This window comes from Scyliorhinus torazame, chromosome 2 (assembly GCF_047496885.1).
Source record: "Scyliorhinus torazame isolate Kashiwa2021f chromosome 2, sScyTor2.1, whole genome shotgun sequence".
Lineage (NCBI taxonomy): Eukaryota > Metazoa > Chordata > Chondrichthyes > Carcharhiniformes > Scyliorhinidae > Scyliorhinus > Scyliorhinus torazame.
In genome coordinates, this window is record NC_092708.1 from 273799786 (window position 1) to 274088143 (window position 288358).

The window sequence follows — 288358 nt, forward strand, 5'->3', positions numbered from 1 at the left end:
TACCGGCAGGACAAGGCGGCGCGGGCGGGCTCCGGGGTCCTGGGGGGGGGGTGCGGGGCGATCTGGCCCTGGGGGGATGCCCCCACGGTGGCCTGGCCCATGATCGGGGCCCACCGATCCGCGGGCGGGCCTGTGCCGTGGGGGCACTCTTTCCCTTCCGCCTCCGCCACGGTCTCCATCATGGCAGAGGCGGAAGAGACTCCCTCCACTGCGCATGCGCAGGAATGCCGTCAGTGGCCGCTAACGCTCCTGCGCATGCGCCGCCCGGAGATGTCATTTCCGCGCCAGCTGGCAGGGCACCAAAGGCCTTTTCCGCCAGCTGGCGGGGCGGAAATTCGTCCGGCACGAGCCTAGCCCCTCAAGGTTGGGGCTCGGCCCCCAAAGATGCGGAGCATTCCGCACCTTTGGGGCGGCGCGATGCCCGACTGATTTGCGCCGTTTTGGGCGCCAGTCGGCGGACATCGCGCCGTTTCCAGAGAATTCCGCCCCTATTCTGGGCCGTTTTAAATGGGAGCCAATCCAGAATGCCCCTCCCCCATTTGGGTTCACTGGGAATACCTCACTTTTGACCAGGTTAGGTTTGTAGCCCGAGAAGGTTACAAACTCTTTCAGGGTCTGCAGTATTGTCTTCAGTTCCTCCTGTGGCTTTGAGACATACAGGAGCAGGTCATCTGCATAGAGTGAAACTGCTCTCTGTCTCCTCTTCGGTTTCCCTTCCCGCTGAGCTATCGACAGGGATACGGTCACTAACGCGAACAAGAGTGGGGACAGGGGGCAGCCCTGTCTTGTTCCTCTCTGTAGCTGGAAGTATTCAGAGCTTGTGGTGTTAGTTCGGACACTCGCTTTGGGATCTTTGTACAGGAGCCTCACCCAGGCGGTGACCCCGCTCCTAGCCCAAACCGTTCCAGTACCTTGAGGAGGTAATTCCATTCGACTCTGTCAAAGGCCTTTTCTGCATCCAGGGAGATGATCACCTCTGGGTGTTCTGTTCTCTTCCGGGAAGGCGGGTGGAACAAAGCCTGTTTGGTCCTCTGCGACCACCTCCGATACGCAGCCCTCCAGCCCTTTGGCAGGACCTTTGCGAGTATTTTTGCGTCCCCATTCAGCAGTGGAATGAGTCTGTATGATCCACATTCCGTCAGGTTTATATCAGTGAAATTGTGGCCTGCGCTAGCGTGGGCCCTTTGCCAGTGAGTCCGCGAACATGTCCCTTAGGTGTTGGGCCAGGACCGGTGCAAATGTTCTGTAGAAGTCTGCTGGGAACCCTTCGGGTCCCAGTGGCTCCCCTGTCGTGCGGGATCACCCATACTTACCTGGTGGACGTGCCCCTGCACTCCGGGGTTTCCCTTTGTTAGGGGGTCATCCAAAATGGCTGCGGTCGCCGTTCTCACCATGAGGTCGGGCCCCAGCGCTCCGGGGTTTCCCTTTGTCCAGGGAGCACCCAACATGGCCGCCAACTATGTGAACGTCACATGGATGCGCCCCTGCACTCCGGGATCTCCCTTCGCCCTGCCCTTCCGAGTGGCTTTTTGCGGTGCCATCTTGGTTCCTCGCCCTGCTCCATGCCTGCTGAGGTATTTCTCTACCTCAACCTTCTCTTTGCTTTTTTTTTCTGCGCTCCCCCCGACCGTGTTCTTCCCTCTCTCGAGAGGTGCGCCGCGGCCCTCCTTTCTTTCTGCCCTCCCATGTTGGCCCTCCTCACTAGTACGGTGGCTCCCCTCACAGTACTTACCCGGCTCTGACCCTGCTTTACCTTCCTCCTTCCACATCTTATCTCGCCCTCCTGTCTGAACAAAGAAATGTACAGCACAGGAACAGGCCGTTCGGCCCTCCAAGCCCGTGCCGACCATGCTGCCCGACTAAACTACAATCTTCTACACTTCCTGGGTCCGTATCCCTCTATTCCCATCCTATTCATGTATTTATCAAGATGCCCCTTAAATGTCACTATCGTACCTGCTTCCACCACCTCCTCCGGTAGCGAGTTCCAGGCACCCACTACCCTCTGCGTAAAAAACTTGCCTCGTACATCTACTCTAAACCTTGCCCCTCTCACCTTAAACCTATGCCCCTAGTAATTGATCCCTCTACCCTGGGGAAAAGCCTCTGACTATCCACTCTGTCTATGCCCCTCATAATTTTGTAGACCTCTTTCAGGTCTCCCCTCAACCTCCTTCGTTCCAGTGAGAACAAACCGAGTTTATTCAACCGCTCCTCATAGCTAATGCCCTCCATACCAGGCAACATTCTGGTAAATCTCTTCTGCACCCTCTCTAAAGCCTCCACATCCTTCTGGTAGTGTGGCGACCAGAATTGAACACTATACTCCAAGTGTGGCCTAACTAAGGTTCTATACAGCTGCAACATGACTTGCCAATTCTTATACTCAATGCCCCGGCCAATGAAGGCAAGCATGCCGTATGCCTTCTTGACTACCTTCTCCACCTGTGTTGCCCCTTTCAATGACCTGTGGACCTGTACTCCTAGATCTCTTTGACTTTCAATACTTTTGAGGGTTCTACCATTCACTGTATATTCCCTACCTGCATTAGACCTTCCAAAATGCATTACCTCACATTTGTCCAGATTAAACTCCATCTGCCATCTCTCTGCCCAAGTCTCCAAACAATCTAAATCCTGCTGTATCCTCTGACAGTCCTCATCGCTATCCGCAATTCCACCAACCTTTGTGTCGTCTGCAAACTTACTAATCAGACCAGTTACATTTTCCTCCAAATCATTTATATATACTACAAAGAGCAAAGGTCCCAGCACTGATCCCTGTGGAACACCGCTGGTCACAGCCCTCCAATTAGAAAAGTGTTATAACCTGCCTACTTACGATTGGCTGGGGACTAATGACTATCCCACAATGGGGGCAGAGAAACTCCTAGTATAAATAAGCTGGCCAGTTCAGGAACCAGCAGGAAGAAGGTAGCAAGGGAAGTTACTGCTACTGTTATGTATATATTGTTATAGTAAATAGTTATTATTTTGTATCCTTAAAACTCGTGCTGGATTCTTCGTGGCCCTTACAAAAAAAAGCATCCTTCCATTGCTACTCTCTGCCTTCTATGACCTAGCCAGTTCAGTATCCACCTTGCCACCACTGCTTTTCTCACTCTTGCTCCCCCCTGCTCCGCTCCTCCCATCGCATTGAGAAGAGGCAAGCCCGAAAACGAGGCAGTACAGTCCCGCGTAAAACAGAAAACGAATGCATACAGTTCGTGATATTATTGTCTCTGTTTGCGGTCTGTCCGCCGCTCTTTGTTCCAATTCTTTTTCCCGCCCCGGCAGCTTCGATTGTTGTTGCAGTTGTTCCTCCCCCAATTTGTTTGATTTAGGAACTCATCAGCCTCCGCTGGGGTGTTGAAATGCAGTTCCTTTCCCTTGAATGTTACCCAGAGTCTGGCCGGGAATAATATCCCAAATCGCATCCCACTTTTGTAGAGTGCTGAATTTGCTCTGTTGAACTCAGCCCTCCTTTTTGCCAGGTCCACCCAATGTCCTTATCTTCTCCCCTTCCCATGTGCATGTTTTTGTCTGATGGGCCCACCATACGATTTTCTCCCGGTCCTGGAACAGGTGCAGCTTCGCGATAATCGCTCTGGGCTGCTCCCCGGCCTTGGGCCCGGGTCGAAGCGACCTGTGCGCCCTGTCCATTTCTGGGGTGTTTGGAAAGCCCTCCCTCCCCACTAGCTTGCCCAGCAATTGGACGATGTAGCCCGTTGGGTCTCTGCCCTTTATCCCCTCTGGCAGACCCATTATTCTGACGTTGTGCCTTCTGGACCTGTTTTCCTGGTCCTCCACTTTCCCTCTTAGGCTCCCCTGGGTCGTCACCAACCTTCTCACCTCGGTTTCCAGAGCTACAATCCTGTCACTCCGGTCCGAGGCAGCCTTCTCCAACTCCAGGATTGTTTTCTCCTGTGCCTCCACCTTCCTTCCCAGGCCTTCAATGGGTCACCGCGTTTTGTCTGTCGCCTCTGACATCACCTCCTTCATCATCATGTGGAGCTCCGTCCTGATTGCTTCCTTTATGGCGTTTAGCTCCCTTTTCAGCACGCTTGTCCATTCTTCCCCCAGTGCCGGGGAGGGGGGGGGGGCGGAGAGAGAGATAATGGTCGCCACTTCCTGTCCCTGCTCCGCTGTTCAGTTTGCCAGCTTTTCCCCTTCCTGGTTCGCCTGAACCTCCGTCTCGCCTCGTGGGGCCTCCTGCCTGCGCATCCACAGCCCCTGCCCTTTTCCTTCGCTGCTGCATCGTCCCCTCAATTTATTATTATTTCCAAGCATATTCCTTTTCTGTGCCTTTTGCCTTTGGCTGGGTTTTGGTGGGCTTTTTAAGCTGAAATTCTCTGTAAATTGCCTCTGTTGGGTTTGTTTGGGAGGAGAGCCATTTGATGTGCGTCCGCTCAGTACATCACCGCCATTGGAAGTCCAGTTAGACAGATTTTTGATAGACAAGGGGGAAGGTCCTAAAATAGAGTTGAGACAACCAGATCAGCTATGGGGCACCATTCTCCGACCCCCCGCCGGGTCGGAGAATGGTCGTTGGCCGCCGTAAATCCCGCCCCCGCCGAAGTCTCCGGTACCGGAGATTGGGCGGGGCGGGAATCGGGCCGCGCAGGTTGGCGGGACCCCCCACTCAATTCTCCGGCCCAGATGGGCCGAAGTCCCGCCCAGAAATTGCCTGTCCCGCCGGCGTAAATCAAAGCTGGTATTTACCGGCGGGACCAGGCGGCGTGGGCGGGCTCCGGGGTCCTGGGGGGGGTGCGGGGCGATCTGACCCCGGGGGGTGCCCTGGCCCGCGATCGGGGCCCACCGATCCGCGGGCGGGCCTGTGCCATGGGGGCACTCTTTCCCTTCCGCCTCCGCCACGGCCTCCACCATGGCGGAGGCGGAAGAAACTCTCCCCACTGTGCGTGCGCGGGAAACTGTCGGCGGCCGCTGACGCTCCCGCGCATGCGCCACATTTCCGCGCCAGCTGGCGGGGCAACAAATGTCATTTCCGCCAGCTGGCGGGGCGGAAATCCCTCCGGCTCCGGCCTAGCCCCTCAATGTTGGGGCTCGGCCCCCAAAGATGCGGAGCATTCCGCACCTTTGGGCCGGCGCGATGCCCGTCTGATTGGCGCCGTTTTTGGCGCCAGTCGGCGGACATCGCGCCGTTGGGAAGTCCGATGATCCTGTGAAAAGTTTTCAGAAGTTAAACGGCAAAAGAAATTTCAACAAGAAAAGAATCAACTCGTACAATTTTTTTCACATTTTCTTCATTTATTAGAAAATGGTACTTTAATAAATAGCTTAATAAAAATGTGTACAAAATGTTCATTTGTTTAGGGAAGAGATTTAATACTATACAGCCAACCAAACAATGAATTATTCTGTTCACCCACTATTGACAATATCGACAATCCCATGTATTTCGAGTAAGGCCTCTGAACTGGCTGAGAAGACTTGCCTTGCTATACAAAGTAATAAAATGTATTCATTAATTATATATACACAACTGGCATGGCTTTATGGCTCAATATGCACTGGAGGTATTAGCCGCCCAACACACAAACTCATTACCTGAAGATTAACCGATTTGCATGTTTGTGACAAAAGACTCAAGCAATGACAGAATATTGAGACACTGGAATGCAATGAAATAATTAAAAATACCAACACAAAGTGCACTCAAGAAACAAGCACATATTTAACCCTAAAGTGGTGAATCACAGTGAAACACTGTTGAGCCCAGCTTGTGAGAGACATTAAACGTAAGATAGAACTTATGTGACATAGTTTCACTTGTGTGTAAACCAAGTTAGATTCTTGTTTACGTGCTACAGACAGTAACTGCTACCAAACCACGTACACACACAAAAAATCATTCACGTTACAAAGTGTTTTAAGCCAGTGTTGAAAACATGCTCAAAGTGTGCATTAAAAACAACCGGGGAAGATGCTCAAAATAAACTTACAGCACAATGAGATAGGGCAAGGGAGTGGGACTGACTGGATTCCTCTGCAGAGATCTAGCATGAAACCTAATAAACCGATAAAGAAATAAAATGCAATGAAAATCACTTCTGAGCTGTAATGAGCACATTACTCTTATGGGCAGCACGGTAGCATTGTGGATAGCCAATTGCTTCACAGCTCCAGGGTCCCAGGTTCAATTCTGGCTTGGGTCACTGTCTGTGCGGAGTCTGCACATCCTCCCCGTGTGTGCGTGGGTTTCCTCCGGGTGCTCCGGTTTCCTCCCACAGTCCAAAGATGTGCAGGTTAGGTGGATTGGCCATGATAAATTGCCCTTAGTGTCCAAAATTGCCCTTAGTGTTGGGTGGGGTTACTGGGATAGGGTGGAGGTGTTGACCTTGGGTAGGGCGCTCGTTCCAGGAGCCGGTGCAGACTCGATGGGCCGAATGGCCTTCTTCTGCACTGTAAATTCTATGAAACTGGAAATTCTATGAAAGGAGCATTTTTTGTTTAGGTTGTGAGTTCTGATCTGGAATCAGATTCAATAAGAAATTGGATCTGTGGATGAAAATGAAAAAAATGTTGGGTTATGGGAACGAACAAGGAAGTACGACTAATTATGTAGCCTTTGCAAAGAGCTGGCATAAGACATGGTGGGCTGAAAATCCTCCTTCTGTGCATGTTTGATTCTGTGATGTTCAAGAAAGAGATAGATAATTATTTTAGATTTTAATGGCATCAAAGGATTTGGAGAGAAAGTGGGAATATGGCATTGAGATCTAGGATCAGCATAATGGCAGAGCGGACTCAAAGGGCCGAATGGCCTCATCTTGCTCATAGTTTCTCTGTTTTGTCGAATTGCAAAATTTAATGAAGGGATCTCCAGTAGAGGATGAAAACTATCAGGTTGATGTAAACTATCAAATTTACAATGTAAAGAAGAATATGCTCTGAAATGTGATGAGACAGCTGAGATTATACCAACATGAAATCTCTCGATGCATTGTTACCTCGCTGTAGATTGTGACTATTCTTGAATTTGGACATTTCTAAATAGCTGCCGCTAAAAGTGCTATTTCCGGCACTAGAACACTAACCGTGCAATGCTTTTACTGAGCATGCACGCTGACATTGGGTCAAGACCGTCATGATTTCACTAGTCTCTGTCGAAAAACACAAGTATTGTCACATGAACACAACTGAAGTTATAATCGGAGCTTGTCTTTCAAACTATCCTGCACCGCGGTATCTTGTTTTGTTCTTAACAGACTTGAGTATTTTTGTAAACCAACACTGATTATTTAGAAATATAAAATTGAATTAAAAAAAATATTAACTTTGTGCTTGCTGTCTTCCCCTCCATCTGGAAAAAAACAATATATAAGCTTTATGGCAGAGCAGATAGCTAACTTGGCAGCTTTTTTTCATTTGATTCATTCATGTTTGTGAAGAATGTCAGCCATGGCTCAGCAGTTGCAATCTTGCCTTTGAGTCAGAAATTCATGATTCAAGCTCTGTTCCTGTGACTTGAGCAGATAAACTAAAATGAGGGGGTGCTACACTGTCAGAGGTGCAGTCTTTCAAATCAGACATTAAACCTAATGCCCTCTCCCAGGTGGATGCAAAACATCCCAGAGCATTATTTGGAGAATCCAGGGGTGGTTTCCTGGCCAGTAATTTTCTCTCAACCAACATCACTGAAACAGATTACCTGGTCATTATAACATTGCTGTTTCTGGGAGCTTGCTGTGCTGTCACATTTCGTACAATGCAACAGTGACTGTACTTCAACAAGTACTTCATTAGCTGTAAAGCGCTTTTGGACATCCTGAGGTTCTGAAGGACACAAGTTCTTTTTTTGATGCTTGACCGTGGGGAAGATTTTCTGTGCGCCCGGTGTATGAAAATGACAAACTGGTTCTTTACCAACAGGTTTATGATGTTGTTACAGTGGGACAGAGAAAACCATTCCTCATTCCAGAATGTACTAATGTGACAATCTGGGAAGTAGAAATCTCAAATACAGGATACCTGACCTTTCCAACTTAAAAAAAAAAATCAATCCAATATGAGAAATTCTGTAACAGATTATTTTTGCACAAGGAACCATAAAAAACGCTTCAAGTACATGGGAGATTAGTGCCACAGAAAAAGAAAACAAAGCTTCTTCTCTAACAACTGAGGAAATGAAGGAAGCAGAAAATAAATAACTAAACAGTCACTCCTCCCCCATCCACCCCCGGTGATTCTGATGCTCCAGCTCATTAAATTTCTCCAGGTGAGCTGAAGGGGTCCCAACCCAGCTTGTCGGACTCAGCAAAGGAAACTGGGTCACAGGAATTGAAGCAAGTGCAGGTCAGGATGGGCGATTGTGCCACAGGGGGTGGGGTCCCCAGAAGGGAAGAGGCCCGGATTACTTGGGTAGGGTGCTCTTTCAAAGAGCTGATGCAGACCCGATGGGCCGAATGGCCTCCTTCTGCACTGTAAATTCTATGATTTCTGTGGATCACTCCTGCCAAGGGCCACAAACATATTTCAACATTCACCTTTGACGGGACTGCTCGGAATAGCTCCATCCAACCAATTTTGATCTAAAACAACGATCGGGTCCTATTTATATTCGCGAACCTTGAATTCCATATTAAGAGTAGCCCATCTCCTAAACCAGGCAGGCACCTCAGACACCCGACAGGCGGCACAGGCGCACTGCTGATATTAATGGGCTGGGAATTAAAGACAACAAAAATCAGGCAACACTTCTTAATTCACAGTTGTTTCTTATCTTTGATCTATGGTAGAAATGCATGTGGGGTCCTGAAAATGTTAACAGAACTCTTTTTTAATAAAGTTTACACACATTTTGAAATTGTTCGCATTTTATGTTTAGTTACATTAAACTGTCAAAATAAACCCTGATAATGCGAATAAGATTAGGCACCAAGTGATTTGGGTCTACACTGTCAGTGATTGTTTGATTAAAATTATAATACATTTTTTTTTTTGCACATACTTTCACCAAGGAACCCATTTGTTCCTGCACATTTTTGCAGTTCGGAGTTTCATCAGCTTAAAATATTTAGTGGCAATTGTAAAAATAGATGAACATTGGATTTTAACTCCAATTCAAGTAAGGTAAAAGTGCCAATTTATTAGAGTTCATGAATTTGCAAGATCCTGTGTTGAATCAAATATGAGAAGTTTAACATGAGAGATTCTTTCAAGTTGAAAGCGGAGAAGTTTTATCTTAGAGTTTCTGTGATAAACTAGATCATGGATAGACAAACTTCAAATCTGAAGTGAAGTTTGTAAAGCTGTACAGAAGCAAACACGGTTTTATTCTAAGGTGACATTATCAGGTAGATAAAATAGATCACCTATCCCTGAATAAGTGCAAGACAATTAAAAAAAATAATAACTCTGAAATTAAATATAATCAGTGGAACAAACTCATCAAATATATATCTTAAAATTAAAATTAAATTGTGTTTTTGCAACAATCCGTATAAAGAAGGATTTTTAGCCTTTGTCAATGACCAACTCCTAATAATTGTACACTCTGTCTTCACAGCACAGGTTTTCTCTGTTTACAAAAGCTCTGTGAACACATTTCAAAATGATTCAAGCACAACTTCATAATAACTGCATATGTATCCAACTCAACCTTCAACACAGAGACAAGTCCCACCAATTTGTGAAAGCTCTTCATTTGTTTGAAAGGAAAGAACCCTGCAAAAAATCAAGGCCAACAAGAAAATAATCAAAACAGTTGTAAAAGATGGTGGACAATAGTGTCAACCAATACATAATTGCAGACTTAGGAATATGCTGAAGGCAGTGAAAAACACTCGGGCTACAATGATCAGGGCTCAATATTGAGTCAGCCAGCGATTGAAAGAAAAAGTTCCCCGCATAATCCGGTCATCTCTTTGCATAACACTTGATGAAGGATTATTGAGGGAGTAAAGCCATCTGATATGTCTGCAAGACTTCAGTGTTAATAAATAATGCTACTGTACAACACCAGTTGTGTAGACATCAGTCGCTTTATATAAATTACTAGATGTTATGACCTCTTTCTAAATAACTGGTATTGTACAATAATATGTGTAGGCACTGTCCAAGTAGCTGTATAGCACTTGCATCTGTAATTTTCTGCACTCAAGGCACACAACCTGTGCCAAGGTTGCTTTTAAATTCAGCCCCATTTCCAGCTTATTCCTCTCATCTTTCAATGTTTCCCTAGTCACCTAAAATACTGTTTACTGCTTCTTCCAAAGTGGAGGTTGCTACTTCAACAAGGCCACTGTCATGATCAGGTTCCATGAAATCCCCGGAGGAAGCCATAGGGGAGAACTGCGGGATGTCGAGTTCTGCTGAATTGGGAGGCTCAGTTACACACTGCTCCTCCTCCGAGGTCTGGAGTCGCTGGAGGTCCAGAATGCTGTTGATTGCACTCTGTAGGTGTTCATTGAGCGTGCTGTCCTGGGGACTGTCGCTGGAGAAACTGGCATTGTCCACCGAGTCAGACTTGCGGCGTTTGGGCTGCGGGAGTGGCAACTCCCAGTGCAGATCCTCTGCTGAGCCGACCTTCATCAGACCCTGCCTGAGTGCGTCTTCCACCTCTGCAAGCTCCTTCATCAGGTTGCTTGTGCTATCATCTGTCTTCCCTCCTGCCAGTCCCTCAGTTTTGACCTGCATCATGCTCTGGAAGCCACTGTCTGCAGTCATGTCATGAGAATTCAAGGACTGAGTTACATCATCAATTCTGCCCGAGCCAAGAGCAGCTTTTCGGTTGACCTCATACTCGATTGACCTATTAAGCTCAGGACTGATCTGCAGGAGGGATGTTTTACTTTGGTCAGGCACCAAACTTTGAGTGCAACTAACAGGACAATTCCTTTCACATTTCCCAAGATTGATAAGAGAGTCCCTTTGTTCCAATGCATTCCTGGTACCTACATGTTCCAGCTGCCGTTTCTCAGCTGGAGGAGGGACTTTGCGATTCAGATCTCCATTACTTTGTCTAAGAGGGGTCGCTGTGACAATGTTGGATTCTCTAGTTCCTGAGCTCTGCAGGACGAGTGGAGCAGAGAGCTGATCTAACGCTGTGTTGTGGACAACCTTGCTATAACCTGCCTCCTGCTTTATCTTCAGCTTGAGTCCGCCTCTGCTACTGGCAATATAAGTTTTCAGAGGCTTGGGTCGACTTGGGAGTGTTTCCATCTCCACATCTCCCATAGGTGATGCTGTCCAGGCGACAGAGGTTGAGCTCCTGGTCTGTTTGATAACCAGCTTGGAGTCAGTGACCGGTGTTGAACTTTGAACTTGTTCTTTGGAAGCCACAAGAGGACAAGAAGTGGTTGGTGGAGTGCTGGTAATTCTAGGTTTGAAAACGGATGAGATATATGCATCTAAAAACAAACCAAACAAAATCCAGAATTCTATGGTTAATGGATATTCAAAGTAAATATATTTAAAACAATACAATATCTTGCATTTACATAGCACCTTTAACAGAGTAAAATACCCTAAATTTCACAGGAGTGTAATTAGACAAAATTTGATGTTAACATTGTACAATATATTAAAAATTAGTTTTTGGGGGGAGTCTTAAAGGCCTTTAAGGGAGGAATTCAGAGCACAAAACCTTGACAACTGAAGATATGGCCACCAATGGTGTCATTTTTGTGCCGATTCTCCGAAGCAGGGAGTTAGTCCGTGTCATTTTCCCGCCTTCTCCCTGTTGCTCTGCATATTCGCCCTTTTAAAATAATGCAATCCCCTCTCGAACACCCGATTTGGACCTGCCTCCACCACACTCTCAGACACAGCATTCTAGAACTTAACCACTTGCTGCATGAAAAAGATTTCCTCATCTCTCCACTGTTTCTTTGGACAATTATCTAGAACCTGTGCCCTTTGTTCTCAATTCTTCCAACAATGGGAATGTTTTATTAACTGTTCCCTCAACCTGTCCTGCCACCTTCAATGATTTATGCACATATGCAAACAAGTCCCTCTGCACCTGCACCCCCTTATGCCATTTATATTGGCACTTCTTGTTGTTCCTATCAAAATGAACCATGTCACACTTCTCTGCATTGATTATATCTGCCAGATGTCTGTTAATTCCAGCAACCAGTCTATGTTCCTTTGGAATTCTACATTATTCACCTCACAGTTCACAATACTTTCAAGTTTTATATCATCGACAAATTTTGAAGTTGTGCTCAGTATATCAAATTCTAGGTCATTAATATATATCAGGAAGAGCAAGGGTCCTAACACCAACTCCTGGGGAATTCCACTATAAATCTTCCTCCAGTCTGAAAAACATCCATTAACCATTACTCTGTCTTTAGTGTACTCAATCAATTTCATATCCATATTGCTACTGTCCCTTTTATTCCATGAGCTATAACTCTGTTCACAAGTCTGCTGCGTAGTCCTTAATCAAATGTCTTTTGACGTACACCTAATCAACAGCTTTATTCTCATTAACCCTCTGTCACCTCATCGATAAACTCCAGTCTTGATCAAATCCGTGCTGGCTTTCCTTAATTAACTCACATTTTACCAAGTGCCTATTAATTTTGTGCCGAATTATTGTTGCGCCAAATTTAAACTGACTGGCCTGTCATTGCTGGTTTTATCTTTACACCCTTGTTTGAATTTTGACGTAATGTCTCCAATTCTTCAGTCCTCTGGCATCACTCCTTAGTCTAAGGAAGACTGGAAAATTATGGCCAGTGCCTCTGCAATTTACACACTCACTTCCCTTAGTATCGTTGGATGCATCGCATCCGGTCCTGCAGCCTTATCAACTTAACAGACAGCCTATCAAATACCGCATCCGCATCAGAAGTGTCTGAACTATATCCTTTTTCACCATGATCTGGGCAGTTTCTTCTTCCTTGGTCAGGTCATGATGCGAAGTATTCATTTAATATCAGAGCCATGCCCCCGATTCCATGCTTAAATCTCTTCATTGGTCCCTATTTGACCCCACTCCTTCATTTACCACTCTTTTACTATTTGTATGCCTATAGACTTTGGCATTCCTTTTTATGTTAGCGGCCAATCTCTTCATACTGGCTGGAAAATATAGGTCACTTTAAGTGATTTATATCGGTAATGTTAAACATTACAAATAAGGTATATATTTAAATGGATTTAATTTAGTGGTTTTGTGTAGGAAAGGGTAAAATTCTAGTTAGATTCATGAATGCTTTTGCATGTATGGAGGTTCTTGTTTCAGTTCGAACTGTTTTTACTGTGCTGTGAAAGTTTATGACAGGAAAAGTAAAAATGAGCTTGGAGGAGGATTGAGATGTTGCTTAGCAACCAGGAGAACTTTTAGGGAGAAGACATTTTGGGGTTTAGTTTTAAATGGAAGTCAGAGTGGAAGGAGCTTTGTAGGGAGCGGGAGAACATCTCTCATATCTTTGCTAGACGAAAAGCCAGACAATGAGTAAGGGGCAAAGAAAGCAAGTGCCAGAAATCTAAAGAACAGCTAGCTAAGGAAAGTAGAGGAACAAAGAGAAGTTTCCAGGACGTCTGATGTTAAAGGAGCAGAGGAACGAGAATAGGGGACTGTTCATTGAAGCCACAGAGAGAGCTAAGAATGAGTTGGCTATTGAGAAGCCAGAAAGATGTCTGAAGGAGTTCTAAGGTTTGTGATATCTTACCACAGCATGTGTTAGTTAAATAATTGTGGAGCAGTTGGTGGCTGAACCTCTGAGTTTGTGTGAAGGCATTCAAGACAAAGGAATCCTGAGAATTGGAAAACTTGCAGGAGGCGGATCCTTGTGAAAGCAGTGAAGGGGCATCCTTGTTTGAAAGGATAGTTGCAAAACCTGGAGGCAGATCCTGGATAAAAACAGCTGAGGAAGGGCATTGTTTTCATAGAATCATAGAATTTACAGTGTAGAAGGATGCTATTCAGCCCATCGAGTCTGCACTGGCCCTTGGAAAGAGCACCCCAGTTAAGCCCATGCCATCCACGTAACCCCACCCAACCTTTTTGGACACTAAGGGCAATTTAGCATGGCCAATCCACATCTTTGGACTGTGGGAGGAAACCGGAGCACCCGGAGGAAACCCACGCAGACACGGGTAGAACGTGCAGACTCCGCACAGTCACCCAAGACGGGAATCGAACCTGGGACCCTGGAGCTGTGAATCAACTGTGCCAACCACTGTGTTACCGTGTTGTCCTTAAAGGAGATTTAAAAGCATGTCTTTTGAGAGTGGAATTTGGAAACAATTATATGACAATCATCAGGGGGGAATTTGAGGAGAAATCCACAGGAGGTCGATTGAGTGACATTAGGCTTTAGAGTCGGTGCTGACTCAATGGGCCGAATGGCCTCCTTCGGCACAGTAGGGATTCTATGATTACGGTGTTCTGAACCAGGGTTCCATTATGGGACCTTCCTGTCCAGTAGTAACACTAACTGGGATCGTAACAATACTCTCTCTTTGCCTCTCTTATCTGCCTTTACATTTCCTCTCTGTACCTTGAACAATTATCCTGGTTCTCATTTGTATTTTTCACCTGACATTTGTCATAGTGATGAGAATTTTTTAAACTGAGGGCTGATCCAACCGGTCCGGGGTGATGGGTGTAAATTAGGGGACAGGATGTAAATTTTTGGATGAGTTCAAGTTTATAGAGGACGTAAGACTAGTCATTTGGAGCATTGGATTTGTCAATTTTAAATGTAACAAAAGTATGGATGAGTAGACCGAACACTTATCCATTACGTAACAATTTCTGAGCTGATGATTTTATTATTAAAATTATTTTCTTGCACAAAATAGTCCCCTCCTATCCTTCCATATAACAGTGTCTCTTTGTTGCCGAACAGTTCCACAGACTGCAAGAACTGTCCAGTATTTCACTCAGGTGGTCCTTGTACGACCCACGCATGAATCCTGACAGTGAGTGCTGAAGGACCATTCGACTGTATGGCATTTTGGCTCATCTTGATACTGTCTTCATTTGAGGTATGTACCCATGAGAAGGAGTCACACCATAGCTATCAGCTGATCAAAGTGGCGATTTACTGGAATGATACTCAGGAAACAAACTTCACAACACACAGCTATGTAGTTTGTACAAATTTCCCCCTTTTTCGCCCCCCCCTCCACGATGAACTACTCTTCAATCACGGCCACGAACATCCACAACCTTGACTCAAAACCCTTCGCTGAACCCCTTAACTTGTATTTGATCTTTTCCAACCGAAGAAAGTCATATAAGTCACCCAGCCAGGCCGCTACCCCCAGTAGCATTGCTGACTGCCACTCCAACAGAATTCTTCGTCGGGCAATCAGCGAGGTGAAGGCCACAGCATCGGCCTTCCTCCCCTTCATCAGCTCCAGCTTTTCCGATATCCCAAATATCGACACCAAAGGGCCCGCCTCCAGTCCTCCCCCAATATCCTTGCTAGCGTTGCAAACACTCCCGCCCAGAATCTCTCCAACTTTTCACAGCCTCAGAACATATGTGTGTGGGCGGCACGGAGGTGCAGTGGTTAGCACTGCTGCCTCACGGTGCCCACAGTCCCAGGTTCAATCCCGGCTCTGGGTCACTGTCCGTGTGGAGTTTCCACTTTCTCCCCGTGTTTGTGTGGGTTTCGCCCCCACAACCCAAAGGTGTGCTGGGTAGAATGATTGGCCACGCTAAATTGCCCCTTAATTGGAAAAAATGATTTGGATATTTTAAATTAAAAAAAAAAGAACATGTGTGCGTGATTCGGTGGTCCCCACCCACACTTCTCACACTCATCTGCCACCCCCTGAAAGAACCCCCTCTTTCCCACGTCATATGTACCCTTGAACTGTATCAAGCTCATCCTTGCGCACGAGGTCGCATTTACCCTTTGTCTGCATACTCCCCAATTTATCTTCCCTCCCAGCTCCCCTTCCCACTTCTCCTTAATCTTCACCCCCCGAGCTTCCTCCCTGTTCTCCCATTCACACCCCACCCCTTCTTTTTGGTTTCATTTTTTTTTGGAAGTAAAAAAAAGTCACAGAAACAGGCATCCTTCATGAACAATATCCAAAAGTTTCTGTGAACTAGCCCCTCGTTTTGTAAAACAGTCTGACAATTGATAGCTACTGTCGACCCATTTAATTTTTGCTATTTTCCTTCTGTCCAACATCTGCTTCAAACCTTTTTTCATTGACACTTTTTGTAGAGTGCACATTTTCCCACAAGGATTTATTGTCAATGTGACATTCAACAGACATATTACCCAAATCCCCTAATCCCAAAATTTCTGTCACTATCTGAGATATATAAAAGGCCATATCCACCGCTCTACAAGACTTAACATCTCAGTAGCCAAAGTGCTTTTGACCACTCTCCTTATTTTCTTTATTTCCCACACAGGAGAGCAACATTTACCATTGTTCCCCAAATGGAAAATTATAAAATCTCCTGCGCTTGAAACCCAATCACGTAAATTTGCATAGGATGCATCACTATAAACTATGAGGTTCAAGTGCCTACGATCTCCTAAAACCGGGAACCTCAAAACACACTCCTGCATTTTTAGTTTGACTAACGCTTTATTTGCTCTTATTATGTCTTCCACTTTGGGATCATTCATTTTTGTACTCAACTCTAAGACATCAAAACTCACGTCTGGTCTAGTCTGTCGATCTAACCAATTCAGTTGCCCAATTAAATTTTGCAGTTGCTTTTTTTCCAACTTTGAAACCATTGCATCTTTTAGTGAACCCCAGCCACGACTAATTGCTATTGGGCTGATGCTTTCCAAATCAGATTGCTGGCGTAATGTTGCCCCTAACCTAGTTTGTCCGATTTCTAGTCCAATATATTTAAATGCAGCGGAAGCCTGACTTCCAACCCTGAATTCTTTCCTCAAACCAGAGATTACAATAGCTTCGAAATCACTAGACCCACCCCACAAAAAATCATCGACATGCATCATAAAGATGCCAGAAAGATTTCCTTTGCAGTGCCAGTAAAACATTGCAGGATCTGCTTTCAACTGGCAACCACCTAACTTTAACAAAACTGACCTTACCGAAAAGTACCAGACTCTGAGACGCATCATTCAATCCATATACACATTGGTTCAACTTCCAGAGTACCCCTTCTGTGTTAGCTGCCTCTTTGGGAGGACAGAGAAAAATATCTCTCTGGAGCTGATGCCCCTGCAAAAAGGCAGCTTTTATATCTGTAGATTTGCATTCTCACACCTTTGTGGCTAATAGAGCCAAGAAGATCTTTAAAATAACCTTTCCTGCCATAGGTGAATCTACCCTCAAATCCTGATCTTCTAAGTTTTCTTCAAATCCCCTGGCCTTTGCCTTATAAGTTCCATCCAGAAGAACCTTTTCCGTGCAAATCCATCTGTGGGATAGAGCTCTTTGTCTCCTATCCGGTACCTACGTGTATACCCCAAATTCATTCCAACTTGCTGTTTGGCAACTTTGATAACTTTCTCATCTAATTTATTGGAAGCCACCAAAATCTCACGTGCATGTGGGCTTCTACTCCTATTAGTATTTGTAGTCTTACTCATGTTCCGAGATCTTGATAAACTACGTCCCCTCTCCCACCTGGTATCTCGTTCTGTACTGCTGCTGCTTGGTCTTTCCCTTCTGCTGTGGGATGTCCTTTCAATAGTTCTTGACCTTTTCCTGCGGACCTGTCCACTATCCGATGTACTATCTGAACTGGCACTGCGTTTCTGTGCCCTCCATTTTTGAACTTTGTGTTCCCAATCCATTGTCTTGACTCCTTCCCCTGATGCTGTACATTCAACCAATGTTTATACTTTCCAGTGGCCTTCCCTGCTCTACTAATAACAGTTGCATCCTTCCATTGACTAGACCCTTCAGGCAAGTATGTCACTTTTGTACCAACTTTTGGCAGTTGTCCTTTTGGAGAAATGGCCTGTTCTAATTCACCAGAAGTGTTGTGTTCCTCGACAGAAACCCTGTCTAAATCAGTTAACTGGTCCTCATAGTTCTGTAACACGGGCATACCAGATGACTCTGGTTCCTCGTCATGTCTGTCTGCTCTGTCTAAATTTGAAAATTTGTAATCTGTAACCATTATCCTTGATGAATGTACCCTAACAGTTTGATTGCCATGTTGCAAAATAATTATTTTGCCATTTATGCCTATGATCTTCCCTGGGCCTTTCCGTTCATTAAAATTGTGTCTCTTATAGTATACTATGTTTCCTTGCTGAAAAACGGCATTTGATGGCTGTATATTATGTCTAAAAGCTCTGCGAATTCTTTCAGAGACTTCTGCTTCCAAAAAAGCTTTTCTACTACTATGTAATGCATTTAAATGCTCAGAAAAGGCAGAGCTAATTGTAGTCCCTTCCCAAGCTGGAGGCTGGTCATCTAAACTGGACGGAATTTTAGGATTGCTACAAAACACTAATTGATAGGGACTGTAGCCCCCAACCATCTGCAATGAATTCTTTGCATGTACCGCCCATGCTAAAGCTGAATTTAGCTTGCAATTTGGTCTATCTGCCAAAATTTTCCAGAGCATGTCATCTATTACCGCATGGTTTCTTTCACACACACCATTACTAAATGGGCTTTCCGCAACCGTATTCATAACTGTGATATTCACGTTTTCACATATATCCCTAAACGCATCATTAGCAAATTCTCCCCCGTTGTCCGTAAGGAATTTTGCCGGTGGGCCCATTCCTGTCCCGATCCATTTTTCCACGATTTGATCCAGAATTACTCTCTTTTCTTTACTTCGTACAATCGTTAATTGACTAAATCTGGTTGCTAAATCTACAAAATAAATATGTCATTGGCTTTATCCCAGATCTTAAGGTCCATGGCCACAATGTCGTTAAAATCTCTGGCCAAAGGTAGGGGGCGGGATTCTACCCTACCCGGCGGGGGGTCCTGGCGGGATAGAGTGCCGTGAACCACTCTGGCGTTGGCCCCCCGACCCAAAGGTGCAGATTCCTCCGCACCTTTAGGGGCCAAGCCCTCACCTTTAGGGGCTAGGCCCGCGCTAGAGTGGTTAGCGTGCCTCCGGCCGGTGGGAAAGGCCTTTGGCGCCACGCCAGCCGGGGCCGAAGGGACTCAACCGGCTGGGGGAAGTCCGCGCATGCGTGCGAGTGTCAGCGGCTGCTGACGTCATCCCCGTGCACGCGCAGGGGGGGGTCACCTCTGGTGGAGGTGGAGGGGAAGGAGTGCCCCAATGGCACAGGCCCACCCGCGGATCGGTGGGCCCCGATCGCGGGCCAGGCCACCGTGGGGCACCCCCCGGGGCCAGATCGCACCGCGCTCCCCCCCAGGACCCCGGAGCCCGCTTGTGCCGCCTGGTCCTGCCGGTAAGGGAGGTAGTTTAATTCACGCCGGTGGGACTGGCATTACAGCAGCGGGACTTCGGCCCATCGCAGGCCGGCGAATCGCCGGGGGGGGGGCACGCCGACCGGCGCGATTCCCGTCCCCGCCGAATCTCCGGTGTCGGAGAATTCGGCGGCCGGCGGGGGCGGGATTCATGCCGCCCCCAGCGATTCTCCGACCCGGGTAACTATCGGTCGTGCTGGTGTCCTTCTGTACTTCCTACAAACTTCACCGCGATCACTAACCTGTTCTATCAGTTTAGTATAGTCTTCATCCCTTATCCCTGCATCCTTTAATAAATTTTTCAGCCTCCGAGGAGACGGATGTGCAAATTGCCGATGCAGTTTTAATACAACAAGCTTTTTATCAGCTAAAGTCCCATTTTCAACTGCCTTTGACACATCCTTAACAACTCTACTTGAAATATTATTTGTCAGTAATGGAATACAATAGTGTCCCGACTGTGTAAATTGTAAGTCCACTGTCTTTCCAAAAACTGTTGCCTTATCCAGTTCCATATCCAGTTTCATGTGTGCTTTCTTCATCGATGGTCTGCTCAGAAGCAAAGGTATCTCACTTGATACAACATCCGTGCTAATGAAATGATTCATTGCGGCAATATTGCAAGGGATCACCACTCATTTCAGCGACTTTAGAGTATTATCATCCCCAAACCTGAAACTTGTGGAACTTCTCAAATTCCTTAACCTTGTTACGATTTTCAGCATTCAAGGAGTCCAGGTAACATTTTAACCAGTCAATTCCACACACAGTAGATGTGCAGCCACTGTCGAATACAGCACAATTGAAGGATTCTGCAACCAACACCCTCATTACAGGCGAAAACTGCTTGTTAATAGGACAATGCTTTCTTTCTGGTCATTATCTTTTTCCTCTTCTGACTCTTCCGTGTCATATGTCGCTTCAAACACTCAATTATAATGTGTTGGACAGTTGAAAGCATAATGGTATTGATAGTCACATTGAAAACATCGATTTATCATACCCCGGGCATTTCTGGGGTTCATCTTCCTATTGTAGGTTCTAACTGGGTTTCTGTCTTCATAATTTCCAGGTCACGATCTCCTTCTGTAGTCTTGGAACCTGTTTGTAGCTGTGCGATTTCGCCATCCTGTTAGTGTATCTTCCATATTCTGCTTTATTGCAGACTGACCTATTTGGATCATCAGAGCCATCGGAATAGAATGTTTCCCCAGAAACTTTCAGCTGATCGAATAAGGTATCCTTATCCGCAAACTGAACTCCTGTCAAAACCAGGGGCCTATCCACGTTGCTCACTCTAGCACAGTCAAGTAATTTAAAGGCCAACACAGACTGTGGAAATTCCAGGTTGTGTTTCTGCAGCCTTTTATATAGTCTGCCAAATTCCATTATATCGTCTTCAATGGAGAAATCCTCTATTTTCCAGAATCTATCAAAATCCGACCATGCTTCATATGCACTTAACAAGTCATCCTTTTTATAAATCTTATCCATGTAATGTAATAGAGTCTCCAGACCTTCTTCTTGGAAGTCTAACTCTTCCAATTCCAGCTCAAAAAACACTTTGCTTCGGATTTTACTGTCATAAGGTAGAGAAAGAGCCAATGCCATACCTTGTTTTCTCTTTCCCAAGGCAGTTACTTTAGTCCACATAACTACTGCACTTCTCCATTGGTCATATGATCCCCTTTCAGAAAATAAGGGGGGGGGGGGTAGTCATAGCCGGCCATCTTTATCCTAGGTTCAGCCATATATCTTCTTTTTTTCTTCTTCTCACTCACTCCTTGGATTGGTCTGGAAAAGTTGTACCTTTTAACCCTTCACATTTGCACAGCAACCATCCTCTGCTACCACTTGTTGGACGTTTAGCTGATGTTGTATAAAGAGTCAAAGGTACTGCTCCTTTTACAAACACCTTTATTTCACTTTAACAGACTCTACACAAAACTATATCTTCGCATCACCTCCCACAAAGGCCACCTGAATCCTCTTTACATATCAATGTCAACTATTGGATACTTAACATAAATGAGACAACTAATTGGAATGTCTCTTAACCCATTACTTAACAGTCCAAAGATGTGCAAGTTAGGTGGATTGGCCATGCTAAATTGCCCTTAGTGTCCAAAAAGGTTAGGAAGGATTATTGGGTTAGAGGTATAGGGTGGAAATGAGGGCTTAAGTGGGTCGGTGCAGACTCGATGGGCCGAATGACCTCCTTTTGCACTGTATGTTCTATGTTTTCTTACTCATCAAAATTGCCAGTCCCCGTGACTTTGAATCAAACCCCGAGTGGAAAACCTGACCCACCCCTTAGCCTAACGTGGTATTTCAGGCAGAGGTGCGTCTCCTGCAGAAAGACCACCTCGGCTTACAAGCATAGACCCAAGATCTTTTGATCAGTCCATTGAGCCCTCGCACTTTCCACGTTATCAGCCTTACCGGGAGCTTACGCCTCCATTCCCCTCTACCATCTGCCATCCTCCCCTTTTGGCTCTACCCCCGTTAATTGCACCCTATACCTGGACCATCCAAGATGGCCCCTTTCTTCGCCCCTGACCATGTTTCTTCTCCAACCTCGCCTCGTCGTGTCACCCTCCGTTCCCTCCCCATAGTAGCACTCGTACCTTCCACTCCTTCAGGCAGGCCCACTATCCGCAGATTCTGCCTTCTCGATCTATTTTCCTGCTCCTCCATCTTTGCTCGCAATGTCTTGCAAAGGTCTCCTAAGAGCCCCACTTCCACTTCCAATGCCACCACCCTCCAAATCTCTCGGATCTGCGCCTCCAAACATTTCTCCACTCTCTCCATCGAGCCCTTCAGGGGTGCCACAGCCCCTTCAATGGCCTTCGAGCGATCCTCCTGCATCTCTTTCTTCTGCTGGCGGAACTCTTCCTTGATGAAGGCCATCAACTGTTCCATCTGGGGCTTTCCAACTTGTCCTAACCCTTCCCCCTCCGCCACCCTTCCACTGGCTGATGCGCCACAGAGGTCTCTTCCAACTCTTTGGCCAGGTCTTTCACCTTCTTCTGCTGGGTTTGGTAACCAACAGACATATCACTCCCGGAGGGAACCTCTCCTCTGACCTTCAGCTATACTTTTCTGTTGAAGTTGCACCCAATTTCATGTAAAAAGAGCTCTTCAAGCAGGAGCTGCCCTGTGTGCAGCCACTCACACCATGGCTGCCACCGGAAGTCCCATAACAGTCCCTTCTTTTGATCATATGAGTATAATCAAACCGGAATAAACCAGTTCAGTTGGGTACTTGAACGTCATATGCATGCGCCAATCTTTTTTTCCTGTGAAGATATCACACTTCAGTTATGATGAGGCAAGAGAAACTTGGATTATTCTCCGTAGAGGACAGGTTAAGGAGAGATTTCATGAAGCTTTAATAGAGGGGTTTTGATGGAGTGGATAGAGAGAAGCTGTTGTCACTGGCATGAAGGTCAGTAACCAAAGGACATAGATTTAAGACAATTTGCAAAATAACTAGAGGGGGATGAAACATTTTTAAGTAGTGAGCTGTTCTGATCTGGAATGTGTTGCCTGAATGAATGATGGAAGCAGATTCAACAGTAACCATCAAAAGGAAATTGGATAAATATTTGTTAAAAAAAGACTGCAGGACGGTGGGGAAAGAGCAGTAGGAACGGGACAAATTAATAACTCTTTCAGAGAGCTGGTACAAATGATGGGGCCAAATGGCCATTTTGTGCTGTATAATTCAGTGACTAACTATTAACAAGGGCATTTGGCCCATCTTAACTTGTCTATCCAGAAAGGCCATGTGGTTCCCCATTGCAATATCTGACCACTCAAGTAACTCATGATGTGCAGGAAGTCCACAATGAAATGATTAAATTCCTCTGTGAAGACCTTCTTGATATCAGTCCTAAATTTGCCTAGTAGTTTAAAAAGTAACTCCTAATTTAGTTTGAAGTAATTTTACCTGATCTCAGTTTGCCACCTTAAATGCCTAAATGGAATCAGTTCTCATCACGCTTTGACAATTTCTCCAGTGATTCTCATCACTCTAACCTCTAAGTCCAGGGACATCTCCCACTCTTTGAATGTATCTGCATAAGGGCCAAGATTGATTTTGACTGGCTGTAATAAAATGGGTGACAGCGAATCAGTGCCCATTTTCCAACCCACGTAATTTTCTTTCCCATTTGACCTCAACTGAAATGAAAATTGAATGGGGTGATTGTGTCAGCTGTGACGCAGTCTGCAGCAATCTCACCTCGAAGTCAAGAGATTGTAGGCTCAAGTCCCACCCCAGAGACTTGAGCAGAAGATCTAGGCTGACACCACAATCCAGTAGTGATGGAGTGCTGCATTGTTGGAGCTGCTGTCTTGTGGATAAGACTTCAGTAGGATGTTAAATACCAGAAACAACTCCTGCCAAATCTGCATTCTCTCAGCACAACTGGCCCTCAGGTGCTGCAGAAAGTTAAAAGTCTAGTCGCCCTGTCTCAATTCCAGTCTCTTGCCAGTTTTAAATTGTACATGGATGTCAACTCCCCTTTCTTCCAAGTTTTCAACTGTTTGTATATTTGAAAAGCCATCTTACCAGGACTGTCTCTGGCCAGTTGCTTTGCTTCCTGGAAAGCCACCTTTTCTTCTTGAATGAACATTCGATCAATCATCACCATCTCAGCTGAGGGTTTTGTCCTCTGACAACATACACAAAACAAAGTAGTGAACACCAGGACTTGGAAACATGGGAGCAGGTAGTAGCTATTCAGCCCCTTTAGCCTGTTTTCTCATTGAATTACACACAGCAATTAGCAACAGTAGTGGGCCATATTACCCGTCAACCCTGCTACACTATTTAATACGATCATGACTGATCCTGGATTTCAACTCCATTTTCCTGCCCGCTCCCCATATTCCTTAATTCCCTGAGAAACCAAAAATGTTTCTATCCCACCTTTAAATATATTTACTGATGGAGCATCCACAACTCTCTGGGGTAAAGATTCACAACTTCTTTAGTGAAGGTTATTCTGAGCTGTACTTCAACTTAGTCCCCTTGGCCAGGATTCTCGGATTAGGGATGCTGATTGGGCGGAGAATCCTGCATCGGCCCAAAAATGGGATTGGAGCTGGGCGGCAGACCAGTCCCCAGTCTCCGGTCCCATCCCGCCGCCATAGCTGGCTTCCCGCCCGCAGCAGGAACATGCAAATTGTTGATATGCACTCATTTGTATGCCATTAACAGGATGGAAGCCCCTCCCCCCCATTATGCTCCGACCCCACAGCGGGAACCTCACTGGGCAGGCTTTGGTGCAAGTATTGACAAGTGCTGTCCTGGCTAAATGGACCCTAAGGTGGGTCAAGGAGTTTAGCCCATTGCTCATCTGCCCCTCTGCCACTGCCAGACTGCAGAGGGAGGGTCCCCCAAGAAACCTGGGGGTTGGGTGGGCTCAGGCTGTGGGTAAGGATGAGTGTCCCGTACCTGGACTGCCCCTTCCAGCCCTGGGCACCCTGCAGATCACTCTTGGCATGGTGATCTCAGGCAGCCCTCTGTTCAAAATCATCATCCTTGTCTGACCTGCTTAAACTCTGAAGTGGCCTTCTCATTCTGAACTGCTCTGCCTGACAGCTGATGAGAAGTTTGGACAATTCAATGAAGAATCAAGCCAGGAACACTTTCCCTTTCAAAGAAAACATAGAAAATAGCTTTCCTCACGTAGAATCCCTACAGGGTCAAAGGAGGCTATTTGACCCATCAAAACTATGCCGACCCTCTGAAAAAGCACCCTACCTAGGCCCACTTCCCCACCCTATACCCATAACCTCATCTAACCTGCACATCTCTGGACACTAAAGGGGCAATTTTATCATGGCCAATCAATCTAACCTGCACATCTTTGAACAGTGGAGGAAATTGGAGCACCCGGAGGAAACCCACGCAGACATGGGGAGAAGATGCAAACCCCAGACAGTCACCTAAGGTTGGAATTGAACCCCGGTCCCTGGCGCAGTGAGGCAGCAGTGCTAACCATTGTGCCATTGCGCTGCCCTCAGCCCTATGCTTTTGAAACTGATGCTTTTTGAAGTGTCAGAGCCTTCCTCGAAAGCCCCAACATTGAACAGCTTTGCTATCCCCTGCGATCCATTGAAATGGTTAGCACTGCTGCCTCACAACGCCAGGGACCTGGCTTCAATTCCGGACTTAGGTGACTGTCTGTGTGGAGTTTGCACTTTCTCCCTGTGTATGCATGGGTTTCCTCCAGTTGCTCCGATTTCCTCCCACAGTCCAAAGTTGTACAAGTTAGGTGGATTGGCCATGATAAAATTGCCCCTTAGTGTCCAAAGATTATGAGAGTTTGTCTGGGAAGGGTGCTCTTTCAGAGGGTTGGTGCAGACCCGAGGGCCTAATGGCCTCCTTCTGCACTGTAGGGATTTGATGAAATGCTGAGCATTCATTCAATTTCACAGTGCAGTACCTTTAACTAGCCTTTCATTGATAGTTGAATGGTTAAATACAGCTGCCAGGACTTGTGTTTATCTTTCCCTTCATGCCTTAATGCATCTGAAGTATCCTCCATTGATCCTGACCATAATGTTTATGAACATTCTTGTTCTGATTGATAGCTGCTGGCCATTTCAACAATGCTAAGTACTTTCTGCAGTCAGAAGAGAGGGAGCGAAAGCACTTGGTACCTTGGTGGCTGAAGGAGGTGCTATGAGAGGGCTGGTGGGGTCACCCTAATGCGTGCCTGGTGTGGGGGGGATGACCCATTATTCCCGTGGTGGGGAGGGGGAGGATACACCTCCTTGATGAAGAGTTGGGGGTGCTCCCCTCGTCAGCGGGAAGGGTCAATGCTTTTTCTTTGGGGGGTGGGGCTTATCTTTGGACACTGGGGTTGGGGCACCCATTCCAAATAGCGGTCAAACACCAGTAAGTGCAGGGAAACCGGCATGTTTAGCGCTATGCATATTCTTGCATAGCAATGGTCTGTGAATTCCACCTGGGCGATGTACCAGCGAGACACGGTCACGATTCTCCACTGACGGGAGCACTTAGTTTCTAGATTGGAGAATCCGCCCCTTACCGCTGCTCCATATCACTTGATACCTTTCCCCAACAAAAAATAGATTAATCTCAGTTTTGAAACTTTTAGCTGGCTCTCTTCCTTTTTGAGTGAGAGTTCAAAATGTTTTCACTGGCCATTGTATGAAGAGGTGCTTCCTGACATCACCACTGATGGCCTAGTTTGAATTTTAAGATTATGCCTTAATCTCTGAGATTTCCTTACCACAGGAAACAGTTTATCTCTAGCTATCAAATCTTTTTACATTTCTAAATGGTGTGGGGGTGGTGTGGTAAATAGTGAGGGTCAAGGCCTTAGATTATAGGATGATATAAATGGGCTGGTTAGATGGGCAGGACTGAGGCAAATGGAATTTAACCATGAAAAGTGGGACGTAATGCATTTTGGGAGAACTATCAAGGCAAGGGAATATACAATGAATGGTCAGGCCCTAGGAGGTACAGATGATCAAAAGGACCTTGGTGTATAGGTTCACAGATCTCTGAAGACAGCTGGGCAGGTAGTTAAGGTGGTTAAGAAGGTCTATGGGATTCTTGCCTTTATTAACCGAGGCATTGAATATAAGAGGAGGGAGGTAATGCTGGAGCTGTATAAAATGCTGGTTAGACTCCAGCTGGAGTACTGTGTGCAGTTCTGGTCACTGCATTATAGAAAGGAAATGATTGCACCGGAGAGGGTGCAGAGGAGATTCATCAGAATGTTGCCTGGGCCGGAGCGTTCCAGCTCTCAACAGAGACTGAATGGGCTGTGGTTGTTTTCCCTGGAGCAAAGAGGCTGAGGGGGGAATCCGATTCAGGTGCAAAGAATTATGAGGAACATAGATAGGGAGGATAGGAAGTTACCTTTCCCCTTAGAAGGGGGCAAAATAACCAGGGGGCATTGATTTAAGGTAATGGGAAGGAGGTTTAGAGGAAAGATAAGGAAAAACATTTTCACGCAGAGGGTGGTTGGAATCTGGAACTCACTGCCTGAAAGGGTGGTAGAGGCAGGAATCCTCACAACTTTCAAGAAGTATTTGGATCAGCACTTGAAATGCCATTGTGTACAAGGCTACGTGCCAAGAGCTGGAAAATGGGATTAGAATAGTTAGGTGCTTAGGTGCTAAGGGCAATTATGATGCCATTAGACGTGACTTGGGGGGGATAAGGTAGGCTGCAAGTGTTGGGCACACTGGATAAGTGGAGCTTGTTCAAGGATCAGCTACTGCGTGTTCTTGATAAGTATGTACCGGTCAGGCAGGGAGGAAGACGTCGAGCGAGGGAACCGTGGTTTACCAAAGAAGTGGAATCTCTTGTTAAGAGGAAGAAGGAGGCCTATGTGAAGATGAGGTGTGAAGTTTCAGTTGGGGCGATGGATAGTTACAAGGTAGCGAGGAAGGATCTAAAGAGAGAGCTAAGACGAGCAAGGAGGGGACATGAGAAGTATTTGGCAGGTAGGATCAAGGAAAACCCAAAAGCTTTCTATAGGTATGTCAGGAATAAGCGAATGACTAGGGAAAGAGTAGGACCAGTCAAGGACAGGGATGGGAAGTTGTGTGTGGAGTCTGACGAGATAGGCGAGATACTAAATGAATATTTTTCGTCAGTATTCACTCAGGAAAAAGATAATGTTGTGGAGGAGAATGCTGAGCCCCAGGCTAATAGAATAGATGGCATTGAGGTACGTAGGGAAGAGGTGTTGGCAATTCTGGACAGGCTGAAAATAGATAAGTCCCCGGGACCTGATGGGATTTATCCTAGGATTCTCTGGGAGGCCAGGGAAGAGATTGCTGGACCTTTGGCTTTGATTTTTATGTCATCATTGGCTACAGGAATAGTGCCAGAGGACTGGAGGATAGCAAATGTGGTCCCTTTGTTCAAAAAGGGGAGTAGAGACAACCCCGGCAACTATAGACCGGTGAGCCTCACGTCTGTAGTGGGTAAAGTCTTGGAGGGGATTATAAGAGACAAGATTTATAATCATCTAGATAGGAATAATATGATCAGGGATAGTCAGCATGGCTTTGTGAAGGGTAGGTCATGCCTCACAAACCTTATCGAGTTCTTTGAGAAGGTGACTGAACAGGTAGACGAGGGTAGAGCAGTTGATGTGGTGTATATGGATTTCAGCAAAGCGTTTGATAAGGTTCCCCACGGTAGGCTATTGCAGAAAATACGGAGGCTGGGGATTGAGGGTGATTTAGAGATGTGGATCAGAAATTGGCTAGCTGAAAGAAGACAGAGGGTGGTGATTGATGGGAAATGTTCAGAATGGAGTTCAGTTACAAGTGGAGTACCACAAGGATCTGTTCTGGGGCCGTTGCTGTTTGTCATTTTTATCAATGACCTAGAGGAAGGCGCAGAAGGGTGGGTGAGTAAATTTGCAGACGATACTAAAGTCGGTGGTGTTGTCGATAGTGTGGAAGGATGTAGCAGGTTACAGAGGGATATAGATAAGCTGCAGAGCTGGGCTGAGAGGTGGCAAATGGAGTTTAATGTAGAGAAGTGTGAGGTGATTCACTTTGGAAGGAATAACAGGAATGCAGAATATTTGGCTAATGGAAAAGTTCTTGAAAGTGTGGATGAGCAGAGGGGTCTAGGTGTCCATGTACATAGATCCCTGAAAGTTGCCACCCAGGTTGATAGGGTTGTGAAGAAGGCCTATGGAGTGTTGGCCTTTATTGGTAGAGGGATTGAGTTCCGGAGTCAGGAGGTCATGTTGCAGCTGTACAGAACTCTGGTACGGCCGCATTTGGAGTATTGCGTACAGTTCTGGTCACCGCATTATAGGAAGGACGTGGAGGCTTTGGAGCGGGTGCAGAGGAGATTTACCAGGATGTTGCCTGGTATGGAGGGAAAATCTTATGAGGAAAGGCTGATGGACTTGAGGTTGTTTTCGTTGGAGAGAAGAAGGTTAAGAGGAGACTTAATAGAGGCATACAAAATGATCAGGGGGTTGGATAGGGTGGACAGTGAGAGCCTTCTCCCGCGGATGGAAATGGCTGGCACGAGGGGACATAGCTTTAAACTGAGGGGTAATAGATATAGGACAGAGGTCAGAGGTAGGTTCTTTACGCAAAGAGTAGTGAGGCCGTGGAATGCCCTACCTGCTACAGTAGTGAACTCGCCAACATTGAATGCATTTAAAAGTTTATTGGATAAACATATGGATGATAATGGCATAGTGTAGGTTAGATGGCTTTTGTTTCGGTGCAACCTGGAGGGCTGAAGGGCCTGTACTGCGCTGTATTGTTCTATGTTTTAATAGTTAGGTCGGTACAGACGTGATGGGTCGAAGGGCCTCTTTCTTTGCTGTGACTCTGATTCTAAAAGCCTCAGTCAGATAACCTCTCGATCTTCCAAACTCAAGAGCAGATTAGTGGAAGCTCTCCTTATAATTTAGCCCTTTAAGCCTTGGTATCATTCTGGTAAATTTCAGACGATAAGGTGCTGTGCCTGGACTCACTGTTTCACGGCTAGCAAAGGGGAGAAAAATAGTTAGTGTAGGCCTGAGGCCTGCAGCCACTAAGATTTGCAATCTTTTTTCTGCTTTGCTCTTTCTTTTAGGCCTAAATAGAATATTTAAAGTTATTTTGTATTAAATCTTTGTAGACATTGATTTAAAACTAGATATGATTGTGCTTTGATTATTAATCAATTGTATAATCAGTAATATTGTTAATGGTAGATTTGGATTTTTTTTCAAGTATTTTTCTTTCTTGCACACCATATTTACGACTGCTGTTTTACTGAAAATTGTAGAATGTGCTGCCACCAATAGAAAGTTATATATTTTTATCCCAATGTTTTGAAAAGAGGAACTGTTCAAAATATAAGAATATGAATTCTGCTGTAGAGTATTAATATTGAATGCGGACAGGATTTAGTTAATCTGTCTGCCCTCACTCTCTCTCCCTACTCCGTCCCTCCGTGCTCAAGTTATTTAGCAACACCCACTGTCTTTGTGTGAAGAAGCATCACTGGGTCAAGATCCTGAGAGATCATTACCCTGACAAAATTCTACTCCCTGGTGGTGGTCTGGATTCCTTTTGGAAAGAGCATGCACTTAATGTAACATGAACACCGTACCCTGGATTCTTCAAAGAGCAACAGCCGGTATTTGTTCAGCATGACCTGCGTTCGTTTAAGGAGTTGTGCTGATACGACCTCAAACTCTTCATCCACTGGGAGGGGGAAAAAGAATCAGGCGTACAGTGAGAAAACTACTAAAATAATGACAACACCACACCATACATCTTGTGAAACTGCAATTAGCTTTCTGTTTCAGGCCAACGGAAGACAGTTCAATCTGGCACCTGTTTGTATAACATTATAAAAATCCTACAGTGCAGAAGGCCATTTAGCCCATTAAGTCTGCACCGATCCTCTGTAAGGGCATCTTACCTAGGCCCACTCCCTCACCCTATTCCTGTAACCCATAATTCCACCGAACATGCACATCCCTGGACACTAAGGGACAATTTAGTAGTGAACTCGGCAACATTGAGGGCATTTAAAAGTTTATTGGATAAACATATGGATGATAATGGCATAGTGTAGGTTAGATGGCTTTTGTTTCGGTGCAACATCGTGGGCCGACGGGCCTGTACTGTGCTGTATCGTTCTATGTTCTATAATTTAGCATGGCCAATCCACCTAACCTGCACTTCTTTGGACTGTGGGAGGAAACTGGAGTGCCTGGAAGAAACCCACACAGACACGGGGAGAACGGGCAAACTCCACACAGACAGTTACCTCAGGTTTGAATTGAAACTGGACTGCACTTCATCCATACCAAACCTTACAGATTTCTGGCATCTGTAGATTTTGATTTCAAGTGAGCTCAAGGCGAAAAGAATTGTGCTATTCTTGCAGGGGTGACCAAAATTAGGGACTGTAAATACTAGACTAATAAATCCAATAGCGAATTTGGAAGGCACTCCCTTCCCCAGAGAATTGTGAGAATGTGGAACTCACTACCGCAAGCAATAATTATAGCATATACCACAGTCAGATTTACGGATAAGCTGGATAAACGCAATTAAAGAAAGCACAAAAGGATATTCAAATAGAGTGAGATGAAGTAGGGTGGTATGAGGTTCATGTGGAGCATAAGCACCAGTATAGACCAGTTGGGCAGAATGACTAGTTTCAAAATACTATTCAATTCTTTTCAGTCTTCACTTGTACATTTTAGGAACTGAAAAGGTTACTAAAGGTTTATATTGCCACTTGTCTTTTACAATGTCATGCACATTCCCTTGCTAACAGAATGGATGCAAATCCAGCTACACGCTCATCTTTCATCCCAATTTACAACAGGTGGCCGGGAAAATGCAAATTCCTGGCTTGGTACATTGCATCTTCTGGCATTTCCTGCCTTGTACCGAAAGATCTGGAGCTGGATTCTCGGCCTTGTGATGCCAGAAAGGTGATCGGGTGGAGAATTGGTCATCCAGCAAATATCGAGGTTTGCACCTGCCGCCGTTTCGGGCACCATGCTTCGGTCCCCCCCTGTCGGCGAAACTGAGGTTTACACGTGTCGGATGGAGCCTGCAAAACTTGCATTTGCATGCATTTAATGTGATTAGCGGTAGGACACTTCATCCTCCGCCCTTCTGCAATGCCCTGTCCCTCTTAGGCGGAAGTAGTCTCGCAGTCGCAAATTACTACAAGTATTTCCAAACAGGGATTGGGCATCATGGCTGCGGATGGGGAGCGGAAGGCAAAACAAAAAATGAAAAACTGTTGAAAACTGTCGGGCTTGCTGGGGGATGGCTACCAGGGTCGGCAACAATGGGTAGTGACTTGGTGCCGTGTCCGTGGACTTCGGGGTGGCCTGGCACAGTCCACGATTGCTGCAATCTGTCTTCTAAATGCACCGCTTTGGTGCTACTTCCAGGGTCCAGGTTGCTGGCTGCTCACACTGCTGAGTGCTGCCTGTGTCCTTTGAATGCTCAGAAGGCCTCTGGTCATCTGGCAGCCGACCCAGGCCGCCCCTCTGGACACCTTCATACCCCGTATGTATCATCAAGGGGATGAGCATGTCCAGGCTCAATCAGGAGCCCACCAGGTGTTGGAACCTCTCTGAAGCTCTGCCCCACTGCAGAGGAAGCAGGGAATCAGCAGAGCTCACCCCTACCAGAGGACAACTGCACCATGATCATTGGTATCCTCCCTGGTTCTCTGCCCCTCTCTAAGAGAGAGGCCTCACCAGTGACCCCCCCCCCCCCCACTCCGCCGGATAATCAGCTGTCTCCTCCGGGTGAGACTGGCAGCGCTGACTGCCTCTGCCATCATCTCCCAAGCAGTGTTCAGGGGGGCAGGTTTGAGTTTGTGGCCCACCCTGGGGAAGAGGGTTTCTCTCCACCTCTCACTGGCATGGAGCTGTGGGTCCACCTTGGACTCCCGACCTCGGGGGTGGCGGGATGGCGGCAGGTCTTCTGTGAGAGCCACCTTGGTGGCTGCAAAGTGTGTGGTATGTGGGGCGCTTAAAACAGCTCCAACAGCTCTTTGGTGCTAACTCCGGCCCCAGTGGTTAGAACGCCCGCTAGGCCGGGAATAACACTGAATTTGTGCCAGCAGAGTGCTGACCCATTTGCATGTCCTGACTCTCTTATCGAATACACCCCAACGGGAACACGAACCGCACATAATTCAGTCCCAAATGGAGAATCTTGCCCTTGGTCTTTTGATACTTGTTCAACAGTGTAGCTCAGATATACAACATTCCAAGTGGAGAACTGACAACAAAATCTGGCATTCTATTCGTGCACTGTAGTGTCAGTCAGTATCAGCCAAATGAATAAGAATGATTTGAAAATCAGATGATACTCAGCATGAACTCTACTGTTCTCTTTACATATTAAAGTTGCATTGGACTAGAAAATGAGATACTTAGACAAAGAAGACTTCTCATGTCTAGAGACACCTGAGGCTGACAATAGCCATATGTACAACTGTTTTTCATAACCAGTTTTTCCTGGAACAGGTTTCTAGTCTGAAGCCAGAGGCTACAGCTTGAGAGGCGCCACTCCACATAAAGCATAGCTGATCAGGAATCTCTCACGCTCTTATCACCTGCCAGAAGAGGGGTGGAAGGATTTGCAGATTGAGAATTAAACTGTTTGGCTGTGTTGCTAACACACTTTCCGTGGCCATCAATTCCTGGGCTGCAATCCTGTGTTCCGGAATCTAGATTTGGTGCTGAGTGTGAGCATGGAAGTCCTCCACTAGGGGGATGTGATCTTGCATTGTTCAGCATATTATATATGCATCCGCGAGGAACTCGCTGAATCTTGTGGCAGGAGTAGGCAGGAAGTCACTGTCCATGCCATTACCTCATGGGGTCAAAGCTCAGAGAGTCATATTTAAATGGTGCCTGGATAGCCATTCACTCATTGCAAGCTAGGAGCAATTCCAAATTCTGCATCGACCAGCACGTCACAGAGCAGACAATGCGTGGCCCCATGGTTTAGCAAAGCCTCACTGCAGCTGTCTAGGAAAGGTGGAAGGTGCTGTTTCCCAGGGATGCCAGCAGGAGGTCTTCCTGTCTGACAATAGTGGCCTGGGTGGATGACTTCCGGTTGCGGCTATGCTGAGCTAAGTCGCACGTTCGGCAGCTCCCGCCAGAAATGGACTTTTGGGCTCTTTTTAGGGGCCCCAGCTGCATTTGTTCAACGGTTCCCAGTGTGGGAAGGTGACAGTACAATTTTCCCGGCACTGTATGGATTGGACCAGGAGTGGAGCGGTGAAAAAAGTAATTCTGGTGCAGCGAAAAGGGCGAGGGAGGAAAGCCAAGATGGCGGCGGGTGGAGACCAGGCAGCGTGGGCGCAGTAGTTGCAAGAGCAGCAGGAGTTTCTCAAGTGTTGCTTCACGGAATTGAAAGCAGAGCTGCTGGAGCTGATGAAGACTTCGATCGACAAGCTGGTCGAGACCCAGAAGGCCCAAGGGGCGGCGATCCGGGAAGTGCGGCAGAAGGCCTTGGAGAATGAGGACGAGATATTGGGCCTGGCGGTGAAGATAGAGGCGCTGCATAAGAAATGGCAGGAGAAGTTCGAGGACATGGAGAATCGGTCGAGGAGGAAGAACCTGCGGATTCTGGGTCTCCCGGAGGGGTTGGATGCTGGAGCATATGTGATTACGATGCTGAACACGTTGATGGGCGCGGGTGTCTTCCCGTGGCCCCTGGAGCTGGATGGGGCCCACCGAGTCCTGGAGAGGAGGCCCAAGTCTAGCGAGCCGCCGCGGGCGGTATTGGTGCGGTTCCACCGCTTGGTGGACAGGGAGTGTGTCCTAAGATGGGCAAAAAAGGAGCGGAGCAGCAGGTGGGAGAATGCAGAGGTCCGTATATACCAGGACTGGAGCGCGGAGGTGGCCAAGAAGAGGGCCGGGTACAATCGGGCTAAGGCGGTTCTGCATCGGAAGGGGGTGAAATTCGGGATGCTGCAGCCGGCGCGACTGTGGGTCACGTTTAAGGACCGGCACCATTACTTTGAGACGCCGGAGGAGGCGTGGACCTTTATTCAGGCCGGAAAGTTGGAAACGGGCAGAGGGTCGGTTGTGAGGGGAGGTCACGGGGGGTTACTGTGGGTTACTGTGCTTCGGGGGATGTTCTGTTCTGTATTGTTTCCTTGGGTGCTGGGTGGGGTAGGGTGAAATGGTTCGAAGTGGGGGTTTTGTGAGTGTGGGCGTCGGTGGTTGGAAGGACGGGGCCCCGTTGGGGGGAGGGGAGATGGGAGGCCCGGGGTGGGAGAGCTGGGATTAGGCTCCAAAGGGAGCTGCGCCAGAGAGGGCGGGGCTGGTTTGATGGAAAGCACTGGCTTTTTCCCGCGCTAGGGAACGAAGGGGGCGGGGCCAGGGCGATGTTGGAGAGGAGCGCCCGCTGGTGGACAGGAGGGCGGTGGAGACTGCCACACTGGGGGGTCGATGGAGTGGAGGGAGTGGCCGGGGTCAGCAGGAGTCAGCTGACTTACGGGTGTGCTATGGGGGGGAGCAACGCAGCTAGGGGGGGACCTATCTGGGAGGGGGGAACAGGGAATTTTCTTTTTTTTCCCACGTCCATGAAGCCTACTCCCGGATAGACTTCTTCGTTATGAGCACGGCACTAATCCCGAGGGTGGAGGACACGGAGTATTCGGCCATAGCTATCTCAGACCATGCCCCGCATTGGGTGGAGCTGGAGCTAGGGGAGGAGAGGGTCCAGTGCCTGCTGTGGAGCCTGGATGTGGGCTTGCTGGCGGATGAGGAGATGAGCGGGCGGATCTGGGGGTGCATTGAAAGCGATATAGAGGCTAACGATAATGGGGAGGTGCAGGTGGGGGTGGTCTGGGAGGCACTGAAGGAGGTTATTAGGGGAGAGCTAATCTCCACTAGGGCCCACAAGGAGAAGGAGAGGAGAGAGAGGGAGAGATTGGTGGGGGAGATTATAAGGGTGGATAGGAGGTATGCAGAGGTCCCCGAGGAGGGACTACTCAAGGAGCGACGAAGCCTCCAGGCCGAGTTCGACCTGTTGACCACCACAAAGGCAGAGGTGCAGTGGAGGAAAGCGCAAGGGGCGGTGTATGAGTACGGGGAGAAGGCTAGCCGGATGTTGGCACACCAGCTTCGGAAGCGGGAGGCAGGGAGGGCGATTGGGGGAGTTAGGGATAAAGGGGGGAACACGGTGCGGTGGGAATAAATGGGGTATTTAGAGACTTTTATGAAGGGCTGTATCGGTCTGAGCCCCCACGGAGGAGGGGGGGATGTGTCGATTTTTGGATCGGCTGAGGTTCCCGAGGGTGGAGGAGGAGCAGGTGGCTGGGCTTGGGGCACCGGTAGGGCTGGAGGAGCTGACTAAGGGGCTGGGGAGTATGCAGGCGGGGAAGGCACCGGGGCCAGATGGGTTCCCGGTGGAATCTTACCGGAAGTACATGGACCTGCTGGGCCCTCTATTAGTGAGGACTTTCAATGAGGCGAGGGAGAGAGGGGGGGGGGGGGCCCTACCCCTGACTATGTCCAGGGCGCTGATCTCGCAGCGGGACAAGGACCCATTACAGTGTGGGTCGTCTAGGCCAATCTCTCTCCTCAACGTGGAAAAAAGCTGTTAGCGAAGATGTTGGCTACCGGAATTGAGGACTGTGTCCCGGGGGTGATTCACGAGGACCAGACGGGTTTTGTTAAGGGAAGGCAGCTGAATACCAATGTGCGGAAGCTCCTTAACGTAATCATGATGCCTGCAGTGGAGGGGGAAGCGGAGATAGTGGCGGCCATGGACGCGGAGAAGGCCTTCGATAGGGTGGAGTGGGGGTACCTCTGGGAAGTGTTGAGGAGTTCATTAGTTGGGTTAAGCTACTTTACGAAGCCCCGGTGGCGAGTGTGGCCACGAATCGGAGGAGGTCGGAATACTTTCGGCTATACCGGGGGACGAGGCAGGGATGTCCCCTATCCCCCTTGCTATTTGCATTGGCAATTGAGCCTTTGGCTATGGCTCTAAGGGAGTCCAGGAACTGGAGGGGGCTGGTCCGGGGGGGGGAGGAACACCGGGTTTCGTTGTATGCGGATGACCTGTTACTGTATGTGGCGGACCCAGTGGTATGCGCAGGGAGTTTGGGGACTTTTCCGGGTCTAAGCTCAACGTGGGGAAGAGTGAGCTCTTCGTTGTACACCCAGGGGACCAGGGAAGGGGGATAGACGAGCTTCCACTGAAGAGGGCGGAAAGGAGTTTTCAGTACCTGTGGATCCAGGTGGCCAGGAGCTGGGGGGCCCTGCACAAGCTCAACTTGACGAGGCTGGTGGAGCAGATGGAGGAGGAGTTTAAAAGGTGGGATATGCTGCCACTCTCCCTGGCGGGTAGGGAACAGTCAGTGAAGATGACGGTGCTCCCGAGGTTCCTTTTTATATTCCAGTGCATCCCCATCCTGATCCCTAAGGCCTTTTTTAAGCGGGTCAGTAGGAGCATCATGGGATTTGTGTGGGCGAAAAAGACCCCGAGGGTGAAAAGGGTGTATCTGGAGTGGAGTAGGGACAGAGGAGGGTTAGCGTTACCTAATCTGTGTGGGTATTACTGGACTGCCAATGTGGCGATGATATGCAAGTGAGTAATGGAGGGGGAGGGGGCGGCATGGAAGAGGTTGGAGATGGCGTCCTGTGTGGGCACAAGTCTGGGAGCGCTGGTGACAGCACCGCTGCCGCTCCCGCCGACTAGGTACACCACGAGTCCGGTGGTGGCGGCGACTTTGAAAATTTGGGGGCAGTGGAGATGCTTTGGTTTGGTCTCCGATCCGGGAGTACCATCGGTTCATCCCGGGGAGAATGGATGGAGAGTTCCTGAGCTGGCACAGGGCAGGAATTAGAAGGGGGACCTGTTTTTAGATGGGACGTTTGCGAGCCTTGGGGCGCTGGAGGAAAAATTTGGGCTTCCCCCCAGAAATGCCTTCAGGTACATGCAGGTAAGGGCGTTTGTAAGACGGCAGGTGAGGGAGTTGCTTCCAGCACTCAGGATCCAGGATACGGTGCTCTCGGGGGTGTGGGTTGGAGAGGGCAGGTCTTGCCGATCTACCAGGAGGTGCAGGAGGAGGAGGAGACCTCGGTGGAGGAGCTAAAGGGTAAATGGGAGGAGGAGCTTGGGGAGGAGATAGACGAGGGTACGTGGGCGGACGCCCTGGGTAGGGTTAATTCTTCCTCCTCTTGCGCCAGGCTTAGCCTGTTGCAATTTAAGGTTCTTCACAGAGCGCATATGACAGGGGTGAGGCTGAGCAGGTTCTTTGGGGTGGAAGACAGGTGTGGGAGGTGCTTGGGGAGCCCAGCAAATCACACCCACGTGCCCGGCGCTGGATGGGTTCTGGAGGGGTATTGCGAGGACGGTGTCTAAGGTGGTGAACACCCGGGTTAAGCTGAGCTGGGGGTTAGCACTATTTGGGGTATCGGACGAGCTGGGAGTGCAGGAGGCGAAAGAGGCCAGTATTCTGGCCTTTGCGTCCCTGGTAGCACGGCGGAGGATTCTGCTACAGTGGAAAGATGCGAGGCCCCCGAGCGTGGAAGCCTGGATCAGCGACATGGCAGGATTCATTAAATTGGAGAGGGTAAAATTTGCCTTGAGAGAGTCTGTGCAAGGGTTCTTCAGGCGGTGGCAACCGTTCCTAGACTTTCTAGCGGAGCGATAGGAGGTGGTCAGCAGCAGCAGCAACCCAGAGGGGGGGACTTTGTGTTTTCTACTGTGTTTATTATTGCTTAATGGGGGATTTGTATATTGGGGGAATTCGTGATATAGTTGTAAGATGTTTATTTATGTGTTCTTTGTTTTTCTTTTTTCTGTAAGGGTTTGTTGAAAATATGTAAAAATTTGAATAAAAATATTTCTAAAAAAAAATAGTGGCCTGGGCGGAGGTCGCAGCAGAAGTTAGCACACTTGTGGCCCACAAAAGAACAGGTCAGAAGTGCAAAAAAAGAATGAATGATCGGCTTTGCAATGTCAGGGTAAGTGGCACTGTCTACTCACTCTCTGCACATGGAGGGCATGGAAAAACCTAATTTCTACTTCCAGGTGTCCAAGGTCACGGGAGAATGGAGTGCTTTGCCGGTTCAAATATGCTAATTTAGCACCAGGGCTCTGTATATCAGCATATGCAAAGGACCAAACCACCAGCACGGTAGATGTTAAGTGGTGCAAGTTAGTTCAGTTATCATAAATCAAGGTAGACGAGATCCAAAGGTAGCTGGGGCCTGTCAGCCAGCAGAGGATAGAACACCAAATAGTCAAGGAAATGTGTTAACAATTTACACTGCCTGGAATCTGATAGCTATCAGATTGTCACAGGCCTTGCAACATGCTCTGCATGTCCCTCTGTGACATCCTGGCCATCATCATCACCATACCCTTCTCTGTCCTCACCGTTGGAGGACATGGTTCTCCATGTCTCCCTCAGCCAAGACAACCATTCCTTTGTAACACAAAGTTATGCAGGGTGCAGCAGACACCAATGATCTGGGACACGCTCTGCGGTCAGTACTGAAGAACCCATCCTGAGTTGTTAAAACACCTGAACCTCACCTTTAGGAGGGCTAACGAATGATCCATGATGACCTTGGTGAAGCATGTGCTTCATTGTACCTCTCAGCAGCATTCTGTAGATGGCAAACTGGCATTGTCAGCCAGGTCTTCTGGGGATATCCCTTGTCCCCAAGGAGCCAACCCTGCAATTGCTGAGGCCTTTCAAAAACCTGTGGCATTGGGAGTGGTTCAGAATGCAGGCATTGTGGGGCAGCATGTGGTGCAGTGGTTAGCACTGGGACTGTGGCACTGAGGACCCGGGTTCGAATCCCAGCCCTGGGTCACAGTCCGTGTGGAGTTTGCACATTCTCCCCATGTCTGCGTGGGTTTCACCCCCACAACCAAAAGATGTGCTGGTTAGGTGAAATGGCCCCTTAATTGGAAAAGAAAAATATTTGGCTACTCTAAATTTAAAAAAAAGAATGTAGGCATTGTGAGAGCTCCAAGTAATAACATGCAGGATTTGTCTTCTGTGATCACATATCAGCTGCACAATCAAAGAATGGTACCATTTCCTGTTGGTAAATGTGATTGGCTGATGCCAAGGAGCTTTTGAGGCCAGATGTATGCAGTCAATAGCCCGATCCAGGTAAAATTGGACAAATTGGCACGCGATCCTGAATAGGGCATCTGCCACCTCCCAGATGCACTTGTGTGTCGCTGACTGGGAGATTCTGCACAGGGCCTGAGTGGAGCCAAGACGTTTAACGCGGCGATGACCTTTAATGCCACCAGCATGGGATTCTCTCCAAGTCTTTGCAGACACAGATCCTCATGGAGAAGCTGACAGATGTGAGCAACCACATTCCAGGGTATCCAATGGTGCCTCCGGTAATGCCTATCCCTCATCTGTAGATAGGTGCACCGCCTGCAATATACCCATGGTCGGGCTAATCGTAGAATCATAGAGTTTACAAAGCAGAAGGAGGCCATTCGGCCCATCGAGTCTGCACCGGCTCAAAGAGCACCCTGCTGAAGCCCACGTATCTACCCTATCCCAGTAACCCCCACTTAACATTTTTTGGACACTAAGGGCAATTTAGCATGGCCAATCCACCTAACCCACACATCTTTGGACTGTGGGAGGAAACCTGAGCACCTGGAGGAAACCCACGCAGACACGGGGAGAACGTGCAGACTCCGCACAGACAGTGACCCAGCCGGGAATCGAACCTGGGACCCTGGTGCTGTGAAGCAACTGTGCTAACCACTATGCTACCGTGCTGCCCACCATCACATTGGCTTCTGGTTACCAGCATCCTGACCTTCTTGAAGATCTGTTACCTCTTGCTGTTCAGGCTGTTGCTCCTCCTGGCTCTGCGCCAGCCTGCCCTGGACCCTCCTCCCCCTCATCTAGATGAGAGCCAGCCTGGAGCCTGCATCATCTAGGCCTCACTGGATTTGTGAACTTGTTCCTGTAATCAATCTAGTGTGCGTATTCTTTTCAATTTTGCCTTCACCAGGCTGGTGCCCATCCTTGTGCTTGGTTTGAAAATCACTTATTATCACAAGTCGACTTCAATGAAGTTACAGTGAAAAGACCCTAGTCGCCACCCCATCACTTCCAGATGAAGAATATCCCAGAGGACCAGAGAGGGGTGTTCCTCTGTTCAAACATGTCTGCACATGAAGATATTGCTCTTTGGCCAGGGTGATGAGAGTCCTGTATAACCCTCCCCCCTCAGAAAGTATTCAGCTTACCTTCATCACCCTCAAGGCTCATTGGCAGCATAGAAAGTCTTATCACATGAGCCCTTGTCAGCCATGACCATTCACCTGGGAAGGATGGAGGTTGGGGGTTGAAAGTTTGCTACCATCCATCAGCTGTGTCCCTTGGAGGCATCCATCTCCCTCCCTTCCTACCTCTGACTGCAGGCGATGACAAATGGCACAGAATGAATGGCAGATCCAGACCTGGCTGGAATTCCAATATTCTAAGACCCATAAGCCATGGAGTAAACCTGCTGCTGTTGAGCTTCACCATAGAAGGGGGAACACAGCTGAGCATGGTCCTCATTCAGTTGCCTCATGATCATTAGGGAGTCCCTTTATTTGGCTGATTGTGCTCACCTTGAAGTCCACCACCAAACAAAGGTCCTCCTCCCACTTTGAGGGATTGCAGTTTCAGAAGCACAGCGTTGTATATCAGAGAATACGTCACATTCCAACCGATCTCCTCCACCCTCCCAGTCACCCACTAACTTCCTCCTTCACACAACCCACCCAATACAACCATTCCTCTCCTCTCCGTCACCCTTGAACCTCCCCGGTGACCTTGCACCTTCCATATTCCTTATTTCCCCTCTGAGCCGTATTCCCATTCAGCTACCTGACTACTATCCTGGGCGTGTCACCCTAACGAATACCAAATCTTCCTCAATGACTGTCCCTCTACTGCTCATCATCCTCAGTTCAACCACCCCCCCCCCCCCCCCAAAGACTCCCCAGTCAACAGACCCACCCTCTAGGGCCAGCTCTCTATTATCATCCTGCCCAGTAACCCACTCCCGGACTCAACCACAAGATGCCCAGACCCCAGAGGATAGGCCCATTCCTCCCACTGCACATCTCTGCACTTTCATATTCCCTCAATGCCTCCCTCCCTACTCCCAGCCTTATCATGCCCTCACTCTACCCTTGGCATGCCCTCTCTGTCCAGCCTCCTGTGTTCAACCCTTACACAGCTTTGCCGACCAGCACCTGACCTTTGCGAGCGTTGGCCAAGAAGGCCAAAGCAACGTCTATTCACTTCAAAGTCCAGGTAGAAATCAAGCTCGGCAAGTACGCGCCACTTATATAGGTAGTAAATGTGGACTATCTCATTTCTCACAGACAAGGAATTTTTTTGGGGGGATAGATTTAGAGTACCCAATTAATTTTTTCCAATTAAGGGGCAATTTAGCATGGCCAATCCACCTACCCTTTGGGTTGTGGGGGCGAAACCCAGGCAAAGACGGGGAGAATGTGCAAACTCCACACGAACAGTGAGCCAGAGCCGGGATCGAACTTGGGACCTCGGCGCTGTGAGCAGAGTGCTAACCATTGCACCACCGCGCTGCCCAACTGCCGAGGAATTTAATTCTGGTTAATCAGCATGCAGACTTGCTGATGCAAAAGGGTCTCTTGACATGGTTTTTAAAGCCCCACAAATTTAATTCAGGAAACTGATACTTAGCCTCCCGCTAAAATATATTCTTCCACCCGCCAAGCTTCCCTCTGCCAGCCGGCCTGGTAGATTACATCTCTGGAGTGGCACTCAAATCCGGAGCTGCTGGTTCAGTAGGAGAAATACTACTGACTGCACTATAGGACCTCCCTTACATGAGATACAGTGTCGGAAAATAATCTTTTGGGATTTAATTTCTGAGTAATGTGAACCATGATAGAACATAGAACAATACAGCGCAGTACAGGCCCTTCGGCCCACGATGTTGCACCGAAACAAAAGCCATCTAACCTACACTATGCCATTATCATCCATATGTTTATCCAATAAACTTTTAAATGCCCTCAATGTTGGCGAGTTCACTACTGTAGCAGGTAGGGCATTCCACGGCCTCACTACTCTTTGCGTAAAGAACCTACCTCTGACCTCTGTCCTATATCTATTACCCCTCAGTTTAAAGTTATGTCCCCTCGTGCCAGCCATATCCATCCGCGGGAGAAGGCTCTCACTGTCCACCCCATCCAACCCCCTGATGATGTGTGATGAGTGTAGCATTTTTGGGAGGGGCAGGTGCTTTGGACCTATTGCCCCAAGGCTCTCGAACATTCGGGTTTCCTTCACCTCCAGCCTGCGTCTGTTGTAGATTCATTGATAGAGTTTGACTGCAACGATTAACCAACAACTCCATTATCATTACATCATGTGGCTACCAGGATGATGGGAAGTGAATTAAAGAGACCTTGGTCTTTCTTTGTCAAGTAATTCCTCTGCTCTGGTCATTAGTTTCAGATAATGGACAACAGAGTATAGTGACTTTCATCTGGAAGATGAGGACAAATTCATTAACTACCTAGTTGCAGGATAATGAAAAAAATTACTATTATTACTGTTGTAGACAGAGGCAAAGTCACCACGAGTGTCCAGACTAACAGGGTACAACTCACTTTATTCCACACTAGTCACAATAATCACTCCTCTCCACACTCAACTTCTCGCAGGGTCTCCTTCTCCGAATTCTTTCCAGGTTGGGATTTATATTCTGTGGCGAGCTTCTCCAATTAGGAGGAAACTCCACCCCCATGTCACCTGAGTAGCTCATTCTCAGGTGTGTAGGAGGGGAATCGGATGTTCTACAGCTTTGTCCCTGTAGGGGTTGTAACACCCCATCTCCCCCCAACAAGTCCGTAGAAATTTCTTGTCCTCAGGTGGAGGGTTCTGTGGCCGCTTGGGTTGGAATCGGAGTTCCAGGGGCGTAACAGTTGGTCCTGGAGGCATGTAGAATACTGGGGACCGCCGCTTCCACGGAGAACATCGCAGCTGGCATGGCCCAGCCGGTAATGCAGCTGGTACAAGTGGTGCCAGCGTGTTATTGCCGGGCAGTCCAACGTCCATATCGGAATCCGACTCGCTGTCTATACCGTCACTGGTCGGGTCTACAGGCATCACAGGTTCCCCGGCATCTCGACGGTCAACAGGAGCGGCTGGGGTCCAGGTTCCCTACTGGTCTCAGGGCTCCTCCTTGGCCATACGGGGGATGGTGCCAGGGTCCTGCCTGCGGCTTCTGGGTTACATGCCAGTGGTTCCTGGTCACGTCGTCGTAAGTGGTCCAGGCGGTGGTGTGTCTCTGCCCCTTGCAACTGGACTGTGGAGGAGATGGGCCCCATTGTGTGGAGGACTACCCCAGGGATCCCTGTGGCTTCGGACCCAAAGCTCCGCACATTAACCGCGTCATCCGTCATGAAGGTGTCCCCCTGTAGGTGGCGGTAAGAGTCCGCCTCTGAGCGGTCCTGCCGCTGACGGACTCATGCCCTGATGTCGGGGAGGAGGAGGCTGAGACATGTCCGGAATCGGCAGCCATGAGTAACTCTGGCAGTGCAAGGCGGGTTGTGGCGTGAGGCGTCGTTTCATAACTGAAAAGAAACCTTGCCCTCCGTGTTTCCTACGACCCCGAGATCATCTTTTTCTTCGGCTAGGCCATTGGAGGATGGATGGTACGGGGCTGTCCGTATGTGCCTGATGCCATTCGCGGTCCTGAATGAAGCAAACACCTGGCTTGTAAATGCCGCCCCATTGTCGGACCAGGACCTTGGGCAGTCCGTGCGTGCTAAAAATAGCCCTCAGTCTGTCCGTAGTTGCTTGTGTGGTCGCCGTGGGGACCCGGTGTACTTCCAGCCACTTTGAGTAGCCGTCCACTACTATAAGGAATTTGGCCCCCTGAAATGGGCCAGCAAAGTCGATGTGTACACGGGACTAAGGCTTCCCGGGCCACTCCCAGAGGTGCTTTGGGGCTGCCAGAGAGGCCTTCTGGTGCTCCAGGCATGGGGTGCAATTTTGAGCCACCCGCTCAATCTCGGCATCCAGCCCGGGTCACCAAACGTATCTGCGCGCCAATATTTTCATCTTGGAGGCCCGGGGTGCCCGTTATGGAGGTCTTTCAGCAGGGGCAATGCGCATCCTCGTTTGGGTATGACCACCCGCGTGCCCCACAGGAGGACACCGCCTTTGATGCTTACCGGCGTAGGCACTCAGCCCGTCTGGTATTGCCCTATGTTGGGCCCTGTATTGGCTCAACAACTCGGGATCAATCTGGGTCCATTCTCTGATATGAGTTGTCGTTACTGGCAAAGTGTCCATTAAACGGAGAGCGGCTATCACTTCCCCGGTTGGGGCGGGAGCCGGCGGCTTTGTGGGTAGAGGCTGGCGGCTCAATGTGTCCGCATGCGAGATTCTTGTACCCGGGCGATGCTCCAAAGTGTACTCGTAGGCCGTCAGCAGCAGGGCCCACCGCTGAACTCAGACAGATGCCATAAGTGGAATCACCCGATCCTCTTTAAATAACCCCAACAGGGGCTTGTGGTCGGTATAAACCGTGAATGACCGCCCATAAACTTACTGGTGGATTTTCCTCACCACGAACACCACTATCAAGCCTTCTTTCTCTATCTGGGCATAATTTTGCTCGGCGTACGCTCGTGCAGGAAGCAAAAGCGAGAGGTCGCTCCGATATATCGGGCATGCGGTGTGCCAGGACCACTCTGATGCCATACGGTGAGGCATCGCACATGAGGAGCAAGGGCTTGTCCGGGTCAAAGTGGGGAGCAATTCCTATGACGAGAGACACTGCTTCGTGAAACGCCTTCTGGTGCGGGGGGGCCCCAGTCCCACTTCTGTCCCTTCTTCAGTAGTTGGTGGAGCGGACTGAGCAGCGTGGCCATCCTGGGTATGAACTTCCTGTAATAGGTCACCAGGCCCAGGAAAGAGCGGAGTTTTGTTTGGTTGCGAGGGATGGGGGCCTGGCGAATCGCCTGCACTTTTTCTTCCACTAGATGGAGGTCTCTGCTACCACCCGGTAGCCAAGATACGTGACCTCCGGTGCATGGAAAACGCACTTCTCCCCCGGAGGCGGACCCCAGCCTGAGCGAGCAGCTCTTTTGTTTTCGCCGAGGGCCGATTAAAGGAGCTATGTCCCTTGGTTAGAACAAAAGGACAAAACAGCACAGGAACAGGCCCTTCGGCCCCCAATCTGTGCCGACCATGGTACTTGCCTAAACCAAAACCGTCTGCACTTTCCGAGTCTGTATCCTTCCATTCCCACCCTATTCACATATTTGTCTAGATGTCCCTTAAATGCCACTATCGTACCTGCGTCCACCACTTCCCCAGGCAGCGCGTTCCATAAATTTACCACCCTCTGTGTAAAAACCTTGCGTCGCACATCTGTTCTAAACTTTTCCCCACACATGTTAAACTTGTGTCCCCTAGTACTTGACTCTCTTATCCTAGGAAGGAGCATCTGACTATCCACTCTGTCCATGCCACTCCTAATCTTGTAGACCTCAAGGTGGTTTCATTTTTCACCTTTTCACTATCCTTTAAGAAATGCACACAGTTTGCACATTTTTGTTTCAAAAAACACAACACGTGAACAGGTATAATAATATAGTCCATTTTTGTTCTTGTTCCTCCAACTGAACCTGCTTCCATTAATCACATTCGTGACCAAACATCGGCTATTACGTTTTCTCGTCCTGCCACATGTACTATTGTTAAATGAAATGGCGGCAACAATAAACTCCAGCGAAACAGCCGTGCATTGTTATTCCGGAATCGCTCCAAAAACGTCAATGGATTATGATCAGTTAATATAATGGTGTCATACGGATTGCTGGTCACATAAATGTGAAAATGTTGCAAAGCTAGCACCAAACACACAATCTCCTTCTCAATCGTTGAATACTTTTTCTGGTGAGAATTCAATTTCTTTGAAAAATAACCAATAGGCCGCTCTAGCCCTTCGTCATGGTCTTGTAGAAGCACCGCACCTACACCCACATCACTCGCATCAACCGCCACTTTGAATGGTTTTGTATAATTTGGGATGGCTAATTCAGGAGCAGTGGTTAACACAGCCTTCAGGCCGTCAAATGCCTGTTGACACTCCGCTGTCCACTGGAATTTGTTAAGCTTCTTGAGCAAGTCCATCAGTGGAGCGACCACTCTGCTAAAATTCGGTACAAATTTCCAGTAAAATCCACTCACACCAAGAAATCGCATTATTTCCCGTCGTGTCGAGGGTATCGGAAACTCCCCAATAACTTTTGTTATCACATCCCGTGGGACCATTCGGCCCTGTCCGATTGTATGGCCAAGGAAAGTGACTCGGGCTTTTCCAAATTCACTTTTGGCTAGGTTTATCGGCAAACCCGCCTCCTGAAGTCGATTGAATAACTCCATCAGATGTTTTAAATATTGTTTCCATGTCTGGCTGAAAATTACCAGATCGTCGATGTATGCCGCACAATTGGGTAATCCTGAACCAACTTTGTTAGTTAACCGTTGAAATGTAGCTGGGGCGTTTTTCATGCCAAATGGCATAACTTTGAATTGGTATATACCATCTGGAGTCACAAAAGCTGAAATCTCCTTTGCCCTTTCAGATAAAGGTACCTGCCAGTAACCAAGTAAATCCAGTTTGGAAATAAAAGCTGATTGTCCCACTTCCTCAATGCAATCCACCAAACGTGGGATAGGATAAGAGTCCGTTCTTGTAACTGCATTAACCTTTCTATAGTCCATACACAACCGTTGGGTACCGTCTGGTTTAGGTACCATCACTATGGGTGAGCTCCATTGGCTGCAACCCACTTCAATTATGCCATTTTTAAGCATACTCTCAATCTCTTTGTTAACCTGTGCCAATTACAAAGAACAAAGAACAAAGAAATGTACAGCACAGGAACAGGCCCTTCGGCCCTCCAAGCCCGTGCCGACCATACTGCCCGACTAAACTACAATCTTCTACACTTCCTGGGTCCGTATCCTTCTATTCCCATCCTATTCATATATTTGTCAAGATGCCCCTTAAATGTCCCTATCGTCCCTGCCTCCACTACCTCCTCCGGTAGTGAGTTCCAGGCACCCACTACCCTCTGCGTAAAAAACTTGCCTCGTACATCTACTCTAAACTTTGCCCCTCTCACCTTAAACCTATGCCCCCTAGTAATTGACCCCTCTACCCTGGGGAAAAGCCTCTGACTATCCACTCTGTCTATGCCCCTCATAATTTTGTATACCTCTATCAGGTCGCCCCTCAACCTCCTTCGTTCCAGTTATAAAGGATTAAGTGTGTACGGATGTTGTTTGATTGGAACAGCATTTCCCACATCTACATCATGTATAGCCATTTTAGTACTTCCCAATTTATCTCTACAAACTTGCCCATGTGATATCAATAACTCTTTCAGGTCAGTCCAATTTTGCTCTGGAAGGTAACTCAACAATTTATCCCAATTTTTAAGAACATCTTGGTTTTCCACTTTAATTTGAGGGTGTGTGAAATTCACAGTCATCTGGATTTGGTTCGACACTTTGAGTTAGAATCATTAAAACCTCCTCCTTTTTCTCTCCTTCCCTTTCAAAGTACCTTTTAAGCATATTCACATGACACACTCGGTGAGTCTTCCTTCTATCTGGTGTTTTTACCACATAATTCACCTCACTTAATTTCCTTTCAATCTGATAAGGTCCACAAAACCTAGCTTATAAAGGTTCACCTACCACTGGGAACAATACTAAAACTTAATTTCCACTGGCAAAACTACAAACTTTGAATTGCTTGTCCGCTACCCGTTTCATCACATTTTGTGCAACTTTTAAATGTTGTCTAGCCAATTCACCTGCTCTATTTAATCGTTCCGTAAAATTTGACAGGTAATCCAATAATGTAATTTCCGATTTCACACTCACCAATTTTTCCTTAATCAATTTAAGTGGTCCTCTTACCTCATGACCAAAAATTAGTTCAAAAGGACTGAATTTGATTGACTCATTAGGTGCATCCCTAATTGCAAACAGTACGAATGGAATTCCTTTATCCTAATCCTCTGGATAATCGTGACAATAAGCCCTCAACATTGTCTTTAATGTCTTATGCCACCTTTCTAACGCTCCCTGCGATTCTGGATGGTACGCAGTTGATTTAAATTGATTTATTCCTAAGCTATCCATAACTTCTTTGAATAACCTTGAGGTAAAATTTAATCCTTAATCCGATTGTATTTCTGTGGGTAGTCCATATCTAGTGAAGAATTTAAGCAACTCCTCCACAATTGTTTTAGCTGTAATATTACATACTGGAATAGCCTCTGGAAACCTAATAAACACATCCATTATAGCCAAAAGATATTGATTCCCACTTTTTGTTTCAGGAAGCGGTCCTTGTAAAAGGTTCCTCAAATGCTAGAATGGGTATTAAGGGTGCTGGTTTTATCACTGCTTGAGGTTTCCCTATCAGTTGACATGTGTGACATGATTGACAAAATTTAACTACATCGTTATGTAGTCCAGGCCAATAAAAATGTTTCTGGATTTTAGCTTGAGTTTTCCTTATTCCCAAATGACAACCCACTGGTACCTCATGTGCAACGAGCAACACCTCCTTTCTATACCCTACCGGCAATACGACTTGATGAACTTCTGCCCGCTTTTCATCCGCCTGCATATGTAAGGGTCTCCATTTTCTCATCAAAACATCACTTTTACGGTAATAACACTCTGGTATACACTCAGATTCCTCTTCTGTATGTAGGGGCTGTTTAGCACAGGGCTAAATCGCTGGCTTTGAAAGCAGAGCAAGGCAGGCCAGCAGCACGGTTCAATTCCCGTACCAGCCTCCCCGAACAGGCGCCGGAATGTGGTGACTAGGGGCTTTTCACAGTAACTTCATTTGAAGCCTACTTGTGACAATAAGCGATTTTCATTTCATTTCATTTTCTGATACATCCGTTTTATTTCTAGATCTTTTTGTTGTAACTCTGTCAATTTCCCTGAACTAAAAACATCCGCCTCATCCTCCACCTGTTCTTGTTTTTTTTCAACCATCTGATCAAAAATCGATTCTGATAATTGCACTTCAACTTCATCTTCACTCTTTGATTTCTCCTCTTGTTTTAACCTGTGACTTTGCGACCTTGTTACTACACAATCCAGAAACATTCCAGGATATTCGTCCTTCAACACTTCAGTTGTCTGATTTTCCAACCACAGTAGGCATCACTCCCACCTGCGATCCAGCTATATCATTACCCAAGATAAACTGTATACCTGGACAAGACAGTTTCTCTATTACTCCTACTACCACTTCACCACTCTTCACTGGACTTTCCAACCTTACCTTATATAATGGAACACTACTCCTCTCACCCTGAATTCCACATATTACCACCTTTTCTGGCAATATTCTTCCCAAACTACATAACTCCTCATCTCTTACCATTAAAGATTGACTAGCTCCCGTATCTCTTAAAATTGTGACTTCTTTACCTGCTCCTCCTGATACACATGAGTAAACTTTACCCACACAAGTAAATTCTTTAAAGCGATCTGGCACCTTCTTATCAATCACCTCTTGATCAGGCTGTACAATCTTTTGCACCTCCTTCGCTTCACTTGGGCTTTCCTTTACCACTTTAACAAACCCCACTTGTCTTATCCTGTTGTACCACATCAGCCTTCCCAGTGCTTTTCTTCAACCACCAACACTGTGACTTTACATGGCCTAGTTTATCACAGTGAAAACATTTGAAACTTTTCATGTCTCTTCCACACTCCTGGATATCTTTTTTAATCTGAGGTACACTCTCCTTATTATCTCCCATCAGATCACCTTTATCTTTACCACTTGAGTATTTCTCATGTCCCCAGTTTCTATCCCTCACAGGCTGAAACTGATGTCGGAAACCAAGCTTTGATTTATGAACTAACTCATAATCACCTGCCATTTCTGTTGCTAACCTCGCAGTTTTAACCCTCTGTTCTTCCACATGAGTTCTCACTACATCAGGAATTGAATTTTTAAACTCCTCCAAAAGTATAATTTCTCTGAGAGCTTCATACGTTTGGTCTATTTTCAAATCCCTTATCCACCTATCAAAATTACTCTGTTTGAGCCTTTCAAACTCCATGTATGTTTGACCAAATTCTTTACTTAAATTTCTAAACCTTTGTCTGTAGGCTTCAGGCACTAGTTCATGTGCACCTAAGATGGATGTTTTCACCTCCCCATACGTCCCAGATACTTCCTCCGGTAGTGATGCAAACACTTCACTAGCCCTACCTACCAGCTTTGTTTGAATCAGTAATACCCACATGTCCTGTGGCCATTTCATTTGTTTAACTACCTTCTCAAATGAAATGAAAAAGGCATCCACCTCCTTGCCAATGCTTGGACATATTTAAATAGATCCCCACCAAGCCTTCGACTATGACGCTCTTTCTCACTATTTTCATCACTATCGTCCAACTGTACGTTTCCCTTTACGCCTGCCAATTTTACCTGACCGTTATGTTTCATAGACATTTTCTGAACTTCAGACTCTCTCTCTTTTTCCCTTTCCTCTCTATCTCTTTCTTTTTGTTCTGCTCGGGCTATTCTTTCTTTGTTTCTTTCTTCTCTCTCATTTTCTTTTTCCCCGATCTGTATCTCCCTTTCGCTTTCTTTTTCTCTCATTGCATATTCAAACTGCTTTAATTATTTTTGATGTTCAAGTTGCTTAATCTGCAACTGGATCTTTGCCATTTCTAGTGAGTCAGGCAATTTTAAATGCTCAGCGACCGCTGTAAGTACCTCATCTTTTCGCATTTTGTCAGGTAATGTTAACTGCAATGTTTTTGCCAAATCTAACAGTCTGCTTTTCGTCTCTGTCCGTAAGGTACTGCGTGTGACCGTCTCCACCCCCAAAAACTTCAGAGCCTCTGAAAGAGCCATTGTCCACAACACACTCCCTACTTAAACTAAAATACCACACCTCAAAAGCAACCACAATATGCTTACCCCTCAGTGTCTTTAAGTTCACTAAGCCAATCCAATAGACTTTTTTCCCCACTCGAGCCCCCAATTTGTTATGGGCCAGGGTTTAGAGAACCCCAAAGTGTATCATGGAGTTCACCTGACCACAACTTTTAATAGATTGTGGTATGGGGAGCACATGGCCCACTCTACAGGTGTGGTACAGCAGAAATGGAAAAGTATTTTTTAAAGCAAAACAATGTTTATTCTATGAACTCAAGTTAACCTTTTTCAAACATACAGTGAACATCTTAGCAACCATCAATTCAAATATAACCCCCAAAGAATACAACACTAACTAATCCTAACTAATTCACGTGTCCTTTTAACATCCATAAGACTTAAAACAAAACTTTTAACAGAAGCACATTAGGTTAAAGTCACTACTGAGAGCAGTTATTAGTTTTAAATCACCAAAGGATCGATTTACAGTCTTTAGATTACAGACAGAGAGACTCATACACCTTCTGGCTGTGACTGCAGCTCTGAAAACGAAACTAAAAAACACATCCTGCAGCCAACAGCCTAAAATGAAAGTAAAAAGCTGACGGCAGTCCAGCTCCACCTACACTCTGACATCACTGATAAACACCCATTTCTTAAAGGTACATTTCTTAAACACCAATTTCTTAAAGGTACTCTCACATGACACATCTCCAAAGCATCCACATCCTTCTGGTAGTGTGGCGACCAGAATTGTATACAATATTCCAAATGAGGCCTAACTAAGGTCCTGTACATCTGCAACATGACTTGCCAATTTTTATATTCAATGCCCCTACCGATGAAGACCAGCATGCCGTTTGCCTTCTTGACCACCTTATCCACATGCGTTGCCACTTTCAGTGATCTGTGGATATGCACGCCCTTATCTTCACGTGTTCCTGTTGCAAAGTCCCAGTGATGAGAACATTGTCCAGGTAGACGGCCACCCTTGGCATCCATAACTTTGATTTGATTTGATTTGATTTATTATTGTCACGTGTATTAGTATACAGTGAAAAGCATTGTTTCTTGCATGCTGTACAAACAATGCACACCATACATAGGGAAGGAAGGAGAGACTGCAGAATATAATGTTACAGTTATAGCAAGGTGTAGAGAAAATATCAACTTAATACGAGGTAGGTCCATTCAAAGGTCTGATGGCAGTAGGGAAGAAGCTGTTCTTGAGTCAGTTGGTACGTGACTTTGATATCTTTTTCCTGACGGAAGAAGGTGGAAGAGAGTACGTCCGGGGTGCATGGGGTCCTTAATTATGCTGGCTGCCTTTCTGAGGCAGCGGGAATTAAAGATAGAGTCAATGGATGGGAGGCTGGTTTGTGTGATGGACTGGACTACATTCACAACCTTTTGTAGTTTCCTGCGGTCCTGGGCAGAGCAGGCTCCATACCAAGCTGTGATACAACCAGAAAGAATGCTTTCTATGGTGCATCTGTAGAAGTTGGTGAGGGGTGTAGCTGACATGCCAAATTTCCTTAGTCTTCTGAGAAAGTAGAGTCGTTGGTGGGTTTTCTTAACTATAGTGTCGGCATGGGGGGGACCAGAACAGGCTGTACACCTAAAAACTTGAAGCTCTCAACCCTTTCTACTTCGTTCCCATTGATGTAGACAGGGACATGTTCTACACTATGCTTCCTGAAGTCGATGAAAATCTCCTTAGTTTTGTTGACATTGAGGGAGAGATTGTTGTCGTCGCACCAGTTCACCAGATTCTCTATCTCATTCCTGTACTCTGTCTCGTCATTGTTTGAAATCTGACCCACTGCGGTGGTGTCATCTGCAAATTTGAAAATCGTGTTGGAGGGGAATTTGGCCACACAGTCATAGGTGTATAAGGAGTATGGTAGGGGGCTCAGAACATAGCCTTGTGGGGCACCGGTGTTGAGGATGATCGTGGAGGAGGTATTGTTGCCTATCCTTACTGATTGTGGTCTGTGGGTTAGAAAGTTCAGGATCCAATCACACAGGGAAGAGCCGAGGCCAAGGCCATGGAGTTTGGAGATGAGTTTCGTAGGAATGATGGTGTTGAAGGCTGAGCTGTATTCGATAAATAGGAGTCTGACATAGGTGTCTTTGTTATCTAGGTGTTCCAGGGTAGAGTGCAGGGCCATGTAGATGGCGTCTGCTGTGGACCTGTTGCAGCGGTAGGCGAACTGTAGTGGATCAAGGCAATCTGGGAGGCTGGAGTTGATTCGTGCCATGACTAACCTTTCAAAGCACTTCACGATGATGGATGTCAGAGCCACTGGACGATAGTCATTAAGGCACGCTGCTTGCCTTTTTTTGGTACAGGGATGATGGTCGTCTTCTTGAAGCAGATAGATTGTTGTAAAGAGAGGTTGACGATGTCTGCGAATACCTCTGCCAGCTGATCCGCGCAAGACCTGAGTGCTCGTCCGGGTACCCCATCCTGGCCAGTGGCTTTCCGTGAGTTGACCTTCGAGAAAGCTGCTCTGATGTCTGCAGTGGTGATCTCAGATACAAGTTCATCCGCGGCTTCTGGGGTGGAGGGCTCGCTGTCGCTGACCTCTTGCTCAAAGCGGGTATAGAATGTGTTGAGTTCATCAGGGAGGGGTGCGTTGGAGCCGACGATTTTACATGCCTTCATCTTGTAGCCCGTTATGTCTTGCAGACCTTGCCATAGACAGCGGGGATCCGTGTGGCTAGCCTGGGACTCGAGCTTGGTCCGGTACTGTCTTTTGGCATCTTTGATAGATTTCTTTCGATCATACCTGGCTTTCTTGTAGAGGTCAGGGTCGCCTGACTTGAACGCCTCAGACCTAGACTTCAGCAAGCAGTGGATATCTCTGTTCATCCAGGGTTTCCGGTTGTGAAACACGCGGATTTGCTTCTGGAATATCGCACAAGCCGAGGAGACTCTGAACAGCAACTGCGTATACTCGTACAATCCCGATGGATATTGATTGGGGTCATCTGTGTCCATTCTCTGATATGAGCTGTCACATATTTCCGGGAACTTGGCTCGAACACCAGCTGCAAGTACACACGGCTGATGTCCAATTTAGTGAACATTTTTCCGTCGCTGAGCCGGGCGTAGAGATTCTCGATCCAAGGGACCGGATAACGGTCAAGACGGGATACCTGGTTCACGGTCATTTTATAATCCCCACAGAGCCGCACCGACCCGCCCGGCTTCAGCGCGGGGACAACACCACCGCCCAATCAGCATAGTGGACAGGGCAAAAAATCCCCAGCTGCTCCAAACAGTCCAATTCCTGGTCTACGTTGGCGCGAAGAGCGTACGGCACAGGGCAGGCACGGAAATACCGGTGCTGGGCGTTTTCCTCCACATGTATCATCGCCATAGCTTCTTTAATGGTCCCGAGGCCCTCGGCGAAAACCAAAGGGAACTTGGACAGCACTCTATCCGGTCCATGGGGGTACATCTGGCACGCTTGTTGCCAATCCAAATGTAGGTGACGCAGCCAATCCCCAATGGGCTGGTCCCATTGACTTGGACTACCACTAATGGTAGGCACGTGGACTGGTCTCCGTATGCCACAGACACATGGGCAGTGCCCTCGATTTCCAAGAGCTCCCTGGTATACGTAGCCAGTTGGGCCCCGGTGTCACGAAGCTCTAGAGGCTGATGGCCTGTCCGGATGGCAGTAATGGTACTAGGACTGACGACCAAAACTGCTGCTCCCGTGTCCAGTTCCATCTTGATGGGGTGTCCATTTAGCAGCGTCACCCGGATTGGTGCCGTTCTGGGGCCAGTCACACAGAGCAGCCAGAGGATTGGCTCCTCAGCTTCCAAGTCCTCCAGGAAATGTGTGCGGCCTCTTGGGGGAAATGGCGCCTTGTTCGTGGCCATTTGTCTTTCTTTTTTGTAAAGGGAGTTCTCCCACTCTTCTGCCATGCCCCATATCAATGTGTCCTTTTCCAGTGGTCTGTATCGCCATTATCGAGCGGGAAACCAAGGCTAGGAATGAGGTTGCGGACAATCCCGTGAGGGTGACTGTTTTTTTTGCAAGTTGCTGATTCTTTTGTATTCTTGAGTTGTCAATAAATTTAAAATATCCTCAGGCTTGTCACATGCAAGCTGTTTTTCTCTGAGCTCCAGCTGCTTCTCGTTGTAACCCTGCTTTTGGACCTGGTGTGTTATTCTGTGGACTGAGCTTCTTGCAGGCGCCTCTTCACCGACGTGGGGCTGTTGCTGGAGCCGGGGAGGGATCCGTGCGCTCGCTTGAGTGTAAGCCTTGTACTTAGAATCATAGAATAGAATCATAGAATCCCGAGAGTGCATAAGGAGGCTATTCGGCCCATCGAGTCTGCGCCGACCCTTTTAAATAAGCTATCCATTCACACTACCCCACCCTATCCCCGTAACCCCATAGCCTAACCTGCACATTAAGGAGCAATTTATCATGGCCAATTCACCTAACCCGCTCATCTTTGAACTGTGGGAGGAAACCGGAGCACCCCGAGGAAACACGCAGGCATGGGGAGAACGTGCCAACTCCACACAGACAGTGACCCAAGGCGGGAATTGAACCCATTCCCTGGGGCTGTGAGGCAGCAATGCTAACCCCTTAATTGTTTGTTGGGTGGCTTGTGGTTGCTCTGTATTTGTCTTTCTTTTTTGTAAAGGGGGTTCTCTCTCTCTCTCTCTCTTCTGCCATGCCCCATATCGATGTGTCTTTTTCCGGTGATCCGTGCTGCTCATTTGGGTGCCTTTCCGCCAATGTGGGGCTACCGTTGGGGTGGGGGGGGGGGGGGGGGGGGGGGGGGGCGTTGGTGGTGGTCGGTGTGTGCTGGCTTCAGACTGGTGGTCTTGGCTTTTTTTGGTGTCTTGTAACAGCTTTTAGCATATTACTGATTTTCGTGACTGTTTTTTGCATGTTGCTGATTCTTTTATATTCTTCAGTTGTCTATAAACTTAAAATATCTGTAGGAGGTGAAGCAGATGTTATACAGCTCTGTTCCTGTAGAGGGTGGTAACAGTTACATGAGTGCAGCAAGTTTGGAATTCAGTTTCAAATTAATGCAAAAATACTGCCCCACGGGTGACACCACGAGTCACCTGCTTAATACCCCAATCACCCCTTCGACACCTCAGGGAAAGTGGAGAATGACCAGCTACTGAAAGTGGACAATGACCAGCTGCGGCAAGTGGACAATGACCTGCTACAGAAAGTGGACAATTACCACAATGACCATCTGCAGAAAGTGGACAATGACTAGTTGCAGAAAGTGGACAATGACCAGCTACAGAAAGTGGACAATGACCAGCTGCAGAAAGTGGACAATGTCCAGCCGCGGAAAGTGGACAATGACCAGCTGCGGAAAGTGGACAATGACCAGCTGCAGAAAGTGGACAATGACCAGCTGTGGAAAGTAGACAATGACCAGCTACAGAAAGTGGACAATGACCAGCTACAGAATGTGGACAATGACCAGCTGCAGAAAGTGGACAATGACCAGCTACAGAAAGTTGACAATGACCAGCTGCAGAAAGTGGACAATGACCATCTGCAGAAAGTGGACAATGACCATCTGCAGAAAGTGGACAATGACCAGCTACAGAAAGTGGACAATGACCAGCTGCAGAAAGTGGACAATGACCATCTGCAGAAAGTGGACAATGACCAGCTACAGAAAGTGGACAACGACCAGCTGCGGAAAGTGGACAATGACCAGCTGCGGAAAGTGGACAATGACCAGCTCCAGAAAGTGGACAATGACCTGCTACAGAAAGTGGACAATGACCAGCTACAGAAAGTGGACAATGACCAGCTGTGGAAAGTGGACAATGACCAGCTACAGAAAGTGGACAATGACCAGCTACAGAATGTGGACAATGACCAGCTGCAGAAAGTGGACAATGACCAGCTACAGAAAGTTGACAATGACCAGCTGCAGAAAGTGGACAATGACCATCTGCAGAAAGTGGACAATGACCATCTGCAGAAAGTGGACAATGACCAGCTACAGAAAGTGGACAATGACCAGCTGCAGAAAGTGGACAATGACCAGCTGTGGAAAGTGGACAATGACCAGCTGTGGAAAGTGGACAATGACCAGCTACAGAAAGTGGACAATATCCAGCTACAGAAAGTGGACAATGACCAGCTACAGAGAGTGGACAATGACCAGCTGCAGAAAGTAGACAATGACCAGCTGCAGAAAGTGGACAATGGACTTCCGGGTGCGGCGATGACCAGCTGAGTCGCACGTTTCGGCAGCTCCCAGTGAAACGGACTTTTGGGCTCTTGATAGGAGCCCCAACGGCAATTTTGACGGCTAAAAACACTGTGTGGTAAACCAGAAGGGAATCCCCCCTGGATACGGATGGAAAAAGGAGAAGAAAGTGGCCGGATTGCAGTGGATCCTTTAGAACAGCAGCAAGGAAGGCAAGCATAAACCAAGATGGCGTCGGAAGGTGGCAGTTTAACATGGGGCCCTGAACAACAAGAGTTCTTGAAATGCTGTGTGGAAGAGATCAAAAAGGAAATGAAGAAAGAGCTGTTGGCCCCGATACTACAGGCGATCGAAGGGCTAAAGGAGGAACAAAAGACCCAGGAGCGGGAGCTTCGGGTGGTGAAGGCAAAGGCAGCCGAGAATGAGGACGACATACAGGGCCTGGTGGTGAAGACGGAGACGCAGGAGGCACATCAGAAACGATGTGTGGAAAGGTTGGAGGCACTAGAAAACAACGCAAGGAGGAACAACCTGAGGATTCTTGGTCTTCCTGAAGGTGTGGAGGGAGCGGACGTCGGGGCATATGTGAGCACGATGCTGCACTCGTTAATGGGAGCGGAGGCCCCGGCGGGTCTGTTGGAGGTGGAGGGAGCATACCGAGTGATGGCGCGAGGACCGAGAGCAGGAGAAATTCCCAGAGCCATAGTGGTGAGATTCCTCCGTTTTAAGGATAGAGAAATGGTCCTTAGATGGGCGAAGAAAACTCGGAGCAGTAAATGGGAGAACGCGGTGATCCGCGTTTATCAAGACTGGAGTGCGGAGGTGGCGAGAAGGAGGGCGAGCTTTAATCGGGCCAAGGCGGTGCTTCATAAAAAGAAGATAAAATTTGGAATGCTGCAACCGGCAAGACTGTGGGTCACATATCGAGGGAGGCACCACTACTTTGAGACGGCGGATGAAGCGTGGACTTTTATTGTGGAAGAAAAGCTGGAATGAGTGGGTTATTAAAAAGAACGTTTGAACAAAGTGGTGGGGCGAATGTGGGGGGCAAAGAGGGGGGTTAAAAAGGGGGGAAAGAGGAGTTTTATGTACTAATCCTGCGATGTGGTAACTTTTCTCCCTCCCACAGGTGGTGATGGGGGAGGAGGGGAGGTGGAGGAGATGGGGCGTTGGCCATTGGGGGCAGGGCCAAGGGAGAAGCGCGGGCTTGGTTCCCGCGCTATGATAATCATGGCGGGAATAGAGAGGCAGGAAGGAGGGGGCGTCGCATGGTGCGAGCCGAGGTCACTGGGGGAAGCCGAGGTCGGCCAGAGTTTGCTGACTTCTGGGAGCAACATGGGGGGAGTAATTACGCTAGCGGGGGATCTAGCGGGGGGGTGGGAGGCGGGAATTACTGGGTTGCTGCTGCTGGGGAGAGGGGGGAGCTGGTATGGGGGAGGATGGGCGGGGGGGGCACCGCCTGGGGGAGATACAGCTGCGTGGGAACCGGGTGAGGAGCTGGAAAAAGGTGATGGCTAATCGACAAGGGGGGGGGGGGGGGGTACGGGTACGGGTACTCGCACACCTTAAGAAACTTAAGGCAGATGTGGTTATGTTACAGGAAACGCACCTGAAACTGATAGACCAGGTTAGGCTACGCAAAGGATGGGTGGGGCAGGTGTTCCATTCGGGGCTAGATGCGAAAAACAGGGGGGTGGCTATATTAGTGGGGAAGCGGGTAATGTTCGAGGCAAAGACTATAGTGGCGGATAACGGGGGCAGATACGTGATGGTGAGTGGCAAACTACAGGGGGAGACGGTGGTTTTGGTAAACGTATATGCCCCGAACTGGGATGATGCCAATTTTATGAGGCGGATGCTAGGACGCATTCCGGACCTAGAGATGGGAAAGCTGATAATGGGGGGAGATTTTAATACGGTGTTGGAACCAGGGCTGGATAGGTCGAAGTCCAGGACTGGAAGGAGGCCGGCAGCAGCCAAGGTACTTAAAGATTTTATGGAGCAGATGGGAGGTGTAGACCCGTGGAGATTTAGCAGACCTAGGAGTAAGGAGTTCTCGTTTTTCTCCTATGTCCATAAAGTCTACTCGCGAATAGACTTTTTTGTGCTGGGTAGGGCATTGATCCCGAAGGTGAGGGGAACGGAGTATACGGCTATAGCCATTTCGGATCACGCTCCACACTGGGTGGACTTGGAGATAGGGGAGGAAACAGGAGGGCGCCCACCCTGGAGAATGGACATGGGACTAATGGCAGATGAGGGGGTGTGTCTAAGGGTGAGGGGGTGCATTGAAAAGTACTTGGAACTCAATGATAATGGGGAGGTCCAGGTGGGAGTGGTCTGGAAGGCGTTGAAGGCGGTGGTTAGAGGGGAGCTAATATCAATAAGGGCACATAAAGGGCAGCAGGAGAGTAAGGAACGGGAGCGGTTGCTGCAAGAACTTTTGAGGATGGGCAGACAATATGCGGAAGCACCGGAGGAGGGACTGTACAGGGAAAGGCAAAGGCTACATGTAGAATTTGACTTGCTGACTACGGGCACTGCAGAGGCACAATGGAGGAAGGCACAGGGTGTACAGTACGAATATGGGGAGAAGGCGAGCAGGTTGCTGGCACACCAATTGAGGAAAAGGGGAGCAGCGAGGGAAATAGGGGGAGTGAGGGATGAGGAAGGAGAGATGGAGCGGGGAGCGGAGAGAGTGAATGGAGTGTTCAAGACATTTTATAAAAAATTATATGAAGCTCAACCCCCGGATGGGAGGGAGAGAATGATGGGCTTCTTGGATCGGCTGGAATTTCCCAAGGTGGAAGAGCAGGAAAGGGTGGGACTGGGAGCACAGATCGAGGTAGAAGAAGTGGTGAAAGGAATTAGGAGCATGCAGGCGGGAAAGGCCCCGGGACCGGATGGATTCCCAGTCGAATTCTATAGAAAATATGTGGACTTGTTCGCCCCGGTACTGACGAGGACCTTTAATGAGGCAAAGGAAAGGGGACAACTGCCCTCGACTATGTCTGAAGCAACGATATCGCTTCTCTGAAAGAAGGAAAAGGACCCGCTACAATGCGGGTCCTATAGACCTATTTCCCTCCTAAATGTAGATGCCAAGATCCTGGCCAAGGTAATGGCAATGAGAATAGAGGAATGTGTCCCGGGGGTGGTCCACGAGGACCAAACTGGGTTTGTGAAGGGGAGACAGCTGAACACGAATATACGGAGGTTGTTAGGGGTAATGATGATGGCCCCACCAGAGGGAGAAACGGAGATAGTAGTGGCGATGGATGCCGAGAAAGCATTTGATAGAGTGGAGTGGGATTATTTGTGGGAGGTGTTGAGGAGATTTGGTTTTGGAGAGGGGTATGTTAGATGGGTGCAGCTGTTGTATAGGGCCCCAGTGGCGAGCGTGGTCACGAATGGACGGGGATCTGCATATTTTCGGCTCCATAGAGGGACAAGGCAGGGATGCCCTCTGTCCCCATTATTGTTTGCACTGGCGATTGAGCCCCTGGCGATAGCGTTGAGGGGTTCCAAGAAGTGGAGGGGTGTACTTAGGGGAGGAGAAGAACACCGGGTATCTTTGTATGCGGACGATTTGCTACTATATGTGGCAGACCCGGCGGAGGGGATGCCAGAAATAATGCGGATACTTGGGGAGTTTGGGGATTTTTCAGGGTATAAATTGAACATGGGGAAAAGTGAGTTGTTTGTGGTGCATCCAGGGGAGCAGAGTAGAGAAATAGAGGACCTACCGTTGAGGAAGGTAACAAGGGACTTTCGTTACCTGGGGATCCAGATAGCTAAGAATTGGGGCACATTGCATAGGTTAAATTTAACGCGGTTGGTGGAACAGATGGAGGAGGATTTCAAGAGATGGGATATGGTATCCCTGTCACTGGCAGGGAGGGTGCAGGCGGTTAAGGTGGTGGTCCTCCCGAGATTCCTCTTTGTGTTTCAGTGCCTCCCGGTGGTGATCACGAAGGCTTTTTTTAAAAGGATTGAAAAGAGCATCATGGGTTTTGTGTGGGCCGGGAAGACCCGAGAGTGAGGAAGGGATTCTTACAGCGTAGCAGGGATAGGGGGGGGCTGGCACTACCGAGCCTAAGTGAGTATTATTGGGCCGCTAATATTTCAATGGTGAGTAAGTGGATGGGAGAGGAGGAGGGAGCGGCGTGGAAGAGATTAGAGAGGGCGTCCTGTAGGGGGACTAGCCTACAGGCTATGGTGACAGCCCCATTGCCGTTCTCACCGAGGAACTACACCACAAGCCCGGTGGTGGTGGCTACACTGAAGATTTGGGGACAGTGGAGACGGCATAGGGGAAAGACTGGAGCCTTGGGGGGGTCCCCGATAAGAAACAATCATAGGTTTGCCCCGGGGGGAATGGATGGGGGATATGGAATGTGGCAAAGAGCAGGAATAACGCAACTGAAAGATCTGTTTGTGGATGGGAAGTTCGCGAGTCTGGGAGCGCTGACCGAGAAATATGGGTTGCCCCAAGGGAATGCATTCAGGTAGATGCAACTGAGGGCTTTTGCGAGGCAAAACATGACCTAACATGACCAGCTGGTCACTGTCCACTTTCTGTAGCTGCTCATTGTCCAATTTCTGCAGCTGGTCGTTGTCCACTTTCAGCAGCTGGTCATTGTCCACTTTCTGTAGCTGGCCATTGTCCACTTTCTGTAGCTGGTCATTGTCCACTTTCTGCAGATGGTCATTGTGGTCATTGTGGACACTGACCAGTTGCAGAAAGTGGACAATGACCAGCTGTGGGAAGTGGACAATGACCAGTTGCAGGAAGCGGACAATGACCAGCTGCAGAAAGTGGTCAATGACCAGCTACAGAAAGTGGACAATGACCAGCTGTGGAAAGTGGACACTGACCAGTTGCAGAAAGTGGACAATGACCAGCTGTGGGAAGTGGACAATGACCAGTTGCAGGAAGTGGACAATGACCAGCTACAGAAAGTGGACAATGACCAGCTGCGGCAAGTGGACAATCACCAGCTACAGAAAGTGGACAATGACCAGCTGCAGAAAGTGGACAATGACCAGCTACAGAAAGTGGACAATCACCAGCTACAGAAAGTGGACAATGACCAGCTGCAGAAAGTGGACAATGACCAGCTACAGAAAGTGGACAATGACCAGCTGCAGAAAGTGGTCAATGATCAGCTACAGACAGTGGACAATGATCAGCTACAGAAAGTGGACAATGACCAGCTACAGAAAGTGGACAATGACCAGCTGCAGAAAGTGGACAATGACCAGCTACAGAAAGTGGACAATGACCAGCTGCAGAAAGTGGTCAATGATCAGCTACAGAAAGTAGACAATGATCAGCTACAGAAAGTGGACAATGACCAGCTACAGAAAGTGGACAATGACCAGCTGCAGAAAGTGGACAATGACCAGCTACAGAAAGTGGACAATGACCAGCTGCAGAAAGTGGACAATGACCAGTTGCAGAAAGTGGACAATGACCAGCTACAGAAAGTGGACAATGACCAGCTACAGAAAGTGGACAATGACCAGCTACAGAAAGTGGACAGTGACCAGCTGCAGAAAGTGGACAATGGCCAGCTACAGAAAGTGAACAATGACCAGCTGCAGAAAGTGGACAATGGCCAGCTACAGAAAGTGGACAATCACCAGCTGCAGAAAGTGAACAATGACCAGCTGCAGAAAGTGGACAATGGCCAGCTACAGAAAGTGGACAATGACCAGCTACAGAAAGTGAACAATGACCAGCTGCAGAAAGTGGACAATGGCCAGCTACAGAAAGTGGACAATCACCAGCTGCAGAAAGTGGACAATGACCAGCTACTGAAAGTGGACAATAACCAGCTACAGAAGGTGGACAATGACCAGCTGCGGAAAGTGGACAATGACCAGCTACAGAAAGTTGACAAAGATCAGCTGCAGAAAGTGGACAATGATCAGCTGCAGAAAGTGGTCAATGACCAGCTACAGAAAGTGGACAATGACCAGCTGTGGGAAGTGGACACTGACCAGTTGCAGAAAGTGGACAATGACCAGCTGTGGGAAGTGGACAATGACCAGTTGCAGGAAGCGGACAATGACCAGCTACGGAAAGTGGACAATGACCAGCTGCGGCAAGTGGACAATGACCAGCTGTGGGAAGTGGACAATGACCAGTTGCAGAAAGTGGACAATGACCAGCTACAGAAAGTGGACAATCACCAGCTACAGAAAGTGGACAATCACCAGCTACAGAAAGTGGACAATGACCAGCTACAGAAAGTGGACAATGACCAGCTGCAGAAAGTGGACAATGACCAGCTGTGGGAAGTGGACAATGACCAGTTGCAGGAAGTGGACAATGACCATCTGCAGAAAGTGGACAAAGACCAGCTACAGAAAGTGGACAATGACCAGCTGCAGAAAGTGGACAATGACCATCTGCAGAAAGTGGACAATGACCAGCTACAGTAAGTGGACAATGACCAGCTACAGAAAGTGGACAATGACCAGCTGCAGAAAGTGGACAATGACCAGCTACAGAAAGTGGACAATGACCAGCTGCAGAAAGTGGATAATGACCAGCTACAGAAAGTGGACAATGACCTGCTGCAGAAAGTGGACAATGACCAGCTACAGAAAGTGGACAATGACCAGCTACAGAAAGTGGACAATGACCAGCTGCAGAAAGTGGACAATGACCAGCTGCAGAAAGTGGACAATGACCAGCTACAGAAAGTGGACAATGACCAGCTGCAGAAAGTGGACAATGACCAGCTACAGAATGTGGACAATGATCAGCTACAGAAAGTGGACAATGACCAGTTGCAGAAAGTGGACAATGACCAGCTGCAGAATGTGGACAATGACCAGCTGTGGAAAGTGGACAATGACCAGCTACAGAAAATGGACAATGACCAGCTGCAGAAAGTGGACAATGACCAGCTACTGAAAGTGGACAATGACCAGCTGCAGAAAGTGGACAATGACCAGCTGCAGAAAGTGGACAATGACCAGCTGCAGAAAGTGGACAATGACCAGCTGCAGAAAGTGGACAATGACCAGCTGCGGAAAGTGGACAATGACCACCTGCAGAAAGTGGACAATGACCAGCTACAGAAAGTGGACAATGGCCAGCTACAGAATGTGGACAATGACCAGCTGCTGAAAGTGGACAACGACCAGCTGCAGAAAGTGGACAATGACCAGCTACAGAAAGTGGACAATGTCCAGCTACAGAAAGTCGACAACGACCAGCTACAGAAAGTGGACAATGACCAGCTACAGAAAGTGGACAATGACCAGCTACAGAAAGTCGACAATGACCAGCCACAGAAAGTGGATAATGACCAGCTGCAGAAAGTGGACAATGAGCAGCTGCGGAAATTGGACAATGACCAGCTACAGAAAGTGGACAATGGCCAGCTGCAGAAAGTGGACAATGACCAGCTACAGAAAGTGGACAATGACCAGTTGCGGAAATTTGACAATGACCAGCTACAGAAAGTGGACAATCACCAGTTGCGGAAATTGGACAATGATCAGTTGCGGAAAGTGGACAACGACCAGCTACAGAAAGTGGATGCCAACCAGCTGCAGAAAGAGTCCATTTTCTGCAGCTGGCACAGTAGCACAGGGGTTAGCACTGTTGCTTCACAGTGCCAGAGTCCCAGGTTCGATTCCCGACTAGGGTCACTGTCGGAGTCTGCATGTTCTCCCCGTGTCTGCGTGGGTTTCCACCGGGAACTCCGGTTTCTTCTCAAAAGTTCGAAAGATGTGCTGTTAGGTTAATTGGATGATGTCCAGCTGCAGATAGACCTGGGCAAACTTAGGGGCAGCACGGTAGCCTTGTGGATAGCACAATTGCTTCACAGCTCCAGGGTCCCAGGTTCGATTCCGGCTTGGGTCACTGTCTGTGCGGAGTCTGCACATCCTCCCCGTGTGTGCGTGGGTTTCCTCCGGGTGCCCCGGTTTCCTCCCACAGTCCAAAGATGTGCAGGTTAGGTGGATTGGCCATGATAAAATTGCCCTTAGTGTCCAAAATTGCCCTTAGTGTTGGGTGGGGTTATGGGGATAGGGTGGCGGTGTTGACCTTGGGTAGAGTGCTCTTTCCAAGAGCCGGTGCAGACTCGATGGGCCGAATGGCCTCCTTCTGCACTGTAAATTCTATGATAATCTATGAAACTCCAGGGGAAGAACTGGGGAAGCTGCAGAGCTTTGGTGCTTGGGTGGGTTAGTTCCTCTGTGACTTTTGACAATGTAGATTATGTTAGAGATTGCTGCCTTTAAGCTTCTATGTTTTGGTCCACGCATAAACTAGTTTTGCACCAATAACACAAATATTACCACATTATTTTGAGGTTTTCGCAAATGGACCTTTTTGTTTTAAAGTAAAACAGAAACAGTGCTCATTAAAAACGCATCATTTTTTCGTTTAATAATTCTGATACTGAAGTGACTGTGATTAATATTAGCAGAAGCAAAGTTGACAATCTACATCAGATAATTAAAGGCTGACTATACACCTAACTATATTGGCCAACAGTTCACTGGGGCAAAGGTCATAATTTGTTCCTCTCCATCATATAGCAAGAGATAGTTTGAAAAGTACCTTTGTTAAAATCCACATTTGATGGTAGTGTGCCTTTACATACATGGTAGGGCAACAGTTTGAAAACTGTGTCCTCAAAGGAATTAAAAGGAGTGTTGTAATCAGGTTGCATAACAGAGCTCTGGTCCTTGCAGAACTTTTCAAGTAACCTGTTTGTGCCACAATTAAAAAAAGACAAACAGTTAGTAACACAGCTGAAAACAGATTATCTGGTTGATTTCACATGGCCAGTGTCCAGTGGCGCACCTCAGGAATCTGTGCTGGGTCCCCTATTGTTTGTCATTTATATAAATGACTTGATGACTATGTGGCGGGTAAGATCAGTAAGTTTGAGGATGACACAAAGATAGGCCGGGTGGTTAACAGTGAGGTTGATTGTCTTGGGTTACAGGAAGATATTCACAGGATGGTCAAATGGCTGAAAAGTGGCTGATGAAATTTAACTCTGAAAAGTGTGAGGTGATACACTCTGGAAGGAATAATGTGACAAGGAAGTATTCAATGAATGGCCTGACACTGAGATATTCTGAAGAACAAAGGGACCTTGGTTATTTGACCATAGATCTCTGAAGGCAGATTAATAGGATGGTGAAAAAGGCATATGGGACACTTTATCAATCGAGGCATAGATTCCAAAAGCAGAGAGGTCATGTTGGAGTTGTATATAACTTTGGTGAGGGCACAGCTGGAGAACTGTGTGCAATTCTGGTCACCCATTATAGGAAGAATGTGATTGCACTGGAGGGAGTGCAGAGGCGTTGCCTGGGATGGAACATTTAAGTTATGAAGAGAGGTTGGATAGGCTTGGGTTGTTTTCGCTGGAGCAGAGAAAACTGAGTGGCGACCTGCTTGAGGTGTACAAGGTTATGAGGGGCATGGACAGGGTGATTAGGGAGCAGCTGTTCCTCTTAGTTGAATGGTCAGTTACGAGGTGACACACATTCAAGGTGAGGGGCAGGAGATTTAGGGGATTTGAGGAAAAACCTTTTTACACAGAGGGTGGTGACGGTCCGGAATGCACTGCCTGGAAGGAGGGTAAAGGCGGGTTGCCTCCCATCCTTTAAAAAGTACCTGGATGACACTTGGCATGTCATAATATTCAAGGCTATGGGTCAAGTGCTAACAAATGGGATTAGGTAGGCAGGTCAGGTGTTTTGCATGTATCAATGCAGACTCGATGGGCATCTTCTGTGCTGTATTATTCTGTGATGGCTGTTTGTGGGAGCTTGCTGTACATGAATTGGCTGCTGTATATTCTACACTGCAACGGTGACTATAACTCAAAGTCCTTCATTGGTTGTAAAATGCTTTGGAACATTCTGAGGTTGTGAATGGTGCTGTATGATGCACGTTCTCTCTTTTCACTTTAAAAAAACTTAATTCAGCAAATTTCCACCATACATCTGGATGAAGGGTCAATACCCAACAGTTCAGTTCACAATAATTGAACTTGACAGCATAACACAAATTCCACTTCCCCGATTCTGTAGAATTTTGTATGCCAGACTATGAGCAGAACGTACATGTGCTGTACGCCTGGTCCATAAATTTACTGCTTCAAGCAAGTTGCATTTTGCGGAGGAGATATATTCAAGGTAGTTGGTTTAGAATCGTACAGAACAGTAAGAGTTCATTTGAAAAACTATTATTCTTTCATGGGATGTGGGCATATCCGACTAGGTTGGCATTTATTGGCCCGTCCTAATTGCCCTCAAAGGTGGTGGTGAGCTGCCTTCTTGAACTGCTGCAGTCCATCTGGTGAAGGTACACACACCATGATGTTCGGGAGGAAGTTCCAGGATTTTGACCGAGTGACAATGAAGGGATGGTGATATGGTTCCATCAGGATTGTGAGTGATTGGGAGGGGAACCTCCAGGTGTGGTGAAACAATGCACCTTTCCTTCTAGGTGACAGAGGTCACAGATTTGGAAGGTGTTTTCAAGGGAGCCTTGGTGAGTTGCAGTGCATCTTGTAGATAAAACACACTGTTGCTACTGTGCATCGATGGTGGAGAGAGGATGCAGCACGGTAGCACAATAAGTAGCACTGTTGCTTCACAGTGCCAGGGTCCCAGGTTCGATTCCCAGCTTGGGTCACTGTCTGTGTGGAATCTGCACGTTCTCCCTGTGTCTGCGTGGGTTTCCTCCGGGTGCTCCGGTTTCCTCTCACAAATCCCAAAACACATGCTGTTAGGTGAATTGGACATTCTGAATTCTGTATCCGAACAGGCGCCGGAATGTGGCGACTAGGGGATTTTCGCAGTAACTTGATTGCAGTGTTAATGTAAGCCTACTTGTGACAATAAAGATTATCATTACTATCAAATGGGCATTCTTCTGGATGTTGTGGACCATCCTCAATGTTGTTGGAGCTGCACTCATGCTGGCGGGTGGAATGCATTCCATCACACTCCAGATTTGTGCCTTGTTGATCATGGATGGGCTTTTGTGAGTGAAGAGCTGAGTTCCTGACCTCTGACCTGCCCTTCTCGCCACAGTATTTATATGGCTGGTCCAGTTCAGTTTCTGATCAACGATAATCCCCAGGATGCTGATAGTGGGGGATTCAGATATGACAATACAGTTGAATGTCAAAGAAACTTGATTGGATTCTCTCTTGTTGGAGATGGTCATTGCCTGGCACCTGTGTGGTGCAAATGTCATCACTTGTCAGCCCAGCCCAAGCCAGAATGTTGTCCAGATCTTGTTGTATATGGACACGGACTGCTTCAATATCTGAGAAGCCATGAATGGTGCTGAACATTGTGCAATCATCAGCAAAGATCCCTATTTCTGACCATCTCATGGAGGGAAGGTTAAACAGCTGAAGATAGTTGGGCCTACTCTGAGAAACTCCCTGTAGCAATGTCCTGAAGCTGAGGTGATTGACCTCAAACCATCTTCCTAGGTTGCTAGGTGTGACTCCAACCAAATTTCCCCGATTGCCATTTGAGTTCAGTTTTGCAAGGGTTCCTTAATACCACACTCGATCAGATGCTACCTTGATGTCAATGGCAGTCACCCTTGCCGGACCTCTTGAGTTCAGCTCTGCTGTCCATTATTTTGGACCAACGATATTGTGATCAATGTAGGAGTTTCAGGTATATTGTACTGTAGGTATTGGGTGCAGTAAGGGTTAAAAGCCTGGGTTGTGTGTATGACTGCTGCAGTAGTGTTTTTTGAAGAATCTTGGTTTTGAGAGCCAGAATTGCAATTAAGGCATCATAAATGCTTGGGCTAATGGAACTGTGTTTGGATTACGAGGGTTCCATGTGGAGTTAATTAGATACATTGTGTTTCAGCTTGGTACGGTGAGGTAATTAATGGGAGGAGCTACGAAATCTTGTATTTTGCAGAAAAAACAGGTCCGTTGAGTTTTAAACTGGGTTGTGGGCAGAGGTCAAGCATCTGCTGTCACAATCCGGCTGATCACGTGGAATGTGAGAGGCCTAAATGGGCCGGTTAAGAGGGCCCGAGTGTTCGCGCTCCTAAAGGGACTGAAGGCAGACGTGGTCATGCTTGAGGAGACATATCTGAAGGTGGCAAACCAGGTTAGGTTAAGGAAGGGATGGGTGGGACAGGTGTTCCATTTGGGGCTGGATGCGAAGAATAGAGGGGTGGCAATACTGGTGGGAAAGCAGGTGTCGTTTGAGGCCAAGAACATAGCAGCAGATAAGGGAGGCTGATACGTGATGGTGAGTGGTAGGATGGTGGGAGGTGGTACTGGTGAATGTATATGCCCCGAACAGGGATGATGCTGGATTCATGAAACGGATGTTGGGGCGTATTCCAGACCTGGAGGTAGGGAGCTTGATAATGGGTGGGGATTTTAACACGGTGCTGGACCCAGCATTAGATTGTTCCAGATCTAGGACGGGGAAGAGGCCAGCTGCGGCCAAGGTGCTTAGGGGGTTTATGGACCAGATGGGGGGAGTAGATCCGTGGAGATTTGCCAGGCCTTTGGCCAGAGAATTTTCTTTTTTCTCCCACGTACATAAGGCCTACTCCCGGATAGATTTTTTTGTTCTGGGCAGGGCATTGATCCCGAAAGTGGAGGGAACGGAGTATTCGGCCATAGCCATTTCAGACCATGCCCCGCATTGGGTGGAGTTAGAGCTGGGGGAGGAGAGGGACCAACGCCCGTTGTGGAGGTTGGATGTGAGACTGCTGGCAGACGAGGAAGTGTGCGGGAGTGTATTGAAAGGTATCTGGAGGCCAACGACAACGGGGAGCTGCAGGTGGGAGTAGTATGGGAGGCGCTGAAGGCGGTGGTCAGGGGAGAGTAATCTCCATCAGGGCTCATAGGGTGAAGAGAGAGGGCAGGGAAAGGGAGAGGTTAGTAAGGGAGATTTTAAGGGTGGACAGGAGCTATGCAGAGGCTCCTGATGAGGGACTACTCAGGGAGAGACGAAGTCTCCAGACGGAGTTCGACCTGTTGACCACAGGGAAGGCAGAGGCACAGTGGAGGAGGGCACAGGGGGCGATATATGAATATGGGGAGAAGGCGAGCCGGATGCTGGCACATCACTTCCGTAAGAGGATGGCAGCGAGGGAAATAGGCGGAGTCAAAGATGCCAGGGGAACTACGGTGCGGAGTGCGGGGAAAATGAATGAGGCTTTTAAGGCCTTTTATGAGGAATTGTATAGGTCCCAGCCCCCAGGGGGGAAAGAGGGGATGCGATGATTCTTGGACCAACTGGAGTTCCCGAGGGTGGAGGAGCAGGAGGTGGCTGGTTTGGGGGTGCCAATTGGGGTGGAGCAGCTGGTTAAAGGACTGGGGAGTATGCAGGCAAGGAAGGCCCCGGGGCCGGATGGGTTCCCGGTGGAGTTTTATGGGAAGTATGTAGACCTGTTAGCCCCGTTGCTGGTAAGGACCTTCAATGAAGCAAGAGAGGCGACAATGTCGGAGGCGATGATCTCTTTGATCTTGAAGCGGGATAAGGACCCACTGCAATGTGGGTCGTATAGACCGATCTCGCTCCTTAATGTAGATGATAAGCTGCTGGCAAAAATGTTGGCCACGAGGATTGAGGACTGTGTCCCGGGGGTGATTCACGAGGACCAGACGGGATTCGTAAAGGGTAGACGGTTAAATACTAATGTGCGAAGGCTCCTAAATGTGATAATGATGCCATCGGTGGAGTGAGAAGCGGAGATAGTGACAGCCATGGACGCGGAGAAGGCCTTTGATCAGGTGGAGTGGGAGTATCTCTGGGAAGCGTTGAGGAGGTTTGGGTTTGGGGGAGGGTTTATTAGTTGGGTTAAACTCCTGCATAAAGCCCCGGTGGCGAGTGTGGTCACGAACCGGCGGAGGTCGGAGTATTTCCGGCTGTATCGAGGGCCGAGGCAGGGGTGCCCCCGGTCCCCTCTGCTGTTTGCATTAGCAATTGAACCTTTGGCCATAGCGTTAAGGGAGTTGGGGAAATGGAAGGGGGTGGTTCGAGGGGGAGAGGAACATCGAGTGTCGCTGTACGCAGCCGACCTGTTGCTGTATGTGACGGATCCAGTGGAGGGGATGGTGGAGGTAATGCAGATCCTACGGGAGTTTGGAGATTTTTCGGGCTATAAGCTCAATGTGGGAAAGAGTGAGCTCTTTGTGATCCATCCGGGGGACCAGGGAAGAGGGATAGACGACCTACCCTTGAGGAATGACGGAAAGGAGCTTCCGATACTTGGGGATTCAGGTAGCTAGGAGCTGGGGGGCACTGCACAAACTTAATTTGACGTGGTTGGTGGAACAAATGGAGGAGGATTTTAAAAGGTGGGACATGTTGCCACTCTCGTTGGCGGGTAGGGTACAGTCGGTTAAAATGGTGGTCCTCCCGAGATTTCTTTTTGTATTCCAATGCCTCCCAATTGTGATTACTAAGGCCTTCTTTAAGAGGGTAAGCAGGAGCATTATGGGATTTGTGTGGGCGGCAAGACCCCGCGGGTAAGGAGGGGGTTCTTGGAGCATAGCAGAGATAGAGGAGGGTTGGCGTTGCCGAATTTGGATCGTTACTATTGGGCAGCCAACGTGGCAATGATCCGTAAGTGGGTGATGGAGGGAGAGGGGGCGGCGTGGAAGAGGTTGGAGATGGCGTCCTGCAAGGGAACGAGCCTGGGGACGCTGGTGACGGCACCGCTGCCGCTCTCAACGACAAGGTACACCACGAGCCCGGTGGTGGCGGCAACGCTAAAGATCTGGGGGCAGTGGAGACGGCACAGGGGTGTGATGGGAGCCTCGGTGTGGTCCCCAATTAGAGACAACCATCGGTTTGTCCCAGGAAGGATGGACGGGGGGGGTTTCAAAGCTGGCATCGGGCAGGGATTAGAAGAATGGGGACCTGTTCATTGACGGGACGTTTGCGAGCTTAGGGGCGCTGGAGGAGAAGTTTGGGCTACCCCCAGGAAACGCTTTCAGGTACATGCAAGTGAGGGCGTTTGTGAGGCGGCAGGTGAGGGAATTTCCGCTACTCCCGGCACAGAGGATTCAAGATAGGGTGATCTCGGGCGTATGGGTCGGAGAGGGCAAGGTGTCGGCGATATACCAGGAGATGAAAGAGGGGGAGGTTTTGGTAGAGGAGCTGAAGGGTAAATGGGAGGAGGAGTTGGGGGAGGAGATTGAGGAGGGGCTATGGGCTGATGCCCTAAGTAGAGTTAATTCCTCTTCTTTGTGTGCCAGGCTTAACCTGATACAATGCAAGGTGGTTCATAGAGCGCATATGACGGGGGCGAGGCTGAGTAGGTTCTTTGGGGTGGAGGACAGATGTGGGAGGTGCTCAGGAAGTCCGGCGAACCATGTCCATATGTTTTGGTCATGCCCGGCACTGGAGGGGTTCTGGAGGGGAGTGGCGGGAACAGTATCTAAGGTGGTGAAAGTCCGGGTCAAGCCAAGCTGGGGGCTAGCACTATTTGGAGTAGTGGACGAGCCGGGAGTGCAGGAGGCGAAAGAGGCCTTTGCGTCCCTAGTAGCCCGGCGAAGGATCTTGCTAATGTGGAAGGAAGCGAAGACCCCTAGCGTGGAGGCCTGAATAAATGATATGGCTGGGTTTATCAAGTTGGAAAGGATAAAGTTTGCCTTGAGAGGGTCTGCGCAGAGGTTCTACAGGCGGTGGCAACCGTTCCTAGATCATCTCGCGGAGCGTTAGATGAAGGTCGGACAACAGCAACAGCAACCCGGGGGAGGGGGGGGGGGGGGAGGTTCTCTGGGGGACATTTGAGCAAGAAAACACATGAATGATCCGGAAACTGACATGTACGGGAAGAATCCAATGTACAAAGTTCTGTATCTTATTGGGGGGGGTTCCAAGCAGTTCAGAATTGTGTGGATGGAGGATGAGCTGAAACAAGCGGAGAAGCAGCTTCTGAAGAAATACAGCCAGAGTTTCTGCATGGTTCCGACAGGATTCAGGCCTATCTCTTACAACAGTCTCAAACTAGAGTATCTTGACATCTCTGTACAGCGGGCATTCCTGAATGCTAATTGTATTGAAAGTGGATTGAGAGTGAAGATGGTTTTGTTGCTCGAGTGGGAATAAAGAAAGCAGTTAAAGATTATTGTGCCACTGTAATGATTAGCATTGTTTAAGCGGTAATAGTAAGCTATTTTCCTTGTGTGATACATAGATACATAGAAGATAGGAGCAGGAGAGGCCTTTTGGCCCTTCGAGCCTGCACCGCCATTCATCACAATCATGGCTGAACATCCAACTCAATAGCCTAATCCTGCTTTCTCCCCATAGCCTTTGATCCCATTCTCCACAAGTGCTATATCTAGCTGCCTCTTGAATATATTCAAAGTTTTAGCATCAGCTACTTCCTGTGGTAATGAATTCCACAGGCTCACCACTCTTTGTGTGAAGAAATGTCTCCTTATATCTGTCCGAAATGGTTTACCCTGAATCCTCAGACTGTGATCCCTGGTTCTGGACTCACCCATCATTGGTAACATCTACACTGCATCTACCCTGTCTAGTCCCGTTAAAATTTTATAAGTCTCTATGAGATCCCCCCTCATTCCTCTGAACTCCAACGAGAACAATCCCAACCTAGTCAATCTCTGCTCCATATGACAGTCCCGCCATCCCTGGAATAAGTCTGGTAAACCTTCGCTACACTCCCTCGAGAGCAAGAACATCCTTCCTCAGAGAAGAAGGCCAAAACTGCACACAATACTCCAGGTGTGGCCTCACCAAGGCCCTGTGCAATTGCAGCAACACATCCCTGCTTCTGTACTCGAAACCTCTCACAATGAAGGCCAACATACCATTAGCCTTCTTTACCGCCTGCTGCACCTGCATGCTTACCTTCAGCGAATGGTGCACAAGGACACCCAGGTCCCGCTGCACACTCCCTTCTCCCAATTTACAACCATTCAGGTAGTAATCTGCCTTCCTGTTTTTGCTTCCATAGTGAATAACCTCACACTTATCCAAATTATACTGCATCTGCCATTGGTTTGCCCACTTGCCCAACCTGTCCAGATCATGCTGTAGGATCCTTACATCCTCATCACAATAAAGGTTATTTTATATAAAGATATTTTAATACTGTGTTAGTAATACAGTTTGTTTTAATATACCATATCCCTATTTTGCGTGAAATCACTCCTGGAGGGAGGTATCCTTTCTTCACAGTCTTACAAAATTAAAATAATAATTGGGGTTTTTGTCCAGTATCCTAGCCATTGTTGTGTCCGGTCCGGGATTGTAATAATATAATGAGGTCAGGAGCTAAATGGCCCTGGCGAAACCCAAACAGAGCATGCGTGAGCAGGTTATTGCTGAATAAGTGCTGCTTGATAACGCCGATGACGACACCTTCATTCACTTTATTGATGATCGAGAATAAACTGCTTAGGTGATAATTGGCTGTTTTGGATTTGTATTGCTTTTCATGGACAGGCATACCTGGGCAATTTTTGACATTACCGGCTAGATGCCAGTATTGTAGCTTTACTGGAACAGCTTGGCTAGAGGTGCAGCTATTTTTGGATCACAAGTCTTCGGGAACATTGCCAGAATACATCAGAGCCCACAGCCTTTGCAGTATCCAGTGCCTTCGGCTTTTTCTTGATATCAACGGTTGGTTTAGCACACTGGGCTAAATAGCTGGCTTTTAAAGCAGACCCAGGCAGGCCAGCAGCACGGTTCAATTCCCGTACCAGCCTCCCCGAACAGGCGCCGGAATGTGGCGACTAGGGGCTTGTCACAGTAACTTCATTTGAAGCCTACTTGTGACAATAAGCGATTTTCATTTCATTTCATATCACATGGGGTGAATCAAATTGGCTGAAGATGGAATCTGTGATGTTGGGCCAACAGGACAAGGCCGAGATGGATCATCTATTTGGCAATTCTGCTGAAGATTGTTGTAAATGCTGCAGCCATGTCTTTTGCACTGATGTGCTGGGCTCCCACATCATTGAGGATGTTTGTGGAGCCTCCTCCTCCTGTTTGTTGTTTCATTGTACGCCACCATTCAAGGCTGGATGTGGCAGGACTGCAGAGCTTAGATCTGATCCTTTGGTTTTGGAATTGCTCATCTCTGTCTATTACATGCTTCTTCTGCTTGGCATGCAAGTAGTCCTGTGGTGTAGCTTCACCAGGTTGACACCTCATATTTAGGTATGCCTGATGCTGCTCCTGGCATGCCCTCCTGCACTCTTCTTTGAACTAGGGTTGATCTCCTGGCTTGATGGTAATGGTAGAGTGGGGGATATGACGGGACACTAAGTTACAGATTGTGGTTGAATATGATACTGCTGCTGATGGCTCACATGGCTAAATCTGTTTGAAATCTATCCTCTTTAGCACTTTCATAGTGCTGCACAACACGATTGAGGGTACCCTCAATGTAAAGGTGGAACTTTGTCCTATTTGGCCAATCGTGTAGGAACATAGGAATGTTCAGTAGGCCATTTGGCCCCTCAAGCCTGCTTCACCATTCAACTAGATCGTGGCAGATCTTTTACCTCAACGTCACCTTCTCACATTATCCTCGTATCCTTGGATGTCATTGGTATCCAGAAATCTATTGACGTCTGGTTTCAACACACTCAATGACTGTCTTGTCTGTGCTGACTCTTTGAGAGAGCTGTTGAATTAATCACAGGGCCCCTTCTCTTTCTTCCATAGTTCTGTGATTATTTTCCCTTCAAGTGGGAAGCACTGATGAATTTTCTATTATTTCTGTTGTTTAAGCAGTGGAAATCCATTTGATGCTCAACCAAACCACATAGTCAAGACCAAGCATGATTAGACACTGGAGTACCAATTCAACTCACCCAGTCTGCAGCATATTCTGCTGCATGAACATTCCAAAGCGCTGTGTCGTCTCAAACTACTATTCTCACATATCTGATTCTAGTCAGTTTCAAGAAGCCAATGTGGTAGGTGGATTATTTTAAGGTACTTTGTGCAAAATAATGGGAGTAAAACTTGGAGAAAAAGAGAAAACAATGTTCATATTTTCTTGAAATACGTGCACAAAGGACAAACAGTTTTGGACAGAGTTGATGCACTTACATGTCTCCTCTGTTTATAGTGGTTGTTGCTGACTGCTTCAAATACCCAACTGGTTCTTCAAACTGCAAGATTCAAAAACAAAATATTTTAAAAATGTAACAGGATAAAAACGCCTTCTTTTCAATGACTTGCTGGAATTTGCACACAAGACAACATTTTCAGCAAATTTACAATTATTGCTGAAAAAAGAGACATAGTATTGAAGCTTTTTTTGGACTCATCAGAACTGCTGTTAAGATAAACCAACAGTAAAGGCAACAACTTATACTGCATGAGACGTGCTGACTGGTTGGTAACTGGACTCTAATTGGTAGAGGCATTTACAGAGAGAAGGAGCATGTCCACGCATTTCTGTCCCCCAATCTGTTTAGTTGGAAAAGGTGCAATGAATTATAGAATCGCTACAGTGCAGAAAGAGCCCATTTGGCCCATCAAGTTTCCACTGACCCTCTGGCCCAATCCCACTCTATCCCCATAACACCACCTGGGGGCAATTTAGCATGTCCAATCCACCTAACCTGCACATCTTTGGACTGCGGGAGGAAACAAGAGCACCCAGAGGAAACCCACGCAGACACGGGGAGAACATGTAAACTCCACACAGTCACCGGAGGTCAGAATCAAACCCAGGACTCTGGCACTGTGAGGCAGCAGTGCTAACCACTGTGCCACCGTGCAATCTGTGGACATGCTCCTTCTGTCTGTAAATGCCTCTACCAATTAGAGTCCATTTGCAAACCAGTCAACACTTTCTCCTCATGCAGTTTAAATTGTTCTTCCCTTTACTGTTGGTTCATATTGCGAGCTATTCTGATGAGAGCGAAAAGCTTCGATATCATGTTTCTTTTTTCAGCCGTACTCAGTTCTATATTACTAAATCGCTAAATTTACAATGGTAGCAGTACAACCCAGAGAGTAAGAAGAAAGTAAGAAGTTCCCATCAAGGGCGCGGGCGAGCGGAGCAGTAAGTGGGAGAATGGCGAGATCCGAATATGCCAGGACCTGGGAGCTGAGCTGGCGAGGAGGCGTGCAGGTTTTAACCGGGCGAAGGTGGTCCTCCACGGTAAAGGGGTGAAGTTTGGGCTCCTGCACCCGGCAAGACTGTGGGTAACATACCAGGACAGGCACCACTATTTTAATACCCCAGACGAGGCGTGGTCGTTCATAAGGCAGGAGGAGCTGGACCTGAACTAAGGGACTGCTGTATGGGGGTGAAATGTGCGGGTGGGGAGGGATCGAGGGGAGGACAGCGGGTAAAGCGTAGGTTTATGGGCATGTCTGCCCTAGTTTGGTTGGGGGTTCTGTTGTTTGTTTTGCTTGTTTTCCAGGTGTTTAATTTTCTAGGTGTGCGGTGCTAGGGGGTGGGAAACGCCCGGGACGGGCTGTCCGGCGCACGGGGAGGTCCCAGATGGCGCTTGCCCCTCTACTCTGCGGGGGAGGGGGGCCCGAAGGAGGTAACAAGTTAAGGGTCGGTATGTAGAGGCGGGAGCAGCCGGGGTCAGCATGGATGAGCTGACTCACGGAAGCACAATGGGGGGGAAACCAGAGCTAAGCGGATGCTTGGCAGGGGAGGTGGGGCCCGGGGGAGGGGGGGGGGTGTGGTGTTGCTGCTTTGCTGACTGAAGGGGAGCCAGGTGAGGGGTATGGATGGAGAGTCGGCGAGGGGGCCGCCAGGGGGAGAGCTGGAGGAGGGAGGCGGGGGCACGTGGTTGGCCGAAAAAGGGAGATGGCTAGTTGGCGGGATGGGGTGGTTACCCCCCCGCCCCGCCCCCGACCAGGCTGATCACGTGGAACGTGAGGGGCCTGAATGGGCCGGTCAAGCGGTCCCGCGTGTTCTCGCATTTAAAGGGGTTGAATTCTATGATAATTCTGTAAATTCTATGATAATCTATGATTAATCTAGGACAAAGGTTCGGCACAACATCGTGGGCCGAAGGGCCTGTTCTGTGCTGTATTTTTCTATGTTCTATGAAGGCGGACGTGGCCATGTTGCAAGAGTCGCACTTAAAGCTCGCGGACCAGACGAGGCTAAGGAAAGGATGGGTGGGACAGGTGTTTCACTCGGGGTTAGACTCAAAGATCAGAGGAGTGGCTCCTGATGAGAACCTTCAATGAGGCAAAGGCGAAAAGGATCCCCCCTCCGACAATGTCGCAGGCATTGATCTCGCTTATCCTGAAGAAGGAGAAGGATCCGCTTCAGTGTGGATCCTACAGGCCGATATTGCTCCTGAACGTGGATGCCAAACTGTTGGCAAAAAGCCTGGCCACCAGAATAGAGGACTGTGTCCCGAGAGTGATTGGGGAGGACCAGACGGGTTTTGATAAGGGCAGGCAGCTGAACGCGAATGTGAGGAGGCTCCTGAATATTATCATGATGCCCTCGGAGGGGGGGGGGAGGTGGAGGTGGTGGCTGCGATGGACGCGGAGAAGGCCTTTGACAGGGTGGAGTGGGAGTATCTGTCGGAGGCGCTAGGCAGGTTTGGATTTGAGGAGGGATTTATAGGGTGGGTCAAGCTGCTGCATCAGGCCCATCTGTAGCGAGTGTGTCCACAAACCGGCTAAGGTCAGAATATTTCAGGGTGCATCGGGGAACGAGACAGGGTGTCCCCTGTCCCCGGTGCTGTTTGCCCTGGCAATCGAGCCGTTGGTCATTGCGCTCAGGACTTTGGGGGATTGGAGGGGACTGGTGTGCGGAGGGGAGGAGCACCGGGTCTCCCTGTACGCAGAAGACCTGCTGTTGTATATTTCGGACCCGTTAGAGGGGATGGGGGAGGTCGTGCGGATCCTGGGGGACTTCGGGAGGTTCTCGGGGTATAAGTTGAACGTGGGGAAGAGTGAGCTGTTCGTGGTCCACGGTAGGGGCCAGGAGGAGAGACTGAGGGAGCTCCCGCTCAGGATAGTGGAGAGGAGCTTTCGGTACTTGGGGATACAAGGGGCCAGGAACTGGGATGCCCTGCAGAGGCTCAACTTAACCCGGCTAGTGGAGCAGATGGAGGGAGAGTGTAAAAGGTGGGATATGCTCTCGCTTTCCTTGGCAGGACGGGTGCAGACTGTGAAGATGACGGTTCTCCCCAGGTTCCTCTTCGTGTTTCAGTGCCTCCCCATTTTCATCCCCAAGTCCTTTTTCAAGCGGGTGAATAGGGTTGTTACGGGATTTGTGTGGGTGAATAAAACCCCGCGAGTCAAAAGGGTATTCTTGGAGCGTAGCCCGGGACACACACACACACACACTGGCTCTGCCGAACTTCTGGTTATTACTGGGCGGCCAATATGGCCATGATCAGGAGATGGATGATGGAGGAGGGGGCGGCATGGGGGCGGTTGGAGGCGGCGTTGTGTAGAGGCACCAGTCCAGGGGCACTTGTTACGGCTCCGCTGCCGTTCTCGCCGGCGCGATACACCACTAGTCTGGTGGTGACGGCGGCACTGAGGATCTGGGGGAGAGGAGGGGGCCTCGGTGTGGACCCCGATACGGAATAACCACAGGTTTGCTCCGGGTAGGTTGGATGGGGGATACCAAGGCTGGTATATAGGCAGGTATTAGGAGGATCGGGGACCTGTTTATAGACGGGACTTTCCCTAGCATGCAGGCGCTAGAGGAGAGGTTCGGCCTACCCCCGGGGAATGCGTTCAGGTACCCCCAGGGTCGGGACTTTCTTAGCAAACAGGTGGGGACATTTCCGTTGCGTAGGATCCAGGACAGGGTGGTGTCTGGCATCTGGGTAGGGGAGGGGAAGATGTCGGACATATATCAGGAGCTGCAGGAGGTGGAGAAAGCCTCAGTGGAGGAGTTGAATGGCAAGTGGGAGGAGGAGCTGGGTGAGGGCCTGTGGGCCGACGCCCTGGGCAGGGTGAACTCCTCCCCATCATGTGCCAGGCTCAGTTTAAGGTGGTGCATCGGGCGCATATAACGGCGGCAAGAATGAGTAAGTTTTTTGGGGTGGAGGACAGGTGCCCGAGATGTGCAGGGAGTGTGGCGAACCATACCCATATGTTTTGGGCATGCCCGGCGCTTAAAGAATTCTGGCAGGGGTTTGCGAGGGTGATGTCTAGGATTTTGGACACTCTGGTGAAGGCGAGTCCAACAGTAGCGATATTTGGGGTGTCGGAGCATCCGGGAGTGCAGGAAGTGAAAGAGGCCGAGGTACTGGCCTTTGCCTCCCTAGTAGCCCGGAGACGGATCTTACTGATGTGGAGGGACTCAAAACCCCCGGGTGTGGAGACCTGGGTTAGCGATATGGTGGGGTTCCTCAGCCTGGAGCGAATAATGTTCGCCTTGAGACGGTCCTTGATAGGGTTCTCCCGGCGGTGGCAACCTTGCCTTGACTTTCTAGGGGAGCAGTAAGTGTCAGCAGCAGCAGCATCCTGGGGGGGGGTTCAGGTGGGGGTACTGTTGATATAATGTGAGTTGGGCATGGAGAGAAAACCCACCTTGTTCTGTTTAAAAATAAAAACGCTCTTTGGAAAAACTTTAATAAAACATTTATTTAAAAAAAAGACGTTCCCATCAAATGCTAATGCACTAACCAATGCTGATTGCAGATTTCCTGCAGATGTAATGCGGGCAATCCCTTTGCCAACCATTTGTATTTGTATTGACCCCTTACTTAGGGCGACATTCAGGCCTGTCAGGTCGTTAATCATACTGGGGGTTGCCTAAAAAATGAAAGGGAAATCATTATTCTAGAAGGTTGTGCAAGTGCAACAATAAACCATTACAAATCAGATGATTTTTAAAAAAGTGATATTAGTCTGAATCTAACCTTATTGCTTTTTACTTTCTGGGATTTGCAGGAACAGGAGGAGACTACTCAGCTCCTGAAACTCTTCTGCCATTAGATTAGATCATGGCTGATCTGTAGCTCCGCTCCATTTATTTGTCTTGGTTGCTAATAAAAATCTATCAAGTTCAGGTTTGAAATTTTCAATTGATCATCCCACCAGCTTCAACAGGTTTCTGGGCGAGTTAGTTCAAGACTTCTACTATTTGTTATGTGAAGAAGGGCTTCTAGACATCACCCCCTCACTTAAGTTAAATTTGAAGGTTATGTCACGTTGTTCTGGATTACCCTACCTGAGCAAATAGTTTATCTCTAATTGTCCTACTAGGCCATTGCATGTTTTTGGATTAATACTGGCGAGTGGAGGAGTGAGGAAGGAAGGTGAGTACAAAGAGAAAATGCTGGAAAATCTCAACAGGTCTGGCAGCATCTGTAGGGAGAGAAAAGAGCTAACGTTTCGAGTCCAGATGATCCTTTGTCAATGCTAAGACAGTGAAAGTGGGAAATATTTATACTGTGGAGTGAGAAGGTGCCACTCCTCTCCCATCACCCATGGCACCTTCCCATGCAACCGCAGAAGGTGTAACGCCTGCCCCTTTACCGCTTCCATGCTTAATATCCCAGGCCCAAAACGCTCATTCCAGGTTAAGCAGCATTTCACTTCCACCTCTTTCAATCCGGTCTATTGCATTCGTTGCTCCCAATGTGGTCTCCTCTATATCGGAGAGACCAAACGCAAACTGGGTGATCGCTTCGCTGAGCACCTTCGGTCTGAACACATTCAGGACCCTGACCTTCCGTTGCTTGCCATTTCAACACAAGACCCTTCTCCCATGCCCACATGTCTGTCCTTGGCCTGCTGCAATGTTACAGTGAAGCTCAACACAAACAACATCTCATCTTCCGGTTAGGCACGCTACAGCCTTCCGGTCTCAACATCGAATTCAACAACTTCAGATGATTAGCTCTACCCCACCTCGACCCATTTGTTTTCATCCTTTTTCATTTTAACTGTCTTTTACCATTTCTTTCTTTCGTGTCTTTCTTTATATATAATTTAACCCCCCGCCATCTTATCCACCTTTCCTTACCCTTTCTCCCCTTTGCTTCCCCCTTCCCCTCCCCCCACATCTACATTTGTCACAGTTTACCCTCTGATGTTACTTTCTCTGCTGTTTGGCCTTCCACACCTTTTGTTCTCTCTGGGGACTGCCATTAGCACTCTTTCACCTAGGTTTCTGTGGCTATTAGCACCCCGGTTCCCTGGTTTCTGTGGCTGTGACTCATCTTTCATTCTCACTCCACAGTATAAATATTTCCCACTCTCTCTGTCTTTTAGCATTGACAAAGGGGCATCTGGACTCGAAACGTTAGCTCTTTTATCTCCCTACAGATGCTGCCAGACCTGCTGAGATTTTCCAGCATTTTCTCTTTGTTCTCACCTTCCTTCCTCACTCCTCCACTCGCCAGTATTAATCCAAAGACTAGTCAATGGTCTAGTAGGACAATTAGAGATAAACTATTTGCTCAGGTAGGGGAATCCAGAACAACGTGACATAATCTTCAAATTTAACTTAAGTGAGGGGGTGATGTCTAGAAGGGGGAGGTGGGAGGAGGTATCTGAGAGTTGGCGCTCAGCCTCTGCGAGGTAGAGGTCAGAACAGCTGACGACAATAGTACCCCCTTTATCGGCAGGTTTGATGACAAAGTCGGGGTTAGACCTGACGAAGTAATGAGCAGAAAGTTCAGGAAAGAGGTTGGAATGGGTGCCACCACCAAACACATCTTCCCTTCACTCCCTCTGTCAGCATTCCACAGAGACTGTTCCCTCCGAGATAATCTAGTCCACTCCTTCACCCATCGAGTCTGCTCCGCCATTCAATCATGGCTGATATGTTTCTCATCCCCATTCTCCTGCCTTCTCCCCATAGTCCCTGACCCCATTATTAATCAAGAAACTCTCTAACTCTGTCTTAAAGATCATTAGGGAACCAGATGGGATTTTATGACAATGGTTTCATGGTCATCATTAGACTTTTTAATTCCAGATTTTTATTGAATTTGAATTCCATATACTCAGGTTTGATCACGCCCTGTGTCTCTGTCTGTGTAGAGTTTGCATATTCCTTTAATTTTTAATAATGTTTATTGTCACAAGTAGGATTACATTAACACTGCAATGAAGTTACTGTGAACAGCCCCTTGTCGCCACACTCCGGCGCCTGTTCAGGTACACAGAGGGAGAATTCAGAATGTCCAATTTACCTAACAAGCACGCCTTTCAGAACTTGTGGGAGGAAACTGGAGCACCCGGAGGAAACCCATGCAGACACATGGAGAATGTGCAGACTCCACACAGACAGTGACCCAAGCCAGGAATGAAACCCAGGTCCCTGGCACTGTAAAGCAACAGGGCTAACCACTGTGCTATCGTGCCTCCCACAAGGAAGGAGTCGAGACAGATGATGGTGAGGTACAGCTGTGTATCGCTAATGGAAACTATCGCTGTGCTTTTGGATGAAGACACAGAGGAGCAATAATGTCGATGAGAAATAGGAGTCCTTCAGAAGGAATCATAAAGGAGACATTGTTAGCCCCATGGTACGTTGTCTTACATTCAACATACTAATGGGTACAGATTTGGGTTCACAGAAGACTTCTTTTCACTGTTATTCGCAACACAAATCCTATTCAAACTTTTGCCCAAAACTATAGCATTTTAAAACCCGAAGGAGGCCATTTTGTCCATTGTCTCTGTGCTGGCTCTTAGTTAGACCAATCCAAAACTAGCTCCCACAAGTATGCCCTTGTATCTTTCTCTAATATGGGGCGAAATTCTCCTACCCGCCCCGCCACATTTCTGCGCCGACCGGCCGGCGGGAGTCTCCGTAACACCGGCCGGTCAATGGGGTTTCCCATTGTGGGGCACCCCCACGCCGTCGGGAAACCCCCGAGCGCCGGCAGAACGGAGACTCCCGCCGGCGGAGAATGACGCCCATTGAGTGGAAGCCCGTCTGCCATTCAAGTATTTCTTCAATTTCCTTGAACTGAAATAGTAACACGTGTAATTTTTGCCCAACAAAGCAGTATTGTTTTATTATTTTCCTGATACTTAATTTGCAAATGTCATTTTCCTTCAATTCTCTTATTTATGAAAACTATAGAGCTGATGCTAAAATTCAGAAACGCATAACTGAATTAGACTCAAATTTCCATTACTCAGGAACATATCACTTAAAGGAAAACCAATAGCTTTCATTTAGGTATCAAGTCTGCAATGTTGTAAATTGTCCCAAGGCACTTCACAGGTGCATTACCAAACAAAATGGGATACTGAGCCACATAAGGAGATATTATAATAGCTGACCAAAAGTTAGAGTTAATGAGGTCGGTTATAAGGAGAATTTTAAGGAGAAAGAGATAGAAAGGTTAAGAAATGGAATTCGGCAGCTGGAGGCTCCGGAATTAACCTCTCTGCCTCTTTCTCTTTAAGTTAATGGTGAGGTATTGACCAACAGTGATTATCAAGAGGTTAGAATTGAATTTCATAGGTAGAGATGGTAGAGATAGGGAAGGGGTGATGCCAGGGAGTGATTTGAAAATGAGGATGAGAATTTTAAAATTGAGCTGTTGTCGGACCAGGAGCTGCCATGGATCAGCAAGCACAAGGGTGAGTGGGACTTGGAGCCTGTGGAGACTCGATGATAGAGTGTATATGGAGTTAGAAGCACAGCTCAGGGTCAAAGAGAGTGCTGAGGTTGCAAACTAACTGGTTTAACTTCAAATTGTGGACAGGGAAAGCAATAGATCAGCATCAGGGAAGACAGTTTGCAATGTGGGCAAACGGTTATGGTTTCAGCCTTCCCAGTCTTTAATTAGAGGAAATATCTGCTCATCCATCAGAAAAACACCATGACAAATTAGAAAGTATAGTCCAAAAGCAACTTAATTATTGGCTAGGGTGGCACTATGGTGCAGTAGTTAGCACTGCTGCCTCACGGTACCAAGGACCCGGGTTTGATCCCGGACCCGGGTCACCATCTGTGTGGTTTACACATTCTTCCCATGTCTGCGTGGGTCTCACCCCCACAACCCAAAGATGTGCAGGGTAGGTGGATAGACTTCGGTAAATTGCCCATAATTGGAAAAATAATAAAAATCTTAATTACTGGCTAAAAGCTGCAATTTCTAATTCACAAAATCGATGTGAAAGCCAACTTTCAAAAACAAATTGCAAAAATCATAAAATTCAGTTTTACAATCCTGAAGGAGCTGTAATGTGCGCTCAATCCTTACATAGCTGCCCAACTCAAAGGCACTGCAGCAAATGGTAGTTCTCTTGTTGAAAATATCAGTTAACTTGGCAAAGAACCTGAGGCCTGCCTGGTTGCCATGGCTCAGTTCCAGAGTGTGGGTGTATTTTTACAGCTGGTTTGATGTTGTGGTGTTCTGGTGAATTATAAATTTACCAGTTTAATATCAGCCATGTGATTCACAAGTAGTATCTGTTCCAACTTGTCGTGACAGAAGGAATAATTCCAACCAGATCATGGGGGTGGATGGTGGCAGCTTGAACTTAGTAATTAAACTCCGAAAGTTGTATTGAATCGGTGCTTGACCAAGAGCGCATCGTACTGACACATTAATAAGAGGGAAAACATTGCTGTGTCGAAAATGGTAGGAATTATAGCCATTTTTAATCCACTGCACCTGAACAGCCTGAACATTTAACAGTCTCTCTTTTAATAAGGAAATGATGGAACCCAAGGCCATTCAGCCCAGTGAGCCTATGCCACTGCTTGTTCTTTACATTGAGCTCTTCACTCCAATCCTATTTCCCATTATCCTTTCATATTCTTCCTTTTCAAATCCTTACCAATTTCCCTTTGAATTCCCTTCCTGACTTGTCCTTTGTGATCAAGCATTCCATGTTCTATTAACCTTCTGTGTAACAAAGGAACAGGGGGAGGCCACACAGCCACTCAAGCTTGAACTGCTATTCAGTTGGATCACGGCTAATATGTAACTTTCCATCTGCCCACCTATTCCTAATATTTGTGTCCAACAGAAAACCGTCAATCTCAGTTTTGAAATTGCGACTGACCTCCCCAGCCCCAGTCTTAACAGCATTTTGAGGAGGAAAGAGTTCCATATTCCCACTGTCCTTTGTGCAACAAAGTACTCCTTGACATCACCCCTGAGTGGTCTAGCTCTAACTTTAATTAGATCAAGACTGATCTGTGTATTAACCCCATTTATCTGCCTTTGTTCGATAACAGTCAATATCCTCAGCACGTAAACAAGTAACAGAAGTGTGACAGAGATAAACATGGTCCTCCGGTTTTCCATTTGGCTTTGACAAGGGTGTGTTTAGGAATGCTGAGCTTAGGGTGAAGACTGCCGTGAGGTGAAGGTGCTTCCCAGTCGATTCCTTACCTGCACTGTCGATTGCAGTTGTGGCTGGACAAGTGGTTTTAAGTGAACTGTCTGAACCTTCCCTTGTCATTGTGGAGACGCTGTCCTTGCAGAGTTTACGTGTGACAATACACTGAGTCACCCACAGCAGCCGAGTCTGATGGAAGACAGAATTAAAACCAATTGTCCATTTGCACTGTACTTAAAGAGGAACTAAACACTGGTAGGTGGAAATCCATTCCTTTCCCAGTGATGACTAATGCTTCTCTCCACCTGATCAATGTGAATGCTTGTTGATTGGTTCTTATTCTTTTGGTCAGAGTATCTCATTACTCGGTGCCACAATTGCCTCTAACAGTTATGAAAAACTTATCCAATCTATAGTCATAGTTCCTGTGTAAATCATACCTCCTCGTCCTCCCTGCCCCATCAACAGAATACAAGTTTGACCGCTTCAAATAACATAATCATTTACACAGGAACTGTAAGTCTGAAATTATATCACACACCAATAATTCTCAGCTGGGAAACGAAAGACAAAGAGCACTCCGACCAGGAAAAAAATAAGAAAACATTTACAAATATGTAGATGGCGAGAAGAGAGAACAATGAATGGAGTTACTCCATCACTGGGGTTCAGTTCCACTTTAAGAAAGGTGCAAAGACTGTTCAACAAGTTAGAACAGAAGGAGGCCATTCAGCAAATCATGCCTGTACTGACTCTTTGGAAGAATCAGTCACTACAGCACAGAGGCCATTGCCCATTGATTCCATGTCTTTGGAGAAATCCATTCTCTCACTTTATCCCCCCTGTCCTACAAGTATATTTCCTTTAAGTGCCTATCTAATCCCTTTTAAAATCATTCATTGTTTTTGTTTCCCCCATCCTCCTCAGCAGCAAGTTCTAGGTCATCACTGTTCACTGTGTAAAAAAGGTTTCCCCAAAGATATCAAAGTACTGCAACTCCTCCCTGTTCTTTTCCCATAGTTCTACAATATTCCCTCTTTCAATTATTTATATAATTTATTTTTTAAGGTACTGTTGAATTCGCTTCTACCACACTATCAAGCGGTGTTGTTCTGCAGTACATCAACTCACTGTGTAAAAAGGTTCTGCTATCTCCACTCCAATTCTTTTACCAATTATCTTAAATCTGTGTCCTATGATTACTGACCCTCCTGACATTGGAAACAGTTTCTCCCTATTTATTTCTCTACTCATAGAATCATACAGTATAGACGAGGCCCTTCAGCCACCAAGCCTGCACCAACAAATAAAACTACTTGAAATCCACTTCCCAAAACTCGGCCCATAGCCTTGAATGTTATGACATTTTGAGTGCTCATCCAACTACTTTTAAAAATTGTAAGGTTCCCTGCCTCAACTACCCTCCCAGGCAGTGCATTCCCACCACCCACTGAGAGGAAAGAAATTTCCTCAAATCCCCTCTAAACCTCCTGCCTTTCACCTGAAAATTATGCCCTGTTTTATTGACCCTTCAACTAAAGCAAACAACTGCTTCCTATCCACCCTGTCCATGCCCCTCATAATTTTCTGCACCTCATCATGTCCCCTCTCAGCCCCCTTTGTTCCAAAGAAAACAATCCAAGCTTATCCAGCCTCCCTTCACAGCTAAATCCCAAGCAACATCCTAGTGAATCCCCTCTGCACCCTATCCATGGCAATCACATCCTTCCTATAGTGTGGTGATCAGAATTGAACACAGTACTTCAGCTGTGGCCTAATCAAAGTTCTGTACAGCTCCAACATAACCTCCGTGCTCTTATTATCTATGATGTGGAGATGCCGGCATTGGACTGGGGTGAGTCACCTGATGAAGGAGCTGTGCTCCGAAAGCTAGTGATTCCAAACAAACCTGTTGGACTTTCACCTGGTGATGTAAGGCTTCTTACTTATTATCTATGTGAGTACTGATAAAGGCAAGTGTTCCTCATGCCTTCTTAACCACCCTATTAACCTGTCCTGCTACCTTTAGGGATCTGTGGACAAGCAGCGCAAGATAACTGTTCTTTTAAGCTTCCTAGAGTCCAGTCAATCATTGAATACTCCCTTGTCGTGTAATTCCTTCTAAAGTGCATCTCCTCACACTTTTCAGTGTTAAATTCCATCTGCCAACTTGGCAAGGTGGGATAACCTCACTCTGTCGCTGGCGGGCCGGGTGCAAGCAGTTAAAATGAATGTGCTACTGCGATTTCGGTTCCGGTAGGTCAAGGTGGAAGAGGGCTCGTGTAGAGGGGTCAGGGTTGAGGGCGCTGGCAAAGGCACCTCTCCCGATGGCCCCCGGGCAAGTATTCGGGGAGTCCATCAGTGGTGGCAACGTTGAGGATCTGGAGGCAGCTTAGACAGCACTTTAAGCTGGGGGGCCAGGTCAGGAGGGATGCTGATTAGGGGGAATCATAGGTTTGAGTCGGGGAGGCTGGATGCAAGGTTTCAGAGATGGGAGGAGAGGGGGGGATCATAGAACATACAGTGCAGGAGGCCATTCGGCCCATCGAGTCTGCACCGACCCATTTAAGCCCTCACGTCCACCCTATCCCCGTAACCCAATAATCCCTTGATGCACGATCAATAACTACTAAAACGAGGTTGTAGAACAACTGAAGGCTTTAATAGACTAGAACTGTTCCCCAGCAGCTCAGTAACAGAATGAGGGCTGCTGGGACAGCACTGACTCTTGTACCCCGCCTATCAGGGCGGAGCTACATACTATACAGCCAACGGCAAACCCCCAGGTTTAACCAAAGAAACTTCAGCCTCTCGGGTACTGCAATACCTGATAATACCACACCCCTCCTAACCTTTTTGGACACTAAGGGCAATTTAGCATGGCCAATCCACCTAATCTGCACGTCTTTGGACTGTGGGAGGAAACTGGAGCACCTGGAGGAAACTCACGCAGACACGGGGAGAACGTGCAGACTCCGCACAGTGACCCAGCAGGGAATCGAACCTGGGACCCTGGCGCTGTGAAGCCACAGTGCTATCCATTTGTGCTACCGTGCTGCCCACCAGGATTAAGGTAATAAAAGATCTGCTCCTGGGGGGGACGATTTGCGAGGCTTGAGGAGTTGGGGGAGAAGTATGGGTTGGCACAGGAGGAAGGGTTTCGATACCTGAGTCCGAGACTTTGCGAGGAAGGAGTTTCCGACCTTCCCGACAGTGCCTGCCCCTTCGCTGTTTGAGGAGGTATTGTCAGCAGGGGAGTTGGAGAGGGGGTGGTTGGTGTCGGCGATCTATGGGAAGATTTTGTAGGATAGGGTATCCATGGAGGGGATTACGGTCAAATGGGAGGAAGAGCTGGGGGAGGTAATGTAAGAAGGTTTGAGGTGTGAGGAATGCTTCAATCTCATATGCGAGGCTGGGGCTGATACAATTGAAGATTGTGTATAGGGCGCATCTTACAAAATCGAGGATGAGCTCTTTGAGGGGGTGGAGGATGTCTGCGAGCGGAGTGGGAGGGGCCCCACAAACCATGTACATATGTTTTGGTCCTGCCAGAAGCTGGAAAGGTATTGGAGGGAGGTCTTTAGCATCATCTCGGGAGGGCTGTATATGGACTAGGAGCTGGGTCCCCTAGAGGCCATTTTCGGGATGTCGGACCGGCCCGAGTTGCAGACACGGACAGATGTTTTAGCCTTCGCCTCGCTGATTGCTCAAAGGCGGGTCCTGCTGGGGTGGAGGTCAGCTTCTCCGCCCTGTGCCTTGGCGTGGAGGGGGGGATCTGCTGGAATTCTTAACCATGGAATAGGTGGCATTGATCTAACGGGGAGCAAAAGGAGGGGTTCTACAATTCATGGGATTTGTTTATCATGCACTTCCGGGAACTTGATGCCATTGAACATGGGGCGGGCGGGTGTTCTTTTCTTTTGTTGCATCAAAGTGGAAAAATTTATTGAGCATGAAATGTGGCTTAGTAAACTAGGCAATAATTAATACAGTTGAGCAGGTTATCCCATTCATATTAGATATGTATGGCAAAGTATGCAAAAAACCTGGACTGGATTCATCTCACAGATTCATAGTTCTAGATCCTGAGCACATGTAGTCCTCCATTTTGGACTGATTTTCTTTCAGCTACGATGAACATGGTTTCAACCTCCTTTCTTTTTTTTGAAAATCTTTTTATTGAGCTTTTCTCATATTTATAAACAGTTGTTACTTATATACTTATATTTCTTGTCCGCGCTAATTTGCTTTGTTTTACAGAGAGGTTTGTTTTGTCCTTCATTTGACTAACTGTACGTACATTTTGCTGCCCTCTGGATCAGTCTATGATATCCCCCATTCCTCTCCCCCCCCCTTTCCCCAAAATTGGTTTCAGCACCCTCCCTCTTCTCTTGTGGTTTCGCCATTCCCCCCCCCCCACCCCCTTCAGGTTGCGCAGTTCTTTGGTTCCCCATCTTTTTTCCCCCCTTACTCCTCGCTGCTGGCCTCGAACAGGTTTTGGAACAGGCCGACGAACGCCCCCAAGTATCCAGGAAGCCTTTCTCTGACCCTCGGATGGCGTATTTAATCTTCTCCAGGTGGAGGAATTCCGAGAGGTCAGCGAGCCAGTTTGCAGCTTTCGGTGGTGCTGCCGATCGCCAGCCGAGCAGGATTCTCCGGCGTGCGATTAGGGAAGCGAAAGCAAGGCCGTTGGCCCCCTTCCCCATGTGTAGCTCTGGCTGCTCCGATACCCTGAAGATTGTGTTTTCCGGGTCCTTAAGGGGGAGGGGGAGGGGGAGCAGCCCCAAGTCGTGGTCCACATTGGCACTAACGACATAGGTAGGAAAGGGGACAAGGATGTCAGGCAGGCTTTCAGGGAGCTAGGATGGAAGCTCAGAACGAGAACAAACAGAGTTGTTATCTCTGGGTTGTTGCCCGTGCCACGTGATAATGAGATGAGGAATAGGGAGAGAGAGCAATTAAACACGTGGCTACAGGGATGGTGCAGGCGGGAGGGATTCAAATTTCTGGATAACTGGGGCTCTTTCTGGGGAAGGTGGGACCTCTACATCTGAACCTGAGGGGCACAAATATCCTGGGGGGGAGATTTGTTAGTGCTCTTTGGGGGGGTTTAAACTAATGCAGCAGGGGCATGGGAACCTGGATTGTAGTTTTACGTTCGAGAAATTGAGAGTATAGAGGTCAGGAGCACAGATTTGACTTCGCAGGAGGGGGCCAGTGTTCAGGTAGGTGGTTTGAAGTGTGTCTACTTCAATGCCAGGAGTATACGAAATAAGGTAGGGGAACTGGCAGCATGGGTTGGTACCTGGGACTTCGATGTTGTGGCCATTTCGGAGACATGGATAGAGCAGGGACAGGAATGGTTGTTGCAGGTTCCAGGGTTTAGGTGTTTTAGTAAGCGCAGAGAAGAAGGCAAAAAGAGGGGGAGGTGTGGCGCTGCTAGTCAAAAACAGTATTACGGTGGCGGAGAGGATGCTAGATGGGGACTCTTCTTCCGAGGTAGTATGGGCTGAGGTTAGAAACAGGAAAGGAGAGGTCACCCTGTTGGGAGTTTTCAATAGGCCTCCAAATAGTTCTAGGGATGTAGAGGAAAGGATGACGAAGATGATTCTGGATAAGAGCGAAAGTAACAGGGTAGTTATTATGGGAGACATAACTTTCCAAATATTGACTGAAAAAGATATAGTTCAAGTACATTAGATGGGTGGTTTTTTGTACAATGTGTGCAGGAGGGTTTCCTGACACAATATGTTGACAGGCCAACAAGAGGAGAGGCCACATTGGACTTGGTTTTGGGTAATAAACCAGGCCAGGTGTTAGATTTGGAGGTAGGTGAGCACTTTGGGGACAGTGACCACAATTCGGTGACGTTTACGTTAGTGATGGAAAGGGATAAGTATACCCCGCAGGGCAAGAGTTATAGCTAGGGGAAGGGCAATTATAATGCCATTAGACATGACTTGGGGGGGATAGGTTGGAGAAGTAGGCTGCAAGTGTTGGGCACACTGGATATGTGGAGCTTGTTCAAGGAACAGCTACTGCGTGTTCTTGATAAGTACGTACCTGTCAGGCAGGGAGGAAGGCGTTGAGCGAAGGAACCGTGGTTTACCAAAGAAGTGGAATCGCTTGTTAAGAGGAAGAAGGAGGCCTATGTGAAGATTAGGTGTGAAGTTTCAGTTGGGGCGCTTGATAGTTACAAGGTAGCGAGGAAGGATCTAAAGAGAGAGCTAAGACGAGCAAGGAGGGGACATGAGAAGTATTTGGCAGGTAGGATCAAGGAAAACCCAAAGGTTTTCTATAGGTATGTCAGGAATAAAAGAATGACTAGGGTAAGAGTAGGGCCAGTCAAGGACAGGGATGGGAAGTTGTGTGTGGAGTCTGAAGAGATAGGCGAGATACTAAATGAATATTTTTCGTCAGTATTCACTCAGGAAAAAGAGAATGTTGTGGAGGAGAATGCTGAGACCCAGGCTATTAGAATAGATGGCATTGAGGTACGAAGGGAAGAGGTGTTGGCAATTCTGGACAGGCTGAAAATAGATAAGTCCCCGGGGCCTGATGGGATTTATCCTAGGATTCTCTGGGAAGCCAGGGAAGAGATTGCTGAGCCTTTGGCCTTCGATTTTTATGTCATCATTGGCTACAGGAATAGTGCCAGAGGACTGGAGGATAGCAAATGTGGTCCCTTTGTTCAAGAAGGGGAGTAGAGACAACCCCGGCAACTATAGACCGGTGAGCCTCACGTCTGTTGTGGGTAAAGTCTTGGAGGGGATTATAAGAGACAAGATTTATAATCATCTAGATAGGAATAATATGATTAGGGTTAGTCAGCATGGCTTTGTGAAGGGTAGGTCATGCCTCACAAACCTTATCGAGTTCTTTGAGAAGGTGACTGAACAGGTAGACGAGGGTAGAGCAGTTGATGTGGTGTATATGGATTTCAGTAAAGCGTTTGATAAGGTTCCCCACGGTAGGCTATTGCAGAAAATACGGAGGCTGGGGATTGAGGGTGATTTAGAGATGTGGATCAGAAATTGGCTAGCTGAAAGAAGACAGAGGGTGGTGGTTGATGGGAAATGTTCAGAATAGAGTTCAGTTACAAGTGGCGTACCACAAGGATCTGTTCTGGGGCCGTTGCTGTTTGTCATTTTTATAAATGACCTAGAGGAGGGCGCAGAAGGGTGGGTGAGTAAATTTGCAGACGACACTAAAGTCGGTGGTGTTGTCGACAGTGTGGAAGGATGTTGGAGGTTACAGAGGGACATAGATAAGCTGCAGAGCTGGGCTGAGAGGTGGCAAATGGAGTTTAATGTGGAGAAGTGTGAGGTGATTCACTTTGGAAGGAATAACAGGAATGCGGAATATTTGGCTAATGGTAAAGTTCTTGGAAGTGTGGATGAGCAGAGGGATCTCGGTGTCCATGTACATAGATCCCTGAAAGTTGCCTCCCAGGTTGATAGGGTTGTGAAGAAGGCCTATGGAGTGTTGGCCTTTATTGGTAGAGGGATTGAGTTCCGGAGTCATGAGGTCATGTTGCAGCTGTACAAAACTCTGGTACGGCCGCATTTGGAGTATTGCGTACAGTTCTGGTCACCTCATTATAGGAAGGACGTGGAAGCTTTGGAGCGGGTACAGAGGAGATTTACCAGGACGTTGCCTGGTCTGGAGGGAAAATCTTATGAGAAAAGGCTGATGGACTTGAGGTTGTTTTCGTTAGAGAGAAGAAGGTTAAGAGGAGACTTAATAGAGGCATACAAAATGATCAGGGGGTTAGATAGGGTGGACAGTGAGAGCCTTCTCCCGCGGATGGAAATGGCTAGCACGAGGGGACATAGCCTTAAACTGAGGGGTAATAGATATAGGACAGAGGTCAGAGGTAGGTTCTTTACGCAAAGAGTGGTGAGGCCATGGAATGCCCGACCTGCAACAGTCGTGAACTCGCCAACATTGAGGGCATTTAATAGTTTATTGGATAAGCATATGGATGATAATGGCATAGTGTAGGTTAGATGGCTTTTGTTTTTTGACTTCCCATGTCGGTGCAACATCGTGGGCCGAAGGGCCTGTACTGCGCTGTATCGTTCTATGTTCTATGTTCTATTGCCACTATTGGGCATGTCTTCACCCTCACCCCCACAACCTTGGACATTGCCTCGGAGAAGGCTGTCCAGTCCCCAACAAGCTTCGGGCAAGCCCAAAACATGTGGGTGTGGTTGGCCGGGCCCCTCTAGCACCGTTCACATTTGTCCTCCACCTCCGGGAAGAACCTGCTCATTCAGGTTCTGGTCAGGTGCGCTCTGTGCACCACCTTGAGCTGCATCAGGCTTATCCTTGCGCAGGAGGTGGAGCTCACCCTGCTCAGTGCTTCGCTCCAGAGTCCCCATCCTACCTCTGTCCCCAGTTAGTCTTCCCATTTTTGTCTGGTCCCGTCCAGTGGTGTTCAGGCTCTGTCCAGTAGCTGTCCGTATATTTTCCCACATAGCCCCCCCTTCTCGCTGCTTGTGCCTATCAGGTCCTCTAGTAGTGTGCTTTCTGGGGCCCCGGGGTACCCTACTGTCTCTTTGCGGAGGAAGTGCATTATTTGGAGGTGTCTCAATTCCTGTCCTCTTGCTAGTTTCCACTTCCTCGTCAATTCGTCCAGTGTCGCCAGTCTGCGCCCTATGTAGAAGTCCCCGACCGTCAGTGTTCCCCCGTCGCGCCTCCATCTTTTGAAGGTGGTATCCAGCATGGCTGGGGGGAATCTGTGATTGCCGCAGATGGGGGCCATAAGGGACATTTTGGTTATCCCGAAGTGCTGGGTCCACGTTCTCAGCGTGGCCGCTACCACTGGACTCGTTGTGTACCTTGTTGAGGAGGATGGGAATGCTGCTGTGGTCTTTACAGGATGCCTCCTCCATTTGTACCCATTCTGTGTCGGGTTCTTGTACCCAGCCCCTCACTTTTTCTGCCGTTGCTGCCCAGTGGTAGTATTGTAGGTTTGGTAGAGCCAGGTCCCCTCTGACTTTCCCTCTTGCAGTGTCGGTTTTGGAAATTCTCGGGTTCTTGCACCCCCACACAAACGCCATGATTAGCCTGTCTACATTTTGGAAAAAGGCCTTGGGATGAAGATCGGGATGGATCTAAACAGGAAGAGGAACCTTGGCAGTACGTTCATCTTGATCGTCTGCACTCTTCCCGCCAGGGAGAGTGGGAGTGAGCCCCACCGTTGAAGGTCTTTTCTTATTTCCTCCACCAGGCTGGTCAGGTTCCACTTGTGGATCTGTGTCCAGCCTCTGGCTTTTTGGATCCCCAGGTAATGGAATCTGTTCTGGGCCGTTTTGAACAGGAACCCCTTCAGCTCTGTCCCTCCCCCTTTGGGTTCACCGGGAATGTCTCGCTTTTGCCCAGGTTAGGTTTGTAGCCCGAGAAGATTCCAAACTCTTTCAGTATTTGCAGTATTGCCTTCAGTCCCTACTATGGCTTCGAGACATAGAGGAGCAGCTCATCTGCATAGAGTGAGACTCTGTGCTCTCTGTCTCCTCTCCGGATTCCCTTCCACCTTTTCGCATCCCGCAGGGCTATCGCCAGGGGTTCGATCGCTAGCGCGAACAAGAGTTGGGACAGGGGGCAGCCCTGTCTTGTTCCTCTCTGTAGCTGGATGTATTCAGAGCTGGTGGTGTTAGTTCGGACACTCGCTTTGGGAGCGTTCTACAGGAGCCTCACCCAGGCGGTGAATCCCGCTCCTAGCCCAAACTGTTCCAGTACCTCGAGGAGGTAGCTCCATTCGACCTTTTTCTGCGTCCAGGGAGACGATCACCTCTCGTGTTCTCTCCCGGGGGGGGGGGGCAATTTTTTGTAGAAGTCCGCCAGGAACCCGTCGGATCCCTGTGCCTTCCCTGCCTGCATGGAGCTGATGCTCTCCATGATTTCTCCCAGGGCTATTGGTACTTCCAGCTCCCCCCGTCTGTCTTCCCCCACCACTGGTAGTTCCAGTCTGTCTAGGAACTGTTTCATTCCCGCATCCCCGTCGGGGGGCTCGGAGGTGTACAGCCTCCGGTAGAAGGTCTCGAATGCCCGATTTACCTCCTTTGGCTCTGTTACCAGTCTGCCTTTGCTGTCCTTAACTTGCGTTATTTCCCTCGTGTCTGCCTGCTTTCTCAGCTGGTAGCCAATAGGCAGCCAGCCTTGTCTCTGTGTTCGTAGAAGGTCCCTCATGTCTGGCGGAGTTGGTACACTGCTTTCCAAGTGGACAGCAGGTTAAAGTCCATTTGTAGCATTTTCCTCTCCGCCAGCAGCCTATGGTCGGGGCCTCCGAGTATTTTCCATCGACTTCCAGAATGGAGACCACCAGCTGTTGCCTGGCCACCCTCTCTTCCCTATCTCTACTTGCCTTGTAGGCTATGATCTCTCCTCTAATGACAGCCTTCAGTGCCTCCCAGAAGGTGGAGGGTGAGACCTCCACGTTTTGGTTGTTATTAACGTAATCGCCTATGGCCTGCGATATTTTTTGGCAGAAAGCCTTGACGGCCAGGAGGTCCGTGTCCAGCCTCCATGTGGGGCGCTGGGCCCAGCCTGTCTCCAACCTCACATCCATATAGTGTGGAGCGTGGTTGGAGATAACAATCGCGGAGTAGTCCGTTCCCGTGATCCCTGGAAGCACCGATTTCCCCACTGCAAAGAAGTCGATACCGGTGTATACCTTGTGCAGCTGCGAAAAGAATGAGAACTCCTTTTCTCCCGGGTGCAGGAACCTCCATGGATCCACCGCCCCCACCTGTTCCATGAAGGCCCCTAGCTGCCCAGCCATGCTAGGCGTTTTCCCCGTTCTGGGGTTTGATCGGTCGGTCAGTGGGTCCAGCACGCAGTTAAAATCGCCCCCCATAATCAGTCGGTGTGTGTCAAGGTCGGGGATTTCCGCCATGGTCTTCTTTATGAATTCTGAGTCGTCCCAATTGGGAGCGTACACATTTACCAGTATGACAGGTGCCCCTTCCAGGAAACCGCTGACCATGACGTACCTTCCCCCTGGGTCCGTAACGGTCTTGGTTCTCGTAAACCTCGTCCTTTTGCGAATTAATATTGCTACCCCCCTAGCCCGTGTCCCGTAGCATGAATGGTACGTCTGTCCCACCCAACCCTTCCTTACCAGCAGTCAGTCCTTCTCCCTCAGGTGCGTCTCTTGTAAGTAGATTATGTCTGCTTTTAGGCTTCTTAGGTGGGCGAACACTCTGGATCTTTTCACTGGGCTGTTGAGTCCTTTTACATTCCAGGTAACAATCCTGGTGGGGGGTTTCTGACCCCCGGTCCTGTGGGATCACCCATATTTACCTGGTGGGTGCGCCCCTGCACTCCGGGGTTTCCCTTTGCTAGGGGGCCGTCTAAAATGGCCAGGGTCACCGCTCTCACCATGGGGTCGGACCCTAGCGCTCAGGGGATTCCCTTCGCCCAGGGGGTACCCAATGTGGCCAACAGCTGTGTATATGCCACACGGGTGCGCCCCTACGCTCCGGGGTCTCCCTCCGCCCTGATGCTCTCTCGAGTGGCTGTTTGCGGCGCCCTCTTGGATCCTCGCCCTGCTCCATTCCCGCCGAGGCCTATGTCTGTACTGCTTCACTATTTCACCCTTCTCTTTGATTCTCTTTTGTTCTGCGTTCTCCCCCAGACTCCCCCCCCCCCCAGCCCCTGTCCCTATGTCCCCCCCTGCATTCTCCCCCTCCTCCCCTCCTTGTGCCAGCCACTCCCCCTCCCGAGAGGGGCCTTCCTTCCTTTCTGCCCTCCCGTGCTGGCCCTCCTCGCTAGTACGGTGGCCCTCCTCCCAGTATTCGCCCAGTTCTGGCCCTGTTTAACCTTTCTCCTACTGGCCCTTGTCTCGCCCTCCTGTTTGCTTTCCTCACCCTCATTTCCCTCGCTCCACTACCCCCCCCCGCATTGCATTGAGAGAGGAGACAAGCTCTGAGACAAGACAGCACAGTCCCGCGCAAGGCATAACACAAATGTGCACAGTTCATGAGTCCTTGATGTGGAGATGCCGGCGTTGGACTGGGGTGAGCACAGTACGAAGTCTTACAACACCAGGTTAAAGTCCAACAGGTTTGTTTCGATGTCACTAGCTTTCGGAGCGCTGCTCCTTCCTCAGGTGAATGAAGAGGTATGTTCCAGAAACACATATATAGACAAATTCAAAGATGCCAAACAATGCTAGGAATGCGACCATTAGCAGGTGATTAAATCTTTACAGATCCAGAGATGGGGTAACCCCAGGTTAAAGAGTTGTGAATTGTATCAAGCCAGGACAGTTGGTAGGATTTCGCAGGCCAGATGGTGGGGGATGAATGTAATGCGACATGAATCCCAGGTCCCGGTTGAGGCCGCACTCACGTGTGCGGAACTTGGCTATAAGTTTCTGCTCGGCGATTCTGCGTTGTCGCGCGGCCTGAAGGCCGCCTTGGAGAACGCTTACCCAGAGATCAGAGGCTGAATGCCCTTGACTGCTGAAGTGTTCCCCGACTGGAAGGGAACATTCCTGCCTGGTGATTGTTGCGCGATGGCCGTTCATTCGTTGTCCTTGTTTGCGGCCTGTCCTCCGCTCTTTGGACTGGTTTTCCCTTCCTTTTCAGTCCCCATGTCTTTCATCATGGTTGCGTCTGCTCCTCCTCCAGTTTGTTCGCTCTAACAAACTCATCAGTCGCCGCTGGGGTGTTAAAATACAGCTCTTTCCCCTCAAATGTTACCCAGAGTTTGGCCGGGAATAACATCCCAAATTTTACCTTGCTTTTGTGCAGTGCTGATTTCGCCTTGTTGAATTCAGCCCTTTTTTTGGCTAGGTCCGTCCCAATGTCCTGATACACCCTTATGGTCTTCCCTTCCCATGTGCTCTGTCTCGTTTGCTGGGCCCACTTTACGATTTTCTCCCGGTCTTGGAACCGGCGCTCTGGGCCGGTCCCCGTCTTTGGGCCTGGGTCAGAAGGACCTGTGCACTCTGTCTATTTCCGGTGGGTTTGGGAATACCTCCTTTCCCACTAGCTTGCCCATCATTTGGGTGATGTAGCCTGTTGGGTCTCTGCCCTCTATCCCCTCTGGGGTTCTGCCGTCGTTACCTATTTTCCTGGTCCTCCACTTTCCCTCTTAGGCTCCCCTGGGCCGTATCTAACCTTTTGACCTCAGCTTCTAAGGTTATCACCCTGTCGCTCTGGTCCGAGGCGGCCCTCTCCAACGCCAGAATCGTTTTTCTCTGCTCCTTCACTTCCCTTTCCAGGCCTTCGATGGTCTGCTGCATTTTGTGCATCGTCTCCTTCATCATTGCTTGGAGCTCCAACCAGAGCGCCTCCTTTATGCTGGTCGCTGCGTCCTGCTCACGCTCCGCTGCTTGGTCTGCCATCATTTTCCCTTTCAGGCTCGCCTGTACCTCCGTCTCGTCTTGTGGGGCCACCTGCCTGCGCATCCGCCGCTCATGCGCCTTACCCTCACTGCTGCTTGCATCTCGCTGTCCCTTCACCTTGGTGTTTTTCTTTCCTCCAGCCATCTGTCTCTCTCTCTCTTTCCCCGCTGCTGTTCCTTACCCTGGGGTTGCTCTCACTTCCCGCTCCTACTTCCCCCGCTCCTCTGCTCTCACTGAGTCTGCCTCAGGCTTCGCCTTTTTGGGGGGGGGGGGGGGTTTGTGGTTGGTCACTTTCTTTCTCTCTTCCTCCCTTCCTTTCTTTCTCCCTCTCTTTCCTCATCTCTTTATTGTTTACTTTTATTTTTCCCGCCCGTCTCTTTTTTTCCCCCTTCCTTCTCGCTGGGCCAGGAGGGTTTGGGAGAGACGTTTCCTGGTGTGGACCGGAGTACCTCTTTGTCTCGCCGCCAACTTTTTCTTTGTTGAATTTGCTAGTCAAAGTTATAGACTGTAAATTGGGTCGTTGGTGTTGCTGTTTCTTTGTTTGTTTTTCTTTTGTTTCTTGTTGTTTGTATGATGAAAATGAGGCGAATAAAAAACTTTTTAAAAAAGTATACAGCGGGTTACCCTGTGTCTGCTAACTGCATTTAAAAGTGGGCTTTGACCTGAGACAGGTTTTGCTTGAGTGGGGATAAAAGATAGCAGTTCGGATTTTGTGTTTTATTGTCATCGTTAAGCATTGTTTAACTGGTAATTGTAAACTATTTTCTTGTATGATGTTAAAGTTATTTTAATCCTGTGTTAATAATAAAGTTTGTTTTAATATACCATAAAAAATAATTCCATCTGCCACTGGTCTGCGCATTTTAACAATCTGCCTACATCCTCCTGTAATCTAAGATCTTCTACTTCATTGTCAACCACCCAGCCAATCTTCAGGTCATCTGCAAACTTACTTATCAGCCCTCACGTTTTTTTCCATATTGTTTATATATATAACAAAATAGAAGGAATCCAGCACTAATCCCTGTGGTATGCCACTGGACACTGGCCTCCATTCACACAAACAGCCTGCCACCACCAGCCTCTGTCCCCTTTCATCAAGCCAATTTTGGATCTAACTTGCCACATTCCCTTGGATCCCATATGCTTTTACCATCTTTATCAGTCTTCCATGTGCAACTTTGTCAAAGGCTTTGCTGAAATCCATATAAACTACAGTAACCGCACTCCCCTCATCTACTCACCTGGTCACCTCCTCAAAAAATTCAATCAAATTTTTTTAGACATGACCTCCCTCTGACAAAGCCATACTGACTTTTCCTGATCATACCTTGCTTCTCCAAGTGGAGATTGACTCTGTCCTTCAGAATTTTCTCCAATAGTTTCCCTACCACTGGTGTGAGACTCACTGGTCTGCAATTCCCCGGTTTATCTCTACCACCCTTCTTGGAAAGTGGAACCACATTAGCTGTCATTCAGTCCTCTAGTACCTCCTTGTGGCCAGAGAGGAATTAAACATTTGAGATAGAACCCCTATAATTTCCTCCCTTGCCTCCTTCAACAGCCTCAAATACAACCCATCTGGACCTGGTACTTGTCCACTTTTAAGCCTCCCGTAGGAACATGGGAATTAGGAGCAGAAGTAGACAATTCAGCCCTGCGAGACTGCTCCACCATTCAATTAGATCATGAATATACCTCCTCACTCCCTATGTCAAACTGTTCAATAATCACACAGTCCATCAGTCTGAATTCTGCACCTACAATCTCCTTCTCCAAAGTGAAGACAAATGTGAAGTACTCGTTGAACACCCTACCAATGTCATCAGGCCCGACGCACAGATTATCTCCTTGGTCCCTAATTTGCCCTACTCTTTCCGTTATCCTCTTCCCCATGATATTCGTACAGAATATCTTGGGATTTTCCCTAATCTTGGGCGTGATTCTCTGATCCTGAGGCTAAGTGTTGACGCCGTCGTAAACTCCGTTACGTTTCACGACAGCGTCAACATGCCCTCAGGATCAGCAATTCCATGCCTAGAGGGGTCAGCATGGCACTGGAGCGACCCATGCCGCTCCAGCTGCCGATGCCGGCGTCAACTGGGCGCCGCGGGTCTGCGCATGGACCGGCGCCAATACGCGCATGCGTAGTGGGTCCCTTCTCCGCGCCAGCCTCTACGCAACATGGCGTAGGGCTACAGAGGCCGACGAGGAGCAAAATAGGCCCCCCAGCCCGAGAGGCCGGCCCGCCAATCGGTAGGCCCTGATCGCAGGCCAGGCCACAGCAGAGGGACCCCCCGGGTACAGACCACCCCCCCCCCAGGCCACCCCCGGGTGCATGCACGCCGAGGTCCCGCCGGGTAAGACCACATGTGGACGGCGCCAGCGGGACTCGGATTTTCTTTTTGTGCGGCCGCTTGGCCCATCCCGGGTGGAGAATTGGCGGGCGGGTGGGGGTGGGGGGGGGCGCGTAGAGTGGCCCCGGCCGGCATCGCGTCGCCACAAATTCTCCGCTCTCCGGAGAATGGGCGGACCAGCGTCGGGGCGGCGTCGCGCGATTTGCGCCTGGCCCGGCGATTCTCTGGCCCGGCGTGGGCTGAGAGAATCCTGCCCCTTATCTGCCAGTGTTTTTCATGCCCCCTCTTTGCTCTCCTAATTACTTTTGTGAGCTTCCCTCTGTACTTTCTATGTTCCATGAGTGCCTCTGTCGGTTTGCTCTCTTTGTATCCGTTGAAAGCCTCTCTTTTCCTTCCTATCCTATCCTGAATATTCCTAGACATCCAGGTTTCTCTGGACTTGTTGCTCCTACATTTCACCCTAAAGGAAGCATATTGGACCTGTACTCTCACCAATTTCATTTTGAACTCCCCCCACGGTTCTGCTGTAGATTTACCCAGACATAGCTGGTCCCAGTCTACGTTGGCCAGATCCTGCCTTGTTTTAATAAAATCAGCCTTCCCTGAATCCAAAACCCTTTTTTACAAACCATCTTTTTCCTTTTCCGTGACGCATTTAAAACGTGCAGTGTTGTGGTCGCTATCACTAAAATGCTCCCCCACTGCTACCTTGAACGCCTGTCCGGCTTCATTCCCCAGACCTAGGTCCAGCACCATCAGTGGTTGGTGTTAAGTAATGGGTTAAGAGACATTCCAATTAGTTGTCTCATTTATGTTGAATATCCAATAATTGACACTGATATGTAAAGAGGATTCAGGTGGCCTTTGTGTCAGGTGATGTGATGTTAAGAGTTTTGTGCAGAGTCTGTTAAAGTGAAATAAAGGTGTTGGTGAAAAGGAGCAGAACTTTTGACTCTTTATACAACAGCAGCTAAAACGTCTAACAGTTGGACCTTTGACCTTCTGAGGAGAACAACCCCCATCTTATTTAATCTCTCCACATAACTCAAATCCCTCATTCCTGGTAACATTCTGGTAAATCCCTCTGGATGCCTTCCTTCCTAAAGTTTTGTGCCCAGAATTTAACATAATACTCCAGCTGAGACCAGAGCGATGATATGCTGTTCTAGTGCAAAGTGGGTGACTTAACACATCCACTGGCTGCATTCTTCAAATGTTGTCAAAATCATGCACGCTCTTTGAAAAGAAACAAATCATCTATTACCCCAGTCCACAAAGAATAACTGCCCCCATGCTAAGCCAGCGATTCTTCACTAAGTGAAGCGAGTTGAATGTATTGAAAAATTAGCAGCGAAATGCACTCACTTATTTTCGAAAATAAAATACGATCTGAGAATCTTCTGACAGTTTTGCAGTAGTCACTAATTCATGGTGGGTATATATGTTGAAGCCTCCTTCTCGTCCTTCAATAGCACTTCCCAAACCCACAACCTCTACCACCAAGCAGATATAAAGTAAGTCAAGACGCCACAGTCCCAGATGACCATAGGCTGCTTTCCCTTTTGAGGGAGAGAGCTGGTGATTTAACCTGATGATCGATCACCAAAGCTCAGGCATAGGGCAAGGTTAAGAAGGCAGGGCCTTCATGAATAGTCTCAGCTGGTACAGGAATTGAACCCACACTGTTGGCTTCGCTCTCCATCACAAAACAGCTGTCTAGCCAACTGAACTAAATCCATCTTCACTTTCTTTCCTTGTCCCATTTACCACAGCCCTTCGCCTTGCACTATCAACCCTTTTTTAATTTAATCTCTACTGCTTTCTGCCCTATTACTGAACCCCATCCTTGTTCTTTCCTCTCCTTTCCCATGTAATTGGCATCTTACAACTCTAACTCTTCCAGTTCCGATGAAACATCAATGACCTGAAACTAAAGGCAGTCTGATCTGTTGAGCATTTTCAGCATTGTCTGCTTTTATTTCAGCATCATATTTTCATTACTTTGATTTAGGGCAAATTTATGCATTTGTGCAGACAGGAATTTGCTTTTGGTTAGTGCTTGGCCATTTTCTTTGAGCTGGTGTTGAGGTTCAGCCTGGACCATTGGCAATGGCTGAGGCAGCAATGGGTGCCAAGCCAGGCACTAGACTAGAGCTGCTGTTTGGCTTGATGATTGAAGCCAAATTTGGGTTTGATGTTGAAACAGATGAATTGACAAGGCAGATATCATATAAATGCTTTCCTTTAAACATTTTAAACACATCTACAATTAGAGCTCAAAGTTGGGATCCTGTGAATATTTGGGAAACTCACTCAAAAATGTCCTACTTCTGAAATCATAGAAACATACAGCAGAGAGGAAGCCATTTGGCCCATCTGTGGAGAGAGAACAGAGTTAACGTTTCAAGTCTGACTATGGCTCTGTCAAAGAGCAGTTGTGTTTAGTTCCTCATTCTTGTCTTTCTGTCTGTAAACCAGTACGTTCTTCCTTTTCAAAACCTGTCCAACACCCTCTCATGAGATCAATTTTCTCCACCTTTTCAGGAAAAGCATTTCAGATCAGTGTTGGGTGGGGTTGATGGGTTGTGGGGATAGGGTGGAGGTGTGGACCTTGGGTAGGGTGCTCTTTCCAAGAGCCGGTGCAGACTCGATGGGCCGCATGGCCTCCTTCTGCCCTGTAAATTCTATGATCTATGATCAGATAATTCTATCCTCTGGATCTTTTGTCAATGATTTCAAATCTACCATTTCTTTATAGATTCACTCACCAGCTAGAAAAAGTTTTTCTCTTAACTATGCCATCAGAACCCCTTATCAACTTGAAACCTTGATTGGGTTAAGAGGTGAAGTTAAGAGGTGAAGTTCTTTCCCAAGTTCCTGTTAATATAGAAATGTTAAATGCATCGGCATCAAATTCCTCTGTCCACTAGTTTAACTAAAGTCTTAAACCAATTAGGATATAAGTTAACACCTCAGTTAAAATTGGATAAAACCTTCACCCTCATGCACACAGGGTTATTACATACGGCCAATATCCCGAACCTCTGCTCTCACCCCTTCCCCTCCCTCACAGAATCAGGATAGGGTCCCCCTTGTTCTCACTTTTCACCCCACTAGACTCCGCATTCAAATGATCATCCTGTCAGTTCCACCAACTCCAGCATGATGCTACCGCCAAACAAATCTTCCCCTCAGTGCCCCTATCAGCATTCTGCAGGGACCATTCCCTCCTGGAGACCCTGGTCCACTTCTCTATCACCCCCAACACATCACCCTCTTTCCACGGCACCTTCCCCTCCCCCTTTACATCTGCCCTGCTCACCATCCAAACAGTCTTTTCAGGTGAGACAGCACCTCGTGTGCACCTCCTTCAATTTGGTCTACTGCATTCGCTGTTCCCAATGCGGTCTACTCTACTTTGGAGAGACTAAACGCAGACTGAGTGACCACTTTGGTCCGTCCGCAAACAGGATCCAGACCTTCTGTCGCTTGCCATTTTAACACACCTTATTGCTCTCATGTCCACATGTCTGTCTTTGGCCTGCTGCAATGTTCTATTGAAGCACAACACAAAGTGGAAGAGCAGCATCTCATCTTCCAATTAGACGCGTCCAGCCTTCTGGACTTAACATTGAGTTCAACAACTTCAGACTGTGAACTCTTTCCCCCACCTTCACCCCATTTATATTTCTATCAATGTATTTTCATTTCTTCCAATGTTTCCCCCCCCACCTCACCCCAACGCCCTTCCACCCCACCAAGGCCATTTGATCATTGTTCCAGGTTGTCCTTTGGCGCACTGCTGAACTTTGTTCTGCGATTAACACATTTTGATCTCAAAGTGTGCCACTATCAGCAACCTTCTTAGTCATTATCACCACTATTTACATTCCCTTTGTCTTTTTGTCCACAACATATTTGTCAATCTCCACCTATCATAGAATCATAGAAGTTTACAGCATGGAAACAGGCCCTTCGGCCCAACCAGTCCATGCAGCCCAGTTTTTACCATTAAGCTAGTCCCAGTTGCCCGCACTTGGCCCATAACCCTCTACACCCATCTTACCCATGTAACTATCTAAATGTTTTTTAAAAGACACAATTGTACCCTCCTCTACTACTACCTCTGGCAGCACATTCCAGACACTCACTACCCTCTGAGTGAAGAAATTGCCCCTCTGGGCCCTTCTGAATCTCTCCCCTCTCACCTTAAACCTATGCCCTCTAGTTTTAGACTCCCCTACCTTTGGGAAAAGATGTTGACTATCTACCTTATCTATGCCCCTCATTATTTTATAGACCTCTATAAGATCACCCCTAAGCCTCCTACGCTCCAGGGAAAAAAGTCCCAGTCTATCCAGCCTCTCCTTATAACTCGAACCATCAAGTCCCGGTAACATCCTAGTAAATCTTTTCTGCACTCTTTCTAGTTTAATAATATCCTTTCTATAATAGGGTGACCAGAACTGCACACAGTATTCCAAGTGTGGCCGTACCAATGTCTTGTACAACTTCAACAAGACGTCCCAACTCCTGTATTCAATGTTCTGACCAATGAAACCAAGCATGCCGAATGCCTTCTTCACCACCCTGTCCACCTGCGACTCCACCTTCAAGGAGCTATGAACCTGTACTCCTAGATCTCTTTGTTCTATAACTCTCCCCAACGCCATACCATTAACTGAGTAGGTCCTGGCCTGATTCGATCTGCCAAAATGCATCACCTCATATTTATCTAAATTAAACTCCATCTGCCATTCGTCGGCCCACTGGCCTAATTGATCAAGATCCCGTTGCAATCCTAGATAACCTTCTTCACTATCCACTGTGCCACCAATCTTGGTGTCATCTGCAAACTTACTAACCATGCCTCCTAAATTCTCATCCAAATCATTAATATAAATCACAAATAACAGTGGACCCAGCACCAATCCCTGAGGCACACCACTGGTCACAGGCCTCCAGTTTGAAAAACAACCCTCTACAACCACCCTCTGTCTTCTGTCGTCCAGCCAATTTTGAATCCAATTGGCAACCTCACCCTGGATCCTGTGAGCTTTAACCTTCTGCAACAACCTACCAAGCGGTACCTTGTCAAAGGCTTTGCTAAAGTCCATGTAGACAACATCTACTGCACTGCCCTCATCTACCTTCTTGGTCACCCCCTCAAAAAACTCAATCAAATTTGTGAGACATGATTTTCCACGCACAAAGCCATGCTGACTGCCCTGAATCAGTCCTTGCCTCTCTAAATGCTTGTAGATCCTGTCTCTCAGAATACCTTCTAGCAACTTACCTACTACAGACGTTAGGCTCACCGGTCTGTAGTTCCCAGGCTTTTCCCTGCTGCCCTTCTTAAACAAGGGCACAACATTCGCCACTCTCCAATCTTCAGGCACCTCACCTGTGGCTGCCGATGATTCAAATATCTCTGTTAGGGGACCCGCAATTTCCTCCCTAGCCTCCCGCAACATCCTGGGATACATTTCATCAGGTCCCGGAGATTTATCTACCTTGATGCGCTTTAAGACTTCCAGCACCTCCTCCTCTGTAATATGCACACTTCTCAAGATATCACTATTTATTTCCCTTAGTTTCCTAACATCCATGCCTTTCTCCACCGTGAATACTGATGAGAAATATTCATTCAGGATCTCACCCAACTCTTGTGGCTCTGCACATAGATGTCCTTGTTGATCCTTAAGATCCCTAGTTACTCTTTTTCCCTTTATGTATCTGTAGAAGCTCTTTGGATTCTCCTTTGCATTATTTGCCAAAGCAATTTCATGTCCCCTTTTTGCCCTCCTGATTTCCCTCTTAACTCTATTTCGACAATCTCTATACTCTTCAAGGGATCCACTATCGCTGGCCCTCTTTCCAGCCCACTGCTCCATGCCCCCCCCCCAACACTATAAATCTCATCCTATTTCCAGTTCTTTTCAGCTTTGACAAAGAGTCATCCAGACTTGAAACTTTAGCTCCCTTCTCTCCACAGATGCTGTCAGACCTGCTGAGATAGTCCAGCATTTTCTGTTTTGTTTCAGGTTCCAGCATCTGCAGCAATTTGCTTTTAACTAATATGTAAATGCAGTGAAAGCTTAATCGTGGACAGCATGGTAGCACGGTGGGTAGCACAGTTCCTTCAAAGCTCCAGGGTGCCAGGTTCGATCCCCAGCTTAGGTCATTGTCTGTGTGGAGTCTGCATGTTCTCCCTGGGTGGGATTCTGTGATCCTGAGGCTAAGTGTTGACGCCGTCGGAAACGCCGTTGCGTTTCTCGGCGGCATCAACACGGTCTCAGGATCAGCAATTCTGGCCCCTACAGGGGGCCAGCAGGGCACTGTAGCGGTTCACGCCGCTCCAGCTGCTGATCCTGTCGAAAACTGGCTGCCGTGGGATACTCGCATACGCAGTGACACCGGCGCCAATGCGCACATACCCAGTGGCTTCCTTCAACGCGCCGGCCCCGACGCAACATGGCGCAGGACTACAGGGGCCGGCACGGAAGACAGGAGGCCGCTAGCCAGAGAGGCCAGCCCGCATCGGAGCCCCCCACCCCGGGTCGGTCCCCCCTCCCTCCCCACAGGCCACCCCCCGACCCTGCCACGCCGAGTTCCCGCCGGCTGAGAGCAGGTGTGGACGGCGCCGGCGGGAGTCGCCGTTTTTACGACAGCCGCTCCCGGGCCGAGAATCAGCGGGCCGGCTGCGTAGAGCGGCCCCCGACCGGCGCCCCACCAAACACGCCGGCGCAACTTCTCCGTTCTGCGATTCGCGCCGGTCGCAGGGATTCTCCGGCCCGGCTCTGGGCTGAGAAAATCTCGCCCCTAGTGTCTGCGTGGGTTTCCTCCCACAAGTCCTGAAAGACGTGCTGTTAGATCATTTGAACATTCTGAATTCTCCCTCTGTGTACCCGAACAGGTGCCGGAATGTGGCAACTGGGGGATTTTTGCAGTAACTTCATTGCAGTGTTTATGTAAGCCTACTTGTGACAATAAAGATTATTATTATAAAGATTATTATTTGTTCTTAGAGGGAAGAGAAACTGGTGCAACTGGGAGAAGGATCAGTCACCAGACAACACAATTTAAGATTTCTAGGACAATATCTGAGTGGGAGATGAGAGAACCTTTGCTTACACAACAAGTTGTGATCTGGAATGCACTACCTGAAAGAGATTTGATAATTACTTTCAAAAAGTGAACTGGAAAATTCTTGAAGCAGAGAATAATTTGCAGGGCCATGGAACTAATTGAACAACCTTTACCAGGAACTGACACAAGATGGGCTGAATGGACTCATTTTCTATGCTGCATCATTCTATCATTCATTCATTTACACAGCAATGGAAGCACCATGTGGGGAAGCTGCCTCCACCAGGTCTATGAATATTTCTTGGATGACCTGCAGACTGTGAGGGTGTATGGATGGGAGGAAGAGGGCAGCCTGTCTGACCAACCAGGCATGGCTGGAAATGGCGGACTCAGTCAGCAGCAGTTTGTCCCTCAGGTGCCAACATCCTGACTTCCTCAGCATTCTCCTGCACAGCACTCCTCAGAACAACATATCTTGTAGCTTTCTAGAGGCACCTTCTGACATTCTCACCTGAACAGTCACCACTGATACTGACCCTCATCTTATTAATATCGCACACCCATGCCTCAGTTCCCCTTTTTTTCATTCTTTCATGGGAAGTGTGCACTGCTGGCAAGACCAACATCTGTCCATGCCCTTGAGAAGATGGTGGTGTTACCACCCTCTTGAACCACTGCAGTCCTTGTGATGTAGCTATATCCAGTGATGTTGAGAGGGCTTACAAGATTTTGGTCCAGTGACAATGAAGGAACGGTGATATTGTTCCATTCAGGATGGTACAGGAATTGAGTGGTGTTCCCATGTGTCTGCCGCCCTTGTCCATCGAGGTGGCAAATTTGAAAGTTGCAATCGAAGAGGGCTTGGCCAATAGCTGCAAAGTATCTTGTAGATGGCACATGTTGCTGCCTCTCTGTGCTGATGGTGAGGAAGTGAATGTTTAAATTGGTAGATTGGTTGTCAATCAAATGGGTTGCTTTGCCTTAGATGGTGTTCAGTCTCAGGTATTCCGTCACACTCCTGACTTGTGCTTTGTAGATAATGGACAGGCCATGGAGAGTCAGGACACGAGTAACTCACCACAGAATTTTCAGCTTCGACCCTGCCCCTGTAACCACCTGATCCAATTAAATTTCTGGTCAATGGTATCCCTCAGGATGTTGATTGTGGGGATTCAGCAATGGAAATGCCACTGAATGCCGAGGGTAGGTGGTTAGATTCTCTCTTGTTAGAAATAGTTATTGCCTGGAATTATGTGATGTGCTTGTAACTTGCTACTTATCAGCCTAAGCCTGAATGTTGTCCAGGTCTCGCTGCATATGGGCAGGGACTACTTCAGTACCTGAAGAGTTGTGAATGGTGCTGAACATTGTGCATTCCCACTTACACCTTATGTTGGAGGGCAGGTGATTAATAAAGCAGCTGAGGACGAGTGGGCCAATGACACTTCCGTCATTCCATCATGTCCATACTACATTTTTCACACTTACATTATCTTGCTTTCTCTCCTTGCAGAAAAGAACATAAGAACATAAGAAATTTGAATGGGAGTAGGCCATTTGGTTCATCAAGCCAGCTCAATAAGATCATAGCTAATCTGATTGTGGCCTAAACTCTACTTTCTTGCATACCTCCCATAACCGTTGACTCTCTTGTAGATCAAAACTCTGTACAGCTCAACCTTGAATATATTCAACAGCCCAGTCTCCACTATGCTCTGGGGGTAATGAATTCCACTCATCATCTCTAGCAGAATTCTAGGGAGAGTCCTGTCATCGCTACCCGTACCAGTGCAAAGGAGTGAAGATTAATAAAGTCATTGGAGATGGAGGGATGTGGGCCTCCCAGATACTGGTGACAGAATTAGATACCTCACAGCACCTTCCAATCCCCTGACCTCTATTACCAAGAAGAATAAGAGCAGCAGATGCATGGGAACACTATCATTTGCAAGCTCCTCTCCAAGCCACACACCATCCTGACTTGGAACTAGATCGCCGTTCCTTCACTGGTCAAAATCCTGGAACTGCCTCCCAAACAAAATTGTTGGTGTACCTACACCACAAGAAGGCAGCTCACCACCACCTTCTCAAGGGAACTTACGGATGGGCAATGAAAATGCTGGCATAGCCAGTGACACCCACCATTAAAATAAAAATACAATACACATGTTTAACTGATGTAATCGATAACTGAAATATGCACTTCATCTGCACAATGATGATTTTGAACCCTTTCCTTTGATAGTTCTAATTCATGTCCTTCACCTGCCACAGGCGAGGAGACCGTGAGAGAGTGGTAATGTCACCGGAATAGTAATCCGGATTCCCAAGCTAATGTTCTAGAATTAAAGGCTCAAATCCCCCATGGCAGCTGGTGCCATTTAAATTCAACTCTTGAAGTTAAAAAGCTAGTATTGGGATCTTCCAACATGGAACAAAAATACAACCCAGTATATATTTTAAAACTTTATCCTTGTTACCATCTCTTATTTTTAAACTGAACTGTACAAAGATAATTAGGAGAGTTGATCCTGTGTCTGGAAATTATCTCCAGTGGCCTCCAGAACAAAATAATCTTCTCCGTTTCAGGAATGTCACATCTCGTTGTGCCTAAGGAACTGCAAACAGGCAACCCGGGACTATATAAACCAATTTCAAAGGGAGTTATAAGAATGTTATTTGCATTTGATAAGCCAACCTTGCTAGCAGAGTCAAAGAATAAAAAGAACAAAGAACAGTACAGCACAGGACAGGAACGCCCCTTCGGTCCTCCAAGCCTGCGCTGATCAATCACCTGTCTGAACTAAAAATACAGACAATGGATTCCCGAGTACCAGAGCTTCATCACAAATGGCACCCCTTTCAACCCATAATTGCGGAGACCTAAACACAAAGCCAAATTACGGATGCTGGTGTTAGGAATCCATATCTCGAAGAACTATGGGTGAGATTCTCCGGTCCCCCAGCCGTGCTTTCCAACACGTCCCCGCCAGCGAAAGGGGGTCTCCGTTCCCGCAGCCGGACAATGAGTTTCCCATTGTGGCCACCTCAAGTTGTCAGGAAACCCGTGAGTGTGGGTGCACTGCCGGTGGACCGGAGGATTCCGCCGACGGAGAATTCCACTGATATTGACCTGGAGTTTTGAAATGAAATGAAATGAAAATCGCTTATTGTCACAAGTAGGCTTCAAATGAAGTTACTGTGAAAAGCCCCTAGTTGCCACATTCCGGCGCCTGTTCGGGGAGGCTTAATAAAGATTATACCGTCACTGTTGTCATGTGAGAGTACCTTTAAGAAATGGGTGTTTAAGAAATGTGCCTTTAAGAAATGGAACTGCTCATGTTACTGAAGTGATGTCAGAGTGTGGGGGGGAGCTGAGCTCTACTTCTGCTTTTTGAGTTTCAGTTTGAGAGAGCAGCTTGGGTGTGTCTGTGTGTTTCCAGTGAGCTGCATGAAGAAAACAAGGGGGCTGTAGCTGAAGTAACCAAAAGCAGCAGCACGGTTGAACCCTTTCTCACTATATATATTGAATGTAACCTAATGTGCTCCTGTTTGAAGGTTGGTTAAGTCTTTTGGATGTTAAAAGGACAGCTGAAATGATTACTTCGTTTTTGGGGGTTATGTTTGAATTAATGGGTGTTAAGATATTCAATGGGTGTTAAGATATTCCCATACCAGCCTCCCCGAACAGGCGCCGGAATGTGGCGACTAGGAGCTTTTCACAGTAACTTCATTTCTACTCGTGACAATAAGTGATTTTCATTTTCATTTCATTTCAATGGTTGTTTTAAAAAGGTTAACTTGAGTTGATAGAATAAACATTGTTTTGTTTTAAAAAACACTTGTCCATTTCTGCTGAATCACACCTGGAGAGTACGCCGTGTGCTCCCCACACCACAATCTATTAAAAGTTGTGGGTCAGTTGAACGCCACGCTACACTTTGGGGTTCTCTAAACTCTGACCCATTACACTGTGGACTATGAACAGGTGCCTTTTCCAAGAAATCAAATGACTTCAGCTAAATGACCAGAAACACCTGGGCAAATAAGGACAAACTTTGAATTCAAGCTTATGGGGGGGGGGGGGGGGGGGGCAGTTGCCAGGCTGTCTGAACATGTTTTTTTAACTCATTATGTATGTCTTGGAAGCAGATTTTGAAGGGATACTGCTTTTCTCACTCTCCCTATATTGCCTGGAGTCCAGAATGGTTGTTCATCTTCATCCAGAAAATTCTCATCTCAATGTAACTTATTTGTAAGTGAAAGCCTTTGAAGCTGCGACAAGCAAGAGTAATGACAACATTTCACCAAAGATTCTTTGGAAGGATTTCCAAACAACTATGACCAGCAATCCGTCTGCGCAGGAACACCAGAATGACAGTATCCAGGCCTTTTGAACTTGATCCTCTTTCATAAAGTGTTCCCTTATGTCAAGCTCTGCAATGACCTTATTTGTCTTGCCCTTTGTTTTGTGTGTGCGTGTGTGCTGAGATTATAAACAGGGTTTCATAAGGATGTTATTAAAATGATTACCCAGTATCTAGAATTAAGAGGGGGCACTTGAAGTTGATATATCACAGCGAGAGGTAGCTAAGATTCAGTTGCAAATGAAACATCCTGAACTGCAGGAAAATGAAAGAGAAAAAAATGAAAAAATTGAATTAAAAAGGAAAAAGAAAAAGAAATTGCGAAGGAAGCAGAAATGGATATGAAAAAGACTTGAACAGGAACGAGCAGAAAAATAAAATTAAACAGCATTTAAGTGTTGTGTTCTATAGCTCCCTTGATCATGAAGACTCACATAGAACATGAGTGTATCGTTGTAACAAGTATTTATTCTGAACACGTGTGGAAGTAACCACCAAACTTATGTACAGACAATTATATCTAATTTACTGTGGAACTAAGATGAGATGCGACTGTCTTGTCCGTCCTGCTACCAAGTACCCGATTCTCGTCCGTCCCCTAATACATATATATATATGGCTCCATGTGTGCATTGTTCCACCTACTGGCAGGAGGTCATAACTGTCACTACATGTATTGATCATCAGCTAAGTACATCGGTATTGTTTCTACAGTTAGACACATTGGCACAACTATGTACAGATATGCATATGTGCATATCAACACATCCCTCTTCCTTTGGAGAAAGGTATGTTTACAACCACATGTCTTAAACATTCTATTTACAACCACATTTCTTGAACATTTAGTCACAGTTCAGTCGATCAGGCTTGCGTCTAACTCTGGTCGACCGTCTGGATTGGTGAGCGTGCCCCACCATTGGCCTTTCCCCCGGCACCACTGCAGGTGTATTGTTTTTTAAAAAATATATATTTTAGTAAAGTTTTTCGATCAACCAAGAATTTTCCATTTTTACAACTTTGTAACAGTATATACATTGATCGTTTTTAAAATAATATATTAACTAACGGCAAATGCCAACACAAATAAAAAACAAAAAGAAATAGTAACATTGAGAAAATAAATATGAACAACAATTATGTAACAACATACAAAAAAACCCCAAAGACCCGAATGCACCCTCCCCCCTCCCCCCTGGGTTGCTGCTGTTGTCTTTCCTGTTTTCCCTTATCGTTCTGCGAGATAGTCGAGGAACGGTTGCCACCGCCTGGTGAACCCCTGAGCCGAACCTCTTAGTGCGTACTTTATCCGCTCCAATTTTATAAACCCTGCCATGTCGTTTATCCAGGCCTCCACGCCCGGGGGTTTAGCTTCCTTCCACATAAGTAGAATCCATCGCCGGGCTACTAGGGACGCAAAGGCCAAAACATCGGCCTCTCTCGACTCCTGCACTCCCGGCTCATCTGCAACCCCGAATATAGCCAACCCCCAGCTTGGTTCGACCCGGACCCCCACCACCTTTGAAATCACTTTTGCCACACCCACCCAGAACCCGTGCAATACCGGACATGACCAAAACATGTGGGTGTGGTTCGCAGGGCTTCCCGCGCACCTCCCACACCTATCCTCCACCCCAAAAAACCTGCTCAATCTTGCTCCCGTCATATGCGCCCTGTGTAGTACCTTGAATTGGATCAGGCCGAGCCTGGCACACGAGGACGAGGAATTTACCCTACTTAGGGCATCTGCCCACAGCCCCTCCTCAATCTCTTCCCCCAGCTCCTCCTCCCATTTTCCTTTCAATTCCTCTATCATCATCTCCCCCTCGTCTCTCATTTCCCTGTATATATCGGACACCTTACCGTCACCCACCCATGCCCCCAAAATCACTCTGTCCTGGATCCCTTGCGCCGGGAGCCGCGGAAATTCCCTCACCTGTTGCCTCACAAATGCCCTCACTTGCATATAACGAAATGCATTCCCAGGTGGCAACCCGTACTTTTCTGTCCGTGCTCCCAGACTCGCGAACGTCCCGTCCAAGAACAAGTCCTTCAGTTTCACAATTCCTGCTCGCTGCCAAGATTGAAAACCCCCGTCTATCCTTCCCGGGATGAACCTGTGGTTGTTCCTTATCGGGGACCACACTGAGGCCCCCGTCACTCCCCTATGTCGTCTCCACTGCCCCCAAATCTTCAGAGTCGCCACCACCACTGGGTTTGTGGTGTACCTTTTCGGGGAGAACGGCAGCGGCGCCGTTGCCAGTGCTTTTAAGCTAGTTCCCCTACAGGACGCCATCTCCAGCCTTTTCCACGCCGCTCCTTCTTCTTCCCTCATCCACTTACATATCACAGATACGTTAGCGGCCCAATAATAATCACTCAGACTCGGCAGTGCCAATCCCCCTCTATCTCTACTGCGCTGTAGGAACCCCCTCTTTACCCTTGGGGTCTCTCCGGCCCACACAAAGCTCATGATGCTCCTGTCCACCTTCTTAAAAAAGGTCTTTGTAATCAGTATGGGGAGGCACTGAAACACAAAAAGAAACCTCGGAAGGACCACCATTTTAACCGCCTGCACCCTGCCCGCCAATGACAGGGGCACCGTATCCCACCTCTTAAAGTCCTCCTCCATCTGCACTACCAGTCGCGTCAAGTTAAGTTTATGCAAGGTTCCCCAGTCCCTGGCCATCTGGATCCCTAAATACCGGAAATCTCTTGTTACCCTCCTCAGCGGCAGCTCGTCTATTCCCCTGCCCTGTTCCCCGGGGTGCATCACAAACAGTTCACTCTTCCCCATATTCAGTTTGTATCCCGAAAACTCTCCAAACTCCCTGAGTGTCTGCATTATCTCAGGCATCCCATCCACTGGGTCCGCGACATATAACAGCAGATCATCCGCGTATAATGACACCCGATGTTCTTCTCCTCATCTAAGTACCCCTCTCCACTTCCTGGAGCCCCTCAGCGCTATGGCCAATGGCTCAATTGCCAACGCAAACAGTAACAGGGACAGGGGGCACCCCTGTCTTGTGCCCCTATATAGTCGGGTGTAGTCGGATCGTTGCCTGTTCGTAATCACATTTGCCACCGGGGCCCCGTATAGGAGCCGAACCCATCTAATGAACCCCTCTCCAAATCCAAATCTCTTCAGTACCTCCCACAGATAGTCCCACTCCACTCTATCAAATGCCTTCTCTGCATCCATCGCCACCACTATCTCTGCCTCCCCCTCCGGTGGGGGCATCATCATCACCCCTAACAACCTCCGTATATTGGTATTCAATTGCCTCCCTTTAACAAATCCTGTTTGGTCACCATGCACCACCCCAGGGACACAGTCCTCTATCCTTGTCGCCATCACTTTGGCCAATAACTTGGCATCTACATTCATGAGGGAGATGGGCCTGTATGACCCGCACTGCAGGGGGTCTTTGTCTCTTTTCAGGATCAGCGATATCGTCGCCTCCGACATCGTCGGGGGTAGTGTCCCCCTTTCCTTAGCCTCATTGAAGGTTCTTGTCAGGAGTGGGGCCAGCAGGTCCACATATTTCCTATAAAATTCCACCGGGAACCCATCTGGTCCCGGGGCCTTCCCTGCCTGCATGCTCCCGATTCCTTTTACCACCTCCTCTACCTCAATCTGCGCTCCCAGTCCTGTCCTCTCCTGTTCCTCAACCTTTGGGAACTCCAGCTGGTCTAGGAAATGCATCATTCCCTCTTTCCCTTCCGGGGGTTGGGCCTTATACAGCCTGTCGTAGAATACCTTAAATACCCCGTTCACCCTCTCCGCTCTCTGTTCCATCCTTCCCTCCACGTCTCTAACTCCTCCGATCTCTCTCGCCGCCCCCCTCTTCCTAAGTTGTTGGGCCAGCAGTCGGCTCGCCTTCTCTCCGTATTCATACTGTACTCCCTGTGCCTTCCTCCACTGCGTCTCCGCCTTACCCGTGGTCAACAAGTCAAAGTCTGTATGTAGTCTCCGTCTTTCCCTGTATAGCCCTTCATCCGGAGCCTCTGCATATTGCCTATCTACCCTCAAGATCTCCCCAATCAGTCTCTCCCTTTCTTTACCCTCTTGTTTCCCCTTATGGGCCCTTATGGAGATCAGCTCCCCTCTCACCACCGCCTTCAGCGCCTCTCATACTACTCCCACCTGGACCTCTCCATCATCATTAACCTCTAGGTATCTTTCAATACATCCCCTCACCCTTCGGCATACCCCCTCGTCCGCCAACAGTCCCATGTCCAATCTCCAAAGTGGGCGTTGCTCCTTTTCCTCACCTAGTTCCAGATCTACCCAATGTGGGGCATGATCTGAAATGGCTATAGCCGAGTACTCCGCTCCTGCCACCTTCGGGATCAGCGCCCTTCCCAGGACAAAGAAATCTATCCGGGAGTACACTCTATGGACGTGGGAGAAGAAGGAAAACTCTTTACTCCTCGGTCTAGTAAATCTCCAGGGATCCACTCCTCCCATCTGCTCCATAAAGCCCTTAAGCACCTTGGCCGCTGCCGGCCTCCTCCCGGTCCTAGATCTGGACCGGTCCAGCCCTGGGTCCAGCACCGTGTTGAAGTCCCCCCGCCCCCATTACCAACTTTCCCATCTCCAGGTCCGGGATGCGCCCCAACATACGCTTCATAAAGTTTGCATCATCCCAGTTCGGGGCATATATGTTCACCAGCACCACCGCTTCACCTCGCAATCTGCCACTCACCATCACGTACCTACCCCCACTATCCGCCACTATGGTCTTCGCCTCAAACAATACCTTTTTCCCCACCAGTATTGCCACCCCTCTATTTTTCGCATCCAAGCCCGAGTGGAATACCTGTCCCACCCATCCTTTTCTTAATCTGACCTGATCCGCCAGTTTCAGGTGCGTCTCCTGAAGCATCACCACGTCTTTAGCTTCTTTAGGTGCGCAAATACCCTTGCCCTCTTAATCGGCCCATTCAACCCTCTCACGTTCCACGTGATCAACCGGGTTGGGGGGCTCTTTACACCCCCCCCTCGTCGACTAGCCATCCCCTTTATTAAACCAGCTCCTCACCTGGTTCCCACGCAACCGATTGTCCCCCAGACGGCACCCTCCCGTCCCGACCATCTCATCTCGTAACAGCTCCCCCTTCCCCTTAGCAGCAGCAGCAACCCAGTTAATCCCCCCCCCCCCGCTAGATCCCGCTCTAGCTTGATTGCACCCCCCATATTGTTTCCCGGAGTCAGCAAACTCTGGCTGACCTCGGCTTCCCCCGTTTATCCTTAGCCTCCCTGCGTGTGAGGTCCCCTCGTTCCTACGCCCCCTTTTCCCGCCACAGTTTCCATAGCGCGGGAACAGAGCCTGCGCTTCTCTCTCGGCCCCGCCCCTAATGGCGCAGCTCCTTCTCTCCTTCCCCATCCCCTTCCCCACCGGCACCCACATTTCTTCGTGTCCCCCCCTTCGAGGGGAAAAAATTCCCCCATCTCATTTACAATTTCTTGCCACCACCTCGCTACTTCATTCCAGACATCCTTTCCCAAATCTAGTCCAACTTCTCCTCTTGAATGAATGTCCACGCCTCCTCTGCCGCCTCGAAGTAGTGGTGTTTGCCCTGGTGTGTGACCCACAGTCTTGCCGGCTGCAACATTCCGAATTTCACTTTCTTCCTGTGGAGCACCGCCTTGGCCCGATTGAAACTCGCCCTCCTTCTCGCCACCTCCGCACTCCAATCTTGGTAGACGCGGATCACCGCGTTCTCCCATCTGCTGCTCCGTGTCGTCTTAGCCCATCTCAGGACCATCTCCCTGTCCTTGTAGCGGTGGAATCTCACCACTATTGCTCGCGGTATTTCCCCTGCCTTTGGTCTTCTCACGAGGACCCGGTACGCTCCCTCCACTTCCAGGGGGCCTGTCGGGGCCTCAGCTCCCATTAAGGTATGGAGCATCACACTCACGTACGCCCCAACGTCCGCTCCCTCTGCCCCTTCGGGAAGACCCAAAATGCTTAAGTTCTTCCTCCTCGAGCTATTTTCCAGGGCTTCCAATCTCTCCATACACCTCTTGTGTAGTGCCTCGTGCATCTCCGTCTTCACCACCAAGCCCTGTATCTCGTCTTCATTTTCGGCAGCCTTTGCCTTCACTCCACGTAGCTCCATCTCTTGGGTCTTTTGCGTCTCCTTCAGCCCCTCAATCGCCTGCAGCATCGGCGCCAGCACCTCCTTCTTGAGCTCCTCCACACATCGCCGGAGGAACTCCTGCTGTTCCAGGCCCCATACCAACTGGGCTCCCTCAGCCGCCATCTTGCTTCTCCCTTCCCTTCTCTGCCACTGCTCCAGAGGATCCTCCACAATCTGGCCACTACTATCACTTCTTTCCATCCACACCCGGGGGGACTCCTTCCTATGTCGCCTCACACTGGGTTTAGCTTTTGAAAATTTCCGTTGGGGCTCCCGATAAGAGCCCAAAAGTCCGTTGAAACGGGAGGTGCCGAAACGTGCAACTTAGCTGGTCATCGCCGCACCCGGAAGTCCTGCAGACGTATTGTTAACGCCAGGATATGCTAGACAGTCTGTGTCTGTTTCCAGCACGGGATTACACCCAGACTCGCCTGCTGGGTTGAGCACAAAATGTAATTGTACTTTGAGGAGAGCCCGTCGGTTTCGGCGCAGAAGTGAGCCATCCTCAGTAAACGCCCTAAATGAGCGTGGACCCACTAGCTGAACAACCATTGCTAACCTTGCCCATCCTTTTCCACTGGGGTCCTCGATTCTAACCGTATCCTTTATTTGCAACGGCTGGAGTGCGCTTGCAGGCCTGTAGTAGAACTCTTTCTGCTTTTGTTTCTGCTGAACAAGCTTCCTCTGGACCCTTCGATTGACCGTGGGCGCCACCATGGAGGGCAGGGTTGTTCGCAGCTGCCTGTTCATCAGCAATTGTGCTGGTGACAGGCCATTTACCAATGGGATTGAACGGTGGCTGTGTAAAGCGAGATACATGTCTTCCCGGCTGTCCAAAGCCTTCGTGAGCAGCTGCTTTACTACATGTACGCTTTTCCACCTTCCCATTTGACTGGGGATAGAGCGGGCTCGATGTAATGTGTTTATAATCATATCGGCGAGCAAACTCAGTCCATTCATGATTGATGAAGCAAGGACCATTGTCTGTCATGGCAATGGATGGTATGCCATGCCGGGCAAAGGTCGATTTGGCCTATTGGATTACACAGTGAGCTGTTGCGCTGGGTAACTGTGCCGCCTCTGGGTAATTTGAGAAGCAATCGATGACAACCAGGTAGTCTCTCCCTTGAAAGTGCAACAAATCCATACCGACTTTATGCCACGGACTGGCAACTATGTCTTCCACTTGCATGGATTCCTTGCTCTGTCTGCAGCAAAATTTTCGACAAGTATCGCATTGCTCAACCATACCTGCCATGTCCTGGGTGATGCCTGGCCAGTATATCACCTTCCGGACCCTGCGTTTACATGTTTCAATGCTCAGATGCCCTTCGTGAAGCTTTTTAGCATGAGCAACATCAGCAAATGAGGGACAACAATCCTCTGCTGCCTTAAAAGACCATTCACTCACTGAGCTCGGCACGAACATTATAGAATGCAGAGAGGAGCCTTTTGGCCATCATTCCTTGAGACACATGCTGACCTTCTGAAGTACCGGATCCTTGGCCGCTTCTGTCTTGATTAGCCTCGATTTTTCATTGGCAGTGATACAGCCAACATGTCGACATGTAGCTAAACTTCGTCAGCCCCTGGACATACCTCATTTGTAGACGGAGCTCTCAAAAGCGTGTTAAGCAACAGCCAGAAACTTGCCTGGTGTGTAGGCCAGGTTGAAGTCATACCGCTGGAGTTTCATCATGACTCGTTGTATCCTTGGGGACATCTGGCATAGGTTGTTGTGGATTATCGCAACCAGCGGTCTGTGGGCAACTGCGCCACAAAATAAAAATGTCGACACGTCATCTACATAATCGTGAAATTTTCAAGGCCTGTGATGGCCCCAGGCATTCCTTCTCGATTTGCGCATATCTGTGCTCTGTTTCCGTCATGGCCCTCGAAGCATATGCCACTGGCAGCCAATCCCCATTCGCATTCTGTTGCAAAAGTACTGCCCCGATCCCATCCTGAGATGCATCCGTGGAGATTTTGGTCTTCTTGGCCGGGTCGAAAAAGGCCAGGACAGGCGCCGTTGTCAGAGAAACACACAGTGCCTTCAATTCTTGTTCGTGCTTCGGTGACCACTGGAAGACAACATCCTTCTTAATGGATTTCCTGAGCTGTGATGTCTTAAAGGCAAGGTTGGGAATGAGCTTTCCCACAAAGTTAATCATGCCCAGAATGCTCTTTCTGTCCGTGGGCCTTGGCATCTTGACAATGGCCTTGATTTTCTCATCATCCGGTTGCACCCCTTTCGATGATATCCTGTCCCCATGAACGGTGATAGTATCAACTCCGACTTGGCATTTCGCCTGATTGAGTGAGGCCATTCTTACTGACCCTTTGGAGAACTTGAAAGAGCCTTGCACCATGCTCTTCACACGTGGACCCCCAGATTATGATGTCGTCAACATAAACACGGACACCCGGCAGCCTTTCCGCTTTGTGCTCCATGGCCTGATGAAAGATTTCTGAAGCAGAGATGATGCCGAAGGGCATCCACTGGAAGTACTGGCCGAAGGGCGTGTTGACAGTGCACAGTCTTGTGCTTGCCTCATCAAGCTTGAGCTGCCTGAAACCTTGCGATGCATCCAGCTTGCTAAAGCATGTTGCTCCAGCCATTTCGCACGCAATTTCCTCCCTCTTTGAGATGGGGTAGTGCTCCCTATTAATGCGCATGTTATGATCGTTGGGGTCCATGCAAATTCTCAGGTTTCCATTCTGTTTCTTTACACATACCATTGAGTTTACCCAGTCAGTGGGCGGAAAGGCAACCAACATAATTAAGGACCCCACGCACCATGGACATACTCTCTTTCACCTTCTTCCGTCAGGAAAAAAATACCAAAGTTTGAGGTCACATACCAAACGACTCAAGAACAGCTTCTTCCCTGCTGCCATCAGACTTTTGAATGGACCTAACTCATATTAAGTTGATCTTTTCTGTACATCCCAGTTACAACTGTAACATTACATTCTGTCGTTTCTCCTTCCTTCCCTATGTACGGTATGCATTGTCTGTATGGCATGCAAGAAACAACACTTTTCACTGTATACTAATACACATGACAATAAAATCTATGCGCCCAATGACACCCACGGTTGTCATCCGCTGCAGCTCAGCTTTGAGTTCTTCCCTCAGCGGACCAGGCACCCGTCTGGGCGCATGCACTACCAGTCTGGCATACTCCTTCAGTTGTACGCAGTAGAAGGGTAGGGTGCCAAACCACCGGATATGACTTCACTTTGAGAATGACTACACCAAAATATGTTGGCGGGGTGCCATGCAATCTGCGGTGTACACCCTCTTGACGAGCCTGACCTCCTCACATGCCTGCACCCCAATGAGTGAATCGTGCTCCGCCTCCACCACGGAGAATCGTATTCTGCGCATCACATCTCTGACGGTGACATCAAGCTCGCATTCTCCCAAAGTTGGGATCCGATGACCATTGTAGTCTTTCAGAAGTATTCCTCCCGGAGTGATGCGAGGTTCAACCTTTAGCCGCTGTACCGCCGAGAATGGGATCGGGTTTGCTTTCACTCCTTATCGAGTTTCCACTTCATTGTCATTCCATTGAGCATTACCGGGATCGTCCATCTGTCCTCAATGGTTCATGCATTCGCCTCGTTGTGACTGCAGACTGGAAGCGTCACTTCTTTGTTTCGGCAGGCCACACTGTTTGAATCATTCTTCATAACCATATTCACATCGGCCCGGTAGTTATCACCTTTGTCCTTGCCTTGACTCTTCTTTTCTGCCAGGACAACTGTGCATCGGCGGGCAAAGTGACCCATTCTGCCACACTTGCGACAATTTCTTTTAAAGCAGGGCATCATCATGGCCAGTGTCTGCTGCCACATTTTTTTTGCACAAAATGGTAGATGGGGCTTGTTGCCCAAAATGGCCGTCCCCATCGAGACCACGTTTCTTCTGATGTTACATAGCGGTACACTCAAAATGGCCACCTGCACCGGGACCACTTTTCATGTGTGGCTGCATATCAGTGTGCTCAAAATGGCCACCCCACACTGAGACCACTCTTCTTTCTGAACTACGTCGCGGCATTTATGGCGCCAGCATCGTTTCCAAGATTGGCGCCAACACTTTCTGTGCTGAAGGCTCCGAACTGCTGCGCAGAGAGCTCACCTGCCTGGCATATTTTGATGGTGGTATCCAGCTTGAGGTTGTCTTTGCTCAACAATCACACTCGTGGCGCAACATCTGTGATCCCATAAACGATTTGGTCACGGATTATTGAAGACTGCAACTGTCCAAAATTGTATGACTGAGCCTTTAATCTTAAATCCGTCGCAAAGTTGTCGAAGCATTCTTTGTCTTTTTTGGCATGGGAATGGAACACGTATCGTTCAAAAGTCTCTTTGTTTTTGGAGAACAATGGCGATCAAAGCGCTGAATCACCTCATCATAGCTCTGTTCTTTGTTATCAAGACCAAAAGAGTTATACAGTTCAAGTGCTGGAAGACCTGCTGTCGTTAGCAGCTACGCAACGCGCTTTTCATCAGGCAGCGTCTGGAGGCCACGGGCCAAAGGATAGAGTTCAAGCTGTTGTTTAAAACCGCACCAGTTTGTGTCCAGATTGCCCGAGCCTTAAAGTTGGTGGGGTAACTTCAAACCATCCATCTCACACTTCACCATTTTGCATTGCATAGAGTCGCAAATCCTTAGTTCACCAGGTTGGTAGAGAGGTCGTTCGTTCAGGTTCTTCTATTCTTCCGCGTGGTTTGTCTTGTCTATGATTACCATTAGTTCTTCAGCACTCCTATATCATTATATATTCTATAGCTCCCCTGAGCATGAAGATGCGCATAGAACATGGGTGTATGGTTGTAACAAGTATTTATTCTTAACACGTGTGGAGGTAACCACCAAACTTATGTGAAGACAATTATATCTAAGTTACTGTGGAGCTAAGGTGAGATATGACTGTCTTGTTGTCCGTCCTGCTACCAATTACCCACGTCTTGTCCGTCCCCCGATATATATATGTGGCGCCATGTGTGTATGATTCCACCTACCAGCAGGAGGTCATAACTATCTTCCATACTACCTTCCACGTGAGTTCACTTCAGCCATTATTACAGCGGTCTACATACCACCCCAGGCAGAAATGTAGGAGGCGCTGACGAACTGTACAGAGTTATAAACAACTACCTTCATCTATGTACCTAGGTACCTCCGCAAAGAATACAATCAAACTTGTGAGGCAAGACTTACCCCTCACAAATCTGTGCTGACTATCCTGGATTAAGCTGTATCTTTCCAAATGATCATAAATCCTATTCCTCAGGACCCTTTCCAATAATTTACCTATGACCCAAGTGAGACTAACCGGCCTATAATTCTCAGGGTTATACCTATTCCCTTTCTTGAACAAGGGGACAACATTCGCCTCTCTCCAGTCTTCTGGCACTATTCCTATAGACAGTGAGGACATAAAGATCAAAGCAAAAGGCTCTGCAATCTCATCCCTCGCCTCCCAAAGAATCCTAGGATATATCCCATTAGACCCAGGGGACTTATCTATCCTCAGGCTTCTCAAAATTTCTAACACGTCTTCCTTCCGAATATCTACCTCCTCCAGCCTTCCAGCCTGTATCGCACTATCCTCCTCAACAACATGGCCCTTATCCTTTGTGAACACTGAAGAAAAGTATTAATTTAGGGCCTCTCCTTTATCTTCAGACTCCATGCACACGTTCCCACTACTGTCCTTGACCGGCCCTAACTTCACCTTGAGTCATTCTTTTATTCCTCACATAAGTGTAAAAAGCCTTGGGGTTTTCCTTGATCCTACCCGCCAAGGGCTTCTCAAGCCCCGCCCCCCCCTCCCCCAGCTCTCCTAAACCCTCTATTGAGCTCCTTCCTAGCTATCTTGTATCCCTCAAGTGCCCTAACTGAACCTTGTTTTCTCATCCTTACATAAGCCTTCTTTTTCTTCTTGACAAGATATTCAACCTCTTTTGTAAACCATGGTTCCCTCACTCGACCATTTCCTCCCTGCCCGACATATCAAGGACACGCAATATTTGCTTCCTTGAACAACCTCCACATCTCAATTGTGCCTATCCCGGACAGTTCCTGTTTCCATCTTATGCTCCTCAATTCTTGCCTAATCGCATCGTAATTACCCTTCCCCCAGTTATAAACCTTGCCCTGCCGTATGTTCCTATCCCTCTCCATTGCAATAGTGAAAGACACCGAATTGTGATCACCATCTCCAAAGTGCTCTCCCACACCCAAATCTAACACTTGGCCCAGTTCATTGCCCAGTACCAAATCCAATGTGGCCCCGTCTCTTGTCTGTCTATCCACATATTGTGTGAGGAAACCCTCCTGCACACACTGGATAAAAACAGCCCCATCCAAACTATTCGAATTATAGTGGTTCCAATCAATATTTGGAAAGTTAAAGTCACCCATGACAACTACCCTGTGACTACTGCACATATCCAAAATCTGCATTGCAATCTTTTCCTCCACATCTCTGTTACTGTTTGGGGGCCTATAGAAATCGCCTAACAAAATGACCCCTCCTTTCCTATTTCTAACTTCAGCCCACACTACCTCAGTAGACAGATCCTTGATCAAACTGCCTTTCTGAAGCCATTATACTATCCTTGATTAACAATGCTACTCTTCCACCTCTTTTACCACCTTCCCTAATCTTACTGAAACATCTAAACCCCGGAACCTCCAACAACCATTCCTGCCCCTGTTCTCTCCACGTCCCCGTAATGGCCACAACATCATAATCCCAGGTACCAATCCATGCTTCAAGCTCACCAACCTTATTCCTGATGCTCCTCACATTGAAGTAGACACACTTCAAACCACCTTCATGCCTGCAGGTCCACTCTTGTGACCTTGGTACCTTCCTCAGTACTGCACTAGGGGCTGGTTTAACTCACTGGGCTAAATCGCTGGCTTTTAAAGCAGACCAAGGCAGGCCAGCAGCACGGTTCAATTCCCATACCAGCCTCCCCGAACAGGCGCCGGAATGTGGCGACTAGGGGCTTTTCACAGTAACTTCATTGAAGCCTACTTGTGACAATAAGCGATTTTCATTTTCATTCATTTCATTTTCACTACCCTCAACTTCCTTAACTCCAGCAACGCTATCTCCCAGACTACAAATCAGTTTCCCACACGCCCTGCCAAATTAGTTTAAACCCCCCCCGAAGAGCTGTAGCAAATTTCCCTCCCAGGATATTGGTGCCCCTCTGGTTCAGGTGTAACCCGTCCTGTTTGTACAGGTCCCACCTTCCCCAGAATGTGCTCCAATTATCGAAGTAACTGAAACCCTCCCTCCTACACCATCCCTGTAGCCACATGTTTAATTGCACCCTCTCCCTGTTCCTCACCTCGCTAGCACGTGGCACTGGCAGCAAACCAGAGATGACAACACAGACTCTCCTGGCTCTCAGCTTCCACCCTAGCTCCCTGAATTCCTGTTTTACATCCCCGTCCCTTTTCCTAGCTATGTCGTTGGTACCGATGTGTACCACGACTTGTGGCTGCTCCCCCTCCCCCTTAAGGATCCTGAAAACACGATCAGAGACCTCACGGACCTTGGCACCCGGGAGGCAACACACCAACCGTGAGCCTCTATCGTTGCCACAGAACCACCTATCTGTACCTCTAACTATAGAGTCTCCAATAACTAATGCTCTCCTGCTCTCCCCCCTTCCCTTCTGAGCCACAGGGACAGACTCAGTGCCAGAGACCTGGTCACCGTGGCTTACCTCTCGTAGGTCCCCCCGCCCCCCCCAACAGTATCCAAAACGGTGTACCTGTTATTGAGGGGAACAACCGCAGGGGATCCCTGCTCTGACTGTTTCTTCCCCCTCCTTTTAAACGTCACCCAGCTACCTTCATTCTTAGGAGTAACTACATCCCTGTAGCTTCCATCTATAACCGACTCTGCCTCCCGAATGATCCTCAGTTCATAATGAAGTGCTTCGAGAGATTGGTAATGAAGCGCATCACCTCCATACTCCCAGAACGCCTTGATCCACTGCAATTCACATATCGCCGACACCAGTCCACAGCAGACGCCATCTCCCAAGCCTTACACTCACCCCGAGAGCATCTCGACAACAAGGACTCCTACATCGGACTCCTATTTAGTGACTACAGCTCTGCCTTCAACACCATAATCCCAGCCAAGCTCATATCAAAGCTCCAAGGACTTGGCTCCTCACTCTGCAACTGGATCCTCGACTTTCTAACCCACAGACCACGATCAGTAAGAATAAACAACAACACCTCCTCCACAATACTACTCAATACCGGGGCCCCGCAAGGCCCCCTACTGTACTCCCTGTACACACGACTGCGTGGCAAAATTTGGTTCCAACTCCATCTACAAGTTTGCTGACGATACGACCATAGTGGGTTGGATCTCGAATAACGACGAGTCAGAATACAGGAGGGAAATTGAGAATCTAGTGGAGTGGTGCAGCGACAACAATCTATCCCTCAATGCCAGCAAAACTAAAGAGCTGGTCATTGACTTCAGGAAGCAAAGTACTGTACACACCCTTGTCAGCATCAGCGGGGCGGAGGTGGAGATGGTTAGCAGTTTCAAATTCCTAAGGGTGCACATCTCCAAAAAATTTGTCCTGGTCCACCCACGTCGTCGCTACCACCAAGAAAGCACAACAGCGCCTATACTTCCTCAGGAAACTAAGGAAATTCAGCATGTCCACATTAACTCTTACCAACTTTTACAGATGCACCATAGAAAGCATCCTATCTGGTTGCATCATAGCCTGGTATGGCAACTGCTCGGCCCAAGACCGCAAAACCCTTCAGAGAGTCGTGGACACCGCCCAGTCCATCACATCAACCTGCCTCCCATCCATTGACTCCATCTACACCTCCCGCTGCCTGGGGAAAGCAGGCAGCATAATCAAAGACCCCTCCCACCCGGCTTACTCACTCTTCCAACTTCTTCCATTGGGGAGGAGATACAAAAGTCTGAGAACATGCACAAACAGACTCAAAAACAGCTTCTTCCCCACTGTTAACAGACTCCTAAACAACCCTCTTATGGGCTGACCTCATTAACACTACACTGTATGCTTCACCCGATGCCGGTGTTATCGAATTACATTGTGTACCCTGTGTTGCCCTATTATGTATTTTCTTTTATTTCCCTTTCTTTTCATGTACTTAATGATCCGTTGAGCTGCTCACAGAACAATACTTTTCACTGTACCTTGGTACACGTGACAATATACAAATCCAATCCAATAACTGTCGCTACGTATATTGATCATCAGCTATATACATTGGTGTTGTTATATACAGTTATACATTGGTGCAACTATGCACAGTTATATACAGATATGTATATGTGCATATCATCACATTAAGAAGCTAGAACTGGAATTTCAGGCAACGGAGAGGCAAAGGAGAGAAGGAACGAGAAAAGGAATACCAGCTTAAAAGTCTGTAATTTTAAGAGACCTCAGATGCTGAGGTAAGTTCTAATGATGAAAAAAAAACTCCCAACCCAGAGCCCAGTGGAAAACGTTTTAAGTTGTCCAAGTTTGAATTTGAGAAAATAGATGTAGACGCATTCTTTATTTTGTTTGAGAAAGTAGCTAAGAAAATGAAGTGGTCAAAAGAAAAGTGGGCACTGCTCCTGCAAAGTGGATTAGTGGGAAGAGCTCATGATGCATCACATACAGAAGAGTTTTCTATGGATTATGATCAGTGAAAAGGCTATTCTTAGGGCATATGAGTTGGTCTCTGAGGTGTGTAGGCAGAAGTTTTGAACAGTAAGGAAACAGCTTGGGCAGATCTATATTAAATTTGAGAGGTTAATGCAATTTTGACTGTTGGATATGGGAATTAAAGGTACATGATAAGTATAAAGTTCTTAGGGAAATAATTATTTTGGAAGAATTAAAATTTCACTTCCTCCAGTGCTTCGAACCTATGTCAAAGACCAGAGGGTTACAACAGTGAGACAGGCAGTGGAGATGGCTGATGATTATGAGTTGGTCCATAAATCCAAACACTTTTACTGTCACCCCCACACACTGAAGAAGGATGGAAAGTACAAGGGTGGAAGGAAGGGAAAAGGTGGGACAGCTGGGAATCCCCAGGAACTCAGCCTCAGACCAGAAAGGTAATAAGGTGAGATACCTTTGTGTAGACTGCTGGAAGTTGCATAGGAAATTCTTGGGACTTATTAGGGTACGCAATTGTGATTCAGAAAAAGGAGCCCTGACTGGAAATACAACAGATCCAGTTGTAGTGTTAACAACAGCTGTGAGGGACGGCATGGTGGAGTAGTGGTTAGCACTTCTGCCTTACGGTGCTGAGAACCCGGGTTCGATCTCAGCCCCGGGTCACTCTCCGTGCGGAGTTTGCACATTCAACCCGTGGTTGTGTGCGTCTCACCCCACAACCCAAAGATGTGCAGGCTAGGTGGATTGGCCACATTAATTTGCCCCTTCATTGGAAAAAAACAACAGCTGTGAAACAAGTGTGAGGTGAATCAGTTACATGAGGGTTGTAAGAAATTTTGTGGAGAGGAAAAGAGCCCCGTTTATCCCTCAAATGCGACAATTAAACCTATTATAAGCAGAGATACAGGAAACATTCAAACATTTTTGCTGGGGAACATCATAACCTTTCCACCAGAGAGTGCATTAAAAGCCAAAATTTTAATAAATGATATTAGTGGGAAGTATTTAGCCATAAATACCAGGTACCACTTGCGCTAGGTGCACTTGGAATTTGACCTAATGTCTGGGATAGTGACGGTAAGGGTTATTTATAAATGGAGTTGACTTACTCCTGGGAAATAATTTAGCCAGAGTGAAGGTTGTAGCTTCTCCCATAATTATGGAAAGCCTGAATGAGGTTAAAGAGGCGGAGCAGTTACAGGAAAAGGTTTGTGAATTTTTCCAAATTTTTTGTATGTGGTGACACAAGCAATGACTAAGAAAAGTCCATCATCGAAGGTCAAAGTGATACCACAGACAGATATTTGGTTAGCCAAAACTATCTTCAATGACTTGGATAATCTGAAAGAAATGTTCACTAAGTTCTGAAAGAGGTTGACAAGAATGGTTCGAGGGATGAGAAATTTCAGTTATGAGGATAGATTGGAGAGGTTGGGACTGTTCTCGTTGGAAAGAAAACTAAGAGGAGATTTGATAGACATGTTTAAAATCATGAGGGGGCTGGACCGAGCAGATAGGGAGAAACGTTTCCTGCTTGTAAAAAGATCAAGAACGAGAAGGCACTGATTTCGAGTGATTTGCAAAAGAAGCAAATGTGATATGAGAAAATACTTTTTCACATTGCGAGTTGCTCAGATCTGGAATGTACGGTCTGGAACTCTGCTGGAGGCAGCTTTAGTTGAGACATTCAAGAGGGTATTAGATGATTATTTGAATCGAAACAATGTGCAGGGGTACGAGGGACTGGCACTCAGCCAAGATGCTTGTTTGGAGACCCGGTGCAGACACGATGGGCCAAATGGCTTCCTTCTGCGCCAGAACAACTCTGTGATTCTCTAATCAAGGCTCAACATGCCGACCTGAAGTTAAGTAAGTAAGCACAATTAGTCCAAACTGAAGTTGAAGCTGAGGGAGTTCCAGAATGTCAATGTTTTAAAAACTGGGATTTTAATAAGGAAATGGAGATTTCCTCACAGATGAAGAGTGAACAGTTGCTCATTAGATAGTGGCCCCACCGAAATATCGTAAAGAAATACTAGTCATAGCACAGGAAATGCCTATGGCAGGACAAGTGGCGAAACCGGCTTTTTTACTGGCCAGGTCTTCACAAGGTTGTGGTGCAATTTTGTAAACCGTAGGCCAGATTGTGGGGAAACCACAAGCTACAATCAAACTTAGCCCTTAATTCCCATTTCAATTTTTGAGGAACCATTTAGCTGGGTGTTAGTAGACATTGTGGGACTGTTACCAAAAACCAAAGCAGGATACTGGTATACCCTTACTGTTATGGATATCATAACTCGATTTCCAGAGGGCACCCCTTGAGAACAATTACAGCCAAGGTTGTGCTGGACACGCTACCCCAATTTTTTTACTAAAAAATTAATTACTGATGGAGATCTGGTCGGATCAAGGGTTCAATTTTATGTCGGAAAATTTTCAAAATATAATAAGAGGTTTGTGTAAAAATCAGTTAAGTCCACGGTATGTCACCCACAGCTAGGGAGCTTTAAAGAAATACCATTGAACTCTCAAAACAATGATTAAGGCAAATTGTCATGAATATCCCCATGATGGGGACAAAGGACTGGCTTTTTTTTATTTGCTACCCGAAATTCACTGAATAAATCCACTGGATTTAGTCCCTTTGAGTTAATTTATGGAAATGAGATAAGAGATCCTCGAAAATTAAAGAAATGTTTTTAAAACAGAGGAAGAAGTTATTTATGTTAGATTATGTGTCTGTTTTCCAGGAATGGTCATGGGAGACTGCAAAGTGGCTCAAGAACAAGCTTAAATTTTCACAAAGTTGAAGGAATGGGCAGATAAGCAAACTGAGATCCGAACATTCAAACCAGGGGATGAGGTGTTAGTGATATTGCTTTTACAGGAGGGACCACTGAAAGTACAGGCCACACAGGGTAATTAAGAGGGTTGGTAAAGTAAATAGATATCCCAGATATGAGGAAAAGAATCAGCTGTGTCATATCAATATGTTAAAACAATACCATAGAGAGGAAGATAAGGAGCAGCTTTGTCAGGTAGTAAGGAGAATGGAGGACAAACTAAACAGTGAGAGTGAGGCAGAAGGAGACATAGACAGTTCACTTGGAATATTGCGCACTATTCTGGTCACCACACAACCAGAAGGATGTGGAGGCTTTGGAGAGGGTGTCGAGGAGGTTTACCAGGATGTTGCTTGGACTGGAGGGTGTCAGCTATGTGGAGAGGCTGAATAGATTCGGACTGTTTTAATTAGAATGACGGAGGCTGAGGGGTGACTTGGAGCTGGTTTAGCACAGTGGGCTAAACAGCTGGCTTGTAATGCAGAACAATGCCAGCAGCGCGGGTTCAATTCCCATACCGGCCTCCCCGAACAGTCGCCGGAATGTGGCGACTAGGGGATTTTCATAGTAACTTCATTGGAGCCTACTTGTGACAATAAGCGATTGTATATATATACACACACAATATATAGAAATATATAGAGAGGTCTAGAAGATTATGAGGGGCATGGATAGAGTGGTGTTGGGCAGGCACTCTTTCCCAGGATAGAGGGGTCAGTCACCAGGGGGCATAGGTTTAAGGTCTGTGGGGGAAAGTTTAGGGAAGATGTGCGAGACAGGTTTTTTTTACACAAAGGGTGGGGAGTGCCTAGAACCCGTTGCCAGGGGAGGTTGTGGAAGCAGATACATTAACGGCGTTCAAAAGGCATCTTGACAAATACATGGGTAGGATGGATATAGAGGGATACGGCGCCAGGACGTGTTGGGGTTTTGGCCAAGGGTGGTATCATGGCCAGTACAAGCTTGGAGGGCTGAAGGGCCTGTTCCTGGGGTGTATTGTTCTTTGTAGTTACGAATTAGATGTTATCTAGTGCACTAATTCCATTCGGCCAAGCAAGAGAAAATAACAGGAACCTCCTTCCTTGCAAAAGCTCAGAGCTGCAGCTACCTAAAACCTTCCCCTTGCCTCGTCCATACTTCTCCCCAGCTCTTCCAACCTCGCAAAACGTCCACCCAGGAAAAGGACTTTTCATACCCATCTATTCCCATCTCCGAAACCTCCCCAGCTCAAACCTATCCTTCCCCCTAATCTGCATCTCCGTTGACCCAGCTCCCAACTTAAAAGTGCTGCCTCAACTGCCTCCAAATCGTAAGCATTGACACCACTACCGGACTCCCAGAGTACTTGCCCGGTGATATCGGAAGCGGCGCCATTACCAGCACCCTCAACCCCGACCCCCTCCACAAACCTTCCTCCATCCTAACCCACCGGAAGTGTGTTGCTGCCCTGCGAAATGGCAGCCACCCCACTCCTGCCCCACTCCCGGCTGGGACACCATAAAATACTCACTCTTCTCTAAATTTAGATTATATCCTGAAAACAACCCAAATCTTTGGAGAAGTCCCATTATGTTCCCCACCGACGTATCCGGCTCTGGAATATAGAACAATAAATCATCCACGTACAAGGATACCCTATGTACCATCTCCCCTCGCAATATCCCCACTATTTCCACTATTCCATCTCCCCTCGCACTATCCCCTCGCACAGTCTCAAACTCCTGAAAGTGATGGCCAATGGCTCTATCGCTAATATAAATAGCAGGGGGGGACATAGACCCCTGCCTGGTACCCCGGTGCAGAGTAAAGTACCCGGAGCTCATATTATTTGTACGGACACTCGCCATCGGTTGCCTATACAATGATCGTACTCACTCCGTAACCACAGCCGAATGCCAAATTTCTCTAGAACCGCTATCATGTACCCCCACTCTACCCGACCGAACACCTTTTCTGCATTTAGCGCCATCACCACTTCCGTCTCCTTTCCCTCGGCCGGCGTTATGATCACGTTTAACAACCTTCTGAATTCGAGAACATAAGAACTAGGAACTAGGCCATCTGGCCCCTCAAGCCTGCTCCGCCATTTAATGAGATCATGGCTGATCTTTGTGGACTCAGCTCCACTCTCCGGCCTGTACACCATATCCCCGAATCCCTTTATTCTTTAGAAAGGCATCTATCTTTTTCTTAAAAACATTTAAAGAAGGAGCCTCAACTGCTTCACTGGGCAAGGAATTCCAGAGATTCACAACCCTTTGGGTGAAGAAGTTCCTCCTACACTCCGTCCTTAATCTACTTCCCCTTATTTTGAGGCTATGCCCCCTAGTTCTGCTTTCCCCGACCAGTGGAAACAACCTGCCCGCATCTATCCTATCTATTCCCGTCATAATTTTATATGTCTCAATAAGATCCCCCCGCATCCTTCTAAACTCCAATGAGTACAGTCCCAGTCTACTCAACCTCTCGTCATAATCTAATCCCCTCAACTCTGGGATCAACCTAGTGAATCTCCTCTGCACTCCCTCCAGTGCCAATATGTCCTTTCTCAGGAGACCAAAACTGTACACAATACTCCAGATGCGGCCTCACCAACACCCTATACAATTGCAGCATAACCTCACTAGTCTTGAACTCCATCCCTCTAGCAATGAAAGACAAAACTCGATTAGCCTTCTTAATCACCTGTTGAACCTGCACACCAACTTTTTGCGACTCGTGCACCAGCACACCCAGGTCCCTCTGCACAGCAGCATGTTTTAACATCTTACCGTTTAAATAATAATCCATTCTGCTGTTATTCCTCCCAAAATGGATAGCCTCACACTTGGCAACATTGAATTCCATCTGCCAGACCCTAGCCCATTCACCTAACCTATCCAAATCCTTCTGCAGACTTCCGGTATCCTCTGCCCTTTTTGCTTTACCACTCAGCTTAGTGTCGTCTGCAAACTTTGACACATTGCACTTGGTCCCCAACTCTAAATCGTCTATGTAAATTGTGAACAACTGCGGGCCCAACACTGATCCTTGAGGGACCCCACTAGTTACACGTTGCCAACCAGAGAAACACCCATTTATCCCCACTCTCTGCTTTCTGTTAGTTAACCAATCCTCTACCCATGCTACCACTTTACCCTCAATGCCATGCATCTTTAGTTTATGCAGCAACCTTTTGTGTGGCACCTTGTCAAAAGCTTTCTGGAAATCCAGATATACCACATCCATTGGCTCCCCGTTATCTACTGCACTGGTAACGTCCTCAAAAAATTCTACCAAATTAGTCAGACACGACCTACCCTTTATGAACCCATGCTGCCTCTGCCCAATGGGACAATTTCCCTCCAGGTGCCCCGCTATTTCCTCCTTAATGATAGATTCCAGCATTTTCCCGACAACCGAAGTTAAGCTTACCGGCCTATAATTACCCGCTTTCTGCCGACCTCCTTTTTTAAACAGTGGTATCACGTTTGCTACTTTCCAATCCTCTGGGACCACCCCAGAGTCTAGTGAATTTTGATAAATTATCACTAGTGCGTTTACAATTTCCCTAGCCATCTCTTTTAACACTCTGGGATGCATCCCATCAGGGCCAGGAGACTTGTCTACCTTTAGCCCCATTAGCTTGCCCAATACTGCCTCCTTAGTGATTACAATCATCTCAAGGTCCTCACCTATCATATCCTTATTTCCATCAGTCACTGGCATGTTATTTGTGTCCTCCACTGTGAAGACTGACCCAAAAAACCTGTTCAGCTCCTCAGCCATTTCCCCATCTCCTATTATTAAATCTCCCTTCTCATCTTCCAAAGGACCAATATTTACCTTAGCCACTCTTTTTTGTCTTATACATTTGTAGAAGCTTTTACTATCTGCTTTTATGTTCTGAGCCAGTTTACTTTCATAGTCTACCTTACTCTTCTTTATGGCTTTTTTAGTAGCTTTCTGTTGTCCCCTAAAGACTTCCCAGTCCTCTAGTCTCCCACTAATTTTTGCCACTTTGTATGTTTTTTCCTTCAATTTGATACTCTCCCTCACCTCCTTAGATATCCATGGTCGGTTTTTCCCCTTTCTACCGTCTTTCTTTTTTGTCGGTATGAACCTTTTCTGAACACTGTGAAAGATCGCTCGGAAGGTTCTCCACTGTTCCTCAACTGCTTCACCATGAAGTCTTTGCTCCCAGTCTACCTTAGCTAGTTCTTCTCTCATCCCATTGTAATCGCCTTTGTTTAAGCACAAAACACTAGTGTTTGATTTTACCTTGTCATCCTCCAACTGTATTTTAAATTCCACCATATTGTGGTCGCTCCTTCCAAAGGGATCCCGAACTATGAGATCATTAATCAATCCTGCCTCATTACACAGGACCAGATCTAGGACCGCTTGTTCCCTTGTAGGTTCCATTACATACTGTTCCAGGAAATTATCCCGGGCACATTCTATAAACTCTTCCTCAAGGCTGCCTTTACCAACCTGGTTAAACCAATCGACATGCAGATTAAAATCTCCCATGATAACCGCTGTACCATTTCTACATGCATCCGTTATTTCTTTGCTTATTGCCTGCCCTACCATCCTGTTACTATTTGGTGGCCTATAGACTACTCCTATGAGTGACCTTTTCGCCTTACTATTCCTGATTTCCACCCAAATTGATTCAACCTTGTCCTCCATAGCACCAATATCATCCCTTACTATTGCCCGGATGCCATCCATAAACAACAAAGCTACACCACCGCCCTTACCGTCCATTCTATCCTTTCGTATAGTCTGATACCCTTGGATATTTAACTCCCAGTCGTGACCATCTTTTAACCATGTTTCAGTAATCGCCACTAAATCAGAGTCATTCACGATGATTAGCGCCATCAACTCATTTACCTTATTTCGTATACTACGAGCATTCAGGTAAAGTACACTTATGCTGTTTTTTATGTCTTTGTTATGAATCCTAACACCTTGATCAGTAACTTGCCCCAGTACTAATGCCAATGCCCCATGAAATGGAATCCCTCTTTCCCGCACCACTCCTTTAGCCACGTGTTAACTTCTCTAATTTTCTCAACCCTATGCCAATTGGCACGTGGCTCGGGTAGTAATCCAGAGATTATAACCCTGGAGGACCTGCTCTTTAATTTAGTCCCTAGTGTTTGATAATCCCCAAACAGGTCCTCTTTCCTAGTCTTACCTATGTTGTTAGTCCCAACGTGGACCACAACAACTGGATCCTCCCCCTCACTCTCCAAAATCCTTTCAAGCCGATCAGAGATGTCCCTCACCCTGGCACCGGGCAGGCAACATACCATGCGGGACTCTTGATCTGGCTTACAAAGGATGCCATCAATCCCCCTAATTATAGAATCCCCTACAACTACCACTTGTCTTTTTGCTCCCCCCTCTTGAATGGCTTCCTGTACCACGGTGCAGTGGTCAGTCAACGCATCCTCCCTACAGCCCTCTTCCTCATCCACACAGAGAGCAAGTACCTCATAGCTGTTGGACAAGGTCAAGGGCTGAGGCTCCTCAACTCCTAAACTCAGGATCCCCCTACCTGCCTCCCTTGCAGTCACACCACTCTGTCCCTGACCACTGTCCGAATTAACAGAACTTATTCTACCGGGTGTGACTGCCACTTAAACAAAGCGTCCAGGTAATGTTCCCCCTCCCTGATGTGCCGCAGTGTGTGCAGCTCGGTCTCCAGCTCATCAATTCTGAGCCGAAATTCCTCGAGCAGCCAACACTTGCTGCAGATGTGGTCACTGACGGTCTCAATGGGATCCACCAGTTGCATCATCATACAGCAACAGCACGTCACCTGTCCAGCCATATTCAACTAGTTAATTAATTTAAATATTTTTTTAAAAAAAATGTTTAAAAAAATATAACCTCAAGGATAAACCCGAACACCAACAAAAACACAGCCCTCTCTGGCCACTCCCCGAACTCAGTCACTCACCTAAACTCAGATGCACTCTGTTCCAATCAGCACTCCGTGACTAAAGGCACTCCTGCCACACCTTTTGTGCACTCATCTCTCGCAGCACTGTCCCGGCTCTCTCCTCCCGCGCTATTTAAATCTCCCGGCTCTCTCCTCCGGCGCTGTTTCCGCTGTCCCGGCTCTCTCTCCTCCGGCGCTGTTTTCGCTGTCCCGGCTCTCTCTCCTCCGGCGCTGTTTTCGCTGTCCCGGCTCTCTCCTCCCGCGCTTTTTAAATCTCCCGGCTCTCTCTCCTCCGGCGCTGTTTTCGCTGTCCCGGCTCTCTCTCCTCCCGCGCTGTTTTCGCTGTCCCGGCTCTCTCCTCCGGCGCTGTTTTTGCTGTCTCGGCTCTCTCTGCTCCCGCGCTGTTTTCGCTGTCCCGGCTCTCCTCCCGCGCTTTTTAAATCTCCCGGCTCTCTCCTCCGGCGCTGTTTTTGCTGTCCCGGCTCTCCCTACTCCCGCGCTGTTTTCGCTGTCCCGGCTCTCTACTCCCGCGCTTTTAAAATCTCCCGGCTCTCTCCTCCGGCGCTGTTTTCGCTGTCCCAGCTCTCTCTGCTCCCGCGCTGTTTTCGCTGTTCCGGCTCTCTCCTCCCGCGCTTTTTAAATCTCCCGGCTCTCTCCTCCGGCGCTGTTTTCACTGTCCCGGCTCTCTCTGCTCCCGCGCTGTTTTCGCTGTCCCGGCTCTCTCCTCCCGCGCTTTTTAAATCTCCCGGCTCTCTCCTCCGGCGCTGTTTTCGCTGTCCCGATCTCTCTCTGCTCCCACGCTGTTTTCGCTGTCCCGGCTCTCTCCTCCCGCGCTTTTTAAATCTCCCGGCTCTCTCCTCTGGCGCTGTTTTCGCTGTGCCGGCTCTCTCTGCTCCCGTGCTGTTTTCGCTGTCCCGGCTCTCTCCTCCGGTGCTTTTTAAATCTCCCGGCTCTCTCCTCCGGCGCTGTTTTCGCTGTCCCGGCTCTCTCTGCTCCCGCGCTGTTTTCGCTGTCCCGGCTCTCACCTCCCGCGCTTTTTAAATCTCCCGGCTCTCTCCTCCGGCGCTGTTTTCGCTGTCCCGGCTCTCTCTGCTCCCGCGCTGTTTTCGCTGTCCCGGCTCTCTCCTCCCGCGCTTTTTATAGCTACCTTCCTTTCACAAACCCTGTCTGGTCCTCCCAATCACCTTCGGGAGGCATCCTTCCAGCCTAGCCGCCAGTACCTTCGCCAGTATCTTGGCATCTACACTCAATAATGATATGGGCCTTGTCCTTCTTTAACAACAGGGATACGAAGCCTGTCCCAAAGTTCATGGTAGTACCCCCCTCCCTATCGCCTCCTCAAACATCCCCACCATCAGCGGTGCCAATTTGTCTTTGAACTTCTGATAACACTCCATTGGGAACCCGTCTGGCCCTGCCACCTTCCCCAATTGCATCTTCCCAATTACCTCTTTACCTCCTGTTACCCCACCGACCGCTCAAACCTGGCCCTATCTTCCTCCCCCAGCCTCGAATACCCCAGCCAGTCCAGGAACTCCCTCATCCCTGTCCCGGTGGCTCTGACCTATACAGCTTTTCATAAACCTCCTCAAACACCTTGTTAATCTGCTCCGGAGCCGCCACCAATTTCCCCATCCTATTCCCTACCTGGAATATCTCCCTCGCTGCTGCCTCCCTCCAAAGCTGGCCTGCCCTGCCTTCTCCCTATGTTCATAAACTGCTCCCCTCGCTTGCCTCACTTAGCGCACCACCTTTCCCGTAGATGACTGGTCAAAACTAGTCTGGAGCTCCTTCCTCCTGTCCAGAAGTGTTGGATCTGCATCCCCCGCGTACCTCCTGTCCACCTCCAACATCTCCTCTACCAACCTTTGAGATGCTCCTCCCTCTCTTCTTTGGACTTAAACAATATCACCTCCCCCATCATTACCTTCAGGCCCTCCCACACTAGCGCCTGCGGTACTTCCCCTCGTACAGTTAAATCCTACATACTACTCAATCACTTTCCCGATCGTATCACAGAAGCTATGGTACCCAACAACCCTGCATCCATTCTCCACCCTGGCCTCTGGGCTGCTCCCCTCTCCAGGACCACATCCACCAGTGTGGGGCATGGTCTGAAATCACTATCGCCGAATACTCTGATCCCCTAATCCCAGCCAACACCTTTCCTACCACAGAAAAGTCTATCCTCGAATATACTTTGTGAACGGGGGAAAAGAATGAATACACCCCTCCCTCGGGTGCAAAAACCTCCACGAGTCACCCTTCCTCGCATCTCCCTCATAAGCCCAGCCCCTCCACCCACAACCGGCACGTCTGTGATTTGTCCATCCTCGGCTCTTGCACCATATGCTAATCCCCTCCTATTAAGTTTTGCAGACAGCGCTTACACCCTCTGCCACCTCCTTCCTGGGCTGGGGTACAGAGTCACCTGTCTCTCTTTCACGTCATCTAGCAGGGTCTCAAGCTCGCTGTCGCTAAAACGAGGTACTGCACTCCTCGCTGCCATCTTGTTGGTTGGGATGGCGTGTGTGGGGAGTGAAGTTTTTATCTGCGGCTGCAGCTTGTCGGCCTCCTGAGTGTCAATCGCGAATCTGGCGAATGCTGCACTGTTTCTCATTTGAATCGATCGTATTCCACATGGCACCGGTGCTAGCCCCTTAACGGTTGTTGAATCGGTCCAGGTGCAGCGCCACTTTTGCTGTCGTAGAACTCCACGAATCATGCCCCAGCGTCAACACTTAGTCTCAGGAACGGAGAATTCCACCGAGGATTTTCGCACCACATTCAGGCGTGAGCCAGAACAGCCCTCCCCCATCTCAAGTTACACCAGAAGCACCAAAATGTCCCAAACATGGTCTTCTTTCAGATGAAAGATCTGTCTGCACCAAGCAGGATATCGCCAACAACATAGAAACCCAACATAACAAAATGTAAAAGAATCACAACTTCAATAGTTCTAAGGAGTCATTCCTCACCAAAGGTGAGGACCGCAGTGCTAACCCTACTGTCATAACCGCCAGGAGACAATCTCCTGAACAAGGAGGAGAAGACAAAAACCAACAAGGGCCTGCATTTTGAAGACACCCGTGAAGACCTGCACCCTTCACCCACTCAGTTCTGCCATGATTCTTTTTTGAAAATATTTTTATTCAAGTTTTTTAAACACCCAACATTGCAAAGAACAAACAACTCAAATCCCCAACCCCCCCAGTAACTTCAACCAAACACCTCACTTTGCCCCCCCAACTTAATAGCTGATGGTGAGCAGCTCCTTGTAGTACAAACAAACTCTTTAAAAAATATATATACTTTTATTAAGAATTTTTCAATAACAATATTTTCCACCTAAAAAAAAAGAAAAAGAACTCGCGTGGCAAGACATGAACATGGCAAGTCAATAAAATACAGAGCTTTGTACATTGGATTCTTCCCGTACATGTCAGTTTCCGGATCATTCATGTGCTTTCTTGCTCACATGCCCCCCACAGGAAACCCCCCCCCCCCCCCCCCCGGGGTTGCTGTTGCTGCTATCCGACCTTCATCTAACGCTCCGCGAGATGATCTAGGAACGGTTGCCACCGCCTGTAGAACCCCTGCGCAGACCCTCTCAAGGCAAACTTTATCCTTTCCAACTTGATAAACCCAGCCATATCATTTGTCCAGGCCTCCACGCTGGGGGGCTTCGCCTCCTTCCACATTAGCAAGATCCTTCGCCGGGCTACTAGGGACGCCAGAATACCGGCCTCTTTCGCCTCCTGCACTCCCGGTTCGTCCACTACTCCAAATATTGCTAGCCCCCAGCTTGACTTGACCCGGACTTTCACCACCTGAGATATTGTTCCTGCCACTCCCCTCCAGAACCCCTCCAGTGCCGGGCATGACCAAAACATATGGACATGGTTCGCCGGACTTCCTGAGCACCTCCCACATCTGTCCTCCACCCCAAAGAACCTACTCAGCCTCGCCCCCGTCATATGCGCTCTATGAACCACCTTAATTTGTATCAGGCTAAGCCTGGCACATGAGGAAGAGGAATTAACCCTAATTAGGGCATCAGCCCATAGCCCCTCCTCAATCTCCTCCCCCAACTCCTCCTCAGATTTACCCTTCAGCTCCTCTACCAAAGCCTCCCCCTCTTCTTTCATCTCCTGGTATATCGCTGACACCTTGCCCTCCCCGACCCATACGCCCGAGATCACCCTATCTTGAATCCCCTGTGCTGGGAGTAGCGGAAATTCCCTCACCTGTCGCCTCACAAACGCCCTCACTTGCATGTACCTGAAAGCGTTTCCCGAGGGTAGCCCAAACTTCTCCTCCAGCGCCCCTAAGCTCACAAACGTCCCGTCAATGAACAGGTCCCCCATTCTTCTAATCCCTACCCGATGCCAGCTCTGAAATCCCCCGTCTATCCTTCCTGGGACAAAACGATGGTTGTCTCTAATCGGGGACCACACCGAGGCTCCCGTCGCACCCCTGTGCCGCCTCCACTGCCCCCAGATCTTTAGCGTTGCCGCCACCACCGGGCTCGTGGTATACCTTGTCGGCGAGAGCGGCAGCGGTGTCGTCACCAGCGCCCCCAGGCTCGTTCCTTTGCAGGACGCCATCTCCAACCTCTTCCACGCCGCCCCCTCTCCCTCCATCACCCACTTACGGATCATTGCCACGTTGACTGCCCAATAATAACCACCCAGATTCGGCAATGCCAACCCTCCTCTATCTCTGCTACGCTCCAAGAACCCCCTCCTTACCCGCGGGGTCTTGCTTGCCCACACAAATCCCGTAATGCTCCTGCTTACCCTCTTAAAAAAGGCCTTAGTAATCACAATTGGGAGGCATTGGAATACAAAAAGAAATCTCGGGAGGACCACCATTTTAACCGACTGTACCCTACCCGCCAGCGGGTTTCCATCTGTTTCACCAATCATGTCAAATTGAGTTGATGCAGTGCCCCCCAACTCCTAGCTACCTGAATCCCCAAATATCTAAAGCTCCTTTCCGCCCTCCTCAACGGTAGGTCCTCTATCCCTCTTCCCTGGTCCCCCGGATGGATCACAAAGAGCTCACTCTTTCCCACATTGAGTTATAGCCCGAAAAGTCTCCACTGGATCCGTCACATACAGCAACAGGTCGTCTGCATACAGCGACGCTCGATGTTCCTCTCCCCCTCGAACCACCCCCTTCCATTTCCCCGACTCCCGTAACGCCAAGGCCAAAGGTTCAATTGCTAATGTGACCAGCAGAGGGGACAGGGGGCACCCATGCCTCGTCCCTCGATACAGCCGGAAATACTCCGACCTCCGCCGGTTCGTGACCACACTCACCACCGGGGCTTTATACAGGAGCTTAACCCAACTGATAAACACTCCCCCGAACCCAAACCTCCTCAACACTTCCCAGAGATACTCCCACTCTACCCGATCAAAGGCCTTCTCCGCGTCCATGGCTGTCACTATCTCCGCTTCTCACTCCACCGATGGCATCATTATCACATTTAAGAGCCTTCGCACGTTAGTGTTTAACTGCCTACCCTTTACGAATCCCGTCTGGTCCTCGTGAATCACCCCCGGAACACAGTCCTCAATCCTCATGGCCAACATTTTTGCCAGCAACTTAGCATCTACATTAAGGAGCGAGATCGGTCTATATGACCCACATTGCAGTAGGTCCTTATCCTGCTTTAAGATCAAAGAGATCGTCGCCTCCAACATTGTCGGGGGCAGGGTCCCCCCCTCCCTTGATTCATTGAAGGTCCTTACCAGCAACGGGGCTAACAGGTCTACATACTTCCTGTAGAACTCCACCGGGAACCCATCCGATCCCGGGGCCTTCCCTGCCTGCATGTTCCCCAGTCCTTTGACCAGCTCCTCCACCCCAATTGGCGCCCCCAAACCAGCCACCTCCTGCACCTCCACCCTTGGGAACCTCAACTGATCCAAGAATCGCCGCATCCCCTCTTTTCCCCCTAGGGGCTGGGACCTATACAGTTCCTCGTAAAAGGCCTTAAAAGCCTCATTCACTGTCCCAGCACTCCACACCATAGTTCCCCTGCCATCTTTGACTCCGCCTATTTCCCTCGCTGCCATCCTCTTATGGAGCTTGTGTGCCAGCATCCGGCTCGCCTTCTCCCCATATTCATATATCGCCCCCTGTGCCTTCCTCCACTGTGCCTCTGCCTTCCCTGTGGTCAACAGGTCGAACTCCGTCTGGAGACTTCGTCTCTCCCTGAGTAGTCCCTCATCCGGAGCCTCTGCATAGCTCCTGTCCACCCTTAAAATCTCCCCCACTAACCTCTCCCTTTCCCTGCCCTCGCTCTTCACCCTGTGAGCCCTGATGGAGATTAACTCTCCCCTGACCACCGCCTTCAGCGCCTCCCATACTACTCCCACCTGCACGTCCCCGTTGTCGTTAGCCTCCAGGTATCTTTCAATACACCCCCGCACCCTCCCGCACACTTCCTCATCTGCCAGCAGTCCCACATGCAACCGCCACAACAGGCGTTGGTCCCTCTCCTCCCCCAGCTCCAGCTCCACCCAGTGCGGTGCATGGTCTAAATGGCGATGGCCGAATACTCCGTTCCCTCCACTTTCGGGATCAGTATCCTGCCCAAAACAAAAAAATCTATCCGGGAGTAGGCCTTATGTACGTGGGAGAAAAAAGAAAATTCTTTGGCCAAAGGTCTGGCAAATCTCCACGGATCTACTCCCCCCACCTGATCCATAAACCCCCTAAGCACCTTGGCCGCAGCCGGCCTCGCCCCCATCCTAGATCTGGAACGATCTAATGCTGGGTCCAGCACCGTGTTAAAATCCCCACCCATTATCAAGCTCCCTACCTCCAGGTCTGGAATACGCCCCAACATCCGTTTCATGAATCCAGCATTGTCCCAGTTTGGGGCATATACATTCACCAGTACCACCTCCGTCCCCTGCAACCTACCACTCACCATCACGTATCGGCCTCCCTTGTCCGCTGCTATGTTCTTGGCCTCAAATGACATCCGCTTCCCCACTAGTATTCCCACCCCTCTATTCTTCGCATCCAGGCCTGAATGGAACACCTGTTCCACCCATCCCTTCCTTAACCTGACCTGATCTGCCACATTCAGATGTGTCTCCTGAAGCATGGCCACGTCTGCCTTCAGTCCCTTTAGGTGCGCGAACACTCGGGCCCTCTTAACCGGCCCATTTAGGCCTCTCACATTCCCCCGCCGACTAGCCATCTCCTATCTTAGGCCAGTCCCGTGCTCGCGCCTCCCACTCCCTCCAGTCCCCCAGGCGGGGAACCCCCGCCCCGCCCACCTCTTCCATTTTCAGTTCCCCCTCGGACAGTGCAGCAGCAACCCTAAAATCCCGCCCCCACCCCGCTAGATCCACATCTAGCACTTTTGCTCCCCCCATATTACTTCCGTGAGTCAGCTGATCTCAGCTGACCCCGGCTTCCCGTTGATCTCCCCCGTGTGGGAGTCTCTCCTCCTCCTTACCTTCCTCTCCCCCCCCTTTTGGCGCGCTTACCTGAACCAGCCCCGCCCCCTGGGGCGCAGCTCCTGTTGAGGCCATCAATCCCAGTTCCCTCATCCCCGAGTCTCACCACCCTCCAGGACCGACGCCCACATTCCCCATCATAATCATTTTGTCTGCAGACAGGAAAAAAGGACATTTTAGGAATTTGAACCAGAACTCTACCCACATCCCCATCCATCATCCCACCCACAAAATATTCTTTACCCATATTTACAACCCCATATACAACCACATCCCCTCAGTTCGAGTCCAGTTTTTCCGTCTGTATAAAGGTCCAAGCCTCTTCTGGCGTTTCAAAATAATGGTGTTGGTCCTGATAAGTGACCCACAGTCGCGCAGGCTGCAGCATGCCGAACCTGACTCTTTTTCTATGCAGCACCGCCTTGGCCCGGTTGAAGCCAGCTCTCCTCTTTGCCACCTCCGCGCTCCAATCCTGGTATACTCGGATCACCGCGTTCTCCCATCTGCTGCTCCGCACCTTCTTGGCCCATCTCAGCACCCTTTCTTTATCCACGAAGCGATGAAACCTTGCCACTATCGCCCTTGGCGGCTCATCTGCCTTGGGTCTCCTCGCCAGGACCCGGTGAGCCCCTTCCAGCTCCAGGGGGGTCGGAGAGGCCTCCGCACCCATCAGCGAATGGAGCATCGTACTCACGTACGCCCCGGCATCAGCTCCCTCCACTCCTTCGGGAATACAATAAAACTCTTGTGGAACCCCTCACTCGCCCCCCTGAAAGCAAATTTTCCAGACGCAAAAATTCCATTAGATCCCCCAGCCACACCGAGGCACAGGGTAGAGCAACAGACCTCCAACACAACAGGGCCCTCCTGCGAGCGATCAACGACGTAAAGGCTAAGACGTCTGCCCCCTCTCCCATCTGCGGCTCCGGCAAGTCCGACACCGCAAATATGGCGCCCGGGGACTGGGCTCCAAATCCATATGCAAGATCATCAACTTTGGGAGGGACCAGAACATATGAGTGTGATTGGCCGGGCCCCTCTCACACCGCTCACAAGTATCCTGCACTCATTTAAACAACTGGTTCACCCTCGACTTCGTCAGGTGCGCTCCATGTACTACATTTAGCTGCATCAACCCCAACAATGAGGTAGATGGCGCCACCGGAAAAGTCAGAAAAACCTTTCTCGCGAAATCCCTCATCTGCATATACCCGATAACCTCCCCCTGCGGGATCTCAAACTTCTCCCCCAACTCCTCCAAACTGCCCTCCTAGAAATAGGTCCTTCATTTTCACCCCCAATCGCTCCTCCCAGCCCCGAAACCTAGCATTCACCCTCAATGGTTCAAACCCATGGTTCCCTCGGATCGGCAACAACTTCGACCCCGCCCCTAACATAAAGTGCTATCAAAATTATCTCCATATTTTCAACGTGGTCACCACCACCGGACTCCCCGAATATTTCCCGAGGGCAAACGGGAGTGGTGCCGTTGCCAGTGTCTGAAAACTCGACCCCTTACAAGAACCTGCCTCCATCCTCACCCACAAAGCCTCCGGCTCCCCACTCCAGCCCCTCACCTTCTCCATGTTCGCCGCCCAATAATAATACATCAGGTTTGGAAGGGCCAGACCCCCTGACTGTCGCCCTCTCTGAAGTAACATCCTCCTAATCTTTGCCACCTTACCCGCCCACACAAACAACAAAATCAACCGTTCCGCCCCAATAAAAAACATTTTCGGCTGAAAGGCCAGTAGGCACTGGAAGAAAATTAAAAACCGCAGCAAAATGTTCATCTTAACCGCCTGCACCCGGCCTGCCAACAATAGTGGAAGGTTGTCCCATCTCAATAAATCTGCCTTGACCCTAAGCACCAGGCTTGTAAAATTCAACTTATGGAGCCGGGCCCAATCCCGAGCAACCTACACTTCCAAGTACTTAAAATGGGTAGTGCCCCCCAAAATGGCAACCCCCCCAAAACGTACAGCCGCCCAGGAGAAGACACCACAAAACAATCTCTCTTTTCGAAATTTAACTTATAGCCTGAAAAAGCCCCAAATCTCCGAAGAGGTCCTATTATATCCTCCACCAAGGAGCCCAGGTTGGAGATATACAACAACAGATCATCAGCATTGTTTCCATCTGAAACCTCACTCTCTTACCCGCCAGAATCGCTGCCCCCGAGATCAAAGCCCGAGTGGAACACCTGACTCACTCAGCCCTTCCGAAGCCTCTCCTGGCCCTTCACCCTCAGATGGGTCTCTTGCAACAGCACCACGTCGGCTTTCTAGCTCTTCAAATGCGAGAAAACTGTTGTTCGCTTCACCGGTTCCCCCAGCCCTCCCATGTTCCATGTCACCAAATGGACCGAGGGTCTCACAGCCCATCACCCACCCCTCCAATCAGTCATAACCACACTCCTGACCCTACCTCTAGTCACTGTCAGCCACCTACCTCTCACCCCTTCTCCCCTTCCCAAAAGCCCCCCAGCCACTTCCTCTCAAAACCACTTATCCCAGTATCGTCCCCATCTCCCCACCACTCACACCTCCCAGGCCCATCAAAACTTGTTCATACAGATTCTAACCACCGCGGCCCCTCCCTCCACCTCGTTCCCATTCACTAGCCAATATAAAGGATGACCCCTGCCAGAACCCCCACCCAAAATGAAAACCAACACAAAGGCCCCCCACACCCGGACCTTCCAAACCCCCAACATAATAATCCCTCAATCCAAGAAGAAACCAATCCCAATAAATTATCCCAAATTTCCCAAACCAACCCCTCCCAAACACAAACCATAAGGAAAAAAGATAAAAAGATAACAACAAACAAAAGTCCAAACTCAATTCAGTCCCAATCCTTCAGCCTTCACGAATGCCTCTGCCTCCTCAAAGTATAAGTCCCTGGAGTTATGTGTGACCCTCAGCTTCGCCGGGAGACCACCCCAAACCTCACTTTGCTTTTATACAACGCTGCCTTAGCCAGAATAAAGACCACCTGCCTTCTTTCAAGCTCCGCCGTGAGATCCTGGTATATGCAAATACCACCGCCTTCCCACATCACCTCTCGATTCAGCTTCGCCCGTCACAACATCTTTTCCTTCACCTGGTAGCTGTGAAAGCAGACTATCAGAGCTCTTGGTAGTTCATTTGTCTTTGATTTCGGACATCAAGTTACCGACAATCTCTGCAAAATACTTCGGTCTCCATCCCCTCAGGCAGTCCCACGATCCTTAGATTTTGTCTTCGAGACCTGTTCTCCAGGTCCTCCACTTTGGCTCTCACCCCTTTGTTACTCTCCACCACCCTCCGCAGCTCCTCGCCCATTGAGGTGAACTGGTCGCTGTGCTGCGACAATGCCTCATCCACCCCCTTCAACACCTCTCCTTGCTCCCGTACCTCTGATGATGTTTTTGCCAAAGCCTCCTTTACCGGGGCAAGAGTAACATCCACCCACTCCTTGAGCAAGGTCATCATCTCCTTTGATGCCTATTGAAGTGTTTGGAAAACAGCCGCTCAAACTCCCCCGCCATCACTTCGGGCAGCTTATCCACTGTTGTGGGCGGCGCCCCACCCGCCGTGCTCGCTCCCACCATCTTTCCTCCCGCTGGACTACCCCCCCCCCCCCCGCCCCCCCCACCAGCCCTTTTACTGGGATTTCAACATCCTTTGGTTGTCACAACATTTCTAACAATCGATCATATAAAATTCTCGGCAAAAAGGGCCAAAAAAAAAGCAGGAGGCGCCCAACGTGCGAACTCCACCTACATGTCACCCCCAGAAGTCCCGGTTCTGTCATGATTAAAGAGAGGATATCAAAACAGTCAGCATAACAGTCACGCGGCACAGCTACCACGAATAATCCCTGGAATATAAGGACAAATAAAAGACATTCATTACAGTGATTTTGATTTGATTTATTGTCACATGTACCGAAGTACAGTGAAAAGTATTTTTCTGCGGCCAAGGGAACGTACACAGTACGTACATAGTAGATAAAAAAGAACCATCGACAGAGTACACTGACAAATGGTACATCGACAAACAGTGATTGGTTACAGTGCGGAACAAGAGGCCAAACAAAGCAAATACATGAGCTAGAGCAGCATAGGGCGTTGCGAATAGTGTTCTTACAGGGATCAGATCAGTCCGAGGGGGAGTCATTGAGGAGACTAGTAGCTCTGAGGAAGAAGCTGTTCCTATGTCTGGATGTGCGGGTCTTCAGATTTCTTTATCTTCTGCCTGATGGAAGGTCTAGAAGGCAAAGCCAGGGTGCGAGGGGTCTCTGATAATACTGTCTACCTTCCTGATACCATCGCTTGATTCACCCAAGTCAGACGCCTTATCCATTAGGCCACGCTGCCATTATCCGCTTCCTGCCTTCCTGAAGCAGCGGGAGGTGTTTACAGAATCAATGTGGGGGTGGCAGGTTTGTGTGATGCGTTGAGCTGAGTTCACCACACTGCAGTTTCTTGCGATCTTGGACCGAGCAGTTGCCATACCAGGCTGTGATGCAGCCAGATAGGATGCTCTCTATGGAACATCTGTAGAAATTTGTGAGAGTCGATGCAGACATGCGCGGGGCCCCGGTGTTAAGGACTATTGTGGAGGACGTGCTGTTGCCTATCCTGACAGATTGTGGTCTGTTGGTGAGGAAGTCAAGGATCCAGTTGCACAGGGAGGGGTCAAGTCCAGGATTGCAGAGTTTGGTTTTCAGTCTCGTCGGGATAATGGTGTTGAAGGCGGAGCTGTCGTCTATGAACAGCACTCTGACGTGGGTGTCCTTGTTTCGAGTTGTTCGAGTGTTGATTGTAGAGCCAGGGAGACAGCATCTGCTGTGGACCGGTTGCAGTGATAGGCGAACTGCAGTGGATCGAGACTGTCTGGGAGGCTGGAGTTGAACCGTCTCATGACTAGTCTCTCAAAACATTTCATGATAACAGACGACAGGGCCACCTGTCGGTAGTCGTTGAGGCATACTACCTTGTTCTTCTTTGGTACTGGTATCATGGTGGTCTCCTTGAAGGAGGTGGGGACCTCGGAGCAAAGGAGTGAGGCGTTGAAGATACCTCCTTCCCTCTATGGACTTAACAATGGCCAAGGCACTAGATGGATCAACAAAAGACTTAACTGAGTTTTTGGATATCACTTTCAGGGTTGCAGGATAATACATGGCATAATTCTTTCTGCCTTGAGTCGCCTTTGAACTACATCGAAGCCCTGGTGCTTCAGCTGTGTCGTTGTTGAACAATCCTGGATAAAGAAGATCCTCGCTCCCTCACGAAGCCAGGTCCCGCACACTTCACCGTCTCCAGCACCCTCTGGCAATTTTTAAAATTGTGGAAAAAATTATTCTCGGCTTGAATGTTGATGGTCCTTCGGCCTCAGAGACAGGATACAGTGCCCTCCCTCGGCCTCAGAGACAGGATACAGTGCCCTCCCTCGGCCTCAGAGACAGGCTACAGTGCGCTCCCTCGGCCTCAGAGACAGGATACAGTGCCCTCCCTCGGCTTCAGAGACAGGATACAGTGCCCTCCCTCGGCTTCAGAGACAGGATACAGTGCCCTCCCTCGGCCTCAGAGACAGGATACAGTGCGCTCCCTCGGCCTCAGAGACATGATACGGTGCCCTCCCTCGGCCTCAGAGACATGATACAGTGTGCTCCCTCGGCTTCAGAGACAGGATACAGTGCCCTCCCTCGGCCTCAGAGACAGGATACAGTGCGCTCCCTCGGCCTCAGAGACATGATACGGTGCCCTCCCTCGGCCTCAGAGACATGATACAGTGCGCTCCATCGGCCTCAGAGACAGGGGGCGAGATTCTCCGACCCCCCGTCGGGTCGGAGAATCGCTGGGGGCTGCCGTGAATCCCGCCCCCGCTGGTTGCCGAAGTCTCCGGTACCGGATATTCGGCGGGGGCGGGAATCGCGTCGCACCGGTTGGCGGGCCGCCCGCTCGATTCTCCGGCCCGGATGGGCCGAAGTCCCGCCGTTAAAATGCCTGTCCCGCCGGCGTAAATTAAACCACCTACCTTACCGGCGGGACAAGGCGGCACGGACAGGCTCCGGGGTCCTGGGGGGCGATCTGGCCCCGGGGGGTGCCCCTACGGTGGCCTGGCCCGCGATCAGGGCCGACCGATCCACAGGCGGGCCTGTGCCGTGGGGGCACTCTTTCCCTTCCGCCTCCGCCACGGTCTCCACCATGGCGGAGGCGGAAGAGACTCCCTCCACTGCGCATGCGTGGGAAGCTGTCAGCGGCCGCTACCGCTCCCGCGCATGCACCGCCCGGAGATGTCATTTCCGCGCCAGCTGGCGGGGCACCAAAGGCCTTTTCCGCCAGCTGGCGGGGCGGAAATCCATCCGGCGCCGACCTAGCCCCTCAATGTTGGGGCTCGGCCCCCAAGATGCGGAGCATTCCTCAACTTTGGGGCGGCGCGATGCCCGTCTGATTTGCGCCGTTTTGGGCGCCAGTCGGCGGACATCGCGCCGTTTCCGGAGAATTTCGCCCAGGATACAGTGCGTTCCCTCGGCCTCAGAGACAGGAAACAGTGCCCTCCCTCGGCCTCAGAGACAGGATACAGTGCGCTCCCTCGGCCTCAGAGACATGATACAGTGTGCTCCCTCGGCCTCAGAGACATGATACAGTGTGCTCCCTCGGCCTCAGAGACAGGATACAGTGCCCTCCCTCGGCCTCAGAGACAGGATACAGTGCGCTCCCTCGGCCTCAGAGACATGATACAGTGTGCTCCCTCGGCCTCAGAGAAAGGATACAGTGCCCTCCCTCGGCCTCAGAGACAGGATACAGTACGCTCCCTCGGCCTCAGAGAAAGGATACAGTGCACCCTTTCCAATTTGAAATGCTCAGATTTCACATCCAGCTTAATAAAACATGGCAGCCAAGAACTGAAAGGACCCTTACCCTCCACTCCTTCTGGCAGACCAACAACCCGGATATTCTTTCTCCAGCCTCGGTTCTCCAAATCTTCCAGGATTTCTGACAAGCCACATAGCTGGTTTTCCAAGTATTGAATAAGGGCTTCAGCAGAGAAAGCAATATTTTTGACATTCAGGATTCATTCCTCTGTTTCATCAAGCCTTTTATTAGTATTCTGCAACTCGACCTTATGAGAACTTTTGAGTCAGAAAGCCGAGTCGCTAATCTATTTCTCGGATGATGTTTGCAATCATCATTTTCAGCGCCTCAGAGAGCACTGGGTCGAGAGACCGCTTGAGGATCCCGTCGCCGTATTGAGAAACCCATTCCATCCCTGTCAAATCCAACATTTTTGCATTCCTCAGCATTTTCTCTCTAATACTTATCCAAAAGTCATCCAGGGACATACTACCAAGTTTTAACTCTTGGATGAGGTGAGCATGTGCCAGGCAAACAGGATAACAGACGGATTATAAAACGAGTGGCACCAGAGCCCACGGAAATCTGTTATTCCTGCACCCGCATCATGTGGTCCACCCGTAAATAGATTTTTTTTTAGCAATGTACATTATAACATTCATGTTTATACCTGAAAATGAAAGCTAACCATTTGTCATCATGCAAGAGTCAATTTCAAATGCACCATTTTAAGTGTCCCTTTGACTTCAGGTAACTCAGTAAATTCCTCACACCTTTGGTACTGCTGGAGAGCATTCAAAATCGAGGAAACATATCCTGACCTTTCAGTGGCAAAGTCAATTAAACAGAAAAGCAAACTTTATGTATTTGTGTTGCATTGATAAAAGAGGTCAAAGGAAAACTGCCTACGAGATGCCTGGATTAACAGTAAAGTATGACCACTTAATAAAAGGTACAGTTCACATATATTAAAATCAATTTAACCATCAGTATTGTTTTGTGTACCTTTTAACAATGTTGGATTGGGAGTGCAGGGCTCCTGAAATCTGTGATGGTTTTACCATCCAACCCTTTCTTTAGTCACAAGTCCCTTATCGTTCTCCGGTACAGAAAATGTAAACAGGCTATTGTTTTAAGACAGGAGGAAGCCATTCAGCCCCTCAAGCATGCTCGCTATTCTTAGATCATGGCTGACCCATACCAGAACTCTCTACCTGCTTCAGTTAATACCTAAACCCAGAAAAATTCCAACAATGCAAAACAAAATACTACATACACTAGAAATGTCAAACAAAACCAGAAAATACTGAGCATTAATGGAGAAGGCAGCACCAATGGAAAGAGAAACAAAGTCAATGTTTGATGTCAGTATCTTTTCGAGATGTAAATTGACCAAAAACATTAACTCCGTTTTTCTTGCGATGCTGCCAGACCTGCTGAAAAATCTAACCATCCCTACAACTGATTGTAGTGCCTTCAGTTTTTCTTTTTATTCTGTCCGTGATGTGATTAGACCAGCATTTATTGCACATCCCTAATTGCCTTCAAGAAGGTGGTGGTGAGCTGCCTTCTTGAACCGCTGCAATCCATGTGGTGTAGATACACCCACAATGCTGTTAGGAAGGGAGTTCCAGGATTTTCCTAAACTGAGCTGTGATTTAGCTAAAATGAACTGGAAACAGCTACTTGAAAGAAAATTAATGCCAGATGAATGGCAACATTCAAAGAAGAGATAGTATGAGTTCAAAGCAAGTATATTCCCGTGGAGTTGCAGATAGCGAGGAGGACTATCAGAGAATACAGCAAAATATAGACAGATTGGAGAGTTGGGCAGGGAAATGGCAGATGGAGTTCAATCCAGGCAAATGCGAGGTGATGCATTTTGGAAGATCTAATTCAAGAGCGGACTATACGGTCAATGGAAGAGTCCTGGGGAAAATTGATGTACAGAGAGATCTGGGAGTTCAGGTCCATTGTACCCTGAAGGTGGCAACACAGGTAGATAGAGTGGTCAAGAAGGCATACAGCATGCTTGCCTTCATCCGACGGGGTACTGAGTACAAGAGTCGGCAGGTCATGTTACAGTTGTATAGGACTTTGGTTAGGCCACATTTGGAATACTGCGTGCAGTTCTGGTCGCCACATTACCAGAAGGATGTGGATGCTTTAGAGAGGGTGCAGAGGAGGTTTACCAGGATGTTGCCTGCTATGGAGGGTGCTAGCTATGAAGAAAGGTTGAGTAGATTAGGATTGTTTTAGTTGGAAAGACGGAGGTTGAGGGGGGACCTGATTGAGGTCTACAGAATTATGAGATGTATGAACAGGGTGGATAGCAACAAGCTTTTTCCAAGAGTGGGGGTGTCAATTACAAGGGGTCACGATTTCAAGGTGAGAGGGAGAAAGTTTAAGGGAGATGTACGTGGAAAGTTTTTTACGCAAAGGGTGGTGGGTGCCTGGAACGCTTTGCCAACGGAGGTGGTAGAGGCGGGCATGATCGCATCATTTAAGATGCATCTAGACAGATATATGAACATGCGGGGAACCGAGGGAAGTAGATCCTTGGAAAATAGGCGACAGGTTTAGATAAAGGATCTGAATCGGCGCAGGCTTGGAGAGCTGAAGGGCCTGTTCCTGTGCTGTTCTTTGTTCTTAAAGAAAAAGGGTGAACCAGCAAATATAGAGCCACCTGAATGCCAAACGGGGATACTATAAAAACAGAAAGCTGATTTCAGATACTGAGGGTTCAATACTGCAAAAAAATCCAGGGTATAAATAGTGAGGTGGTGAAATTAAAAAGGAAATTAGAAAGCAGAGAGAGGGCATGAAAAAAAGTATTGGCAGGTTAAAATCAAGGAAAACCTGAAGATTCTTTTATAAATATAAAAAGAGCAAAAGGATAATGAAAGAAAGAGTAATGCCTATTAGGGAGCATAAGGGTAACCGGTGTGTGGAGATGGAGGATGATGCTCTGGTTTCTAAGGAAGACTTGCAGCTGTTTCCATGAAAGAGAGGGCCAATACAGACATTGCAATGAGGGAGGAGGAGGGGTGTGACTTCTAAAAATTAAATAATGAGAGGCGTATTCAACATCTTTGAAAGTGGATAAAGCACCAAGTCCGGATGAAATGCTGTTAAGGGAAACAAGAGAAGAAATAGTGGAGGCTCTGACCATTATTTTCCAATCCTCTCTGGCTACAGGTGTGGTGTCACCAGACTGGGAGAACAACTAATATTGTACTATTGTTTGGAGCGAGAGAAAGAGATAGATTATGTAGTTGCAGATCAATCAGCCTGTAATTTTTGGAAAATTATTGGAGAAGATTGTAAGGGTATAGGATAACTTCTCATTTATAAACATAGTCAGCACAGATTTGTTAAGGGATTGTCTGACTATGATTGCATTTTTGAGGCAGTAACAAAGAGGGTCAATGAGGGTAGTACATTTAATGTTGTCCAAATGGATTTCAGCAAGGCTTTTGATATGGTCCCACATTGCAGACTAATAATGAAGGTAAACGTTAGTTATGAAAATAAAAGCTTCAAGGCAAATGCCAAGTTGGATCTAAAATTGGCTCAGAGGCAGGAAGCAAAGGTTAATGGTCACCGGGTGACTGGAAGGCTGTTTCTGGGGGTTTCTGCAGGGCTCCGTACTAGGCCCATTGCTTTTTGTAATGTGCATCAATGATCTGGACTTGAATGCAGGTGCTACAATTAAGAAGTTTGCAGATGATACAAAAAAAGGCCTTGTTGTCAATGATGAAGGAAGTGGAGCCTGCAGGAAGATATCACCATGGGCAGAATAATGGCAAATAGAATTTAATCTGGGGAAGTGTAAGGGAATGTATTTGGGGAAGGCTAACAATAAAAATAAATGGCAAGGGTACTGAGTGAGGTACCTTGGAATCCATGTCCACAGATCCTTGAAGGTGGCTGGACAAGGGCAATAAGATGGCCAAAAGACATGCGGGGTACTTGTATTCTACGCTTCAGCTAATAAAGCTAAGAACGAAGAGGTTATGCTGGAACTGTATAAAATAATGGTTAGGCTACAGCAGCAGTATTGCATGCAGTTTTGCTCACCGCACAGTGGGAAAGATGTGGTTGCATGAAAAAAGGATGCAGAAGGTTTATAAGATGTTGCCTGGACGGTAGAATTTTAGTTATGAGGAATAGGCTCGGGTTGTTTCTGGAACAGAGGAAGTTGAAGGGAAGCCAAACTGAAGGATATAAAACATGATGGTTTAGGTAGAGTGGAGAGGAAATACCCTTTTCCTCTTAGCTGAGGTGTCCAAAACTAGGAGCATGGGTTTTGGGCAAGAGTTAGGTGGTTTTAGAAAGGATTCAAGGGGAATCTTTTTCCCCTTGAGAGTGTGGAAGAGATTTGGAATTCACCACGTCTGAAAGGATGGTAGGAGGTAGAAAACTTCATAACATTTTTTAAATCCTTGGATCGGCAATTGAAGTCCCGTAACCTACAAAGCTACAGACCAAGAGCTGGAACGTGCGATTGGGCTAGATGGCTAATTGTCAGCTGCCGCAGAAACTCTGGGCCGAAAAGCCTCCTTTCATGCTGGAAATCTATCTGCCTTTCCCTTCCTTAAGGCACTCCTTAACTTGCCCTTTACGTGGCACGACAAATTATCCTCTGAATACAGTCCTTCGGGTATTTTACAATGTTAAAGATGCTATATAAATGCAAGTGGTTATTATTTTGAAGGAAGATAGCAATAATAATCTGACAGAGGGCAGACTGAGCTTCAATAAATGAATCATTTTAGCCACAATATCACAACCTTAGCAACAAATTTATTAGTTGAATTCCTCCTGGTTTGGTTCCAAGGCAAAGGAAATGAACATGTAATTGTGCAATTAAAGCTGCTGCGACGAGGAATCAATTCATACCTGGCTTGCCAAAGCTGGCAGGAAGTGGCTGGGCTGACTCTGAGGTAAGACTGTTTGGTTTTTGGGCTCCATTAGCAGAGTGCTTGCTGGCACGAGGATGCTGCTTGTTTGTACTGCAGATCCAATCCCACTGCTGACAATAACAGATGTTGGGACACTGTTGGCAGTGAATGGTGCTGCCAAGCCATTGGAAGAGGTCAGTGAGAGGCCTTTCTCCTGTTGGAGCTTCAAGGCCTGCTGGTAAAGGAGTTGCTGCTTTTGCTCTTTCTGTAATTGAAAAGGTTTTTTAAAAAAAAATTAACGGCATATAAAAATATATATTGAAGCAGTCCCTGTCCAAATGCAGCAAGACCTAGGCAATGTTGAGGCATGGGCTGATAATTGGCAAGTAAAATTTGTGCCACACGAGTGCCAGGTATTGATCAGGTCTAACAAGAGAATCTAAACATCCCCTTGACATTCAATGGTATTAACATTGCTGAATCTCCCTCCATCAACATCCTGGGCATTGCCATTGACCAGAAACTGAACTGGACTGGCCATATTAATATTGTGGCTACAAGAGTTAGTCAGAGGCTGGGAATTCTGTGACAAGGAACTCATGTCCTGATTCCCCAAAGCCTGTCCACCATCTACAAGGCACAAGTCTGGAGTGTGATGGAATACTTTCCACTTGCCTGGATTGGTGCAGCACCAACAACACTCAAGTACAGGCTTGTCCAACCTTTTTGCTCCGGGAACCCACCTTTGCATATTTTTCTCACTCAAGGGGCCGATAAGCAATCAGGGGCGAAATTCTCCCCAAACGGCGCGATGTCCGCCGACTGGCGCCCAAAACTACGCCAATCAGATGGGCATCGCGCCGCCCCAAAGGTGCGGAATGCTCCGCATCTTTGGGGGCCGAGCCCCAACACTGAGGGGCTAGGCCGGCGCCGGAGGGATTTTCGCCCTGCCAGCTGGCGGAAACGGCCTTTGTTGCCACGCCAGCTGGCGCAGAAATGACATATCGGGGCGGCGCATGCGTGGGAGCATCAGCGGCCGCTGACAGCATTCCCGCGCATGCGCAGTGGGGAGAGTCTCTTCCGCCTCCGCCATGGTGGAGACCGTTGCGGAGGCGGAAGGGAAAGAGTGCCCCCACGGCACAGGCCCGCCCACGGATCGGTGGGCCCCGATCGCGGGCCAGGCCACCGTGGGGCACCCCCCGGGGCCAGATCGCCCCACGCCCCCCCCCCCCCCCAGAGCCCGCCCACGCCGCCTTGTCCCGCCGGTAAATACCTACTTTAATTTACGCCGGCGGGACAGGCAATTTCTCGGCGGGACTTCGGCCCATCTGGGCCGGAGTATCGAGCGGGGGGGCCCGCCAACCAGCGCGGCCCGATTCCCGCCGAATATCCGGTACCGGAGACTTCGGCAACTGGCGGGATTCACGGCGGCCAATGGCCATTCTCCGACCCGCTGGGGGGTCGGAGAATGATGCCCCAGGTTTGCCATAACAACAAGCTGGATTTTTTTTTAAAAGAGGCGTTATGGAAATTGCTGAGCAATGTCACATTTTAAAAAAAGTAATAAAAATCCACAGGGTGTGAAAGTATTTAGGTAGGTCCGTGTCTATGTGTTGGTGTATGATGGTGAGAGTGAGTGATAAACCTGAGACTGGCCATAAGACAGATTCACACTCACTCAATCTCCCAGGGCTAGACGTGACCTCACCCTTCCCCTTGAGGAAGAAAATTGAGACCACCCCCCTCCCCCGTCTGCTATTGTGCAGCACAAAGAAGCCAATTGATTGGCACCCCATCCACCACTGATACATAATACCAACAGAGTGTGCCATCTAAAAGATGCACGGCAGCAACTCGCCAAGGCTCCTTCAACAGCACCTTCCAAACCTCAATCACCTGGAAGAACAAGGGCAAAGACGTATGGAATCACCACAATCTGCAAGTTCCCCTCCAAACCAAACAACATCTGAACAGAACTATATATTTTTGTTTTAGTCTTGCATGGGATGTGGACATCACTTACAAGGAGATCATGAGTTAAGAGTCAACCACATTGCTGTAGAACTGGAGTCACATGTCGGCCAGACCAGGGGGGACGATGCCTCCCGATATGAACTGGATCGGGCTCATCGGTCGTGGAGGCCTATACCAAGGACGAGTGAGCTGCCAAGAGTAGTAACTGTGTGTTTCCGTAGATATAGCGTGATGGAGAAGGTCCTGTGCTGGGCAAAGCAGAAGCGGGTGGTGCAGTGGGCTTGAGCTGGTATACGTATATACCAGGAGCTTTGACAAAGAGTCATCAGACTCGAAACGTTAGCTCTTTTCTCTCCCTACAGATGCTGCCAGACTTGCTGAGATTTTCCAGCATTTTCTCTTTCGTTTCAGATTCCAGCATCCACAGTAATTTGCTTTTATCCAGTGGTTAACTCACTGCCACCTCTCTTCCAGGAATGCCTACTCTGAAGAAGTACTGCTCTTCTCTCCGACAGCTTTGACAAAGAGTCATCAGACTCGAAACGTTAGCTCTTTTCTCTCCCTACAGATGCTGCCAGACTTGCTGAGATTTTCCAGCATTTTCTCTTTCGTATACCAGGACTTTACGGTGGAACCGGCGAGGAGGCGGGCTGCCTTCAGCCGGGTGAAGAAGTCACTGTACATCAGCAAGGTGCAGTGCGGCATAGTATATCCAGCTAAGTTGAGGGTGACCTACAAATCCAAGGACTTTTATTTTGGGACGGCTGAAGCAGCGGAGGAGTTTGCGAAGGCAGAAGGACTGTGGCAGAATTGAGAAATGATCGTGTACCAATGTAGCCTTATGTAACTTTATTTTTTTCACTGCGTGTTGGTGTATGTACTAAATGAGTTGACGCTGTGTATATTTGGACAAGGGAAGAGATGGGACTTTCATTTGCAATATTGGTTCTTTGGGGCTTGGGTGTGTATGCGGGGGTTGTGTGCTAAATGGGATTTCTTGGTTTTCCTGGGACCGGACAAGGGGGAAGGGGACCCGGGCGGGGGCCTCCACGCTGGCCGGTTTAAGCCAGCCTGTGAACGGGAGTGAGGTGGGGGGAGGGGCTGCGGCCATCGGAGTCTGGTAGAACAGGTTTCGGTGAGTCTAGCCGGGCTGAAAAGTTGGGGGAAGGAACCGAGGTTGAGGGGAGGAGTTTACAAGAGGAAGTGGAGGGGAGGAGTCTGGGGTGGGGGGTGGCTGTCTACAATTCATGGGTGTCATTCACGGTACTCTTTCGGGGGTTGGATGACATTGAATATTAGGGAGGGGTTGGGGGATGGACTATATATGTCAATGGTGACCATAAGCGATTCCTGATTCCTTTTTCCACATTGGGAGGGTTTGTTTTATTTGATGCTTATATTGTCAGGTGGGCCGTTGTTTGGGGTGGTGGGAGGTTGTTGTTAATATGGGGATTGACATTGTATTCATTACCGTTTACTGTTTGTTGGTGGGGTGTAAATTCTGAAGAAAATGTGAATGGAGAATAAAAATAATTATTTTTTTAAATTAAAATTTTGCCATCTGCCATGCTGGGATGCAAATCCGTGGTTCCAGAGCATTTTCCTGGATCTGGATTATTGCCCAGCGATAATACCACTGTGCCACCGCCTCCCTCACCGTTCCTTCTCGGTCAATGGATCAAAATCCTGGAACTTCCTAACAGCACTGCGACTGTGCCTACATCACATGGACTGCAGCGGTTGAAGATAGCAGCTCACCACCTGCTTCTCAAGGGCAGTTAGGAATGAGAAATAAATGTTGGGAGCTTGCTGCAACACTCGCATCCAATCAAAGAATTAAAAAAATAGACTGTTGTAGATTTAAGAGAAACAACCTAACCTGCACATTTTTGGACTATGGAAGAAACCCACGCAGACATGGTGCAAACTCCTCACAATCACCCAAGGCAGGAGTCGAACCCAGGTCCTTGGCGCTGTGAGGTAACAGTGCTAATCACTGAACCGGGGGACAAAGAGCGAGGTAACATGAGGTGGCTCTCATTGACATGCTGAGTTTGGAGGGTGGATACGGAGAAAGCTGTAAATTCCGAGCTAGGACAGGGGGAACTTTATCTCAGTGAGGTAAAGGAAAGGAGGCAGTGGATTAAATGGTCTTGATCTTTACATAGAATTTACTGCATAGAATCAGGCTATCCAGCCCATCTAGTCCAGGCTGCTGTTTAGGTCCATGAGCCTGTATCCACCCCTCTACATCAACATACATTATATTCCTTTCTCCCTCATAGATTACATACATAGATTACATAGAACATACAGTGCAGAAGGAGGCCATTCGGCCCATCGAGTCTGCACCGACCCACATTAATCCCTCACTTCCACCTTATCCCCGCAACCCAATAACCCCTCCCAACCCTTATGGACACTACGGGTAATTTAGCATGGCCAATCCACCTAACCTGCACGTCTTTGGACTGTGGGAGGAAACTGGAGCACCCGGAGGAAACCCACGCGGACACGGGGAGAACGTGCAAACTCCGCACAGACAGTGACCCAGCGGGGAATCGAACCTGGGATCCTGGCGCTGTGAAGCCACAGTGCTAATCACTTGTGCTACCGTGCTGCCCTGAAGTTACTGTGAAAAGCCCCTAGTCGCCACATCCGGCGCCTGTTTTGGGGAGGCCGGTACAGGAATTGAACCCACGCTGCTGGTATTGTTCTGCATTACAAGCCAGATGTTTAACCCACTGTGCTAAACCAGCCCCCATGTGCTTAACCAACTTCCCCTTAAATTCATCTATGCTATTCACCTCAACCATTCCATGTGGTAGCAAATTCCACATAATAATAATAATCTTTATTAGTGCCACAAGTAGGCTTACATTAACATTGCAATGAAGTTACTGTGAAAATCCCCTAGTCGCCACACTCGGGCGCCTGTTCCGGTCAACTGAGGGAGAATTCAGAATGTCCAATTCACCTAACAAGCATGTCTTGTGGGAGTAAACCGGAGCACCCGGAGATAACCCAAGCAGAAATGGGGAGGACATGCAGACTCCGCACAGACAGTGAACCAAGTGGGAATCGAACCCGGGTCCCTGGCGCTGTGAAACAACAGTGCTAACCACTATGCTACCGTGCTGCCATTCTCACCACATTGGGTGAATAAGCATATTCTGAATTCCTCATTGGATTTATTAGTAACCATTTCTATTAACATCTTCAAGCTCTGGCACAAGCATCTTCTCCATGCCTATGCTATCAAATCCCTTCACAATCTTTAAAACCTCTGTCAGATCATCCGCCATTTATTTTTCTGGGGGAAAGAGCAGAAGCCTCTCTGATCCTTCATGTTAGGTGTAACATCTCAGTTATGACAACATACTTATAAACATGCTCCAGAGCTAAAAGGCCATTCAGCCCCTCCAGCCTGTTAGACCATTAAATTATGTCATGGTTCATCTACACTTCAACTTCACTTTCCCATGTTTGATCCTGTTACCTAAGAAATTCTTCAAAATTTTAATGGACCGCCGGTATTTTGGATGAGGATTTAGTGTCTCCTATTGGTTTTTAATGTTTTCTTAAATCAGAAATGTAGTTGGGCAATTCCTAATTAGTGTAAAGATATTGCATTGCTATAGCATGTCTTACCTTCATGAGCAAAAGCTAGCAAGGAGTGTATCAATGTATCTGTTATAATGTCATGGTACCTACCTGTTGGAAAAGCAAAAGCTGGTCGGCATTGAGTGCTGATCCTATGCCTTGCTGGTTGATGGATTTGTCAGTATTTTCAGCTAAGGTGCTGTTTGGTTGTGAGGTTGCAGCTGATAGTGGAGCAGACTGCTGAATTTCCACCAATTGGGACTGAGATTGGGTCTGAATACGGCGATGACACTGGGGTGGAGCATGTGCCTGCTGTAGTCCAAGAGTTGGTGTTAACTCGGCATCAGTGGAAGGCTGTGACTTCACAATATTGCACTTGGGAGAACTGATGCTCACCTGCTGGACATTAATGGATGGCCCTATAGGGCCAGTGCTGTTGAGCACAGTTATTTGATTTGGCAATGAGACACCCTGTACGACAGTTGGGCCAGACTGCACTACTGTGCGTTGACCAGAAGGGTGAGACTGTGAAGCAAAGCCAGCACCGAGCTGGCTGGGTATTTGAAGTATTGTAGATGGAGCTAGCTGGCTGGGCTGCAGTTGTAACGGTCCAGATAATATATGAGCTGTTCCTTGGCCGACCGTCAGCTGTGTGTTTGACGCTGCAAAAACCTGGCCAAAGTTAGTCTGGCTAGTAATCAATTGTCCTGCCACATGTTGGGTAGTTAGGATCTGTGCAGATAAGGACTGGTTGCTGACTAATTGACTAGAAGATCCCTGACGCCCCATAACACGATTTGTGGCTGGCTGTCCAGGGAGATTCGGTGTTGCTGCACTTTGACCAGTCAACATAGTTGCAGGTTGAATTGAAGAAAGTTGCTGGGGAATGCTGCCTGCTGCTGCATTGGCCATTTGCCCGGGTAAAATAAACTGGCTTTGACCTGGGATTACAGCCTGAGGTACTGACTGAGGCTGGATTACTATACTACTTCCCTGGTTTAGAACCTGAACATTGACTGATTTGCCCATGTTGGACTGCACTTGTTGAGGTTGTTGTTTGATCAGATTGGCGGCAATAGACTGAGCAACTGTCGGGCCTTGCGTTGATAGCAGGACATTCTGACCCGAGGCTCCCGCTACAAATGTCAAGTTCTGTTGAGCTTTTTGTTGCTGTAGCGTGGTTTCTGTTTGAATTTTTAATGCTGTCTGAAGGGCAGAAGAGTTTGGGCTAAATGAAGGCTTTGGGCTTATCTGGACGAGTTTGGGTTGGATATTCACACGGTGCTTTGGCTGAATTGGAGTCGCCGTCCTCTGAATAATTTGGGTCAATACTGGGGTATGAACCACCTGGCTACTGTTGGTTGGCCTAACAGCAACCTGTTGTGTTGATTGTGTAAGATTTGTGTTGGCAAAGAGAGAGTTTCCATTTAGATTGGTGCTTGTGACAGTCTTTTGGAACGGTGAAGAAATTGATGAACCAAGTGTCACCTGACACTCTGAAGACGCGGCTGAAAGGTAACTCTCTGAAGGAGCAGACATCTGTGATGTCAGGCCAGGTTTGGCGAACAATCCTTGCTGATGGTGCTGACCAATAGACATCATGGCAGCTTGGCCACCATGTTGGTCAACCATCTGAATCTGTCCAATGTTACAGGCTCTGGGGCTGCCATTGGCCTGAATGCTGGCTATTGGTTGTATCGCAACACTGTTCAATCCAACTTGCTGAATCAAGCGCTGCACACTAATGGTTTTATTGACAAACTGAGTATTCACTTGTTGAAGCAGAGACTGTTGTGCGATTACAGCAGTTTGCTGTTGCTGGGACAAGCCACTGAAATCTGTGCCAACACTCCCGAGGAGCTGGGGGCTGCCCTCGGCAAGTTGGTTTGTAGAGTGCGGGTGGGAGTAGGGTTGTATCTGTAGCACACTGGCCGCCAGGTCAGCTTCCTCTTGCAACGTCTGCTGCGTGATGTTGGCCTCCTGCAAACTCTGCTGCAAGATATCGCAGGGCTCCTCCGCATTCTGCGGAACGCCAGAACTACCTGGTGACCCAAGGATGTCATCTTCAAGGAAGGAGATGTCAACGCAGCTTGTGGATGAGGACACCTGGCTGTTGATTCCTTCACTGGCCGATGCTAGCTGGCCCTGAAACCGAGAAAGACATTTTAGTTCTTATATAAATGGTCAAATGTTGAGAGGGGTTTGGAAAGGAATGGGTCAATCAAAAGGAAGACATAGAGGAGCAAAGCACTTGAATAAGGGATCCCAAAATAACACAGATCTAGCCAACCTTTTCCGATTTGTTGCAAAATGAATTTTCATTACTAACACAAAAAGGGATCAGTGACTGGCTTCCACTTGCTGTCAGCTTAATTCATGGCCCATGTTCCGTTTTCTGATTTCTCCTCCCTTTTAAGTATCTCTGCATCAGCTCTTAATCGAGTGTGTCACCAGGCTGACTAAAACTGGCAAGTCTAGAACAAAACTAAAATTAACCAACTCCCAGGATCCACAACTAGTCACATCTCCTGTACGATGTTACAAAGAGAAAAACAAATAATGGGCTCACACTGTGACAAGGAGTTGTTTGTCAGTCTCTCGTGCCCCTGTAAAATCTTTGATGGAGCCACTAATTAGTGCCATTCCACCCACTCTTTCCTTGTAACCATGTAAACCTATCCTTGAAGTATCTTTCCAATAGTCTTAGGAATGTTATTATTCGGGGCGGCAAGGGTGGCATGTGACGCAGTGGACAGCACTGGGACTGCGGCGCTGAGGACCCGGGTTCGAATCCACCTGGGTCACTGTCCGTGTGGAGTTTGCATATTCTCCCAGTGTCTGCGTGGGTTTCACCCCCACAACCCAAAGATGTGCAGATTACGTGAATTAGCCATGCTAAATTGCCCCTTAATTGGAAAAAATAATTGGGTCTTCTAAATTTATTTAAAAAAAGAAAAAAGGGAATGTTATTCTTGAAACTTCTTTTGCAGTAAGTGTGTTCCACATTATAACTACTCGTGTAAAAAAGCCCTCCACTCTTGTTATTTTGCAGTTCCTCTTGCCTGTGGAAACAGTCTCTCCTTACAAAACGCTTCATAATTTTGAACACTTCCATAAAATCTCCCCTTAATCTTCTCTGCTCTATGTTAACGTGGTGGCACTAGAGTGGACTAATGTTCTGAAGATGGGTGTTCAAATCCCATCATGGCAGCTGGGGGAATGTAGATTCCATTGACTAATATTTCTGGAATAAAATGCTAGACTCATTAATAATGATTATGAAACTAACAGATGGTAATGCCATTAAATGTCAAGGGGAGATGGTTAAGTTCTCTCTTGTTAGACATGGTCAATACCTGGCACTAATGTAACGTTAATGTTACTTGCCACTTATCAGTACAAGCTTCAATGTTGTCCAAGTCTTGCTGCATATGTACAGACTGCTTCTATACGGTGTTATGGGCCATGGTTTAGAGAATCTCAAAGTGTATCATGGAGTTCACCTGACCCACAACTTTTAATAGATTATGGTATGGGGAGCACACGGCCCACTCTATAGGTGTGGTACAGCAGAAATAGAAAAGTATTTTTTAAAGCAAAACAATGTTTATTCTATGAACTCAAGTTAACCTTTTTAAAACATACAGTGAACATCTTAGCAACCATCAATTCAAATACAACCGCCAAAGAATACAACACTAAGTAATCCTTAAACTTTCCTTTTAACATCCATAAGATATTTAAAAAAACTTTTAACAGAAGCACATCAGGTTTAAATTCACTACTGAGAAGTTATCACTCTGAATTCACCAAATGATCAAGAGATAGTCTTTACATGGCAGAGAGAACAACATTACACCTTCTGTGGCTGACTGCAGCTCCAATACTGAAAAAAAAACCTCAGACACGCCCAAGCTTTTTTCAAAGTGAAACTAAGAAGCAGAGCCTGAGCTCAGCTACACCCACACTCTGACATCACTGCAGTAATAAACACCCATTTCTTAAAGGTACTCTCACATGACAACGGACAGACTATTGTTAGATGCAGTTAACCTCCCAAAGCCTGTCCTCCATCTATAAGGCACAAGTCAGGAGTGTAATGGGATACACTCTGTTCCTGGAGGAGTGCAGCTTCAGCAACATTCAAGAAGCTCAACACGATCCAAGATAAAGCAGCCGGCTTGATCAGCAGCGCATCCATCACCTTCAGTATTCACTCCCTTCACCACCAGCACAAGGTGGCAGCAGTGTATATCATCTACAAGATGCACTGCAGCAACTCACCAAAGCTCCTTAGACAGCACCTTCCAAACTCACAACCTCTTACATTTAGAAAGGCAAGTCTCCCCGTGTCTGTGTGGGTTTCACTCCCACAGCCCAAAGGTGTGCACGGTAGATGGATTGACCATACTAAATTGCCCCTTAATTGGAAAAAAAATTGGAGACTCTAAATTTTAAAAAACATTTAGAAGGGCAAGGGCAGCAGATGTATGGGAACATCATCACCTGCAAGCCACCCTTCAGGGTATACATCATTCTTACTTGAAACTATATCGCTATTCCTGCACAATCATTGGATCAAAATCCTGGAACTTCTTCCTTAACCCTATGGGAATATCAACACTGTTGACAGCAACAGTTGAAGAAGATGGTTCACCATCACCTTCTCTCAAGTGCAATTATGGATGGGCAATAAAGGCTGGCCTTGCCCGTGTTGTTCACATCCTAGTGACAAATAAAAATAATCCCCTCTTCTGCATTCACTCCACATAACTGAAGTTCTTCATCACTGGTACTATTCTAGTAAATCTCCAAGGTTATTATTAATGGAGAATACTTCAGAGGAAGTAAAATGGATGGGCATGTACTAACCTTGTCACTTCCATGCAGAAAGTCATTCAGGGCTTGAGGATCACTGGAGCATAGAACAGAAGATAATTTTAAATGTTGTGGTTTTACTGAAGGAAGCCTATCATTAAATATACTGTGGGGTGGGGTGGGAAACATCATAGGAGAATTTTAGTCAATGATTTGAGATTCCCTGATAGTCACTTGGTAGTACAGAACCTGGGTACAGCTGGAAAAAAAAAGAGACACGTTGTTGAATCGCTTCATCACGCCTGACATAAGAATGCCAAATTTCAATGAGAGCAACAATTTATCTTGCATGAGAAAAACATGGTGATTGATTGGTAAATCAACTCTAAAGGGTCACTTTGCCATGGAGAAAACACCAGGGCACTACTGTCCTACATGCTTTTGCTTAATTCAAAAATGGCGCAATGTTTTTGTCTGCAGAGGTCAGGTCCCTACATGTATTTCTCATTCAGTATAAATTGTTGTTCCCTTTGAAATTTGGCACTCTAATAATGTCTGTCCTGATGAGTGCAAGATGAGAAGCTTTGACAGCTCGTCTCTTTTTTCAGCAATACTCAAGTTTCCTGATAGTTTATTCACTCAATTTATGTACAGCCTCAACACATAATCAAAAGGTTATTTGGCTGTTGCATCTTTTATCTCAGGCTGCTGAAATGCAAAGGATAGGATGTGATACGTCAGTTGTAGAGAGCATTGATTAGACCCAATTGGGGTAACTGCATCCAGATCTCAGCACGCATCTCAGGAAGGATATACTAGCCTTAGAGAGGATACGGCAGAGATTCACCACAATGATGCAGACATCCAAAAGATAAATTATGAAGAGGGGTTGGCTTGCATTTCCTCTGATTCAGACGGTTGAGGGGTAACCTGATTGAAGTGTTCAAAATGATAAATAGGGTTAAACTGAGCAGATTCTAAAATAAATTATTTCCTCTAATAGGAGAGTCCGCAGCAAAGGAAGCATAAACTTCAAAATTCGAGCTGGGCTAGCATTTGTAAAGAATAGGCCGTGTCTGATGAACCTGATTAACTATTGTAAGGAGGTATCTAAAGTGGTGAAAGAGAGACTATGTATTTTTAATCTCTAGATGACCAGAAAGCATTTGATGAAGTCCCTCATAGGATGCTGTTAGTTAAAGGAAGCCCAAGAAATTAAAGGCAAATTATTGACCGGGTTAGATAGTTGAGCAGGTACTCTAGTGGGTATGTACTCAAATGGGCAGGAGTCCCAAAAGGATCAGTGTCAGAGCCGCAACTATTCATTGTATTCATTAATAACTTAGCTGTTGGGATAGAAAGGCGCATTGGCAATTTTCCCAATGAGACCAAGACACTAACACTGTAAGCAATGTCGGTGGAAGTGCAAAATTACAAAGAGATACTGGCAGATTTAATAATAAAAATCTTTATTCTCACAAGTTGGCTTATATTAAGACTGCAATGAAGTTACTGTGAAAAGCCCCTAGTCGCCACATTCTGGTGCCTGTTCGGGTACACGGAGCACCTGGAGGAAACCCACGTAGACACAGGGAGAACATGCAGACTCCGCACAGACCCAAGCGGAAACCAAACCTGGGACCCTGGACTGTGAAACAACAGTGCTAACCACTGTGCTGAGAAAAGCTTTGGCAAATGGGTTTCAATTTAGGCAAATTTGGAATCATCCACTTTAGACTTCAAATGGATTGAACAGGATATGTTCTCAATGGTCCAGAGAGACATGGGGTCCAAATACATTACTTTCATTACATTACATAGGGGAGTGTGCAGCGGGACCTGGGTGTCCTTGTGCACCATTCGCTGAAGGTAAGCATGCAGGTGCAGCAGGCGGTAAAGAAGGCTAATGGTATGTTGGCCTTCATTGCAAGAAGTTTCGAGTGTAGAAGCAGTGATGTGTTGCTGCAATTGTACAGGGCCTTGGTGAGGCCACACTTGGAGTATTGTGTGCAGTTTTGGTCTTACTGAGGAAGGATGTTCTTGCTCTCGAGGGAGTGCAGCGAAGGTTTACCAGACTGATTCTAGGGATGGCGGGACTGTCATATGAGGAGAGATTGACTATGTTGGGATTGTTCTCGCTGGAGTTCAGAAGAATGAGGGGGTATCTCATAGAGACTTATACAATTCTAACAGGACTAGACAGGGTAGATGCAGGGAAGATGTTACCAATGATGGGTGTGTCCAGAACCTGGGGTCACAGCCTGAGGATTCAGGGTAAACCATTTCAGACAGAGATAAGGAGACATTTCTTCTATAGAATTCATTACCACAGGAAGTGGTTGATGCTAAAAATTTGAATATATTCAAGAGGCGGCTGGATATAGCACTTGGGGAGAATGGGATCAAAGGCTATGGGGAGAAAGCAGGATTAGGCTATTGAGTTGGATGATCAGCCATGAAAGTGATGAATGGCGTAGCAGGCTCTAAAGGCCAATAGGCCTCCTCCTGCTCCTATCTTCTATGGATCTATGTATTTTAATGGATCAAAAGAAAAAGCGAAGGAACACTGGTCTTTATATGTAGAGGACTAGAATAGAAAGGTGTACAGGTCATGCTTCAGTTATAGAAAGCCCTTATTAGACCAAAGCTGGAGTACTGTGAGCAGCCTGGGATTGACATATGGAATTGAAGTATAGATCACTGTGGTCTAAATTAATGATTGAACAGGTTTATGGGGCTGAATGGCCTCCTCCTGTTCCAATGGTTTATGTGACTATTTTATCACTGCTGCTTTAACTGCATCCAGTAATTTGCTGAAAGTACGGATTTAAGCTTTTTTTCAATTACAGCTGGCAATTTAATGGACTAAATTCATTTATGGTATGAAAGCTTTTTTTAAATCACTGCCAAATACCCAAGTAGACTGCAAATACAAAGTCTGAAATGCACTTCACCTATTTAATTAAAGCACCCAACAAAAAACAATCCAAAACACATTATTGGTGACAGATACTTAAGTTTATTCTTTTGATAAAATATGTTTAATAAGACAAACTTACCAAATAACATCCAGCAAACACCTGCCATCTTCGTCATCCATGACAACTGTGGAGAAAGACATTTAATTCACTAAATGAATAACTATAATATTCCACACCAACATTTAATCACACACTTGAAAGATTCCTCATCATTTAGAGGAATTTCTTTATTATATATACATACTCTGGACAGATATACATCTATTTAAAAAAAATAACTTTTCAATGTGATGGCGATGGAACCTGAAGACTGGAATGAGATGCTGGGAGGCACACACAAAAACAAGGAAGGGAAAGTCCAGCTATTCCATCAAGCCTGCCCCACGCTCAAGGGCCATAACATCATAACTAAACATTTCTTCCTTCTCCTAATCCTCCCCCGACCCCTTCTTCACAACCTTGAGAGTAGAAAAAAAAGAGAAAAACTCGAGACAGAAAGGGAAAAAAATACTGAAAAATCAGCTGATTGAAACCAGTCCAGTGCATGCCAGGAAGAAGCTAGGTTAAATTTCTACCCTTTGCTGAGTTCGCTAATTTCAGAAAGGTTAGACATCAGGGTCTAGCAATGAGAACGAAGGAATAAAATCCAGTTTTCACTCTCTCAATTCCAGTTATCCTGATAGAATCATAGAATCCCTACAGTGCAGAAGGAGGCCATTCGACCCATCAAGTCTGCACTTACCCTCTGAAAGAGCACCCAGCCTAGCGCCCCCCCCCCCCCCCCCCCCCCCCCCGCTATCCCCATAGCCCAGTAAACCCCACCTAACCTTTAGACACTAAGGGGCAATTTAGCATGGCCAATCCACCTAACCTGCACATCTTTGGGCTGAGAGAGGAACCTGGAGCACCCGGAGGAAACCCACGCAGACACAGGGAGAAAGTGCAAACTCCACACAGACAGTGACCCAAGGCTGGAATTGAACCCAGGTCCTTGGCACTGTGAGACAGCAGTGCTAACCACTGTGCCACCCCTGATGCAAAGCAGGAACATGGTAAATAAACAAAGTGAGTTGTTGCGATCTGGAATGTGGTGCATGAAAGAATGGTGGAAGCAGATTAAATAGTAACTATCAAAAGAGCATTGGAAAAATACTTAATGGAAAATATCTTCTGGGCTTGGGGAAAGTACAGGGGACTGGGATTTAATGGTTAGTATTATTAAAGGTGGGTATAGGCACAATGGGCCGAATGGCCCCGTTATGTTCTTTAGTCCTACGAGATTTAAATTTATTGCCATACAGTGCAAAACGCATAGGCATGGAATTAAAATCAAAAGCATCAACAACATCAGACAATACATGCAAAGAAATCACACCAGTTTTCTGAAAGTCACTACATTTTCAGCATTCACAACTAAATCAGGCAAAGCGTTCTAATTGTATGGGAATTTTTTTTACGAATATCAAGGCGTGAACCAAATTTCTGTAGGGTGTAATTGAGAGTAAATTACTTTTACGGTTTACAAGTAATAAGGCCATATCAATTTATTAACTTCAACGGAATCAAAAATTAATCTTCTCTTCACTAAAGATGGTAATCGAAGAATTCTTAAACGCTCCTCATAAGGCTTCATGCCATACATTTTTTTGGTAACACATCTTTGCACTCTCTCTATGAGCTGTATATCTCTTTGAAAGTGTGGATTCCAAATTATGGCTGTATTCTCCATATGTCCAGCTGCTTATAGAGTTTAAGATAAACACTGACATCCCGACTCAAACAGGATGCATCCAACGCTCTGTCTGCCGTGCTGCCTGAGCCACATCAAATTACAAGTCACACTCAACTGCTTTTCTGTGGTTGAATGTTCTAAAGGCTGGCCATCAATATGATACTGTGAATTAGGATTATTGTGGCCAAAATGGAAAACTGAACATTTTGCAGCGGCAAAATCCTGTCCCATCTCCACAACCCGCCCCCCCCCCCCCCCCCCCCCCCCCCCAAAACCGACTACCAACTCCCATGGCCTACAGGTGTGTGGGACAGGGGTTGGTGCCTGGGGTATGGTGCTGGCTACTCACCCTGGCTGCCCTGAGGAGGCCTGCAGCTTTTTCCAGCACTACTGGTGGTGGGCCCACAGGTGGCAGCTTCCTTCCCACCTGGGGGTACAGGGCACCCCACCTCTGCTCCATGGCATCCAGCAGGGTCTCAAGCTCCACATCTGCAAAACGGGGTGCCGCTCTTCGGGTTGCCATCTTGTTGGCTGGAATGAGTGTGTGGGGGGAGTGGAACGCTGATATCGGCTGCAGCCTCTCGAGTGCCAATCCTAATACCGGCGAATCAGACACCGATTTTCATTGGAATAGCTCTAGTTCCACGAGGCACCGGTGCTAGCCCATTAATGGATTGTGAATTGCTCCGGGACCGACGCCACTTCCGACAGTTGCAGAACACCACCAATTCAGTCCTCGCGTCAGCTCTTAGTCTCTGAAACAGGGTATCTCGCCCAAGGGGATATACTGGTGTCTTTCCTCATTTAATTTTTACTCTTTTATCTGTCTCCCTGTACCAGGCTAGCAGGCTCTGATAAAGACTGCCAATGCTTCATACCCCTTCCCTACCATTACCTTCTGAAAATCCTCTAACTCCGGAAATTTTCTGAACCACATCAGCATGGGTGGTGTCTCGACTGGTACCTCCCTCACCCATGTAAGTCAGGTCTTTAATGCTCCAGAGTAATATTGTTCCATTCTACAGTGACAGTCTTACACTTACACTGGCAATGTCCTACGCAGGCTCCTGCAACTGCCCGGAGCAGTCAAATCGTGTGGCGTGACGCCAAATCCAGGGGGTAACGGAAGAGCATGACGTCATCAGTGAACCTCTGCTGGCAGACAAATAAAGCTTCCTGAGTTTTTGTGCAAGTGTCAGAATGATTTGAGGATTTAACATGCTTTGAAAGTTATCCTGAGGAGCTTCAGTCCTATACAGTGAAAGAGCTTTGTGGGCTCCCACAACTCGGAAAGCAAGAGGGCATGGGGCTTACCCAGACTGTCTGGAGCTGGGTTCAAACCCTGCACTGTCTGACCCAGAGCTTGGAATGTTATCACTGAATCATGGACTCCCGTGTCTTTCGACACTCCAAAAATTGCCACTTCTGGACTCGGAACCACCTCCACCCTAAGACATCACCTCAGCGAACCCCCGCCAAAACATGTGGACATGGTTCGTTGGCCCCCGTGCACCACCCACACCAATCCTCCACCCCCTCAAAAAACCAGCTCATTCTGGCCACCGTCATATGCTCCCTGTGGACTACCTGGAACTGAATAATGCTAAGCCTAACGCACAAAGAGGATGCATTCATCCTTCTCAGAACCACCTCCCATAACCCAGCCTCCAGCACCCTCCCCAACTATTCCTCCCACTTTCACTTACCTTCTCCTATCGGGGCGCCTTCCCAGTCCATTAATTTGTTGTAAATCTCCAATACCCTGCCTTCACTAATCCCTGTCTTCGACACCACCTTGTCCTGCAACCCCAGGGATGGCAGGTCAGGAAAGGACGGCACCTGTTTCCTCACATAGTCCCAAACCTGTAAGTACCGGAACCCATTCCCATTGGGCGGCTCATACTCCATACCAACCCCTCTAAGCTCGAAAGGCTGCCCCCCCCATGAGCAGGTCTCCAAACTGCTTGATCCATGCCCGCCGCCACCCCCAGAACCCTGCGTCCTGCCCCCCCAGAACCCCGCGTCCTGCCCCCCCGGAACCCCGCATCCTGCCCCCCCGGAACCCCGCGTCCTGCCCCCCGGAACCCCGCGTCCTGCCCCCCCGGAACCCCGCATCCTGCCCCCCCGGAACCCCGCATCCTGCCCCCCCGGGACCCCACGTCCTACCCCGCCCCCCCCCGGAACCCTGCATCCTGCCCCCCCCCGGAACCCTGCATCCTGCCCCCCCCGGAATCTCGCATCCTGTCCCCACCCCGGAACCCCGCATCCTGCCCCCCCAGACCCCGTGTTCTGCTCCCCCCGAAACAAACCTGTGATTCCCACAAATCGGAGTCGAAACCGAGGCCCCCTTCAGTCTGAAGTGCTGATGCCACTGTCCCATGCCCTCAGGGCTGCCACCACTACCGGACTTGTGGAGTATCTGGCCGGCGAGAATGGCAGAAGCGCCGTCAACAGTGCTCCCAAGCTCGTGCCCTTACACGAGCCTTCCTCCATCTGCTCCCATACCGACTGCTCCCCCACTACCCACTTCCTTACCATGGCTATATTTGCTGCCCAGTAATAGTTCATTAAGTTTGGCAAGGCCTAGGCAGCACGATGGCACGGTGGTTAGCATTCATGCCTACGCTGCTGAGGACCTGGGTTCGAAGCCCGGCCCTGGGTCACTGCCCGAGTGGAGTTTGCACATTCTCCCCGTGTTTGCGTGGGTTTCACCCCCAAAACCCAAAGATGTGCAGGGTAAGTGGATTGGCCACGCTAAATTGCCCCTTAATTGGAAAAAAATAATTGGGTACTCTAATTTTATATTTTAAAAAAAGTTTGGCAAGGCCAGCCTGCCCTTCCCACGTTCCCGCTCCAGCAGCACCTTCTTCACCCAAGGGGCTTTTGCCGCCCTCACAAATCCCTAGATCAATGTATTGATTTTCCTAAAGAATGCCTTTGAAATAAAAATCGGAAGGTTCTGGAACACGAATAGAAACATCGGGACTCCGTCATCTTCATGGACTGCACCCGCCCCGCCAATGACAAAGTGAGCATGCCACCTGGATGCCCAGTTACCTGAAACTCGCCCCACTATCTTAAACGACAGCTCGCCCCACCTCCTCTCCTGCCACCTCGCATGGATCCGAAAGATCTCATTCTAGCCCATGTTTGGAAGCAAATGGACGTATTAGTGAGAGGCAGCATGGTTTTGTGAAGGGGAGGTCGTGTCTCACTAACTTGATAGAGTTTTTCGAGGAGGTCACTAAGATGATGGATGCAGGTATGGCAGTGGATGTTGTCTATATGGACTTCAGTAAGGCCTTTGACAAGGTCCCTCATGGTAGACTAGTACAAAAGGTGAAGTCACACGGGATCAGGGGGGAGCTGGCAAGGTGGATACAGAACTGGCTAGGTCATAGAAGGCAGAGAGTAGCAATGGAAGGATGCTTTTCTAATTGGAGGGCTGTGACCAGTGGTGTTCCACAGGGATCAGTGCTGGGACCTTTGCTCTTTGTAGTATATATAAATGATTTGGAGGAAAATGTAACTGGTCTGATTAGTAAGTTTGCAGACGACACAAAGGTTGGTGGAATTGCGGATAGCGATGAGGACTGTCAGGAGGATACAGCAGGATTTAGATTGTTTGGAGACTTGGGCGGAGAGATGGCAGATGGAGTTTAATCCGGACAAATGTGAGGTAATGCATTTTGGAAGGGTAGGTAGGGAATATACAGTGAATGGTAGAACCCTCAAGAGTATTGAAAGTCAAAGAGATCTAGGAGTACAGGTCCACAGGTCATTGAAAGGGGCAACACAGGTGGAGAAGGTAGTCAAGAAGGCATACGGCATGCTTGCCTTCATTGGCCGGGGCATTGAGTATAAGAATTGGCAAGTCATGTTGCAGCTGTATAGAAGCTTAGTTAGGCCAGACTTGGAGTATAGTGTTCAATTCTGGTCGCCACACTACCAGAAGGATGTGGAGGCTTTAGAGAGGGTGCAGAAGTGATTTACCAGAATGTTGCCTGGTATGGAGGGCATTAGCTATGAGGAGCGGTTGAATAAACTCGGTTTGTTCTCACTGGAACGAAGGAGGTTGAGGGGAGACCTGATAGAGGTCTACAAAATTATGAGGGGCATAGACAGAGTGGATAGTCAGAGGCTTTTCCCCAGGGTAGAGGGGTCAATTACTAGGGGGCATAGGTTTAAGGTGAGAGGAGCAAGGTTTAGAGTAGATGTACGAGGCAAGTTTTTTACGCAGAGGGTAGTGGGTGCCTGGAACTCGCTACCGGAGGAGGTGGTGGAAGCAGGGACGATAGTGACATTTAAGGGGCATCTTGACAAATACATGAATAGGATGGGAATAGAGGGATACGGACCCAGGAAGTGTAGAAGATTGTAGTTTAGTCGGGCAGCATGGTCGGCACGGGCTTGGAGGGCCGAAGGGCCTGTTCTTGTGCTGTACATTTCTTTGTTCTTTGTTCTTGTTGTTCTTAACTTGTACCCAGAGAACCGGCCGAATTCCACCAAAATGTCCATGATACCTCCAATACAATGCAATAGGTCCGATATGTAGAGCAACAGGTCATCCGCATATAGTGAAACCAGTCCTCTGGCACCTTTCCTGAGGCCAGAGAGGAATTAAAAATTGGGCTCAGAGCCCCTGCAATCTCCTCCCTCACTTCCCACAGCAACCTGGGACACAATTCATCCGGACCTGGAGATTTGCCCACTGAAAGCCTGCCAACACCTCCGAGACCTTGTCACTCCCTATGACAATTTGCTCAAGAACCTCAGTCTCTCTCCCCGAGTTCTATATCTACCTCCTCATTGTCTTGGGTGAAGACAGATATGAAGTATTCATTCAACACCCTACCAATGTCCTCTGGCTCCACCCACAAATTTCTCTGTTGTTCCTAATGAGCCCTACTCTTTCCCTGGTAATCTTCTTCCCATTAGAAGTAGCATCATGAAAGATTGCAAATACCAGAATGAGGAGATGAGTATTTTAACATACTGATTTGTTGAGATCTGATATGGTATACACAGCCTAAAAGCAAGGAGGAATCAGGTTCAATAGTAACTACCATAGAATAGAATCCATAGAATCCCTACTGTGCAGAAGGCCATTCGGCCCATCGAGTCTGCATCAACCATCCAAGACAACCCGACCTCGGCCCACTCCGCCGCCCTATCCCCATAACCCCACCTAATCTCCACACCTGCGGACACTAAGGGCAAGTTAGCATGGCCAATCCACCTAACCTGTACATCTTTGGACTGCGGGAGGAAACCGGAGCACCCGGAGGAAACTCACGCAGACATGGGGAGAATGTGCAAATTCCACACAGTCACCCAAGGCTGGAATCGAAGCCGGGTGCCTGGCGCTGTGAGGCATGCAATTTACAAAAGGAAATTGAATAAATAGTTGAAAAAGAACATTTGCAGACCTCTAAAAAAGGACAAGGGATTGAGACTAGTTGAGCCAGCACAGCCACAGTGGTGCTCTATCATTCTCTTCAGTTTCTCTTTTCATTGCCAATTGTTTGAGTAAAGGAGAGAGGGAAAGGAAAAAAAAATTAGGTGGACTCCTTACCAATGTGGATTCGGATTAGCTGATTAAATATGGGACCCATTCTTAAGATTGGCCTCAATATAGGAGCACCTTAGAATCTTCACTGAACAGTCCATACTTACGGAACCACGCACAAGAAACTCACATATTTCAGATGCCGCTCCATCCAGTGTAGATCAGCCCTGGGAATGCATTGACTGCATAGAAAGATTCACACAGTCCTCCCAATACTGTCTTCAACAATGCATCTTCCTTCTGGGGTTTGTCCAGATCCTGCTTATGAAGTTCATCAGATGACCACAAAGCATCTTCAAATGGGGGCTTGAGAGGTTTTGAACTCTATTTCTATGTAAAAAACTAGAAACAACAATAGAACAATTTCTAACCTTCTTACATATGTTATGCCCCAACATCATAGTGAAGAGTTTTCTTCAAAACATGAAATTGAAAGTGCAAATTAATTCATCAAATTGGTCGTGACTGGAATAAACTTGGCATTCCATGGTTACATTGTCTTTATACAACCTTTGTAGCAGCAATGCTTTGAACGGAATATAATTAGAAACATGGAAGTACTTTTAGGCAACCATCTCTCATCTACATTAGAGTACACGAGAAATCTTGCTACCTGATCATTCTCTCAGCATCTTGCCTGAATCCTTACATCACAAACGCGCAATAAAGAGGGCTAAAAGGGGTCATGAAATATCTTTGGCTAACAGGGTTAAGGAAAATCCCAAAGCCTTTTTTTCGTATATAAGGAGCAAGAGGGTAACTAGAGAAAGGATTGGCCCACTCAAAGACAAAAGAGGGAATTTATGCGTGGAGTCAGAGGAAACGGGTGAGATTCTTAATGAGTACTTTGCATCGGTATTCACCAAGGAGAGGGACATGACGGATGTTGAGGCTAGGGATGGATGTTTAAATACTCTAGGTCAAGTCGGCAGAAGGAAGGGGGAAGTTTGGGGTATTCTAAAAGGCATTAAGGTGGACAAGTCCCCAGGTCCGGATGGGATCTATCCCAGGTTTCTGAGGGAAGCGACGGACGAAATAGCTGGGGCCTTTGCAGCATCCTTGAGCACGGGTGAGGTCCCGGAGGACTGGAGAATTGCTAATGTTGTCCCTTTGTTTAAGAAGGGTAGCAGGGATAATCCAGGGAATTATAGACCTGTGAGCTTGACGTCAGTGGTAGGCAAACTGTTGGAGAAGATACTGAGGGATAGGATCTGCTCACATTTGGAAGAAAATAAACTTATCAGTGATAGGCAGCATGGTTTTGTGCAGGGACGGTCATGTCTTACAAACCTAATAGAATTCTTTGAGGAAGTGACAAAGTTAATTGATAAGGGAAGGGCTGTAGATGTCATATATATGGACTTCAGTAAGGCATTTGATAAAGTTTCCCATGACAGGTTGGTGGAAAAAGTGAAGACCTATGGGGTTCAGGGTGTACTAGCTAGATGGATAAAGAACTGGCTGGGCAACAGGAGACAGAGAGTAGTGGTGGAAGGGAGTGTCTCAAAATGGAGAAAGGTGACTAGTGGTGTTCCACAGGGATCCGTGCTCGGACCACTGTTGTTTGTGATAAACATAAATGATCTGGACGAAGGTATAGGTGGTCTAATTAGCAAGTTTGCAGATGATACCAAGATTGGTGGAGTTGCAGATAGCGAGGAGGACTGTCAGAGAATACAGCAAAATATAGATAGATTGGAGAGTTGGGCAGAGAAATGGCAGATGGAGTTCAATCCAGGCAAATGCGAGGTGATGCATTTTGGAAGATCTTATTCAAGAGTGGACTATACGGTCAATGGAAGTGTCCTGGGGAAAATTGATGTACAGAGAGATCTGGGAGTTCAGGTCCATTGTACCCTGAAGGTGGCAACGCAGGTCGATAGAGTGGTCAAGAAGGCATATAGCATGCTTGCGTTCATCGGACGGGGTACTGAGTACAAGAGTCGGCAGGTCATGTTAGTTACAGTATAGGACTTTGGTTAGGCCACATTTGAAATACTGCGTGCAGTCTGGTCGCCACATTACCAGAAGGATGTAGATGCTTTAGAGAGGGTGCAGAGGAGGTTCACCAGGATGTTGCCTGGTATGGAGGGTGCTAGCTATGAAGAAAGGTTGAGTAGATTAGGATTGTTTTCATTGGAAAGACGGAGGTTGAGGGGGGACCTGATTGAGGTCTACAAAATTATGAGAGGTATGAACAGGATGGATAGCAACAAGCTTTTTCCAAGAGTGGGGGTGTCATAAGAGTATGGCCCTAAGCCCTGAGTTAGCATGGAGGGACTCAAAGCCCCCAAAATCAGAGGCCTGGGTCAGTGACATGGCTGGCTTCCTCAGTCTTGAGAGAATCAAGTTCCCCCATAAGAGGGTCAATGCGAGGGTTCGTCCAGAGGTGGCAGCCGTTTGTCGGCCACATTTTGGGAGACTTATTGGACAGCTTTTTCTTTTTTTTTTAATAAACAATTTTAATGAGGTATTTTTGGCATTACAAACAGCAACACTATAAAAACAATGTACAAAGAACAATAGACATAGTGCAATCACCGACTCCCATCCCGCCAAGACCCACCTTTTGACTCCCTATTCTACGCTACCCTAACCCCCCCCCCCCTTGCTGACGATTAATTCTCCGCGAAGAAGTCGATGAATGGTTGCCGCCCCCGGGTGAACCCTAACATTGACCCTCTCAATGCGAACTTAATCTTTTCTAGGCCGAGAAAGCTCGCCACGTCAGTTAGCCAGGTCTCCGACTTCGGGGCTTTGAGTCCCTCCAAGCCAGCACCGCCCCCACCACCCACTTCCTTATCATGGCTATGTTAGCCGCCCAGTAATAATTACTAAGATTCGGCAGCGCAAGCACCCCCCTCGCCCCCCCCCCCCCCGATTCCGCTCGAGCCCCCCCCCCCCACCCCCGATTCCGCTCGAGCATCACCTTCTTCACTCGCGGGGACTTACCCCCACACAAAGCCCAGGATGATTTTATTAACCCTCAGAAAAAAGGACCGCGGGATGAAAATTGGTAGACACTGAAATACAAACAGAAATCTCAGTAGGACCGTCATTTTGACCGTCTGCACTCTCCCAGCTAACGACAGCGGGAGCGCATCCCATCTCCGGAACTCGCCCCTTATCTGTTCAACCAACTGGGACAAGTTCAACTTGTGTAACCGGCCCCAGTCGCGCGCCACTTGTACCCCTAAGTACCTGAAACTGGCCCCTACTAACCTAAACAGCAGCTCCCTCAGCCGACCCTCCTGACCCCTCGCCTGGACTACAAACATCTCGCTCTTTGTCATATTCAGTTTATACAAATGGTTCGAAGTGGGCGTTTTGAGAGAGTGTTGGCGTCGGTGGTTGGAAGGACGGGGCCTCGTTGGGGGGAGGGGAGATGGGAGGCCCGAGGTGGGGGAGCTGGGATTAGGCCGCAAAAGGGAGCTGCGCCAGAGAGGGCGGGGCCGGTTTGATGGAAAGCGTGGGCTTTTGCCCATGCTGGGGAAGGAAGGGGTGGGGATAGGGGGGAAGGGCGGTGTTGGAGAGGAGCGCCCGCTGGTGGACAGGAAGGGGGGGGGGGGAGAGAGACTACCACACTGGGGGGTCGATGGAGTGGCGGGATGGCTGGGGTCAGCAGGAGTCAGCTAATTTACGTGAGTGCTATGGGGGGAGCAACGCAGCTAGGGGTGGGACCTATCTGGGGAGGGGGGGGGGCTGGGTTGCTGCTGCATTGGCCAAAGGGGAGCTGGAGCTCAGAGAGAGAGTTGGGGCGGGGGTCTGCCGCTGGGGGGAATGGAGAGTGCGGGAGACGCGGGCACGTGGCTGGCCTAGAATAGGGGTTGACTAACCAGCAAGGGGGGGGGGGGGGCGGGAAGCCCCCTGATCCGGCTGATAACTTGGAATGTGAGACGCCTGAACGGGCCAGTCAAGAGGGCCCGTGTGTTCGCTCACCTGAAGGGACTGAAGGCAGATGTGGTTATGTTCCAGGAGACGCATTTGAGGGTGGCAGATCAGGTTAGGCTGAGAAAGGGGTGGGTAGGGCAGGTTTTCCACTTTGGGTTGGACGGAAAGAATCGAGGGGTGGCAATTTTGGTGGGGAAGTGGGTGTCGTTTGAGGCGCTGAACATCGTGGCAGACAATGGAGGTAGGTATGTGATGGTGAGTGGTAAGCTGCAGGGGGTGCGGGTGGTATTAGTGAATGTATATGCCCCGAATTGGGACGATGCCGAATTTATGCGGCGCATGTTGGGCCGGAATCCGGACCTGGAGGCAGGGAGCTTGATAATGGGAGGGGACTTTAACACGGTACTGGATCCAGCATTGGACCGCTCCAGGTCCAGGACAGGTAAGAGGCCGGCGGCGGCCAAGGTGCTTAGGGGGTTTATGGACCAGACGGGAGGAATGGACAATTGGAGGTTTCTCAGGCCGGACGCCAGGGAATTTTCTTTTTTTTCCCACATCCATGAAGCCTACTCCCGAATATACTTCTCGTTATGAGCAGGGCACTAATCCCGAGGGTGGAGGACACGGAGTTTTCGGCCACAGCCATCTCAGACCATGCACCGCATTGGGTGGAGCTGGAGGTAGGGGAGGAGAGGGACCAGCACCTGCTGTGGCGCCTGGATGTGGGCTTGCTGGCGGATAAGGGGGTGAGCGGGTGGATCCGGGGGTGCATTGATAGCTATCTAGAGGCTAACGATAATGGGGAGGTGCAGGTGGGGTGGTCTGGGAGGCACTGTAGGCGGTGATTAGGGGAGAGCTAATCTCCACTAGGGCCCACAAGGAGAGGAAGGAGAGGAGAGGGAGAGATTGGTGGGGGAGATTTAAAGGTGGATAGGAGGTATGCGGAGATCCCCAAGGAGGGACTACTCAAGGAGCGACGTAGCCTCCAGGCCGCGTTCGACCTGTTGACCACCAAGAAGGCAGAGGTGCAGTGGAGGAAAGCGCAAGGGGCGGTGTATGAGTACGGGGAGAAGGCTAGCCGGATGTTGGCACACCAGCTTCGGAAGCGGGAGGCAGCGAGGGAGATTGGGGGAGTTAGGGATAAAGGGGGGAACACGGTGCGGAGTGCGGTGGGAATAAATGGGGTATTTAGAGATTTTTATGAGGGGCTGTATAGGTCTGGGCCCCGACGGAGGAGGGGGGGGATGCGTCGATTTTTGGATTGGCTGAGGTTCCCGAGGGTGGAGGAAGAGCAGGTGGCTGGGCTTGGGGCGCCGGTAGGGCTGGAGGAGCTGACCAAGGGGCTGGGGAGTATGCAGTCGGGGAAGGCACCGGGGTCAGATGGGGTCCCGGTGGAATTTTACCGGAAGTACATGGACCTGTTGGGCCCTCTACTAGTGAAGACTTTCAATGAGGTGAGAGAGGGGGGGGGCCCTACCCCCAACGATGTCCAGGGCGCTGATCTCGCTGATCTTGAAGTGGGACAAGGACCCATTACAGTGTGGGTCGTATAGGCCAATCTCGCTCCTCAACGTGGACGCGAAGCTGTTAGCGAAGGTGTTGGCTACCAGAATTGAGGACTGTGCCCCGGGGGTGATTCACGAGGACCAAACTGGTTTTGTGAAGGGAAGGCAGCTGAATACCAATGTGCGGAGGATCCTTAACGTAATCATGATGCCTGCAGTGGAGGGGGAAACGGAGATAGTGGCGGCGATGGACGCGGAGAAGGCCTTCGATGGGGTGGAGCGGGGGTACCTTTGGGAAGTGTTGAGGAGGTTTGGGTTCGGGGAGGGGTTCATTAGTTGGGTTAGGCTACTTTATGAAGTCCCGGTGGCGAGTGTGGCCATGAATCGGAGGAGGTCGGAATACTTTCGGCTGTACCGGGGGACGAGGCAGGGGTGCCCCCTATCCCCCTTGCGATTTGCATTGGCAATTGAGCCTTTGGCTGTGGCTTTAAGGGAGTCCAGGAACTGGAGAGGGCTGGTCCGGGGGGGGGGAGGAACACCGGGTATCGTTGTATGTGGATGACCTGTTACTGTATGTGGCGGACACAGTGGGGGGGATGCCGGAGGTGATGCGGATCCTCAGGGAGTTTGGGGACTTTTCCAGGTATAAGCTCAACGTGGGGAAGAGTGAGCTCTTCGTGGTACACCCAGGGGACCAGGGAAGGGGGATAGACGAGCTTCCACTGAAGAGGGCGGAAAGAAGTTTTCGGTACCTGGGAATCTAGGTGGCCAGGAGCTGGGGGGCCCTACACAAGCTCAACTTGACGAGGCTGGTGGAGCAGATGGAGGAGGAGTTTAAAAAGTGGGATATGCTGCCACTCTGCCTGGCGGGTAGGATGCAGTCGGTGAAAATGACGGTGCTCCCGAGGTTCCTTTTTGTATTCCAGCGCCTCCCCATCCTGATCCCTTAGGCCTTTTTTAAGCGGGTCAGCAGGAGCATCATGGGATTTGTGACGGCGAAAAAGACCCCGAGGGTGAGAAGGGTGTTTCTGGAGCGGAGTAGGGACAGAGGAGGGTTAGCGTTACCTAATCTGTGTGGGTATTACTGGGCTGCCAATGTGGCGATGATACACAAGTGGGTAATGGAGGGGGAGGGGGTGGCGTGGAAGAGGCTGGAGATGGTGTCCTGTGTGGGCACGAGTCTGGGAGCGCTGGTGACAGCACCGCTGCCGCCCCTGCCGACTAGGTACACCACGAGTCCTGTGGTGGCGGCGACTTTGAAAATTTGGGGGCAGTGGAGACGCCACAGGGATGAGGTAGAGGCTTCGGTTTGGTCCCCGATCCGAGAGAACCATCGGTTCGTCCCAGGGGGAATGAGCTGGCACAGGGCAGGAATTAGAAGGATGAGGGACCTGTTTTTAGATGGGACGTTTGCGAGCCTTGGGGCGCTGGAGGAAAAATTCGGGCTTCCCCCCGGAAATGGCTTCAGGTACATGCAGGTAAGGGCATTTGTAAGACGGCAAGTGAGGGAGTTCCCGCTGCTTCCAGCATGTAGGATCCAGGATAGGGTGCTCTCGGGGGTGTGGGTTGGAGAAGGCAAGGTCTCGCCGATCTACCAGGAGATGCAGGAGGTGGAGGAGACCTCGGTGGAGGAGCTAATGGGTAAATGGGAGGAGGAGCTTGGGGAGGAGATAGACGAGGATACGTGGGCGGACGCCCTGGGTAGGGTTAATTCTTCCTCCTCCTGCGCCAAGCTCAGCCTAAAACAGTTCAAAGTTGTCCATAGGGCGCATATGACAGGGGCGAGGCTGAGCAGGCTCTTTGGGGTGGAAGACAGGTGTGTGAGGTGCTCGGGGAGCCTAGCAAATCATATGTTCTGGGCGTGCCCGGCGCTGGATAGGTTCTGGAGTATTGCGGGGACGGTGTCTAAGGTGGTGAACACCCAGGTTAAGCCGAGCTGGGGGTTAGCACTATTTGGGGTATCAGACGAGCCGGGAGTGCAGGAGGCGAAGAGGCCGGTATTCTGGCCTTTGCATCCCTGGTAGCCCAGCGGAGGATTCTGCTAAAGTGGAAAGATGCGAAGCCCCCAAGTGTAGAAGCCTGGATCAGCGACATGGCAGGATTCATTAAATTGGAGAGGTAAAATTTGTCTTGAGAGTGTCTGTGCAAGGGTTCTTCAGGTGATGGCAACCGTTCCTAGACTTTCTAGCGGAGCGTTAGGAGGTGGTCAGCAGCAGCAGCAACCCGGGGGGGGGGGGGGATCGCCATAATTTCGACCATCCCTGCCCATGGATTCGATACGTATAAGAGCAGGTCGTCCGCGTACAGAGAGACTCTATGTTCCCCCCCCCACCCCCCCCCCCCCCCCCCCCCCCCCCCCCCACCCCGAACCAGCCCCTTGAAGCTCTCAGAGCAATTGCCAGCGGCTCTATAGCTAACGCAAACAACAGTGGGGAGCGGGGGCACCCCTGTCTTGTCCCCCGGTACAGTCTAAAATAGTCTGAGGTCGTCCTATTCGTCCTTACACTAGCCTCCGGGGCCTGGTACAACAGCCTGGCCATTCGATAAAGCCCCTACCGAACCCAAATCGTCCCAGCACCTCCCGTAGATAGTCCCACTCCACCCGGTCGAACGCCTTTTCCGCATCCATTGCCACAACTACCTCAATCTCCCCACTAACCAGGAGCATCATAATCACATTGAGCAGCCTTCTTATATTGGCCACTAACTGCCTGCCCTTGACAAACCCGCTTGATCCACCAGCATCACATCCGGCACACAATCCTCAATCCTGGAGGCCAAAATTGTTCCCAGCAACTTGGCGTCCACATTAAGCAGGGAGATCGGCCTATATGACCCGCATAGCTCCGGGTTCTTGTCCCGCTTCAATATCAATGAAATAGTGGCCTGTGACATTGTCAGGGGCAGCACCCCTCTGTCCCTTGCCTCATTGAAAACCTTGACCAGCAACGGCCCTAAAATCCCCAATAAATTTTTATAGAACTCCACTGGGTACCCGTCCGGCCCCGGGGCTTTACCCAACTGCATTGCCTTCAAGCCCTCGACTATTTCTTCGGTCCAAATCGGGGCCCCCAGCCCATCTACCCTCGGGAAGGTCAGTCCGTCCAAAAAGCGTCTCATCCCCTCCAGCCCTGTGGGGGGTTCCGAACAATAGAGCCTACTGTAAAAGTCCCTGAATGCCCTGTTTAGCCCTGCCGACTCCCCTACCAAGTTCCCATCCCCACCAACCGCCCTCTCTATTTCCCTGGCTGCCTCCCTCTTCCTAAGCTGCTGCGCAAGCATTCTACTGGCCTTCTCCCCATGTTCGTAAAACGCCCCTCTCGCCTTTCTAAGCTGCTCCACTGCCTTACCTGTGGACAACACCCCAAACTCAGCCTACAGCCTCCAACGTTCCCTTAAGAGCTCCACCCCCGGGGACACCGCATACCTCTGTCTATCTGTAAGATCTCCTTAACCAGTTGGTCCATTTCTGCCCTATCCGTCCTGTCCCTGTGAGCCCGGATCAAAATCAGGTCCCCTCTCACCACTGCCTTCAGCGCCTCCCAGTCCACCGCTGCTGAGACTTCCTCCGTGTCATTAACCTGCAGGTAATTCCGCATGCACTTCCTCAGCCTCTCGCACACAGCCTTGTCCGCCAACAACCCCACCTCTAACCTCCATTGCGGACGCTAAAAGCTCTCCTCACTAGCCTGCAGTTCCACCCAGTGTGGGGCATGATCCGAAATAGTGATGGCCGAGTACCCCATGTCCACCACCCCTGCCAGTAAATCCCTGCTCAAAATGAAAAAGTCAATCCAGGAATAAACCTTGAGAACATGCGAATAAAAAGAAAATTCCTTCCCCATCGGCTGCCTAAACCTCCATGGGTCCCCGTCCCCCCCCAATCTGCTCCATGAACCCTATCTGTTCCTTTGCCATTGCTGGCACCCTCCCCGTTTTTGAACATGACCGGTCCAGGCCGGGGTCAATGACTGTATTAAAATCCCCTCCCATAACCAGCTTGTGCGAGTCCAGGTCAGGTATCTTCCCCAGCAACCTCTTTATAAGTTCCACGTCATCCCAATTTGGCGCATGCACATTAACCAAGAATACCTTCCTCCCCTCCAGCTTACCTCTCACCAGACATAATGGCCCCCCACCTGAAATTGCACACGCTTGTTGATCAAAATCGCAACCTCTCTAGTCTTGGTGTCCAGCCCCGAATGAAAGACTTGACTGACCCAACCCTTCCTTAGCCTGACTTGATCTGCCACTTTCAGGTGTGTCTCCTGCAACATTACCACGTCTGCCTTCAGAGCCCTCAGATGCGCGAACGCACGTGCCCTCTTGACCGGCCCGTTCAACCTTCTAACATTCCAGGTGATCGGTCTAGTTGGGGAGCACTGTGCCCCCCTCCGCCGATCAACCATCCCCTTTCCTGGGCCCGCCACCAGCCCATGCGCCGCGCCTCCATCGGCCCGCCTCCTAGCAGCCCCCACCACCGACCTCCTCTCTGTCCCGAAACCCAAGTCCCTCCCTCGTCAGCAGAGTAACTCCCCCACCCAGCAACAACACTTTGTGACCTAACCCCTGCCATAGATTAATCATATACACACTCCCCACTTTGCTTCCATAGACTCGTTCACCCAGCTAGCCTGGTGGCCCTCGCCTCCGACACCAAGAAGTCTCCCATCTATTGTTCCCTCACTCTCCTCCCCCCCCCGCCCATCAAAACCACTTCCCTCATCAAACCGACCCCAAACAATCGCCCAATTATGTAAGAGACAACCCAAAAAGAAAACACACAGAAACCCCAATAATGTACATCAAAGTAATACAGAGTAAGAAGCCCCACCAGCCACCCCCACCAAAACACCGAAAACCCACAGAAACGGAATAACTTTTACTTCCCCCTTCTTCAACCAAACTCAAATACAAAAGAGAAATGACAATAGAAACATATGAACATCACTCAAAAAGTTGCAACTTAAAACAAAAAGTTCTCAGTTCAGCACCAGCCCTTTCCTTTTGGCAAAGTCCATCGCGTCTTCGAGCGACTCAAAATAGTGGTGCTGGTCCTCGTGCGTAACCCAAAGGTGCGGCGGGTATAACAGTTGAAATTTATTGGACAGCTTTTTCAAACAGCCACATAGGCACAACAGGCCAAGTGGCCTCTTTTTGTAACAACATTCTATAAGTGAGTTTCCCATCAGCCAACCCATTGCAGAGAGGGGCTGAATCAAATATGTGTTGGTTGACAACAAGAGCAACAGTGAACCACGGCTGCACTGGCATCCTATTAACTAGTAACGGGAATATCAGTGTTGGTGAAGGTTTTACAGGAAGCTTATAGCCACTCTCCTGGTAAGGAATAGCGACACCTCAGAAATGAAAGGAGGGGAAGGAAAGAAAACAGTAGGACAAGGTTTAAAGGCTGCTTTAAAAAAAACATATAGGTTTTATTAATAGGGACACTCTCTTTGCTTCACTTTTGGCAGCCTTCAGCTGCCAAGTCCCTAAGATTTAGAATAGGGACATATAGAGTGCAAAAGCAAGCAGGTTGTTGGATTGGATTTGATTCATTGTCACATGTACTGAAGGACATTGAAAAATATTGTTGTCCATACAATCCAGGCAGATCGTTCCATACATGAAAAAACATACAGCAACAACTGCAACAATACTCAAAGTACGACACTATGCAGGTTAAAACAATCCACTTGATTGCCACCCCATATATCAGGCACCTTAAAAGTTCATTCCCCCCCACAAGTACACCATGGCCGTGTGCCGACTATCTATTAGATACATTATGACAACTCACCAAGGTTGCTTTACTACAACCTAGAAAGACCAGGGTATTAGGTGTAACTCAAAGTTCCCCTTCAAGTCACACACAATCTTCACTTAGATATATATAATTACTGTTCCTTCAGTCATTAACAAAATCCTGCAACTCCCACTCTAATAGTCCTGTGGGAGCACTGAGGTGGACTGCAGTGATTCAAGGTGGCTCATCACCACCTTCTCAAGAACAATTAAGGCTGGGTAATAAATTGTGGCTTCGCCAGCCATGTTCACATCCAGAAAAATCTTTAGAAAATTACTGGTTCAGTCACAACTGGACTATGGTGTTCACTTCTGATCACCACACTTTAGCAAGGATGTCAAGGCCCTGGAGAGAGGGCAGAGGAGACTCCAAGAATGGTACCAGGGTTTGGGTACTTCAGGAATGTGGAGAGACAAGAAGAGCTGTAATTGTTCATCATTAAGCAGCGAAGAGTAAAGGGGGAGACTCAGTCTGTGTTGTATAAATTATACATACTTTAAAGCAATCAAATGCATTTGATGCACTGTACTTGTGCGAACAGCTGAGAGATTGAGCTTCTGGTCTCAAATAACCACATACCATACATTGTAAACATGGAAGAATCCATTCACAATGGTAAGGGAGAAGAAAAGTTATAAGGAGCAACATAGCTGATCTAGCCTACTTAAGGCATACAGAAATGAAAAAAGCCATTTGTATTAATGAGTTACAAAAAAATCTGTTAACAAAATCAGGAAACAATTTCCTCTGCTTTCAGCCCCCAAATGCACAGAAACCTCAGGAGCACACTTGCAAAACAGAGTTAATTACAGTAACCCACATTAACATTGTGCAATTGTTATAAATCGCTTCCTTAATTAGATAGGATTATAATTATGCTTTGAGTCACTTCATGCGGCCTCTTTAGTACTTCAGTATCTCTGCCACACTGCCTACTGCATGGGCTGAGAAGAAATCAATTACTGCTATTGATTTCAAAGAGTCAACATACAGTACATTTCAACACACAGTATGGTATCTGCAAGATGCATTCACCGCAGGACATGCCTATAAAAGTGCTTCCATGCATCACAAATGTTTGGTAGAATAAGTAATGGAATAACATTAGCAAATATTCAGTTAGGATTTGTTCTTAAAGCAAATTTCATTCATCTATGTCCCATATAACAGCTGTGCTTCAATATCAACATTCAGAAAGTTGTGGGTTTGAGTTCTACTCCAAACATTTCACCATAATTTTTTTCCCTGACACTCCAGTGGAATACTGAGAGAGATCCACTGTTGGAGGAGCCATGTTTCAAATGCTTTGGAACAAATCTGTGATAAAGAACAATACAGCACAGGAACAAACCCTTTGGCCCTCCAAGTCTACGGCAATCACGTGTCCTACCTGGACCAACCACCTGTATCCTTCTGTACCCCTGTCTGTTCATGTGCCTAGCCAGATAAGTCTTAAAGGTGGCTAACGTATCTGCCTCAACCACCTTACTTGGCAGTGCATTCAAGGCCACCGCCGCCCTCCGTGTAAAAAGCCACCCCGTACATCTGCACTGAACCTTCCCCCCTCACCTTGAACATGTGCCCCCTTGTAATTATCATTTCTGCCCAGGGAAAAAGCCTCCAATGTTCACCCTATCTATACCCCAAATAATTTTATAAACTTCTATCAGGTCACCCCTCAGCCTCCGTCTCTCTAGGGAGAACAATCCCAGTCTATTCAATCTCTCCCCACAGCTAATAGCCTCCATATCAGGCAACATCCTGGTAAACCTTTTCTGTACTCTCTCCAAAGCCTCCACGTCCTTCTGGTAGTGCGGTGACCAGAATTGGACACAGTGGGCGAAATTCTCCCCCAACGGCGGGATGTCCGCCGACTGGCACCAAAGCCGGCGCCAATCAGACGGGCATCGCGCCGGCCCAAAGGTGTGGAATGCTCCGCATCTTTGGCGGCCTAGCCCCAACATTGAGGGGCTAGGCCGACGCCGGAGGGATTTCCGCCCCGCCAGCTGGCGGAAATGGCGTTTGTTTCCCCGCCAGCTGGCGCGGAAATGCGGCGCATGCGCGGGAGCGTCAGCGGTCGCTGTCAGTTTCCCGGCGCATGCGCGGGAGCGTCAGCGGCCGCTGTCAGTTTCCCGCGCATGCGCAGTGGGGAGTCTCTTCCGCCTCCGCCATGGTGGAGGCCGCGGATCGGTGGGCCCCGATCGCGGGCCAGGCCACCGTGGGGGCAGCCCCCGGGGTCAGATCGCCCCGCGCCCCCCCCCAGGACCCCGGAGCCCGCCCCCGTCGCCTGGTCCCGCCGGTAAATACCAGGTTTGATTTACGCCGGCGGGACAGGCAATTTCTGGGCGGGACTTCGGCCCATCCGGGCCGGAGAATCCAGCGGGGGGTCCCGCCAACCGGCGCGGCCGGATTCCCGCCCCCGCCCAATCTCCGGGAGCGGAGACTTCGGCGGGGGCGGGATTCACGGCGGCCAACGGCCATTCTCCGACCCGGCTGGGGGTCGGAGAATGACGCCCAGTATTCCAAATGTGGCCCAACCAACGTTCTATATAATTTTCGAGTTTTTATACTCGATACCCCGTCCTATGAAGACAAGCATGCCATATGCTTTCTTACCACCATTTCTACCTGTGCTGCCACTTTTATGGATCTGTGGATCTGCAACGCAGATCTCTGTGTGTCTCTATGCTCCTGATGGTTCTGCCATTTGTTTTATAGCTCCCACCTGAATTGGATCTACCAAAATGCATCACCTCGCATTTGTCCGGGTTAAATTCCATCTGCCATTTCTCTGCCCAATTTTTTTTTTTATATAAACATTTTATTGAGATATTTATGGGTTTATAACAGTAACAGAAGATGAGACAATAATACTATGCCACCTATATGATTACCAAGAACAGGAAGCTTGAGAAACTCGGCATCACCACCAGCAGCAACCAAGCCACCCCCGGTACCACAGTAGAAAACAATACAGGGACATCTATTGTCAACTTGTCAGGCTACACCCTTCAACCAGACGAAATCGAAGTCCTCAGCGGAGGGCTCAATTTCTGCACCACCAGCAAAATGGACCCCATCAGTCTCGCGGCAGACACGGAAGAATTCATCAGGCGAATGAGGCTTCGGGAATTCTTCCACAGACCCCAAGAGGCCAACAGCGAACCCAAGCAGACTACCAATGAACCGGAACAGCAGACCGAGAGATCTGCGGTGCGGCAACCGAAGAGGAAAGAGCCGAATTGGACCCCTCCGGAAGGCCGCTGCCCTAGACTCGACATGTATGCTCAAGCCGTCAGGAGTCGCGTCAATGCCACATTCATCAGTCGCATTCACAAGACAGCCCCGAACGTCACCCAAGCACAACGCAATGCCATCCGGGCTCTCAAGACCAACCGCAGCATCGTCATCAAACCAGCAGACAAAAAGGGGCCACTGTCATACTGAACAGAACAGACTACTGCAAAGAAGTATACCGACAACTGAACAACCAAGAACACTACAAACAGTTACCCGCAGATCCGACCAAGGAACACATCCGCCAAGTTAACAGACTGATTGTAGAAGGAACTTTAGTTGGCGGATTAGTTGCCTTAACACCCTGTATTCCTTCTTAACTGGCTGCTTGACTATATTTCATGGCAATAGGCACTTGGCAAAGCATGATGGATATATTAGCTTTATTTCAGTCAAGAAGTTCTGCATGTAATAGGCAGAAGGTCAGACTATGTAAACAAGTGCACAGCTGCACATTTTGCTGAGAGTAGACAATTATTATTGTTCTTAGGCTGGGAATTCAAGGCCTGTTGTTTAACTCTGCTCGCTTTTCTGTGTCTGGGCTTATCAAAGGAATGCCTCGTTTTTTCTAAATATTGCTTATTAAACCATATAAAGTACTGCTATACTCTTGTAAGGTGGAGACAATTAGAAGGATGGTGGTCACTCTAACTCCCTCCACGAACTTCGTGTTATAATAAAAGACTTTTGCGAAACCTCGAAATGCTGGCTATTTTTTCCCACAACACTGATCAAGACCTTGGATCCAGATCTTCAGAGCACCCTACGTGCTCTCATCCCACGTACTCCCCGCATTGGAGATCTCTACTGCCTCCCGAAAATACACAAGGCCAACACACCAGGCCGTCCTATCGTTTCAGGCAAAGGGACCCTGTGTGAGAACCTCTCTGGCTACATCGAGGGCATCTTGAAACCCTACAAGGTAGGCCCAGCTTCTGTCGCGACACGATGGACTTCCTACAGAAACTCAGCACCCATGGACCAGTTGAACTAGGAATATTCCTCGTCACAATGGACGTCTCGGCACTCTACACCAGCATCCCCCATGACGGCTGCATTGCTGCAACAGCCTCAGTACTCAACTCCGACAACTGCCAATCTCCAGACGCAATTCTGCAACTCATCCGCTTCATTCTGGATCACAACGTCTTCACCTTCGACAACAAGTTCTTCATCCAGACGCACGGAACAGCCATGGGGACCAAATTTGCACCCCAATACGCCAACATCTTCATGCACAAGTTTGAACAAGATCTCCTCACCGCACAGGACCTTCAACTGACGTTATACACCAGATACATCAATGACATTTTTTTCCTTTGGACCCACGGCGAAGAATCACTGAAACGACTACACAATGACATCAATACGTTCCATCCAACCATCAGACTCACCATGGACTACTCTCCAAAATCAGTTGCATTCTTGGACACACTCGTCTCCATCAAGGACGGTCACCTCAGCACTTCGCTTTACCTCAAACCCACGGATAAACCCACGATGCTCCACTTCTCCAGCTTCCACCCTAAACACATTAAAGAAGCCATCCCCTATGGACAAGCTCTCCGTATACACAGGATCTGCTCAGACGAGGAGGAGCGTAACAGACATCTACAGACGTTGAAAGATGCCCTCGTACGAACGGGATATGGCGTTCGACTCATCGATCGACAGTTCCAACGTGCCATAGCAAAAAAACGCACCGACCTCCTCAGAAGACAAACATGGGACACAACCGACAGAATACCCTTCGTCGTCCAGTACTTTCCCAGAACGGAGAAACTACAACATCGTCTTCACAGCCTTCAACTCGTCATCGATGAAGATGAACATCTTGCCACGGTCATCCCCACACCCCCACTACTTGCCTTCAAACAACCGCGCAACCTCAAACAAACCATTGTTTGCAGCAAACTACCCAGCCTTCAGAACAGTGACCATGACACCACACAATCTCTGCAAGACGTGCCAGATCATCGACATGGATACCACCATTACACGTGAGAACACCACCCACCAGGTACGAGGTACATACTCGTGCGACTCGGCCAACGTTGTCTACCTCATACGCTGCAGGAAAGGATGTCCCGAAGCGTGGTACATTGGCGAGACCATGCAGACGCTGCGACAACGAATGAACGGACATTGCGCGACAATCACCAGGCAGGAATGTTCCCTTCCAGTCGGGGAACACTTCAGCAATCAAGGGCATTCAGCCTCTGATCTCCGGGTAAGCGTTCTCCAAGGCGGCCTTCAGGACGCGCAACAACGCAGAATCGCCGAGCAGAAGCTTATAGCCAAGTTCCGCCCACATGATTGCGGCCTCAACCGGGACCTGGGATTCATGTCGCATTACATTCATCCCCCACCATCTGGCCTGCGAAATCCTACCAACTGTCCTGGCTTGACACAATTCACACCTCTTTAACCTGGGGTTACCCCATCTCTGGATCTGTAAAGATTTAATCACCTGCTAATGCTCGCATTCCAAGCATTGTCTGGCATCTTTGAATCTGTCTATATATATGTTTCTGGAACATACCTCTTCATTCACCTGAGGAAGGAGCAGCGCTCCGAAAGCTAGTGACATCGAAACAAACCTGTTGGATTTTAACCTGGTGTTGCAAGACTTCTTACAGTAACAGAAGAAATACATACCGTTAGAAACATAGTGCAAAAGCCGTCCCACCTTTTCTAACACCCTACTCTACACTAAACTAAACCCCAACCCACACACCCCCCCCCCACCCCTTTCTGCTGACGGTTAATTTTTCCCAAAGAAGTCGACGAATGGCTGCCACCTCCGGACGAACCCGAACATTGACCCTCTCAAGGCGAACTTGATTTTCTCCAGACAGAGAAAGCTAGCCATGTCAGTGAGCCAGGTCTCTGACTTTGGGGGCATGGAGTTCCTCCATGCTAATAGTATCCGTCTGTGGGCTACCAGGGAGACAAAGGCCAGAACGTCTGCCTCTTTCTCCTCCTGGATTCCGAAAATCGCCACCTCTGGACTCGGTGCCACCCTTGTTTTTAACACCTTGGACATGACATCCGCAAACCCCTGCCAGAATCCGCTAAGCTTCGGGCATGTACAGAACATATGGACATGGTTCGTTGGTCCTCCCGCACACCTGTCTTTTACCCCAAAGAATCTGCTGATCCGGGCCACAGTTATGTGTGCCCGGTGAACGACCTTAAACTTTATCAGGCTGAGCCTGGCACAAGTTGTGGACACGTTGACTCTACTCAACACGTCCGCCCAGAGATTGTCCTCTATCTCTCCTCCTAACTTCTCTTCCCATTTGTGTTTCAGCTCCTCAGTCTGTGTTTCCTCCGATCCCATGAGTTCCTTGTAAATGTCCGAAATCCTCCCTTCTCCCACCCACATTCTGGAAATTACCCTGTCCTCTATCCCCCTTGGTGGTAGGAGCGGGAAGGTTGAGACCTGTCTGCGTAGGAAGTCCCGCGCCTGCAGGTACCGAAACTCATTCCCTCCCGTCAATTCAAATTTCTCCTCGAACTCCCTCAGGCTGGGAAAGCTCCCCTCTATAAACATATCTCCCAACCTCTCGATCCCTGCTCTCTGCCATCGAAACCCTCCATCTAGCCTCCCTGGGGTAAACCGGTGATTATTGCAGATTGGTGACCAGATCGACGCTCCCTCTGCTCCCACATGTCTCCTCCATTGCCCCCAGACTCTCAAGGCCACTACCATCACGGGGTTGGTGGAGTACCATGCCGGCGGGAACGGCAGAGGCGCCGCTACCAATGTCCCCAAACTAGTGCCCTTGCATGATGCTGCCTCTACTTGCTCCCACACCAAATCCCCCCCACCACCACTTCCTAATCATGGCTATATTCACCACCCAATAATAATTACTAAAGTTCTGCAGCCAATAAATCTATAGTGCCACTGCGCACTAGTTTCTGTAGGTATTTGGACAACAACAGCAGTTAAATCCACAGAAAAGTTCTGCTGCATTTTAATGACTTCCCAGTGGAATCTCCCAGAAAGGTCATTTACAATTTAATGTCCTGACCTGGTAGGAATGTGGGATTTGTTTCTGGACAGGCGGTTCGTGAGTTTTGAGGAGATGACGGAGAATTTTGGAATCCCACGGTCCGATACTTTCCAGTAGAATGCAGGTGCGGGATTTTGCAAGGAAGGTCTTTCCGACGATTCCGATGATGCTGCCACCCTTGCTGTTAGAGAAAGTGCTGTCGGTGGAGGGTATGGGGTTACCTCGTGGATCTATGGGAGAATTCCAGAGGAGGATATGGTAGCGCTGGAGAGGATTAAGGCTAAGAGGGGGGAGGAGTTGGGAATGGCACTGGAGGAGAGGGTGTGGTGTGGTGTGAAGTGTTGCGCAGAATGAGCGCCACAACTTGGAATGCGAGACTAGGGTTGATTCAGTTAAAGGTGGTGCACGGGGTACATTTAACGAGGTTGAGGTTGAACCAGTTGTTTGCGGGAGATGAGGACAAGTAGGAGTGACGCGGCCAATCATGTCCATATGTTCTGGTCTTGCCTGGATTTGGGGAGGTTTTGGGGCTCTTTCTTCAGTACCATGTCGGCAATCTTGCAAATGGATTTGGAGCCCAATCCCCAGGGGCCATATTTGAGGTGTCAGACCTGCCAGAGCTGCAGACGGGGGTGGGAGTGGGTGTTTTAGCCTTCGCCTCGCTGATTGCTCGCAGGAAGGTCCTGTTGAGGTGGAACATAAGAACATAAGAACTAGGAGCAGGAGTAGGCCATCTGGCCCCTCGAGCCTGCCCCACCATTCAATGAGATCATGGCTGATCTTTTGTGGACTCAGCTCCACTTTCCGGCCCAACCACGAGGTCAGCTTCTCTACCATGTACCTCAGTGTGGCTGGGGGACTTAATTGAATTTATATACCTTGAAAACGTTACCTTGAGAGGTGCAATCAAGGGATTCAACAAAAGATGCCGTTTGTTCATTCTGCATTTCAAGGAGTTGGTCACCGTCAGCTATTGGAGGGGGGTGTGGGTTGAGGTTCAGGGTTTTTATTCCTCTTGGTACAAGTTTTGTTTGGGATGGGGTGTTCTATTTTTCTTACGGGTTCAATCCCTGTACCTGCTACAGTAGTTCATGGAGTCCTGCCTCCTTGCCTTTCCCCATTCTTGATGTGCAGTGGTGACCCTCAGGCCTTAGAACCAATTGTCTCTCTCTAAAAGAGGAAGATGGCTATGATCCTTCATGGACTGTAGACAACAGACCAGTTTGTTTCTAGTCATCTTATAGAGTTCCTGGCGAGATGTGGAATTCAGCACCATCTGTTTTACGATAAAACCTGCGTTCGAATGGCAGTACTGAACAATTTAACAATGTGATCAAGGACAGACTGAGCGAACTTGCTTCATTATTATTTGAACTTGCTTCATTATTATTGGGCGGCGAATGTGGAGAAGGTGCGGCGGTGGTGGGAAGGAGGAGGGGGAGAGTGGATTAGGATGGAGGAGGAATCTTGTAAGGGGACTAGTTTGAGGGCGATAGTGATGGCAGCATTGCCAATGGCTCCGAATAGGTGCAGTCCATGGTGAAGATATGGAATCAGCTGAGGAGGCATTTTAGGTTGGAAGGGATGTCGGTGCTAACGCTGCTGGGCGAGAATCATGGGTTTGGGCCGGGGGGATGGATAGGGTATATAGGAGGTGGACAGAGGGATTTGTATTTGGAGGAAGGGTTCGCCAGTCTGGAGGAGCTAAGGGAGAGGGTAGAGTTGCAGAGGGGGAGTGAATTCAGGAATCTGCAGGTTAGGGACTTTGCACAAAGGAGGGGGTTCCTTAGGTTGCCGGGATACACCCTGCTGGAGCGACTGCTGCTTCCGCGTGTGGAAGGGGAGGGGAAAATTGGGGATATATATAAGTGGCTGGGGGAGCAGGGAGGTGAGCGTGTGGTGAAGATCAAGGAGAAATGGGAAGCAGAGTTGGGAATGGAGATCAATTGGGAGTATGGAGCATATGGTAAACGGGACCTCCTCTTGTGCAAGGATGAGCCTGATACAGTTTAAGGTGGTACACAGGGTGCATATGACTCGAGAATGAGTGGGTTCTTTCAGGGGGTAGCAGATGAGTGTGAGAGGTGTGGGCGGGGGTCAGTGAATCATGCGCATATGTTTTGGGGTTGCGAAAAATTGGGAAGATTCTGGGCGGGGGTGTTTGTGGTCTTAGCCAGGATAGTGGAGGAGGGAGTGGACCCGGACCCTTTGGTGCCGATATTTGGGGTTTCAGAGAAGCCGGAGCTCATGGAGAGGAGGAAGGCCGATGTCATGGCCTTCGCCTCTCTGATTGCACGGCGACGGATTTTGCTGGAGTGGCAGTCGGCATCGCCACCGGGGGTAGCAGCATGGTTGGGTGACCTGTACGACTTCCTGCGGTTAGAGAAGATAAAGTATGAGTTAAGAGGCTCAGCAGGGGAGTATGAGGAAAGGTGGGGGATGTTTGTGACCGTGTTTGAGGAGCTGTTCATCGCGGGGAGGGGTGGGTGAAAAAGGGGAGAAATCTGTACAGACTGTGTGGTTGATTGTTGGGACGTATGTTTCCCGGGGTGTTTATTTGCTGTAACCTGCTTTGATACAAGTTTGTAACAAAATACTTTTTTTTTTAAAAGGACAGACTGAGAGCTAGCATGTTGGAGGGAAAATATTTGAACAATCCATTCATTTACTACTTCACAAATATTGATCGACCCCATTCTCTGACCAGAAAGTCAACAGCAGCATTTATGTTTAGGGATAAATTTCACATGCCACTTACTAATCTTAATCCATCACCATTACCCAATGAGAATGTCAGAGTGAAAGAAGAAGGAATCGCAAAGCCACAAGTTAAAGCAAAAGCAGACTTCAGAGAGGAACATGCACAACTAAACCAAGAATTTAAGTTGGAAATTGGAATCGCATCAAACGGCCAAATCATGACCACAAGCTCGCATCATGCCTGTCAGGGCCAAAGTTGCTTGGTACCAACGCTGATCTGTTTGATGTCAACACAAACCGAAACACAAGGGCCAGGATTCTCCCTTCTGGGGTCTAATTCCCCATGCCGGCGGGAAGCCGGCGCCAACGGGTCCCCAAGGTGAGGAATTCGCACCTGTCTCGGGGACTAGGTGGACGCCGGAGGGGTTGGCGCCGCTCCAGCCGGTGCCGAAGGGACGGCGCGAGTTCACCCATGCGCGAAAGGGTCGGCGTGATCTCGGCATGCAAAAAAACGCCGGCATGGTTCCGCGCATGAGCAGACCGGCCGCTGTATTTTGGCGCATTTTGGTTCTCTTCTTTGCACCGACCATGGCAGAACCCTGCAGGGGCCGGCGCGGGAGGAAGAAGTGCCCCCACGGAACAGGCCCACCCACAGATCGGTGGTCCCCGATCGCAGGCCAGGCCACCGTGGGGGCCCCCGGGGTCGGATTCCCCCACACTCCCCCCCCCCGCCCCCGGGGCCCGCCCCCGCCGACGTAAGTCAGCGGTGAGTGATTCACGCCGGCGGGACTGGCCAAAAACGGATGGCCGCTCGGCCCATCGGGGCCCCGAGAATTGCCAGGGAGCGCTGCCAATGGCCCCTGACCGGCGTGGCGTGAATCCCGCCCCCGCCCGAAAAACGGCGCCAGAGAATACGGCAGCCGGCATCGGGGCAGGATTCGCACCGCCCCCCGGGGATTCTCTGACCTGGCGGAGGGGGTCGGAGAATCCCGCCCAAGATGCTTGATAGGACGCAGACCAGAATATTTTGAGGACAGTGACTATGAGGATACGTTTCTTTTTTTGATGAGGCAGGTGGTCCACATCGTGGTCGCTCATCAAGGTGATCACATGGAACCACATCTTAATGTTCGTAGATCTCAGCACCATACCAGTGACCTTCATATCTCAAAGACTATTTCTGCACTTAGAGAAAACAGCCATTCTGGACTCCAAGAAATGATTCAATGTTTATGATGATTTCAGTTAAAATAAGGCCCTTGAGTTTGACAAGGGAGGAGGGTTGTTTCAATTGTCAAAGTGTTTGATCATGTGTGTCTGTTGACTGCGCACAATGCTACGTGCTTTCAATCAAGCCCTGTGGGTCTGGTTGGAGAGAAACTGAAACCGAGCTGTAAGCATAAGGCAGCAGACATTCTAAAAGTGTCATAATAAAGCTCCTGTCCACATATCGTCTGCTGAGTGTCATCTCTTCATATCTCTGAGACATGAAACATAATCTGGCGAGTATGTATGCCTCAATCAGAATTACCAAAACTGGTCATCATCTTATTTCTGTTTGTGTGACCTTCACTGACTGTAAAGCACTTTGGGACATCCTGAGGTTGTGAAAGGCATTTTGTGAAAGGGTCTTTCATTCTGTCTGTCTGCCTGTCTAAAACATTAAAAGCTTAATTTATATGTGTACTTGGTTGCAAGTGTCACAATGTTCTATCACACTTGGTGGATAAAATCCTTATTGTTATAAAACAGTATATAGCTCTATTGCACTGTAACACTGTAGTAGATTTGTTAGTAGATAACATAAACACTCCCTTTGTCACGCGATTGTTACAGATACAAAACATCTGTCTACTTCCGACTTGTTCCCTGACAAGTCGCCAATTAAACTTAGACATTAACCAGGATTTACTTAACAACTGGTTTAAAGGGACAAAGCACCGCTTTGTAAATTGCAAAAATACAAATTAAGATTTCATCTGACCCGGAGCTCGGAATTTACAATAGAAGTAATAGAACAATAACAAGTGCACAATATATCACGTCATCCAACTTAACTACAGCATAGAGAATCTATTAGTGATATATTAAGAACGTCCTGCACTCTATTACAAACCTCAAAAAAATCTTCTGACTGCAGCCTGAAACTCAAGCACATTCCAATCTACAATGTTCCTTGAACAAACAGCAATTGAACTCTAAATGACCAGTCTGTGGTTTACATAACAAGTAGTGGTAGAAAAATACATCTTGCTTTACACCGTGATAAATTTGTTGATTATGCACACCATTAGTCATACTTTAAAAAAATATATATTTTATTAAAGTTTTTCAATCAAACAAAGATTTCCCATTTTACAACTTTGTAATAATATATACATTGATCGTTTTTTAAATAAATAATATGCTAACTAACGACAACTGCCAACAACAAAATAAGAAACAACAGAAATAATAACTAAAATAGTAACTTTGTGAAATCAAATATAAATAACTAATATATAAACACACACATGAAACCCCTGAAGACCCAAATGAGTCCTCCCCGCCCGCCCCCCCCCCCTCCCCCCTGGGTTGCTGCTGCTGCCTTTCCTATTTTCCCTTATCGCTCTGCGAGATAGTCGAGGAACGGTTGCCACCGCCCGGTGAACCCCTGAGCCGAACCTCTTAATGCATATTTTATCCGCTCCAGTTTTATAAACCCTGCCATGTCGTTGATCCAGGCCTCCACACCCGGGGGCTTAGCTTCTTTCCACATAAGTAGAATCCTTCGCCGGGCTACTAGGGACGCAAAGGCTAACACGTCGGCCTCTCTCGCCTCCTGCACTCCCGGCTCATCTGCAACCCCAAATATAGCCAACCCCCAGCTTGGTTTGACCCGGACACCACCACCTTCGAGATCACTTTTGCCACACCCACCCAGAACCCATGCAATACCGGACATGACCAAAACATGTGGGTGTGGTTCGCCGGGCTTCCCGCGCATCTCCCGCACCTATCCTCCACTCCAAAAAATCTACTCAGCCTTGCTCCAGTCATATGCGCCCTGTGTAGAACCTTGAATTGTATCAGGCTGAGCCTGGCACACGAGGACAAAGAATTTACCCTACTTAGGGCATCTGCCCACAGCCCCTCCTCAATCTCTTCCCCCAGCTCCTCCTCCCATTTTCCCTTCAGCTCCTCTACCATCGTCTCCCCCTCGTCTCTCATTTCCCTATATATATCTGACACCCAACCATCACCCACCCATGCCCCCAAAATCACTCTGTCCTGGATTTCTTGCGCCGGGAGCTGCGGAAATTCCCTCACCTGTTGCCTCACAAATGCCCTCACTTGCATATAGCGAAATGCATTCCCAAGTGGCAACCCATATTTTTCTGTCAGTGCTCCCAGACTCGCGAACGTCCCGTCTAAAAACAAGTTCTGCAATTTCGCAATTCCTGCTCGCTGCCAAGATTTAAATCCCCCATCTATCCTTCCCGGGACGAACCTATAGTAGTTCCTTATCGGGGACCACACTGAGGCGCCCATCACTCCCTTATGTCGTCTCCACTGCCCCCAAATTTTCAGAGTTGCCACCACCACTGGATTTGTGGTGTATTTTTTCGGGGAGAACGGTAACGGCGCCGTCGCCAGTGCTTTTAAGCTAGTTCCCCTACAGGACGCCATCTCCAGTCTTTTCCACGCCGCTCCTTCCCCTTCCCTCATCCACGTACATATCATTGACACGTTGGCGGCCCAATAATAATCACTTCGACTCGGCAGTGCCAGTCCCCTTCTGTCCCTACTGCGCTGCAGGAACCCCCTCTTTACTCTTGGGGTCTTTCCAGCCCACACAAAGCTCATAATACTCTTGTCCACCTTCTTAAAAAAGGCCTTTGTAATCAATACAGGGAGGCACTGGAACACAAAAAGAAACCTCGGAAGGACCACCATTTTAACCGACTGCACCCTGCCCGCCAATGACAGGGGCGCCATGTTCCACCTCCTAAAGTCCTCTTCCATCTGCTCTACCAGTCGTGCCAAGTTAAGCTTATGCAAGGTTCCCCAGTTCCTGGCCACCTGGGTCCCTAAATACCGGAAATCTCTTCTTACCCTCCTCAACGGTAAATCGTCTATTCCCCTGCCCTGTTCCCCGGGGTGCATCACAAACAGTTCACTCTTCCCCATATTCAATTTATATCCTGAAAATTCTCCAAACTCCCTGAGTGTCTGCATTATCTCAGGCATCCCCTCCACTGGGTCCGCAACATACAACAACAAATCATATAATGACACCCGACGCTCTTCTCCTCCTCTAAGTACCCCCCTCCACTTCCTAGAGCCCCTCAGCGCTATGGCCAAAGGCTCAATTGCCAACGGAAACAGTAACGGGGACAGGGGACATCCCTGTCTTGTACCCCTATATAGTCGGAAGTGGTCAGATCGTTGCCTATTTGTAATCACACTTGCCACCGGGGCCCTGTACAGGAGCTGAACCCATCTAATGAACCCCTCTCCAAATCCAAATCTCAGTACTTCCCACAGGTAGTCCCACTCCACTCTATCAAATGCTTTCTCTGCATCCATCGCCACCACTATCTCTGCCTCCCCCTCTGGTGGGGGCATCATCATCACCCCCAACAGCCTCTGTATGTTAGCATTCAATTGCCTCCCTTTAACAAACCCCGTTTGATCATCATGCACCACCCCAGGGCACATTCCTCCATCCTCGTCGCCATCACCTTGGCCAAAAGCTTGGCATCTACGTTCAAGAGGGAAATAGGCCTGTATGACCCGCACTGCAGCGGGTCTTTGTCTCTTTTCAGGATCAGCGATATCGTCGCCTCCGACATCGTCGGGGGTAGTGTCCCCCTTTCCCTAGCCTCATTAAAGGTTCTCGTCAGAAGTGGGGCCAGCAGGTCCACGTATTTCCTATAGAACTCCACCGGGAACCCATCCGGTCCCGGGGCCTTCCCTGCCTGCATGTTCCCAATTCCTTTTACCACCTCAATCTGCGCTCCTAGTCCTGTCATCTCCTGTTCCTCAACCTTCGGGAACTCCAGCTGATCTAGGAAACGCATCATTCCCTCTTTCCCTTCCGGGGGTTGAGCCTTATATAGCCTCTCGTAAAATACCTTAAACACCCCGTTCACCCTCTCCGCTCCCCGTTCCATCTTTCCCTCCTCGTCTCTAACCCCTCCGATCTCTCTCGCCGCCCCCCTCTTCCTAAGTTGTTGGGCCAGCAGCCGGCTCGCCTTCTCTCCATATTCATACTGCACTCCCTGTGCCTTCCTCCATTGTGCCTCCGCCTTACCCGTGGTCAGCAAGTCAAAGTCCGTGTGCAATCTCCGTCTTTCCCTGCATAGCCCTTCATCTGGAGCCTCCGCATATTGCCTATCCACCCTCAAAATCTCCCCCAACAATCTCTCCCTTTCTTTACCCTCTTGTTTCCCCTTATGGGCCCTTATGGAGATCAGCTCCCCTCTAACCACCGCCTTCAGCGCCTCCCAGACCACTCCCACCTGGACCTCTCCGTCGTCATTGATCTCTAGGTACCTTTCAATACATCCCCTCACCCTTACACATACCCCCTCGTCCGCCAACAGTCCCATATCTAATCTCCAGAGTGGGCACAGCTCCTTTTCCTCTCCTACTTCCAGATCTACCCAATGTGCGGCATGATCTGAAATGGCTATAGCCGAATACTCCGTTCCTGCCACCTTCGGGATCAGCGCCCTTCCCAGGACAAAGAAGTCTATCCGGGAGTACACTTTGTGGACATGGGAGAAGAAGGAAAACTCTTTACTCCTTGGTCTAGTAAATCTCCAGGGATCCACTCCTCCCATCTGCTCCATAAAGCCCTTAAGCACCTTGGCCGCTGCCGGCCTCCTCCCGGACCTAGATCTGGACCGGTCCAGCCCTGGGTCCAGCACCGTGTTGAAGTCCCCCCCCCCATTACCAACTTTCCCATCTCCAGGTCCGGGATGCGCCCCAACATACGCTTCATAAAGCTCGCATCATCCCAGTTCGGGGCATATACATTCACCAGCACCACCACCTCACCTTGCAATCTGCCACTCACCATCACGTATCTACCCCCACTGTCCACCACTGTGGTCTTCGCCTCAAACAATACCCGTTTCCCCACCAGTATTGCCACCCCTCTATTTTTCGCATCCAAGCCCGAGTGGAATACCTGTCCCACCCATCCTTTTCTTAATCTGACCTGATCCGCCAGTTTCAGGTGCGTCTCCTGAAGCATGACCACGTCTGCCTTTAGCTTCTTTAGGTGCACAAATACCCTTGCCCTCTTAAACTGCCATATTCAACCCTCTCACGTTCCACGTGATCAACCGGGTTGGGGGGCTCTTTACCCCCCCCCCCTCGTCGACTAGCCATCCCCTTTTTTAGACCAGCTCCTCACCCGGTTCCCACGCACCCGCTTATCCCCCGGACGGTGCCCTCCCGTCCCGACCATCCCATCCCGCAACAGCTCCCCCTTCCCCTTAGCAGCAGCAACCCAGTTAACCACCCCCCCCCCCCCCCCCCCCCCCGCTAGATCCCTCTCTAGCTTAGTTGCTCCCCCCATATTGCTTCCGGAAGTCAGCAAACTCTGGCTGACTCGGCTTCCCCCGTTTATCCTTAGCCTCCCATTATGTGAGGCCCCCTCCTTCCTGCGCCCTACTTCCTACAATTTTCATAGCGCGGGAACAAAGCCCGCGCTTCCCTCTCGGCTCCGCCCCTGATGGCGCAGCTCCCTCTCTCCTTCCCCCTCCCCTTCCCCACCAGCGCCCACATTTCTTCGTGTGTCCCCCCTTCGAGGGGAAAGAAAATTTTCCCCCATCTGATTCCCAGTCCCTTGCCTCCACCTCGCTACTTCATTTCAAACACTCTTTCTCAAATCTAGTCCAACTTCTCCTCTTCAATAAATGTCCACTCCTCCTCTGCCGTCTCGAAGCAGTGGTGTTCACCCTGGTGTGTAACCCACAGTCTTGCTGGCTGCAACATTCCGAATTTCACTTTCCTCTCGTGGAACACGGCCTTGGCCCGATTGAAACTCGCCCTCCTTCTCGCCACCTCCGCACTCCAATCCTGATACACGCGGATCACCGCGTTCTCCCACCTGCTGCTCCGTGTCTTTTTCGCCCATCTCAGGACCATCTCCCTGTCCTTGTAGCGGTGGAACCTCACCACTATTGCTCGAGGTATTTCTCCTGCCTTTGGTCTTCTCACGAGGACTCGGTACACTCCCTCCACTTCCAGGGGGCCCGTCGGGGCCTCAGCTCCCATTAAGGTATGGAGCATCGTGCTCACATACGCCCCAACGTCCGCTCCCTCTGCCCCTTCGGGAAGACCCAAGATTCTTAAGCTATTTTCCAGGGCTTCCAGTCTCTCCTACACCTCTTGTGCAGTGCCTCGTGCGTCTCCGTCTTCACCACCAAGCCCTGTATCTCGTCCTCGTTTTCGGCAGCTTTTGCCTTCACTCCACGGAGCTCCATCTCTTGGGTCTTCTGCGCCTCCTCGAACCCCTCAATCGCCTGCAGCATCGGCACCAGCACCTCCTTCTTGAGCTCCTCCACACATCGCCGGAGGAACTCCTGCTGTTCCAGGCCCCATACCAACTGGCCGCCCTCCGCCGCCATCTTGCTTCTCACTTCCCTTCTTTGCCGCTGCTCCAGAGGATCCTCCACAATCTGGCCACTATTATCTCTTCTATCCATTCACATCCGGGGGGACTCCCTTCTATGTCACAGTGGGTTTAGCCTTCGAAAATTGCCGTTGGGACTCCCGATAAGAGCCCAAAAGTCCGTTAAAACGGGAGGTGCCGAAACGTGCGACTTAGCTGGTCATCGCCGCACCCGGAAGTCCATTAGTCATACTTTTGTTAGAGATACAAAAGTCTACCTCTGACGTACCAGTGTCTGCCCTTCTAAAACAGAGAATCGTTGAACTTTTATCAGCCACATATGCGAGTTCCACTGATATACAGAACAGTTTTGAATCAATCCCAAGTGCAAAAAATACAAATTAAGATTTCATCTGACCCGGAGCTCGGAATTTACAAGCATTTAAGAATCTACAAATTTCCCTCACCAACAGCAATTAATAATTAAATTACTTATGGAAAAGTTTTTGCAGCAATTAAGACGTAACTGTCTAAAAGATAAACCTCTAGTAGAAGAATACATTTAGAGAACAGTTGAGAATCCGTTTTGTCTGGAGCAACAGAGAGTAGCATCCCACCTACCCAGTCTGTGCTGTGCAACAAGTTTAATCATTGCGAAGATCAGCCACACACCAGATTTGACTGTCCCACTGACTGTAGTAGTACTAAACGGGGGGCAGCACGGTGGCAAGCACCGCTGCCTCAAGCGCTGAGGTCCCAGGTTCGATCCCGGCTCTGGGTCACTGCCCCTGTGGAGTTTGCACATTTTCCCCGTGTTTGTGTGGGTTTCGCCCCCACAACCCAAAGATGTGCAGGTTAGGTGGATTGGCCACGCTAAATTGCCCCTTAATTGGAAAAAATGAGTTAGGTACTCTAAATTTATATTAAAAAAATAAAAGGGGAGGCGATGAAGTGGTATTGTCATTAGGCTAGTATACCAGAGACTCAGGATAATGATCTGGTTTCGAATTCCACCACAGCAGGTGATGGAATTTAAACTCAATAAAATATCTGGAATTAAAAGTCTAGTGGTGACCATGAAACCATTGTCGATTGTCATAAAAACCCATCTAGTTCACTAATGTCCTTTAGGGAAGGAAATAATCTGCCATCCTTACCTGGTCTGGCCTACATGTGACTCCTGGCCAGGCCTACATGTGACTCCCGACCACACTGCAATGTGGTTGACTCGTAAATGCACTTTGAAATGGTCTAGCAAGCCACTCAGTTGCGTTAAACCGCTACGAAAACACAAAAATGTAAAGCGTTGATCCGGACGGACCACATGGCATTGACCCAGGCACCAGAAATGGCAACAGCAAACCCAGCCCTGTCGACCCTGCAAAGTCCTCCTTACTAATATCTGGGGGCTTGTGCCAAAGTTGGGAGAGCTGTCCCACAAACTAGTCTAGCAACAGCCTGACATAGTAATACTCACAGAATCATACCTCAGTGTCCCAGATACCTATCATGATTCCTGGGTATGTCCTTTTTCACTGGCAGGACAGACTGCAGAGGTGGCAGCGCAGTGGTATACAGTCAGGAGGGAGTTGCCTGGGAGTGACTCTGAATCCCATGAAGTCTCATGGCTTCAGGTTAAACATGGGCAAGGAAACCTCCCACTGATAAGGGCAGCATGGTAGCACAAGTGGCTAGCACTGTGGCCTCACAGCGTCAGGGTCCCAGGTTCGATTCCCCGCTGGGTCACTGGCTGTGCGGAGTCTGCACGTTCTCCCCATGTCTGCGTGGGTTTCCTCCAGGTGTTCCGGTTTCCTCCCACAGTCCAAAGACGTGAAGGTTAGGTGGATTTACCATGATAAATTGCCCTTAGTAACCAAAAAGGTTAGGAGGGGTTATTGGGTTACGGGGATAGGGTGGAAGTGAGGGCTTAAATGGGTCGGTGCAGACTCGATGGGCCGAATAGCCTCCTTCTGCACTGTACGTTCTATGTTCTATGATTATCACATACTGCCCACCATCAGCTGATGAATCAGTACTCCTCCATGTTGAACACCACTTGGAGGAAGCACTGAGGGTGGCAAGGTGCAGAATATGCTCTGGGTGGGGGACTTCAATGTCCATCACCAAGAGTGGCTCTGTGGTTACCACAGACCAAGCTGGCCAGGTCCTAAAGGACAAAACTGCTAGACTGGGACTGCAGCAGGTGCTGAGGGAACCAACAAGAGGGAAAAACATACTTGACTTCGTCCTCAACAACCTGCCTTTTGTGAGGGCCACGAAGAATCCAACATGCGTTTTAAGGATACAAAGTAATAAAATTTATTTACAATAACATATATATATATATATATAACAGCAGCAGCAACTTTGCTTGCTGCACACTCCTTCCTCCTGGTTCCAAACTGGCCAGCTATATTTATACTTGGAGTTTACTAATGGTTTCTCCGCCCCCCTCATTGGGGAAGCTCATACTCCCACAGGATTGTGGGATTGTCATTAGTCCCCAGCCAATGGTAAGCAGGCAGGTTATAACATCCCTCCCCCCCCAAAGTCCAAGGAATCCACCGAAGACGCTGGCGAAGGAGGGCGTCGGACTCGTTTTGCCGCAGGCCGGACACCATTTGCACGCGGCGCTGGATCAGGCGGCATGTAACGAGACGGAAACCGGCGCTTCCGTGATGAACGACATAACGGTTGTACATCCACAGCCCGTGGACCCAAGGATCCCCCCTCTGATGCGTCCTGTGTCTCCATCTCGGAGTCAGAGTCTGCTGCCTCCGTCATGTCAGCATCTCTATCTCCATTCGGTTCTGTAACGACCTGCGCAGGCTTCGAGTGAGGCACTAGAGGAAGATTGTGAGGACTACCTTCCCTTGTCTCTGATCTCTGCGGCTGTAGAAATGAGCTCCGGGGGCGGGGAATCTTTGGAGGGGATAGTCTTCTGGACCGAACGTGGTCTACATGTTTGCGCTGGAGACGACCCTGGGCTTGCACCTGGTAAGATATAGGGCCCGTTTGGCGAAAGATTACGCCAGGAACCCACTGGGCACCACCAGCAAAATTCCGAACGAACACTGGGTCACCGGGCGCAAACTGCCGAATCGGCCGATGCCGAGAAAATCCCTGTCCCTGCCGTTCTTGTGTGCGGCGTACATACTAAGGCGGGTGCGAAGTCTCCGGCCCATTAGGAGTTCTGCGGGAGGTACCCCAGTCACCGCATGGGGGGTCGTCCTGTACGTAAACAAAAAGTGAGCCAGTCTCGTGTCCATTGATCTGGAAGACTGCTTCTTTAGGCCTCTTTTGAATGTCTGCACCGCCAACCCATTTGAAGCCGAGTGGTAAGGGGCAGTGCGGATGTGGCGTATGCCGTTCATCTTTATGAACCTCCTCACTTGTGAATGGAGTGCCGTTATCCGTGACCAGCACCTCGGGGTGGCCATGCGTACTAAAAGACAAACGCATTTTTTCAATTGTCGCGCAGGACGTTGTCCCCTGCATCTTATGCACCTCTAGCCATTTAGACTGGGCGTTGATTAATAGAAGAAACATGGATCCTTGAAAAGGGCCTGCGAAATCTGCATGTAAGCGTGCCCAAGGCCGCCCTGGCCATTCCCAGTGATGTAGGGGCGCGACCGGCAGAAGCTTCTGATGCTCCTGGCAAATGGAGCAGTTTTGGGCCACCTTCTCAATGTCGGCGTCGAGGCCTCGCCACCAGACATAACTCCGGGCCAACATTTTCATTTTGGTCACACCTGGATGCCCATTGTGCAAGTCTGTTAGTATCAGCTCCTGGCCTTTTTCCGGCACAATCACACGCGTCCCCCACAAGAGGATGCCGTCTTCCACGCTGAATTCTGACAGCTTGGAGGAAAATGCTCGCAACTCGCCTGGGAGCTGTCTATGCTGCCCACCATACAGGACTATATGCCGAACCTTTGACAGGACTGGCTCCGCCTGGGTCCACTCACGGATCTGTGATGCCGTGACAGGCAAGGTGTCCATAAAATTTAGGGTTGCAACCACCTCACCGGTCGTGGGGGTTGACATGGGGCCGGTCGATAAAGGCAATCGGCTCAGTGCGTCGGCATTTGCTATCTGCGTTCCTGGTTTGTGCTCCAGAGAATACTCGTATGCAGCAAGCAACAAAGCCCAGCGCTGGATCCGTGCGGAAGCAATGGGCGGTATTGGCTTATCCTCTCTGAAAAGTCCCAGCAGAGGCTTATGATCAGTCACGGTAGTGAAATGGCGGCCATACACGTACTGGTGGAAGCGTTTCACCGCAAAAAAAACTGCCAGGCCCTCCTTCTCGATCTGCGCGTACTTTTTCTCCGCTGCAGTCCATGTGCGGGAGGCGAAAGCTATCGGTCGCTCGGCCCCGTTCTCCATCTTGTGGGACAGGACGGCCCCAATACCATACGGGGATGCATCACATGTGAAGAGCAAATGCTTTCCAGGATCATAGTAGGATAGTAACCCAGACGACGACAATTGTTGCTTTACCCACCGGAAAGTGGTTTCTTGCGGCTGACCACAAACCCAGGTGTGATTTTTCTTTAGCAGAAGGTGCAACGGGGCCAGCGTAGTTGCCAGATTGGGGAGGAACTTCCCGTAATAGTTTACGAGACCGAGAAAAGAACAAAGATGCGAAGTGTCAGTCGGGGCGGGGGCCTGTTGAATCGCACGCACCTTCTCTGCGACTGGGTGCAAACCTTCGCGGTCCACCCGATAACCTAGGTAGACTACTTCCTTTGCCTGAAATACGCACTTTGTGCAACGTAAACGGACTCCAGCCTCCGAAAAGCGTCTAAGGACAGCCTCCAGATTTTCCAAATGTTCCTGCTCCGACGTCCCTGTAATCAAAACGTCATCTAAGTAGACAGCAACACGTGGTAAACCTCTCAAAATGCCCACCATAACACGTGAAAAATAGCGCAGGCAGAGGATACTCCAAAGGGCAACTGTGTATATTCATACAGGCCCCGGTGTGTATTAATCGTTACATATGGTAGGGAGGCAAGGTCCAGCTCCAACTGTAGGTAGGCGTGACTCATATCTAAGTTTGTGAAGAAGAGACCACCTGCAAGTTTCGCGTACAGATCCTCTATGCGAGGCATTGGATATCGGTCAAGTCGGGAAGCCGTATTCACTGTAAGTTTATAGTCGCCACACAAGCGAACTGTGGCATCTGGCTTCATTACAGGTACAATTGGTGCTGCCCAGTCAGCAAAACGGACGGGCCTGATAATACCCAAACTCTCCAAACGAGTGAGCTCCCCTTCTACCTTCTCAAGCAAGGCGTAAGGCACCGGGCGCGCCCGGAAATAGCGCGGCGTGGCTCCTGGTTCGACTTGGATACGGGCTATGGCCCCTTTTATTTTCCCCAAACCAGGCAGGAATACATCTGGGTATCGTCCTAGCACCTCAGTCAACCCTTCAGAAACTGTTTGGAGGATGTGCTGCCATTGCAACCTCAAATGGCGCAACCAGCCCCGACCCAACAGCTGGGCCCATGGCACCACGATAAATGGGGAACGCCCCTCCTGGCGTCCATAAACAACAGGGGTCATTGTAGTTCCTGCAATGTCCAGTGCCTCCCGTGTAGGTGGCCAACCTGGCCTGTGAGTCGGTTAATGTAAGGGTCTGTATACCCTGCTTGGTGCGGTCGAATGTCCTCTGGGCGATCACGGAGACCTGTGCGCCAGTGTCCAACTCTATCTCAAGTGGGTGACCATTGACCCGTACTGTCACCTTAATGGGGGCCACACGGGGAGCTGCCACACAATGCAGCCGCAGGCAGTCGTCCTCCGTCTCCACGTCCTCAGGAGTAGTCGCCGCAGGTTCATCCACATGGAAGGTACGGCCCCTGGGCTGGTCCCAGTTTCGGTCGGAACGACGGCGCCTCTGGCGCCCCCAGGACCGGCGTCCGTGACGGGGTCGCCGCCTACAAGTCTGACACGGACATGGCTCCTCATCCATTGGTTCTGGAGAAGGCTCCCTTCGGGGAGGAATGTCCGACAGCCACTGGCGTCGGTCCGGACGTCGCCTCGCCCAAGGTACCGCAGGAGTGCGAGGGGATGTTTTCGGACGGGAGGGGTTGCGCCCCAAGGCATGCACTTCCATTCCCTGTAGCTCCTGCACTCCTCGTTCTGCGCTCTCTCGGAACAATACTATTTGAATGGCCTGTTGAAAAGTCACTGTTGGCTCAGCTAACAACTTTCTCTGGGTGGCCGCATTGTTAATACCGCAAACCAAACGGTTGCGTAACATTTCTGACAAGGTCTCACCATAGTCACAGTACTCCGCAATCCTGCGTAGCCTGGATAGAAAATCGGCAAGGGATTATCCAGGGGTCCTCTCAGCGGTATTTAACCGGTAACGCTGGACTATCATGGACGGGGTTGGGCTAAAATGTTGCCCCACTATATTCACAAGTTCATCAAACGTTTTGGTGTCCGGAGCAGCTGGGTACGTAAGGCTCCTAATCACCCCAAACGTATGCAGGCCGCAGGCGGTGAGCAATATGACCACCTGGCGCTCATTTTCGGTGATATTGTTTGCCCGGAAATAGTAACGCATCCATTGTGTGTCTGGTTCCAGCTTTCCAGCGCAGCATCAAAAACATCCAAACGCCCGTACAGAGGCATAATAGAAAACAACTTCCAACCTGTATCCGACAAAAATCCAGGGAGGTGGCTTCAGCAGTGTAGACAGCTATTCACTTTAACCCTCGTCGCCAGTTTTGTGAGGGCCACGAAGAATCCAGCACGAGTTAAGGATACAAAGTAATAACATTTATTTACAATAACATATATATATATATATAACAGCAGCAGCAACTTCCCTTGCTGCACACTGCTTCCTCCTGGTTCCAAACTGGCCAGCTTTATTTATACTTGGAGTTTACTAATGGTTTCTCCGCCGCCCCTCATTGGGGAAGCTCATACTCCCACAGGATTGTGGGATTGTCATTAGTCCCCAGCCAATGGTAAGCAGGCAGGCTATAACACTGCCTGCCGCAGATCCATCTTTTTCCATGACAGTATCGGTAGAAGTGACCACCACACAGTCCTTGTGGAGACAAAGGCCTGTCTTCACATTGAGGATACCCTCCATCATGTTGTGTGGCACTACAATGTGTTAACTGGGATAGACTTCAATCAGATCTAGCAACTCAAGACTGGGCATCCATGAGGTGCTGGGGGCCATCAGCAGCAGAACTGTATTCAACCACAATCTTCAGCCTCATGGCCCGGCATATACCCCATTTTCTGTCACCACCCCGGGCACACACTCCTCCATCCTCCCCGCCAACAACTTAGCCAATACTTTCACATCCGTGTTCAATAGTGATATGGGCCTATACGACCCAAATTCCACCGGGTCCTTCCCCTTTTTCGGGATTAGTGTGATTACTGCCTGCGTCGTCGTCTCCGGCAACTTCTCCTTCTCCAGTGCTTCATCAAACGCTCCCAACACATGTGGTGCCAGGTCCCTCGCAAATTCCTTCTAAAATTCCGTCGGGTATCCATCCGGCCCTGGGGCCTTCCCCCACTCATACCCCTGATACTATCCAGCACCTCCCTCAACCCCAGGTGCTCCTCCAACGCCTGCCTCTTTGCTTCCTCCACTTGGGGAAATTCCAGCTTGTCCAGAAACTGCCCCATGTCCCCCTCATTTCCTCCCGGGTTTGCCTCATAAAGTTCCTGGTAATACTCCCTAAATGCCTCATTTATCTTCCCTCGCTCCGACACCACATCCCCAGCCCCAGTCCGGATCTTCAATATTTCCCTAGATGCAGCTGGTGCGCCAGCATGTGGCTCGCCTTCTCCCCATACTCATATTGCACACCCTTGCTCTACGCATTTGCCCTACCACCCTCCTTGTTGTCAGCCTGTCAAACTGCCCCTGCAACATTTTCCCTCGCCAATCCCTCCACGGTGGGCACCCTCGAATATTCCCTGTCTACCTCCACTATCTCGCTCACAAGACGGTCATGTTCCTCCCTCCTTTCCCTAATCGCACGAGCCTTAAATAAAATAATTTCCCCCCGGACCACTGCCTTCAGTGCTTCCCAAAAATGGCCTCCGACACCTCCCCATTCTGATTCAACTCCACATACTCCTTAATTGCTACCCGCAGCTTATCACAAAAACCTCCATCCGCCAACCATGAGTCAAACCTCCACCCCGGTCTCTGCTCTCGTCCCGATCTAAACTGAACCTCCAGCCAGTGGGGTGCATGGTCCGAAGTAACTAACCCGCATACTCTGCCCCCTCCACCCCAACCAAAATCTCCCGACTCACTACAAAGTAAGCAATCCTCGAATACACCTTGTAAACGTGAGAAAAGGAATACTCCCTTCCCCCTGGGTTCTGAAAGCGCCATGGATCCACCATACCCATCCTCTCCATAAACCCTCCCAGCTCCCTTGCCATTCGTACCCTACCCATCGACCTGGGGCTCGATCTATCCACCCTCGGCTCCAGGACACAGTTAAAATCTCCTCCCATGATCATCTGGTGCGTGGCCAAATCCGGGATTACTGCCAGCAACCTCCTCATAAAACCCACATCATCCCAATTTGGGGCATACACATTTACCAACACCACCGGTGCCTCTTCCAATACCCCACTCACAATCACATATCTCCCACCCGGATCCCTCACCTCCTTCGCACTCACAAATCCCATTTTTTTGCTCATTAAAATCGGCACACCCCTCGATTTCAAATCAAACCCCAGGTGAAAAACCTGCCCACCCCTTCCTTAACCTAACCTGGTCCTTCACACGGAGGTGCGTCACTTGCAGAAAGACCATTGTATTTTATTTTAATTGTCTTTTACCTTTTATTTCTTTCTGGTCTTTCTTTATATATATCTCCCTATCTTATCCCCCCTTTCCTTACCTTTTCTCCCCATCTTCTCATTTTACCTTTCTCCCACCCATGTCCCCCCCCCCCCCCCCCCCGCAACTGTATCTGTCACAGTTTACCCTCTGATTTTAGTTTCTCTGCTGTTTGGCCTTTCACACCTTTTATTCTCTCTGGGGACTGGCATTAGCACTCTTTTCCCTTTGTTTCTGTGGCTATTGGCACTCTTCCCACATGGTTTTTGTGGCTATGACTCATCTTTCATTCCCTCACCCTACAATATAAATATCTCCCACTTTCTATGCCTTTTCGCTGGACTCGAAACATTAGCTCTTTTCTCTCCCTACAGATGCTAACAGACCTGCTGAAGATTTTCCAGCATTTTCTCTTTTAATAAGGGAGAAGGTCCTGGTTCTTCTTCAAAGTGTGCCCACCTAGAAAGGCAGACGGAGCATCTGTTCAGTGCCTTATCCAAAAGACAACAGCTTCAGCAGTAAAGCATCCCCATACTACTGCTGCGTCAGACTGGATTGTGTGCTCAAGCCCCTGGGGTGGAGCTTGAACCCACACCTTTCTGATTCAGAGATGTGAATGCTTCCACTGAGCCATGATTGTCACGTGCATAATCTACCTGTGCAATGAATCCAATTGGCACACCTAGTGTCAGGACATCAGGTGAGGTCAAGACTAGACTCAACCTGGCAGATATTCACTGCCAAGATTTATTCATATGTGGAAAATGTTCACAGGAGTGAAATATTCGACAGGGGCTGAAAAACAAAAGTACCATACCCAACACTAGTCACTCCATTCAGGATGGAGGGAGGAGAGATGGTTGAAAATGTGACGTATAAAAACACAGTATCGAGACAAAGAATGTGGTAGAATATCCCAATGTGTTTCGGGAGTGCTATCAAATAAAATTTGACACAAAGCCACATAAGGACAAACCAAGCTTTTGGACACTTAATGAGATAAACAGCATGGGCAGCACGGTAGCACAAGTGACTAGTACTGTGGCTTCATGGCGCCAGGGTCCCAGGTTTGATTCCCCGCTGGGTCACTTTCTGTGCGGAGTCTTCATGTTCTCCCCGTGTCTGCGTGGGTTACCTCCGGGTGCTCCGGTTTCCTCCCACAGTCCAAAGACGTGCAGGTTAGGTGGATTGGCTATGCTAAATTGCCCTTAGTGTCCAAAAAGGTTAGGAGGGGTTATTGGGTTACGGGGATAGGGTGGAAGTGAGAGCTTAAGAGGGTCGGTGCAGACTCAATGGGCCAAATGACCTCCTTCTGCACTGTATGTTCTATATTCTAATAGCACATACAGAAAAAGAGAGAGGTAAAGTTACAGAGGACTTTAGGAAAGGAATTCAAGAGCTTTGGGTCCAGACTGCAAAAGCGACAGTTGTTAATGTGGGACAAAGGGAGCTGGGAAATATACAAGAGGCCAGAATTAGGGAAACAGAGATCTGCCAGAGTTGTTAGCACTAAACATTACAAATGGCATTGCCCTTTTCTGAAACAATGGGAATATTTATTTTGTCTGAATTTCTCACTACAGCCCACATAAATCTCTTTCAGATAAATTGGAAGTTCTTGTGTACAACATTGCTAAACCTCCAGTTTTTTGCAGCAGGACTAAAAAAAACACTACCTGCAACTTGGGGCTGGAAGAGAGTGAATCAACTTGATTGTATGTATAATGACAATGGCAAACGCACATCATTGATCCTGGATCCCTCGGTTTAGTTGCTTCCTCTTATAAAAACAGATTGCAGACGTCGATCTGACTATAAGCGAAATAATATATTACAAGTATGTATGGTGTCTGTAGTGTTTCAGTTACTAGCCTAGTCTTCCCTATGATCACATTAAGCTCGTTAGTTTCTCTTGTACTGTGCACGTTATCCTTCGCAGCCAATAAACCTAGAACGTATATAATAAAAAAATGAGTGGGGCTTAATTATGTAAATCTAAACAGCAGTAGCAGTAAAAGTTTAACCCAATTAGAAGGAAAGTAGCGATGGGGAATATTTATACATTCTAGCTATGCCTCCCCCTCCAATCCATCACTAGCCAAAGAGAGGCTAGACTGAAATAATCTGACCTATTTGGGGGCAACAAAACAGTAAAACCCGAACGGTTCCCACATACCATCCTATGCAAAGGCGAGCTCGCAGTCCCGTCTCTCCAGTCCAATATATCGAGCGAAGGGAACACTTAAATCTGACTGGGCTCCGGAATCCGGGTCAATCTGATACAAGTGAAGCCACACTGAATACCTTGTCCTGCGGACATCTTGTTACTTTGTTCAGGCGAGGAGTGAGAGAGAGGATATGTATTCTTTGAAAAGGGGGTGGGCAATTATTTTTTTTGAGATATTTAGTGTTTAGATTAATTTAATAAATTCGCTCAGCAATTCAACGACATGTATTTTGAGTATAGATTTATTGTAAAACATCACAATTAGGGTGTGGTCTCATTGTCACGATTACAACAGAACGTTGTGACAGTATTTTCGCCACCTTATTACAAAAATAATCCTGGCCCTAGTTTATTTCCAGCGATTTCCCATCGGTTTGATGAAAAAAGTTAGAGGGCCTGTCTTCTTCAATCCAACAGGGCTGTTAGCACTGATTGATTCTCCAGCTTGCCTGCATAGAGGCCAAGTCCGCACGTCTTCAGTCCGTTCGAGTGGTAGATGGTTTCAATCGAAATCACAATTCCCATTACACCGTTGCATAATGAGAAGGGGAGAGAATTAAGTGCATGGGGAAAGGGAAAGCAAGGACGGAATTTTCTATCAAGTTACCGCAGCGTTTTTTTTGCGGGGGGCGGGGGGGCACACAAGCACTGCCGTGTTGCTGGCTGCAATCATTGATTTCTCATGTTGGCGTTTTGCAATCAGGTTTTTTTTGTAATCTGATCTTCCAATCTCATGAGTCATTCCTGCCCCCTCCACTAAAACAATACAATATTGGAAAAGCCGCTACTTCAGGGAGTCGCTCGACTTTGATGAATGGAGGAGGAGGAGAGAGAGGGAGAGGAGCAGAGAAAAGACCGGACAGCCGCGCACGTCTCGGCAACATAATCTTGCAAGAGAGGGAAAAAAAGGGTCGGAGTGAAACACCCCCCTCTCCACTGAAAGCTCAGCCATGGAGAGGAGGTGGCAATGCACAAAGAACTTCTTCAGGCTGCATGGAGACACGAGCCTTTTGTTGTCAGCTTTTATTTGGTTTGTTTATTATGATTCCCTCAATGAACTGGGTCTAGGAGAGGCTGACCTGTCTGCAGACACTGATACATTATTGAAAATGATACATTCCCTGTTGCCACAATGATTCGAAATCGGGAGTTTCACACCGGGCAAAAAAATCTACCCACTGCTTCCAGAGAGAGAATACGTTCCTTTTTTTATTTACTGGATTGATTTTCTGTTTTAAGCACAGCTTTTGAAAACAAATATCTATTTAAATATCATATCACTGGGAAGAGAAAACCATTGTAAGGCTTTTTTAAAAAGGGACTCACCGCCAATGTGGTTTGCCTTGTCAACGGGGTTTCTTCGCCATCACTTCAGGGGCTGGAAGGGGGGGGGGGGGAACAAGAGTCAAAATACAAGGAGACAGCTGTTGGCGTCTTGAACTGCAGCCTGCGCACAGGCAGAAATGATAGGAGATACATGCAAACACCAAACACTCCCAAGTGTTAGCTTCTACAGCTTCAAATGTTTTAGGAAGTCTGTTCTTCTATTTGCACTCTGACATGGTTCGATATATATATTTTTAAATGCGGGTGCTTTGAGGGATAACATGTAAACTCAAATAGACTTTTACTATTTAAATACAAATCCACATTATTGCATTAGATACATTCCGTAGGGGAGTGGGTGGACAAGGATCCAAGGACCATATGCACATGATTTGTTATCAAGGGAATAGTTTGAAGAAGCCCCGCAGATCAATAGGGAATTCCGATAGGAATCTGTCTGGGGGGGGGGGGGGGTGGGAGGAAACGAAACCCTCCGCGCACACTATTGGCTGAGCCAGGGCTGATTGACAGGAGTTTGGGCCATCCAATTGGCGGAGTCCTGTCAAGGAATGTTGCTGCAGAATCTGAGCAAGTCAAGTCACCACAGTGCCAGGTGACCACAGGCTGCTTATCCCTTTGAGGGGGAGAACTGACTGGTGGTGATTTAACCTGAGGATCACCACACCTCAGGCAAGGGACAAGGTTGACACTCGATGGGCCGAATGGCCTCCTTCTGCACTGTAAATTCTATGATTGAGAAGATGGAATAGCCTCAGCTGGTACAGGAATTGAACCCACACGGTTGATCTCACTCTGCATCATGAAAAAGGTATCCAGCCAACTGAGCTAATGCGACCCTCAAGTTGCTGGTGTGGGAGTAGGGATAAGAATGTAGACGGGTGAAGGCTCCTATTATTAAATGCACCAGGAAACCGACATGATCATTGTAGCAATGCTGTCTGTAGTGATCTTACACTGACCTTGCACTAGAATTGGTGTTTGCTACATTTTTGAGGAATGACCCAAGTAATTTTGTGTTAAATTCAGAGTGCTGAGCACTATTGCGGCAGAGTTAATTTTCATTGCAGTTCTCAATTAGCTTCAAGGATTTAGACAAGTAGCCTTAAAAAGAAAGAACAGGAAAAACTCAGCAGGTCTGGCAACACCTGTGGGGAGAGAAACAGAATTAACGTTTCGAGTCCATAATAATTCTGCTTCAGAACTTGGGACTCTGCTTCAAAACTTTGCTTCAAAACTTTGGACTTGAGACGTTCCGCCAGGGCCACTCAGCTCCTGACCTCATTACAGCCTTGGTTCAAATCTGGACAAAAGAGCTGAATGCCAGAGGTGAGGTGAGAGTGACTGCCCTTGACATCAAAGCAGCATTTGACGCAGTATGGCATCAACGAGCCCTAGCTAAACTGGAGTCAATGGGAATCAAGGGGAAGTCTCTCCACTCGTTGGAGTCATACCTGGCACAAAGGAAGATAGTTGTAGTTGTTGGAGGTCAGTCACCACAGTCCAAGGACATCACGGCAGGAGCTCCTCAGGGTAGTGTCCTGGGCCCAACCATCTTCAGGTGCTTCATCAATTACCTCCCTTCCATCATAAGGGCAGCACAGTAGCACAGTGGTTAGCACAGTTGCTTCACAGATCCAGGGTCCGAGATTCGATTCCCGGCTTGGGTCACTGTCTGTGTGGAGTCTGCACGTTCTCCCCGCGTCTGTGTGGGTTTCCTCTGGCTGCTCCAGTTTCCTCCCATAGTCCAAAGATGTGCAGATTAGTTTGATTGGCCATGCTAAAGTGCCCCTTAGTGTCCAAAATGGTTGGGTGGGGTTACAGGGATAGGGTGGAGGTGTGGGCTTGGGTAGGGTGATCCTTCCAAGGGCCTGTGCAGACTCGATGGGCCAAATGGCCCCCTTCTGTACTGTAAATTCTATGATTCTGTAAAGTCAGAAGTGGGGATGTTTGCAGATGACTGCACAATGTTCAGCACCATTTGTGACTCCTCAGCTAATGAAGCAGTTCATGTCCAAATGCAGCAAGACCTGGACAATATCCAGGCTTGGACTGACAAGTGACAAGATATATTTATGCCACACAAGTGCCAGGTAATGACCATCTCCTACAAGAGAGGATCGAACCACTGCCCCTTGACATTCAATGGCATTACCATCGCTGAATCCCTCACAATTAACATTCTGGAAGTTACCATTGATCAGATACTGAACTGGACTAGCCATGTTAATACTGTGGCTACCAGGGCAGGTTAAAGGCTAGGGGTGTTGGACCGGCCCGAGCTGCAGGTGGCTGCGGGGGCAGATGTTTTAGCCTTCACCTCGTTGATTGCCCGGAGGCAGATCTTGTTGGGGTGGAGGTCAGTTTCTCTGTATTGTGGCTTGGCGTGGCGGGGGACTGACTTGAATTTCTGACCCTTGAGAAGGTGAAACTTGGAGACTTCCGGTTGCGGCTATGCGGAGCTAAGTCGCACATTCGGAGGCTCCCGCAACAACAGACTTTTGGGCTCTTTTCAGGGCCCCCAACGGCACTTTTTCGACGTTTCCCGTTTCGACGTGTGGGAAGGAGTCTACAACAGCTCCCCGTCAGTATATGGCTTCAACTAGGAGCGGGGCGACAAAAAAGATGGTGGTGGACACGAAGAAGGTGCGAGGGAAGAAGGACAAAATGGCGGCGGGCGGTGACCAGGCAGCGGGGATGCAGTGGGCGGAAGAGCAGCAGCAGGGTATCCAGCGCTGCTTCAGAGAGATTAAAACGGACCTGCTAGAGCCGATGAAGGCGTCTATTGATAAGCTGCTGGAGACACAGACGGCCCAGGGAGTGGCGATTCGCGAGGCTCGACAAAAGATCGCTGACAATGAGGACGAGATCTTAGGCCTGGCGGTAAAGGTGGAGGCGCACGAGGTGCTCCACAAGAAATGGCAGGAGCGGTTCGAGGAGATGGAGAATCGGTCGAGGCGGAAGAATCTGCGGATTCTGGGCCTCCCGGAGGCGCTGGAGGGGCCAGACTTGGGGGCCTATGTGGTCACCATGTTGAACTCGCTGATGGGAGCGGGGTCCTTCCAGGTGCCCCTGGAGCTGGAGGGCCCATAGAGTGCTGGCGAGGAGGCCCAAGGCTAACGAGCCTCTGCGGGCAGTGCTGGTGAGGTTCCATTGGTTCGTCGATCGGGAGTGTGTGCTCAGATGGGCCAAGAAGGAGAGGAGCAGCAGGTGGGAGAACGCGGAGGTTCGGATATATCAGGACCGGAGTGCGGAGGTGGCGAAGAGGAGGGCCGGGTACAATCGAGCGAAGGCGGTGCTGCACAGGAAGGGGGTGAAGTTTGGCATGTTGCAGCTGGCGCGACAGTGGGTTACCTACAAGGACCAACACCATTACTTTGAGTCTCCGGAGGAGGCGTGGGCCTTTGTTCAGGACGAGAAGTTGGACACAGATTGAGGGTCGGGACGGGCGATTGGGGACTGCGGTTGATATGCTATGTTTATTTTTGTTTCGGTGGGGGGGTCTTTGTATTGCTCCGGGGTTCTTTTTCTTTGTGTTTTTTCTCTTTTGGGTTGGTGAGGGTGGCTGGGGCGGGTTGGGCACTGTTTTGGTTGGGTTGGTCGGGGAGGGGGGCTCTTGGAGGTGAGATGGGGCCCCACGGGGGAGGGGGAGGCCCGAGCCAGGGGTGAGGAGACCAGGCCTGGAAAAGGAGCTACGTCAGAGGTGGCGGGGCCTGGTAGGTGGAAAGCATGGGCTCTTTCCCGCGCTGAAGACTGGAGGGGGCGGGGAAGCGAGGGTTGTTTCCCGCGCTTAGAACAAAGGGGGGAGGGGGATAGCCTATGGATGGGGACGGGAGAGGAGGGTGTGCCACACAATGGGAGGAGTCGAAAGAGAGGCGGGAGTGGCCGGGGTCAGCAGGAGTCAGCTGACTTGCAATGGGGGGAGTAAATCAGCTAGGATGGGTCCTAGCCGGGGGTGGGGGGGGAGATCGAGTAGCTGCTGCTATGGTCAAGGAGGAGCTGGAGCGAGTGGGGTGGGGGGGGTCGAGACGGGGGTATGCCGCTGTGGGGAACGGGCCGGGTGAGGGGTACGGGAGCGTGGCTGGCCGAGGAGGGGTCATGGCTAGTCGGCGGAGGAGGGGGGCGGGTAGCCCCCTGATCTGGCTGATAACCTGGAATGTAAGGGGACTGAATGGGCTGGTTAAGTGGGCCCGCGTGTTCACGCACCTGAAGGGGCTCAAGGCGGATGTAGCTATGCTTCAGGAGACACACCTGAAGGTGGCAGACCAGGTAAGATTGAGGAAAGGGTGGGTAGTTTCACTCGGGGCTGGATGCCAAAAATCGAGGGGTGGCGATCTTGGTGGGAAAGAAGGTGTCGTTTGAGGCGTCGAGCATTGTGGCAGATAATGGCGGCAGGTAAGTGGTAAGTTGCAGGGAGAGAGGGTGGTACTGGTCAATGTGTATGCCCCGGACTGGGACGATGCGGGTTTTATGCAGCGTATGTTGGGTCGGATCCCAGTCTTGGAAGTGGGGGGCCTGATAATGGGGGGAGACTTCAACACGGTGTTGGATCCGGCACTGGATCGCTCCAGGTCTAGGACGGGTAGGAAGCCGGCGGCGGCAAGAGTGCTGAGGGGGTTTATGGACCAGATGGGAGGGGTGGACCCTTGGAGGGTCCCGACCAAGGCCGGGGGCTAGGGAATTTTCATTCTTTTCACATGTCCATAAGGCTTATTCCCGAATTGACTTTTTCATCTTGAGTAGGGGGCTGATAGCGAGAGTAGAGGATACCGAGTATTCGGCAATAGCCATTTCGGACCACGCCCCGCATTGGATGGACTTGGAGATGGGGAAGGAGAGGGACCAGCGCCCGCTGTGGCGCTTGGAGGTGGGGCTGTTGGCGGACGAGGAGGTGAGCGAGCGGGTCCGAGGAAGTATAGAGAGGTACTTGGAGACAAACGACAACGGGGAGGTCCGAGTGGAGATGGTATGGGAGGCACTGAAGGTGGTGGTGAGGGGAGAGCTGATCTCCATTAGGGCCCACAAGTAGCGGAGGGAGCAGGGGGAGAGGGAGAGGCTGGTGGGGGAGATGGTGAGGGTAGACAGGAGGTATGTGGAGGAGCCCGAGGAAGAATTGTTGAGGAAGAGGCGTAGCCTCCAGGCCGAATTCGACCTGGTGACCACCAGGAAGGCGGAGGTGCAGTGGAGGAAGGCCATGGGGCGATTTACGAGTATGGGGAAAAGGCAAGCCGGATGCTGCCGCATCAGCTTTGGAAGCGGGACGCAGCTAGGGAGATCGGGGCAGTTATGGACAGGGGAGGGAGTGTGGTGCGGAGGGGAGCTGGCATCAATGGGGTCTTCAGGGACTTCTACGAGGAATTGTACTAATCCGAGCCCCCACGGGAGGAGGGAGAGATGGGCCGCTTCCTGGACCAATTGAGGTTTCCAAAGGTGGAAGAGGGACTGGTGGCGGGATTGGGGGCCCCGATTGGGCTGGAGGAGCTGACCAAAGGGATAGGAAGCATGCAGGCGGGGAAGGCACCGGGGCCGGACGGTTTCCCGGTCGAATTCTATAAAAAATATATGGACCTGTTGGGCCCGCTGTTAGTTAGGACCTTCAATGAGGCAAGGGAGGGGGGGGCTTTGCCCCCAATGATGTCCCGGGCACTGATCTCCTTGATCCTGAAGCGGGACAAGCATCCCCTGCAGTGTGGGTCTTACAGGCCGATTTCGTTGCTAAACGTAGATGCCAAGGTGCTGGCGAAGGTCTTAGCCACGAGGATTGAGAATTGTGCGCCACAGATCATCCACGAAGACCAGACGGGGTTTGTGAAAGGGAGGCAGTTGAACGCGAATGTGCGGAGGTTTTTGAACGTTATCATGATGCAGGCGAGGGAGGGGGAGGCGGAGATAGTCGTGGCGATGGACGCTGAGAAAGCCTTCGATAGGGTAGAGTGGCGGTACCTGTGGGAGGTGCTGAAGAGGTTTGGGTTTGGGGAGGGGTTTGTCAGGTGGGTTAGGCTGTTGTATGAGGTCCCGATGGCGAGTGTGGCCACAAACAGGAGGAGGTCCGAGTACTTTCGGTTGCACCAAGGGACGAGACAGGGTTGTCCCTTATCCTCCCTGCTCTTCGCACTGGTGATTGAACCCCTGGCTATGGCACTGAGGGAGTCAAGGAACTGGAGGGGTTTGGTGCGGGGTGGGGAGGAGCACAGGGTGTCACTTTATGCGTACGACCTGCTGCTGAATGTGGCGGACCCAGTGGGAGGAATGCCGGAGGTAATGAGGATTCTTAGGGAATTCGGGGACTTTTTGGGGTACAAGCTCAACATGGGGAAGAGCGAGCTGTTCGTAGTTCATCCAGGGAACCAGGAGAGGGGGATTGGCGAGCTCCCACTAAAAAAGGCGGAGAGGAGCTTCAGGTATCTCAGAGTCCAGGTGGCCAGGAGCTGGGGGGCCCTGCACAGGCTTAATTTTACAAGGCTGGTGGAGCAAATGGAGGAGGAGTTCAAGAGGTGGGACGCGTTGCCGCTGTCCTTGGCGGGTAGGGTGCAGTCAATCAAAATGACGGTGCTCCCAAGGTTTTTGTTCCTGTTCCAGTGCCTCCCCGTGTTTATCCCGAAGGCTTTTTTCAGGCGGGTTAACAGGAGTATAATGGGGTTTATGTGGGCGCGAGGGACTCCGAGGGTGAGAAGGGTGTTCCTGGAGCGGAGTAGAGATAGGGGGGACTGGCGCTGCCCAACCTCTGTGGATACTACTGGGCCGCCAATGTGACGATGGTGTGCAAGTGGGTGATGGAGGGGGAGGGGGCTGCATGGAAGAGGCTGGAGACGGCGTCTTGTGTGGATACGTGTCTGGGGGCGCTGGCAACGGCGCCGCTGCCGCTCCGTCCAAGGAGGTATACCACGAGCCCGGTGGTGGTGGCTACCCTCAAAATTTGGGGGCAGTGGAGGCGGCACAGGGGGGAAGTGGGGGCCTCAGCGGGGACCCCATTACTGGGGAACCACCGGTTCGCCCCAGGAAGAACAGGTGGAGGGTTTGCGGGGTGGCACAGGGCAGGGATACGAAAGTTGGGGGACCTGTTTGTGGACGGGAAGTTTGCGAGCCTGGGTGTGCTGGAGGAGAAGTACGGGCTCCCCCCGGGGAACACCTTCAGGTACTTACAGGTAAGGGCGCTTGCCAGACGGCAGGTGGCGGAATTCCCGCGGCTATGGCCACACACAGTACAGGACAGGGTGCTCTCGGGGTGGGTGGGAGTGGGGAAGATCTCGGAAACTTACCAGGTGATGCAGGAGGAGGAGGAGGCCTCGGTGGTGGAGGTAAAAGGTAAGTGGGAGGAGGAGTTGGGAGAGGAAATTGAGGAAGGGACGTGGGCAGATGCCCTGGGGAGGGTGAACTCTTCCTCATCGTGCGCGAGGCTCAGCCTCATACAGTTTAAGGTGCTGCACAGGGCACACATGACCGGGACAAGGATGAGCCGTTTTTCTGGGGGTGAGGACAGGTGTGGTAGGTGCTCAGGGAGCCCAGCAAATCACACCCATATGTTCTGGGCGTGCCCAGCGCTGGAGGAATTTTGGAAGGGCGTAGCGAGGACGGTGTCGAGGGTGGTAGGATCCAGGGTCAAACCGGGCTGGGGGTTCGCAATATTTGGGGTGGCAGAGGAGCCGGGAGTGCAGGAGGCGAAACAGGCGCCTTAATTCTGGCCTTTGCGTCCCTGGTAGCCTGGCGAAGGATTCTTCTTCAGTGGAAGGATGCGAGGCCCCCAAGCGTGGAATCCTGGATCAACGATATGGCGGCGTTTATTAAGTTGGAGAGGGTGAAATTTGCCTTGAGAGGGTCGGAACATGGGTTCTTTAGGCGGTGGCAACCGTTCTTAGACTTCCTGGCAGAGCGGTAGACATTGGTCAATGGCAGCAGCAACTCGTGGGGGGAGGGGGGGGTCACTTTATTATTTTTTGTTTTTGTTATTCACACTGGAGGGTCTGAGGGGGTGTATATACTTGTTGTATTAAGTCGGGGTGTTAATGTTAATTTATTATTTATGTACGGGGGGAGGGGGGTATGGAGGGTTGTTTTTCTGGATTGTGTTTTGTATTTAACCCTGTTGGGTACCTTTTTTATTTTGTTCTTGATACTTTATGAAAACCTTTAATAAAAATTATTTAAAAAAAAAAAGAGAAGGTGAAACTTGAGCTGAGGGGGATGAAGGAAGGGTTCTACTGTTTACTATGGGGGGACTGTTTATTATGCACTTTCGGGAACTTGTTGCCATTGAACACTGGAGGTTGGGTTTACTGTTTTGTAACTTTTACCTGGAATGCACAAATCGATGTGTTGGATTGTATATTGAGGGGGTTGTTGTTTCCTGGGGATTGTCATTGTGTTTGTTTTTCTTTTGTTGTTTGATGATGAAAAAAATGAAAATGTGGAGAATAAAAAGATTTTTAAAAAGAACCCTCCACCACCTGTCATGATATGCAGACATGCAGATAATGATATACAGACAGGCACAGACAGGCAGCTAATGAACACAGAGAACAGGACATGACCAATGAGCAGGCAGGACACTCAGGGGTGGTATCTCTCTATAAAAGGCACTAGGCACTCACACTCCGCCTCTTTCCACTGATGAACATCTACAGAGTGAGCCAGGGTGTATTTACAGTATCACACCTGCAGCACGTGGCTAAGCGCTAGTCTAGTTCAGTCAGACAGAGTAACCACACTTAGGTTAGCAGAGAGTCGAACTCATAGAGAACTGTGCTACTGGTTCAATAAATCAGATTGAACTAACTTCAAGGTCTGGAGTATCTTTTGGTTAAAGCTGCATCCAGTTGCAGCCTGTGTTATCCCAGAGTACATAACGCGACATGCTACCAGGAGACTGCTTAATCTAGGTGGTTTACCTCAGTCCGTTCCGTGACGACCAGCGCCATAAATCGCTATGCCCAGTACAAATCGGCTGAAAATGAGAAACGTGCCTCCCACGAGGCAGAGAGTGTGCAGCCACCTCCCGGATGAAGTGCCTCAGCATTGATGAAAGCGGCCATTTCGCGTGCTTTTCTCAGGGCCCCACATATGCGCGATGCGAACATGGTCTCCCGGCACAATGGAGAAGATTCAAGCTCCTCACCAACTCAGGACTTCCGACAATCTCAGTGCCAACTGGCGGACATTCAAGCAAAAGTTTCTGCTGTACATCAAAGCTTCATACCTCGTGCGTGCGTCTGATGCAAGGAAGATCGCGCTTCTCCTCTCAACAGCGGGTGATCAAGCCATCGAACTCTTCAACTCTTTTCACTTCACCGAAGGCCAGGACAAGACAAAGTTTCAGACCATCCTGGACAAGTTTGACAGTCACTGTGAAGTGGACACCAATGAAATCTTCGGGCGCTACATATTCAAACAGCGTCTACAAGGTAAAGATGAATCTTTCAACTCCTTCTTAACTAACCTCCACCTGCTAGCGCTGTCCTGCAACTTTGGTGATATTGCTGACTCCATGATCAGAGACCAAATCGTTTTTGGAGTTCACTCTGATCCTCTGAGAGAGTAGCTACTGAAAATCAAGCAAATGATCCTGCCAGTCACGATTGAAACATGCACAGTGCATGAGCACGCCATAAATCACTATGCCCAGTACAAATCGGCTGAAAATGAGAAACTTGCCTCCCACGAGGCAGAGAGTGTGCAGCCATCTCCCGGATGAAGCGCCTCAGCATTGATGAAAGTGGCCATTTTGCACGCTTTTCTCGGGGCCCCACATATGCGCGATGCGAATGGGATAGCGAAGCAGCCAACACCCGCACTGCACATGTGCGACGACGCGTGGAGCGTCACGATGCCGACGTCATGACGTGTGTCATAATATGCACCCATGCACATCATGAGGTAAAAACAGGTAGTGACAGACACCCAAGTTAGCCAGTCAACATACAGGAAAGAACACAACCAATCACCAGACTGAACATCAGAGGGGGCTTCCAACTATAAAACACACGATGCATCAGCACTCCGCCTCTTTCCACTGGTGACAACTGTAGTGACAGTCAGGGTGTATATATCAGTTAGAATCTTCTACACGTGGATCAGAGCTAGCCTGATCTAATGAGTTAGAGTTAGTCCACTTAGAGTAGTAGAGTGTCAACCCACAACCAGCTGTGTGCATTGTTACAGAAGTTCATTAAATCGTACTGAACCAACGCCTACATTTGGTGTATGCTTTACCATTCATCTGCATCCTGTTGCAGTCCGTGTTACCCCAGGGTGAATAACACGACATGATACCAGGAGTCTACTTCATCGAAGTAATTTACCATGAATAATTCAGTGACGACCAGCAAGTGCCTTCCAGCGGCATGGAGAAGATCTAGGCCCCTCCACATCTCCTGATCTCCAGAAATCTCGGCGCCAACTGGCGGGTCTTCAAGCAGAAATTCAGTCTATACATTGAGGCATCGGGCCTCGAGGATGCGTCCGATGCCAGAAAAATCGCGCTGCTCCTAACGACTGTGGGGGACCAGGCCATCCAAATCTTCAGTTCGCTCACTTTTGCTGATGGCGAGGACAAGACCAAGTTCCAGACCGTGTTAACTAAATTCGACAGTCACTGTGAAGTCGAAACAAACGAGAAATTTGAGCGCTATGTCTTCCAGCAACGCCTTCAGGGTAAGGATGAGCCTTTCCAATCCTTTCTAACTCATCTCCGCATATTAGCGCAATCCTGCAACTATGGATGATTCCCTCATCAGAGATCAGATCGTGTTTGGGGTCCACTCCGACGCCCTGCAGGAGCAGCTCCTAAAAATAAAAAACATAATCCTGCCAGTAGCCATCGAGACGTGTAAAGTGCATGAACAGGCGAAAATTCGCTACTCCCGCCTTAAATCGGCAGAACAGGACCAACTTGCCTCCCACAAGGCAGAGAGTGTACAGACCATCGCCCGAATGCAGCGCCTTAGCATCGATGAAGGCGGCCATTTCGCCCACTTTTCCCGGGGTCCCACACATGCGCACCACGGACGGGAGAACGAAGCGGCCGAAGACCACACTGCGCAGGTGCGAGCGACGGCTGACCGCACTGCGCATGTGCGACGACACACGGAGCGTTACAACGTCAACGTCATGACGTGCCCGAACTGCGGCACTGCCCACTTAAAGCGGTAATGCCCTGCAAGAGACAGGCGATGTTTAAATTGTGGGAAGCCTGGCCATTATGCATCCTTGTGCAGGTCTGCACCTCCGATTGTAGGCCAGCGATCCCAGTTCCAACACAAACGAGTTCGAAGTGTGCAGCTAGAGCTACTGGATTCTGAACCTGGTAACACCACGGATCCAGAGGACGACTGCCTGGAGTCCCCATATCATGTGGGCATCATTACCACGTATGACAAGACCTCCTCCAATTCAGCAACATGCCTATCATCCTCAACGTAGATTCTGCGGACTCAGCTTCTGACTTTAACCATGCGCTCCTGGCGTACAGGGCAACCCCTCTGTCCACCGGTATGTCTCCGGCACAACTCTTTATGAATCGTGACCTGCGGACGACTGTTCCGGCCATTCATGTATCTGACCTGGATCACCTCCCAGTGCTGCAAAAGGTGCAGCAACTCAGAAACCGGCAAAAGCTGACATACGATGTTCATGCTACTGATTTGCCTGTGCTCTCTCTGGAAGATGCTGTTCTCATCAAATTGCCTGGTGGAGGCTGGTCAGCTCCAGCTGTTGTTGTTTGACAGGCTGCTCCCAGGTCATTCGTGGTTCGCATGTCTGATGGATCCATTGTCAGGCGCAACAGAAGGGCACTACGCAAACTTGCCTGCCCACCACCGGATCTCACGTTCCCAGTGTCGTTATGCCTTTTCCGGACACCTCGCTCCACGAGGCCACCAATCTGGCTGCAATCCCGCCTGTCAAGGCGCCATCGTCCCCACCTCCACCTCTCAGGTGGTTGACAAGGATCCGACGCCAGCCCCAGAGATTGGACTTATAAATATTTCCTTTGTACATATTGTTCTGTATCTGCACGCTAGACACCTTACATGTACATATGCCTTCACTCGCCATTTGCTGTAAATAGTTATATCTATAAATATGTTGTATATGCTCTAAGCAACCGACAAATTTTCTTAAAAAAGGGGGAATGCCATAATATGCACCCACGCACATCATGAGGTAAAAACAGGCAGTGACAGACACCCAGGTTAGCCAATCAACATACAGGAAAGAACACAACCAATCACCAGACAGAACACCAGAGGGGGGCTTCCAACTATAAAACACACGAGGCATCAGCACTCCGCCTCTTTCCACTGGTGACAACTGTAGTGACAGTCAGGGTGTATATATCAGTCAGCACCTTCTACATGTGGATCAGAGCTAGCCTGGTCTAGTCAGTTAGACATAGTACACTTAGAGTAGTAGAGTGTTAACCCACAGCCAGCTGTGTGCATTGTTACAGAAATTCAATAAATCGTACTGAACCAACGCCTAAGTTTGGTGTATGCTTTACCGTTCATCTGCATCCTGTTGCAGTCCGTGTTACCCCAGGGTGAATAACACGACAACATGCACGAACTGTGGGAACGCCCACTTAAAGACACACTGCTCTGCAAGAGGCAGGCGATGTTTAAACTGCGGGAAGCCTGGACACTATGCAGCCTTGTGCAGGTCTGCACCACCAGTCAGGGGCCAGCGCTCCCAATTCGGACGACGGCGCGTTCAGAGTGTGCAACAACGATTACAGGATTCTGATCCTGGCAGCACAACGGATCCAGAGGAAGAATGCCTGGACTCCGCCTACTGTGTGGGCATCATTACCAAACGTGAATATGCCACATCCAACTCATCACAAATTCAATCCATCCTCGCTGTGGATTCTGTGGACGAATGGCGTGCGGTGATGCAGGTCAACCACTGCTCCATCCAGTTTAAGCTGGACACAGGTGCTTCTGCTAACTTGGATTGGATTGGATTTGTTTATTGTCACGTGTACCGAGGTACAGTGAAAAGTATTTTTTTGCGAGCAGCTCAACAGATCATTAAATACATGAAAAGGAAATAAAAGAAAATACATAATAGGGCAACACAACATATACAATGGAACTACATAAGCACTGGCATCGGATGAAGCATACAGGGTGTAGTGTTAATGAGGTCAGTCCATAAGAGGGTCATTTAGGAGTCTGGTGACATTGGAGAAGAAGCTGTTTTTGAGTCTGTTAGTGCGTGTTCTCAGACTTCTGTATCTCCTGCCCGATGGAAGAAGTTGGAAGAGTGAGTAAGCCGGGTGGGAGGGATCTTTGATTATACTGCCCGCTTTCCCCAGCGGGAGGTGTAGATGGAGTCAATGGATGGGAGGCAGGTTTGTGTGATGGACTGGGCGGTGTTCACGACTCTCTGAAGTTTCTTGCGGTCCTGGGCCATACCAGGCTGTGATGCAGCCCGATAGGATGCTTTCTATGGTGCATGTGTAAAAGTTGGTAAGGGTTAATGTGGACATGCCGAATTTCCTTAGTTTCCTGAGGAAGTATAGGCGCTGTTGTGCTTTCTTGGTGGTAGCGTCGACGTGGGTGGACCAAGACAGATTTTTGGAGATGTGCACCCCTAGGAATTTGAAACTGCTAACCATCTCCACCTCGGCCCCATTGATGCTGACAGGGGTGTGTACAGTACTTTGCTTCCTGAAGTCAATGACCAGCTCTTTAGTTTTGCTGGCATTGAGGGAGAGATTGTTGTCGCTACACCACTCCACTAGGTTCTCTATCTCCCGCCTGTATTCTGACTCGTCGTTATTCAAGATCTGGCCCACTATTGTCGTATCGTCAGCAAACTTGTAGATGGAGTTGGAACCAAATTTTGCCACGCAGTCGTGTGTGTACAGGGAGTAGAGTAGGGGGCTCAGTACGCAGCCTTGCGGGGCCCCGCTGTTGAGGACTATTGTGGAGGAGGTGTTGTTGTTCATTCTTACTGATTGTGGTCTGTGGATCAGAAAGTCGAGGATCCAGTTGCAGAGTGGGGAGCCAAGTCCTAGGTTTTGGAGCTTTGATATGAGCTTGGCTGTGATTATGGTGTTGAAGGCGGAGCTGTAGCAATAAATAGGAGTCTGATGTCGGAGTCCTTGTTTTCGAGATGCTCTAGGGATAAGTGTAGGGCCAGGGAAATGGCGTCTGATGACCCAAGGTCCTTCCAGCAGCCTGCAGGCTCCTGGACTACAACGGAAATGCCATCACGGAACTGGGATCCTGCCATCTACTCGTCTCCAACCGGAGCACCCATGCACGGTTATGTTTTGAAATTGTCAAGCCAGACAGGGTATCCCTACTTATCGCGCATGCCTGCAAGCAGCTGAACCTCGTGCAGCGGGTTTACACAACGACATCCTCCAATGTGGATCTTCAGGCCGGCATTGACGACATCCTCGCTCAGTATCCGGATGTGTTCGACAGGGTGGGCACGCTGCCATATCGATACAAGATTCTGCTACGACGTGATGCCAAGCCACTGGTCCACGCACCACGCCGGGTCCCGGCTCCGCTGAGGGAGCACCTGAAGGCACAGCTCAAGGATCTTCAGCAAAAGGGCATAATTTCCAAGGTAATCGAACCGACTGACTGGGTCAGCTCGATGGTATGTGTTAGAAAGCCTTCGGGAGACCTGCGCATCTGCATTGATCCCAAGGAGCTCAATAAGAATATGATGCGTGAACACTACCCCATCCCGAAGCGGGAGGAACTCACCAGTGAGATGGCACACGCATGTTTTTTCACCAAGTTAGATGCGTCACATGGATTTTGGCAAATCCAGCTGGATGAGTCCAGCAGAAGGCTCTGCACCTTCAACACACCGTTTGGCAGATACTGCTATAATCGCATCCTGTTTGACATTGTCTCGGCATCGGAGATCTTCCATCGCATCAAGGAGCAGATGATGGAGGGCATTGAAGGTGTTCGTGTGTACGTGGAAAACGTCATCATATGGTCCACGACCCCTGAAGAGCATGTTTCCCGTCTCCAGCAGGTATTCCGCCGTGTCCATGCCAATGGCCTGAAGCTGAACAGGTCCAAATGTTGCTTTGGCATGTCGACACTCAAGTTCCTAGGTGACCAGATCTTCCAGCAGGGCGTGCGCCCAGACACAGACAAGGTCAAGGCCATCAAAGCCATGAAGGTCCCTGAAGACAAGAAGGTGGTGTTGCGCTTCCTGGGCATGGTCAATTTTCTGGGCAAGTTCATCCCAAACCTGGCCTCACACACCATGGCCCTATGAAACCTGTTGAAAAAGTCCACTGCCTTTGAATGGAAGGCAGCACATCAGGCAGAGTGGTTGGAGCTGAAAGCCAAGCTCACCACTGCACCCGTCTTGGCATTTTACGACCCAGACAGGGAGACGAAGATCTCGACAGATGCTGTTGCCTTTTTTACTTACTGTAAATATGGCAGTCAGTGAGGTTGCCCTCCTTTCTTTGGATATCTATATTATATTGCTCAGTCGCCAGGTATCAAATGATACCACCACAAGGTTCAACCGGCTATCGATCAAAGAGCCAAACACCAGTTAGTTAGTTCAAGATCAAGGGTACTTTATTGACACACACAATTAATCATGCAACATAGACTACTAGTTAAACTACACCTATCAACTATGACAACCTGGACTTCCGGTTGCGGCTATGCAGAACTAAGTCGCACGTTCGGCAGCTCCCGCGAGAAACGGAGTTTAGGGCTCTTTTTAGAGCCCGTAATGACGCTTGCTCGACGTTTCCCGGTGTGGGAAGGAGATAGCAACATTCCCCCAATAGTGTTTGGCTTGGACCAGGAGTGGGGCGATCAAAAAAGTGGCAGTGCAGCAAAAGAAGGTGCGAGGGAGGAAGACCAAGATGGCGGCGGGTAGAGACCAGGCAGCGTAGATACAGTGGGCACAGGTGCAGCAGGAGTTTCTTCAGTGCTGCTTTAGGGAGCTGAAAGCGGATCTGTTGGAGCCGATGAAGGTGTCAATCGATAAGCTGCTGGAGACCCAGACGGCCCAAGGGGCGGCGATCCGGGAGGTCCGGCAAAAAGTCTCTGAGAATGAAGATTAAATCCTAGGCCTAGCGGTGAAGGTGGAGGCGCGCGAGGCGCTCCATAAAAAATGGCAGGAGAGGTTCAAGGAGATGGAGAACCGGTCGAGGCGGAAGAATCTGCGGATCCTGGGCCTTCCGGAGGGATTGGACGTGGGGGCTTACGTGGTCACCATGCTGAATTTGCTGATGGGAGCGGGGTCCTTCCAGGGGCTCCTGGAGCTGGAGGGGGCCCACCGCGTGCTGGTGAGGAGGCCCAAGCCCAATGAGCCGCCGTGGGCGGTGCTGGTGCGGTTCCACCGGTTTGCTGATCGGGAGTGGGTGCTAAGGTGGGCCAAGAAGGAGCAGGTGGGAGAACGCAGAGGTCCGGATCTACCAAGATTGGAGCGCGGAGGTGGCGAAGAAGAGGGCCGGGTACAATCGGGCGAAGGCGGTGCTGCACAGGAGGGGGGATGAAGGTCAGCATGCTGCAGCCGGCGCATCTGTGGGTCACCTATAAGGACCAACATCATTAGGAGGAGGCCTGGGCCTTTGTCCAGGCCGAAAAATTGGACTCGGACTGAGGGTCAGGGGCTGGGGGGGCCACGGTGAAGGGATGGTTGGGGATTGTTGTGTTGTATTTTGAGGGGGGGTTCTTTGTTCATTGTTGGTTCTTTGTTTTTCGGGGGTTGGTTGGGTACTGTTTCGGTTGGGTCCGCTGGGTGGGCTTGTGGAGGGGGGCAGGTAAACGGCTTGGGGGGTTGATGGCCGGCAGGGGGGATGGGGCCCCGTGGGGGGGGGGGGGGGGGGGTGAGGCCTGAGTTGGGGGTAAGGGGACCGGGCCTGAAAAGGGAGCTACGCCAGAGGAGGCGGGGCCGGGCGAGTGGAATGCACGGACGTTTTCCCGTGCTAAGGGCTGAAGGGGACGGGGCCAGAGCTGGGAAGCGCGGGATTTTTCCCGCGCTGGGAGTGGAAGGGGGAGGGAGAGAGCCTGATGGTGGGCAATGGGGGGGAGGGGAAGTTCCACACTGGGAGGGGTCGAGGGAGTGGCGGGAGTGGCCGGGGTCAGCAGGAGTCGGCTGACTTGCGGGAGTGCAATGGGGGGGGCAATGCAGCTAGGGGGGGACCTAGCTGGGGGGGGACCGAATTGCTGCTGGAATGGCCAAGGGGAGCTGGAGTCGGTAGAGGAGGTCGGGGCGGGGGTCTGCTGCTGTGGAGAACGGGCTGTGCTGGGGGCGCGGGCACGTGGCTGGCCTAAGAGGGGATATGGCTCGTCGGTGGGTGAGTGGGGTGGGTAGCCCCCTGATCCGGCTGATAACCTGGAACATAAGGGGACTGAACGGGCCGGTCAAACGGGCCTGGGTGTTCGCGCACCTGAAGGGGCTGAAGGCAGATGTGGCCATGCTTCAGGATACGCACCTGAGGGTGGTGGATCAGGTAAGGTTGAGAAAGGGGTGGGTAGGCCGGGTGTTTCATTCGGGGTTGGTTGCAAAAAATCGTGGGGTGGCGATCTTGGTGGGGAAGAGAGTGTCGTTCGAGGCGTCGAGCATCGTGGCAGACAATGGCGGTAGGTATGTGATGGTAAGTGGCAAGCTGCAGGGGGAGCGGGTGGTGTTGGTCAATGTATACGCCCCAAATTGGGACGATGCGGGGTTCATGCGGCATATGTTGGGCCGGATTCCGGACCTGGAGACAGGGGGCCTGATAATGGGGGGGGATTTCAATACGGTGCTGGACCCAGCACTAGATCGCTCCAGGTCTAGGACGGGTAGGAGGCTGGCGGCGGCCAAGGTGCTGAGGGGGTTCATGGACCAGATGTGAGGGGTGGACCCATGGTGGTTTGCGAGGCCAGGGGCCAGGGAATTCTCATTCTTCTCCCATGTCAACAAAGCCTATTCCCGGATTGACTTCTTTGTTATGAGTAGGGCGCTGATTCCGAGAATAGAAGATACTGAGTACTCGGCGATAGCCATTTCCGATCACGCTCCGCATTGGGTAGACCTCGAGCTGGGGGAGGAGAGGGACCAGTGCCCGCTGTGGAGCTTAGAGGTGGGGTTGCTGGCGGATGAGGAGGTGAGCGGGTGGGTCCGAGGGTGCATAGAGAGGTACCTGGAGGCTAATGACAATGGGGAGGTCCAAGTGGGGGTGGTCTGGGAGGCGCTGGAGGTGGTGGCCAGGGGAGAGCTGATCTCCATTAGGGCCCATAAGGAGAGGAGGGAGAAGAGAGAGAGGGAGAGGCTGGTGGGGGAGATGGTGAGGGTGGACAGGAGGTACGCGGAGGTCCCAGAGGATGGATTGCTCAGGGAGTGGCGTAGCCTCCAGGCCGAATTTGATCTGTTGACCACCAGGAAGGTGGAGGCGCAGTGGATGAAGGCGCAGGGGGCGGTATATGAATATGGAGAAAAGACGAGCCAGATGCTGGCGCACCAGCTTCGGAAGCGAGAGGCAGCTAGGGAGATCGGGGGAGTTAAGGATGGGGGAGGGAGCATGGTGCGAAGTGGGGTGAGTACAAATGGGGTTTTCAGGGACTTCTACAAGGAACTGTATCGGTCTGGGCCCCCACTGGAGGAGGGAGGGATGGGTCGCTTTCTGGACTGGTTGAGATTCCCGAGGGTGGAGGAGGGGTAGGTGACGGGGCTGGGGGCGTTGGTTGGGTTGGAGGAGTTGGTCAAAGGGATAGGAAGCATGCAGGCGGGGAAGGAACCGGGACCAGATGGGTTCCTGGTCGAATTTTATAAGAAGTATGAGGACCTGCTGGGCCCTCTGTTGGTAAGGACCTTTAATGAGGCAAGGGAAGGAGGGTCTTTGCCCCCAACAATGTCTCGGGCGGTGATATTCTTGATCCTGAAGCGGGACAAGGATCCCCTACAATGTGGGTCATACAGGCCGATGTCACTTCTAAATGTAGATGCAAAATTGTTGGCGAAGATTTTAGCCACGAGGATAGAGGACTGTGTGCCGCAGGTCATTCACGAGGATCAGACGGGGTTCGTGAAAGGGAGACAGCTGAATACGAATGTACGGAGGCTCTTGAATGTTATAATGATGCCGGAGGTGGAAGGGGAGGCGGAGATAGTGGCGGCGATGGATGCGGAGAAGGCCTTTGATAGGGTAGAGTGGGGGTACCTGTGGGAGGTGCTGAAAAGGTTCGGGTTTGGGGAGGGGTTTGTCAGGTGGGTTAGGCTGTTGTACAAGGTCCCGATGGCGAGTGTGGGCACGAACAGAAGGAGGTCAGAGTATTTTCGGTTACACCGGGGGATGAGACAGGGGTGTCCCCTGTCCCCCCTGCTCTTTGCGCTGGCGATTGAGCCCCTGGCCATGGCATTGAGGGAGTCGAGGAATTGGAGGGGGCTGGTGCGGAGTGGGGAGGAACACCGGGTGTCGCTCTCTGCGGACGATTTGCTGTTCTATACGGCGAACCCGGTGGGGGGAATGCCGGAGGTGATGAGGATTCTCAGGGAGTTTGGGAATTTCTCTGGGTATAAGCTCAATATGGGGAAGAGCGAGTTGTTCATTGTGCACCCAGGGGACCAGGAGAGGGGGATTGGTGAGCTCCCACTAAAAAGGGCAGAGAGGGGTTTCAGGTACCTGGGTCCAGGTGGCTAGGAGCTGGGGGGCCCTGCATAAGTTTAACTTCACGAGACTGGTGGAGCAAATGGAGGAGGAGTTTAAGAGGTGGGACATGCTACCACTCTCCCTGGCGGGTAGGGTGCAGTCAGTTAAAATGACGGTGCTCCCGAGATTTTTGTTCCTGTTCCAGTGCCTTCCCATCCTGATCCCTAAGGCCTTCTTCAGGCGGGTTAATAGGAGCATTATGGGGTTTGTGTGGGCGCAGAAGACCCCGAGGGTGAGAAGGGGTGCAGGGACCGGTGCAGGGCTAGGGGGGGGTTGGCGTTGCCTAACCTCTGTGGGTACTATTGGGCCGCCAACGTGGCGATGGTGCGTATGTGGGTGTTGGAGGGGGAGGGGGCGGCATGGAAGAGGCTGGAGATGGTGTCCTGTGTGGGCACGAGCCTGGAGGCGCTGATGATGGTGCCGCTGCCTCTTCCTCCAACGAGGTATACCACGAGCCCGGTGGTGGCGGCTACCCTCAAAATTTGGGGGCAATGGAGATGTCACAGGGGGGAGGTGGGGGCCTCCTGTGACGTCTCCTGGTTTGTCCTGGGGAGGATGGACGGAGGATTCCTGAGCTGGCACAGGGCAGGTATTAGAAGGATGGGGGACCTGTTTGTGGACGGGAAGTTTGCGAGCCTGGGTGAGCTGGAGGAGAAGTTCGGGCTCCCCCCGGGGAACACCTTCAGATATATGCAGGTAAGGGCGTTTGTTCGGCGGCAGGTGGTGGAGTTCCCACTATTGCCGCCACGCAGTGCTTTCGGGGGCGTGGGTTGGAGAGGAGAGGATCTCGGCAATGTATCAGGTGATGCAGGAGGAGGAGGAGGCCTCGGTGGAGGAGCTAAAGGGTAAATGGGAGGAGGGGTTGGGTGAGGAGATTGACGAGGGGACGTGGGCGGATGCCCTGAGGAGAGTTGAATTCTTCCTCCTCTTGCGCGAGGCTCAGCCTCACACAATTTAAGGTGCTGCATAGGGCTCACATGATCGGGGCAAGGATAAGCCGGTTCTTTGGGTGCGAGGACAGGTGTGTTAGGTGCTCAGGGAGCCCAGCAAACCACACCCACATGTTCTAGGCGTGCCCAGCGCTGGAGGAATTTTAGAAAGGTGTAGCGAGAACGGTGTCGAGGGTGGCAGGTTCCAGGGTCAAGCCGGGCTGGGGGCACGCAATATTTGGGGTGGCAGAGGAGCCGGGAGTGCAGGAGGCGAAAGAGGCCAGTATTCTGGCCTTTGCGTCCCTGGTAGCCCGGTGAAGGATTCTTCTTCAGCGGAAGGATGCGAGGCCCCCAAGCGTGGAATCCTGGATCAACGATATGGCGGGGTTTATTAAATTGGAGAGGGTGACATTTGCCTTAAGGGGATCGGTGCAAGGGTTCTTCAGGCGGTGGCAACCATTCCTAGACTTCCTGGCAGAGCGTTAGAAGATGGTCAGCAGCAGCAGCAACCCGGGGAGGGCGGGGGGAGGGCGTTGGTTCGTTTTTCTTGAGTGGGCATGCATATTTGCTTTTGCGTTGATGATGGCTGTTAATTTATTATTTATGTATATGTGGGGGGGGGTGTTGTTCTTTTCTTTCTGTATTATGTTGTTGATATTTTGTGAAAATTTGAATAAAAATTATCTTTAAAAAAAAAAACTATGACAACCTGGACTTAACTTCAGCACCCAGCTTAGGTCGGAGGAACAGTGGCCGTTGTTCGGATCTGAATCTATCGGGTCTGTAGACGTAACTGCTGCTCAGCTAGGCTCATCCGTTTGGCAGCGGGCGTTGAACTTGAACTTGCTTCTGGTGGTGCTGCAATTGGAGGTAGACGTTGCCGGAGCGGCAGGTCCAAGAGAAGGCCGAACACATGGTGGTCTCTCTTTTTATCCTTGGGGAGTTTTGCGCTCTTTTGGGCGGTCCTTCAGTTTGGACCCCATTAATTGGGTAATTCCTGATCACTGTGTTCGATTCGAACCAATAAAGGGGCGGGTGCCTTGATGGCTGGGCGTGTCCTAAGCGGTCATTGACCCTGTTGTTTACGCTTCCCGAGTACAGGGAGTGGCGCCGAAATGTCTGGGATTGTATCGGTTGCTCAAGTATCAGTCCTTTGTCTCGCGGAGATGGGCCATCAAAATGGTTGGGGGTTTCGATACCGTCTGGATTCCTCGCTCACAAATATACATTCAGGCTCTGAGCCTGTTTGAATCTCGCATTGTCCATCCTTCCCGCAATACTTTGCGACCTTCCTTGTTCCTGGTTGTAAGTGGTCACCCCCGATGGCTACAATGCGAGCCAGGATGGCATCGGTGCGGTGCTGCTTCAACGCAATGACACTTCATCCTGGGCACCGGTAGCCTACGCATTGAAGTAGGCCATTTTCCAAGATCATATTTTTATCTCATCTCATCAAACATTCTTCATTCATTGGACTGTTTTATTGGACCGATTGGCACCGTTTATAATGTGCCCACAATGCAGAAGGGGATACCCGGATGGACATTCGTTTAATTCCCCTTCTGCACAGCTGAGAGACCTTTAATTCGAAATTGATGGAAGACCCTTGTTCTGCCCAGCAACAGCACAAGGCTGCATCTTAAAACAGCTCCCTGGCCAGGGGATCGGGATATCTGCGAGTCAAGACCCTGGCAGTGGGATATATGGCACAACTGTATTGCAAAGACGTTTGAAAGAATTAAATAATATATTAATAAAATGGCCAAGGCAGGCAAAGAAACCAGAATAGGAGGAATAAAAGAAATGTATAAATTAGATTAGCGTCCCCCACACACACAGCAGGACAAAGATGACATTAACACCTCATCTAGCAAACACAGAAATAAACGCATAGCACAGCCACAGACATCGGAGGTCGATTTAGCTAAGGAGACACATCAGGGGGATAATGGGAAACACATTAAAGAGGGGAAGGACTCTCGGAGCAAGCACAGATAATCTCATCAACACGAACACACTCCATACAGATGCAAATTGACAAGGGAGGGACACTCGGAGCAAACACAGATAATCTCATCAACACGGACACACACCATACAGATGCAAATTGACAAAGATGCATATTCTCAGTTTAAACTTGTCTGAGAGATCTAAATCAAAACTACCCTTTAACTATTATGTATGAGCAAATGTTCCCGCTCGAATTTGGATTCCTATAAAAATCCAGAGCGAATGTGTAATTGTTGAGATCAACGTGGGCCAAGCCACTGTTTGAGCTGGCTGCGTGGGTCTCCCTTAAGGCTTCAGTAATTGTACAATAAAGAACAACGCTTTGAATCTTGCCTTGAGACTCAGCCTCTTGACTGCACTGGTACAAGGGATTTTTCCCTACAACAAAATGGCGCTGCGAGCAGGTTTTGATATCTGACTTCTGACTGGTGGCCACGGTCTGGAAGCCGGGATCAAATTCAAACGAATCTGATAAAAATCCAGGGCAGTCAACAACGGGTACAAGTCTCCGTTCAAAGTAAGGTACCTTTAAGGGCTAGGGTTTGTCCGTTTAAATGTTCTCCTAGAGAATTGTATAATCTTGCCTAAGTTTTTTTTTGAAGTAAAACAGAGAATGTTTTTGAGGAAAAGAGGACGCCGGACAGAGATACCGTGCGTTAAAGAGGTATAGGTCAAAACGACCACGTGGAAGAAGGTAAATAAGACCTTATGTGAGACTTTTAATAGAAGTAATAGAGGACCAGAGGTAAAGACAACAGTTTTTGGGGTATTTTGATAACGGGGATAAGGAATTAAGACTAAAATAAGGATAAGAACCGCATGCAGAACTAATTGGTGTGACTAACCCAGGATTGTAAGTGAAACCGCTGTCTGTGCCAAGGCAATAGGACAAGGGAGTGCTTGACTCAAGGTGCCCTACCTTAAATCGAACATTAAGAGGAGGAATCTCCCACGCTAAGGTTGGGTGTTGAAGCGGGCACTGAGAGGCACAGGCACTCAGGGTGCAAGGCACGGACAGTGTAAATCGGGTAACAGCACAGACTCTGTAGGGGCGAACAACGCAGAGTCGACACAGTTACTAATTATAACAGGGGCTTTGATAACAGATACACATGTGTAAGTGTTGAGGAAAAGGGGACCCGATCCACCCTGACCAAGAGACACGACGACGGAGAGTCCATTAGGGGCCCGGGCGGAGTTTGATAACCTTGTTCGTCTGTAGGGAACACCACAATCCATAGCAGGGTACCAGGGAGCTGAGGCTCCCTCTTTGGGGTGACGGATCAGCCTGGCTAGTGGAGGTGGTGGCCAAGCGGGAGGCGTTGTACTTAAAGGGGCTGGGGACAGGGGCCGACAAACCCACTAAAGACCAGCACACATCCCAATAAGACATCACAAAATAGACCAAGCGTGAGGTGTCAGGAATAGTTGGGGGAGCACAGGGGCCAAGACTCACTGGGGCCCCACTCCGAGACTCTACAGCAATACAGACGGTGCTGGAGCAGTATCAGTGATGAGAGAGAGAGTTGGGGCGCTTTTACTGTTAGAACCAGCACACGGGGGTTGCAGGACTGCTAGACAGAAAAATGGCAGACCACGTTACTAAGGGAGAAACTGCAGTAGCTCTCATTTTTAAGTATTTGTTAGCCAGAGAAGCGATAGTTGCAAAGATGAAACGGAAAGGGTGGAAAGCATCACAACCTTTGGAAGATCGTACGTGTGAAACCAAGGGGGCCGCCGGCGACCGTTAGCGGCGTCACGTGGCCGCGGGGTGGGGGGGGGGGGGGAGCGGGTCTCGCCTCTTTCTCGGGGGTGGTGGGGCTGCTGGCCGTTTAGGGGGGGGGGGAAACACACCTCTCCCTTTGCCCCTCACCCCGCAGAGTGTCAGAGACCTGGCAGAGCGATGGGACGGAGGGGATTCACTGGGCGGCGAGCGCCTCACGGCAAGGGTGGGGTTTGACGTGTATAGAGATTGGTCGCTGTTGAATTGTTGGCATGCCAGGTGTGTTGTGTCGAGCTGGGCGTTCACCTGCCGACCCTTGGCAAGGGCCGAGGTGTAAGGGCGTCTGATCTGGACCCAGACAAAGAAGCAAAATACTAAACACTGCTGCAAACCTTTAGACGGGAGCTGGGACATTTTGGAAACCATTCAGCAGGTCATGCAGGTAGTGAGGGGGGGGGGGGGGGGGGGCGGGGGTTATCTTCCCATCTCCAGGACTACTTTATTTCACCAGGACCTGGGAGGAAGCGAGAGGTGCTACAGTTCTCGGCCATTGATGTACCATTTATTCATCCCATTAGCCTTGCCCGTCATTTTTATCTCAAAATCTAATTTTATAATCTCCACAAATGCTGTCAGCGTGTTGAGTGTGTTATTATGCATCTTCATATTTAAGTCCATTGCTAATATCATCAGTAAATGCAATGACATAATTAGTTGTTGTTACCTGTGTATATTCGTAGAGAACGGTCCTTAGTTCCAATTTTATTCAGTCACTCTTATTTCAATGTTTAGCTAGCTGCTCTCGTTTTTGAGCACATGCTGTATTTTAAATTTAGTTATTTTTATATATTAAAGAAGATTAATTGTATTAACGCGTTTCGACTACATGTTTATCATCAACTTACCACTTTTTGGCGACCAGGATGAGGTAAAAGGAAATTTGAGTTTCAGCACACTCAACACAAAGTTTTCCGAAGTTTACTAGCAGGAGCGGCACCATAGATATCTTTGTATCTATCAGTGAGTTTGTGGAAGAGAACGACGCCTGGACTGAACATGTGGAAAGGTTGGAACACTTTTTCTTTGCAAATGGATTTGCAGATGTGGCTAGAAAGCGCTCAATTATTCTGAGTGTGTGTGGGGGAATGGAGACGCGAAGACTTACAAGCTAGTGAGAAATTTAGCTACACCATGGAAACTGGGAGACATTTCACTTGCGGATTTAGTTACACATTTAGAATCATCCCAATCCTAATCCCTCAGTAATTGCACAACGTTTCAAATTTTCGGAAGACATGGCCAGCTGTAGCTAACTTTGTTGCTGAATTGCGCCAGCTCTCTGAATATTGCTGGTTTGGGGCAGTTTTGGAAGACCTGCTTTGGGGCAGTCTAGTTTGTGGCATTAACGAGGACGGCATTCAGCAGTGTTTGCTGGGAGAAGCCACACTTTAAAAAGGTACTAGAAATTTCTCAGCGCATATAATGCAAAGGATATTCACAAGGCCAATGATGGCATGCAGGTGGGTGCACTGCATCAAGTAAAGAGAGAAGTTGCAAGTGAAAAGGTGAAGACGATGGAGTGTTTTAGATATGAAATATCACACTATGCGCATTATTGTAAGTTTATGAATGCTGTTTGTCACCAGTGCAACAAGAAGGGCCATTTAGCGAAGAAGTGCCGGGGTGCTAAGAGCAAGTCAAAGGCTGAGCAAGGAACTTCAAAGGCAAGGAAGCCTCAGTCGACTACACCTTGCTTGGAAAGCTAAAACCAGGCGGAGGAGCACTCTTGCAACATATGTAATCTGACTGGGGACATGGAAAGCCTATTTATACTACAGTGACGGTCGATGGACAGGAAATCAGATGGAGGTGGACACAGGAGCACTTCAGGAAAATTTGGCACTCTGAGCAGGCACTAGCCCATACTCAGGCAGGAATCAACCTTCGGATGTACACCAGCAACATTATCCCATTGCTTGGAGTTGGACATTGCATTTTACAGCCAAGAAGCAAGAGCACAACTCCTGGTGGTAAACGGGCATGGGCCTAGTCTACTCAGACATGACTGGCTCAGGAAAATTCAGTTGAACTGAATTGAAATAAAGCGCACAAAAGTGACAGGCTGTCATTCAGAAATATCCTGAGGTTTTCAAAGACGAATTGGGTATATTGCAGAGCACTACAGTTAAATTGTTTGTAGATCTTCAGGCTACTCGCTTTTTCAGACCGAGGACAGTGCTCTACGCTATGAAAGGCAAAGTGGAGGAGGGGTTGACGGAGTCACCAGTGCTACTGCGCAGATCACCGCATAGTCGCAAAGCTCCAGAAGATGGAAATATATTTAAGGTATTTCTTTCTTGCATTTCTGCCGTTAAGGAGGGGGGGGGGTTAAGTGTTATACAGTGTTATTATTATGCATCTTCTTATTTAAATCCATTGCTGATGTCATCAGTAAGTGCTGTGATGTCATTAATTGTTGTTGTTACCTGTGTATATTCGTATACAACTGCAGTTTGTTCTAATTCTATTCCGTTACTGTTGTTCCGATGTTTAGCTAGATGCTCCCATTTTTGAGTCCATACATTATTTTAAATGTCATTGTTCTGATATATTAAAGAAGATTAACTTTATTTATTAACAACGGGTTTCGACTACCTTTTTGTGGTCAAGTTAGCATTGTTACCCAACCCCTCTGCAGGATCCTCCGCCCCGCCGGCAGCCCGTGCATTTCCCGACTGCATGGGGTGGCCCACAATGGGAAACCCCATTAGTCAGCTGCAGGAACGGAGAACCCTGCTGCCGGCAGAGGTGCACCGTGCCGGAAAACAGAGTTGGCAGGACGGAGAATCCCACCCTGCCTTTGCAATTCTTTGCTGGGGACTAGAGAGGCAGGCAGTGTAACAGCACTTGGTTAAAGTGATGCATTTAGGGCAGCACGTTAGCATTGTGGATAGCACAATTGCTTCACAGCTCCAGGGTCCCAGGTCCGCCTTGGGTCACTGTCTGTGCGGACGGTCTGCACATCCTCCCCGTGTGTGCGTGGGTTTCCTCCGGGTGCTCCGGTTTCCTCCCACAGTCCAAAGGAGATTAGGTGGATTGGCCATGATAAATTGCCCTTAGTGTCCAAAATTGCCCTTAGTGTTGGGTGGGGTTACTCGGTTATGTGGATAGGGTGGAGGTGTTGACCTTGGGTAAGGTGCTCTTTCCAAGAGCCGGTGCAGACTCGATGGGCCGAATGGCCTCCTTCTGCACTGTAAAAAAAAAATTCTATGATAATCAAAGAAAATGGGTGGACGGAGTAAAACGGGACAAAACAAAAGTAATGGGAGTATTGTTGGTGACCCAGTTAGCTGGACTTGAGAGGGTAAATGCCTCCATGGAGGAGAGACACAAAGAGACAGAACAAATTAAGGTGTTGCAGGAGAGAGTGAGGGAATTAGAAAGCAGAAACCACACTGCGGAGATAGCGCAGAGATCAAAGGAAACAGACCCTCTGCCCTCATACGAGTCAGTGCAGAGTGATGCAACCGCTCCAGTATCAGAGTGGGACATAAAAAATTACAATCTAGCGCCAGTCACCAGAGGAGGGACGGCAGCACAACCGAAAGCAACCTATAAGCCTTTCACCCCAGGGGAAAGCCAGCTGATTATGGCCTCACTGGGGAAGTTAAAACCCAGAAGCGCAAACCTGGAATTTTGGGGCGAATTAGATACACTCTGGGTCGGGCACCAGTTACATTTAAGGGACATACACCAGCTGGTCAGGGCAGCCTGTCCAGCGGATAAATGGAGGCTAGTGGCAGGAGGGCCAGCGACCCAAGCAGCACAGGACTATAATGGAGGAAGGTGGACACATGCCGTTCCTGTAACGGCTGAGATAGACGCCCAGCAGGCACCCTTCACATTATTTAAGACAGAAATCCAACGGGTCTTAGGGAACTCCCCCACTAATTGGAGCAGGATCACAAATACTAAACAAGGACGGGGGGAAAGTGCATTGGAATTTGGAGAGAGATTATTCCAGGTATATAAGGAGTGTTCAGGACATGACAATGTGGATAGGGGAGACAGGGCTTTTATCCAGGCATTCAAGGACGGGCTATCAGAGGCACACCAAGAGATCCTTAAGATGGGGGTGATAGCATCCCAGGACTATGACGAGTTAGTCGAGTGGGCTAGCGGGATAAAGGAAGGGAGGGTTGCCCAGACAAAGCCCAGACCAGAGAGGACCGGAACCCCCCATAACGGAGGTGAGGGAAGAACCGGGCTCAGCTGCTACACGTGTGGCCAGCCAGACATATGGCTAGATTCTGCAGGGGAGCACCATTCAGGGGAAGACCAGAGAATGGTGGACCCCGCTGTGACCACTGCCACAGGGCAGGGCACACCGAGGCAACGTGTTGGGGGAAACATGGGAGACCCCAAGACCACTACAGACCAGCCCCGGAGGCACCACATCCCCGGAATTCACAAGGGTGACTAGAAGGAACCCCAAACCCGGGAGATGGGAGACAGGAGAGGATTAGTGTAGCCACGCCCACAGAAGACAGTGAATCCCGACAGAAGCCGGTGTCCACACACCCCACGCGTCGACCAACACCGGTCGAAATCTCACAACCCGTAGCTCCCATTCAAAGCAGTAATGAGGGAGATAGGATATATGTGGAAGCCTTGGTGGGGGGTAGGGAATGCCACATGTTAGTAGATACGGGAGCAGCAATATCAATTACAAACCTGCCCTTGCCACTGACCAACAAAAGAATATACATAACCGGGGTAGGGGGAGAGAAAATGCCCGCCTATCTTAGCGAGACCAAATTGGTAGAAGTCAACCACAAGTACATTCCAATGCAATTTTACGTATGTCAGAATAATGAGGGCACAATCATGGGGAATGACTTAATGCGGGAATACCGGTGCTGATAGATTGTGGGAAAGGGAAACTAATTTGGCCACAACCTGACGGTAGGAAGACCCAAATAGGGACATTAGCAAGCCACCTGGGGACAACCGGGATAGCCCCCATTGTGGCCCAAGATTGGGATAAGGAAAGAGAAGGGTTCGGAGCCATCTGCGCTTCCATTCCCGAAGCCTGGGCTAGGACGAAATTAGATACTGGGCTAACCGACACAGACCCGATAAAAGTCCCAGGACCGGAACACAAGCCCCACCGGCAATACCCTATCAAGCGAGAAGCGCAAGCGGCAGTGGTAGACATAGTCAAGGGTTTGGTAGAAAAGGGAATCCTCAGGGAAACCACCAGTACCACCAATTCCCCCACATGGCCAGTCATAAAACCTGATGGGAGCTACCGGCTCACCATCGATTACACAGGTTTGAACAAAGTGACACCTAAATTACACCCCATTGTGGCAAACCCCTCGACTATTTTAAACGGATTGGCACAAGACCCCAAAATTTTCACGGTATTGGATATAGCAAATGGGTTCTGGTCCCTTCCACTGGACACAGAATCCCAAAACAAATTTGCCTTCACTGTGGGAGAAAAACAGTTCACATGGACTCGCCTCCCACAGGGATTTCACAACAGCCCCGCCATATTTCACAGAACAATGAGCAATATCCTGAGTAAGGTGAAATTGCATGAGGACAATACGGTCCTCCAGTATGTGGACGATGTATTAATAGCGTCCAAAATAGAAGAAGGGCACAAAGCAGCCCTGTATTCAGTATTAAAAGGATTGGCGAATGCCGGGCTGAGAGTCAGCCCACATAAGGCACAAATTGCAAAACCTCAGATCCTGTACTTAGGACACCTAATTTCCCAGGGAATTAAAGAAATACCTGAAGATCGCAAAACCGCGATTAAAAGGATGCCGCGACCAGTTACAGTAAGAGGGGTCCGGAAAGTTTTAGGACTATTCAACTACAGTAGGAGTTTTATCCCTGACTTCGCAAGAATCGCAGAGCCAATTCAGAGACTAGTGAAGGGAGGAAAGCCAGCCTTAGAAAGTATAAAATGGGAACAGGGACAAGAGACAGCATATGCAGAGTTGAAAGCTAGGTTAGTTTCAGCCCCAGGGCTGGGACTGCCAGATGGAAGCAAGGAGTTCCACGTATTCTGTGACAACCAGGACGGCTTCTATTCGGCCGTGGTGGCACAGACTCACGGGGATAGGAAGAGACCCGTAGGGTATTATTCAATGGCTGAGGGACCAGTAGTCACCGGGATGCCCAGGTGCATAGCCGCCCTAGATTGTGCAGCATGGGCTGTGAGGATAAGTGAACCCATTGTCATGACAGGCGATATCGTGTTACACACAAGACATACACTGGTGGAAATGCTAAACACGGGCAAACTCAAAACAGTCTCGAATATAAGAAGGGCAAGGTGGGAAGCCACACTCCTACCACCTAACAAGTCAGTCACCATCATTAGGGACACGGGAGAAAACCCCGCGGAAGGGATTTTAGCTATTGGGGAAGCGCACAGCTGCGGAGAAATTGACAAAGATAGTGAGGAAGAGAAGATTAGGGATGAACCCCTTCCAACAGCAGACCAGACCCTCTATGTGGACGGGTCCCGCAAATATGTATCCGGATCACCAAGGACAGGGTGGGCAGTAGTAGACCAGAACCTGAAAACCCTAGAATCGGGACGGATCGACGGGAGTCAGTCCGCTCAGGTAGCAGAATTAGTTGCCCTCACCCAAGCCTTGAGATTAGCAGCAGGGAAGACCGTAAATGTGTACACGGACAGCCAATACGCATTCGGCGTGATCCACGACTACATGTCCGCATGGGGGAGAAGGGGGTTCATTACCACAGGAGATACCCCCATTAAACATCAGCAGCGGATAAGGGCACTGCTAGCAGCTAGTGAGCAGCCTAAAGAGGCTGCAGTAATTAAAATAAAAACCCACCAGCGGGAACCAGGAGGGTACACCCCGGGGTGGATTCATTTCAAAGGGAATCAAGCCGCAGACACAGCGGCACAGCAAGCCTGAGAAAACAGCAACATTAAAAGCCTGCCCCTTGCAGCGATAGTGGTAGAACAGGAAGTAATTGATATACAGAAATTACACAGGGACATTCCCCAACAAGAACGAGATAGATGGGAGGAGTTGGGCGCAGTTAAAGGGACAGATGGGGTGTGGAGAAAAGATAACCGGGTATTGGCACCAGGATGCATCCAGACCACATTACTGGAACTACACCACGGCCTCCCCCACACAGGCAGGGATGCAATGATACATAGCCTGGGGAGAGAGTGGTGCTGGAAAGGATTGGGACGGGATGTGGCTACGTACTGCCGCAGATGCACTGTATGTGCACAACACAACCCCGGGAAGCCCATAAAGGTAAAGATGGCACATCAACCCAGACCAAAGGGACCCTGGGAACAGATACAAATGGATTTTATAGGACCATTGCCTCCCTCTCACGGGAAAACATACTGCCTGGTAATAGTAGATCAATTCACCAGGTGGGTGGAAGCATTCCCCACAAGCCCATAAAGGTAAAGATGGGACACCAACCCAGACCGAAGGGACCCTGGGAACAGATACAAATGAATTTTATAGGACCATTGCCTCCCTCTCACAGGACAACATACTGCCTGGTAATAGTAGATCAATTCACCAGGTGGGTGGAAGCATTCCCCACAACCAATTCCACAGCCCCAACGGTAGCCAGGATCTTGGCGGCAGAAGTCTTTCCCAGATGGGGGATGCCAATTCAGGTTGATTCGGACCAGGGAACACACTTCACAGGAAAAGTTATGAAAAATATGTGCCAACTATTGGGAATAAAACAGAAATTTCACATCCCCTACCACCGACAAAGTACCGGGATGGTGGAGAGGATGAATCGGACTCTAAAAATAAATAACCATAGCGAAAGCAATGCAATCCTCAGGTAGGAATTGGACAGAAGTCCTACCTGCGGTTCTGATGAGGCTTAGGGCGACCACAAATCGAACTACCTGCTTGACTCCATACGAGCTGATGACCTGGCGAGCAATGCACTTACCCAAAAGCATTATTACAGGCGGGACAGATGTGGGCCCGATAAAGGATAAGATCCGTCAATACATCCGAGACCTTAGCACCCAATTAAAGGGGATGCGCCGGTCCGTAATTTTAAATCAGGCACAGGTCGACACAAAGGAGGACTCAGAAATATTACCGGAGGTCCCAAAAGCCGGGAGCCGGGTCTTAACAAAAATGCTTCCTGCAAAACCAGGATTTGCCCCAAAATGGCACGGACCTTACGAGGTCATTATTAGCGGAGATACCTGTGCCTGTATAGATATAAGGGGACAGGGGATCTGGAAACACTGGACCCAATTGAAGCTGTATGAAGACAAATGAATTAAAGATACTATTTTTCTTTTATATTTAAATTCCACAGGGACCAGGACCAGATCTACTATCAAGTCGTCGAAACAAACAACTTTTAATTTAATTACCGGTTTATTTTCTGCATATACTATAATTATAAAAAATTCTGCTGTTAAAAAAAAACCGATATGGGAATAGGGACACATTTGATGATAGCCATGACCATTGTAGATACGATCCAACACATGAGGATTATGGGAGCAGCACCACCAATCGTGGAAGAAAACCTATTCCTGAGAACACACATTCAGATCTATGGGAATAGGACCGCTTGTTACCCTTCAGCGCGATCAGTAAACTCCCTATTCATCACGACACAGGGTGGCTCCTACAAGAGCAAGGAACATAGTGGGTACTTAAAACAAGGGATACAAGGGAGGTGTGTAGAGCTCACTGAGCCGGGAATTCCAGGGGGGGTGGGACCCCAACGGTAGACACACATGGGGACTACCCACAATGTTTTAAGGGAAAGGGATGGGGGTGCGTGCATGCCTTTGTTCCTAAAAACGATTTGTGCGCTGAGACACATCGTGCTCTCCAGGAGTGCCGGGTCCGGGAAGGACACTTCACCTGTGACTGTAAGCAACAAAAATGCATTGCAGCCACCGCGGGCAGGCAGCTCATGTGTGGCAAGTGCAACGGCACCCACGTAAGCTCAGCCTCGTGGACATACCCATTCCATTCTCACCAAGGGGTACAATCGAGTGGGCAGTCCCGGGGGAGGGAAGGTTCCACAACATGGAACCATGAGTCAGGCGACCCAGGGGTAATGCATGTTATCGGGTTAAAGAGGGTTATGTGTTTTTATTTAAAAATATATACATGACGGCCACAGACAGGCCTCCAAGGTTCTTTGCCGTAGGGACAATCAGACCCCTCACGGTTCCATGCCCAAGCGAAGGGCATGTCCAGAAACCCATAGTGACCAGGGCCATCAGCGCAGAATTCTGCGCCGACTGGCAGGCCCCTGTCACATTAGGATCTTCTTTGGGATATGGATTTCTGGGGACACTATCCCTAGGGGGCGCAGCAGGAGTGGTCAGTGCCAAGAATAGGAATTTCTTCATATGCGGACTGACCATCTTAGGGAACAGCACGCTACAAACACTAGGGGCAATTGACCAAGAACTCGCGGAGCTCAGACTATACACACAGCAAACGAGATATGCAGTAGACTATCAGTTAGCCAGACAAGGAGGGGTATGCACCATCATCAAAGAAAAATGCATCACATATGTACATGATGAAACATTAAACATAACAGCAGCCATGTCCAGGATACAAAAGCCCCAGTGAATGCAGTTCAGGTCTCACAGACCAACATCCAAGACCTCGCCCAGGCACAAAAAGAAGACAAAGCATTAAAGGAGATTTTAAAAGGAAACTTCCCAGCCCCCTATGAAAAGTTTAGAAATTCTTTGATGGTCCATGAGGGAATCGTTTTAAAAGATGGAATTTATGTAGTCTCCACCCAGGACAGGAATGAGATCATTTGTAAGTTCCATGACTGACATGGGCATCAAGGGATTGAATCCACCCTCGCCCACCTCAGACCCCTCTGCTGGTGGCCCGATTTGAAAAACGACGTGTCCCATTACGTTGAAAACTGTTTAATGTGTGCTCAAAACAACCCCGATAGGTATGCGAAAAAAGCCCAGCTACGACACACCCGCCCTGTAAATGGCCCGTGGACAAACCTTCAATTAGATTATATTGGTCCCCTTCCCCCCTGCAGAAATGGATACATGTGTTTGTGGTGAGAGACACATTTACGAAATGGGTCGAAGCGTTCCCATCGAGAACTAACACAGCCAAGGCCACCGCTAAGATCTTAACAGAGCAGATTATTACGAGATGGGGATTCCCCCGTAGTATTGAGTCGGACCAAGGTTCCCACTTTACGGGAAGGGTCAAGAAAAATGTAATGACGATATTTGGGATTAAACAAAAGTTCCATATTGCCTATCACCCGCAGTCCAGCGGCATTGTGGAGCGCATGAATCGGACGCTAAAAGCCACACTTAGGAAAATGGTGCAGCAGCACAACACAACATGGGACACAGTGCTCCCATTCGCACTGCTGTTTATTCGGAACACGGTGTTGAGCTCAACAGGATATACCCCCCTTACCCTCATGACCGGACGATCCATGAAGGGTACCGAATACTTATTCTGACTTGATTTCGCCAGCCCCGCAGTCACCGCCCTGACCCATGAGAAAGCAGTCCAGCACATGGTAGAGAATATTGAAGCAGCACAGCTCGCTGCAGCTGTTCGACTAGGCGCTAAACGAAAGCAGAGTACGCCCGACAGAGTATACAGTCAGACAGCAAGTAATGATCACTTTATACAACCCTAGCTCATTCCTCTCCCCAAAATTTGCAGGACCCTATTCAATCTCGGACAAAGTAAGCCTCTCAGTTTATAAAATCACGTTTCCAAACGGTTCCATGTAAATCAGCTCAAGGTTTATGGAACGCAGTGCAGCCACTCGCACCACCTCTCAGTGGCGATGGCAGACAATGAGGACCCACCCACTGACAACCCGAGTTCCCCCTCCCCCAGCAGCAGCAGCACGTCCAGAGACAAGACCTTGACCAAGCCCCCAGAATCAAATTTCACCCTGACGCTTGATTCGGCTGCTAGCAACAGCGACAGCACTATTGAAGCCCCTGAGAGACCCGAACTGAGATCCCACGAACCAGGCCCCAGTCACTGCAGGCCCAGAGACCCTGACCACGATACACTCCAGCCTTTTGAAATGATTTATCTGCCCACTCCGGAACCTGCCCCGCCACCCGACGATACTGACAGCCCCCTTACAACCTCCCTACGGAACATGAAGCACTGGCACCATGACAATTCCTGCCGCTTGACGAGGAATGACGAAATGGACCCCACATCGGCATACGCCGCGTTAGCACGCAAACTCCATGAAAGAGTTTGGCACCCGGGAGATGGTGACAACTCCGAGTCTGACTCCCACCATGGTAACCCCTTTGCAAATCTTTTTGAAATGGAATCTTGAGGTGTCCAGAAAAGAACAAAGAACAAAGAAAAGTACAGCACAAGAACAGGCCCTTCGGCCCTCCAAGTCCGTGCCGACCATGCTGCCCGACTAAACTACAATCTTCTACACTTCCTGGGTCCGTATCCCTCTATTCCCATCCTATTCATGTATTTGTCAAGATGCCCCTTAAATGTCACTGTCGTCCCTGCTTCCACCACCTCCTCCGGAAGCGAGTTCCAGGCACCCACTACCCTCTGCGTAAAAAACTTGCCTCGTACATCTACTCTAAACCTTGCCCCTCTCACCTTAAACCTATGCCCCCTAGTAATTGACCCCTCTACCCCGGGGAAAAGCCTCTGACTATCCACTCTGTCTATGCCCCTCATAATTTTGTAGACCTCTATCAGGTCGCCCCTCAACCTCCTTCATTCCAGTGAGAACAAACCGAGTTTATTCAACCACTCCTCATAGCTAATGCCCTCCATACCAGGCAACATTCTGGTAAATCTCTTCTGCACCCTCTCTAAAGCCTCCACATCCTTCTGGTAGTGTGGCGACCAGAATTGAACACTATACTCCAAGTGTGGCCTAACTAAGGTTCTATACAGCTGCAACATGACTTGCCAATTCTTATACTCAATGCCCCGGCCAATGAAGGCAAGCATGCCGTATGCCTTCTTGACTACCTTCTCCACTTGTGTTGCCCCTTTCAGTGACCCGTGGACCTGTACTCCTAGATCTCTTTGACTTTCAATACTCTTGAGGGTTCTACCATTCACTGTATATTCCCTACCTGCATTAGACCTTCCAAAATGCATTACCTCACATTTGTCCAGATTAAACTCCATCTGCCATCTCTCCGCCCAAGTCTCCAAACAATCTAAATCCTGCTGTATCCTCTGACAGCCCTCATCGCGATCCGCAATTCCACGAACCATTGTGTCGTCTGCAAACTTACTAATCAGACCAGTTACATTTTCCTCCAAATCATTTATATATACTACAAACAGCAAAGGTCCCAGCACTGATCCCTGTGGAACACCAGTGGTCACAGCCCTCCAATTAGAAAAGCATCCTTCTATTGCTATTCTCTGCCTTCTATGAACTAGCCAGTTCTGTATCCACCTTGCCAGCTCACCCCTGATCCCGTGTGACTTCACCTTTTGTACTAGTCTACCATGAGGGACCTTGTCAAAGGCCTTACTGAAGTCCATAGAGACAACACCCACTGCCCTACCTGCATCAATCATCTTAGTGACCTCCTCGAAAAACTCTATCAAGTTAGTGAGACACGACCTCCCCTTCACAAAAACATGCTGCCTCTCACTAATACGTTCATTTGCTTCCAAATGGGAGTAGATCCTGTCTCGAAGAATTCTCTCCAGTAATTTCCCTACCACTGAAGTAAGGCTCACCGGCCTGTAGTTCCCTGGATTATCCTTGCTAACCTTCTTAAACAGAGGAACAACATTGGCTATTCTCCAGTCCTCCGGGACATCACCTGAAGACAGTGAGGATCCAAAGAGTTTTGTCAAGGCCTCAGCAATTTCCTCTCCAGCCTCCTTCAGTATTCTGGGGTAGATCCCATCAGGCCCTGGGGACTTATCTACCTTAATATTTTTTAAGACACCCAACACCTCGTCTTTTTGGATCTCAATGTGACCCAGGCTATCTACACACCCTTCTCCAGACTTAGCATCTACCAATTTCTTCTCTTTGGTGAATACTGATGCAAAGTATTCATTTAGTACCTCGCCCATTTCCTCTGGCTCCACACATAGATTCCCTTGCCTATCCTTCAGTGGGCCAACCCTTTCCCTGGCTGCCCTCTTGCTTTTTATGTACGTGTAAAAATCCTTGGGATGGGACTTCCGGGTGCAGCGATGACCAGCTAAGTCGCACGTTTCGGCACCTCCCATTTTAACGGAGTTTTGGGCTCTTATCGGGAGCCCCAACGGCAATTTTCGAAGGCTAAACCCACTGTGAGGCGACATAGAAGGGAGTCCCCCCGGATGTGAATGGACAGAAGAGATAATAGTGGCCAGATTGCGGAGGATCCTCTGGAGCTGTGGCAAAGAAGGGAAGTGAGAAGCAAGATGGCGGCGGAGGGAGGCCAGTTGGTATGAGGTCTGGAACAACTGGAGTTCCTCCGGCGATGTTTGGAGGAGCTCAAGAAGGAGGTGCTGGCGCCGATGCTGCAGGCGATTGAGGGGTTAAAGGAGGCGCAGAAGACCCAAGTCATGGAGCTCCGTGGAGTGAAGGCAAAAGCTGCCGAAAATGAGGACGATATACAGGGCTTGGTGGGGAAGACGGAGACGCATGAGGCACTGCATAAGAAGTGTATGGAGAGACTGGAAGCCCTGGAAAATAGCTCGAGGAGGAAGAACTTAAGAATCTTGGGTCTTCCCGAAGGGGCAGAGGGAGCCGACGTTGGGGCGTATGTGAGCACGATGCTTCATACCTTAATGGGAGCTGAGGCCCTAACGGGCCCCCTGGAAGTGGAGGGAGCGTATCGCGTCCTCGTGAGAAGACCAAAGGCAGGAGAAATACCTCGTACCTATTTGCCAATGACTTTTCGTGACCCCCTTCTAGCCCTCCTGACTCCTTGCTTACGTTCCTTCCTACTTTCCTTATATTCCACACAGGCTTCGTCTGTTCCCAGCCTTTTAGCCCTGACAAATGCCTCCTTTTTCGTTTTGACGAGGCCTACAATATCTCTCGTTATCCAAGGTCCCTGAAAATTGCCGTATTTATCCTTCTTCCTCACAGGAACATGCCGGTCCTGAATTCCTTTCAACTGACACTTGAAAGCCTCCCACATGTCAGATGTTGATTTACCCTCAAACATCCGCCCCCAATCTAGGTTCTTCAGTTCCCGCCTAATATTGTTATAATTAGCCTTCCCCCAATTTAGCACATTCATCCTAGGACCACTCTTATCCTTGTCCACCAGCACTTTAAAACTTACTGAATTGTGGTCACTGTTCCCGAAATGCTCCCCTACTGAAACCTCTACCACCTGGCCGGGCTCATTCCCCAATACCAGGTCCAGTACAGCCCCTTCCCTAGTTGGACTGTCTACATATTGTTTTAAGAAGCCCTCCTGGGTGCTCCTTACAAACGCCGCCCCGTCTAAGCCCCTGGCACTAAGTGAGTCCCAGTCAATATTGGGGAAGTTGAAGTCTCCAATCACATCAACCCTGTTGTTTTTACTCTTTTCCAAAATCTGTCTGCCTATCTGCTCCTCTATCTCCCGCTGGCTGTTGAGAGGCCTGTAGTAAACCCCCAACATTGTAACTGCACCCTTCTTATTCCTGATCTCTACCTATATAGCCTCACTGCCCTCTGAGGTGCCCTCCCGTAGTACAGCTGTGATATTCTCCCTAACCAGTAGCTAAACTCCGCCACCCCTTTTACATCCCCCTCTTACATCCCCCTCTATCCCACCTGAAACATCTAAATCCTGGAACGTTTAGCTGCCAATCCTGCCCTTCCCTCAACCAGGTCTCTGGAATGGCAACAACATCATAGTTCCGAGTACTAATCCAAGCTCTAAATTCATCTGCCTTACCCGTAATACTTCTTGCATTAAAACATATGCACTTCAGGCCACCAGACCCGCTGTGTTCAGCAACTTCAACCTGTCTGCTCTGCCTCAGAGCCATACTGGCCCTATTCCCTAGTTCTCCCTCAATGCTCTCACCTTCTGACCTATTGCTCCCATGCCCACCCCCTTGCCATACTAGTTTAAACCCTCCCGTGTGACACTAGCAAACCTCGCATCCAGGATATTTATGCCTCTCCAGTTTGGATGCAACTCGTCCTTATATAGGTCACACCTGCCCCGGAAGAGCTCCCAGTGGACCAGATAACGGAAACCCTCCCTCCTACACCAGCTGTTTAGCCACGTGTTTAGCAGCTCTATCTTCATATTTCTAGCCTCACTGGCACGTGGCACAGGGAGTCATCCCAAGATTACAACCCTAGAGGTCCTGTCTTTTAACTTTCTGCCTAGCTCCCTGAACTCCTGCTGCAGGACCTCATGCCCCTTCCTGCCTATGTCGTTAGTACCAATATGTACAACAACCTCTGCCTGTTTGTCCTCTCCCTTCAGGATGCCCTCTACCCGTTCGGAGACATCCTGGACCCTGGCACCAGGGAGGCAACATACCATCCTGGAGTCTCTTTCATGTCTACAGAAGTGCCTATCTGTGCCCCTAACTATAGAGTCCCCTATTACTATTGCTCTTCTGCGCTTTGACCCTCCCTTCTGAACATCAGAGCCAGCTGTGGTGCCACTGCTCTGGCTGCTGCTGTTTTCCCCTGATAGGCTATCCCCCCCGACAGTATCCAAAGGGGCATACCTGTTCAAGAGGGGGACAACCACAGGGAATTCCTGCACTGACTGCCTGCCCTTTCTGGTGGTCACCCATTTCTCTGCCTGCACCTTGGGTGTGACCACATTTATATAACTGTCTTATATAACTATGACGCTTTCTGCCACCTGCATGCTCCTAAGTGCATCCAACTGCTGCTCCAAACGAACCATGCGGTCTGTGAGGAGCTCCAGTTGGGTGCACTTTCTGCAGATGAAGCCATCCGGGACGCTGGCAGCCTCCCGGACCTGCCAATCTCACAGTCAGAGCACTGCACCCCTCGAACTGACATTGCATCAATTAATTAGTAAATTAAATTAAAACCTTTTAAAAAAGTTACTGTTAACTACATGTTTCCTAGCACTAGATTTCTACTATAAATGTGAAAGCTAAATACAGTACTCTCCGATCTCTGGCTTAGATACCCCTCTAAATTGTAATTAAGTAATTATGTTTAATTAGTTTACCAATGCTTAATTTTTTACATTTAGTGTACATTCCCAACCAGCCAATCAGGTCACAGCTTTTCTGTGATGTCACTTCAGTTCCACCCCCCCCCCCCCCCTCACACACACACACAATTTGAAAAGGTAATAAAAGTAAAAATCACTTACTTACCTTCTGAGGGTCTCAGATACTCTCAGGTTCTCTCCCTGCAGATTAAAAGTTACAGGCCAGAAGAAAGAGAGAGAACAAAACAGTAGGGAAAAAGCACCTTCTCCCACTCTGCACCAAATTACCTCACTGCACCAAATTACCAAGTTCCAAATTCCTCACTCTGGATGTGTCTCACTCAGGCTGTGTCTCTTTGACCTATGCAACGCTTACTGAGTGCGCTTTCTGAATGTCTTTTATACAGACTTCAGGATGACTCACGCTACTTCAACTTCAAAGAGAAGAATACAATGTGTACCTTTGTGCCCCTAAACAGGCCTCAGGTGACTGCCAGATAACTGCCTCTCAGCAATTAGGGTGGGGGCAGCTTCAGCCAATCAGACACTAATCTACACACTGCACATTTAACTGAAAAACAGCAGAATTAGATTTACCAGTTACCTTTCCTGTTTACCTCACTGCACCAAATTACCAAATTCCAAATTCCCTGAGAGATGATGAGAGTCAGGAACCGATTGAGATTTACGGTGTCCTGTACCCTGATGGAGCCTGCCCGCTTTTCTTTCTTTAATTTGTTCTTTTTAAATGTTGAATGTTTGTTCTTTGTGCGACTGCTTGTGTCGATCTCACTGAATTTCTTGATACAGTTTATTCTTTCGGCCTCACACTAAAGTTCTTGATGCAGCCATAATTACTCGTCTGACGCCACATGGCAGTTAGTGAAACAAGTTTGTCTGGAATCTGGAGCCCATACTGTTACAAATTCTTACCGCTCTTCGAAGGTCACTCAGGCAGTGGAGTAACGGCACTGATCTCCACCCCGCCTGGGACCCCCTGTACATCTGGTCAGCCAAGCTCGGGTAGCGGAGCAACGGCACTGATCACCGCCCTACCCGGGGATCCCACCCATTCTTGCCCTGCTGCAGATCATACGCACCACCCCATTCGGGCACTTGTTTCAAAACTCTTTTTCCTGTTCTTTTCTAGTCCTGTGGTTTACAGAATGCTTTTTGCCACAACTTTTGCATGATTTTTGTCACAACTTCTGCCCTTCCCGGCAACCCTTTGGTTGCTATTCCCCCACATACTATTTACATGGCAGAAACACTTGGTTGGAAAAACAAGTTTGCAGAGGACAAAGAAATTGTCCACCCACTCAGCTCATCGACCACAGGCTGTGAGAGTGCTCGCACTGTGACACAGAATTTTTTTCGGATGTCTTGTCTCCGCAAATGGTTGTTTAAAAAAAAAATGAGGGAGTGTTGTTAACTTTGCCTTAGTTTAATTGCTCTGTTTTATCACCTTTGCTCTTGAGTCGCCAGGTATCTTTATGATACCACCACATGGTTCAAGTCCAAGTAATGATCAATAATCCAATACACCGATTAGTAAGATTTAAATCAAAGCACATTTATTATACACAGTAATCACTACTCATGCATAAATTCTACGTCTAAGCTACTTCTTACAACTAACAGGCCTATACTTAACTTGGAACTGGCCCACCAGGTCAGGGAAACAAATGGCCTTTCGTTCAGGTTCTGAGCCTGCGGGATTCGAAGTTGGTACAGATTAGTAGCTAGGAGCACCTATCATAGAATTTACAGAGCAGAATGAGGCCATTCAGCCCATCGAGTCTGCACCGGTTCTTGGAAAGAGCACCCTACCCAAGGTCAACACCGCCACCCTATCCCCATAACCCAGTAACCCCACGGGCAATTTTGGACACTAAGGGCAATTTATCATGGCCAATCCACCTAACCTGCACATCTTTGGACTGTGGGAGGAAACCGGAGCACCCGGAGGAAACCCACGCAGACACGGGGAGGATGTGCAGACTCCGCACAGACAGTGACCCAAGCCAGAATCGAACCTGGGATCCTGGAGCTGTGAAGCAATTGTGCTATCCACAAGGCTACCGTGCTGCCCCCAGATGCCCCCTATCTTGTAGCGAGCGTTGACTTATGACTTACTGGATATCGGCGGCGGCTGAACCGGTCACTGTCAAGGGTTGGTTCGCGTTGCTGAGTGACCCGGTCAAGAAGAATGATTTGAACTTGGGCTTAATTCTTATAGTTCCCAGGGGCTTCCCGCCTTTTGGGCGGACCCTGTACCTGGTTCCAAGTGATTGGACTTTGTCCCAATCACTTGGTTCGATTTTCTCCAATGCTGGAGCGGTTCCCTGATCGATGGGCAGTCCTGAGGTGGTCGTTCACCTCCTTTTGTGTGGGCTCCTGCTGGCGCCAAAGAGTCTGGTTTTGCTTTATGTGTCTAAATGTTGCTCATTGTTCCCGGGGATTGCTCATTAGTATGCAGATGGCTGGTGTTTTGTTATGCTGATGGTTGCTGGTATCGATCTTGTCTGGCCTTTCCAGAGGGAAATACACACTCAACCTGCAGCTGCTCGTTTGTGTCCTGTTGGCTGACTTTCCCATCAGCCTTTGCCGTTCGCCATTTTAAATCGGGAGTTAGCCATTTTAAGTGTCAACAACCCTCCTTGTGATCCTAACGCGAAGCGTGAAAGATCACATAACTATGTTGCTTTCCATTCCCTGACCTGGGGGGGACACTTCCTTCATGGCCTCTGCACTGACCATAGCTTTGCAAAAAAGCTTTAACTAACAATTCTAAGGGTGCTATGTCAAACAGGGACATGCATTACAAAACAATAAACTGGGAACCTCTAACTATTCTTAATACACGACACTCACTTAAACATTTCATCATCCTAACTTCCTCAACCATACAAACACAATCATAACATTTTATACATCAGTTTTCCTGGCTTGGCAGTCAAGCTCAGGATCGTACAATTTGCTCATGAACAGTTCTTTATATTTCTTTATTTACAATAAATGCAAGTGAATGCACTTTATTATAGATCGCGGGGGTCGGGGGTCTGGTCGTATCCGAAAATAGGGGATATGATCCTATATATGAAAGAGACTCCAGGATGGTATGTTGCCTCCCTGGTGCCAGGGTCCAGGATGTCTCCGAACGGGTAGAGGGAATCCTGAAGGGGGAGGGCAAACAGGCAGAGGTCATTGTACATATTGGTACTAACGACATAGGCAGGAAGGGGCATGAGGTCCTGCAGCAGGAGTTCAGGGAGCTAGGCAGAAAGTTAAAAGACAGGACCTCGAGGGTTGTAATCTCGGGATTACTCCCTGTGCCACGTGCCAGTGAGGCTAGAAATAGGAAGATAGAGCAGACAAACACAAAGAACAACAAAGAACAAAGAAATGTACAGCACAGGAACAGGCCCTTCGGCCCTCCAAGCCCGTGCCGACCATACTGCCCGACTAAACTACAATCTTCTACACTTCCTGGGTCCGTATCCTTCTATTCCCATCCTATTCATATATTTGTCAAGATGCCCCTTAAATGTCCCTATCGTCCCTGCTTCCACTACCTCCTCCGGTAGTGAGTTCCAGGAACCCACTACCCTCTGCGTAAAAAACTTGCCTCGTACATCTACTCTAAACCTTGCCCCTCTCACCTTAAACCTATGCCCCCTAGTAATTGACCCCTCTACCCTGGGGAAAAGCCTCTGACTATCCACTCTGTCTATGCCCCTCATAATTTTGTATACCTCTATCAGGTCGCCCCTCAACCTCCTTCGTTCCAGTGAGAACAAACCGAGTTTATTCAATCGCTCCTCATAGCTTATGCCCTCCATACCAGGCAACATTCTGGTAAATCTCTTCTGCACCCTCTCTAAAGCCTCCACATCCTTCTGGTAGTGTGGCGACCAGAATTGAACACTATACTCCAAGTGTGGCCTAACTAAGGTTCTATACAGCTGCAACATGACTTGCCAATTCTTATACTCAATGCCCCGGCCAATGAAGGCAAGCATGCCGGATGCCTTCTTGACTACCTTCTCCACCTGTGTTGCCCCTTTCAATGACCTGTGGACCTGTACTCCTAGATCTCTTTGACTTTCAATACTCTTGAGGGTTCTACCATTCACTGTATATTCCCTACCTGCATTAGCCCTTCCAAAATGCATTACCTCACATTTGTCCGGATTAAACTCCACCTGCCATCTCTCCGCCCAAGTATCCAGACAATCTAAATCCTGCTGTATCCTCTGACAGTCCTCATCGCTATCCGCAATTCCACCAACCTTTGTGTCGTCTGCAAACTTACTAATCAGACCAGTTACATTTTCCTCCAAATCATTTATATATACTACAAACAGCAACGGTCCCAACACTGATCCCTGTGGAACACCACTGGTCACAGCCCTCCAATTAGAAAAGCATCCCTCCATTGCTACCCTCTGCCTTCTATGGCCTAGCCAGTTCTGTATCCACCTTGCCAGTTCACCCCTGATCCCGTGTGACTTCACCTTTTGTACTAGTCTACCATGAGGGACCTTGTCAAAGGCCTTACTGAAGTCCATATAGACAACATCTACTGCCCTACCTGCATCAATCATCTTAGTGACCTCCTCGAAAAACTCTATCAATTTAGTGAGACACGACCTCCCCTTCACAAAACCGTGCTGCCTCTCACTAATACGTCCATTTGCTTCCAAATGGGAGTAGATCCTGTCTCGAAGAATTCTCTCCAGTAATTTCCCTACCACTGAAGTAAGGCTCACCGGCCTGTAGTTCCCGGGATTATCCTTGCTACCCTTCTTAAACAGAGGAACAACATTGGCTATTCTCCAGTCCTCCGGGACATCCCCTGAAGACAGCGAGGATCCAAAGATTTCTGTCAAGGCCTCAGCAATTTCCTCTCCAGCCTCCTTCAGTATTCTGGGGAAGATCCCATCAGGCCCTGGGGACTTATCTACCTTAATATTTTTTAAGACACCCAACACCTCGTCTTTTTGGATCACAATGTGACCCAGGCTATCTACACCCCCTTCTCCAGACTCAACATCTACCAATTCCTTCTCTTTGGTGAATACTGATGCAAAGTATTCATTTAGTACCTCGCCCATTTCCTCTGGCTCCACACATAGATTCCCTTGCCTATCCTTCAGTGGGCCAACCCTTTCCCTGGCTACCCTCTTGCTTTTTATGTACGTGTAAAAAGCCTTGGGATTTTCCTTAACCCTATTTGCCAATGACTTTTCATGACCCCTTCTAGCCATACTGACTCCTTGCTTAAGTTCCTTCCTACTTTCCTTATATGCCACACAGGCTTCGTCTGTTCCCAGCTTTTTAGCCCTGACAAATGCCTCCTTTTTCTTTTTGACGAGGCCTACAATATCACTCGTCATCCAAGGTTCCCGAAAATTGCCGTATTTATCTTTCTTCCTCACAGGAACATGCCTGTCCTGTATTCCTTTCAACTGACACTTGAAAGCCTCCCACATGTCAGATGTTGATTTGCCCTCAAACATCCGCCCCTAATCTATGTTCTTCAGTTCCCGCCTAATATTGTTATAATTAGCCTTCCCCCAATTTAGCACATTCATCCTCAGACCACTCTTATCCTTGTCCACCAGTACTTTAAAACTTACTGAATTGTGGTCACTGTTACCGAAATGCTCCCCTACTGAAACATCTACCACCTGGCCGGGCTCATTCCCCAATACCAGGTCCAGTACCGCCCCTTCCCTAGTTGGACTGTTTACATATTGTTTTAAGAAGCCCTCCTGGATGCTCCTTACAAACTCCGCCCCGTCTAAGCCCCTGGCACTAAGTGAGTCCCAGTCAATATTGGGGAAGTTGAAGTCTCCCATCACCACAACCCTGTTGTTTTTACTCTTTTCCAAAATCTGTCTACCTATCTGCTCCTCTATCTCCCGCTGGCTGTTGGGAGGCCTGTAGTATACCCCCAACATTGTGACTGCACCCTTCTTATTCCTGATCTCTACCCATATAGCCTCACTGCCCTCTGAGGTGTCCTCTCTCAGTATAGCTGTGATATTCTCCCGAACAAGTAGCGCAACTCCGCCTCCCCTTTTACATCCCCCTCTATCCCGCCTGAAACATCTAAATCCTGGAACGTTTAGCTGCCAATCCTGCCCTTCCCTCAACCAGGTCTCTGTAATGGCAACAACATCATAGTTCCAAGTAGTAATCCAAGCTCTAAGTTCATCTGCCTTACCCGTAATGCTCCTTGCATTAAAACATATGCACTTCAGGCCACCAGACCCGCTGTGTTCAGCAATTTCTCCCCGTCTGCTCTGCCTCAGAGCCACACTGTCCCTATTCCCTAGTTCTCCCTCAATGCTCTCACCTTCTGACCTATTGCTCCCGCGCCCACCACCCTGCCATACTAGTTTAAACCCTCCCGTGTGACACTAGCAAACCTCGCGGCCAGGATATTTATGCCTCTCCGGTTTAGATGCAACCCGTCCATCTTATACAGGTCACACCTGCCCCGGAAGAGCTTCCAGTGGTCCAGATAACGGAGACCACATTTACATAACTGCGATCAATGACGCTTTCCGCCACCTGCATGCTCCTAAGTGCATCCAATTGCTGCTCCAACCGAACCATGCGGTCTGTGAGGAGCTGCAGTTGGGTGCACTTTCTGCAGATGAAGCCACCCGGGACGCTGGAAGCCTCCCGGACCTGCCACATCTCACAGTCAGAGCACAGCACCCCTCTAACTGACATTGCGTCAATTAATTAAAATTAAAATTTGTCTTTTTTTTTTATAAATACTTTTTTTTTTAAATTGCAAAGTTACTGTCAACTATCTGTTTCCTAGCACTAGATTTCTAATAGAAATGCGATAGCTAACTATAATACTCTCCGATCTCTGGCTGAGATATCCTCTAAATTATAATTAAGTTATTATGTTTAATTAGTTCCCAAATACTCAAATTTTTTTAAAATTTAGGTTAGAATCCCAACCAGCTACTCAGGTCACAGCTTTTCTGTGATGTCACTTCAGTTTCCCCCCGACACACACAATTTGAAAAAAGGTATAAAAGTAAAAATCACTTACTTACCTTCTTACCTTCTGAGTGTCTGAGATGTTCTCAGGTTCTCTCGCTGACAAAGACTGCTCCTCCACCTCCGATCCTTGACCTGCACAATGCTAATAATATAATAATATAATATGGCACTTACCTTACACCAATGGGTCTTATTATTAGGTTAGAGGAGGAGGGCGGGTGGGAGACACTACACGTGTAGTGTCTCGGGTTTCCTCTCCACCAGAATTTATTGGTTGGGGGGGGGGGGGGGGGGGGGGGAAACTTGCCAGAGGTCGAACTTCCGGTTCCCGCCTTATATAAAAACAAATAAAACAGAAAAGAAGAACAGACACGGGACCAGGCAAGGCTTTTTAAACTCACTACTCACCTCCCAGAAGGCCCCTGCGCACCGCTGCCGCCGAAATCCAAAGGGCTGCTCCTGTAAAGGTAAGGTTTTTAAACTCACTACTCACCTCCCAGAAGGCCCCTGCGCACCGCTGCCGCCGAAATCCAAAGGGCTGCTCCTGTAAAGGTAAGGTTTTTAAACTCACTACTCACCTCCAAGAAGGCCCCTGCGCACCGCTGCCGCCGAAATCCAAAGGGCTGCTCCTGTAAAGGTAAGGTTTTTAAACTCACTACTCACCTCCCAGAAGGCTAAACAGCTGGTGTAGGAGGGAGGGTTTCCGTTATCTGGACCACTGGGAGCTCTTCCGGGGCAGGTGTGACCTGTATAAGATGGACGAGTTGCATCTAAACCGGAGAGGCATAAATATCCTGGCCGCAAGGTTTGCTCGTGTCACACGGGAGGGTTTAAACTAGTATGGCAGGGGGGCGGGCACGGGAGCAATAGGTCAGAAGGTGAGAGCATTGAGGGAGAACTAGGGAATAGGGACAGTGTGGCTCTGAGGCAGAGCAGACGGGGAGAAGTTGCTGAACACAGCGGGTCTGGTGGCCTGAAGTGCATATGTTTTAATGCAAGGAGCATTACGGGTAAGGCAGATGAACTTAGAGCTTGGATTACTACTTGGAACTATGATGTTGTTGCCATTACAGAGACCTGGTTGAGAGAAGGGCAGGATTGGCAGCTAAACGTTCCAGGATTTAGATGTTTCAGGCGGGATAGAGGGGGATGTAAAAGGGGAGGCGGAGTTGCGCTACTTGTTCGGGAGAATATCACAGCTATACTGAGAGAGGACACCTCAGAGGGCAGTGAGGCTATATGGGTAGAGATCAGGAATAAGAAGGGTGCAGTCACAATGTTGGGGGTATACTACAGGCCTCCCAACAGCCAGCGGGAGATAGAGGAGCAGATAGGTAGACAGATTTTGGAAAAGAGTAAAAACAACAGGGTTGTGGTGATGGGAGACTTCAACTTCCCCAATATTGACTGGGACTCACTTAGTGCCAGGGGCTTAGACGGGGCGGAGTTTGTAAGGAGCATCCAGGAGGGCTTCTTAAAACAATATGTAAACAGTCCAACTAGGGAAGGGGCGGTACTGGACCTGGTATCGGGGAATGAGCCCGGCCAGGTGGTAGATGTTTCAGTAGGGGAGCATTTCGGTAACAGTGACCACAATTCAGTAAGTTTTAAAGTACTGGTGGACAAGGATAAGAGTGGTCCGAGGATGAATGTGCTAAATTGGGGGAAGGCTAATTATAACAATATTAGGCGGGAACTGAAGAACATAGATTGGGGGCGGATGTTTGAGGGCAAATCAACATCTGACATGTGGGAGGCTTTCAAGTGTCAGTTGAAAGGAATACAGGACAGGCATGTTCCTGTGAGGAAGAAAGATAAATACGGCAATTTTCGGGAACCTTGGATGACGAGTGATATTGTAGGCCTCGTCAAAAAGAAAAAGGAGGCATTTGTCAGGGCTAAAAGGCTGGGAACAGACGAAGCCTGTGTGGCATATAAGGAAAGTAGGAAGGAACTTAAGCAAGGAGTCAGGAGGGCTAGAAGGGGTCATGAAAAGTAATTGGCAAATAGGGTTAAGGAAAATCCCAAGGCTTTTTACACGTACATAAAAAGCAAGAGGGTAGCCAGGGAAAGGGTTGGCCCACTGAAGGATAGGCAAGGGAATCTGTGTGGAGCCAGAGGAAATGGGCGAGGTACTAAATGAATACTTTGCATCAGTATTCACCAAAGAGAAGGAATTGGTAGATGTTGAGTCTGGAGAAGGGGGTGTAGATAGCCTGGGTCACATTGTGATCCAAAAAGACGAGGTGTTGGGTGTCTTAAAAAATATTAAGGTAGATAAGTTCCCAGGGCCTGATGGGATCTACCCCAGAATACTGAAGGAGGCTGGAGAGGAAATTGCTGAGGCCTTGACAGAAATCTTTGGATCCTCGCTGTCTTCAGGGGATGTCCCGGAGGACTGGAGAATAGCCAATGTTGTTCCTCTGTTTAAGAAGGGTAGCAAGGATAATCCCGGGAACTACAGGCCGGTGAGCCTTACTTCAGTGGTAGGGAAATTACTGGAGAGAATTCTTCGAGACAGGATCTACTCCCATTTGGAAGCAAATGGACGTATTAGTGAGAGGCAGCACGGTTTTGTGAAGGGGAGGTCGTGTCTCACTAACTTGATAGAGTTTTTCGAGGAGGTCACTAAGATGATTGATGCAGGTAGGGCAGTAGATGTTGTCTATATGGACTTCAGTAAGGCCTTTGACAAGGTCCCTCATGGTAGACTAGTACAAAAGGTGAAGTCACATGGGATCAGGGGTGAACTGGCAAGGTGGATACAGAACTGGCTAGGCCATAGAAGGCAGAGGGTAGCAATGGAGGGATGCTTTTCTAATTGGAGGGCTGTGACCAGTGGTGTTCCACAGGGATCAGTGCTGGGACCTTTGCTCTTTGTAGTATATATAAATGATTTGGAGGAAAATGTAACTGGTCTGATTAGTAAGTTTGCAGACGACACAAAGGTTGGTGGAATTGCGGATAGCGATGAGGACTGTCAGAGGATACAGCAGGATTTAGATTGTCTGGAGACTTGGGCGGAGAGATGGCAGATGGAGTTTAATCCGGACAAATGTGAGGTAATGCATTTTGGAAGGGCTAATGCAGGTAGGGAATATACAGTGAATGGTAGAACCCTCAAGAGTATTGAAAGTCAAAGAGATCTAGGAGTACAGGTCCACAGGTCATTGAAAGGGGCAACACAGGTGGAGAAGGTAGTCAAGAAGGCATACGGCATGCTTGCCTTCATTGGCCGGGGCATTGAGTATAAGAATTGGCAAGTCATGTTGCAGCTGTATAGAACCTTAGTTAGGCCACACTTGGAGTATAGTGTTCAATTCTGGTCGCCACACTACCAGAAGGATGTGGAGGCTTTAGAGAGGGTGCAGAAGAGATTTACCAGAATGTTGCCTGGTATGGAGGGCATAAGCTATGAGGAACGATTGAATAAACTCGGTTTGTTCTCACTGGAACGAAGGAGGTTGAGGGGCGACCTGATAGAGGTATACAAAATTATGAGGGGCATAGACAGAGTGGATAGTCAGAGGCTTTTCCCCAGGGTAGAGGGGTCAATTACTAGGGGGCATAGGTTTAAGGTGAGAGGGGCAAGGTTTAGAGTAGATGTACGAGGCAAGTTTTTTACGCAGAGGGTAGTGGGTGCCTGGAACTCGCTACCGGAGGAGGTAGTGGAAGCAGGGACGATAGGGACATTTAAGGGGCATCTTGACAAATATATGAATAGGATGGGAATAGAAGGATACGGACCCAGGAAGTGTAGAAGATTGTAGTTTAGTCGGGCAGTATGGTCGGCACGGGCTTGGAGGGCCGAAGGGCCTGTTCCTGTGCTGTACATTTCTTTGTTCTTTGTTCTTTGTATACCGGGGTGTGAGCGCGTTAGGCTCTCCTTCTCCATTTCCGTAGACGCATAGTCTGCACTATGCAGCAGAGTATCGCTAATACCAGTAATGTTTCTATTACATATGACAGAGAGTACCAGGTTATAAACCTGGCACACCAAGATGATGCGGTGTCGCTGGTGACTGGGCTCTGGGTACTGCGGGGAAGTGAAACATTAACGGCTGGGGGGCTTGAAGTCATGGGGTTCGCGTTCACGCGCAACCAAATGTCCATAAATATGATGCTGATCCATATGAAGGAAGTCCTCATGGCTCTTCTCTTTCCTTTTCTTTCTTCTCTTCTCCGGTCCTGGAGCTTCTGGAGTTCTGTGGAAACAAGCATAGTGTCTGTAACTATCTTTGTTTAATATCTCGTACGATAGTGTGTTTGTCCTTTAGTGCCAATTACTCCCTTTATAATTGGTCACTATGTGTGACTCCCTCATTTTGTTTTTCAAAAATCGAATTTTAGGACAAGACACACTTCCCAATGATGAACCAGTGCGTGCCGTCTCGCAGACTGTGCAATTTACCATCCAAATGTTTCAGGATGTAAATAGCACGTGGTTGGCAACCTAAAGGTTACCTAAACAAAACAAAACCTTTTGAACTGAAAGTGCCAAAATGAGGTGCGTATGGGCCGTGACGGGTAAGAGTTGGATGGAGTTCCCGGGTAGGACGGCTACCAATGCCGTGTCTCTCCTACCCGAGCGTAGTTGACCAGAGGGGGGTTCCCAGGCAGGGCGGGTCCCAAGCCATTTCTCCACTGCCTGAGTAACCGACAAGAACGGGCAAGAAATGTAGTCATCGTGGTGGGGCTGCCGTAGTGGTTCTACCTGCGAACCAGAAGGGCAGTTACGAACGGGCGTCTGGTTCCTTAACCAGTCTCTGCAGACAAGCTCTCAGAGGTTTCTGCTGAACTAGTGTCTGGCAATGGTGAGTCTCTGTAGGCAAGTCCTCAGAGGTTTCGGCGGAATAGGCGTGGGGCAGTGAGAAAATAAAATTCTCCTGTCGGACATACAACATTTAACAAATTTACAAACAACATGAAACATTCTGCAGGTTCCATCAGAAAGGACACCATTTCTCTCAAGCGGTTCTTTTAAAACATCATCTGGACACCTCAGTTCTCGGTTGCGAACAGGGTCGCAAAGGGGTTCTCGGTTTGGGAGTCAGACCCAAGGTCGTCATCTTCTCCCGGGTACCAAACGCTTGAGTGTATCAGGGCTGAAAGGGCTGCATGGTGTGAGTTGGGGTTGCTCTCGTTGTTGCGGACGAGTCGGAACGATTTATCTCGGTGCCAGTAGTTGGTATCTAGTTGTGTGGGGATGGGATCGGGGTCGTCATGGAAGTTCGGTGGTCGGTGGTGGGGTTTATTTAGGAAAGTGATCATGAAGGGATCACTCGGATCGTAGTCGGAATCGCTGGGTGTGGGTCCTGTTGCATGGGGATATTAGGGAGGTGTGCTGTGGCTATCGTCCGAGTCACAGTCGCTGTCTCTGCTGCTGCAGTCTGTGGGCGTTTCGGGGCGGAGTGTATATTTCGGGGGTGGAGTCGAGGTCGAGTCCGTGGCTGGGCTGGACGTGGTGGCGGTTGGTAGGGTTACATTGGCTGTGGGCGGGCCGTGGTGTGCTGCGGCGAGCATGACGTGGTGTGCGTGGTTCGACTGAGTTCCATATGCCTTCAGCTGGTTTATATGGAACCACGCAGTCTTACCGTTGGGGTACTTTATTTTATACACGGAAGGGCTTACTTTATCCGCAATGGAGTACGGACCCGAGTATTTTGGTGACAGGAATGTGCTGGGGTTATATACAGAGAGCATAACTTGCTGTCCTATACTGTACTCAGTCGCATGCACTGTCTTGTCGAAACAAGCCTTGCTCTGTTTCTTTCTGGTGCCCAATTTTACTGCGGCTGCTAGCTGAGCCGTTTTAACATTTTCCACTAATTGTTCTACTGCTTTCTCGTGTGTGAGGGCCGTCACTTCGGGGCTGGTCAAGTCTAAACCTAATAAATATTCTGTGCCTTTCATGGGGCGTCCGGTCATGAGGGTGTGTGGGGTGTAACCTGTGGAAATAGAAATTGTGTTACGCAAAAACATCAGCGCAAAAGGGAGGACTGAGTCCCAAGTGGTGTTCTGCTGGACCATTTTTCTGAGGGTGGATTTTAGGGTCCGATTCATGCGCTCCACGATACCACTCGACTGTGGGTGGTATGCTATGTGGAAATTTTGGGTGATGCCAAATATCGTGAGGACGTTCTGCATGACACATCCCATAAAATGGGAGCCTTGGTCGGATTCAATGCTACGGGAGAGTCCCCATCTCTCTGGGGAGGACTGGAGGATAGCAAATGTGGTTCCTTTGTTCAAAAAGGGGAGCAGAGACAACCCCGGCAACTATAGACCGGTGAGCCTCACGTCTGTTGTGGGTAAAGTCTTGGAGGGGATTATAAGAGACAAGATTTATAATCATCTAGATAGGAATAATATGATCAGGGATAGTCAGCATGGCTTTGTGAAGGGTAGGTCATGCCTCACAAACCTTATTGAGTTCTTTGAGAAGGTGACTGAACAGGTAGACGAGGGTAGAGTAGTTGATGTGGTGTATATGGATTTCAGCAAAGCGTTTGATAAGGTTCCCCACGGTAGGCTATTGCAGAAAATACGGAGGCTGGGGATTGAGGGTGATTTAGAGATGTGGATCAGAAATTGGCTAGCTGAAATAAGACAGAGGGTGGTGGTTGATGGGAAATGTTCAGAATGGAGTTCAGTTACAAGTGGAGTACCACAAGGATCTGTTCTGGGGCCGTTGCTGTTTGTCATTTTTATCAATGACCTAGAGGAAGGCGCAGAAGGGTGGGTGAGTAAATTTGCAGACGATACTAAAGTCGGTGGTGTTGTCGATAGTGTGGAAGGAAGTAGCAGGTTACAGAGGGATATAGATAAGCTGCAGTGCTGGGCTGAGAGGTGGCAAATGGAGTTTAATGTAGAGAAGTGTGAGGTGATTCACTTTGGAAGGAAAAACAGGAATGTGGAATATTTGGCTAATGGAAAAGTTCTTGAAAGTGTGGATGAGCAGAGGGATCTAGGTGTCCATGTACATAGATCCCTGAAAGTTGCCACCCAGGTTGATAGGGTGGTGAAGAAGGCCTATGGAGTGTTGGCCTTTATTGGTAGAGGGATTGAGTTCCGGAGTCAGGAGGTCATGTTGCAGCTGTACAGAACTCTGGTACGGCCGCATTTGGAGTATTGCGTACAGTTCTGGTCACCGCATTATAGGAAGGACGTGGAGGCTTTGGAAAGGGTGCAGAGGAGATTTACCAGGATGTTGCCTGGTATGGAGGGAAAATCTTATGAGGAAAGGCTGATGGACTTGAGGTTGTTTTCGTTAGAGAGAAGAAGGTTAAGAGGAGACTTAATAGAGGCATACAAAATCATCAGAGGGTTAGATAGGGTGGACAGTGAGAGCCTTCTCCCGCGGATGGAAATGGCTGGCACGAGGGGACATAGCCTTAAACTGAGGGGTAATAGATATAGGACAGAGGTCAGGGTAGGTTCTTTACGCAAAGAGTAGTGAGGCCGTGGAATGCCCTACCTGCTACAGTGGTGAACTCGCCAACATTGAGGGCATTTAAAAGTTTATTGGATAAACATATGGATGATAATGGTATAGTGTAGGTTAGATGGCTTTTGTTTCGGTGCAACATCGTGGGCCGAAGGGCCTGTACTGCGCTGTATTGTTCTATGTTCTATCTTCTATCTTCTATCTTGTAGAGATGTGGTGGGTCAAAATCTTGGCTGTGGTTTTTGCAGTGTTTGTGCGGGCTGGGAATGCTTCCACCCATTTCGTAAATGTGTCAATTACCACAAGTTCATATTTATAGCCATTCCTGCAAGGGGGCAATGGTCCTATAAAATCAATCTGGAGGTTAGTCCAGGGGCCGTTAACGGGTCGGGTGTGGCTGAGTTGAGCCTTTTTGGCATATCTGTCCGGATTATTCCGGGCACAGATAAGACAATTCTCGATGTAATGGATTACATCTTCCTTTAAATATGGCCACCAACAAAGCTGCTTGAGGTGGGCTGTAGTGGGATCGATTCCCTGATGTCCATGACCATCATGGAACAAACAAATCAGTTGATTCCTGTCCTGTTCAGGAACCACATAAAGGGTGTCTTTTAACACCACACCGTCATGCGTGGTCAGTGCATTTTTGAACCTCTCATAGGGAGCTGGATATTTTACTTTTACAATCTCCCTGAGATTGCTGTCCTGCTTCTGGGCCTCCACTAGATCCTCGATCTTTGTCTGTGAGACCTGAACTGCAGTCACTGGTGTGCTGTTGGGGGGTGTCCAACAGTATCCATGCCTGGAACCTGCTTTGGCCAGTGCGTCGGCTTTCACATTTCCAGAGGGGGAGGAACGATGGTGACTGCGGACTTTGATTATCCCATAAGTCCTGTTCTGGGCTCTCTGTAAAATATGACGGAGCAATGGGGCTGAGGGGAGGGGTTTTCCGTCTGCGGAAACAAATCCTCTTGCTTTCCACAGGGGCAGAAAATCCGTGAGGCTGTTACAGACATAGAGGCTGTCCGAGTATATGTCTGCTGGGCTGGGGAAGGAATCTGGGTGTTCAACTGTATATGCGATGGCCGCAAGCTCTGCTGCCTGCGCGCTGAAGTGGCCAGGCAGTTTTAACGATATTTCCTCAAGGGCGCGTCCCTGCGCATCCTCGACATAGATACCGCAACCTGTTATGCGCTTCTCATCCAAGACTGTGGAAGATCCATCCACATAGATCTTTATGGGCTCACACGTGTCTGTGTGCTGGGGGCTCTGGGTTGAACTACCTATCTTTCTGGGGGGTGTTTTAGTGATAAAGGCGCCTGTGTTGTGGTGTGGAGAGATAATCTCGCATTCTTGGGGGGTTCCGGGGTACTGTAAGTTGTCGGCTAAGTAAGTGTGCGTCTTTGTCCTTTTCACAGTGATGTCCCGTCCCTGCAAGAGAAGGGTCCATCTCGCTGCTCTAATCTGGCTTACTGTACCGTCCTTGAGTCGTCCGTCCAGTAAAAGTTGGGTGGGGGTGTGTTCGGTGAGAATTCTGATGGGATTCAGTCCGGTAATATATGAAAAATACTGCACTGCCCAAAATACTGCGAGCAGGTGCCTCTCACAGGCTGAAAATCCCTGCTCCACAGCATCCAAAATTCGGGTGGCGTAAGCTGCGGGCCTTAACTGGTCGTGCCATTCCTGGAGGAGCATGGCTGAAAGGGTGCGGTCTTTGGTCGCTACCTCTATGGCGTAAGGGGAAAGCGGGTCTGGAATTTGTAGTGCGGGGGCTGCTATGAGTGCCTGTTTTAAAGAGTCCACAGCATCCGTATGCTGCGGAAGCCATTACCAGGGGGCTCCTTTCTTTAGGAGGTCTGAGAGGGATGCTGCCTTGCTGGTGAAACCGTCAATGTGGTTTCGGCAGTAGCCAACCAGTCCTAAAAACGACCGGAGGGCTGAAACGTTCTGGGGAAGAGGCAATTTAGCAATCGAGTCAATCCTTTTATGCTCGATCTCGCGTTTACCATGTGTGATAATTGTTCCCAAATATATCACCTTTTCTTCCAAAATCTGGGCCTTTTTGGGGTTGACTTTACAACCGATTGAGTGTAAGAGTTCCAGGAGTTCAGACAGAAGCTCAATGTGCTCTTCCTTGGTGTCTGTCTGCAGTAGTAGGTCGTCTACATACTGTACCAGACATTCGGAGCGAGAGAATTTGGCTAAACCATTTGCCAGCTGTCGGTGGAAAATGGAGGGGGAGTTGTGGAATCCTTGTGGCAGGCATGTCCACATGTACTGCTGTGCTTTAAAGGTGAAGGCAAATTTGTACTGGCACGCCTTTGCCAATGGAATGGACCAGAATCCATTACTGACGTCCAAAACCGTAAAGAATCGGGAATTGAGTCCCTGCTTGAGCATGGTCTTGGGACTTGTTGCTACTGTGGGGATGGCTGCGGGGGTGACTTTGCTAAGTTCCCGGTAATCGATGGTCAGTCGCCATGATCCATCGGGTTTTCTCACTGGCCGAATCAGGGCATTATTCGTGGAGGCTACTGATCTAAGTACACCCTGCTCTAATAAGCTTTCTATTACCTTGGAGATTTCTCCCTCTGCCTCTTGGGGAAATCCGTACTGTTTTTGGGGTCGAGGGTCAGGTCCTGTTACTTGTACGGAGCCAGTCATCCATCCACAGTCGTGCTTGTGGGTCGCGAATGCTGCCCTGTTCTTTTGCAGAACTGCCCTAATCTGCTTGTCCGTACTAAGCGTGGTCGGGTTGAACCAAAATTCGCATACTGCGCTAATTTTGTTTGTGTACTCTCCTACGTTGAGCGTTGCGGGGGCTCTTGCGGATTTTGCCATCTTCCAGACACACTGGTTGACTGGATCAAATGAAAGATTATGGGAATTCATGAAATCGATTCCCAGAATGTGTTCTGCTGTGTGGGGCAGGTCAACTAAAATCACGGGGTGCCTGGTGGTGATGGTGCCGATTTGAATGGGTACAGGGGCTGTGATGTGTCCCTGCTGTGAGTGGCCTGTAAAGCCGCTGAGGGTGATGGTGGCTGTAGTGGGCCACGTGTTTTTTTGAAACAGGGTGGAGGAATTTATTGTGGTGCTGGACCCTCCTATATCCCAGAGAAACTCGATGGGCTGTCCCCGAATTTTTGCTGCAACTACCGGTCGTCTGGACCTATCCCAAAGGGTGTCGCAGACCCAACTGGGGGAGCCCATACACCGTCAGTCCGTTCCGGTCAAGTCCGTCTGAGCTGAACGGGCGCTAACGCTATGAATGGGCTCTGTCTTTTTCTTACTCAGAGTGCCCGTCTGCTGGGCTCTCTGTGTCTTTTTAGGGGCATTGCACTCCCTTGTGAAGTGTCCCAACTGCCCGCAGTTGTAACACTCCTGTGACTTGGGTGGGGGGCTGTTCTTTCCCTCATTCACCCATGCGGGGTCGTGGTATGTTGTCTTTACAGCCTGCTTATCTGCGCCGGCCTGCTTTTCCTCGGTATTCTTCACTGCGGGTTTACTTTGAACAGATTGCTCCCAAGTGCGGGACAATCTTTTCACTACCCACTTCTCGTTATGGGCCTCCTCTGAGGGATCATAACTCGCGCAAGCTTTCTGTCCTGTTTCTGTGGCATGGGAGATAAGGGTGCGGATCCATTTGGCCATGTTGTCTGGGGACAAATGGGCGCGGTCTAAGTCTCCAAAGACTGCTGCAAAGTGAATCCACAGGCGTCCAGCAATCGCTGTGGGGTGCTCGGATTTCTTTTGCCTACATTTGTTGAGGCCATCTAATGGGTCACCCCGGTTATACCCGATCGCATCCAGGATCACAGCATGCATTTCTGCAAGGGTGCCTCCTCCTACGTTCTGTGGGTCGAGAAGGGCTGCTGCTACTGACGGGTCTAAACTTAAAACGGTGAGCTTTACATGCTCTCGCTCATCCAGGCCGTACATGGTTGCCTGATGCTTAACTGTGGCAAAGAAATGGTGGGGGTCTGAGGTGGGGAGGAACGGTGGGATCTTATCGCACGTGTCCCAAATTGGGTCACTGTTAAGGGGGTGTAGTATAGAAATTCCGTGTCGTCTACTATGGCTGTGCGGCGGGTGGTTACTGGGTTCATTGGAGCGTGAACTATCTGCTCTGTGGGGGGTTGGGGCGCTTTTCTCCTTTGTGGCTTTCCCTGGGAACATGTTCCCTGAACATATCTCTGCGCTGTTTCATTCAATTCTTCCCAATCAGGGCCGTCTTCCTGATCTAATTTTTCTCCAAAGGTTTCCTGGAAACCTTTTTGAACAGAAAGCAGTGATTGCAGCTCTGCAATCTGATTCCGGCACTTTGCGTGATCTAGCGTGCTTTGTCTTTGTTCTGTGGTGGCAGCATGGAGTGCTCTTAAAGCTGCCTTGAGGTCACTACACTGTTTCTGTAATGCTTCTACCTGTTTTTCCGTTTCTTCACGTACCAGGACTGCACGTTGCGTGTCCTGATAGGCCTTTTCATATTGAGACTGGAAGCTGCTTAAGTGCGCCAGACAAGACTGGTGAGCCCTTTTGGCGTCATCCACCTCTCCATCTTTTGCTGCAAATTTCCTTCTCAAGTCTAAATTCTCCTTTTCTACCTTGCTTACATCGGCCTTACTCATCCGATGTATGCCCTCTACTTCTTTCCGGAGCATCCTAACGACCTCCTCTGTGCCTCGCAATTGTGCCAAGCAGGACACGATTGCCATCGGCTTGCGAGCTTTCCCTAAGCTCTTTTTATGGATCTCGCTCAGGTTCTCCCACCAAGTATGTCCTATACTCCCGGGACCTGATTCCTCGTTATCACAGAAATCATTCTAAAGGGGCCATCCTTTCCCTTTGAGATATTTCCTGATCTCTTCCTCCCAAATGGGACATTGTCCCACTCTACTGCTGCTGGTCGCTGCGACCGCAAATTCCTCTGGGTTCACTAGGCACTGTATTGCCTGCATTGCCATCTTTCCTATCCGAATGCTTCTTTTAAATTTGGAACAGGGGAGCTAAGGCGGTGCTGTAAATACAGGTACGGCTTTCGCTACTTTCCGATATACAAACTTCCGACAGTTTTGATGCAACAAAAATCTATCAGTTTTACCTTATCGCCCTGTTAGTTACACATGCATACACACACTTCCGAATTATGAGTATTGATCAGAACTGCTTGAACACTTGTGGTTTTCTGTTTCCAATTGGATCTCTAATTCAAATTCTGGGTTCTCCCGGAGTGGTTTTCCACTTCTAGATTGGGTCCCGTCAGGATGTCGCCAAATAATGTTGCTAACTTTGCCTTAGTTTAATTGCTCTGTTTTATCACCTTTGCTCTTGAGTTGCCAGGTATCTTTATGATACCGCCATGTGGTTCAAGTCCGAGTAATGATCAATAATCCAATATACCGATTAGTAAGATTCAAATCAAAGCACATTTATTATACACAGTAATCACTACTCATGCATAAATTCTACGTCTAAGCTACTTCTTACAACTAACAGGCCAATACTTAACTTGGAACTGGCCCACCAGGTCAGGGAAACGAATGGCCTTTCGTTCGGGTTCTGAGCCTGCGAGATTCGAAGTTGGTACAGATTGGTAGCTAGGAGTGCCTATCTCGTAGCGAGCGTTGAAGTAAGACTTACTGGATATCGACGGCGGCTGAACCGGTCACTGTCAAGGGTTGGTTCACGTTGCTGAGTGACCCGGTCAAGAAGAACGATTTGAACTTGGGCTTAATTCTTATAGTCCCCAGGGGCTTCCCGCCTTTCGGGGCGGACCCTGTACCTGGTTCCAAGTGATTGGACTTTGTCCCAATCACTTGGTTCGATTTTCTCCAATGCTGGAGCGGTTCCCTGACCGATTGGCGGTCCTGAGGTGGTCGTTCACCTCCTTTTGTGTAGGCTTCTGCTGGCGCCGAAGAGTCTGGTTTTGCTTTATGTGCCTAAATGTTGCTCATTGTTCCCTGGGATTGCTTATTAGTATGCAAATGGCTGGTGTTTTGTTATGCTGATGGTTGCTGGTATCGATCTTGTCTGGTCTTTCCAGAGGTAAATACACACTCAACCTGCAGCTGCTCGTTTGTGTCCTGTTGGCTGACTTTCCCATCAGCCTTTGCCGTTCGCCATTTTAAATCGGGAGTTAGCCATTTTAAGTGGCTACAGGAGTCACAGATGATGACGATTATAATGGGAAAATTGACGTTAAGGAGGCACAGACGGATTATAACCAACACGATTATTACAGATACTATGCTTGTTCCCTTAGAAAGATACAAAGCACTCAACGGCAAAGGAAAACCCGAATAAGATGAAGACGACCCTGATGATCGGCATCATGATCGTCGCTGGAACAGTACAGTTGCACGCGTTACCCACTTCTACCCCCCTCACCACATAGGCCCCGAACACGACCACCCAATACAACACAGCCAGCCCGGACACTACACCACACACACACAGAGCCACCGACACCCCCACATGGTGTGAGAACCTCGTCAAGTGATATTCACTGTCTTACACAGTGGGAGCCTTCCTAGTGACAGCCATATTTAACAGTGTCATTCAGACAATCAGATTGCGGAAATGGAGAAGGAGAGCCCCCCGCCCTCCAGTATATACATTCAGAGCCCCTTTCCTCGGACTCCAGCAAACCCCACACTCTTTCTGAACCTTCCTCTTTAATAAATTCCGTGGTTGTTGTTTTGTTAATAAAGTTTACTGTCCTGTGTATGTGAATGTTAGTGATAGGAAGAAATGTGATGCTGCTATCGGATTCTTTTTGTATTGTAAGATAAGTTCTTTGATTGTTAAATAGCAGCATGAGTGTAGTCTAGTTAGAGACAGTTAGAGGTTCCCCTTTTACTGAATGTTAAATGGCCCCCTAGAAATTCTTAGACATGTGTTGTTTTGGGAAAATTAGGTAAATGTTTTTGGACCCATAGGACAGAGTAGAGTAGAACCTGTCCTTGGTTAAGGGTACCCGGCATTTCAGAGAACCAAGAAGACCCAGTATTGTGATCCTTCACGCTTCGCGGTGAGGATCAAGAGGGCGGACTGTAGCCATCTGGGATGGCCGCTTCCAACTAAGTGCAGAGAAACTCGCAAAGCCCAGCGGGTAAAATGGACAAGCCAAGACTCAGGCAGGCACAGAGCCTGAAATGCATATTTGCCAGCAGAAGTCCAGACGGTATTGAAACCCCGTCCAATTAGCAATGTAATAGGGCTGATTAGCATTTGATGGCCCATCTCCACCAAAACAAAGGATTGGTAATAAAGCAAACGGGACAGTCCCAGGCATTTCGGCGCCATTCCCTGTTCAAGGGAAACGCAAACAACGGAGTCAGTGACCGCTTGGGACACGCCCAGCCATCCAGATCCCCGCCCACTTATTGGCTAAGGAATCGAACAGAGTGATCAGGGATCACCCAATTAGTAATGCCCAAATCGAAGGACCGCCCAAAAGAGCGCAAACCCCCCCGAGTATAAAAAGAAGAGTTCGCCATATGTTCTGTTGCTAACTTTTGGTTGGTTCAATTTGTTCTGTTTTATAACCTTTGCTCTAGAGTCGCCAGGTATCTTTATGATACCGCCACGAGGTTCAAGTTCAAGTACTGATCAATAACTCAACACACCAATTAGTAAGATTCAAATCCAAACACATTTATTATACACAGTAAATCACTACTCATGCATAAACTCTACTTTCTAGACTATTCTCTATCACTAAAAGGCCTATACTTAGCTTTGGACTGGCCCACCAGGTCAGGGGAACAAATGGCCTTTCGTTCGGGTTCTGAAACTGCAGGATTCAAAAGCTGGTATGGACTGGTAGCTAGGAGCGCCTATCTCGTAGCGTGCGTTGACTGGAGACTTACTTGGTTGGTGCGGCAGCATGGGCAGTTCACTCTCAAGGGTTGATTCGATGCTGAGTGACCCTGCCAAGAAGGACGATTTGAACTTGGGGGCTTTACTTTGTAGTCCCCAGGGGCTTCCCGCCCTTCGGGGCGGACCCCGTACCTGGTTCCAAATGATTGGACTGCGTTCCGATCATTTGGATCGATTTCTCCAATACTGGAGTTGTTCCCTGATCGCTGGGCGGTCCCTAAATGTCCGTTGGCCTTCCTTTGTCTTGGCTCCTGCTGGCGCCGAGGAGTCTGGCTTGGCTTTATTCACCTTAAGTGTTGCAATTGTGCCTTGGAATCGCTCATTACTATGCAGATGGATGCTGGTTTCAGTGCTGTCTGGTTTTTTGCAAGTTTTAATACACATGATTTCTGCACTTGCCAGTCTTTGCCTGTGTTGTCTGAATATCCCTTCAGTCTTTGCGGTTCTCCATTTTAAGTCGGGAAGTGGCCAACCCAGGTGGCTAACCCTAACCCCCTCCTTGTGATCCCTAACGCGAAGCGTGAAGGATCACATAACTGCGTTGTCTTCATTCCCTGACCCACGAGCACTCTTCCATGGTCTCTACACTGACCGCAACTATGCAACAAAAATTGTTAACTAACATTCTAAGTGGCGCTATGTCAAAACAGGGACATGCATTACAAAATTTTAAAAAACGGTACCTCTAACTGTCCTCAATAAACTACACTCACTAAACATTCAGTCATTTAAACTTCCTAAACAATACAAAATAATAGCAGCATTTACATTTTTCCTGGCTTGGCAGTCAAGCACAGGGGAGTACAATATTTCCATTTCTTTATTTACAAAAGATGCAACACAAATGGTCTTTATTGTAGATCAAGGGGTTCGAGGTCCTGGTGAAAACCGAACATAGGGGACCTTATCCTGTATACCGGGGTGCGAGCGCAGTAGGCTCTCCTTCGCCATTTCCTCATGCGGATAGTCTACACGATGCTGCAGAGTATCGCCAATGCTAATCGGGATTCGACTACGTAGGAAAGGGAGTACCATGTTATGAGCTTATCACACCATGATGGTGTGGTGTTGCCTGTTACTGGGCTCTGGGTGCTATGAAGAAGTGAACCATTAACGGCCGGGGGCGTTGGGGTCAGGGGGTTCGCGTTCGCGCGCAACCGAATACACATCATAATGGTGGTGATCAACACGGAGGATGTCCTCATTGTTCTTCTTCTTTCTCTTCTCTTCTCTTCCTCTCCGTTTCGTCTCTTTTCCTGGAGCTTCTGGGGTTCTATGGATCAAGCATAATGTATGTTACTATCTTGGTTAATATCTCGTGCGTTAGTATATCTGTCCTTTAGTGCATATTCTCCCTTTACAATTTGTCACCATGTGTGACTCCCTCATTTTAAAAAAAACGAATATTCTGGACAAGACACAGTTAAAATTACTGAAACAGTGCGAGCCGTCTCGCAGGCTGTGCGATTTACCATCCAAATGTTTGAGGATGTAAATAGCATAGGGATGACAACCTAAGGGTCGCCTGAAAACAAAACAAAACTTTTTGAACCAAAAGTGCCGAAAAGAGGTGCATATGGGCCGCGACGGGTAAGAATTGGATGGAATCCCCGGGCAGGACGGTGACCGATGCCGTGTGTGCTCTACCCGAGTGTAGCTGACCAGAGGGGGGGGTCTTCAGGCAGGGCGGACACCAATGCCGGTGGTCATCGTGGGGGCTGCCTCTCGTGATTACCTTCGAATCAGGAGAGTAGTTATGATTGTTGTATGCCGACAGGCTAGTTCCTCTGAACTATTGTCTGGGACAAACTTGTACCTTTAACAGCCAGTGGGCGTTAAAAGAATGGTGGTATGGGACCATGAAAACTTTTAAATTCACAAACAACATTTAACATGTACATTAAACGAACAAACATACAACAAACATGGTGCAGGTTCCATCAGAATACAGGACATCGTAAATCACATTTGGACTGGGGTATAACTAGCATATGGGTGGTGTTCTCTTTCATATCTGGGAGCTAATCTAGCTGGTGGGGGTCTCCTGCAATCTCGGGCGAAGTGTCCTGACTGCCCACAGTTGTAACATGACCCCTGGGGCACATAAGGTGGAGCAGGCTCTCTGGTGCATTGTTCCTTTGGGTATGGTTCCCTGGGTGGGGGGTCGGGGCTGTTGGTGTCTTTGTTGGTTCGGGGGGCATTTGTGGGCTGATTCTGTTGCTGTTGCAGGGGGGCTTGACATTCTCGTGCGTAATGTCCTAATTGTCCGCAATTGTACCATTCTTTTTTTAATTAAATATTTTATTGAAAATTTTTGGTCAACCAACACAGTACATTGTGCATCCTTTACACAATATTATAACAACACAAATAACAATGACCTATTTTATAAACACAAAATGAATAAATAATAAATAACAAAAATGAAAACTAGCCCTAATTGGCAACTGCCTTGTCACAAGTAACACTCTCCAAAAATATAATTTAACAGTCCAATATATAATTATCTGTAGCAACGACCTATACATACTATACAGTATATATTAACAACCCTGAGAGTCCTTCTGGTTCCCCCCCCCCCCCCCCCCCCCCCCCCCCCCGATCCTGGGCTGCTGCTGCTGCCTTCTTTTTCCCATTCCGTCTATCTTTCTGCGAGGTATTCGACGAACGGTTGCCACCGCCTGGTGAACCCTTGAGCCGACCCCCTTAGGACGAACTTAATCCGCTCTAGCTTTATAAACCCCGCCATGTCATTTATCCAGGTCTCCACCCCCGGGGGCTTGGCTTCTTTCCACATTAGCAATATCCTGCGCCGGGCTACTAGGGACGCAAAGGCCAAAACATCGGCCTCTCTCGTCTCCTGCACTCCCGGCTCTTGTGCAACCCCAAATATAGCCAACCCCCAGCTTGGTTCGACCCGGACTCCTACTACTTTCGAAAGCACCTTTGTCACCCCCATCCAAAACCCCTGTAGTGCCGGGCATGACCAAAACATATGGGTATGATTCGCTGGGCTTCTCGAGCACCTCGCACACCTATCCTCCACCCCAAAAAATTTACTGAGCCGTGCTCCAGTCATATGTGCCCTGTGTAATACCTTAAACTGAATCAGGCTTAGCCTGGCACACGAGGACGACGAGTTTACCCTGCTTAGGGCATCTGCCCACAGCCCCTCCTCGATCTCCTCCCCCAGCTCTTCTTCCCATTTCCCTTTTAGTTCATCTACCATAGTCTCCCCTTCGTCCCTCATTTCCCTATATATATCTGACACCTTACCATCCCCCACCCATGTCTTTGAGATCACTCTGTCCTGCGCCTCTTGTGTCGGGAGCTGCGGGAATTCCCTCACCTGTTGCCTCGCAAAAGCCCTCAGTTGCATATACCTGAATGCATTCCCTTGGGGCAACCCATATTTCTCGGTCAGCGCTCCCAGACTCGCGAACTTCCCATCCACAAACAGATCTTTCAGTTGCGTTATTCCTGCTCTTTGCCACATTCCATATCCCCCATCCATTCCCCCCGGGGCAAACCTATGGTTGTTTCTTATCGGGGACCCCCCCAAGGCTCCAGTCTTTCCCCTATGCCGTCTCCACTGTCCCCAAATCTTCAGTGTAGCCACCACCACCGGGCTTGTGGTGTAGTTCCTCGGTGAGAACGGCAATGGGGCTGTCACCATAGCCTGTAGGCTAGTCCCCCTACAGGACGCCCTCTCTAATCTCTTCCACGCCGCTCCCTCCTCCTCTCCCATCCACTTACTCACCATTGAAATATTAGCGGCCCAATAATACTCACTTAGGCTCGGTAGTGCCAGCCCCCCCCTATCCCTGCTACGCTGTAAGAATCCCTTCCTCACTCTCGGGGTCTTCCCAGCCCACACAAAACCCATGATGCTCTTTTCAATCCTTTTAAAAAAAGCCTTCGTGATCACCACCGGGAGGCACTGAAACACAAAGAGGAATCTCGGGAGGACCACCATCTTAACCGCCTGCACCCTCCCTGCCATTGACAGGGATACCATATCCCATCTCTTGAAATCCTCCTCCATCTGTTCCACCAACCGCGTTAAATTTAACCTATGCAATGTGCCCCAATTCTTAGCTATCCGGATCCCCAGGTAACGAAAGTCCCTTGTTACCTTCCTCAACGGTAGGTCCTCTATTTCTCTACTCTGCTCCCCTGGATGCACCACAAACAACTCACTTTTCCCCATGTTCAATTTATACCCTGAAAAATCCCCAAACTCCCCAAGTATCCGCTTTATTTCTGGCATCCCCTCCGCCGGGTCCGCCATGTATAGTAGCAAATCGTCCGCATACAAAGATACCCGGTGCTCTTCTCCTCCCCTAAGTACTCCCCTCCACTTCTTGGAACCCCTCAATGCTATCGCCAGGGGCTCAATCGCCAGTGCAAACAATAATGGGGACAGAGGGCATCCCTGCCTTGTCCCTCTATGGAGCCGAAAATATGCAGATCCCCGTCCATTCGTGACCACGCTCGCCACTGGGGCCCTATACAACAGCTGCACCCATCTAACATACCCCTCTCCAAAACCAAATCTCCTCAACACCTCCCACAAATAATCCCACTCCACTCTATCAAATGCTTTCTCGGCATCCATCACCACTACTATCTCCGTTTCTCCCTCTGGTGGGGCCATCATCATTACCCCTAACAACCTCCGTATATTCGTGTTCAGCTGTCTCCCCTTCACAAACCCAGTTTGGTCCTCGTGGACCACCCCCGGGACACATTCCTCTATTCTCATTGCCATTACCTTGGCCAGGACCTTGGCATCTACATTTAGGAGGGAAATAGGTCTATAGGACCCGCATTGTAGCGGGTCCTTTTCCTTCTTTAAGAGAAGCGATATCGTTGCTTCAGACATAGTCGGGGGCAGTTGTCCCCTTTCCTTTGCCTCATTAAAGGTCCTCGTCAGTACCGGGGCGAGCAAGTCCACATATTTTCTATAGAATTCGACTGGGAATCCATCCGGTCCCGGGGCCTTTCCCGCCTGCATGCTCCTAATTCCTTTCACCACTTCTTCTACCTCGATCTGTGCTCCCAGTCCCACCCTTTCCTGCTCTTCCACCTTGGGAAATTCCAGCTGATCCAAGAAGCCCATCATTCTCTCCCTCCCATCCGGGGGTTGAGCTTCATAT

At 49.0% G+C, this 288358-nt stretch overlaps 1 protein-coding gene across 6 annotated transcripts; it reads right to left on the bottom strand.

Annotated features, from left to right (window-relative positions):
• Positions 1–5285: 5285 nt before the first annotated feature.
• Positions 5286–220717, bottom strand: LOC140398702 (BRD4-interacting chromatin-remodeling complex-associated protein-like). 6 transcript variants are annotated; one of them, XM_072487711.1, is made up of 14 exons: positions 218946–219892; positions 218446–218581; positions 179223–179434; positions 174567–174675; positions 171870–171915; positions 168865–168907; positions 164104–166137; positions 158414–158680; positions 81714–81842; positions 77187–77248; positions 66679–66827; positions 30473–30567; positions 23915–24017; positions 5286–11372 (listed from the first exon to the last, which is right to left on the bottom strand). In XM_072487711.1, exons 5-14 carry the CDS (start codon positions 171908–171910, stop codon positions 10201–10203), a joined length of 4095 nt encoding a protein of 1364 aa, XP_072343812.1. In that variant the 5' UTR covers positions 171911–171915; positions 174567–174675; positions 179223–179434; positions 218446–218581; positions 218946–219892; the 3' UTR covers positions 5286–10200. The 6 variants fall into 6 exon arrangements, with proteins under 6 accessions (XP_072343812.1, XP_072343821.1, XP_072343833.1 ...); XM_072487720.1 differs by lacking the exons at positions 218446–218581; positions 218946–219892 and adding an exon at positions 220323–220717; XM_072487732.1 differs by lacking the exon at positions 218446–218581.
• Positions 220718–288358: the final 67641 nt, after the last annotated feature.

Coding starts and splice junctions, on each gene's coding strand:
- LOC140398702 (XM_072487720.1), bottom strand. CDS start 171,910: ATGGATGACGAAGATGGCAGGTGTTTGCTGGATGTTATTTG. Junction 166,138..168,864: donor TTCTGCATGGAAGTGACAAG/GTTAGTACATGC, acceptor TCTCGGTTTCAG/GGCCAGCTAGCATCGGCCAG. Junction 158,681..164,103: donor AGCTTTTGCTTTTCCAACAG/GTAGGTACCATG, acceptor TTTCAATTACAG/AAAGAGCAAAAGCAGCAACT.